The 288,358-nt window shown below is 45.4% G+C and overlaps 1 protein-coding gene and 1 long non-coding RNA gene across 3 annotated transcripts; one reads left to right on the top strand and one right to left on the bottom strand.

Annotated features, from left to right (window-relative positions):
- Positions 1 to 85,919: 85,919 nt before the first annotated feature.
- On the bottom strand, positions 85,920 to 157,415 carry LOC141100274 (uncharacterized). Its single transcript, XR_012234665.1, has 3 exons — positions 157,015 to 157,415; positions 126,578 to 126,720; positions 85,920 to 87,098 (listed from the first exon to the last, which is right to left on the bottom strand). It is a non-coding gene; the product is annotated as an uncharacterized lncRNA (long non-coding RNA).
- A 2,141-nt stretch (positions 157,416 to 159,556) lies between these two features.
- Positions 159,557 to 272,461, top strand: FKBP8 (FKBP prolyl isomerase 8). Of its 2 annotated transcripts, none has more exons than XM_073546165.1 (9): positions 159,557 to 159,740; positions 196,509 to 196,815; positions 232,818 to 232,987; positions 233,628 to 233,716; positions 240,733 to 240,950; positions 251,321 to 251,493; positions 255,232 to 255,309; positions 267,312 to 267,443; positions 270,752 to 272,461. In XM_073546165.1, exons 2-9 carry the CDS (start codon positions 196,512 to 196,514, stop codon positions 270,836 to 270,838), a joined length of 1,251 nt encoding a protein of 416 aa, XP_073402266.1. In that variant the 5' UTR covers positions 159,557 to 159,740; positions 196,509 to 196,511; the 3' UTR covers positions 270,839 to 272,461. The 2 variants fall into 2 exon arrangements, with proteins under 2 accessions (XP_073402266.1, XP_073402274.1); XM_073546173.1 differs by lacking the exon at positions 159,557 to 159,740 and adding an exon at positions 159,788 to 159,914.
- The last annotated feature ends 15,897 nt before the right edge of the window (positions 272,462 to 288,358 follow it).

Below are 288,358 nucleotides of genomic sequence, written 5' to 3'. Positions count from 1 at the left end.
GACACACAGACCACACTGGTAACACACTGATGGTAAAAACAGACACACAGACCACACTGGTGACACACTGATGGTAAAAACGGCCACAGACCACACTGGTGACACACTGATGGTAAAAACGGACACACAGACCACACTGGTGACACACTGATGGTAAAAACAGACACACAGACCACACTGGTAACACACTGATGGTAAAACAGACACACAGACCACAATGGTGACAAACTGATGGTAATAACAGACACACAGACCACACTGGTGACACACTGATGGTAAAAACGGACACACAGACCACACTGGTGGCACACTGATGGTAAAAACAGACACACAGACCACACTGGTAACACACTGATGGTAAAAACAGACACACAGACCACAATGGTGACAAACTGATGGTAATAACAGACACACAGACCACACTGGTGACACACTGATGGTAAAAACGGACACACAGACCACACTGGTGGCACACTGATGGTAAAAACAGACACACAGACCACACTGGTGACACACTGATGGTAATAACAGACACACAGACCTCACTGGTGACACACTGATGGTAAAAACGGACACACAGACCACACTGGTGACACACTGATGGTAAAAACGGCCACAGACCACACTGGTGACACACTGATGGTAAAAACGGACACACAGACCACACTGGTGACACACTGATGGTAAAAACAGACACATGGACCACACTGGTGACACACTGATGGTAAAAACAGACACACAGACCACACTGGTAACACACTAATGGTAAAAACAGACACACAGACCACACTGGTGACACACTGATGGTAATAACAGACACACAGACCACACTGGTGACACACTGATGGTAAAAACAGACACACAGACCACACTGGTGACACACTGATGGTAAAAACAGACACACAGACCACACTGGTGACACACTGATGGTAATAACAGACACACAGACCACACTGGTAACACACTGATGGTAATAACAGACACACAGACCACACTGGTGACACACTGATGGTAAAAACAGACACACAGACCACACTGGTGACACACTGATGGTAAAAACAGACACACAGACCACACTGGTGACACACTGATGGTAAAAACAGACACACAGACCACACTGGTGACACACTGATGGTAATAACAGACACACAGACCACACTGGTGACACACTGATGGTAAAAACAGACACACAGACCACACTGGTGACACACTGATGGTTAAAACAGACACACAGACCTCACTGGTGACACACTGATGGTAAAAACAGACACACGGACCACACTGGTGACACACTGATGGTAAAAACAGACACACGGACCACACTGGTGACACACTGATGGTAAAAACAGACACACAGACCACACTGGTGACACACTGATGGTAAAAACGGCCACAGACCACACTGGTGACACACTGATGGTAAAAACAAACACACAGACCTCACTGGTGACACACTGATGGTAATAACAGACACACAGACCTCACTGGTGACACACTGATGGTAAAAACAGACACAGACCTCACTGGTGACACACTGATGGTAAAAACAGACACACAGACCTCACTGGTGACACACTGATGGTAATAACAGACACACAGACCACACTGGTGACACACTAATGGTAATAACGGACACACAGACCACACTGGTGACACACTGATGGTAATAACGGACACACAGACCACACTGGTGACACACTGATGGTAAAAACGGACACACAGACCTCACTGGTGACACACTGATGGTAATAACGGACACACAGACCACACTGGTGACACACTGATGGTAATAACGGACACACAGACCTCACTGGTGACACACTGATGGTAAAAACGGACACACAGACCTCACTGGTGGCACACTGATGGTAATAACAGACACACAGACCTCACTGGTGACACACTGATGGTAATAACAGACACACAGACCACACTGGTGACACACTGATGGTAATAACGGACACACAGACCTCACTGGTGACACACTGATGGTAATAACAGACACACAGACCACACTGGTGACACACTGATGGTAATAACGGACACACAGACCTCACTGGTGACACACTGATGGTAATAACAGACACACAGACCTCACTGGTGACACACTGATGGTAATAACAGACACACAGACCACACTGGTGACACACTGATGGTAATAACAGACACACAGACCACACTGGTGACACACTGATGGTAATAACAGACACACAGACCACACTGGTGACACACTGATGGTAATAACAGACACACAGACCACACTGGTGACACACTGATGGTAATAACGGACACACAGACCTCACTGGTGACACACTGATGGTAAAAACGGACACACAGACCACACTGGTGACACACTGATGGTAATAACAGACACACAGACCACACTGGTGACACACTGATGGTAATAACAGACACACAGACCACACTGGTGACACACTGATGGTAATAACGGACACAAAGACCTCACTGGTGACACACTGATGGTAAAAACGGACACACAGACCACACTGGTGACACACTGATGGTAAAAACGGACACACAGACCACACTGGTGACACACTGATGGTAATAACGGACACACAGACCTCACTGGTGACACACTGATGGTAAAAACGGACACACAGACCTCACTGGTGGCACACTGATGGTAATAACAGACACACAGACCTCACTGGTGACACACTGATGGTAATAACAGACACACAGACCACACTGGTGACACACTGATGGTAATAACGGACACACAGACCTCACTGGTGACACACTGATGGTAATAACAGACACACAGACCACACTGGTGACACACTGATGGTAATAACGGACACACAGACCTCACTGGTGACACACTGATGGTAATAACAGACAAACAGACCACACTGGTGACACACTGATGGTAATAACGGACACACAGACCACACTGGTGACACACTGATGGTAATAACGGACACACAGACCTCACTGGTGACACACTGATGGTAAAAACGAACACACAGACCTCACTGGTGGCACACTGATGGTAATAACAGACACACAGACCTCACTGGTGACACACTGATGGTAATAACAGACACACAGACCACACTGGTGACACACTGATGGTAATAACGGACACACAGACCTCACTGGTGACTCACTGATGGTAATAACAGACACACAGACCACACTGGTGACACACTGATGGTAAAAACGGACACACAGACCTCACTGGTGGCACACTGATGGTAATAACAGACACACAGACCTCACTGGTGACACACTGATGGTAATAACAGACACACAGACCACACTGGTGACACACTGATGGTAATAACAGACACACAGACCACACTGGTGACACACTGATGGTAATAACAGACACACAGACCACACTGGTGACACACTGATGGTAATAACAGACACACAGACCACACTGGTGACACACTGATGGTAATAACGGACACACAGACCTCACTGGTGACACACTGATGGTAAAAACGGACACACAGACCACACTGGTGACACACTGATGGTAATAACAGACACACAGACCACACTGGTGACACACTGATGGTAATAACAGACACACAGACCACACTGGTGACACACTGATGGTAATAACGGACACACAGACCTCACTGGTGACACACTGATGGTAAAAACGGACACACAGACCACACTGGTGACACACTGATGGTAAAAACGGCCACAGACCACACTGGTGACACACTGATGGTAAAAACGGACACACAGACCACACTGGTGACACACTGATGGTAATAACGGACACACAGACCTCACTGGTGACACACTGATGGTAAAAACGGACACACAGACCACACTGGTGACACACTGATGGTAAAAACGGCCACAGACCACACTGGTGACACACTGATGGTAAAAACGGACACACAGACCACACTGGTGACACACTGATGGTAAAAACGGCCACAGACCACACTGGTGACACACTGATGGTAAAAACGGACACACAGACCACACTGGTGACACACTGATGGTAAAAACAGACACACAGACCACACTGGTAACACACTGATGGTAAAAACAGACACACAGACCACAATGGTGACACACTGATGGTAATAACAGACACACAGACCACACTGGTGACACACTGATGGTAAAAACGGACACACAGACCACACTGGTGGCACACTGATGGTAAAAACAGACACACAGACCACACTGGTGACACACTGATGGTAATAACGGACACACAGACCTCACTGGTGACACACTGATGGTAATAACAGACACACAGACCACACTGGTGACACACTGATGGTAAAAACGGACACACAGACCACACTGGTGACACACTGATGGTAATAACAGACACACAGACCACACTGGTGACACACTGATGGTAATAACAGGCACACAGACCACACTGGTGACACACTGATGGTAATAACGGACACACAGACCTCACTGGTGACACACTGATGGTAAAAACTGACACACAGACCACACTGGTGACACACTGATGGTAAAAACGGCCACAGACCACACTGGTGACACACTGATGGTAAAAACGGACACACAGACCACACTGGTGACACACTGATGGTAATAACGGACACACAGACCTCACTGGTGACACACTGATGGTAAAAACGGACACACAGACCACACTGGTGACACACTGATGGTAAAAACGGCCACAGACCACACTGGTGACACACTGATGGTAAAAACGGACACACAGACCACACTGGTGACACACTGATGGTAAAAACGGCCACAGACCACACTGGTGACACACTGATGGTAAAAACGGACACACAGACCACACTGGTGACACACTGATGGTAAAAACAGACACACAGACCACACTGGTGTCGGGATCCCTCAGATTACTCTTTCATCTGAAGGACCGATGTTCTTAGGTGTGAAGCACCATATGTCTCTAATCAATTGCTCCTTCGAGAAGGATAACACAGACACGGCTGTATGATACCACTCGGGATGCCTCCAAGACGCCTCTGGCTTATCAGTTAGGCTTCCGTCTTTTATAGTAAAGAATTTAGACATTTACAGACATGCGCAGTACAAATGATTTTACAACTTGTTTTCTACAAAGAAAGTCACTTAGGCGAAAAAGCAGAGGTATTTGACCTTGGTTCACAAGGGAGATGTCTGAGACATCTCCTCGAAGAACAGATAAGGTTTTAAACAAGAGAATGCAACATAGACAGAACTCAATTTAACTCCTTCAGTTCCTATCATTCCCCCCTTTGACATCTTCATTTTCCACAATCTGGAACACTGGATCCTGCAACAACAGCGGATAGTGGCTCGTTCACCAGGTACTATCCCAGGCCGACGGGTTGCCCAAGGGAGACAGGTCTTCTACCTTCTCCATCCCCCAGATACTGAAGCCACGTCCATCATTGCAAGAGTACGCTCCTTCATGCCAGAAATGAGCTGTCAATCTAGGACTCAAAGGAATAATAGTTAAATTCTTGTTGTTTACAGTCAAACTTCCTTATCTATTTCTACATCTTTTCTTGCATACAGAGATACACCAAAAAACAAGTTTCAATAGCACATATATTACGAAGATACAAACAACAATACGTAATAGACTTAGTATAATCCCAGTTATCCAGCCTCCAATACCCTTAAACCAATTAGCTGGATTAAGAAAGGAGAATGTATCTGACCACCAACTATCCTTAGTACGATCATTGTCTTTATCGTACTGATCTCTAAGTTTTTGAACATCCTCTATTTTCAATTTTAACTTTATAATGCTGTTGGGATCTATATAATGACAGCAAGCTGGTCCGATGACTTGACACATACCTCCTTGCGCTGCCGTTAAATAATCTAATACTATGGTATGCTGATTAGTGGCTATGATGAGCTGATTTTGGACAGCAACGGTGGTGTTCAATATATCCAATATATCCCATATTTGGTCATCTAAGTAATCTGTAGCCCTGACTAATTTATCCCACATTTGAGTAATCATAGGATAAATAAAAATAGAACTGACAATTTTATTAGCCACACTCATCTGCACTATATGTGGTCTCCCAGAGAGGCGAGGTGTATTGTAAGCAGCTCTTTTGTACAACGTGTGTTTAGGTATGCTCTGAGTATTCAACTGGTCATTCGGAATAACAAAGGTAGCTGGAGTCAAACGACCCAGAGTACAAGCACCTTTTACCCCTACTGGCAACCATTTATATGCATTGTCTCCACATACCCAGAACATGTCACTAGGTAGGTCCCATAGGGCTGAATGTTGTAATACCAGTCTATGAACTAAATCTATGAACGCAGATACATTCTGAAGCATACACCAATTTGGAAGTTGTCCTAAAGGGCTACAATACCCTACATCGGGATTTCCACAGGTGGGAGTTCCTTTCTCATATCCAGATGACTCGTTGCAAGGTATATTACCTGAAATATTAAAACAAGTTTCATTATTGCCCTGGGGAAATAAATTGGAATACTCCCAGGACGTGTTATGCAACCTTCTTTCTAGCAGTATTGGTTTGAAGGCATCAGTAGAGTGGGAAGTTACATTAAAACTAACTTGTAGGCCATACATTGGAATTTGCCCCAGGTAGGTTAATCGAGTTCTATTCCTGGGTACCCAAGCCCCCCCTTTATATGCCAGATATTGAAGGTATGTATTACTTCCTGAAAGATTACCCTGCCACCAAGGGTATCCTACCCATCCCACAATAGGTATTCCAACAGTTGTGTTCCATAACTTCACATTATTTGTGGCATTATTAGCAAGTGTATCAGAACAACTGGTCCAGGCAAATAATTCCTCGGGTGGCATAGGAATAACAAGGAACGGAATACTAGTGGCTGATACTGGTGAATGTGTGCAGATCCAGCAAATGATTTGACCAATCATTCAGTAATTTGTCATGATGTTGTATAAACTTATTATTCAAGGACATTGGAGAATTTAGACTGTCCCACGCAGCTACCATTATTACAGATAATGCAACAAAACCAAACCAAAACATTATGCACTCTTATGCTTTGTTAATTCCTGTGGCTAGTTTGCAATGCGATGCTTGGATCCAGGTTGGTCGTCCTTCCAACTTAACAGAAGTAGGCATTGTTAGGAGTACTTGGTAAGGTCCTTGATATCGGGGTTCAAGGGTCTTTCTGGAGTGTTTCTTGACATATACGTAATCACCAGGTTGTAGACAGTGAGTTCCTTCCACACTATCTGGATCTGGAATGGAAGAGAAAACTAGAGAATGCATTTGAGTTAAATGCTTTTGCAACTGGATTACATAACTTGTCAAATTATCCACATTGAGTGTTAAGACCTGTGGGTAGTACAACCCTGTGTTCGGTGGTCTTCCAAACAGTATCTCGAAGGGTGACAGTTTAGTTTTCCCCGTGGGTGTGTACCTTACTGAGAATAATGCTAATGGGAGACACTCTGGCCATGGTCTATGGGTCTGTTCCATGGTTTTCTGTATTTTCAATTTTAGTGTCCCGTTCATTCTCTCTACCTTCCCTGAACTCTGTGGGTGGTAGGGTGTATGAAATGCTTGTTCTACACCTATCATTTGCATGACATTTTGCATTACCTCAGCAGTAAAGTGTGTACCTCTGTCTGATTCAATTGTTTCAGGGACACCGAATCGTGGTACTAGTTCCATCACCAGTTTCTTTGCAGTGGCTCGAGCTGTAGCCGTTTTCACCAGGTAGGCCTCTGGCCATCCAGAGAAGAGATCTACACATACTAGGATATTTGCATACACTCCTACCTTGGTAGCTGTATGTCGTCAATCTGCCGTCTCTGAAACGGGTAGAGAGGCCTAGGTGTCGCTTTCTTAGGGACTTTTACTGTTTTACCTGGGTTGTGCTGTGCACAGATGAGGCATGATTGTACAAGTTTCGCGGCTGCGTAACTGAAACCAGGAGCGATCCAGAAGGCATCTACCATGGCACACATGTGACTTTTTGAGGTGTGATTGGGGCCATGTGCTGCTTGCGCCATGATTGGGAACAGGGACTTTGGTGGGCACATTTTATCCTTATTCTCCCATACTCCATTTGAGTTCAGCTCAGCTCCCAGTCTCCCCCGGTGTACCTTCTCTGTTTGGGCAGCCTTTTGCTGGAGGGATTTCAGGACATCTAGACCCAATGTGGCTGGAATACGCTGACTCCCCGCCACCGTCCACTGCTCTCTCTAGGCCGCCTTGTGCTATTTTAGCAGCCTCGTTCGCCCTTCTATTGCCCTCTACCTCCACGGAGTCACCTTTGTGTGTGCTTTTACCTTGACAATGCCAACCTGGACTGGTAACATCAATGCCTCCATCAATTGTTTCACCAGCTCTGCATTTTTAATGGGCTTCGAATCTGTGAAAATATTAGCGACTTTACCTGCAGCGGCTCTACACGCCTCAGTGAGTGCCTTCAACTCTGCCTCCTGCGCCGACATGTGAGGAGAGAGTGGTTCCGCTCGGATTACCTCATGTGAGGATACTACTGCATATCCAGTGTAGAATCGTCCATCCTGGTGGTATCTGGGGCCATCTACAAAAAAGAAACTCAAAGTCTGCATTAGGAACAGGTTTTTCATGAATGTGTGCAAACCCAACTGTCTCCTGACTCATCAGTTCTATGCAGACATGTTCATGCGTCATGTCAAAGTATCCTTCCTCACTTGCTAATACGGTCACCAATTCCCCCTTTTCTGAATCTACAGGCAGGAGGGTGGCTGGATTCAGAACGTTACATCTTTTGAGGAGTGACATACTCAGGAATTAGTAGAGCACACTCAAGTCGGAGCTGTCTGGCCATAGACAGATGTTTTGGTTGAACTTGTAGGAGTATGGCATGGATATCATGTGGGGAACAGATTGTCAAAAGAAACGTCAGTGTCATCTCACATGCCTTCCCTATTACGTCTCCACTTTTTTCCTTGTGCTCCAGCATACATGACAGGTCGTTTTATTGTCCTTGTTTGCTCAATTTCTTTAGCTACCTTAAGGAGGTCTTTCGGATCTACATGTCTCCATTCAGGTCTGGCTGTCTGTACTGCGTCTCGTAAGTCTTTGTTCATACCGTCAATGAATGCATCCACCAGTATTCTAACATCAAGTGGATTTATGCAAATGTACCCCATGTCTGCCCATTTCAGCTGTAACCGTCCAAGGTATATCTCTACTCTCTCTCCTCTTTGCTGTGTCACATTAGTCAGGAGTACGGACTGCTCTGATTGTTCCACTGCAGCCCATTGTCTTAGTGACTCACAGTACGTCTCCCCAGTTCGTGCAGATTTATCATCCATGCCCCAAGCCTGATTCTTTGTCACATCTGTGTGTCTTAATTATATGATCTAGTGCGTCACCTGCCTTTAAACTCACCAACCTCTCTAGGTCTGCCCAGGTACACTTATATGTCTGCTGTACTTCCTTTATGTGTCTGTAAAACGGGAATGGTTGGTCTTCAGGGGCAGGCAGCTGCTTCAGCAAAGCTAGCTGGTCAGAGGGGCTCCAGGGATAATACACCTGTATCTTTCTTATTCTTGTCACACTTCTAGGTCCTGATGGGGTTGGCCGTCTGATGTCTACTGTCAGCTTACTCCTCAAGGGCCAATGTCCCCACTACCCACTATCCACACTATTATGTCAGCTTCTTATGATCTAGTCTGGATAGGATTTAGTGCAATTCTCTTAGGTCAGTAGCACAGGTCACACAAGTAGCTATTCAGTCTGGATTTGTCTGAGTCTGACCACAGTGTTTACAAGTCCATCTGTTTTGTCTGGGTCTTTGGTTACACTTTGTCAATCAAACATTCATAATACACCTTCCACACTGCTGCACATTCTCAAGCATCATTTATTCACTTGCTATTTTCTTCCCTTGTCTGTGCCTTTTTGTACATCCAAACATTCACACTCTGGTATTTTTGCCTTTTTCAATATTTGTCCCACTTGTTTTACTGCTTCCTTCCTTCTCTGTATTTTGTAATTTGACACAATTTGCTATACAAATCAATCACACAACTAGAAGCAGGTTCAAACACATTAATGACCAAGCAATCACTTACAATTCCCTTCTAAATTAGGCACCATATCTTACTTTTAACTTCCAATCTTCAATTAAGTACTGTTGCTTTAAAATGCACAAATCTTTCAGCGCGTACCTTACGGATAGAATTACAGAGAATTTTGAGCACAGCTCACACTCAGCAGAGATAAGAGCGAAGGGAGAAGAAAAACTACGCAGCGCCATCCTTCACCCCTCCCATCAGAATGCAGCGTCGTCCTTCACAGAATTCTGTAGTTCTTTAGACTTATCAAAATCAATTTCTACAAAGAAACTCAAAATCACGGGATTTCACTGTAAGGGCAGATAACTGTATAATGAGATTAACCATGCCTTGCCCTTTTTCTGGCCAAATGCATTCAGGAAACTTTACAATGTAATGCCACATATAACACGAACTATATCATTACTCAATTCATTCAGTCTCAGATGTAGATTTGAAATATCTATAACGCATCTGTCCGGGATTCCACCACAACTAGAAAGGTCACAAATCTCTTGACACAAAAATGATGTGTGATGATTCATTCATACGTGCTCATTCACTGATTTTTTTTTTTTTTTTTTTTACTCAATTACTCATCTCTCATCTTATTCAGAGGTTCTCATAGACATATATACAAGGATTCACACAGCCTGCCTATCTTGCACTTTGGATTTGATTAATACTTTTTCCAGGTTCTTTGCTGCACTACTTCCATATCTATCCTCAATTATATCACATAACCGATTTCCTTCTTCAGGTGTCTTTCCCTGACTGTTCCCCATTTTATCTTTTATTCTTATCCTGTTTCTCTTGTTGTCTTCCTGTTAGTCCCCTGCCTTAGGTGGTGTATTGGGTAAGCTCAAGACTAGGCTCTACTATACCTCGTTACCTTCTTCCTAAGGTGCTAACAGGCTAAATGGAGTGTCTGTTCCTCGGTGTACTACGTGTTTCGTGTACTTATATGCTATGTAGCATCCGAACAGAAATACTCCCACAACACACAGGATTGTAAATAAAGTGTCCATCTACTGGGGTTCTTCAGTCATATCCTGTCACAGGCTCATTTCACGGTCCTGTGCTCATTCGGTCACACTCTTATCTGTCACAAGGTTTATTCGTAAAGGGTGTTGATTTAAGCTTAGGCGGTGACCTCCCCGAAAGGACGCTGTCACATGACCCAGTTAGGCAATATCACCACTCTTTGAACGAATACCTACTGTGCAGCTTATTTGTCTACTTTCCACAGTCCTTCAAATCAAGGCAGTCACTCAACAACCTCCTCTATTTCTAGTGCGGAATCGTCTATTGTGAAAAACTTATCCGTCCGGGCTTCGCAGTATGAACTGTTCACCCAGCCTTATATTCCGTAATGTCAGACCTCTCCCATTTTGATTTGCATCAGCTCTTTTTCTAAAAATAGCTGTGCACAGACAGAACCTACAGTAACCTCTCATTCGAGCAGAAATTACATATGCGTGTCACACCCGATTTCCTCAGAGTTCTTATATGGACCTGATTTTACGGCCCCCTCCTCTACTAGATTCCCCTTTATACAGACCTTAGTTATAATGATAGATTATGAAGAGCAGAGAAGAGAAAAATTGATCTCTTACCTGGCCAGGTGTTTAGGTCTGCTGTTCACAATTTCATCAGTAACTGGAGTGGTCTGTAGATCGGGTAGTCTTGGAGAGGTGCCTATATCAGGTCCCTGTTCGGGCGCCAGGAAACTGTCGGGATCCCTCAGATTACTCTTTCATCTGAAGGACCGATGTTCTTAGGTGTGAAGCACCATATGTCTCTAATCAATTGCTCCGTCGAGAAGGATAACACAGACACGGCTGTATGATACCACTCGGGATGCCTCCAAGACGCCTCTGGCTTATCAGTTAGGCTTCCGTCTTTTATAGTAAAGAATTTAGACATTTACAGACATGCGCAGTACAAATGATTTTACAACTTGTTTTCTACAAAGAAAGTCACTTAGGCGAAAAAGCAGAGGTATTTGACCTTGGTTCACAAGGGAGATGTCTGAGACATCTCCTCGAAGAACAGATAAGGTTTTAAACAAGAGAATGCAACATAGACAGAACTCAATTTAACTCCTTCAGTTCCTATCATTGGTAACACACTGATGGTAAAAACAGACACACAGACCACAATGGTGACACACTGATGGTAATAACAGACACACAGACCACACTGGTGACACACTGATGGTAAAAACGGACACAAAGACCACACTGGTGGCACACTGATGGTAAAAACAGACACACAGACCACACTGGTGACACACTGATGGTAAAAACAGACACACAGACCACACTGGTGATACACTGATGGTAAAAACAGACACACAGACCACACTGGTGACACACTGATGGTAAAAACAGACACACAGACCACACTGGTGACACACTGATGGTAAAAACAGACGCACAGACCACACTGGTGACACACTGATGGTAAAAACAGACACACAGACCACACTGGTGACACACTGATGGTAAAAACAGACACACAGACCACACTGGTGACACACTGATGGTAAAAACAGCCACAGACCACACTGGTGACACACTGATGGTAAAAACGGCCACACAGACCACACTGGTGACACACTGATGGTAAAAACAGACACACAGACCACACTGGTGACACACTGATGGTAAAAAAAGACGCACAGACCACACTGGTGACACACTGATGGTAAAAACAGACACACAGACCACACTGGTGACACACTGATGGTAAAAACAGACACACAGACCACACTGGTGACACACTGATGGTAAAAACAGCCACAGACCACACTGGTGACACACTGATGGTAAAAACGGCCACACAGACCACACTGGTGACACACTGATGGTAAAAACAGACACACAGACCACACTGGTGACACACTGATGGTAAAAACGGCCACACAGACCACACTGGTGACACACTGATGGTAAAAACAGACACACAGACCACACTGGTAACACACTGATGGTAAAAACAGACACACAGACCACACTGGTGACACACTGATGGTAAAAACGGCCACACAGACCACACTGGTGACACACTGATGGTAAAAACAGACACACAGACCACACTGGTGACACACTGATGGTAAAAACAGCCACACAGACCTCACTGGTGACACACTGATGGTAAAAACAGACACACAGACCTCACTGGTGACACACTGATGGTAAAAACGGCCACACAGACCACACTGGTGACACACTGATGGTAAAAACAGACACACAGACCACACTGGTGACACACTGATGGTAAAAACAGACAGACCACACTGGTGACACACTGATGGTAAAAACAGACACACAGACCACACTGGTGACACACTGATGGTAAAAACGGCCACAGACCTCACTGGTGACACACTGATGGTAATAACAGACACACAGACCACACTGGTGACACACTGATGGTAAAAACAGACACACAGACCACACTGGTGACACACTGATGGTAATAACGGACACACAGACCACACTGGTGACACAATGATGGTAAAAACAGACACACAGACCACACTGGTGACATACTGATGGTAATAACGGACACACAGACCTCACTGGTGACACACTGATGGTAAAAACAGACACACAGACCACACTGGTGACAAACTAATGGTAAAAACAGACACAGACCACACTGGTAACACACTGATGGTAAAAACAGACACACAGACCACACTGGTGACACACTGATGGTAAAAACAGACACACAGACCACACTGGTTACACACTGATGGTAAAAACAGACACACAGGCCACACTGGTGACACACTGATGGTAAAAACAGACACACAGACCACACTGGTGACACACTGATGGTAAAAACAGACACACAGACCACACTGGTGACACACTGATGGTAAAAACAGACAGACCACACTGGTGACACACTGATGGTAAAAACAGACACACAGACCACACTGGTGACACACTGATGGTAAAAACAGACACACAGACCACAATGGTGATACACTGATGGTAAAAACAGACACACAGACCACACTGGTGACACACTGATGGTAAAAACAGACACACAGACCACACTGGTGACACACTGATGGTAAAAACAGACACACAGACCACACTGGTGACACACTGATGGTAATAACGGACACACAGACCTCACTGGTGACACACTGATTGTAATAACATACACACAGACCACACTGGTGACACACTGATGGTAATAACAGACACACAGACCACACTGGTGACACACTGATGGTAATAACGGACACACAGACCTCACTGGTGACACACTGATGGTAAAAACAGACACACGGACCTCACTGGTGACACACTGATGGTAAAAACAGACACACAGACCACACTGGTGACACACTGATGGTAATAACGGACACACAGACCTCACTGGTGACACACTGATGGTAATAACAGACACACAGACCACACTGGTGACACACTGATGGTAATAACGGACACACAGACCTCACTGGTGACACACTGATGGTAAAAACGGACACAGAGACCTCACTGGTGGCACACTGATGGTAATAACAGACACACAGACCGCACTGGTGACACACTGATGGTAATAACAGACACACAGACCACACTGGTGACACACTGGTGGTAATAACAGACACACAGACCACACTGGTGACACACTGATGGTAATAACGGATACACAGACCTCACTGGTGACACACTGATGGTAAAAACGGACACACAGACCACACTGGTGACACACTGATGGTAATAACAGACACACAGACCACACTGGTGACACACTGATGGTAATAACGGACACACAGACCTCACTGGTGACACACTGATGGTAAAAACGGACACACAGACCACACTGGTGACACACTGATGGTAAAAACGGCCACAGACCACACTGGTGACACACTGATGGTAAAAACGGACACACAGACCACACTGGTGACACACTGATGGTAATAACGGACACACAGACCTCACTGGTGACACACTGATGGTAAAAACGGACACACAGACCACACTGGTGACACACTGATGGTAAAAACGGCCACAGACCACACTGGTGACACACTGATGGTAAAAACGGACACACAGACCACACTGGTGACACACTGATGGTAAAAACGGCCACAGACCACACTGGTGACACACTGATGGTAAAAACGGACACACAGACCACACTGGTGACACACTGATGGTAAAAACAGACACACAGACCACACTGGTAACACACTGATGGTAAAAACAGACACACAGACCACAATGGTGACACACTGATGGTAATAACAGACACACAGAACACACTGGTGACACACTGATGGTAAAAACGGACACACAGACCACACTGGTGGCACACTGATGGTAAAAACAGACACACAGACCACACTGGTGACACACTGATGGTAATAACGGACACACAGACCTCACTGGTGACACACTGATGGTAATAACAGACACACAGACCACACTGGTGACACACTGATGGTAAAAACGGACACACAGACCACACTGGTGACACACTGATGGTAATAACAGACACACAGACCACACTGGTGACACACTGATGGTAATAACAGACACACAGACCACACTGGTGACACACTGATGGTAATAACGGACACACAGACCTCACTGGTGACACACTGATGGTAAAAACGGACACACAGACCACACTGGTGACACACTGATGGTAAAAACGGCCACGGACCACACTGGTGACACACTGATGGTAAAAACGGACACACAGACCACACTGGTGACACACTGATGGTAATAACGGACACACAGACCTCACTGGTGACACACTGATGGTAAAAACGGACACACAGACCACACTGGTGACACACTGATGGTAAAAACGGCCACAGACCACACTGGTGACACACTGATGGTAAAAACGGACACACAGACCACACTGGTGACACACTGATGGTAAAAACGGCCACAGACCACACTGGTGACACACTGATGGTAAAAACGGACACACAGACCACACTGGTGACACACTGATGGTAAAAACAGACACACAGACCACACTGGTAACACACTGATGGTAAAAACAGACACACAGACCACAATGGTGACACACTGATGGTAATAACAGACACACAGAACACACTGGTGACACACTGATGGTAAAAACGGACACACAGACCACACTGGTGGCACACTGATGGTAAAAACAGACACACAGACCACACTGGTGACACACTGATGGTAATAACGGACACACAGACCTCACTGGTGACACACTGATGGTAATAACAGACACACAGACCACACTGGTGACACACTGATGGTAAAAACGGACACACAGACCACACTGGTGACACACGGATGGTAATAACAGACACACAGACCACACTGGTGACACACTGATGGTAATAACAGACACACAGACCACACTGGTGACACACTGATGGTAATAACGGACACACAGACCTCACTGGTGACACACTGATGGTAAAAACGGACACACAGACCACACTGGTGACACACTGATAGTAAAAACGGCCACAGACCACACTGGTGACACACTGATGGTAAAAACGGACACACAGACCACACTGGTGACACACTGATGGTAATAACGGACACACAGACCTCACTGGTGACACACTGATGGTAAAAACGGACACACAGACCACACTGGTGACACACTGATGGTAAAAACGGCCACAGACCACACTGGTGACACACTGATGGTAAAAACGGACACACAGACCACACTGGTGACACACTGATGGTAAAAACGGCCACAGACCACACTGGTGACACACTGATGGTAAAAACGGACACACAGACCACACTGGTGACACACTGATGGTAAAAACAGACACACAGACCACACTGGTAACACACTGATGGTAAAAACAGACACACAGACCACAATGGTGACACACTGATGGTAATAACAGACACACAGACCACACTGGTGACACACTGATGGTAAAAACGGACACACAGACCACACTGGTGGCACACTGATGGTAAAAACAGACACACAGACCACACTGGTGACACACTGATGGTAAAAACAGACACACAGACTACACTGGTGATACACTGATGGTAAAAACAGACACACAGACCACACTGGTGACACACTGATGGTAAAAACAGACACACAGACCACACTGGCGACACACTGATGGTAAAAACAGACACACAGACCACACTGGTGACACACTGATGGTAAAACCAGACACACAGACCACACTGGTGACACACTGATGGTAAAAACAGACACACAGACCACACTGGTGACACACTGATGGTAAAAACAGCCACAGACCACACTGGTGACACACTGATGGTAAAAACGGCCACACAGACCACACTGGTGACACACTGATGGTAAAAACAGACACACAGACCACACTGGTGACACACTGATGGTAAAAACAGACAGACCACACTGGTGACACACTGATGGTAAAAACAGACACACAGACCACACTGGTGACACACTGATGGTAAAAACGGCCACAGACCTCACTGGTGACACACTGATGGTAATAACAGACACACAGACCACACTGGTGACACACTGATGGTAAAAACAGACACACAGACCACACTAGTGACACACTGATGGTAATAACGGACACACAGACCACACTGGTGACACACTGATGGTAATAACGGACACACAGACCTCACTGGTGACACACTGATGGTAAAAACGGACACACAGACCACACTGGTGACACACTGATGGTAAAAACGGCCACAGACCACACTGGTGACACACTGATGGTAAAAACGGACACACAGACCACACTGGTGACACACTGATGGTAAAAACGGCCACAGACCACACTGGTGACACACTGATGGTAAAAACGGACACACAGACCACACTGGTGACACACTGATGGTAAAAACAGACACACAGACCACACTGGTAACACACTGATGGTAAAAACAGACACACAGACCACAATGGTGACACACTGATGGTAATAACAGACACACAGACCACACTGGTGACACACTGATGGTAAAAACGGACACACAGACCACACTGGTGGCACACTGATGGTAAAAACAGACACACAGACCACACTGGTGACACACTGATGGTAAAAACAGACACACAGACCACACTGGTGATACACTGATGGTAAAAACAGACACACAGACCACACTGGTGACACACTGATGGTAAAAACAGACACACAGACCACACTGGCGACACACTGATGGTAAAAACAGACACACAGACCACACTGGTGACACACTGATGGTAAAACCAGACACACAGACCACACTGGTGACACACTGATGGTAAAAACAGACACACAGACCACACTGGTGACACACTGATGGTAAAAACAGCCACAGACGACACTGGTGACACACTGATGGTAAAAACGGCCACACAGACCACACTGGTGACACACTGATGGTAAAAACAGACACACAGACCACACTGGTGACACACTGATGGTAAAAACAGACAGACCACACTGGTGACACACTGATGGTAAAAACAGACACACAGACCACACTGGTGACACACTGATGGTAAAAACGGCCACAGACCTCACTGGTGACACACTGATGGTAATAACAGACACACAGACCACACTGGTGACACACTGATGGTAAAAACAGACACACAGACCACACTAGTGACACACTGATGGTAATAACGGACACACAGACCACACTGGTGACACAATGATGGTAAAAACAGACACACAGACCACACTGGTGACACACTGATGGTAATAACGGACACACAGACCTCACTGGTGACACACTGATGGTAAAAACAGACACACAGACCACACTGGTGACAAACTAATGGTAAAAACAGACACAGACCACACTGGTAACACACTGATGGTAAAAACAGACACACAGACCACACTGATGACACACTGATGGTAAAAACAGACACACAGACCACACTGGTGACACACTGATGGTAAAAACAGACACACAGGCCACACTGGTGACACACTGATGGTAAAAACAGACACACAGACCACACTGGTGACACACTGATGGTAAAAACAGACACACAGACCACACTGGTGACACACTGATGGTAAAAACAGACAGACCACACTGGTGACACACTGATGGTAAAAACAGACACACAGACCACACTGGTGACACACTGATGGTAATAACGGACACACAGACCTCACTGGTGACACACTGATGGTAATAACAGACACACAGACCACACTGGTGACACACTGGTGGTAATAACAGACACACAGACCACACTGGTGACACACTGATGGTAATAACGGATACACAGACCTCACTGGTGACACACTGATGGTAAAAACGGACACACAGACCACACTGGTGACACACTGATGTTAATAACAGACACACAGACCACACTGGTGACACACTGATGGTAATAACGGACACACAGACCTCACTGGTGACACACTGATGGTAAAAACGGACACACAGACCACACTGGTGACACACTGATGGTAAAAACGGCCACAGACCACACTGGTGACACACTGATGGTAAAAACGGACACACAGACCACACTGGTGACACACTGATGGTAATAACGGACACACAGACCTCACTGGTGACACACTGATGGTAAAAACGGACACACAGACCACACTGGTGACACACTGATGGTAAAAACGGCCACAGACCACACTGGTGAAACACTGATGGTAAAAACGGACACACAGACCACACTGGTGACACACTGATGGTAAAAACGGCCACACAGACCACACTGGTGACACACTGATGGTAAAAACAGACACACAGACCACACTGGTAACACACTGATGGTAAAAACAGACACACAGACCACACTGGTGACACACTGATGGTAAAAACGGCCACACAGACCACACTGGTGACACACTGATGGTAAAAACAGACACACAGACCACACTGGTGACACACTGATGGTAAAAACAGCCACACAGACCTCACTGGTGACACACTGATGGTAAAAACAGACACACAGACCTCACTGGTGACACACTGATGGTAAAAACGGCCACACAGACCACACTGGTGACACACTGATGGTAAAAACAGACACACAGACCACACTGGTGACACACTGATGGTAAAAACAGACAGACCACACTGGTGACACACTGATGGTAAAAACAGACACACAGACCACACTGGTGACACACTGATGGTAAAAACGGCCACAGACCTCACTGGTGACACACTGATGGTAATAACAGACACACAGACCACACTGGTGACACACTGATGGTAAAAACAGACACACAGACCACACTGGTGACACACTGATGGTAATAACGGACACACAGACCACACTGGTGACACAATGATGGTAAAAACAGACACACAGACCACACTGGTGACATACTGATGGTAATAACGGACACACAGACCTCACTGGTGACACACTGATGGTAAAAACAGACACACAGACCACACTGGTGACAAACTAATGGTAAAAACAGACACAGACCACACTGGTAACACACTGATGGTAAAAACAGACACACAGACCACACTGGTGACACACTGATGGTAAAAACAGACACACAGACCACACTGGTTACACACTGATGGTAAAAACAGACACACAGGCCACACTGGTGACACACTGATGGTAAAAACAGACACACAGACCACACTGGTGACACACTGATGGTAAAAACAGACACACAGACCACACTGGTGACACACTGATGGTAAAAACAGACAGACCACACTGGTGACACACTGATGGTAAAAACAGACACACAGACCACACTGGTGACACACTGATGGTAAAAACAGACACACAGACCACAATGGTGATACACTGATGGTAAAAACAGACACACAGACCACACTGGTGACACACTGATGGTAAAAACAGACACACAGACCACACTGGTGACACACTGATGGTAAAAACAGACACACAGACCACACTGGTGACACACTGATGGTAATAACGGACACACAGACCTCACTGGTGACACACTGATTGTAATAACATACACACAGACCACACTGGTGACACACTGATGGTAATAACAGACACACAGACCACACTGGTGACACACTGATGGTAATAACGGACACACAGACCTCACTGGTGACACACTGATGGTAAAAACAGACACACGGACCTCACTGGTGACACACTGATGGTAAAAACAGACACACAGACCACACTGGTGACACACTGATGGTAATAACGGACACACAGACCTCACTGGTGACACACTGATGGTAATAACAGACACACAGACCACACTGGTGACACACTGATGGTAATAACGGACACACAGACCTCACTGGTGACACACTGATGGTAAAAACGGACACAGAGACCTCACTGGTGGCACACTGATGGTAATAACAGACACACAGACCGCACTGGTGACACACTGATGGTAATAACAGACACACAGACCACACTGGTGACACACTGGTGGTAATAACAGACACACAGACCACACTGGTGACACACTGATGGTAATAACGGATACACAGACCTCACTGGTGACACACTGATGGTAAAAACGGACACACAGACCACACTGGTGACACACTGATGGTAATAACAGACACACAGACCACACTGGTGACACACTGATGGTAATAACGGACACACAGACCTCACTGGTGACACACTGATGGTAAAAACGGACACACAGACCACACTGGTGACACACTGATGGTAAAAACGGCCACAGACCACACTGGTGACACACTGATGGTAAAAACGGACACACAGACCACACTGGTGACACACTGATGGTAATAACGGACACACAGACCTCACTGGTGACACACTGATGGTAAAAACGGACACACAGACCACACTGGTGACACACTGATGGTAAAAACGGCCACAGACCACACTGGTGACACACTGATGGTAAAAACGGACACACAGACCACACTGGTGACACACTGATGGTAAAAACGGCCACAGACCACACTGGTGACACACTGATGGTAAAAACGGACACACAGACCACACTGGTGACACACTGATGGTAAAAACAGACACACAGACCACACTGGTAACACACTGATGGTAAAAACAGACACACAGACCACAATGGTGACACACTGATGGTAATAACAGACACACAGAACACACTGGTGACACACTGATGGTAAAAACGGACACACAGACCACACTGGTGGCACACTGATGGTAAAAACAGACACACAGACCACACTGGTGACACACTGATGGTAATAACGGACACACAGACCTCACTGGTGACACACTGATGGTAATAACAGACACACAGACCACACTGGTGACACACTGATGGTAAAAACGGACACACAGACCACACTGGTGACACACTGATGGTAATAACAGACACACAGACCACACTGGTGACACACTGATGGTAATAACAGACACACAGACCACACTGGTGACACACTGATGGTAATAACGGACACACAGACCTCACTGGTGACACACTGATGGTAAAAACGGACACACAGACCACACTGGTGACACACTGATGGTAAAAACGGCCACGGACCACACTGGTGACACACTGATGGTAAAAACGGACACACAGACCACACTGGTGACACACTGATGGTAATAACGGACACACAGACCTCACTGGTGACACACTGATGGTAAAAACGGACACACAGACCACACTGGTGACACACTGATGGTAAAAACGGCCACAGACCACACTGGTGACACACTGATGGTAAAAACGGACACACAGACCACACTGGTGACACACTGATGGTAAAAACGGCCACAGACCACACTGGTGACACACTGATGGTAAAAACGGACACACAGACCACACTGGTGACACACTGATGGTAAAAACAGACACACAGACCACACTGGTAACACACTGATGGTAAAAACAGACACACAGACCACAATGGTGACACACTGATGGTAATAACAGACACACAGAACACACTGGTGACACACTGATGGTAAAAACGGACACACAGACCACACTGGTGGCACACTGATGGTAAAAACAGACACACAGACCACACTGGTGACACACTGATGGTAATAACGGACACACAGACCTCACTGGTGACACACTGATGGTAATAACAGACACACAGACCACACTGGTGACACACTGATGGTAAAAACGGACACACAGACCACACTGGTGACACACGGATGGTAATAACAGACACACAGACCACACTGGTGACACACTGATGGTAATAACAGACACACAGACCACACTGGTGACACACTGATGGTAATAACGGACACACAGACCTCACTGGTGACACACTGATGGTAAAAACGGACACACAGACCACACTGGTGACACACTGATAGTAAAAACGGCCACAGACCACACTGGTGACACACTGATGGTAAAAACGGACACACAGACCACACTGGTGACACACTGATGGTAATAACGGACACACAGACCTCACTGGTGACACACTGATGGTAAAAACGGACACACAGACCACACTGGTGACACACTGATGGTAAAAACGGCCACAGACCACACTGGTGACACACTGATGGTAAAAACGGACACACAGACCACACTGGTGACACACTGATGGTAAAAACGGCCACAGACCACACTGGTGACACACTGATGGTAAAAACGGACACACAGACCACACTGGTGACACACTGATGGTAAAAACAGACACACAGACCACACTGGTAACACACTGATGGTAAAAACAGACACACAGACCACAATGGTGACACACTGATGGTAATAACAGACACACAGACCACACTGGTGACACACTGATGGTAAAAACGGACACACAGACCACACTGGTGGCACACTGATGGTAAAAACAGACACACAGACCACACTGGTGACACACTGATGGTAAAAACAGACACACAGACTACACTGGTGATACACTGATGGTAAAAACAGACACACAGACCACACTGGTGACACACTGATGGTAAAAACAGACACACAGACCACACTGGCGACACACTGATGGTAAAAACAGACACACAGACCACACTGGTGACACACTGATGGTAAAACCAGACACACAGACCACACTGGTGACACACTGATGGTAAAAACAGACACACAGACCACACTGGTGACACACTGATGGTAAAAACAGCCACAGACCACACTGGTGACACACTGATGGTAAAAACGGCCACACAGACCACACTGGTGACACACTGATGGTAAAAACAGACACACAGACCACACTGGTGACACACTGATGGTAAAAACAGACAGACCACACTGGTGACACACTGATGGTAAAAACAGACACACAGACCACACTGGTGACACACTGATGGTAAAAACGGCCACAGACCTCACTGGTGACACACTGATGGTAATAACAGACACACAGACCACACTGGTGACACACTGATGGTAAAAACAGACACACAGACCACACTAGTGACACACTGATGGTAATAACGGACACACAGACCACACTGGTGACACACTGATGGTAATAACGGACACACAGACCTCACTGGTGACACACTGATGGTAAAAACGGACACACAGACCACACTGGTGACACACTGATGGTAAAAACGGCCACAGACCACACTGGTGACACACTGATGGTAAAAACGGACACACAGACCACACTGGTGACACACTGATGGTAAAAACGGCCACAGACCACACTGGTGACACACTGATGGTAAAAACGGACACACAGACCACACTGGTGACACACTGATGGTAAAAACAGACACACAGACCACACTGGTAACACACTGATGGTAAAAACAGACACACAGACCACAATGGTGACACACTGATGGTAATAACAGACACACAGACCACACTGGTGACACACTGATGGTAAAAACGGACACACAGACCACACTGGTGGCACACTGATGGTAAAAACAGACACACAGACCACACTGGTGACACACTGATGGTAAAAACAGACACACAGACCACACTGGTGATACACTGATGGTAAAAACAGACACACAGACCACACTGGTGACACACTGATGGTAAAAACAGACACACAGACCACACTGGCGACACACTGATGGTAAAAACAGACACACAGACCACACTGGTGACACACTGATGGTAAAACCAGACACACAGACCACACTGGTGACACACTGATGGTAAAAACAGACACACAGACCACACTGGTGACACACTGATGGTAAAAACAGCCACAGACGACACTGGTGACACACTGATGGTAAAAACGGCCACACAGACCACACTGGTGACACACTGATGGTAAAAACAGACACACAGACCACACTGGTGACACACTGATGGTAAAAACAGACAGACCACACTGGTGACACACTGATGGTAAAAACAGACACACAGACCACACTGGTGACACACTGATGGTAAAAACGGCCACAGACCTCACTGGTGACACACTGATGGTAATAACAGACACACAGACCACACTGGTGACACACTGATGGTAAAAACAGACACACAGACCACACTAGTGACACACTGATGGTAATAACGGACACACAGACCACACTGGTGACACACTGATGGTAATAACGGACACACAGACCTCACTGGTGACACACTGATGGTAAAAACGGACACACAGACCACACTGGTGACACACTGATGGTAAAAACGGCCACAGACCACACTGGTGACACACTGATGGTAAAAACGGACACACAGACCACACTGGTGACACACTGATGGTAATAACAGACACACAGACCACACTGGTGACACACTGATGGTAATAACAGACACACAGACCACACTGGTGACACACTGATGGTAATAACGGACACACAGACCTCACTGGTGACACACTGATGGTAAAAACGGACACACAGACCACACTGGTGACACACTGATGGTAAAAACGGCCACGGACCACACTGGTGACACACTGATGGTAAAAACGGACACACAGACCACACTGGTGACACACTGATGGTAATAACGGACACACAGACCTCACTGGTGACACACTGATGGTAAAAACGGACACACAGACCACACTGGTGACACACTGATGGTAAAAACGGCCACAGACCACACTGGTGACACACTGATGGTAAAAACGGACACACAGACCACACTGGTGACACACTGATGGTAAAAACGGCCACAGACCACACTGGTGACACACTGATGGTAAAAACGGACACACAGACCACACTGGTGACACACTGATGGTAAAAACAGACACACAGACCACACTGGTAACACACTGATGGTAAAAACAGACACACAGACCACAATGGTGACACACTGATGGTAATAACAGACACACAGAACACACTGGTGACACACTGATGGTAAAAACGGACACACAGACCACACTGGTGGCACACTGATGGTAAAAACAGACACACAGACCACACTGGTGACACACTGATGGTAATAACGGACACACAGACCTCACTGGTGACACACTGATGGTAATAACAGACACACAGACCACACTGGTGACACACTGATGGTAAAAACGGACACACAGACCACACTGGTGACACACGGATGGTAATAACAGACACACAGACCACACTGGTGACACACTGATGGTAATAACAGACACACAGACCACACTGGTGACACACTGATGGTAATAACGGACACACAGACCTCACTGGTGACACACTGATGGTAAAAACGGACACACAGACCACACTGGTGACACACTGATAGTAAAAACGGCCACAGACCACACTGGTGACACACTGATGGTAAAAACGGACACACAGACCACACTGGTGACACACTGATGGTAATAACGGACACACAGACCTCACTGGTGACACACTGATGGTAAAAACGGACACACAGACCACACTGGTGACACACTGATGGTAAAAACGGCCACAGACCACACTGGTGACACACTGATGGTAAAAACGGACACACAGACCACACTGGTGACACACTGATGGTAAAAACGGCCACAGACCACACTGGTGACACACTGATGGTAAAAACGGACACACAGACCACACTGGTGACACACTGATGGTAAAAACAGACACACAGACCACACTGGTAACACACTGATGGTAAAAACAGACACACAGACCACAATGGTGACACACTGATGGTAATAACAGACACACAGACCACACTGGTGACACACTGATGGTAAAAACGGACACACAGACCACACTGGTGGCACACTGATGGTAAAAACAGACACACAGACCACACTGGTGACACACTGATGGTAAAAACAGACACACAGACTACACTGGTGATACACTGATGGTAAAAACAGACACACAGACCACACTGGTGACACACTGATGGTAAAAACAGACACACAGACCACACTGGCGACACACTGATGGTAAAAACAGACACACAGACCACACTGGTGACACACTGATGGTAAAACCAGACACACAGACCACACTGGTGACACACTGATGGTAAAAACAGACACACAGACCACACTGGTGACACACTGATGGTAAAAACAGCCACAGACCACACTGGTGACACACTGATGGTAAAAACGGCCACACAGACCACACTGGTGACACACTGATGGTAAAAACAGACACACAGACCACACTGGTGACACACTGATGGTAAAAACAGACAGACCACACTGGTGACACACTGATGGTAAAAACAGACACACAGACCACACTGGTGACACACTGATGGTAAAAACGGCCACAGACCTCACTGGTGACACACTGATGGTAATAACAGACACACAGACCACACTGGTGACACACTGATGGTAAAAACAGACACACAGACCACACTAGTGACACACTGATGGTAATAACGGACACACAGACCACACTGGTGACACACTGATGGTAATAACGGACACACAGACCTCACTGGTGACACACTGATGGTAAAAACGGACACACAGACCACACTGGTGACACACTGATGGTAAAAACGGCCACAGACCACACTGGTGACACACTGATGGTAAAAACGGACACACAGACCACACTGGTGACACACTGATGGTAAAAACGGCCACAGACCACACTGGTGACACACTGATGGTAAAAACGGACACACAGACCACACTGGTGACACACTGATGGTAAAAACAGACACACAGACCACACTGGTAACACACTGATGGTAAAAACAGACACACAGACCACAATGGTGACACACTGATGGTAATAACAGACACACAGACCACACTGGTGACACACTGATGGTAAAAACGGACACACAGACCACACTGGTGGCACACTGATGGTAAAAACAGACACACAGACCACACTGGTGACACACTGATGGTAAAAACAGACACACAGACCACACTGGTGATACACTGATGGTAAAAACAGACACACAGACCACACTGGTGACACACTGATGGTAAAAACAGACACACAGACCACACTGGCGACACACTGATGGTAAAAACAGACACACAGACCACACTGGTGACACACTGATGGTAAAACCAGACACACAGACCACACTGGTGACACACTGATGGTAAAAACAGACACACAGACCACACTGGTGACACACTGATGGTAAAAACAGCCACAGACGACACTGGTGACACACTGATGGTAAAAACGGCCACACAGACCACACTGGTGACACACTGATGGTAAAAACAGACACACAGACCACACTGGTGACACACTGATGGTAAAAACAGACAGACCACACTGGTGACACACTGATGGTAAAAACAGACACACAGACCACACTGGTGACACACTGATGGTAAAAACGGCCACAGACCTCACTGGTGACACACTGATGGTAATAACAGACACACAGACCACACTGGTGACACACTGATGGTAAAAACAGACACACAGACCACACTAGTGACACACTGATGGTAATAACGGACACACAGACCACACTGGTGACACAATGATGGTAAAAACAGACACACAGACCACACTGGTGACACACTGATGGTAATAACGGACACACAGACCTCACTGGTGACACACTGATGGTAAAAACAGACACACAGACCACACTGGTGACAAACTAATGGTAAAAACAGACACAGACCACACTGGTAACACACTGATGGTAAAAACAGACACACAGACCACACTGATGACACACTGATGGTAAAAACAGACACACAGACCACACTGGTGACACACTGATGGTAAAAACAGACACACAGGCCACACTGGTGACACACTGATGGTAAAAACAGACACACAGACCACACTGGTGACACACTGATGGTAAAAACAGACACACAGACCACACTGGTGACACACTGATGGTAAAAACAGACAGACCACACTGGTGACACACTGATGGTAAAAACAGACACACAGACCACACTGGTGACACACTGATGGTAATAACGGACACACAGACCTCACTGGTGACACACTGATGGTAATAACAGACACACAGACCACACTGGTGACACACTGGTGGTAATAACAGACACACAGACCACACTGGTGACACACTGATGGTAATAACGGATACACAGACCTCACTGGTGACACACTGATGGTAAAAACGGACACACAGACCACACTGGTGACACACTGATGGTAATAACAGACACACAGACCACACTGGTGACACACTGATGGTAATAACGGACACACAGACCTCACTGGTGACACACTGATGGTAAAAACGGACACACAGACCACACTGGTGACACACTGATGGTAAAAACGGCCACAGACCACACTGGTGACACACTGATGGTAAAAACGGACACACAGACCACACTGGTGACACACTGATGGTAATAACGGACACACAGACCTCACTGGTGACACACTGATGGTAAAAACGGACACACAGACCACACTGGTGACACACTGATGGTAAAAACGGCCACAGACCACACTGGTGAAACACTGATGGTAAAAACGGACACACAGACCACACTGGTGACACACTGATGGTAAAAACGGCCACAGACCACACTGGTGACACACTGATGGTAAAAACGGACACACAGACCACACTGGTGACACACTGATGGTAAAAACAGACACACAGACCACACTGGTAACACACTGATGGTAAAAACAGACACACAGACCACAATGGTGACACACTGATGGTAATAACAGACACACAGAACACACTGGTGACACACTGATGGTAAAAACGGACACACAGACCACACTGGTGGCACACTGATGGTAAAAACAGACACACAGACCACACTGGTGACACACTGATGGTAATAACGGACACACAGACCTCACTGGTGACACACTGATGGTAATAACAGACACACAGACCACACTGGTGACACACTGATGGTAAAAACGGACACACAGACCACACTGGTGACACACTGATGGTAATAACAGACACACAGACCACACTGGTGACACACTGATGGTAATAACAGACACACAGACCACACTGGTGACACACTGATGGTAATAACGGACACACAGACCTCACTGGTGACACACTGATGGTAAAAACGGACACACAGACCACACTGGTGACACACTGATGGTAAAAACGGCCACAGACCACACTGGTGACACACTGATGGTAAAAACGGACACACAGACCACACTGGTGACACACTGATGGTAATAACGGACACACAGACCTCACTGGTGACACACTGATGGTAAAAACGGACACACAGACCACACTGGTGACACACTGATGGTAAAAACGGCCACAGACCACACTGGTGACACACTGATGGTAAAAACGGACACACAGACCACACTGGTGACACACTGATGGTAAAAACGGCCACAGACCACACTGGTGACACACTGATGGTAAAAACGGACACACAGACCACACTGGTGACACACTGATGGTAAAAACAGACACACAGACCACACTGGTAACACACTGATGGTAAAAACAGACACACAGACCACAATGGTGACACACTGATGGTAATAACAGACACACAGACCACACTGGTGACACACTGATGGTAAAAACGGACACACAGACCACACTGGTGGCACACTGATGGTAAAAACAGACACACAGACCACACTGGTGACACACTGATGGTAAAAACAGACACACAGACCACACTGGTGATACACTGATGGTAAAAACAGACACACAGACCACACTGGTGACACACTGATGGTAAAAACAGACACACAGACCACACTGGCGACACACTGATGGTAAAAACAGACACACAGACCACACTGGTGACACACTGATGGTAAAACCAGACACACAGACCACACTGGTGACACACTGATGGTAAAAACAGACACACAGACCACACTGGTGACACACTGATGGTAAAAACAGCCACAGACCACACTGGTGACACACTGATGGTAAAAACGGCCACACAGACCACACTGGTGACACACTGATGGTAAAAACAGACACACAGACCACACTGGTGACACACTGATGGTAAAAACAGACAGACCACACTGGTGACACACTGATGGTAAAAACAGACACACAGACCACACTGGTGACACACTGATGGTAAAAACGGCCACAGACCTCACTGGTGACACACTGATGGTAATAACAGACACACAGACCACACTGGTGACACACTGATGGTAAAAACAGACACACAGACCACACTAGTGACACACTGATGGTAATAACGGACACACAGACCACACTGGTGACACACTGATGGTAATAACGGACACACAGACCTCACTGGTGACACACTGATGGTAAAAACGGACACACAGACCACACTGGTGACACACTGATGGTAAAAACGGCCACAGACCACACTGGTGACACACTGATGGTAAAAACGGACACACAGACCACACTGGTGACACACTGATGGTAAAAACGGCCACAGACCACACTGGTGACACACTGATGGTAAAAACGGACACACAGACCACACTGGTGACACACTGATGGTAAAAACAGACACACAGACCACACTGGTAACACACTGATGGTAAAAACAGACACACAGACCACAATGGTGACACACTGATGGTAATAACAGACACACAGACCACACTGGTGACACACTGATGGTAAAAACGGACACACAGACCACACTGGGGGCACACTGATGGTAAAAACAGACACACAGACCACACTGGTGACACACTGATGGTAAAAACAGACACACAGACCACACTGGTGATACACTGATGGTAAAAACAGACACACAGACCACACTGGTGACACACTGATGGTAAAAACAGACACACAGACCACACTGGCGACACACTGATGGTAAAAACAGACACACAGACCACACTGGTGACACACTGATGGTAAAACCAGACACACAGACCACACTGGTGACACACTGATGGTAAAAACAGACACACAGACCACACTGGTGACACACTGATGGTAAAAACAGCCACAGACCACACTGGTGACACACTGATGGTAAAAACGGCCACACAGACCACACTGGTGACACACTGATGGTAAAAACAGACACACAGACCACACTGGTGACACACTGATGGTAAAAACAGACAGACCACACTGGTGACACACTGATGGTAAAAACAGACACACAGACCACACTGGTGACACACTGATGGTAAAACCAGACACACAGACCACACTGGTGACACACTGATGGTAAAAACAGACACACAGACCACACTGGTGACACACTGATGGTAAAAACAGCCACAGACCACACTGGTGACACACTGATGGTAAAAACGGCCACACAGACCACACTGGTGACACACTGATGGTAAAAACAGACACACAGACCACACTGGTGACACACTGATGGTAAAAACAGACAGACCACACTGGTGACACACTGATGGTAAAAACAGACACACAGACCACACTGGTGACACACTGATGGTAAAAACGGCCACAGACCTCACTGGTGACACACTGATGGTAATAACAGACACACAGACCACACTGGTGACACACTGATGGTAAAAACAGACACACAGACCACACTGGTGACACACTGATGGTAATAACGGACACACAGACCACACTGGTGACACAATGATGGTAAAAACAGACACACAGACCACACTGGTGACACACTGATGGTAATAACGGACACACAGACCTCACTGGTGACACACTGATGGTAAAAACAGACACACAGACCACACTGGTGACAAACTAATGGTAAAAACAGACACAGACCACACTGGTAACACACTGATGGTAAAAACAGACACACAGACCACACTGGTGACACACTGATGGTAAAAACAGACACACAGACCACACTGGTGACACACTGATGGTAAAAACAGACACACAGGCCACACTGGTGACACACTGATGGTAAAAACAGACACACAGACCACACTGGTGACACACTGATGGTAAAAACAGACACACAGACCACACTGGTGACACACTGATGGTAAAAACAGACAGACCACACTGGTGACACACTGATGGTAAAAACAGACACACAGACCACACTGGTGACACAATGATGGTAAAAACAGACACACAGACCACACTGGTGATACACTGATGGTAAAAACGGACACACAGACCATACTGGTGACACACTGATGGTAAAAACAGACACACAGACCACACTGGTAACACACTGATGGTAAAAACAGACACACAGACCACAATGGTGACACACTGATGGTAATAACAGACACACAGAACACACTGGTGACACACTGATGGTAAAAACGGACACACAGACCACACTGGTGGCACACTGATGGTAAAAACAGACACACAGACCACACTGGTGACACACTGATGGTAATAACGGACACACAGACCTCACTGGTGACACACTGATGGTAATAACAGACACACAGACCACACTGGTGACACACTGATGGTAAAAACGGACACACAGACCACACTGGTGACACACTGATGGTAATAACAGACACACAGACCACACTGGTGACACACTGATGGTAATAACGGACACACAGACCTCACTGGTGACACACTGATGGTAAAAACGGACACACAGACCACACTGGTGACACACTGATGGTTAAAACGGCCACAGACCACACTGGTGACACACTGATGGTAAAAACGGACACACAGACCACACTGGTGACACACTGATGGTAATAACGGACACACAGACCTCACTGGTGACACACTGATGGTAAAAACGGACACACAGACCACACTGGTGACACACTGATGGTAAAAACGGCCACAGACCACACTGGTGACACACTGATGGTAAAAACGGACACACAGACCACACTGGTGACACACTGATGGTAAAAACGGCCACAGACCACACTGGTGACACACTGATGGTAAAAACGGACACACAGACCACACTGGTGACACACTGATGGTAAAAACAGACACACAGACCACACTGGTAACACACTGATGGTAAAAACAGACACACAGACCACAATGGTGACACACTGATGGTAATAACAGACACACAGACCACACTGGTGACACACTGATGGTAAAAACGGACACACAGACCACACTGGTGGCACACTGATGGTAAAAACAGACACACAGACCACACTGGTGACACACTGATGGTAAAAACAGACACACAGACCACACTGGTGATACACTGATGGTAAAAACAGACACACAGACCACACTGGTGACACACTGATGGTAAAAACAGACACACAGACCACACTGGCGACACACTGATGGTAAAAACAGACACACAGACCACACTGGTGACACACTGATGGTAAAACCAGACACACAGACCACACTGGTGACACACTGATGGTAAAAACAGACACACAGACCACACTGGTGACACACTGATGGTAAAAACAGCCACAGACCACACTGGTGACACACTGATGGTAAAAACGGCCACACAGACCACACTGGTGACACACTGATGGTAAAAACAGACACACAGACCACACTGGTGACACACTGATGGTAAAAACAGACAGACCACACTGGTGACACACTGATGGTAAAAACAGACACACAGACCACACTGGTGACACACTGATGGTAAAAACGGCCACAGACCTCACTGGTGACACACTGATGGTAATAACAGACACACAGACCACACTGGTGACACACTGATGGTAAAAACAGACACACAGACCACACTGGTGACACACTGATGGTAATAACGGACACACAGACCACACTGGTGACACAATGATGGTAAAAACAGACACACAGACCACACTGGTGACACACTGATGGTAATAACGGACACACAGACCTCACTGGTGACACACTGATGGTAAAAACAGACACACAGACCACACTGGTGACAAACTAATGGTAAAAACAGACACAGACCACACTGGTAACACACTGATGGTAAAAACAGACACACAGACCACACTGGTGACACACTGATGGTAAAAACAGACACACAGACCACACTGGTGACACACTGATGGTAAAAACAGACACACAGGCCACACTGGTGACACACTGATGGTAAAAACAGACACACAGACCACACTGGTGACACACTGATGGTAAAAACAGACACACAGACCACACTGGTGACACACTGATGGTAAAAACAGACAGACCACACTGGTGACACACTGATGGTAAAAACAGACACACAGACCACACTGGTGACACAATGATGGTAAAAACAGACACACAGACCACACTGGTGATACACTGATGGTAAAAACAGACACACAGACCACACTGGTGACACACTGATGGTAAAAACAGACACACAGACCACACTGGTGACACACTGATGGTAAAAACAGACACACAGACCACACTGGTGACACACTGATGGTAATAACGGACACACAGACCTCACTGGTGACACACTGATGGTTATAACAGACACACAGACCACACTGGTGACACACTGATGGTAATAACAGACACACAGACCACACTGGTGACACACTGATGGTAATAACGGACACACAGACCTCACTGGTGACACACTGATGGTAAAAACAGACACACGGACCTCACTGGTGACACACTGATGGTAAAAACAGACACACAGACCACACTGGTGACACACTGATGGTAATAACGGACACACAGACCTCACTGGTGACACACTGATGGTAATAACAGACACACAGACCACACTGGTGACACACTGATGGTAATAACGGACACACAGACCTCACTGGTGACACACTGATGGTAAAAACGGACACACAGACCTCACTGGTGGCACACTGATGGTAATAACAGACACACAGACCTCACTGGTGACACACTGATGGTAATAACAGACACACAGACCACACTGGTGACACACTGATGGTAATAACAGACACACAGACCACACTGGTGACACACTGATGGTAATAACGGACACACAGACCTCACTGGTGACACACTGATGGTAAAAACGGACACACAGACCACACTGGTGACACACTGATGGTAATAACAGACACACAGACCACACTGGTGACACTCTGATGGTAATAACAGACACACAGACCACACTGGTGACACACTGATGGTAATAACAGACACACAGACCTCACTGGTGACACACTGATGGTAAAAACGGACACACAGACCACACTGGTGACACACTGATGGTAAAAACGGACACACAGACCACACTGGTGACACACTGATGGTAATAACGGACACACAGACCTCACTGGTGACACACTGATGGTAAAAACGGACACACAGACCACACTGGTGACACACTGATGGTAAAAACGGCCACAGACCACACTGGTGACACACTGATGGTAAAAACGGACACACAGACCACACTGGTGACACACTGATGGTAAAAACGGCCACAGACCACACTGGTGACACACTGATGGTAAAAACGGACACACAGACCACACTGGTGACACACTGATGGTAAAAACAGACACACAGACCACACTGGTAACACACTGATGGTAAAAACAGACACACAGACCACAATGGTGACACACTGATGGTAATAAAAGACACACAGACCACACTGGTGACACACTGATGGTAAAAACGGACACACAGACCACACTGGTGGCACACTGATGGTAAAAACAGACACACAGACCACACTGGTGACACACTGATGGTAATAACGGACACACAGACCTCACTGGTGACACACTGATGGTAATAACAGACACACAGACCACACTGGTGACACACTGATGGTAAAAACGGACACACAGACCACACTGGTGACACACTGATGGTAATAACAGACACACAGACCACACTGGTGACACACTGATGGTAATAACGGACACACAGACCTCACTGGTGACACACTGATGGTAAAAACGGACACACAGACCACACTGGTGACACACTGATGGTAAAAACGGCCACAGACCACACTGGTGGCACACTGATGGTAAAAACAGACACACAGACCACACTGGTGACACACTGATGGTAATAACGGACACACAGACCTCACTGGTGACACACTGATGGTAATAACAGACACACAGACCACACTGGTGACACACTGATGGTAAAAACGGACACACAGACCACACTGGTGACACACTGATGGTAATAACAGACACACAGACCACACTGGTGACACACTGATGGTAATAACGGACACACAGACCTCACTGGTGACACACTGATGGTAAAAACGGACACACAGACCACACTGGTGACACACTGATGGTAAAAACGGCCACAGACCACACTGGTGACACACTGATGGTAAAAACGGACACACAGACCACACTGGTGACACACTGATGGTAATAACTGTAAAATAATGCATATCCTGTAAAATACTCAGGACTAGTTACCAGATAAAAATATAGTGGTTTATTTGGATTCTTCCATCAAAGAAAGGTTATTACAGAAAAACAGGTGAATAAAAATAAGTGAAAGAGATATTGTCCATTAGATCATGCTCTAAGATCCCACATGGCAAAAGCAACATGTATTCTTCTTCTCTCCGAGATCCTGAATAGCAAATGGCTGCTGTGTCTCAGTTCGGCTTCTCACATCGCCGTTAAGTAATATACCAGCTGTTATGTCATGTCATCTTGCGTCTGTCTCTCATGATGGTGAGGGAAGAAGAGGAGCGACCTCTACAGTTAGCCATGAATTATATACGTCTCCTAAAGCACGTGGTCTCTACATATATGGAGCTGTCTTTCTACCATGAGCCAAGCTTAAAAATAGCCTATGTCATGTAAGCTAAAGCATTCTACAGAACTGGGTCTTATAAGAAATTAACGGATTATTAATATTTAACAATTCCCCCTTTTGAGGGAGACAGACATTAATTGGAACCCTCAAATATAACGATCTTTTTTCTTCTTTTCTTCTTCTTTGACAAAATAATTTAATATCAATAATAATAATAATAATAATAATAATAATATTAGATTACCGTTATAAGTACTCAATGACATAATTGATGTGAATTCATGTTATGGTAAGCCGTGAACAATATTCATGTAAAATATGTATAATTATACTTCCCTAAGTCTAAATTGAAGCATCTCAGGGCCAGTCATCATCATCTGATGTCATCTGGTCTTCATTTTGATGTCTTCTGTCTTCTTCTTGGTTCTTTTAAAAATACAGTTTTCTTATAGCATATAGATGTTGTAGGAATTGTGTGGTGTATCAAATCAAAGTCCATAAATTCAAATGTTGATAAGAAACAAAGTCTATAGATGAAATGCAGCTTTAATATCTGTGCAGTGTCATCTTTAAAAACCTGGGCTTACATTGGCTCGCCTTGGATATTCTGGAATCCTCCATCGGTACTGGTCTTTGAACAGGTGTGACGTCTTTGGTCAGCAAAGCAAGGGTTAAAATGACTCTTCCTTGCTAAACATAGCACCATAACCAGTCCTTGTCCTAATGCACAGGACATATGTCAGGGTTGTAGCTTCCTGATAATTACCTTCATTGTTCACCAGCTTTCATCGAAGCTTTTCAGGTGATTGAAAACCTCTGGAACTTGATAAGAACGTGATAACACAGTTCTTCTCAGCATCATAGGATCATCGTCCTCTGGTTGTCAGGTTAGACACTTTAATTGTGACTGTCAGTGGTGGATACTGCACTTGTGACTGTCAGTGGTGGATACTGCATTTGTAATTAACACAGTCTATTACTCAGTAATCATAGCTTTGTTACCTTCTGGGATTTCTGGATCGCGGCATTCTTCTTCTTGCAACTGATAAAAATCAATGAAGTTTAGAAATGTGAAAAGTCTTTATTAACATAATTTCAGTATCTTGCTTGAAGTCTTCATTCCCTATTCTATACCAAATCTGGTAATTTCCCTATCCCATAATATCACAGCGTACCATAGCAATCAGTAATATCCATATAATTATTATCAGAATTTGTACTGTATATGGATTTCAATATTTGAAATAATAAACCAATAATAAATGATAATACATTATTATCCATTTTTTTTTATGTGATAGAACATTTTTTTATGTCATAGGTGTAATTACCTTTTTCAACCCATAGGTGTCACTGTGTTTTATGTAACCAGTGTTATCATCTTTATTAATAAGGAATATATTCATTATACTAATAATATGTAGGAATGTAAAGCCATGAACCAAAATGAGAATATATGAGTGAGCGAATGAATGAATAAAATAATTGTTGCATATAACTCAGAAGTGAAACATTTTCCTTAGTAATAGAACCATATAATTGCTATATTTAATGAAGCAATATTCTCAGCAGATATTACTTTACCAAATATTGGTGAAAGAATTAAAAATAATGAAAAATAAGAATGAAGAATAAGAATAAGGCCTTTATGTTGATGCAGAGTAGTTATGTCTTCAGTAACATATACCCTTAATATTTCCATGATCTGGATTATTTCATAATTGTCATAAACTTGTGTTACCAAAATATTCAAATTATGCAACTTTGCATGTAATTCCTCTTAGTGTAAAGAAATGACTCTTTATAATATTTGTTATTATACCCAATACTTATACCATTGTACCTTATTAATATTTTTTTTTCCTATTAAAATGTGTGAAGAAGAGGTATTAATCAAATGTGATTATGTAGTCAGGATAAAAAACATATTTCCCCCTTAATACCAAAAAATATTGTTTCATGAAATAATTCATTTATCAAAACCAAAATTAAAAATAATTAATGTATAAATTATGTGAATTTATACTTGCTTATACCATTATTTGTCTGAAGATGTGTAACCATCAAAATTAATTTGAATATCATAAAATTATCCTTTGGAAAAATTAATTTAAATGTAGTTTAAGATTAACACACTTGGACAGAGAAGGAAGGTCCACTATTCCCAGATGCAGCTGGTGAATACCAGGCTCTGTGCTGGTGCCTGTTTAAAAGAGCTAAAGCTGATAAGGAAAGAATAGATTTTCTTCCTAAACTATTTTCTATTTTGTTGTGCGATTGCACTTATCCACAATTAACTAAATCAAGAAATAATAATTACTATAGAAATATAGAAATATATGTTTGTATAGATAATATTTCATTATGTATCTTAATATTCTAATAATTTCCTAAAGATAAAAGCTTTGGGGTTTTTTTTTTTTTTTCCTTTCTCTCATGCATTCAGGATCCTGAGGTCTCACAAACGTATCACATTACTCGCTCAGCAGCTGCTCATACACTCAGTCACTGTCACTCAGACTGTGTCACATATTAACTTTAAACCAAATACCTCACATACGAAGGTGTGATGAATACACGTGTTTTAACCCAAATTATCCTAATTATCAATGCATTGTAAACTATTTCAATTTAGTCTCTTAATATTTCTTTGAATATTCCTCCACATTACATAAATATATGTTGTATAGCTATACTTGACATTTAGGCCTGGAAAAAAAAATTCCATTGGTTTGCAAAAGTTGAGACCCCCTTGAAAATTCTTTCCCTATGAAACAGGGACATAGTATACTGGTCTGGTATACTTATTATTAGAACAAGGTTGAAATTTTCACCTGTTGAGGTTGTCATTCAAGCCATGCAGCAAAAAAGCACACACACAAGACATTTTAAAAAGCAATTGGTTATTTCCTTTTAAGGGTTAGATATATAAAATCATGCAATTATTGCAACATCCTGTGTAAATAAAGGCATAAATCCTTGGAAGAGAATTTTTCTCGATTAAGTCCTGCTTTGAAATGAAAATTCTAAGGAAACATAAAAAAAATAAGGTTAATATCATATTCATATTCTAAATATTATTACTGATGTAGATTTTAATTTTCATTAAAAAATACAGTTCTACTATTTCTACTTCTACAAACACTCTATATATACTGTATGACTATGTATATATCCACAAACCATAAAACTACAGGATTATACTCTATAAAATAATTACATATAACTCACTAATTGTATAACACTGTTACACAATATATATATTACTTTTTCTAACCAATTCCTACACCCATACTTATTTCTCTGCAAAAAATATCCTGAAAGGTTCTTGCCATTTTAAAGCTGATAGATTCTTGGAGCAGAGTATTCAGTTTACAGGCCATGATGTCACTCACCACCTGTTTCTGTCTGTTAAATTCGGCCATCTTTGTTACAGAAAGAAAATCAGAACTCATCATTTTTCTTAATTCAATTTGTGTCTTTTCGGTGTTCTTTTGCATCATTCCATATGGTTTATAACAAACATGTGATTTTCTTTTTCTTTCTTCGTAGATTTGATTTTGGGGAAATCTCATTTTAGAAGGCTTTGCTAATACAGGCTTCTGATAAGATTTTACTCTGCCTGTCTTTACAAAATTAGCACAATTTACTTTCCTCTCACGATTCTCGTGTTTTCTGGCAAAATCAAGGGATTGCGCACATTCAAACAAAGAATCTTTTTGTGATGCAATAACACGAGATGCAGGATTTAGAAACCAAAATTTGCTTACAAAACTCCTTATGAGGGACGGTGTTTTGACATTCTCACTCAGCATTTTGTACAAACGTTCATATATGGACATGAACGTAAAAATACATTCCTTCCGACCAATCCTTAATTTTTGAAGAATATCAATATCTGGATGATTTTCATTTGATGAACAAAAAATGAGAATTTTTAATCTGTCTTTATCAGTTAAATTCTCATGTGTTTCACCAGATAACTTTAAAGACAATCTCCTAGCAAAATTTACAGGGATCCACATTTTGAACAACTGATTCTTCTCCTCGTTAGATAAATCAAAGTTATCAGTACAACTTTCAAAGATCTCAGAGTTTCTACAAACATCTATTTTGTTGTCATAAGCAGGAATTATTTGGCATATCTTTATCAAATCCTTCCTCACGCTACTTCGGATTTGGGCCTGTGAGTCTTCTATTTTTAGTGGTACGTCTTTCCTTTGTACATCCTCTACGTCAGTTCTGAAGTCTCCTCCTACTTCTCCATCTTGTTCCACGTCTGCAAGGTCACCTTCAATGGCTGCTACAGACACTTGATTACAGTCAATCTCACTAACTTTACAGCCAATCTCGAGAACATCACAACAATCATTTTTGGATTTCTCTGACACAGATCTATGAAATATATCTACCATCTGTAGAATATTTTTTAATCTCTCTCTTTCTCTATTGAAAAACTTAGAATCTAACCTCTGATTCTCGAGTTCACACTCGGCATATAAACTTAACCATAAAACTTCTGAATTAGAATTGTCTACAGACTTAAATTTCAATTTACTCTGCTTAGCAAGACAATTAATGACATCCATTTTATCTTACCTTGAAATGTCTCAGCTCCTTTGATGGACAACGCTGGGTTCCTGTCTTTACACGTCTGGCTTACGCCTGGTACTTTTGGCACTTGTAGTACTTCTCAATCTATCTGGTACTTCTTACTTCTAGGTTCTATGTGATTCTTGTAAGTAGTGGAATTCCCGATAACTTGCACATATGATTTGACGTTAGCAAAGTCCAATCCCCCGTGTGGGCAAGTTGAGGGAAATCCGCAAAAAAGTACAAAAATTCAGATCTGGCTGGCTCGCCAATGTAAAATAATGCATATCCTGTAAAATACTCAGGACTAGTTACCAGATAAAAATATAGTGGTTTATTTGGTTTCTTCCATCAAAGAAAGGTTATTACAGAAAAACAGGTGAATAAAAATAAGTGAAAGAGATATTGTCCATTAGATCATGCTCTGAGATCCCACATGGCAAAAGCAACATGTATTCTTCTTCTCTCCGAGATCCTGAATAGCAAATGGCTGCTGTGTCTCAGTTCGGCTTCTCACATCGCCGTCAAGTAATATACCAGCTGTTATGTCATGTCATCTTGCGTCTGTCTCTCATGATGGTGAGGGAAGAAGAGGAGCGACCTCTACAGTTAGCCATGAATTATATACGTCTCCTAAAGCACGTGGTCTCTACATATATGGAGCTGTCTTTCTACCATGAGCCAAGCTTAAAAATAGCCTATGTCATGTAAGCTAAAGCATTCTACAGAACTGGGTCTTATAAGAAATTAACGGATTATTAATATTTAACAATAACGGACACACAGACCTCACTGGTGACACACTGATGGTAAAAACGGACACACAGACCACACTGGTGACACACTGATGGTAAAAACAGACACACAGACCACACTGGTAACACACTGATGGTAAAAACAGACACACAGACCACAATGGTGACACACTGATGGTAGTAACAGACACACAGACCACACTGGTGACACACTGATGGTAAAAACGGACACACAGACCACACTGGTGGCACACTGATGGTAAAAACAGACACACAGACCACACTGGTGACACACTGATGGTAAAAACAGACACACAGACCACACTGGTGATACACTGATGGTAAAAACAGACACACAGACCACACTGGTGACACACTGATGGTAAAAACAGACACACAGACCACACTGGTGACACACTGATGGTAAAAACAGACACACAGACCACACTGGTGACACACTGATGGTAAAAACAGCCACAGACCACACTGGTGACACACTGATGGTAAAAACGGACACACAGATCACACTGGTGACACACTGATGGTAAAAACAGACACACAGACCACACTGGTAACACACTGATGGTAAAAACAGACACACAGACCACAATGGTGACACACTGATGGTAATAACAGACACACAGACCACACTGGTGACACACTGATGGTAAAAACGGACACACAGACCACACTGGTGGCACACTGATGGTAAAAACAGACACACAGACCACACTGGTGACACACTGATGGTAAAAACAGACACACAGACCACACTGGTGATACACTGATGGTAAAAACAGACACACAGACCACACTGGTGACACACTGATGGTAAAAACAGACACACAGACCACACTGGTGACACACTGATGGTAAAAACAGACACACAGACCACACTGGTGACACATTGATGGTAAAAACAGCCACAGACCACACTGGTGACACACTGATGGTAAAAACGGCCACACAGACCACACTGGTGACACACTGATGGTAAAAACAGACACACAGACCACACTGGTGACACACTGATGGTAAAAACGGCCACACAGACCACACTGGTGACACACTGATGGTAAAAACAGACACACAGACCACACTGGTAACACACTGATGGTAAAAACAGACACACAGACCACACTGGTGACACACTGATGGTAAAAACGGCCACACAGACCACACTGGTGACACACTGATGGTAAAAACAGACACACAGACCACACTGGTGACACACTGATGGTAAAAACGGCCACACAGACCTCACTGGTGACACACTGATGGTAAAAACAGACACACAGACCTCACTGGTGACACACTGATGGTAAAAACGGCCACACAGACCACACTGGTGACACACTGATGGTAAAAACAGACACACAGACCACACTGGTGACACACTGATGGTAAAAACAGACAGACCACACTGGTGACACACTGATGGTAAAAACAGACACACAGACCACACTGGTGACACACTGATGGTAAAAACGGCCACAGACCTCACTGGTGACACACTGATGGTAATAACAGACACACAGACCAAACTGGTGACACACTGATGGTAAAAACAGACACACAGACCACACTGGTGACACACTGATGGTAATAACGGACACACAGACCACACTGGTGCCACAATGATGGTAAAAACAGACACACAGACCACACTGGTGACACACTGATGGTAATAACGGACACACAGACCTCACTGGTGACACACTGATGGTAAAAACAGACACACAGACCACACTGGTGACAAACTAATGGTAAAAACAGACACACAGACCACACTGGTGACACACTGATGGTAAAAACAGACACACAGGCCACACTGGTGACACACTGATGGTAAAAACAGACACACAGACCACACTGGTGACACACTGATGGTAAAAACAGACACACAGACCACACTGGTGACACACTGATGGTAAAAACAGACAGACCACACTGGTGACACACTGATGGTAAAAACAGACACACAGACCACACTGGTGACACACTGATGGTAAAAACAGACACACAGACCACACTGGTGATACACTGATGGTAAAAACAGACACACAGACCACACTGGTGACACACTGATGGTAAAAACAGACACACAGACCACACTGGTGACACACTGATGGTAAAAACAGACACACAGACCACACTGGTGACACACTGATGGTAAAAACAGACACACAGGCCACACTGGTGACACACTGATGGTAAAAACAGACACACAGACCACACTGGTGACACACTGATGGTAAAAACAGACACACAGACCACACTGGAGACACACTGATGGTAAAAATAGACACAGACCACACTGGTGACACACTGATGGTAAAAACAGACACACAGACCACACTGGTGACACACTGATGGTAAAAACAGACACACAGACCACACTGGTGATTCACTGATGGTAAAAACAGACACACAGACCACACTGGTGACACACTGATGGTAAAAACAGACACACAGACCACACTGGTGACACACTGATGGTAAAAACAGACACACAGACCACACTGGTGACACACTGATGGTAAAAACAGACACACAGACCACACTGGTGACACACTGATGGTAATAACAGACACACAGACCACACTGGTGACACACTGATGGTAAAAACAGCCACAGACCACACTGGTGACACACTGATGGTAAAAACGGCCACACAGACCACACTGGTGACACACTGATGGTAAAAACAGACACACAGACCACACTGGTGACACACTGATGGTAAAAACAGACACAGACCACACTGGTGACACACTGATGGTAAAAACAGACACAGACCACACTGGTGACACACTGATGGTAAAAACGGCCACACAGACCACACTGGTGACACACTGATGGTAAAAACAGACACACAGACCACACTGGTGGCACACTGATGGTAAAAACAGACACACAGACCACACTGGTGACACACTGATGGTAAAAACAGACACACAGACCACACTGGTGACACACTGATGGTAATAACGGACACACAGACCACACTGGTGACACACTGATGGTAAAAACACACACAGACCACACTGGTGACACACTGATGGTAAAAACACACACAGACCACACTGGTGACACACTGATGGTAAAAACACACACAGACCACACTGGTGACACACTGATGGTAAAAACACACACAGACCACACTGGTGACACACTGATGGTAAAAACGGCCACACAGACCACACTGGTGACACACTGATGGTAAAAACAGACACACAGACCACACTGGTGACACACTGATGGTAAAAACGGACACACAGACCACACTGGTGACACACTGATGGTAAAAACGGCCACACAGACCACACTGGTGACACACTGATGGTAAAAACAGACACACAGACCACACTGGTGACACACTGATGGTAAAAACAGACACACAGACCACACTGGTGACACACTAATGGTAATAACAGACACACAGACCTCACTGGTGACACACTGATGGTAATAACGGACACACAGACCTCACTGGTGACACACTGATGGTTAAAACAGACACACAGACCACACTGGTGACACACTAATGGTAAAAACAGACACAGACCACACTGGTAACACACTGATGGTAAAAACAGACATACAGACCACACTGGTGACACACTGATGGTAAAAACAGACACACAGACCACACTGGTGACACACTGATGGTAAAAACAGACACACAGGCCACACTGGTGACACATTGATGGTAAAAACAGACACACAGACCACACTGGTGACACACTGATGGTAAAAACAGACACACAGACCACACTGGTGACACACTGATGGTAAAAACAGACACACAGACCACACTGGTGACACACTGATGGTAAAAACAGACACACAGACCACACTGGTGATACACTGATGGTAAAAACAGACACACAGACCACACTGGTGACACACTGATGGTAAAAACAGACACACAGACCACACTGGTGACACACTGATGGTAAAAACAGACATACAGACCACACTGGTGACACACTGATGGTAATAACAGACACACAGACCACACTGGTGACACACTGATGGTAAAAACAGCCACAGACCACACTGGTGACACACTGATGGTAAAAACGGCCACACAGACCACATTGGTGACACACTGATGGTAAAAACGGCCACACAGACCACACTGGTGACATACTGATGGTAAAAACAGACACACAGACCACACTGGTGACACACTGATGGTAAAAACAGACACACAAACCACACTGGTGACACACTGATGGTAAAAACGGCCACACAGACCACACTGGTGACACACTGATGGTAAAAACAGACACACAGACCACACTGGTGACACACTGATGGTAAAAACAGACACACAGACCACACTGGTGACACACTGATGGTAAAAACAGACACACAGACCACACTGGTGACACACTGATGGTAATAACAGACACACAGACCACACTGGTGACACACTGATGGTAAAAACAGCCACAGACCACACTGGTGACACACTGATGGTAAAAACGGCCACACAGACCACACTGGTGACACACTGATGGTAAAAACAGACACACATACCACACTGGTGACACACTGATGGTAAAAACGGCCACACAGACCACACTGGTGACACACTGATGGTAAAAACAGACACACAGACCACACTGGTAACACACTGATGGTAAAAACAGACACACAGACCACACTGGTGACACACTGATGGTAAAAACGGCCACACAGACCACACTGGTGACACACTGATGGTAAAAACAGACACACAGACCACACTGGTGACACACTGATGGTAAAAACGGCCACACAGACCTCACTGGTGACACACTGATGGTAAAAACAGACACACAGACCTCACTGGTGACACACTGATGGTAAAAACGGCCACACAGACCACACTGGTGACACACTGATGGTAAAAACACACACAGACCACACTGGTGACACACTGATGGTAAAAACGGCCACACAGACCACACTGGTGACACACTGATGGTAAAAAGAGACACACAGACCACACTGGTGACACACTGATGGTAAAAACAGACACAGACCACACTGGTGACACACTGATGGTAATAACAGACACACAGACCACACTGGTGACACACTGATGGTAAAAACGGCCACACAGACCACACTGGTGACACACTGATGGTAAAAACACACACAGACCACACTGGTGACACACTGATGGTAAAAACGGCCACACAGACCACACTGGTGACACACTGATGGTAAAAACAGACACACAGACCACACTGGTGACACACTGATGGTAAAAACAGACACAGACCACACTGGTGACACACTGATGGTAAAAACAGACACAGACCACACTGGTGACACACTGATGGTTAAAACGGCCACACAGACCACACTGGTGACACACTGATGGTAAAAACAGACACACAGACCACACTGGTGGCACACTGATGGTAAAAACAGACACACAGACCACACTGGTGACACACTGATGGTAAAAACAGACACACAGATCACACTGGTAACACACTGATGCTAAAAACAGACACACAGACCACACTGGTGACACACTGATGGTAAAAACGGCCACACAGACCACACTGGTGACACACTGATGGTAAAAACAGACACACAGACCACACTGGTGACACACTGATGGTAAAAACGGCCACACAGACCTCACTGGTGACACACTGATGGTAAAAACAGACACACAGACCTCACTGGTGACACACTGATGGTAAAAACGGCCACACAGACCACACTGGTGACACACTGATGGTAAAAACACACACAGACCACACTGGTGACACACTGATGGTAAAAACGGCCACACAGACCACACTGGTGACACACTGATGGTAAAAACAGACACACAGACCACACTGGTGACACACTGATGGTAAAAACAGACACAGACCACACTGGTGACACACTGATGGTAATAACAGACACACAGACCACACTGGTGACACACTGATGGTAAAAACGGCCACACAGACCACACTAGTGACACACTGATGGTAAAAACACACACAGACCACACTGGTGACACACTGATGGTAAAAACGGCCACACAGACCACACTGGTGACACACTGATGGTAAAAACAGACACACAGACCACACTGGTGACACACTGATGGTAAAAACAGACACAGACCACACTGGTGACACACTGATGGTAAAAACGGCCACACAGACCACACTGGTGACACACTGATGGTAAAAACAGACACACAGACCACACTGGTGGCACACTGATGGTAAAAACAGACACACAGACCACACTGGTGACACACTGATGGTAAAAACAGACACACAGACCACACTGGTGACACACTGATGGTAATAACGGACACACAGACCACACTGGTGACACACTGATGGTAAAAACACACACAGACCACACTGGTGACACACTGATCGTAAAAACACACACAGACCACACTGGTGACACACTGATGGTAAAAACACACACAGACCACACTGGTGACACACTGATGGTAAAAACACACACAGACCACACTGGTGACACACTGATGGTAAAAACGGCCACACAGACCACACTGGTGACACACTGATGGTAAAAACAGACACACAGACCACACTGGTGACACATTGGTGGTAAAAACAGACACACAGACCACACTGGTGACACACTGATGGTAAAAACAGACACACAGACCACACTGGTGACACACTGATGGTAAAAACAGACACACGGACCACACTGGTAACACACTGATGGGAAAAACAGACACACAGACCACACTGGTGATACACTGATGGTAAAAACAGACACACAGACCACACTGGTGACACACTGATGGTAAAAACAGACAGACCACACTGGTGACACACTGATGGTAAAAACGGCCACAGACCACACTGGTGACACACTGATGGTAATAACAGACACAGACCACACTGGTGACACACTAATGGTAATAACGGACCCAGACCACACTGGTGACACACTGATGGTAAAAACAGACACACAGGCCACACTGGTGACACTCTAATGGTAATAACGGAACCATACCACACTGGTAACACACTGATGGTAAAAACAGACACACAGACCACACTGGTGACACACTGATGGTAAAAACAGACACACAGACACACTGGTGACACACTGATGGTAAAAACAGACACACAGACCTCACTGATGGTAAAAACGGCCACAGACCACACTGGTGACACACTGATGGTAAAAACAGACCACACTGGTGACACACTGATGGTAAAAACAGACACACGGACCACACTGGTAATACCCTGATGGTAAAAACAGACACACAGACCACACTGGTGACACACTGATGGTAAAAACAGACACACAGACCACACTGGTGACACACTGATGGTAAAAACAGACACAGACCACACTGGTGACACACTGATAGTAAAAACAGACACACAGACCACACTGGTGACACACTAATGGTAATAACGGACCCAGACCACACTGGTGACACACTGATGGTAAAAACAGACACACAGGCCACACTGGTGACACACTAATGGTAATAACGGACCCAGACCACACTGGTGACGCACTGATGATAAAAACAGACACACAGGCCACACTGGTGACACACTAATGGTAATAACGGACCCAGACCACACTGGTGACACACTGATGGTAAAAACAGACACACAGACCACACTGGTGATACACTGATGGTAAAAACAGACACACAGACCACACTGGTGACACACTGGTGGTAAAAACGGCCACAGACCACACTAGTGACAAACTAATGGTAATAACGGACACAGACCACACTGGTGACAAACTAATGGTAAAAACGGCCACAGACCACACTGTTGATATACTGATTGTAATAACCGCCACAGACCACACTGGTGATATACTGATGGTAATAACGGACACACAGACCACACTGGTGACACACTGATGGTTAAAACGGCCACAGACCACACTGGTGCCACACTGATGGTAATAACGGACACAGACCACACTGGTGACACACTGATAGTAAAAACGGACACACAGATCACATTGGTGACACACTGATGGCACTTCAGGGCACAGCTATGGGGACTGCCTTTGAACCCTCATATGCTAACCTATTCCTGGGGCTGGGGGAGAGGGACCTCTTCCTGTCAGATCAACATGACCCGCGTCCTCTTCTGGGAGAGGTACATGAACGACATCCTCTTGATCTGGCAGGGCAACTCTTTCTCCTTTCGTGAATTTATGACCAAGTTGAATAGCAGAGACCTCAATATACATCTCACTTATACATGTGATATTGAAAGAATTATATTTCTAGATGTCACACTAAGGAGGGATCAGCATGACATGATTCAAACCGAGTTGTTCAGGAAACCTACGTCCGCCAATATGCCTCTATATGCTTCTACGGCCCACCCGCAGCATATCATTAGATCGGTCCCCATTGGTCAGTTCCTCCGCCTCCGGAGGGAATGCTCCACGGACCATGATTTTGAAAATCAAGAGATGGAATTAAAACTTTTAAAACTTAGGTTCAAGGAACATGGCTATAACAATAGGATGATCAAAAAGGCCTATAATAGAGAAAGACACCTGAATCAAAATAATTTGCTATATAAAAATAATAAGACTGAAGATACTAAAGAACAAGTAAGATTCATTACTAACTACCATTCACAATTTGAATTGATGCATGCGGCTTTAGATAAATCTTGGCCCATCCTAAAAATTGATCCCATTCTTTCAAAAATATTGCCTGATAGACAGGGCCTCCATCAGGGCTTACTGCCCTGGCTGGCATATGGGGCCCGGTGGCAGAGGGGGCCCGCATTGGGCCCCGTCACTTTCGCCGATCGGGCCCCATTGCCCATCAAATAACTGAACCTGCATCCGAGACGCAGGCTCAGTTACTCTATTGCCGTGCGTGGCAATAGTTAAAGCTGCCAGCCAATCGGAGGCTGGCAGCTGACATCAGTGTGCACGCGCTGGGGTCTGATGTGATTGTCAGTCGCCGACAGTGCGCGCCACAACGGAGTTGATGGATCTTTGCCGCAGGACCGCGGCCAGGTAAGGAGAAAGTGGGGTTTTTTTTTTGGTTTTTTTATTTTTATTGAAAGCGGCAAGCCAGGGGCAAAGTGGACACAGGAAGGCAGAATGGACAACACAGGGGGCAAAATGGAGGTATGGGGGCAGAATGGACACAGGAGGGCAGAATGGACACAGGAGGGCAGAATGGACACAGGGGGGTAGAATGTACACAGGGAGGCAGAATGGACACAGGGAGGCAGAATGGACACAGGGGGGCAGAATGGACACAGAAGGGCAGAATGGACACGGGGGCAAAATGGACACAGGGGGGCAGAATGGACACAGGAGGGCAGAATGGACACAGGAGGGCAGAATGGACAAAGGGGGGCAGAATGGACACAGGAGGGCAGAAAGGACACAGGAGGGCAGAATAGACACAGGGGGGCAGAATGGACACAGGGGGACAGAATGGACGCATGAGGGCAGAATAGACCCAGGAGGGTAGAATGGACACAGGCGGGCAGATTGGACACAGGGGGGTAGAATGGACACAGGAGGGCAGAATGGACACAGGGGGGTAGAATAGACACGGGGGTAGAATGGACACAGGAGGGCAAAATTGAAGCACGGGGCAAAATGGAGGCACGGGGGCAGAATGGACACAGGAGGGCAGAATGGACACCGGGCAAAATGGACACAGGAGGGCAGAATGTGCGACACAGGAGGGGGCAGGATGGGAGACACATGGTGCAGGATCATGGGGCAGAATAGCGATAGATGAGGCAGCAGAATCATGGGACAGATGGGGCAGGATCGGGAGATCAAATGGGGCATAATGGATACTCATGATGGCAGGACGGGAGAACATATGGCTGGAGCCAGAAATGAGATACACAGGGCCAGGATGGAGGCTATTAGTACCATAGGGGCTAATTAAGGGATATTATTATTGCAATGAGATATTTATTTTATTTTTTTGAGGATGCTGTTTTAAATGGGGGAGCTGGTCCTGTTAATGTGCAGAGCAACACTGTCGCCTTTTTTTTCTTCATCTTGGTGTAGTGTAGAAGTTGGGAAAAAATTAAGCAATGTGTTCTGTAAGCGGAGCTCTAGATAACTGTTTTATTTCCTGCAGAGACGAGCCCTAGCTGGAAGACGCGATGGCGTTCTGTGCTGGATGAAAGATGAAAAGCGAAGATAAAGGACTTCACCTAGAGACGTCACTGGTGAGTCAGTGTGTTACCTGTACACTGACACTATACACTGTATACAGAGCTCCGGTGTACAATGTCACCAGTGATCACTGTATTACCTGTACACTGGTGCTATATACAGAGGTCCTGTGTACAATGTCACCAGTGATCCCTGTATTACCTGTACACTATATACAGAGCTCCTGTGTATAATGTCACTGGTGATCACTGTATTTCCTGCACACAGACACTGCATACTAAGTACAGATCTCATGTGTATAATGGCACATATGGTGATAGTATTGTGTTTTTTTATTAATGATCAGTTTTATAGTATTCAGTCACCATGTGTTGGTAATATGTGGCCTGGTTATGGTGTTTTTGTTCCTTGTATGTGGTATTTTAGGTCAGTATGTGGTGGTAATATGTGGTCTGGACATGGTACGGTGGTGTTTGTCCCTTTTGGATGTGATTTTATTTGTAATTTTAAAAACTGAAAAATAAATAAAAATATACATAAATTGTATTGGATATTGTAACAAATGTTTAATAGGTTAGAGTAGAGTAGAGTAGGGCCCTGCCAAAAGAGTCTACCTTGTGGTGGTGGATTTAAAAAATCTTTTGGCCAGAAGTAACTCTAATGTATCAAAGACATACAGGATTAAAAATAACTAACGTGTGCATCAACAAAAGTCTTTTAATATGCGACATGTCCCTGTACATTAATTTATGTTGATCTTACTTCACATCAACTTAAAGTACATGTGCGTAAACATGTATTAGGTATACAGGCTGTCATCAACCACACAGACGCCTCCACCCAAAAGACGGCACCATTTTAAACTTTACCATCAATGTAATAGTGATTTACTTAGAGTCAGAGGCATAGATATACTTGCCAACAATATTCGTGACTGTTGGATAGCCCAGCGTTTGGACCGACTTGAATCTAAATGGATTTGGACACTACAGACTGTCCAACTTCGGGGCCTCAATGAGCCTGAGTTTTGCCCCATTTTTGTGGCGACTGGTCTGCTGCGTTGACATGTTTGCCATTCTACGTAGGCAAAATGTTTTTAATTATTTTTAATACTGTGTTTTATTATTATTATCACTTTTAGGTCTCTGTTACTTCCATCATCATCTTATAGTTATGTCTTTTTGGTGGTGCCCATTAGAACAAACAGCTGCATGCATGGATTCTTCATATGCCCTCTATCAAGACTACACATCAATATTTTCCATTGTGCAATTGTGTATAGATATTTGTTTTCTTGTTATGCTTATATATCTTTATTATTGATGCCATTAAGTAATATTTTTTTCATATATATATATATATATATATATATATACACACACACAGTATATATATATACACTCACTGGCCACTTTATTAGGTACACCTGTCCAACTGTGTGTTAAGACTTAATTTCTAATCAGCCAATCACATGGCGGCAACTCAGTGCATTTAGGCATGTAGACATGGTCAAGACAATCTCCTGCAGATCAAACCGATCATCAGTATGGGGAAGAAAGGTGATTTGAGTGCCTTTGAACGTGGCATGATTGTTGGTGCCAGAAGGGCTGGTCTGAGTATTTCAGAAACTGCTGATCTACTGGGATTTTCACGCACAACCATCTCTAGGGTTTACAGAGAATGGTCCGAAAAGAAAAAAAATCCATTGAGCGGCAGTTCTGTGGCCGGAAATGCCTTGTTGATGCCAGAGGTCAGAGGAGAATGGGCAGACTGGTTCGAGCTGATAGAAAGGCAACAGTGACTCAAATTGCCACCCGTTACAACCAAGGTAGGCAGAAGAGCATCTCTGAACGCACAGTGCGTCGAACTTTGAGGCAGATGGGCTACAGCAGCAGAAGACCACACTGGGTACCACTCCTCTCAGCTAAGAACAGGAAACTGAGGCTACAATTTGCACAAGCTCATCGAAATTGAACAGTAGAAGATTGGAAAAACGTTGCCTGGTCTGATGAGTCTCGATTTCTGCTGCGACATTCGGATGGTAGGGTCAGAATTTGGCGTAAACAACATGAAAGCATGGATCCATCCTGCCTTGTATCAACGGTTCAGGCTGGTGGTGGTGGTGTCATGGTGTGGGGAATTTTTTCTTGGCACTCTTTGGGCCCCTTGGTACCAATTGAGCATCGTTGCAACGCCACAGCCTACCTGAGTATTGTTGCTGACCATGTCCATCCCTTTATGACCACAATGTACCCAACATCTGATGGCTACTTTCAGCAGGATAATGCGCCATGTCATAAAGCTCGAATCATCTCAGATTGGTTTCTTGAACATGACAATGAGTTCACTGTACTCAAATGGCCTCCTCAGTCACCAGATCTCAATCCAATAGAGCATCTTTGGGATGTGGTGGAACGGGAGATTCGCATCAGGGATGTGCAGCCGACAAATCTGCGCCAACTGTGTGATGCCATCATGTCAATATGGTCCAAAATCTCTGAGGAATGCTTCCAGCACCTTGTTGAATCTCTGCCACGAAGAATTGAGGCAGTTCTGAAGGCAAAAGGGGGTCCAACCCGTTACTAGCATGGTGTACCTAATAAAGTGGCCAGTGAGTGTATATTATATATACAGTACAGACCAATCTTTTGACACACCTTCTCATTCAAAAAGTTTTCTTTATTTTCATGACTATGAAAATTGTAGATTCACTCTGAAGGCATCAAAACTATGAATTTACACATGTGGAATTATATAATTAGCAAAAAAGTGTGAAACAACTGAAAATATGTTTTATATTTTAGGTTCTTCAAAGTAGCCACCTTTTGCTTTGATTACTGCTTTGCATACTCTTGGCATTCTCTTGATGAGCTTCAAGAGGTTGTCACCGGAAATGGTTTTCACTTCACAGGTGTGCCCTGTCAGATTTAATAAGTGGGATTTCTTGCCTTATAAATAGGGTTGGGACCATCAGTTGTGTTGTGCAGAAGTCTGGTGTTACATAGCTGATAGTCCTACTGAATAGATTGTTAGAATTTGTATTATGGCAAGAAAAAAGCAGCTAAGTAAAGAAAAAAACGAGTGGCCATCATTACTTTAAGAAATGAAGGTCAGTCAGTCCGAAAAATTGGGAGAACTTTGAAAGTGTCCCCAAGTGCAGTGGCAAAACCATCAAGCACAAAGAAACTGGCTCACATGAGGACCACCCCAGGAAAGGAAGACCAAGAGTCATCTCTGCTGCGGAGGATAAGTTCATCCGAGTCACCAGCCTCAGAAATCGCAGTTTAACAGCAGCTCAGATTAGAGATCAGGTCAATGCCACAAAGAGTTCTAGCAGCAGACACATGTCTACAACAACTGTTAAGAGGAGACTTTGTGCAGCAGGCCTTCATGGTAAAATAGCTGCTAGGAAACCACTGCTAAGGACAGGCAACAAGCAGAAGAGACTTGTTTGGGCTAAAGACACAAGGAATGGGCATTAGACCAGTGGAAATCTGTGCTTTGGTCTGATGAGTCCAAATTTGAGATCTTTGGTTCCAACGACCGTGTCTTTGTGCAATGCAGAAAAGGTGAACGGATGGACTCTACATGCCTGGTTCCCACCATGAAGCATGGAGGAGGAGGTGTGATGCTGTGGGGGTGCTTTGCTGGTGACACTGTTGGGAATTTATTCAAAATTGAAGGCATACTGAACCAGCATGGCTACCACAGCATCTTGCAGTGGTATGCTATTCCATCCGATTTGCGGTCGGCTGGAAACGACTAGGTCTGAGTAGTTATCGAGGAGACTACTCAGACCCTCAGGTACACTTTTCCTTGTTTTCTAAGATGTTGCTTCATGTGGAACTGTTAGTGTACGGTTGTTCTTTTTTCTCTACAGCCTTTGGGGACTGTGGGTTATCCATCAATCTGACTGACTCCCAGTTGGTCACATGCTGCAAGATAGGGACAGCTAGGCTTAAGACTCCGATCAAGGTGGTGGCCATTGACTCCTCCACGCTCACGAAAGAGGGAATTCTGTTTATGTCTGATTTGTTTTTGCTCAGAGTGGGCGCTGCTCACGAGAAAAAGTTAAGTTGTTTGGCTCTGGACAATCTGCCAGCAGGGTTGGTGTTGGGCATGCCCTGGTTACAACACCATATGTAACAACCCTGTTGGCATCGCTGCATGGCCTCCCATCCGCAACTCACCAACTTGCCCACTGCTCCAGGTCATGCTGTGATTTCTATCTGCTGCCAGCTTCATGCTCTGTCCCTCTTATCTCCTGTCTGCTGTGTTCATGTTTCCTGGCTGTGTGTATAGGGGAGCGGTGCCTGAACTCTCTGCTTCTTATGGAGTCAGGGTGCACCTGGCTAATGGGTCCCTGACCAATTACCTAGAGCCCTCTACTATTTAGGGCTGCCCCACCCACTGGAACCTTGCCTGTGCAATGTCTCAACTCAGTTTCTGGCTGCTGAGTAAGCCAGGCCCTGTCCTATGTCTCGCCTTCTCTGAGTGACTTTACTTCTAGCTTTGTCTAGTACTCTCTGGCTCTCTGTCTCCTCCAGAAGGAATCACCAGCAACTGAATAGGGAGTCGGCTGTCTTAAATCCAATCTGAGAATCCTGAGATCCAATCGTCATCCTCATTCTCAGGTGGCAGATCTCCACCGATCAAACCAGCCGCACCACCTCCCGTCACCACCAGAGGGAGTCCAGAAGGGGAACTCACAACTGGTGAACCCGAGAATGAACTCACAACACGAGGGGTTCAGTTTACCTCCAAGTTCTGGCGATCACTTTGTAAGCTCATGAACGTTTCCTTCGACTTCTCGTCGGCCTACCATCCACAGTCCAACGGACAGGTACAGCGTACCAACCAGATGTTGACTGGGTACCTACGTCATTTCTCCAACGCCCACCAGAACGATTGGGTTGACTTACTCCCCTGGGCAGAGTTCGCTTATAACAACCATGCTGGCGAGTCCTTGGCCAAGTCTCCGTTCTTCATTGTTTTTGGCAGACATCCTGGTGTTTCCCTTCCGATAACCCCTGCCTCCGAGGTACCCGCGGCCAACGCCTTGTCCTCTGAATTTTCCAAGATCTGGACCGAGACCAACACGTCACTCAAGAGGTCCGCTGATCAGATGAAGAATTATGCCGACAAAAAGAGATTGGATCCTCCACCGTATCGTGTCGGGGACAAAGTCTGGCTCTCCTCCAAATTCATCTGGTTGAAACTGCCCTCCTACAAGTTGGGACCACGCTACATCGGTCCGTTTGAAATTCTTGGACGTATCAACGAGGTCGCCTACAAATTGAAGTTGCCTGCTTCGCTCCGGGTCCCAAACACCTTTCACGTCTCTCTCCTGAAACCTGTGGTGCTGAATCGCTTCCATTCCTTGCCTGATCCTGGTCCTCAGCCGGTGGGTGCCGATAATGTCTATGAGGTGCAGGACATTCTCGCAATGAAGAGGGTTAGAGGTAGGACATTCTTTCTTGTTTATTGGAAGGGCTTTGGTCCTGAGGAGAGATCCTGGGAACCTCGGGAGAATATCAATGTTCCCCGTATCCTCAAGAGATTTTTTGCTAATCTCCGGGGAGGGCGGCTTAGGGGAGGGGGTACTGTCATGCCGCTCCGACATACTCACCCGGCCTCCGCTCCCACGCCGTCTCTGCATACTCACCCAGCCTCCGCTCCCACGCCGAAGCCCCTCGCCACCCTACAGCCATGACGGTCACCTCTGACAGGCTCGCGGCCGACGCCGTCTCTGCATGCAATGCGCTTGCGCCATAGGCCGTGGCCGCGCCTCCCCTCTGCTTCTTGTGCTCCGGCTGTGCCCTGACCCGGAAGCACCTTTGGACCAATGGCAGACCAGACGGGGCCATATCAGACTGCTTCCCCCTGAGGGAGGCGCCTGATCGTTGTGTTACTTTGCACACTGGGCCCTACTTCCTCCTGTGCTCTCTGCAGCCTCTCGGTTCCGTCCTCGGTGTTTCCTACAGCAGCCTCACAGCCTTGTCATCCGTGTTCCCTGCAATATTCTCCGTCCTGCTCCAGTGTTCCTGTTCCCTCCTGCTCCTGCTCTGCTCCAGCGTTCCTGTTCCGTCCTACTCCAGTCCTGTCCCTGTGTTCCTGTTCCATCCTATTCCAGTCCTGTCTCCGGTGTTCCTGCTCCATCCAGCTATCCACACTCCTACAGTCCTACTCCAGTCCTGTCTCCTGTGTTCTGCTCCAGCCATCTCTCCACGTTCCAGCCTTACAGTCTACACTTCAGTCCCGCACTCCTACTCCAGTCCATCCTGAGCCGCCCCTCTCGGCATTGGCTACCGTGGTACTTGAACCCCTGGGCCTGCTCCTAACGGTCACTGTATAGGGGTCAGTTCCATCTGGCAGCTCGCCTGGGGCCCCTCGGTGCCACGGTCCACTCCTGGAGATTCCGGCTCCCGACCACCCACGCTAACACTAATGTCCTACCTAACAGGAGATGCCTTGAAGTGGCTTAACCCCCTCTAGGAAGCGGGGGATTCCATTACCTCGAGTTTACCGGCCTTCCTGGTGGCCTTCTGCAAAGCCTTCGACAAGCCAAATGCAAAGTCTCCTGAAGAGTCTTCCCCTCCAAGCTTCCAGAGATGGACCAGACGGAAAAAACCTGTGGGAGAATCGTCTCATCCACCGGTGACTGTCCATGACTCTCCTGTTTCACAGCCTGCCAAGCCAGCCTCCCGTATAAGATCCAAGAGGTCTAATAAAAAGGGGCTAGCAAGCTTGCAGCCGCAATCTGGTCTTGTGAAGAATCATCCTGACAGTCTCTGTCATGTGAAGCCAATGACAGTTTCTCTGCCTTCAGGGAGCTTTGGTGTGTTTAAGCCACCAGCCATACGGAGTCAGTGTGTGTTCTCTGTCTTGCAGCTCCCGAAACCGGCAAGGGCATTGACTAGAGATGGCCGAGCCCTATTTGAGAACAGTCTAGTCCTGCAAGGAAAACTAAAGCTCCAGGTCGGAGCTTTATACACGAAGAAGTTTGTCTTCCACTTGCTGACTGGTATGTCCATGGGTCAATCTGAACCAGAGATTCTAGCACCCATTTATGTCTGGAGACCAAGCAAGGTGCTTCGCTTGAAACAACAAAGTGACAAAAGGTGTCTAGTTCCCTTGCATCAGAGTCAGTCGGCAGTCTCGTCTTCTTCATCTAGTCTGCTGGACGTCGAGTCAAGTTGTGATGACGTCTCAGAAGAGGGGGAAGCGGAGGCATTCTCTTCACACATCTCCAGCGACTATGCCAGTGACCTGCCCTCAGGGGCATCCCTGCTTTTTGAATGTTTTCCCATGGACAAAAAGGCTGAAGATGGATCCTGAGTGTATGCCCTCGGCTCCTCTATGGCCAGTGGGTGAAGGTTCCAAGACTGAGCATTACTCATCCTCTAACCTGAAAGAGGTGGCCCAGTTTTTTCTGAGTAACAGGCTGAAGTGGCTCCCTGTATGTATGCCTCCAGTTTCCATGTGGCTAGTGGATGAAGAAGTAGGAACAGTGGCCTACGTATCTCCGTTTTTCACCCACCCGGAGGAGGAGGTCCAATTTTCTTGGGATAACAGGCTAAAGTTGGACTCAGTGAGGGTGTCTTCAGTTTCCAGCTGGACAGCTGATGTAGAGGTCAAGTCTGAAGCTTCCAGGTCCCTGCTTTCTGCCAACCAGGAGGAGGAGGTCCAAGTCCTTGTACCCTCTGTGTTGGAAGCTGACCTAGTCGGGCACCAAGAAACTTGGCACTCTATGGTTCGTGATGGCACGCCTACTTCACCTTACCAGAGGGATCTCATGTCAGCCTGGACTGTGTGTGGTCCTGTACTCCTTCTTCAGGTCATTCTGGCAGGCTTGAGGAAGAGGGGCCGTAAAGGGGGGTACTGTAACAACCCTGTTGGCATCGCTGCATGGCCTCCTATCCCCCACTCACCAACTTGCTCACTGCTCCAGGCCATGCTGTGATTTCTATCTGCTGCCAGCTTCATGCTCTGTCCCTCTTATCTCCTGGCTGCTGTGTTCATGTTTCCTGGCTGTGTGTATAGGGGAGCGGTGCCTGAACTCTCTGCTTCTTATGGAGTCAGGGTGCACCTGGCTAATGGGTCCTTGACCAATTACCTAGAGCCCTCTACTATTTAGGGCTACCCCACCCACTGGAACCTTGCCTGAGCAATGTCTCAACTCAGTTAGTTTCTGGCTGCTGAGTAAGCCAGGCCCTGTCCTATGTCTTGCCTTCTCTGAGGCTTTACTAATAGCTTTGTCTAGTACTCTCTGTCTGCCCTCCAGGAGGCTGACTATCCTGGTCTCTGTGTCTTTTCCTAGCTTTGTCTCTGTACCTTGCCTGGTACTTTTCTGTCCACCCTCCAGGAGGCAGAATATCCTGGTTCCTGTGTACTTTGGTCCCTGTACCTTGTCTCGTACTGTTTCCCTGTCTGAACTCTGTCCTACCCCTGTCTGTCAGTCTCCTTGTCTGGTTCCTTTCCCTGCTGTGTCTTTCCTGGTGTCCTTCCTGTCTGCTTGTGCTCCGTAATCTAGCAGTTCTGCTCTCTTTTGTCTGTACTCTGCTTCTGCTGCTGCAGAACCTCTTGCTGCAGCTTCTCTCCGCATACCTTGTGGTTCCACTCCTGCTGCTGCAGAACCTCTTGCTGCAGCTTCACTCAGCACTCCTGCGGCTCCGCCTACTACGCACTCCTGCGGCTCCGCCTACTACGCACTCCTGTCTGTATCCGTACCTGCACGTCCTGTGTGAACAGGTCCATCCCTGTTCCGTCACACTCCACTCCTTCCTGCCTGTATCTGTACTTGCTCCTGTGTGAACAGGTCCAAGCCCATTCCGTCACACTCCACTCCTTCCTGCCTGTATCCGTACTTGCTCCTCCTGTGTGAACAGGTCCAACCCTGTTCTGTCATACTCCACTCCCTCCTGTCTGTTCCAGTACTAGCACTCGCTGTTTGAACAGGCCTCTACCTGTTCCTTCATATACCGTGCTAGCCTGCCCTGTGTTTCAAGCCGTGCTCGCCTGCCCTGTGTCTCAAGCCGTGCCTGCCTGCCCTGTGTCTCAAGCTGTGTGTGGCGCCCCTGAGGGTTCAGTCGACACAGAGTTACTGCACCTCCTCCTGAGGTGTGATGCCCCACCATTCAGGTAAGGTGGTGACACCGGACCACACTCCAACACCTGCATCCCACACAACATAGTAGTGTAGCAAAGCATCTTTGGTGGCTCCCTGCTTGGAACACGAAGAGTGCTGGGAGGTGGGTGGAGCTTAGTCTGCACAAGAGAGCAGGAGATTATTAGGACTAGGTTAGTCTGACTCAGGGAGTCTGAGAGAGAAGATCCCCTGAGTGGGAAGGATGGAAGGAAGTGCTGCAGCAGACCTCAGTGACCTGGGTCTGCTGGCATAGGAAAGAGACATTAAGAAAGCCTAATTCTCCATAAGAAAGATTGATTTGTACGGAACGTAAGGAGAAGAAGTGAAGGATTAGGGTTAGAGCAGAGCTCTTCCTCAAGTTCTAAGCGCATGGCCGGGGTCCGGTCCCCGAGGTTGTATGGATACTAATGGTCCTGCGACAGATACCAGAGGAATAGAAGTTGTCACCACTTTATTCCCACACAAGACTTGGGGGCACAACAGCAACGAGAGTGAGCAGGGACTTAGTAGCAAGGAGTCCCCGAAGCAGGCTACAGCTGTCTGCCGTACAAGTAGAGTTCTACATTAAGAACATCTGAAAGGAGGAACTCCAGTATAACTCAGTACTGTGAGTACTTCACTACGAGCGCTAAGGAGGGAGACGTTCAGAAAAGGCACATATGTTGGCGGAGTGGTGGAACGGAGTACTTCATCTTGCCTGGAGGTTGGCTGAGCCCCTGACCTGGAGGACACGGCACTGAGGCGGGCACCTGTATGCACAACAGACTGTGAGTAAAGCTTTGGAACTACATGCCCTGGTGTCCTCCACTTATTCCTGCGCCAACACACTCACCACTGCTACATCGCTGTGCCTGACACTGCACCATCTACGTCTCCTCCCTATCTCTTAACCTACACTGCCCTGGGACTACTGCCCTACCTGTGGAGGGCCACAACATCATTGCTGCACCACACCATCTGTCCCAGAGGATCTGCCTGCAGCGTCAGCTTAACATCTTCATTGCCGAACACCACAGGTGAAGTCACTAATCATTCACTAATAAACTTTAATCATCATCCATGCACTCAACATTCCCCTTTTACAATGGACGCTCGGGGCCACGGACCGGGTCACAGCTACCGTGACATCTCCCATTGAACTCCATGGGCCCGGTACCGAGTACCCCGTTGCCCTGGGTGAGGGCGACCGATCCACGTGCCCGCCTGCCCTGTGTCTCAAGCCGTGCCCGCCTGCCCTGTGTCTCAGCTGTGCCTGCCCGGGTACCAGCCGTGCTTGCCGTGTCTGCCTGCCTGTCAGTCGCACCTGTCCAAGTGCCTTTCCCCGAGTGGGATCAGTAGCCACAGCCAGACACCACCCTGGAGTGGCACCTGGCGGCTACCTGCCGTACAAGCCTGACCTCACCATCAGAGGCTCCAGTGAAGTAGCTGTCAGGCTACATTCACACGTAGCGGAACTCCAGCGGAAGTTACCGCGAGAATTCCGGAATTCCATTCCACGGGAAAATCGCATTTTAAATTCCTGCGATTTTCCCGCAGAAAAACCTAGCAATTTGCAAGCGTAATTAGCTTGCAGAATGCTAGCGTTTTCCAAGCGATCTGGAACATCGCTTGGAGAACTGATTGACAGGTTGGTCACACTCATCAAACACAGCATTTGACTTGTGTGACCAACCTTTTACTATTGAGGCTGCCTATGCAGCATCAATAGGAAAAGATAGAACGTAAAAAATAATTAAAAAAAAATATTGTTATTCTCAACTTCTGACGTCCCGCGCAGCCTTCCCGCCTCTCTCCACGCTCACGGCATCTTCCGGTCCCAGTAATCCTTTCCGTGAATGACCGCGAGACGTCGCGCTTCCGCGATGTCATCGTGAACGACCGCGAGACGTCGCGCTCCCGCGAGACTGCACGTCATCGCGGTCATTCTCGCAAAGGATTACTGGGATCGGAAGATGCCGGAAGCGTGGAGAGAGGCAGGAAGGCTGCGCGGGACGCCGGAAGGTGAGAACAATATTTTTTATTCTAATTCTATTTTTTACAGGGATATGGTACCCACAGCCCGAAGGACAGTCTCTTCTCCTCCGGACCGTGGGTACCATCCGCAAATTTTCTGCTTACTTTTCGCATAGTGGGCACAGCCACATGCGGAAAGTAAGCAGAACAATGCATTCCGCTAAATTAATGAGCATGCTGCGTTTTTTACCGTGAAGCGATTCCGCCACGGAAAAAACGCAGCATTAGCACAGCATTGCGGAATCCCATAGGATTGCATGGGATGCTTATTTTTCGCGGCAAAATCGCGAGTTCAAAACCCGCTGCGAAAATGCGAAAAAACCGCGACGTGTGAATGCAGCCTCATACTCATGCCCCTTCCAGGGTAGTCTAGGTTATGACTCAGTGGGGCCACAACCCCCCGGCTCGCGCCAACCTGCCAAGGCGCAACCGTGACACCATAACCCAGTTATTAATTGGAAAATGGGGGAGATTGTTCAATGGGGTCTAATTGTTCTAAGTTATGTTATATATCTGCACTGTTGCTTGAACCTGTCAAATCTGTGTCTGTGTCTTCTGTCAAGCTGGAAGGTATTCTTGAGTACCTGAAAGACTTCGAAGATGTGTTCTCAGAAAGCGAGGCCGAGACGTTGCCGCCACATAGACCTTTTGACTGCGCCATTGAGTTAGTCCTGGGGGCTAAACTACCTAATGTAGTGAAACCTCCACCAGGGGGAGCTGGTGAGGGAAGAGAGGTTACACACTAAGAGTAGCAAACACTGAGCAATAGCACAGGTGTGACAGGTAACGAGAGAGAATGGTCAGACGAACCGAGTCAGAAACTAGCAGGAGCAGACGTACCAGAAGGAGCAGCAATACATGTAGTCAAAATACCAAGCCGAGGGTCAGAAAGCCAAAACATGAGCACAGGGTCCAGAAACGTGAGGCGAAATATGTGGTCGGGGTACAAGCCGGGAAGTCAAATGCCAGAGAGGAAACAGAGACGAATACCAAGAGACGGAGTCAGAGATCAGTCCAGGTCATACAACGTGTATACTAGTCAGAGGCAGGAGGATCACCAAGGTACAAGGGTCAGAAGCTCTAAATGTCATGGAAATTTGATTGATATAGATTTATATCTCTGTGTGTGTTGCGGCCTGTCCTAATTAAACAGAGTCTAATTCAGCGCTCAAGGAAGGAAAGACGCCAAACCTAGTTAGCAGCAATCCTTTCCAGCAGAACTCTGCTGGTTTATTGAAATATACATGGTTTTATCAGTTCGTACAGAAAGGAGTGGTTACTCATCAACATAAAGGCTGAACTTCTAATCTAATTGGTCAGTTTAAATACATGAACATATATGGGTGTCCAACATGGGGTTACTTAGACATCATATGATTTACTGTCCATAGTCTTGCAATGTCAGCAAGACTCCAATATCGGCTTGGAACATCTGTTGTTACTTCCTCTTCTCTATGTCTGGGAGAAATGTCACAAGACAATGCTATCATAAGATAACATCAGCTCCCCAGACTGGCTCATGGGGTGTAGCAGGTCATTTCCAACAACTGGTTACAAAGTTCAGGATAGCTGTGAATATGTATATATGTGAATATATGAGTATATGGAGTATATAAGAGTACATGAGTATATCGCATATAGCCTATAGCAGGCAAGTGAGATCTAGATGAAATACATATACAGTGGGGAAAAAAAGTATTTAGTCAGTCAGCAATAGTGCAAGTTCCACCACTTAAAAAGATGAGAGGCGTCTGTAATTTACATCATAGGTAGACCTCAACTATGGGAGACAAACTGAAAAAAAAATCCAGAAAATCACATTGTCTGTTTTTTTTTTCATTTTATTTGCATATTATGGTGGAAAATAAGTATTTGGTCAGAAACAAAATTTCATCTCAATACTTTGTGATATATCCTTTGTTGGCAATGACAGAGGTCAAACGTTTTCTGTAAGTCTTCACAAGGTTGCCACACACTGTTGTTGGTATGTTGGCCCATTCCTCCATGCAGATCTCCTCTAGAGCAGTGATGTTTTTGGCTTTTCGCTTGGCAACACGGACTTTCAACTCCCTCCAAAGGTTTTCTATAGGGTTGAGATCTGGAGACTGGCTAGGCCACTCCAGGACCTTGAAATGCTTCTTACGAAGCCACTCCTTCGTTGCCCTGGCGGTGTGCTGGAAGGAGGTTTGCACTCAAAATCTCACGATACATGGCCCCATTCATTCTTTCATGTACCCGGATCAGTCGTCCTGGCCCCTTTGCAGAGAAACAGCCCCAAAGCATGATGTTTCCACCACCATGCTTTACAGTAGGTATGGTGTTTGATGGATGCAACTCAGTATTCTTTTTCCTCCAAACACGACAAGTTGTGTTTCTACCAAACAGTTCCAGTTTGGTTTCATCAGACCATAGGACATTCTCCCAAAACTCCTCTGGATCATCCAAATGCTCTCTAGCAAACTTCAGACGGGCCCGGACATGTACAGGCTTAAGCAGTGGGACACGTCTGGCACTGCAGGATCTGAGTCCATGGTGGCGTAGTGTGTTACTTATGGTAGGCCTTGTTACATTGGTCCCAGCTCTCTGCTGTTCATTCACTAGGTCCCCCCGCGTGGTTCTGGGATTTTTGCTCACCGTTCTTGTGATCATTCTGACCCCACGGGGTGGGATTTTGCGTGGAGCACCAGATCGAGGGAGATTATCAGTGGTCTTGTATGTCTTCCATTTTCTAATTATTGCTCCCACAATTGATTTCTTCACTCCAAGCTGGTTGGCTATTGCAGATTCAGTCTTCCCAGCCTGGTGCAGGGCTACAATTTTGTTTCTGGTGTCCTTTGACAGCTCTTTGGTCTTCACCATAGTGGAGTTTGGAGTCAGACTGTTTGAGGGTGTGCACAGGTGTCTTTTTAAACTGATAACAAGTTTAAACAGGTGCCATTACTACAGGTAATGAGTGGAGGAAAGAGGAGACTCTTAAAGAAGAAGTTACAGGTCTGTGAGAGCCAGAAATCTTGATTGCTTGTTTCTGACCAAATACTTATTTTCCACCATAATATGCAAATAAAATGAAAAAAAAACAGACAATGTGATTTTCTGGATTTTTTTTTCTCAGTTTGTCTCCCATAGTTGAGGTCTACCTAAGATGTAAATTACAGACGCCACTCATCTTTTTAAGTGGTGGAACTTGCACTATTGCTGACTGACTAAATACTTTTTTTCCCCACTGTATATTTCTATAACAATCCCTCCTTAGATATCACTTGCCCTAAAATCCTGCTCCTGGCCCAAAGCGCTGCAACTCTTTTATGCTGCCAGTGGACTGACGCACGCCTAGAGCATACATCCTCCCTCCGTACAGACTTTCGCAAATGGGCGGTCAGGAGATCTGTCCCTAACGGGGGTTTGGTGCAATGTAATCAAAGTCTCTTAGTGTCAGGTAGATAATTTATTCAGTCAGGTAGGGAATCCACAGCATCATTCCAGCTCAGGAGTATCTTCTGGTATGAGGGCTTCCCTGCAATGCGGTGCGTGGATCCAGGTGGGGGTTTTCCCTCAAGGTTGGTGGCATCAGCACTTGGAGAAGGGCCATCAGATCTGGGATCGAGTGCTTCTCCTTACGGACTTTTTCCACCAACACTCAGTCTCCTGACTTCAGGGCGTGCATACCAGGCACCGAATCTGGACCTGGCAATGAAGGAAAAAACTCGAGAATGGACATTAGCAAGATTCTTGATAAATTCAATTTCACATGCAGACAAAGTATCACATTGCATAGTCAATTGCTAAGTAAAGAATACCCCTAACCTGGGTTTAGACCCAAATAAAACTTCATATTGGTGACAGCTTTTTCTGAGCCTATGGGAGTGTCTAAGGCCAGTGTTTGTCTGTCTCTTGGCAAAAATTTTTTTAGCATGCTGCTCTTAAGTGTCCCACCTAGTCTATGGTGCGGGATGGTGGGAAGTGTGTAGGCCTAAGTCTGACCCTACTGCTGATCAGGTCTCTTGTGTCAGGTTTGCTGTGAATGGGGGTCCCTGATCACTTGCTATCGCTTCTGGAAGCCCCCATATCTGCACACTATTTTTGAGAGTGGCTTCTTTGCAGTAGTCTTCGTCAACAGGTTCCTTACTGGGAAAATCTTCAGGCCAGATGATGTGGGGGAACTTTTTCCCGCTTGTCCGATGTTGCATTTGTCGGACGCCAGACAGCAGCTGCCGGAAACTTGGCTGTCAGGGTGGGAGTCCAGTCCAATCAGGTCATTCATCTGTGTCTTCATCTCTGTGCGGGGCCATGTGCCCATTGAACCACCGTAGGGTACATACTTTGAGGTAGACTGGGTCTGTCTTACGGTAGACGTTTGGGGTAGACAGTTTGAGGTAGACAGTTTGAGGTAGACAGGTTTCTTGGAGCCCAGTGCTTTTGTCCTTCAGCATCCAGCTTTCCTTCTCCTCCTTCCAAGTCTGGTCCTGCTACTTCTTGTACAGGTCTCGGGAAGTCATTTTGTCAGGTTTTCTCGTCTTCAGTCGTCATGTAGATGTTAGGAGTCTGATTTCTCCCTTCTCTATGGTGAAATCTAGACCCTTACATGCTGCAGTCTCCTGCGGTTCATCTGCAGTAAAGGAGACTGCAGAGGAGAGTGCTTTGCGGCAACTCTCTCCAGAGGCTAAGTCCTCTGTTCCCTCCACTGATCATGGGACGAGCTCCCATTAGAGTTCGGGAGTCACATGCTCAGGTCCTGTGTCTAATCCTATTGGCTCCTCCTGGAGTTTGGGAGATCTCCGGAAGGTCCCGTTTGGTATAAAAAGCGCGCATGACTGTTCTGCCATGCGCTAGTATTTCATACTGCTGCTGTATGTATGGTGACGGATGCTTGGACTGGTGGCTGACTTATTATGAAACCCCTTTCCTCTGATAATTTCGAATGTGTGAGTGATTGGGCAACCGCCAGTAGCAGCGCTTGCGCCAGCGTGCTCCAGCTATATCTGTCTCAGCAGCTAGCGTCCTGCATCGCGCCAGCGATATTGCGGAGTCTTTTCTTTGGCTTCACACAGCGCTGCGATTGCAGTTCTCCGAGCGCTCGCAGTTGCGACACCACGCACCTCTTTTTCACGGTAGGTCCTTTTGGGAGTAGTCCTGACGTTTAAGGCTACTCCTGTGACTTTTTAATACCGTGTCAATATCGCTGTTGTTCTGTGAGTTAAACAGACACAGCGTTTTTGTGTGCTTTATGTTTGCAGCTCTGTGTCCTCAACAGAGCTTGCTTTGGCGCACGTGCCTTCCGCCACTCCTAACAGTAGTAGCCGTCCGGCTCTACGACCTCTCCCATTTTCTATATTGTCTTCTTCTGGCTGTTTCTTTGGCAGCCACATCCGCCATGTTGATGCCCTGTGTCTCTACTGTGTTCAGTTTTCCGTGTGCCTTGACCTTCAACACTGCCACTACTTTTAGTAGTTGATGAGCGTCCAGCAGGTCTCTGATGGCTCCATGATGCTTCACGGTTGACCCGCTTGCTGTGATGAAGTCTCTTGCAGCCCAGATGGGTCCAAAGTCGTGTGCTATGCCATGCGAGTACCTGGAAGTTTTGTTCTTCACAATCTGGCAGGCCTTTCGTCAGCTCTATCAGTTCCACTTCTTGGGCTGACAAACTTCTGGACCATAGGATGTCTTGATTGCTGGTCACTGCACATCCCGTGTGGAACCTTCCTTCATCATCTGCAAAACTGGAGCCATCTACGGTATCTTGCAGATTTTTCATCTGAGGGTCCGTATCCGCATCCCCCCTTGGGAGTGGGAGTAGAGACAGGTAACGGCAGAGAGCACTGAAGAGTGGTGGAGAGCAGCCTTGTCAGGAGGGCGTGTGCTGCAGATATTGTTTTCATGCAGGAGGGCCCCCCCTTGCAACTGGATCCAGGCCGGCTGAGAGGTAGTCTAGAGGCCTCTAGTCTTCCTCCGCGGGTCTGTCTTAAGACTGGCCAGTAGCATGACCTTCTCCAACTTTGTCCTTCCTTTTCCGTTCGGCCGAGACGGGATGGCTTCTCGTAGTCAGGGAGGCCTAGAGCTGGCTCAGAGACTATGGAGTCTTTCAGTTTCCTATACGAGGTGAGGGCTGCAGTGCGTTGATGCAATTGTACAGAGGCTGCATTAAGCCTGGAGCATCAGGGATCCAAGTTCTGCAGTATGAGACTAGACCAAGGAAGGCCTGCATCTTCGGAGTTGTTGAGAGAGCCATCTTCTCCTCCGCGGTCTTCTGGTCATCTGTCAAGTATTTCGTCTAGTGGGCGATACGGTGTCTTCGGGAATGTAACTTGCTTTTGACACCACTGGACTCTGTTTTACCAGAGCTTGCGTCGCTGCTCCGCCAGGTAGAATAGAGGAGACAAGGAAAGGGCTGTGCAGGTAGCAATGTTGATGACTTCTGCATGCTCCGCAATCCAGTTGACGGGGATGGAGGACAATGCTCTGGCGAGCTGTGAAAGGCTGTTCTGGGCCCTCTTGGGCATCACTGTCCATTTGTTCTGCACCCCCTTGTGCATTTTCAGGAACTGGTCGTCCAGGTGAGGGGGAACATTGAGGGGAGATTCGGGCAGATCCATCACCGTGAGCACCGTTGCTGTGGCTGGCACGTTTGTCAGCAGAGTGTGTAGATTTGGCACAACTGGGGTTTCAAACATAATTGCTTCTCTCACAGCCCTCAGGTTATGCACCATTCAATCCAGTCTGGTTCTCCTTTCACAGTCTTCCTCTTGATCGAGAAAAGCTGGGACTGCATGATGATTCCCATGGGTGAGGCGGCACAATCTGGCCTTGCTCTTCACAGTGCCGTGAGTGACTCCCATCTTCTGGCACAGAGCCGGCAGGAAAACAAGCCATTTGCTGGGGTCCTCTTCATCAGAGATGACATTCAGCTGAGCTTTCTTGCTCTCACAGGGGTCTTTTTGCTGGGATGTCTTCTTTTACCAGCCAGCAGCAGTTCCTTTCACCCAGCTTGATCTCAGGTCAGCATTTTGTTAACCAGTTTGAGGAGCTGAGTGGCTATCTTCTGGTCCAGGGCCTGGATAAACTTAAGGGAGCACCTTCAGAATCTCGTCCAAGATGATCCTCTGGCGTTGGAGCCGGAAGCAATGTAGCCATTTCACGAAACGGGTGTGTTCCCTCTGAGTTGAGAGTTTTCCTGGCCCATGCCAAAGTTCTTAGGCCATTTCTTGAACAGCAGTTCCACTTAGACCTCCAGTTGGTCAGAGGCAGTTTGGCTCTGGGTGATGAGCAGCAGATGCTGGGCTTTGTGAGGGTACGTGGTTCCAGACTTGAGTGACTGTACATTTACTTAATGTCATAGGAAACGGTCTATTTTTCAAATTACTTTATAAAGTTTTTTTGTTTGCATCCACCTAACAACTGGCTGCAAACTCATAAGCACTAGGGGTCTCTCTAATCCACTATGTGCCAGGCAAGGTCCTTCTGTTGTAGCAAAAACAGGAAGTCTGGGTGTGTCCTCCACTATATGTTTCTGCAGGGGATGTGCAAGTGTTCATTGCCATCTCACTGATCTGCGGAGCATCTGTTCTCTCTGTAAGTTATACCTTGATTCACCTTTTCCAAGTGTTGTGTTTTTAAAGTACCATTATATCTACAACCATAACTTCTCAAAGACTTTTCCTAAATTTTGTAGTCAAGCTATGTGAATTCACTATCTAGCTTTCTGTTTTTTCTTAAGCAGTTACAATAATAGGCAGCTTCTCTGAAATACTGATGAAAACAGAATCATTTTACTTCTTTTCAAGAACAGTGATCTTGCTTCTAATTGTTTCTGTTCTAACTTAGCTTGTCTCATGACTTTTTATTGATTAATCACACAAGGAAATTTCCATTCTCTATCAATTATGTAGCAGCATGTCTCCTCAGTGTCAGACTAGGGTTTTTAGCCCAATAGACGAATGCGAAGGGTCACCCTTAGGCTGTGTGCACACGTAGCATTTTTATTCGCTCAACCAGCAGCAAATGGATCTGTTTTCTTCGCTTATAAGACGAACCACTCAAATACTGCATTGAAGGTATTTGAAAGACCTTCTGATTCTGAAGTTTGAATGAGTCAGGTATCAGATGTCAGGTATCAGATATCAGATATCAGATTTCAGATATCAGGTATCAGATATCAGGTATCAGGTATCAGGGTCAGTTATCAGGTATGAGAATCAGGTATCAGAGTCAGGTATCAGGTATCAGAATCAGGTATCAGAGTATTTCTGATGTTTGCACCTGTCTAGTTGAGCCGTAAAACTCCAGCGTCTAGGGTCGGTAGGAGAGGCCTCCCTAAAAGGAAAAGACACCTCTATACCCCTGACTCTAAGGGTATGTTTCCACATGGCATATTCCGAGCACTTTGGACGCAGTGGACACGTATCCCGCCCAATGCGCTGCCCCCCTTTGTATGAGCGGTGATTCTGCACGTATTCATTGAACACATGCGGAATGACTGCATCCTATACAGTACATAGAATGGTGCTGTTTATCTTGCGGAGACTGTGCGTCTCCACAAGATAAATAGACATGCTGCAGTCTATAAAGACGCGCTGCATGTGCATATACGCAGGTTTGCCACCAGCGTCTTTGTACACATAGTGGATATGGGATTTCATAAAATCCAATCTACTATGCTGTAACATTTGGACACTGCAGATTGGACGCAGCGGCTGTACGTAGTGTCCAATCTGCAGCAAATACGCCACGTGGAAACATACCCTTACTGTGGCCATGACAACCAGAGAATCCCAGTTCATTGAGACAACGTATTTGGATTCTGGGGCAGCAGGAAATTTTGTCCTCCAGGCTGTAGTGGATCGCTTTCAAATCCCTGTTCGTCCACTTCAAAACCCACTGGCTATAACATCAGTCGATGGGAGAACACTTCAGGAGATGGATCGTCTGACTATTGAGCCGCTTGAGGTCCGTATTGGGATGCTTCATACTGAGAATATAGTCTTCTATGTTCTTTCCCACATGTCTCACACCTTTCTCTTAGGTCTACCATGGCTACGACAGCACAAACCTGTGTTGAACTGGGCAACCGGAGAGGTGGTCCGCTGGGGACATTCCTGTCATGAGAAGTGTCTGGCTCCAGTACATCTGGCTAAGGTCCCAGCATCGCTGCCCAGTTTGCCGTCTGAATATTGGTCCTCTGCCGATGTATTCGACAAAGAGGAAGTAGAGACTTTGCTGCCCCACAGGCTGTATGACTGCCCTATCAACTTAATTCCCGGATTTGCACCCCCTAGAGGTTGAATTTACCCTCTGTCCCGAGCTGAGACTCAAGCTATGTCGGACTACATTCAGAAGAATTTGGCCAGGGGGTTCATTCAGAAGTCCTCCTCTCCTGCTGGTGGCGGGTTTTTCTTTGTTAAAAAGAAATACTTTATCCCATTGATCCCTGAGTTGTTTGACCGATTAAGAGGTGCCAGGATCTTCACCAAATTAGATTTAAGGGACACCTACAATCTAATCCGCATTCGCCGAGGAGACGAATGGAAGACGGCTTTCAACACCAGGGATGGACATTATGAATACCAAGTGATGCCCTTCAATCTCAGTAATGCACCAGCAGTTTTTCAAGAGTTCATCAATGATATCTTCCAGGACCTGCTTTATTCCTGCGTTGTGTATCTGGACGATATTTTGGTATCTTCCCCGGATCTGGCCTCCACACATGAGCAGTTAGGTAAGTTCTTCAGCATCTTAGGGAGAATCGTCTACGCCAAGTATGAGAAATGCGTTTTTGAACAGTCCGCCCTTCCCTTCTTTGGTTACATTATCTCAGATACCTGACTCAGGATGAATCCTAAGAAAGTCTCTTCTATCCTTAAATGGCCGCTGCCCATTGGAGTCAAAGCAATACAGAGATTCCTTGGCTGTGCTAATTCTTCTCTAAGGCCTTCTCCACTCCAGAGCGTAACTACTCCATTGGTGACCGGGAGTTACTCGCCATTAAAATGGCTTTGGAGGTGTGGTGATACCTGCTGGAGGGCGCAGTCTATCCAGTAGTATTCTACACAGACCATAAGAACCTGGCGTACCTCCAGTCCGCCCAGAGACTTAATCCATGCCAAGCCAAGTGGTCTTTGTTTTTTGTCCACTTTAACTTTTTATTACATTTCAGGTTCAGTGGCAAGAATGTCAGAGCTGATGCCCTCTCTCGCTCAAGAGGACCAAGAGGAGGACCCTCAATTTATCATTGAACCGTCCAAGATGTGGGTACTGTCGCTCAAGTCAGCCTGTCGCAAATTCCTCCAGGCTGAATCTGAGAAGGAGCAAGTTTTGTCATGGGGCCACTCGTCCAAGGTGGCTGGTCATGCGGGACAAAGGAAGACACTACAATTGATTTCTCACCACTACTGGTGGCCATCCATGAGGAGGGAGAGCTATGCTTATGTGGCTGCCTGTTTGATTTTTGCCCGCAATAAGGTCCCCAGATGACTTCCTACCGGTTCTCTCCTGCCGTTACCCATGCCATCTGGTCCATGGCAGCACATAGCAATGGATTTCATTACAGATTTGCCAGTATCCGAGGGTTGCATCGTCGTTTTGGTAGTCGTGAATCGCTTCTCTAAAATGGCGCATTTTACCCAGTTGTCTGCTCTTCCGTCTGCTCCTGACCTGGCTGACAGCTTCATCAAACATATTTTCCGCCTACATGGATTTCCTCGTTACATTGTGTCCGATCTAGGTTCGCAGTTCACTTCCAAATTTTGTTGAGCTCTTTGTAAACATCTAGATATCGTCTTGGACTTCTCCTCATCCTATCACCCTCAGACCAATAGGCAAGTGGAGCGTGTCAACCAGGTCCTGGGCAACTACTTCCTGACGCATAGCAAATGTGGTACCAATATTCAAAAAGGGCTCTAAAAGTGAACCTGGAAATTATAGGCCAGTAAGTCTAACCTCTATTGTTGGTAAAATATTTGACGGATTTATGAGGGATGTTATTCTGGATTATCTCAATGAAAATAACTGTTTAACTCCATATCAGCATGGGTTTATGAGGAATCGCTCCTGTCAAACCAATCTAATCAGTTTTTATGAAGAGGTAAGCTATAGACTGGACCAAAGTGAGTCATTGGACGTGGCATATCTTGATTTTTCCAAAGCTTTTGATACCATCCCACACAAGAGATTGGTACACAAAATGAGAATGCTGGGTCTGGGGGAAAATGTGTGTACATGTGTTAGTAACTGGCTTAAGTGTAGTGATAGAAAGCAGAGGGTGGTTATAAATGGTATATTCTCCAACTGGGTCGCTGTGCCCAGTGGGCTACCGCAGGGCTCGGTGTTGGGACGTATTCTCTTCAACATATTTATTAATGATCTGGTAGAAGGTTTAGACAGTATAATATCGATATTTGCAGATGATACAAAACTATGAAAAGCAGTCAATACAGGAGAAGATAGTATTCTGCTACAGATGGATCTGGATAGGTTGGAAACCTGGGCCGAAAGGTGGCAGATGCGGTTTAACAATGATAAATATAAGGTTATACAAATGAGAAGAAGGCATCAATATCATTATTACACACTGAATGGGAAACCACTGGGTAAATCTGACATGGAGAAGGACTTGGGGATCCTAGATAAACTTACCTGGAGCAGCCAGTGCCAGTCAGCGGCTGCCAAGGGAAACAGGATCATGGGGTGCATTAAAAGATGTCTGGATACACATGATGAGAACATTATACTGCCTCTGTACAAATCCCTCGTTAGACCGCACATGGAGTACTGTGTAAAGTTTTGGGCACTAGTGCTCAGGAAGGATATAATGGAACTAGAGCGAGTACAAAGGAGGGCAACAAAAATAAAGTATATGGGGGAACTACAATATCCAGAGAGATTAGCAAAATTAGAATTATTTAGTCTAGAAAAAAGACGACTGAGGGGCGATCTAATAGCCATGTATAAGTATATAAGGGGACAATACCAATATCTCTCCGAGGACCTGTTTATACCAAGGAAGGTGACGGTCACAAGGGGGCATTCTCTGCGTCTGGAGGAGAGAAGGTTTTTCCACCAACATAGAAGAGGATTCTTTACTGTTAGGGCAGTGAGAATCTGGAATTCCTTGACTGCGGAGGTGGTGATGGCGAACTCAGTCGAGGGATTCAAGAGAGGCCTGGATGTCTTCCTGGAGTGTAACAATATTGTATCTTACAGTTATTAGGTTCTTTAGAAGGACATAGATCTGGGGATTTATTCTGACGGAATATAGGCTGAACTGGATGGACAAATGTCTTTTTCAGCCTTGCTAACTATGTTATGTTACTATGTTATGTTACCTGCGGCACTTCATCAATGCCCACCACAATGATTGGGTGAAATTATTTCCCTGGGCTGAGTTCTCGTACAATTATCACATTGGTGAAGCCTTGGGAGAGTCTCCTTCCTACGTTGTGTTCGGTCTGCAACCCTAAGTTCCTCTCCCGGTGACGTTTCTTCTGATGTTCCTGCGGCAGATGACCTCTCCAAGAATTTTGTAAAGTTGTGGGAGGACACCAAAGCCACTTTAGAAGCATCCTCTGCCTGTATGAAGAGATATGCAGACAAAAGACGCCTGGGCCCTCCGTGCTTCTGCCCCTGCAACAAGGTATGGCTCTCGTCCAGGTAGGTCCAACTGAATGTTCCCTCTTACAAGTTGGGTCCTCGTTTTATTAGTTCTTTCAAGGTGCTGAAGTGGATCAAAGAGGTCTCCTATAAACTGAAGTTGTATCCTTTATTATGGATTCCGAATTCTTTCCATGTATCTCTGCTAAAGCCAGTTATCCTGAGCCCCTTCTTCAAGGATCCCAGTGCCACGCCTGTGCCAACTGCCTCGAATGATGTTGGAGAACATCTTGGCCATGAAGAAGGTGAGAGGCAAGACCTTCTGTTAGGGCTAGCGGAACGCACCAAATAATAAAATATTAGTAAGGTGCTTTCGCAGCCCGGGGTCCACCGTGCAGGGGTGGTAAACTGCTGCTTAGTAATGGCAGAAGTATAAAGCGGTGTACAAAAGGTCACACGTGGGTTAACGTCACCCAGTGTGAACAGAAGCGAACTCTTAACTCACAGAGCCATGCTACCGCAGAACATAAATGCTGGTGCCTGTTTAGCTCACAGATCCCGGCCATGGAGCGCACAGAAAGCGTTCACAGAAATCTTCCCCAAGGACACGGGGTCAGAGTCCCTCTAAACCTTCTGAGCGTGCGGCGTCGCACCTGCGGATGCCACTATAGACGCTGACTATGGAGTGTCGAGCACGTGCGCTGTCGACACTGATGCCTGTCTCAGACTCTGTCCTACCTACACCTAAGCCTGGGCGCTTAACAGGCTAGGCTGCACAACACATGCGTACCAAGGGTAGGGGTTTCTTAATGAGTCATTCACCAGAGACATTCATACATGCAAACGACACTCACTCCTCATAATCTGATAATGCAGTCTATACTAGCGCATGGCCAAGTGGCCATGCAAACCTTTTATAGCCGCGTCCTTCCGGGACCTTTCTGATGGTCCAATCCGAGCTGGAGAAGGACCTGAGCATGTGACCTCCGATCTCCAATGAGAGATCGTCCCATGGGCATGCTCCGTGGACCGAAAGGAGGACTTAGTCCCTGGAGTAGCTCACTGCTGACCAGCATGCATTGCTATAGCTGGGCCAGAGGTGGCAGCAACAACCAAACCCACAGAGCTGGTTTGAGCAGAGCGCTGGGATCGACGAGTCTGCTGAGCAGGCTCCTCTGCGACCGAAGAGGAATGGGAGACTGCCAGATGCAAGGCTTGGGATTCCTGCTGTGCAGCAACAGGAACCTGACACCTAACACCTTCTTCCTTGTTGCCTGGAAGGGATTTGGTCCCGAAGAGAGATCCTGGGAGCCTAAGCAGAACATTCACGCTCCGATTCTTCTCTGGAACTTCCTCGATGGCCTGAAGAGGAGGGGGCATAAAGGGGGGTACTGTTAGCACCATGCTGGATCCCTGCTCTCACAGACAGGGTCTCTGGCGTGTCACTTCACTCACCCGCACTGCAGTCAGTTCTTCCCTTCTGCATGCTTCCAGCCGGGCCTCCAGCCATGTCCTTAGAGCACACACTCACATGCTCCCGCCCTCTTAAACGGCCAGCTCGTGCACTTGCTATTTCCTCCCCAGCCAATGGCTGTGGGGCATTATGTATATATTGCTTCCTCCTCACTGGAAAGGTGCCTGAGCAACCTTCTTGTTCAGTTGTGTAAGGTCACGTAAAAGTCCTTGCCGCACTCTGGTGCAGAACATGTCTGCTGCACTCTGGTGCAGATCCCGCCTGCTGCACTATGATGCAGATCCTGCCTGCTGCACTCTCACACAAATTCTGCCTGTTTCACTCTGATGCGAACTCTGCCTGCTGCAGTCTGATTCAAACTCTGCCTGCTGCAGTCTGATTCAAACTCTGCCTGCTGCACCATCCAGCCTGTCCTTCTGGGTCTAGCTGCTGAGCGTCCAATGGTCTGTCCTGGAGTGGCACCTGGCATTCATCGGGAGCCAAGTCTATCCTCACAATCAGAGGCTCTAGTGAACAGTCCGGTGCTCGCTTAGTCACGTGCCTCCAGGCTCTCCACAGTCCGAGGAACAGTGTTTCCACAAACCACATCCGTGACACCTATTTGGATACTGCATTGCTCTGCACTGGCAGCTTATGTGACACACTCAGGGGTGGGATTCAGCCGGTTCTCCCCGGTTCGGTGGAACCGGTTGTTAAAAAAGCAGCCTGTTCCCCGAACCGGGGAGATCCAGAGCCGTGATCCGGTACTTTAAAGTTTCTACCTGCAGACAAGGAGCGGGAGCAGAGGAGGACTCTTGCTCTGCTTCCTGCTGGATACCTTGCATTGATACGTGCTCTGCTGCTCTGTCTGACTGACTACTGGACAGAGTACAGCACAGCACACCCTGGCGGCCCCCGTGCACTGATTCCTGTGGCGCAGTGCGGCTATTGGCGGGTAACTAGTCTGGAGCTCGCTGGAGGAGTCACTGCCGCTGCCCAGTCAATGTGAGCTGAGCCTGGACACTTCTCGTCTGTGTGTGGCCTGCCGCCTTCCTCTCTGCCTTCTTTGCTGCCTGTGTGCCAGAATTTCTATCCCCGGCGGCCCGGTGACTGGCGGTGCAGCAGTGTGATTTGCTTTCTGTGCACTGTGCAGTGCACACCCGGAGGAGCAGGACAGGCGGTGCGAGGCCTGGCCATCCAGGAGGCCTCAACTGCGGGATTACTTCAGTCTTCAGTTCAGCCTGTGTATGGTACAGGCCAACGCCAGGTCAGTTACTGTATGTGCTGCCTATTGGGGACCTGTCACCTGTGCCTGCCTATTGGGGACCTGTGCTGCCTACTAGGGACCTGTGCCTGCCTATTGGGGACCTGTGCCTGCCTATTGAGGATTTGTGCTGCCTATTGGGGACCAATGCTGGCTATTGGGGACCTGTGCTGCCTATAAGGAACAATGCTGCTTATTGGGGACCTGTGCCTGCATATTGGGGACCTGTGCTGCCTATTAGGGACCTGTGTCTACCTATTGAGGACCTGTGCTGCCTATTGGGGACCAATGCTGCTTATTGAGGACCTGTGCTGCCTATAGGGAACAATGCTGCCTATTGGGGACCGGTGCCTGCATATTGGGGACCTGTGCTGCCTATTAGGGACCTGTGTCTACCTATTGAGGACCTGTGCTGCCTATTGGGGAACAATGCTGCCTATTGAGGACCTGTGCTGCCTGTTGGGGACCAATGCTGCCTATTGGGGACCTGTGCTGCCTATAGGGAACAATGCTGCCTTTTGGGGACCTGTGCTGCTTATTGCGGACCTGTGCTACCTATTGGGGACCTGTGCTGCCTATTGGGGACTTGTGCTGCCTATTGGGGACCTGTGCTGCCTATAGGGAAAAATGCTGCCTATTGGGGACCTGTGCTGCCTATTGGGGACCCGTGCCTGCCTATTGAGGACCTGTGCTACCTATTGGGGACCAATGCTGCCTATTGGGGACCTGTGCTGCCTATAGGGAACAATGCTGCCTATTGGGGACCTGTGCCTGCATATTGGGGACCTGTGCTGCCTATTAGGGACCTGTGCCTGCCTATTGAGGACCTGTGCTGCCTATTGGGGACCAATGCTGCCTATTGGGGACCTGTGCCTGCCTACTGAGGATCTGTGCTGCCTATAGGGAACAATGCTGCCTATTGGGGACCTGTGCCTGCATATTGGGGACCTGTGCTGCCTATTGGGGAACAATGTTGCCTATTGAGGACCTGTGCTGCCAATAGGGAACAATGCTGCCTTTTGGGGACCTGTGCTGCCTATTGCGGACCGGTGCTGCCTATTGGGGACCTGTGCTGCTTATTGGGGACCTGTGCTGCCTATAGGGAACAATGCTGCCTATTGGGGACCTGTGCTGCCTATTGGGGAACAATGCTGCCTATTGAGGACCTGTGCTGCCTGTTGGGGACCAATGCTGCCTATTGGGGACCTGTGCTGCCTATAGGGAACAATGCTGCCATTTTGGGACCTGTGCTGCCTATTGCGGACCTGTGCTGCCTATTGAGGACCTGTGCTGCCTATTGGGGACTTGTGCTGCCTATTGGGGACCTGTGCTGCCTATAGGGAAAAATGCTGCCTATTGGGGACCCGTGCCTGCCTATTGAGGACCTGTGCTGCCTATTGGGGACCAATGCTTAATATTGGGGACCTGTGCTGCCTATAGGGAACAAGGCTGCCTATTGGGGACCTGTGCCTGCATATTGGGGACCTGTGCTGCCTATTAGGGACCTGTGCCTGCCTATTGAGGACCTGCGCTGCCTATTGGGGACCAATGCTGCCTACTGGGGACCTGTGCCTGCCTATTGAAGACCTGTGCTGCCTATAGGGAACAATGTTGCCTATTGGGGACCACCTGTGCCTGCATATTGGGGACCTGTGTGTAATGTATAATAATTAGATCTGTCTCTTTAAGCAAGCCAGACTTATGGGACTTGGGGGGTGGAGACAAGAGGGATGAGAAGGGAAGTTTCAGTTTCACTTCTGTGTAGCATGGGAATGCAACTGTTATGCTGTGTGCTGGAGGACGAAGAATAAAACATATCTAAAGTTTAATACCTTGAATTCTTCATAACGTGTGGATATTACACTGTGCTGCCTATTAGGGACCTGTGCCTGCCTATTGAGGACCTGCGCTGCCTATTGGGGACCAATGCTGCCTATTGGGGACCTGTGCCTGCCTATTGAGGACCTGTGCTGCCTATAGGGAACAATGCTGCCTTTTGGGGACCTGTGCTGCCTATTGCGGACCGGTGCTGCCTATTGGGGACCTGTGCTGCCTATAGGGAACAATGCTGCCTATTGGGGACCTGTGCTGCCTATTGGGGAACAATGCTGCCTATTGGGGACCAATACTGCCTATTGGGGACCTGTGCTGCCTAAAAGGAACAATGCTGCCTATTGGGGACCTGTGCCTGCATATTGGGGACCTGGGCTGCCTATTGGGGACCAATGCTGCCTTTTGGGGACCTGTGCTGCTTATAGGGAACAATGCTGCCTATTGAGGACCTGTGCATGCCTATTGGGGACCCGTGCTGCCTATAGGGACCAATGCTGCCTATGGGGGACCTGTGCTACCTATAGGGACAATGCTACCTATTGGGGACCTGTGCTGTCTATAGGGAACAATGCTGCCTATTGGGGACCTGTGCGTGGCTTAATAATAGGTGTGGCTTAAAATGGGGGTGGCTTTAAATGGGGGTGGTTTTCCTACACACAAACACAGAACCTGTTGTTAAAAATTTGAATCCCACCACTGGACACACTGCTATTCCACTGCCTCCTGTGCCCCTTTGTTTGTTTTGCCTAATGTTATACATATCTTTTCCCTCACCTTTATTTAAATTATTATCATTTTGATAGTAAAAAAAGGCATTTGTACATTTTATGTCCAGACTAGTGGATTGTTCTCTTTTTTTCTTTGATGGACATTTCAAGGCATAAACAACATAGGATGAATTGCAGTTAAAGAAGCCACAGATCTCAATTCCCTCGCCTGTATGAGGATGAAATTTTTTTCCCCCTTTCTGTATATTTCCACACTGTGGACAATGGAGGCAAGGAAATGTGCTTCACTTAGGGGTATTTAAAAATATCTGTGTAGGAATTTTTCGATCAGATCCTACATCTGTGTAGAGCAGAGCGCCCAGCAGAGCGTACCCAACAGCAGAGGGTGCAGCACTTACGGCTCCGCAGGCCATATAGAATAATGATGTTGGGGTTACTGCTGCAAATCATCAATCGTCACAGAGAGCAGGTAAGCTAAAGTAGATGTAAAAAAATATTGACATGTCTTTGTTTTTTCACTGTGTTGTGTACTAAACAATATTTTTATTTTAGGAGCAGCAGCACAGAAGGAGAAGGCGAGCATGAAAAATGTGGGTGCACCGACTTGTTGCTCAGCGCACGGAGAAGGGGCACTTTTATGTGCGCTACACAGATTTGAGGAGGTAAGTTACCAAATATCTAAAGATAATATCCTAATTAAAACGTGTCCGAAAAAATATAATCATGTATTAACTAACCATTTTTTTCATGTCAAATTTTCTAACAGATTTCCAGACAAATTCATATCGTTCTGCCATCTAACGATCCCGGCATTTGACCGACTGCTGGGAATATTGTCACCCCATCTATCATTGTCCGAAACGGTCATGAAGAAGGCCATTACTGCTGAGGAAAGGCTGCTCATCACCTTGCGGTAAGTAACAAGTTTTTTATTTGTATGTCATTAGGCCTCTTTCACACGTCAGTGTGCCCGGTACGGAAAGTTTTCACATGTCCCGGAGACACTGATACACGTAGACCCACTCAAATTAATGGGTCTATGTACATGTCAGCATGTTTTCGCGGACCACGTGTCCGTGGGCAAAACACGCTGACATGTCAGATTTTTACCAGTTGCACAGTCCACAAAGTGTCACGCACACGTGCACACGGAGAACAAGCATTGATGTCCTCTGTGTGACACGCATTGCACTGGTGAAGAAGCGCTACAGGATCTGCTGTTCCCTGGCCGCAGGTGATGAAGATGCTGTCATCCTCCCCTGCGCTGCAGGATTTCAGTGCCATCAGGGAAGAATGGGATTTGTCTTCAGCACCTGCCACCGTGTAACTGTGATTAATGTAGCGCTTTTTCCCTGCCAGCCATCCGTGTGTGAATGATGCAAAACATGGGTAGCACACGGTTGCCACATGTATGCCGCGCACACACAGACACATGGATATCTTTGGTACAGTGTTTTACGGTACCGGAAATATCATGATGTGTAAAACCTGCCTGAAACCTGTCAGCATTTTTTGCTGCTATAAGATGCGGCCACTGTCTTTCGGGGCTTTTCTACAGCATTCTATAATTAACCCACCCACCATGTCAGAAGAGATGGATAAGAAAAATTAGAAAAATAATTTGGATTATAATCACTCGTGGGGCGCTATCGTGTGATCTGATCCGATAGGTGTCGCAGGTCCAGGTCCGGCACATCCCTTCTTCTTGCGATACCACTCTCCTGGTTGCTTCATCGCTCTACTGTGCAGGCGTACTTTTGTGTCCTGATGAGGATAGACCAAAGTCCGGAGGTGTGCATGTGTTGGGCCTCTCAGACCTTTCCTGGCACTTGCTCACTGCAGAAATTTGATCTGCTCTCAACAGGCCAGATAAGTATGGCTGAGCAGTAGAGCGTTGAAGCAAGCAGGAGGGCGGTGGCGCGAAAAGATTGGAGTGGCCAGACACGGACCTGCAACTCACATTTGATGTGACCGCCCCACGCAGTTGTGTATAATTTTTTTTTTTTTTTTCTAGCTTTCGTGTCAGACCGGGGGCTTATCAACAGCATTATAGAATGCTTCAGATAAGACCTGAAAGGTTGTGGCCGCATATTATAGCGGCGATAACTGCTGACAGGTTCCCTTACATTTTTGTGTGACACTTCTAATAATCTTTTCTTTTTATTTGCAGATTTCTGGCCACAGAAGAGAGCAACACATCACTACACCTCCAATTTAGAGTTGGTAAATCCAACATCTCTCAAATTGTGAGGTGCACATGTACCATGATCTGGCAGAAGTTGCAGCCCATGCTGATGCCTTCCCCAACCGAGGAGACTTGGCTGCAGGTTGCAGCAGGCTTTTAGTCTGTGGCCAATTTCCCAAGCGGCATAGGTGCAGTTGATGGTAAACATGCAAGAGTGCAGAAGCCACCACGATCAGGATCACACTTCTTTAATTATAAGAAGTATTTTTCTTGTGGTCCTGATGGCGGTGGCTGATGCTCATTACAAATTTGTTGCCATTGATGTTGGTGCCTATGGCAGTACTGGGGACTCTTAGGTGTTGCGAACATCACAGATTGGTCAGCAAATTCTTCAAGATTGCGGAACGCTTTCAGCCCCATGACCTTTGCCGGGTTCCACACATCCAGTGCCCTTTGTGATGGTATCGGATGAGGCATTTGCCTTAATGACAACCCTGCTCCGCCCATACCCACGAAGGGGACTGGATGCCCGGTGGAGGATTTTTAGTTATCAGCTGAGTCGTGCACGCATATATGTGGAATGCACCTTCGGGATCATGACTAGTCAGTGGAGGAGCATTCACACACCCATCTAGTTGGATACAGACACCGTTGACGCTGTGATTAAAGTATGCTGTGTACTCCATAACTATGCTCGTGAGTACAGCTCAGAGGTAGATGTGGAGTACCAGCAACCAGAATTTAATACAGTGTGCAATGTGGGTCTGGGAAGGACATCCAACTCTGGTGTGCGTGAAACCTTTACTGACTATTTTATGAGTCCAGAAGGTGCTGTGCAGTGGCAAGACTCCTGTGTTGGTGTTGTGCAGCCTGACCAGCAGAGAAGGGTGGAAGAACATTGACCGACCCAAAAGAAGAACCCACGATCATTAACAAAATGTGGTTTTTTTTTCTCAAAAAAAGTTTAATCTATATTTTTCTGTAATAAAATTATGATTGTTAATTTCATGTGCTTTATGTTTTCTATTTAATAATTGTGGTTTGTTAGAACAAATTATAATGATTATTCTCCTTCCCACAGTCCAGTGCCCATATACCCATCATACATATCCTCCTTCCCACAGTCCAGCGCCCATATACCCATCATACATATCCTCCTTCCCATAGTCCAGTGCCCATATACCCATCATACATATCCTCTATCCCATAGTCCTGCGCTCATATACCCATGACACAGTCAGAGATAGAGCCCTTGTATAACCCCCTTATGCTAATGTATATAAAAACAAACTTAAATTTGAAAAGATAATTTTATTTTATAACCAATAAAAACATCATGACAAACTTTTTTTTTTTCAATATGAAAACATTGCAAACTTATGGCCAAATAAGTAAATTTTTGGACCACATAACAAGAAAGTTGCCTTGCTTCCAAAACGGTGATTAGTCTCCTGGTCTTGAAGCGGGCCTTGTGGTGGCAACGTCCAACTCGGCGTTGCAGACTTCAAAGATCTTCAACAAAACTTGCAATCTAATTTAAATACTGGTACTTCAGTCAATACAGAGGGAAGAGAAATGTCCAGCTCAACTGATTCCCTGAAGATCAATTTTTAATCACACAAATTGTTACATAGAGGATAAAATCTTCAGTGCAGTAAATAACAGAAACTGATATCTACGCGTTTCTTGAGACTAGGCTCACTTAATCATGATCTTTACGGAATCAGTTGAGCTGGACATTTCTCTTTTCTCTGGATGGTCAAATGCTTGGACGCAGCGGGTCAGTGCTCCTGAAGACATTGCAATGCAATCACGGATGAGCTGGAACTTTCTACTTCGGGCAATACCCAAAGGATGTCGCTGGATTGGAAGGGAAAGTGGCAGTTGGTGAGGGTCCCAGCCTTTGTTTACTTCCTGACTCAGAATGCTGGGAATAACTGCTGGCTTGTCTACTATACCCGTAGTCAGCTTCTCTTTGATGTTGTTGTGGTCTCGGACCGAAACTACAAAGGACCCACATCAAAATGTCTGGATAGGAAGAAATTGGAGCAGGGTCCTCCAAAGCTGTAAGTGCCGTATGCACCGTACTCATAAAAATTGACTGCCTATCTGGTGGCAGTGAACGAGCCTTGCTTGCAATAGTGAAGGCAAAAAATTCGAAATGATCCTCTGTAGTTGATTTTTGAATCAAATCCATAGTATCATTTGCGATTTTAACAGTTTTGTCATCATTTTTTTTTTTTTTTTTTTTTTTTACTTTTTTTTTTGCTTGGCTCTCCTGCCACCGGATAGGTAGCTCTTTCTCTCCTCTGTTACATCAGCTTTTGCTGAAACTGATGCTCCAACAGCTGCAGATGCAGATATGCCAGCAGCTGCTGAACATGTGGCACCAGCTCCAGAAGAATTTCCTGCTCCGTCTTCAGATTCATCATCACTAGGAGGCCCAGGAGGAAAAATGTTCCCATCAGTGCTGTGTGAAAAAAGAAAAAAATTATTAATTATTAGGGTATGTTTCCATGCTGCATAGGAGCAGTGCTTTGGATGCAGCAAAAAGCCCGCTCCATCCAAAGCGCTGCCCCCTTGTTTGTTCTCGTGGTGATAACGCATGTTATCATTGAATAGGGGGACTGTTGTGAGTTCATTCTCTGGTTCACCAGTTGTGAGTTCTCCTTCCAGACTCCCTCTGGTGGTAACAGGAGGTAGTGAGGCTGATTTGATCGGTGGAGATCTGCCACCTGAGAATGAGGATGACGATTGGACCTCAGGAGTCTCAGATTGGATTTAAGACAGCCGACGCCCTATTCAGTTGCTGGTGATTCCTTCTGGCTTGTCAGCTCTTGGTTTTCAGCTCTGTTCCAGTCATCTAAAGCTAAGTTTTTCTGCTAATGTTCACACTTGATTTTGTTGGTCTATTCAGTTTTTTGTGTGGTCAGCCAGCCCCGGCTGGGGGCTGTGCTGAACTTCCACTCTTATTTATCAGTATTTTGCCAATTTGCTTTTTGTCCCTTATTAGATTGGCCTCTTTTTGCGCTGTCTCAGAATATTTCAGAGTGCTGATATAGTGGGAGAAGTCTAGTGACTTCAGTGTTAATTTTGCTATCAGATGTGGTGGACATTATTTTTGCAGGTTGCAGACAGTGTCTTTCCTTTCCTTTCCTTTCTAGTTAGTTTGGGCCCCATCGTTTGCTCAGCCTATTTTCCTGCCTGTGTTTGTGCCTTCATCTTGTTTCACCGTCAATACATGTGTGGGGGCTATCTATTCCTTTGGTGTCTGCTCTGGGGCAGTTAGTTTTCCCCTTTTCATGCTTCAGGCTTATTTAGTCCTCCAGCTGTGATGAAGCGTCTAGGAACATCATAGGTACGCTCCACGGCTGCTGCTAGTTGTGTGGTAGGATCAGGGATCTGCAATCTGCATAGTTACCAACCTCTCTGGTTTTCTGTGACTTAGCTTGTTTTGCTTTTTTCTCCTCGGTGACCCATTCACAAGAGAATCACCAGCCATACTGCAGATTCTAGGGTACTCAAAAGCAGGAAAAAGTTGTTAAAAAAAAGTGTCAGAATTTTATATTTATACTTTTTCCTCTTTTTCTCTGGGGCCGTAGGAGGATTTTTTTTTTCTTTTTCCTAATGGAGATTAACCAATTGTCTGATCGTGTGGAGCGGCTGGCTGCTGAAGTGCAGGGAATTTCCACCTACCTCATTCAGTCACATGCTGCTGAACCTAAGATCCCTACTCCTGATGTGTTTTCTGGGGATTGGTCTAAATTTCTGAATTTTAAGAATAATTGTAAATTATTTCTGACCTTGAAGCCTAACTCATCGGGGAGCTCTGTGCAGCAGGTTAAAATTGTCATCTCCTTGCTGCGCAGCGATCCCCAGGATTGGGCTTTTTCTCTGACACCTGAAAATCCTATTCTGACTAATGTGGATGCGTTTTGATGAACTTAATGCTGTTAATCAAGCTGAGAGAACCCTGTTGGCATTAAACCAGGGTCAGGATTTTGTAGTTATACTGTCAAAAATTCCGAAAGTGGGCGGTCCTTACTACATGGAATGCATTGGCAGCTCTCTTTCGGAAGGGTTTATCAGAGACCGTAAAAGATGTTATGGTGGGATTTCCTGTTCCCTCTGGTCTGGATGATTCTATGTCATTAGCCATTCAAGTTGATCAGCGTTTACGTGAATGTAAAACTACACGGGAGGCGCTGCCACCTTTTGAACAAACGTCCGAACCTATGCAATGTGATGGGGTTTTGTCTAGGGCGCAACGTCAGGAGTTTAGAAGGCGTAATAAGCTGTGTTTTTTCTGTGGAGACGTCTCTCATACTATTTCTGCCTGCCCAAAACGAGAGAAACGTTTTGCACACACATTTGCTGTGGGCAGTGTACAACCTAAGTTTCTTTTGGCAATTACTCTGATCTGCTCCTTATCCACGTTTTCCACAAAGGCTTTTGTGGATTCAGGAGCAGTGTTGAATCTGATGGATTTGGACTTTGCTAAACGTTGTGGTTTTTCCATGACGCCTCTGCGGACGCCTATTCCTTTGAGGGGTATTGATGCTACTCCTCAGTTTTGGACCCTGGTGACAATGCGAGTTGCCCGAGACCACCAGGAAAATTGTAAATTTTTGGTGATGCATAATTTGCATGATACTATTCTGGGTTTTCCTTGGTTGCAAACTCATAATCCATCTGCCATCGAGAACAGTCCCATCAGCTAAGCTCCTGCAGTGTGTTACTGCGCATGCGCGAGAGTTTACCGGAGTTCGGTACTCTCGCTTTATGGCCCAGCTGCGTGGGAAAATTCTCACGCAGCTCTAGTGCCGTAAAGTGATAGCACGGAGCTGCAAAACTCCGGCAAACTTTGCGATACACTGACAGGAGCATAGCTATCGCCGAAAGAAGTGACAGATCGGCGTGGGACATTCATTTTGGATTTCTGCAGACCAGGGAGTATATTGTTGGTTTATTTTTTGGGATTTTTTTCTAGGGGACTGAGGGCTTCGGGGAATTAGGTGTATGTGGTGAGTATATACTTTATGTTGTATGCTGTATGTACTGTCTGTAATGTATGTTACATGTACTGTATGTCTATTGTATGTGTTGTATAATGTCCTATATGTGTTTGGTGTTTTACTCACAATTTTACTCAGTCGCCCGACAATGGGACTACTCTCCCAACATAATAACCTGGATGGGAGCAGCAGTCCCATACGGCGACTGAGAACAATTATGTCGCACTATCGTCGCATGGGGACAGACAGACGCACACAGACACAGAGAGACTGACACACACAGACAGACACACACACACATACATACCAGGTCAATCGAAGCCAGTCATCCATCCCCATGTGACAATAGCCCTCCATTTTGGCTCCAAGATGGTGACTTCCTTCCTGCACACTTACACACTCCGCCCACACACTTGACATCACTTCCCTCTGCAGCATTTTTAACACCCTAATCCGCAGCAAAACCGCAGATCTTTTTTACATCTGTGGTTTTGCTGTGAATTGGACAAAATCAATGGAAGTCAATGGCTGCAGAAACACTGCAGATCCGCAAAAAGAATTGACATGCTGCGGAAAATAAAACTCTTCGATTCTCCACGTTTTTTTCCGCAGAGTGTGCACAGCGTTTTTGAATTTTCCATTGATTCACATTGTGTGCACAACGCACTGCAGATTTGAGGCAATTCCGCGCGTCCAAAAACGCTGCGGAAACGCATCAAAAACTGCAACGTTTGTACATACCCTAAATTCTTCAATTTTGGGATAACTGGCTGATAGTATATGCCAGAATTGACAAATACTTTTATGTATTTTATACATAAATGGATGAAATGTATGTACAAATGGAACTCTATGCACTATTTTAGCTATGGGTCTATGTTGGGAGTACCTGCAATGACTAAGTAATGCCCTGTAGTAGCCTCTACTTAGAAATTTATTTTCTCTCACCCTTTCATTACTCCTTCCATGTTTCTGTAACTCTTTTTTTCATAATGTTTCTATATCTTAATACAACTCTAGAAAGAATGTTGTTTTATGAGCTGTAGCGATTTAAGGTTTTTTATCCTTCATGAAATTGGCAAGCTGTGACGCTGTTGACATGTGAGGTTCTTTGAACCACTAAATATTATTTCACATCGCAGAGTTCTCATGGCTAGTATTATTTAATAGAAGGATTCTGCTTTATTCTGACCTTATAATATTTTGTTATCTACGTTTTGTCTGATTTCATGTTTATTCATGTATTATTTTCAATAAAAAGACCATTGAAAAGAAAAGAAATTTATTTTCAATCTCGTCCAATCTATTTTTGGTCTGTGTATCCGAAACAATCCTGTTTATTCGGCAAAATTGAGACATGGGAATGGATTCCTTAGTGGCTCTTGGGTGGCAACTAAAACAAAACAATGATCGGTCTCTTTCACATACAAATCAATGTCCAGTGTTCCATCAGGTAATTTACCGTATATACTCGCGTATAATCTGAGATTTTCAGCCAATTTTTTGGGGCTGAAAGTCCCTCTCTCGGCTTATACGTGAGTCAGATACTGGGGGTCGGCGGGGGAGGCGGCATGAGGATGTCAGAGATCATACTCACCCCCTCCTGGCACGTCTCTGCAGCCCCACTGCTTCTCCCATGCCTTCCTTCAGCGGTCACGTGGTACCGCTCATTAAAGTCATGAATATGCGCATATTCATGACTTTAATTAGCGGTACCACGTGACCACTGAAGGAAGAGCTGCCAGAGATGCAGTGGCTGCAGAGACAGCGCCAGGAGGGGGTGAGTATATGCGATATTCACCTGTCCTTGGTCCATTGCTTAGCCCACTCTGTCCTCCGCGTCCTCTGTCAGTGACATTCAGGCAGCAGAGGGCGCGATGACGTACAGTTGTGGCCAAAAGTTTTGAAACCCCTACAATTCTGTCAGATAATACTCAGTTTCTTCCTGAAAATGATTGCAAACACAAATTCTTTGGTATTATTATCTTCATTTAATTTGTCTTAAATGAAAAACACAAAAGAGAATGAAGCAAAAAGCAAAATATTGATCATTTCACACAAAACTCCAAAAATGGGCCAGACAAAAGTATTGGCACCCTCAGCCTAATACTTGGTTGCACAACTTTTAGCCAAAATAACTGCGACCAACCGCTTCCGGTAACCATCAATGAGTTTCTTACAATGCTCTGCTGGAATTTTAGACCAGTCTTCTTTGGCAAACTGCTCCAGGTCCCTGATATTTGAAGGGTGCCTTCTCCAAACTATTTTTAGATCTCTCCACAGGTGTTCTATAGGATTCAGGTCTGGACTCATTGCTGGCCACCTTAGAAGTCTCCAGTGCTTTCTCTCAAACCATTTTGTAGTGCTTTTTGAAGTGTGTTTTGGGTCATTGTCCTGCTGGAAGACCCATGACTTCTGAGGGAGACCCAGCTTTCTCACACTGGGCCCTACATTATGCTGAAAAATTTGTTGGTAGTCTTCAGACTTCATTATGCCATGCACACGGTGAAGCAGTCCAGTGCCAGAGGCAGCAAAGCAACCCCAAAACATCAGGGAACCTCCGCCATGTTTGACTGTATGGACCGTTTTCTTTCCTTTGAATGCCTCTTTTTTTCTCCTGTAAACTCTATGTTGATGCCTTTGCCCAAAAAGCTCTACTTTTGTCTCATCTGACCAGAGAACATTCTTCCAAAACGTTTTAGGCTTTTTCAGGTAAGTTTTGGCAAACTCCAGCCTTGCTTTTTTATGTCTCGTGGTAAGAATTGGGGTCTTCCTGGGTCTCCTACCATACAGTCCCTTTTCATTCAGACGCTGACGGATAGTACGGGTTGACACTGTTGTACCCTCGGACTGCAGGGCAGCTTGAACTTGTTTGGATGTTAGTCGAGGTTCTTTATCCAACATCTGCACAATCTTGCGTTGAAATCTCTTGTCAATTTTTCTTTTCCGTCCACATCTAGGGAGGTTAGCCACAGTGCCATGGGCTTTAAACTTCTTCATGACACTGCGCACGGTAGACACAGGAACATTCAGGTCTTTGGAGATGGACTTGTAGCCTTGAGATTGCTCATGCTTCCTCACAATTTGGTTTCTCAAGTCCTCAGACAGTTCTTTGAGCATGGAGAAAAGAAAGAAGACCAATGTGGTATACATAAGGACACAGGACAGAGGTTGAGTCAACTTTAATCCATGTCAACTGGCTGCAAGTGTGATTTAGTTATTGCCAACACCTGTTAGGTGCCACAGGTAAGTTACAGGTGCTGTTAATTACACAAATTAGAGAAGCATCACATGATTTTTCGAACAATACTTTTGTCCACCCTCTTTTTTATGTTTGGTGTGGAATTATATCCAATTTGGCTTTAGGACAATTTTTTTGCATTTTTTCATTTAAGACAAATTAAATTAAGATAATAATACCAAAGAATTTGTGTTTGCAATCATTTTCAGGAAGAAACTGAGTATTATCTGACAGAATTGCAGGGGTGTCAATACTTTTGGCCACAACTGTAGCTAGTGCGCTCCCTCTGCTGCCTGAACGTTACTGACAGAGGACACGACAGACAGAGCAGTGCGCAGCGATGGACCGGGGACAGGTGAATATCGCAGGAGCCGGGGCCCTGAGCCGCCTGCTCAGGATACTGGCACCTGGCCCCCAGCGACGAGAGGTGAGTATGTCTTTTTTTATTTGCAGCAGCAGCATATGGGAGCATAACCTATGGAGCATCTTATGGGGGCATTATCTATGGAGCATTTTATGGGGTCATAACCTTTATGGAGCAGCATATGGGGCATATTATTCTACGAAGCATCTTATGGGGCCATTATTAATCTTTGTGCAGCATTATATGGGGCATATTTTGTATGGAGCATTTTATGGGGCCATCATGAACTGTATGGAACATTATATGGGGCTCCTGATTCAATATGGATATTCAAAAACATTTAACCTACTGATGTCTCAATTAATTTTACTTTTATTGGTATCTATTTTTATTTTTGAAATTTACCAGTAGCTGCTGCATTTTCCACCCTAGGCTTATACGTGAGTCAATAAGTTTTCCCAGTGTTTTTGTTGCAAAATTAGGGGGGGGGGGGTCGGTTTATATTTGGGTCGGCTTATACACAAGTATATACAGTAATGATGATAGTATCCAAAAAACTAACGGAGTTAGAATCATAATGTAAAGTAAATTGCAGCTCCGGCCATATCTGATTCACAATGAAAAGACAGGAGGGAGTCCAATGTGCCCTGACAAATGCAAAACAGTTCATCAATATATCGTTGCCATATTAAGGCGTTGTCTTGAAAATTGCAATTGGTGTAGCTATATTGTTCTTCTATATTTGTATTCCTTACTGTCTCTCCTCAGATTTTATTGTAGGAAATGCATTCCATAAGATTGTGTATATCTTTATGAATGTCTGTTCTTATGCCTTTTTATATTACTTATACCCAGTAGAAGTTTTTATCTACTAATCACATTGCCATATAGTCTTAATATTGTTTTCATTACCATAGGTTTGCAGGCTATTTTTTTAATTATCCACATAATATTGAATGGCGTGGATAAGAAATTACCTTATATTACTACTAAGTATCATCTGTTTCCCACCAATATGGCGCCTTGTGGCGACATCTTTATCATGTGCATCACTTCTTGTAATGTGTACACGTTGTATCACATGACCGCATGATAACCAGGAGCACAATTTACCTTACATCATTATGGAATGTCATTTGTTAACCACCAACATGGCGCTCAAGTGGCAACCACCTTTTTTCATGCGCGTCACATCCTGTCACATGCACATGTTGTATCACATGACCGGACGATAACCGGAAGTACATCTCTACCTAATCCAGCGTGAGTCTCTATTTAACCCGGCTGTGAAGCACATTGTACATCGCCTTCCCCAGCACGGTCTCTCTTATTACTACTGTTCTGCCTTCATACACATTGACACGGTGTGCACGCTAGCATACAGCATAAACCACCTTCTATCTTCCAAAATAAGCAGACCGTTCTCTGTAGTCTAACTTGTTTATTGGTGAAGAGTATAGAACATGCAGTAAAACTATAAATACAAACGACATGGGTAAGTATTGGGCAGATGATCACACAGCTAACACAATTACAGGAAGTATACAGTGTGATGCAAACTTCACATGGAATACAAAGGTGTCTAATTACATCTACTGAGCACTGGCTGCTGTACAGTTAATAACATCTCTGTAACACTGCATTGCAAGAAAAGATATTAACCTTACCAGATATGCTTTACCAGGATAACAAACTCAAGTAGGGGAGTTACAGGAGGACAAGTAAACAACGTGCGTCCTATGATATACACAGAAGAAAATGGCATCTCCCTCATCCCAGAATACATTGCTTCAATCCCATAATGCATCACTCTGTTAAAGACACAGGCTGTAAAGCCATTTAAGACACAGCTATAAATTCAGCCACCACTGGATGGTGCTAACAAACTAGCACATAGTACAAACATATTTGCCCTATTCAGAGGGCAGAACAACTACTGAAGGCTTCATCTGTGAGTGTTCTCTTTGCTGATTCCTTTTGCTGATTTACTATTAGATTTCAATTATCTTTCAGTTCATTGACTCTGTGACAGGTCTCTATTGTATTAATTCTACAGAGACCAGATGATTGATAGTAGTAATTACCATTACTTATTGTGGGCAGAACACTGCACGCTTGGCATCAACTGATGCCACTTCATTTTCCAGGTTTGGAGCCGTAAAGGCGTGCTTACAGTGATGCCAAACTTTACAAGACTTCTGACTGGTGGGTGATGTTGACTTGTAAGACTGAGCCACATGAATTAAACAAGCAATGGCACGAACAAGCGGGTTCCAGGTTGAAAACCTGCTGAAATTATGGGATTTGAGGTGATTGTGTGAAGTCACCGTACTTAGAGTGGATACCTGAGGGCCGATTTCTTCATCTGCATCTACCAGTTCAAAGGTGTCTGATTCATCACTGTAAGGAGTTGAACGGTATAAGAATGCAGGGCCCGTAAACCAGGTTGTGTCCTTAAGGTGTCTAGATTCAACAGATCTAGTTGCGTGGTCTGCAGGATTGTGGTGTGTTGACACATAGCGCCATTATTTAGGGCAAGTGGACCTCCTGATCCTTAGCACCCGATTGTTGATGTAAACATAAAAGCGTCGAGTTCTACTCAGACAGCAAGGTAGTGCTTGGGTACATTTGCAACGAAACGCAACGTCCTTGATTTCCTGGTCAATTTCTGTCGAGATAAGTTCAGCAAACTCTACTGCTAGCACAGCCACACAGAGTTCCAGTCTGGGTATTGTGTGCTCCTGGACTGGCGCTAGTTTTGTCAGGCTCATAACAAGCCTTACATGGCATTGTTCATTAATGTCAGTAGTTTTCAGATATGCTACTGCTGCAATCGCTTTGGTTGAGGCATGGTTGAAGATACAGAGCTTTTGCGTCTTGACTCCTGTTGATGGCACAGAAGCGTATGGTCATGCCATGTAAAGATCTGACAAGGTTTCTAAAGATTTCTTCCATCTTACCCACAAACCTCTCTTCTCCATAGGAAGCGGATCATCCCATTCGGACCTCTCTTGGGTGAAGTCTCTCAACATCATTTTACCTTGGATAGTTACAGGGGTTACAAATCCTAGAGGATGGTACAGGCTGTTTATCACGGACAGGACGCCTCTACGTGTGAAAGGTTTTTCTTCTTCCATGATCCGAAAGGTCAATGCATCTCTCTTCAAATCTCAGAGCAAACCAAGGCTCCGTTGCATGGGAAGAGAGTCTGTGTCTAAATCCAAATCTTATACATCAGTTAAGTAATCTTGAGAGGGAAAAGCTGCCATAATTTTTTGGCTGTTGGAATCAATTTTGTGCAGCCTCAAATTGGACAAAGCTAGCATTTCTTGTGTCCTTTTTAGGAGACTAACTGTCGATTCATCTGTGGGCATGGATTTCAAGCAGTCGTCCACGTAGAAATCCTTCTCCACAAACGATCTAACATCTGACCCATACTTTGCCTCGCCCTCTCTGGCTGAATGTCTAAGACCATAGATGGCGACAGCAGGAGAAGGGCCATTCCCGAAGATGTGTACTTTCATCCGATATTCCATGATGTCTTTGTAGGGGGTCATTATCGCGGTACCAGAAAAACCTCAAATAGTTTCTATATTCTTTAGTGACAAGGAAGCAATGAAACATCTGTTGTATGACAGCCATAAATGCCACTGCATCTTTGCGGAAGCAAAGAAGTACTCCTAGAAGTCTGTTGTGAGGTCTGGGCAAGACAAAAAGACATCGTTCAGCGAGACATCTTCAAATCAGGCACTTGAGTCAAATATTACTCTTATCTGACCAGGTTTCTTAGGATGATGCACGCCAAAATGGGTAGATGCCAACATTCCTCGGAATCTTGGAGTACAGGTGCAATTTCTGCCTGGCCATTCTGAAGTATTTTCTCCATGAAGGCAAAGAAGTGCTCTCTCATTTCAGGTGCCTTCTGAAATTTACAATTGAGGGAGACAAATCGACCGTAGACAGGTTCTCTGTTGGGTAAGCGTTACCTCTGGGGTTTAAACTGTAGAGGGGCCATCCAACTCTGACTCATCTCTTACCATCTCTCGATCCATGATGCCCAAAAACAGTCTGTCTTCTATAGACATTGCTACCTTCTTGTCTTCTCTTGTTCTGTGGAAAAATGTGCACCCTATGTGATCTTGGTCGCCGTCACATGTGTGGTCTTCACAGGAAGGAACAGCTAATGGACAAGGTAGAGGAGCATTGTGTGGCAACTCTTACCAGGCAGCTACTCTTACATGTCTGGAAGAGAGACAGACATCCATTTTCAAGAGTATTGGTAAGCATGCTGTCGACTAAGGCCGGCTTGTGTGCTTCTCCTAGGCAGATGACCCATCCAAGGTCGTGCCTCTGTGTGTATGGAGAGTTCCTGGAGCCATTTATACATTATCTAGCCTTGTGGACTTGTAGTATATCTCTTCCCAGGAGTAGAGCTATTGGGGTTTCTGGATCCATTTCAGGTATCAGGTGGGCTATACGCTTTAGATGGGGGTGATGCAGTGTCAGACTGAAGATCATTGGGCCCACCAGAGGATTTGATTCTGAGGGCCCACAATTCTCCCCCACTCAAGGTCTGCACTATGAACCCACCTGAAGAAGCAGCCAGGGCCCACCAGAGAATCTCTGGTGGGCCAGTCCAACTCTGGGGTGATGTGTCGCCACCTCCCGTGAAGGTATTTATGACCTATTGTCAGAAATCTGGTTGCACTCCAGGATGGTCGGTAGTGATAGGCAGGTTTGGCCATCTATGGACTCCACCTTGTATCCGGTTGCTTTTCTCCCTGCCGTCTCAACGGTACCTGAACACGTCCTCAGGGTGTAGGGAGAACCAGGGCCTACAATGCTGAAGTTGTCAAAGAATATGGACCTGGCTAGGGACCTGTTACTTTGGTCATCCAGGATTGTGTATATCTTGAGGGCTTTGTCCTTGTGGCCTGCAGGATAGACTTGGACAAGGCAGATTTTTGAACAGGACCTTCCTCCTGTGAGTTCCTTGCAGATCTCCATGCATTTAGAGATGACCTCACGGGTGTCTTCGTCGGTTTCCTTCTGCTTCTCATCGTGCTCCTCTGCTTGTGACAACACTAGTGGAGTTGATCCAGGGTGCATGGCTGTATTGTGATCCGTGCTGCTGCATTCTGCACATTTCACGCTAGCTTCACAGTTCCTGGCGAAGTGAGAGGTTGTGGCACAATATTTGAAGCAGATGTTGTTCTCTTTGAGGAAACCTTTGCGATCCTCTAAAGACTTCTCCATGAAGGCTCTGCATTTTAGTAGAGGATGTGGTTTCTTGTGTAGAGGACAATGTTTACTGACATCCTGAGGCTTGCTCTCGTCCGGAGGAGATTTATTCACATTGTGAGGAGGGCCTGTGGAAACAATGTTAGTTTTGTGGACTGCCACGGGTGTCCTACTGGGTTTGACACTGGGGCAGTGGAACACGACAGAGTAAAGTCAAAACTAGGGTCATTTCTAATCGTAGATTGTTTGGTGACAAAATCAACAAATACAGTGAAAGGAGGGAATGATACATTATGATTTTGTTTATACTCTAAACCACATGTAATCCACTTTTCTTGTAGGTTGTAAGGAAGTTTCTGTACTATCGGATTAAAACCCCTAGCGATGTCTAAGTATGCCAATCCGGGCAAATCTCCTTCCTCCTGGGCAACCTGTAATTCAATCAATAAATCCCTCTGATCTCTAAGCTTTTGATAAGCTTTAGGTCCTATCTTAGGAAAATCATCAATCCTTTTATATAAACCATTCTCTATGACTTCTACTGTCCCATAGCATTCATCAAGTCTTTCCCACACTTTACGTAGACCTGTGCTGGGATGCTTTACGTTAATGTCGTTTGGCAAAGGATGATCTTGCATTGGCTGCTTCGGCCTCAGCACGAGCGACAGCAGCAAGCTCTGCTATTGACGACCTGCCTGAACTTGCTCGTGACCTTGTTTTGATTGAGGAAGCACTGTTTCGAGACATTGTGCGCTTAGCTGCGTATTGCTGAGTATACTGGCGGGAAACTGAGTCTATGCGTGGCGGGAAAGATGAAGCACTTTATGGCGGGCTGCACTCTCGGTACTTGACTGTATGGCGGCTGCGGCAGTATCCGCAGGCAGTGCGGTGTGGGTGCAAGCGGTTCCTTAAGTCGTATTTACTATCGCAGGTGTCTAGCATCTGTTATACTGTTCTGCCTTGATACACGTTGACACAGTGTGCACTCTAGCATACAGCATAAACCACCTTCTATCTTCCAAACTAAGCAGACCGTTCTCTGTAGTCTAACCTGTTTATTGGTGAAGAGTATAAAACATGCGGTAAAACTATAAAGAATACAAACGACATGGGTAAGTATTGGGCAGATGATCACACAGCTAACACAATTACAGGAATCATACAGTGTGATGCAAACTTCACATGGAATACACAGGTGTCTAATTACATCTACTGAGCACTGGCTGCTGTACAGTTAATAACATCTCTGTAACACTGCATTGCAAGAAAAGATATTAACCTTACCAGACATGCTTTACCAGGACAACGAACTCAAGTAGGGGAGTTACAGGAGGACAAGTAAACAACGTGCGTCCTATGATATACACAGATGAAAATGGTTCAATCCCATAATGCATCACTCTGTTAAAGACACAGGCTGTAAAGCTATTTAAGACACAGCTATAAATTCACCACTAGTTGGTGCTAACAAACCAGCACATAATACAAACATATTTGCCCTATTCAGAGGGCAGAACAACTACTGTAGGCTTCATCTGTGAGTGTTCTCTTTGCTGATTCCTTTTGCTGATTTACTATTAGATTTCAATTATCTTTCAGTTCATTGACTCTGTGCCAGGTCTCTATTGTATTAATTCTACAGAGACCAGATGATTGATAGTAGTAATTACCATTACTTATTGTGTTTTCATTTTTTTTCCAGCCTTTCACTGGTCTACAAAAAAAAAAAAAAAAAATTTTCTGGCATGTACTTTAAGAACAGTTTTAGACTAATTTGAGGGTGCTGAATTCAAATCTGATCTTATAATTTCTTTATCACATCACGTTTTTGCACTATAGGTATATAGCCCATTTTCATGAATTCCATGAAAAATATTAGTAGTGTATGAAAAGTGCCGGTTTATACGGTTCACTAAGGTAAATTTAGTTTTCATTTAGTCTCCCAATAAATGTGAGAATATCTTTGTTTACTTTGAACATAATTCACATTTGTTATGATAAAAAAGTAAAACAGTCAAAGCTCTCAATCACAGTGGAGAATGCTTTAACTATATATGTTCAACTTTTCCTGGTCTTAGTGAAGAGAAGAAAAAGGCTGGAATATTTGATGGACCTCAAATAAGAACACTTATGAGAGACCCAAATTTTATCACATCAATGAATGAGACAGAAGAAAGAGCTTGGAATGCATTTTGTAATGTGGTGCAGAATTTTTTAGGGAATAAGAAAGCAGACAACTATGAAGAGATTGTGGAAGAGCTACTAATGAGTCTGCGAAATCTTGGATGTAGAATGAGTATCAAGATTCACTATTTACACAGCCATTTGGACTTTTTCCCCCCCCCCCCGAGAACCTTGGGGATGTGAGCGAGGAACAAGGGGAGCGTTTTCACCAGGACATTAAAACAATGGAAGAACGGTATCAACGCCGGTGGGACTCACATATGATGGCTGACTATTGCTGGAGCTTGATGAGAGACAACCCAGAAGCTGTAGATCACAGGTCAGCCAAGAAAAGAAAGTTCAAATAACTGCCATTTGCCATTCATCTGTGTGCCATATATATTTGTTTTTATATTTTGTAGTTTAATTCTGTAAGTATATTTCATTTGCTATACATAGACTTTGTAATCTTTGTTATTCCTTGATTAAAAATATACAACATGTAGTACCGAAAATCATGTGTTTTTATCATAAAACGTTCGAAAGGAGTAATTTTCATCAAAAATTGAAAATATCTCGAAATCCTGATGTGATAGCCAAAAACGGAGTTCATATTCGTAATCAGCAGCCAAAATTGACTTAAAATATGTTTTAAAACCTTTTGCCAGAAAAATTGCGTTCACCATAATTATTCACATTTGAGGCACCATCTGGTAATGTGACTCTTTTACTCTATTTAAATTGCTGTTACCTTTAGTAACCTCTCCAATCTTTATTACACTTATTGCTGTGATATTCGCTTGATTGGATGATCTGGAGTCATGTTCATGTTTATTCTTTGCTACTTTATTATGATACTTTGAATATTTATTTTTTCAGGTCCGACATGTATAATATCCAATTTTCATTATCTTTATTTTTTTTATATTTTCTTTTTTTCCCCCATTTATTATGAACCAATGTATAACGGTCTATACGTGTGTGGTAGTTATGTTTGGTTATCTGTTGTATTTTAGTTCTGAGGAAGACCAACAACTTTTTTTATGTGGATCCTTCTGTTTTTGCTTTAGGTGCAATAAATATATTATTTCAGCATTGAAGGAGTGCCATGTTCTATTTTCCTCTTCTATATGGGACCACCCTATAAGAGTGCCACATCAGCCTGATACGGACTATTTTCTTAGATAGTGTGCCTGAACAACACTTCTATACCTAACAATTTTAAAGTGGAAATCTGGCCTTCTGATTTGCCACTGACACACAGTCTTAGCACAAACAATATGGAGTAGCTCATGTCCCCTCCAGGCTAACACTAAACACTATACTAACAATATATTAGTATTAGATGGGTTGGCATGATAGCCGGGGTCTGCAGGAGACCCATGTGGCTGTCATTGCCGGATTGCTATGAGCGCCGCCCAGCATTTCTGCTTAAGCCCTGCTCTGTGTAGCACAAGTGATCAGATGATCACAGCTTCTAGTCTCCCATGAAGAAGCAAGTGTAAAGTAAAAAAAAGTTTTTAAAAATATTTAAAAAATATACAAGTTTAAATCGCTACATTCAAAATAAAACAATTCAAAAAAACATATATTTGGTATCGCCGCGTTCAGAATCGCCCGATTTATCAATATCTAAACATAAATTAATCCGACTGGTAAAAGGCGTAACGAGAAAAAAGTAAACAAGCCAGAATTACTTGTTTTGGTCACCTCATCATTGTATTAACCCCTTTCTGACATCTGACGTACTATCCCGTCCATGGGACCCGAGCCCATATGCCCATGGACGGGATAGTACGTCATAGCGATCAGCGACGCTCACGGGGGGAGCGCCGCTGATCGCAGCCGGGTGTCAGCTGATTATCACAGATGACACCTGGCACTATGTGTCAGGGGCGGTCACGGACTGCCCCTGACACATTAACCCCTGGCACACTGCGATCAAACACAGTGTACCGGGGTTTAGGGAAGCATCGGCAAGGAGGGGGCTCCCTCCGTGCTTCCCTGAGACGCCCACAGCAGTGCGATGTGCAGCTTTGCTGTGGGGGCCTCCTTCCCTGCAGGTCTCCAGATTCAATATGGCGGCAGGGACCTTCGGGGGCCTGCAGGGAGCCGGCTTCCTCACTGCCTGCAGAGTGCAGGCATGAGGAAGCCTTGTGCAGCGATCTGTGATGTGTCAGATCAGCGATCTCACACATGACAGTGATGTCCCCCCTAGGACAGTGTAATAAAGTAAAAAAAAAGTGTAAAAATAATTTATAATAAAAAAAAAATAAAAAATAAAAAAAAAAAATCGCTAAATAAATAAAAAAATAAAAAATATTCCCTAATAAATTCATTTTTTGGAAATAAAAAAAAAAAAACAATAAAAGTACATATATTTAGTATCGCCATATTTAGTATAGCCGCATCCGTAACGACCCGCCCTATAAAACTGTCCCATTAGTTAATCCCGTTAGCGAACCCCTTAAAAAATAAAAATAAAAAGCAAAGCAAAAAATAATGCTTTATTATCATACTGCCGAACAAAAAGTGCAATAACGCGCGATCAAAAAGACAGATGTAAATAACTATGGTACTGCTGAAAACGTCATCTTGTCCCGCAAAAAACGAGCTGCCACACAGCATCATCAGCAAAAAAGTAAAAAAGTTATAGCTCGCAGAATAAAGCGATGCAAAAAAGCCGGATTACTTACCGGTAATGCTCTTTTAATGAGTCCACGACAGCACCCACTGGAGGTATCGGATCCGCCCATTTGGAACAGGAAACCCTACAGGAAAGATAAAAGGGGCGGTCCGCCTTTCCTCCTCAGTTTTACGTTTCAGAGTACCAGAAGGACCGCCAAGGATTAGGCAATGTTCTCTTATTTTAACATCTTTCTTATCCATTATTTGGTTAATATACTTTAACTATTGATATCCTTAGGGGGGGAAGTGAGCGGGTGCTGTCGTGGACTCATTAAAAGAGCATTACCGGTAAGTAATCCGGCTTTTTACTCTTCGCCACGACAGCACCCACTGGAGAGATTCCAGAGACCATCACCTGGGTGGGACCACCGTGCCAAGGATAGTCCTGCCAAAGCTTAAGTCAGAGGTTGATGAAAGATCAAGTCTGTAGTGGTTATAGAAGGTAGAAGGGGATGACCAAACTGCCGCCTTACATATAGTTTCAATCGGAACATCTCCCTTTTCCGCCCAAGAGGTTGCCATTGCCCTGGTGGAATGCGCCCTGATGTTCCCTGGAGGATCTTCGTTTTTTGCGGAGTAGGCTAAACGAATGGCCTCTCTGATCCACCGGGAAATGGTGCTCTTCGTGACTCCATACCCCTTCTTACAGCCCTGAAATGAAACAAATAGGGCCCTACTCTGCCTCCAACTGTTGGACCTCTCAATACATTTTAGGACAGTTCTTTTGACGTCCAGAGTATGGAACTTCTGCTCTTCCGGAGTAGAGGGATTTTTATAGAAGGTTGGCAGGAGTATCTCCTGAGATCTATGGTATTTTGTTGCCACTTTTGGCAGGTAGGCAGGGTCTGGTTTTAATACCAATCTGTCTTGGTATTCTTGGAAAAAAGGTGGATCTATTGACAAGGCCTGGATATCCCCCACTCTTCTAGCTGAGGTCAGTGATACTAAGAGGGCCATTTTAAGTGCTAAGTATTTGAAGGGTATTGTGTCGATCGGCTCAAAGGGGTCTACCGTTAGGGCGTCTAAGACCAGATTTAGATCCCATGTAGGGACGGAGGGTATGTGGATTGGAGCTATTCGTTCACATGCTGTAATGAAACGAGTTATCCACTTGTTGCCTGCTATATTATGGCCATATAGTGCTCCTAATGCCGATATTTGTACTCTCAGTGTATTTACTGCTAAGCCTAAGTCTTTCCCCTTCTGCAGAAGTTCCGAGATTGGGATTATCGGAACTTCTGCTGTATGAGGTACTGTATGGAATTGAAGAAATTTTTTCCATATTCTAGTGTAAATTTGGGTTGTGGACTGTTTTCTACTTTGTAGTAGTGTAGTAATTAAGGACTCCGAGAATCCTCTTGTCCTCAATAACTGCCTCTCAAATTCCACGCCGTCAAGTGCAAGCTGAGCACTTGAGGGTGGAAAAAGGGGCCTTGGGAGAGTAGATTGGCAGTCGGAAGGATCCAAGGATCTGTTACTGACATAATCTGCAGCCACGAAAACCACGGTCTTTTTGGCCAGAACGGTGCTATTAAGATTATTCTTGCTTTGTCGTCTCTGATCTTCCGAATTACTTGAGGTAGGAGGATCAATGGAGGGAACGCATACGCCAGGTTGAAATTCCATGGAGCTAGAAAGGCGTCCAGTATGTCTGGGTGATCTGACAGAGACAGGGAGGCAAATGTTTTTATCTGCCTGTTCTCCTTTGTGGCGAAAAGGTCCACCTCGGGTTGTCCCCATGAGGCTACTATGTCCCTGAAGACCTTCCGATTGAGGCACCACTCTCCTTGTCGTAGAGTGTGTCGGCTTAGGAAGTCTGCCTTTTGATTGCTCTCGCCTCTGATATGAAGGGCCGAGAGGGACAAAAAATAGTTTTCTGCTAAGTTTAAAATTCTTGCCGCTGAAGACATCAGAGTCTCTGATCGAGTTCCTCCTTGTCTGTTTATATATGCCACTGTGGTGGTGTTGTCCGATAGGATCCTTACATGCTTCTGTTGGAGCTGCGGAAGGAAGTTGTATAGAGCATAGAACACTGCAGTCAGTTCTTTTAAATTAGATGAGTAATCGCATTCCTCTTTACTCCACCTTCCCTGATGAAACCCATTCTCCATGTGGGCTCCCCAGCCCTGCGGACTGGCATCGGTGGTTACGATACAGGATGGAACTATAACCCATGGAACTCCTGAACATAAATGGTCATCGTCTAACCACCACTCTAGGGAAGTCAAGACTTCTTGTGACAGGGTTATTTTGCTCTGCAAATGACCACTATGTCGCTTATCCTCTTGGAGGATCTGGTGTAGTAGCGTACGGACATGGTACTGGGCCCACCGGACTGCCGGGGTGCAAGAATTTAGTGATCCTAATAGTGACATTGCTCCTCTCAAGGATACACGTGGTTTATCTATAGCTGCTTGTATTTTTTGTTTTGTGAGGGTGATTTTTACCTGAGGTAGTAGACATCTCTGGGTCAAGGAATCTAGTTGAAATCCTAGAAATGTCTGGAGAGATTGCGGATCGAGTCTGGACTTTTGGATATTGATGATCCAGCCAAGACTCTGAAAAGAGGAGATTGCGTCAGTCACGCGTTCAGTACATTGTTTGACTGAATTCCCAATTATTAGGAAGTCGTCTAGATATGGCACAATTAGTGTGTCCTTTTGGCGAAGGTAGGCCATCACTTCTGCCATCACCTTGGTAAATATTCTTGGTGCCGTGGAAAGCCCGAAGGGCATTGCCGCGTATTGGAAATGACGAATCCTTCCCTCGACTTCCACTGCGACTCTTAGGTATTTCTGGAATCTGTTGTGTATAGGGAGATGATAATAAGCATCTTTTAAATCAATCCCTGCCATTACGCAATTTGGGAAAAGAAGCTTTATAGTGGATCTAATTGATTCCATTTTGAAATTATAATTTTTTATAAATGAATTTAGCTTCTTTAAATTAATAATGGTTCTAAACGTACCGTCTGGTTTAGACACCAAAAACAGGGGAGAGTAAAAGCCTCTACCCTGTTGTTCCTCAGGGACGTCAACTAAAACTTTTTTAGCTAGTAGGACTCGAATCTCGTCTTCGAGAGCCTTTTGCTGAAGTGAGGAATTAAGGCGAGTTATAACAAAGAACTCATAGGGGATCCGAAGGAATTCAATCTTTATTCCTTCCTTGATTATGTTCAAAATCCATGGGTTTAACGTAATTTGTTCCCACTTGGTAAAAAAAAATTTTAATCTACCCCCAACTGGTGGGTCTAAACTCTTAATTTTTATCTCTCCTATATGTTGGCCCTCTGAAGATGGTACCCTTCTGCTTTTCGTCTTTCGTGGCCCATCTACTCGTTCTGTCCGATTGTCTTCTTCTCCCGAATGGCCGTCTCTTAAAGGTTTTCCTATAAAACGGAATGGGAGAATCACTGAAGGCCTTTTTCCTTTCTTTTGCCTTGGCGAGAATTTCGTCTAAGGCTTTTCCAAAGAGGAACTCACCCTCGCATGGGGTTGCACTAATTTTGGATTTTGATTGTGCATCCCCTTTCCAGCTCTTTATCCACAGCGCGCGTCTGGCGTTATTCACCAGGGCTGCCGACCTCGCTGCCAGTCTTAGGGTGTCCGCTGAAGCGTCTGCCATAAAGGCAGCTGCACCTCTTATCAACGGGATGGCTGCACGCAGTTTCTCCCTTGACACTCTTTGCTCAATCTGCTGGTCTAATTGATCTAGCCATACCAGCATTGATCTAGCAGTACATGTGCTGGCTATTGCGGGTTTGAATACCCCGGTGGTGGATTCCCAGGACCTTTTGAGCGAAGATTCAGCCTTTCGGTCTAATGGGTCTGCTAACAATCAATCCTGCGTCCTCGACCGGGATCGAGGTCTGTTTGGAAGTGGAGGATATGACGGCATCCACCTTTGGTACTTTAGTCCATTTTAATAGATCTTCATCAGTGAACGGGTATTTCCGTTTTGAAGCTGATGGGAGAAAGCCCCTCTGGTTGTGTTTTTCCCACTCTCTTTTGATGAGGTCCTTAATTGCCGGTATCACCGAAAATGATCTCCTCTTTTTCTCTGCCAATCCCGCAAACATAATGTCCTGCGCGGTTTGGGCTCCCCTTTCCTCTTCACACCCCATAGTATTTCTAACCGCTTTTACAAGGTTATCTACGCTGTCCAGTGGAAAACATGCGCGTCCTTCCATCTCCGAGGATGACGATGAGGACGTGGATGCGGAGCCTGAGTTTAACTCCTGTTCTTCCTCTGACTCTGAACTAACAATGACCTGTTTCTTATGACTGGACTCTGCGGGAGTGCTGGCGCGGTTGATGGCTTGTATTTCCTCCCTAATTATGGCTCGGATATCTTTGGAAGATATCGTCGACCCCTGCCTGGTCTCTTTCATGCATTGTTTGCAGAGTTTTTTGGGGTAGGAGTCAGGGAGAGGATCTGAACATAATGCGCATTCTTTATGTTTAGTTTTTTCTTTTTTCTTTGACTGAAGTGAGAGGTCAAAGGTAAAGAGAGGGGGGGGAGGGAGGAGGTTAGCTTAATAGGTAGAGTATATACTTTGCACACTCACCCAGTGAAGCTTAATACCGGGTCGGATGGCTGAGACGGTCTGGATTGGGTTTCTGCTGCCTCGCTCCTGCGGGCAGTCTCTGTCCTGGCGCTGCGGTCCCTGGTGGAGTTGCCCCCAGCTGAATCCCCTGCTGGGGTCTGCGACTCTGCGGGGGACGACATGGTTCCAACGATGTAGCGCTGCAGCGCTGTTTTATCTTTATTCTTGTCGTGCCCCCGGAAGTCGCCCTGTCACAGGGCGCATGCGCCGCGTCATCGCCATCCTACCCCGGAAGTTCAACCATTACTTCCGGGGTATAGGAGCGTCGGGCGCTGGCCGGCTCCCGCGCCACCGCTACTCACACGCGCGGCTCGCGCGCTCATGGCCTCACCTCCACGCTATATCCCCACCGATGAGGGGGGGATCCCTCGGATGCCGGACCGGCCCGGCCCGCTCCCTGGTAAGACCGGGCGGCCCTCCCCGGACCCGGTCATTACCACTATGCCACCAGACGAGGGGGGAGCCGTCAAACGGAATCTCCCCCGACGCTGCTTCCGGACCGCAGCCCCTGCCGTTCCCGAGGAGACCGCACAGGCGGATGCATGGCCCAGGTAAGATCCTGCAGGATCCTGCTCCATTTGGAACAGGAAACCAAAACTGAGAAGGAAAGGCGGACCGCCCCTTTTATCTTTCCTGTAGGGTTTCCTGTTCCAAATGGGCGGATCCGATACCTCCAGTGGGTGCTGTCGTGGCGAAGAGTAAAATAATTATTTTTTATATAAAATTGTTTTCATTGCATAAAAGCACCAAAGCATAAGAAAAAGACATAAATGATGTATTGCTGTAATCGTACTGACCCGAAGAACAAAACCACCTTATCAATTTTACCGCAGGCGGAACGGTGTAAACGCATCCCCCAAAAGAAATTCTTGAAATGCTGGATTTTGTTCATTCTGTGTCCCAAAAATCAGAATAAAAAGCGATCAAAAAATGTCACGTGCCTGAAAATGGTACCAATAAAAAAGTCAACTCGTCCCGCAAAAAATAAGACCTCACATGACTCTGTGGGTCAAAATATGGAAAAATTATAGCTCTCAAAATGTGTTGATGCAAAAACTATTTTGCAATAAAAAGCGTCTTTTAGCGTGCGACAGCTGCCAAACATAAAAACCGCCATAAATAGTAAATCAAACCCCCCGTTATCACCCCCTTAGTTAGGGAAAAATAATAAAATTTTTTAAAAAAGTATTTATTTCCATTTTCCCATTAGGGCTAGGGTTGAGATTAGAGTTAGGGGTGTGTTGGGGTTAGGGTTGGAGTTAGAATTGGGGGGTTTCCACTGTTTGGGCACATCAGGTGCTCTCCAAACGCAACATGGCGTCTGATCTCAATTCCAGCCAATTCTGCGTTGAAAAAGTCAAATGGTGCTCCTTCCCTTCCAAGCTCTGCCATGCGCCCAAACAGTGTTTTCCCCCCACATATGGGGTATCAGCCTATTCAGGACAACTTGCAAAACAACTTTTGGGGTCCAATTTCTCCTGTTACCCTTAGGAAAATAAAAAATTGGGGGCAAAAATATAATTTTCGTGGAAAAAAATATGATTTTTTTTTATTTACACGCCCGGGCGTTATAAACTTCTGTGAAGCACTTGGGCGTTCAAAGTGCTCACCACACATCTAGGTAAGTTCCGTGGGGGGTCTAGTTTCCAAAATGGGGTCACTTGTGGGGAGTTTCCACTGTTTAGGCACATCAGGGGCTCTCCAAAGGCAACATGACACCCGCAGACCATTCCATCAAAGTCTGCATTCCAAAACGTCACTACTTCCCTTCCGAGCCCCAACATGTGCCCATACAGTAGTTTTCTCCCACATATGGGGTATCAGCGTACTCAAGACAAATTGGACAACAACTTTTGGGGTCCAATTTCTCCTGTTACCCTTGGGAAAATAAAAAAATTGGGGACTAAAAGATCACGTTTGTGGAAAAAATATGATTTTTTTATTTTCACGCCCGGGCGTTATAAACTTCTGTGAAGCCCTTGGGGGTTCAAAGTGCTCACCACACATCTAGATAAGTTCCTTGGGGGGTCTAGTTTCCAAAATGGTGTCATTTGTGGGGGCTTTCCACTGTTTAGGCACATCAGGGGCTTTCCAAGCGCGGGATGGCATCCAATCCCAATTCCAGCCAAAAAGTCAAATGGTGCTGCTTCCCTTCCAAGATCTGCCATGCGCCCAAATAGTGGTTTACCCCCATATGCAGAGTATCAGCATTGCAAAAATGAGAAATCGCTGGTCAACTTTTAACCCTTATAACTTCCTAACAAAAAAACATTTTGGTTCCAAAATTGTGCTGATGTAAAGTAATCATATGTGAAATATTACTTAAGTTTTTTGTGTGTCATATCTCTGTGATTTAAGGGCATAAAAATTCAAAGTTGGAAAATCGCGAAATTTTCAAAATTTTCGCCAAATTTCTGTTTTTTTCACAAATAAACGCAAGTTATATGAATGAAATTTTACCAATAACACGAAGTACAATATGTCACGAGAAAACAATGTCAGAATCAGTGGGATCCATGGAAGCGTTTCAGAGTTATTACCTCAAAGGGACAGTGGTCAGAATTGCAAAAAATTGGCCCGGTCATGAACGTGCAAACCACCCTTGGGGGTAAAGCGGTTAAAATGCAATAATGGGTGATAAAAACTGTATTTACACCAAAATGATGTCAACAAAATCATCAGCTCAGCACACAAAAAATAAGCCCTCACCCAGCCCCAGATCATGAAAAATGGAGACGATAGTGGGTTTCGAAAAATGACACAATTTAAAAAAAAAAATATTTTAAAACAATTTTTTTTTCCACCACATAAATAAAAAGCAACCTAGACATGTTTGATGTCTATGAACTCGTAATGACCTGGGGAATCATAATGGCAGATCAGTTTTAGCATTTAGTGAACACAGTAGAAAAAAAAAACAATTGTGGAATTGCACTTTTTTTTGCAATTTCACAGCACTTGGAATTTTTTTTTTTCTGTTTTCCAATACACTATATGGTAAAACAATGCATTGTTCAAAAGTACAACTCGTTCTGCAAAAACAAGCCCTCACATGGCCATATCAATGGAAAAATAAGTTATGGCCCTGGGAAGAAGGGTAGCAAAAAACGAAAAGGCAAAAATGGAAAATGGCCCGGGGGTTAAGAGGTTAAGTTCTCAGTCCAGAGCACCGCCATTCTTCTCCACAGCTCCACTGTTACCATGCATAGTTGAATCACTTACCCTTGTTTGGATGTTCAAGATTGCTGAATTGTTCATTTGAACTATCTGTATAGTATCCCGAGAGGCATACCACCACTACAGTATGGCCAATGCAGTGCCCTTGTTACATAGTGTACATGAAATGATAGCATTTACCATACAGCTGTATTCAGTATGGGATTATTTAGGTAATACTTATGGAAAATCAATAGACTCAGCCAGGCATGATGTGTATGCTGTTTAGCAATCTTCTGTTGTGTTCTTTGCATGCCAGGATTACCAGATTACCATTTGCAATAATCTTGCTGTTACCATGGAGATTTGGAATGCCCTTCATCCTTGCCAGGTTGTAATCAGAAAAGCTGATGTAAATAAGTAGTTAAGATTAGATTAGGGAATTTGATTTGAGCATTTAACTAAAGTCGACCATACAGTTGACAGAGCTTGTGGTCAAATGTATGCTTGTCATTTATTTAATGAGGGAAGCGTCCAACATGCCTAATCCTAGTTTTTGATCTAGTGTGTATTGTCAGCTTTATATCATTTTCATCCCCTTCCCACCTGAACCAGTGTAAAGGTCCCTTCACATTTAGTGATGCACCAGCGATCCCGACAATGATACGACCCGGTCAGGATCGCTGGTGCATCACTAAATGGTCGCTAGTGAACTGCCACACAGGCAGATCTCACAGCGATGCAGCAGCGATACAGCGGTCGTTACTTACCTTTCAGACAAGGTGATCCTGACGTCCTCCCGCCCACGTGTCGCTCGTCGGCGCCAGCAGGAAGCAGCCGATGAGAAATGGAGCTGCGCGATCAGCGACAGACAGCGAGGGAGCCTGTCGGAGGTAAGTATCGAACATAGCGATATCGCTGCTGCGTCACCAAATCGGTGATGCTTTAGCAATATCGCTATGTGTAAAACCTCCTTTAGCATTTTTTATTTAGTTTTTCTCCCCTTCTTCCAACATCCCTAACTTTTTATTTCACCTTACCATATAATTGTCAGAAAAATAGAAAAATTCGAAGTGGAGTTACATACAGTTGTGTGAAAAAGTGTTTACCCTCCTTTTACATGTTTATCACACTTAAATGTTTCAGATCACCAAACAAATTTAAATATTAGACAAAGATAACACAAGTAATTACAAAATGCAGTTTTTAAATTAAGGTCTTTATTATTAAGGGAAAAAGAAATGCAAACCTACTGCGCTCTATGTGAAAAAGTGATTGCCCCCTAAATATAATAACTGGTTGGGCCACCCTTAGCAGCAACAACTGCAATCAAGCATTTGTGATAACTGGCAATGAGTCTTTTACAACTCCCTGAACAAATTTTGGCCCACTCATCTTTGTAAAATTGTTGTAATTCAGCCACATTGGAAGGTTTCCGAGCATGGACCACCTTTTTAAGGTTATGCTACAGTATCTCAATCAGATTAAGGTCTGGAATTTGACTAGGCCACGCCAAAGTCTTAATTTTGTTTTTCTTAAAGCGAACCTGTCAGTAGGATTATGCTCAGTAAACCACAGACATTGTTGGCGCCGTTATACTGATTAAAATGATACATGGAGTGACGAAATTCATCTTGTGGTTGTTGTTTAATCTTTATCTTCAGTTTTCAGTTAATGAGTCTCATGCTTCGGGGCGGCCTGTGAGGGGGTCTTTATGTGGTCTCTGGTTAGATATTTATCCTTATGGCAGGTCACTGATCCCTCACTGACCTGCCCATTATTTTACATACTGCATATCATATTGTTCGAAAAAAAAAAAAGATAAGTAACATTCATCAGGCATGCACTGTCAGCACCTGTGTTGTAGCATGATACAATCCATAATATGCATATTTTCATTTGATTTCTTCATAATTATTTTTTCAAATTAAAGATTTTATTGAGAAATTTTTTGATAAGTCAAAGAAGTATAACAAACAATAGCAATATACTTAACAATATACAAATCAGACAATAAAACCGAAAAGAAAAACAATGAGATGCACCGCTCCTACTGTCAATGTTATTAGCGGAAGCAGGTATAGGCTGATGGGAGTAATAGTCCCATCAGCCGCCACCTGGTGTCATTGTTCTCACTTGAATACAACTCTCATCATTCTCCCCTGCCTGCTCGCACTGATCACCAGCAGAGCAGGTTAGAATGAGAGCCGTCTTCAGCACCCAGTGCTGGGGAACAGCGATTACTGTACCGCTGCTTCCCTGGTGCCCATCCATGTGGTATTGAGGCGACACATGGGCGGCATACAGTTGCCGCAAGTGTTACACACACATGGACAAACATACACATGGACTGACATCTTCGGTATAGGTTTTTCTACTACCAGAAATGTCAGGACGTGTGAAATTGGCCTTAAAGAGCATGTCGCAAGTGGTTTAAAATTAGAGTAGAATCATCCATGGATGGACCTGTAAAGGGGGGAGTTAGAAAGGAGTCTCAAAGGCAACCATTTCTTAGCGATCTTGTTCCTTTCTTCTTGATCGTGGTAATCAACATTTTCATACATTGGGATAATTTTTTTTTCCCAACAAAATTATATGGCAAAATCCAATGATAATATGCATATTAAACATTGTATCATGCTACAGCACTGGCGCTGCCTGATGAATGCTAATTTTTTTTTCCCAAACAATATGATATGCAGTATGTAAAATAGGGGGCAGGTCACTGAAGGATAATAAGTCATACAGATGAATATGTAAGCAGAGCACCACATAAAGACCCCCCTCAGGCTGCTCTGGAGCACGAGAATCTCATTAACTGAAAACTGCAAATACAGATTAACCCCTTCCTGACATGAGACGTACTATCCCGTCCATGGGACCCGGGCCCCTATGCCCATGGACGGGATAGTACGTCTACCGCGATCAGCGGCGCCCACGTGGTGAGCGCCGCTGATCGCGGCCGGGTGTCAGCTGATTATCACAGCTGACACCCGGCACAATGTGTCAGGGGCGGTCATGGACCGCCCTTGCACACCGCGATCAAACATGATCGCGGTGTACCGGGAGTTAAAGAGAAGCATCGGCAGGGAGGGGGCTCCCTCCGTGCTTCCCTGAGCCCCCCACGGCAGCGCAATGTGCAGCGCTGCTGCCGGGGGCTCCTTTCCTGCAGGCCCCCGAATCCAAGATGGCGACGGGGGCCTTCGGGGGCCTGCAGGAAGCTGGCTTCCTCAGTGCCTGCAAAGCGCAGGCATGAGGAAGCCTTCTGCAGTGCCTGTGACAGATTGCTGATCTGTCTGTGATGTGACAGATCAGCGATCTGTCACAGGACAGTGATGTCCCACCTGGGACTATTTAATAAAGTAAAAAAAAAAAAAAAAAAAAAAAAAAAGTGTTAAAATAAATTTAAAAAAAAAAAAAAAAAAAAAAAAAAAAAAAAAAAAAAATCGCCAAATAAATTAGAAAAAAAAAAAAAAAAAAAAAATATTCCCCCAAATAAATCCATTTAGAAATAAAAAAAACAAAACAATAAAAGTACACATATTAGGTATTGCTGCGTCCGTAACGACCCGCCCTATAAAACTGTCCCATTAGTTAACCCCTTTAGCTAACCCCTTAAAAAATAAAAAACGAAGCAAAAAATGATTTATTATCATACCGCCAAACAAAAAGTGTAATAACGCGCGATCAAAAAGACGCATATAAATATCCATGGTACCGCTGAAAACATCATCTTGTCCCGCAAAAAACGAGCTGCCACACAGCATCATCCGCAAAAAAATAAAAAAGTTATAGCTCGCAGAATAAAGCGATGCAAAAATAATTATTTTTTATATAAAATAGTTTTCATTGCATAAAAGCACCAAAACATAAAAAACGACCTAAATGAGGTATCACTGTAACCGTACTGACCCGAAGAATAAAACCGCTTTATCAATTTGATCGCACGCGGAACGGTGTAAACGCACCCCCCCAAAAGAAATTCATGAAACGCTGGTTTTTGTTCATTCTGCGTCCCAAAAATCGGAATAAAAAGCGATCAAAAAATGTCACGTGCCCGAAAATGGTACCAATAAAAACGTCAACTCGTCCCGCAAAAAATAAGACCTCACATGACTCGGTGGGTCAAAATACGGAAAAATTAGAGCTCTCAATATGTGGTGATGCAAAAACTATTTTTACAATAAAAAGCGTCTTTTAGCGTCTGACAGCTGCCAAACATAAAAACCGCCATAAATAGTAAATCAAACCCCCCGTTATCACCCCATTAGTTAGGGAAAAATAATAAAATAAAAAAAATGTATTTATTTCCATTTTTCCGTTAGGGCTAGGGCTAGGGTTAGGGCTAGGGTTAGGGTTAGGGCTGAGATTAGGGTTAGGGGTGTGTTGGGGTTCGGGTTGGAGTTAGAATTGGGGATTTCCACTGTTTGGGCACATCAGGGGCTCTCCAAATGCAACATGGCGTCTGATCTCAATTCCAGCCAATTCTGAGTTGAAAAAGTCAAATGGTGCTCCTTCCCTTCCAAGCTCTGCCATGCGCCCAAACAGTGTTTTACCCCCACATGTAGGGTATCAGCCTACTCAGGTCAAATTGCAAAGCAATTTTTGGGGTCCAATTTCTCCTGTTACCCTTAGGAAAATAAAAAATTGGGGGCAAAAATATCATTTTTGTGGAAAAAAATGATTTTTTTATTTTCACGCCCGAGCGTTATAAACTTCTGTGAAGCACTTGGGGGTTCAAAGTGCTCACCACACATCTAGATAAGTTCCGTGGGGGGCCTAGTGTCGAAAACGGGGTCACTTGTGGGGAGTTTCAATAGTTTAGGTACATCAGGGGCTCTCCAAAACGCACATGACACCCGCAGACCATTCCATCAAAGTCTGCATTCCAAAATGTCACTGCTTCCCTTCCGAGCCCCGACGTGTGTCCATACAGTAGTTTTCTCCCACATATGGGGCGTCAGCGTACTCAGGACAAATTGGACAACAACTTTTGGAGTCCAATTTTTCCTGTTACCCTTGGGAAAATGAAAAAATTGGGGACTAATTGATCATGTTTGTGGAAAAAATACGATTTTTTTTATTTTCATGCCCGGGCATTATAAACTTCTGTGAAGCCCTTGGGGGTTCAAAGTGCTCACCACACATCTAGATTAGTTCCTTATGGGGTCTCGTTTCCAAAATGGGGTCATTTGTGGGAGGTTTCCACTGTTTAGGTACATTAGGGGCTCTCCAAAGGCAACATGACACCCGCAGACCATTCCATCAAAGTCTGCATTCCAAAACGTCACTACTTCCCTTCCGAGCCCCGACGTGTGCCCATAGAGTAGTTTTCTCCCACATATGGGGTATCAGCATACTCAGGATAAATTGGACAACAACTTTTGGGGTCCAATATCTCCTGGTACCCTTGGGAAAATAAAAAAATGGTGACTAAAAGATCATGTTTGTGGAAAAAATACGAATTTTTTATTTTCACGCCCGGGCGTTATAAACTTCTGTGAAGCACTGGGGGGTTCAAAGTGCTCACCACACATCTAGATAAGTTCCTTGGGGGGTCTAGTTTACAAAATGGTGTCATTTGTGGGGGGTTTCCACTGTTTAGATACATCAGGGGTTTTCCAATCGCGACATGGTGTCCGATCTCAATTACAGCCAAAAACGTCAAATGGCGCTGCTTCCCTTCCGAGCTCTGCCATGCGCCCAAATAGTGGTTTACCCCCACATGTGGGGTATCAGCGTACTCAGGACAAATTGCACAATAACTTTTAGGGTCCTGTTACCCTTGGGAAAATAAAAATTGGGGTGAAAAAAAATCATATTTTTTCCACAAAAATGATCTTAATTGTACCGCTGTATGTTATAAACTTCTGTAAAGCCCTTGTGGGTTCAAAGTTCTCACCACATATCTAGATAAGTTCCTTGGGGGGGTCTAGTTTCCAAAATGGGGTCACTTGTAGGGGGTTTCCACTGTTTAGGTACATCAGGGACTCTCCAAACGTGACATGGCGTCCGATCTGAATTCCAGCCAATTTTGCATTGAAAAAGTCAAACGGCGCTCCTTCCATTCTGAGCTCTGCCATGCACCGAAACAGTCGTTCCCCCCCACATATCAGGTATCAGCGTACTCAGGACAAATTGCACAATAACTTTTGCAGTCCAATTTCTCCTGTTACCCTTGGTAAAATAAATAAAATTGAACCTGAAGTATTTTTTTGTGAAAAAAAGTTAGATGTTCATTTTTTTTTTTTAAATATTCAAAAAAATTCCTGTGACGCACCTAAAGGGTTAATAAACTTCTTCTGATTATATCCCATTTAGAAAATGTACCATTTATAAAAACTGTTTCCTCTCATTTAGCCTGCGTCTGATCAGTACTGTGGTTTCTGTATGATCTGCAGTCTTAAGATGGCTAGTAACACCTTACCATTGTTAACCCCTTCGCCCCAACACCTGTTTTCACCTTCCTGACCAATTTTTACATTTCTGACCACTGTCACTTTATGAGGTTATAACTCTGGAACGCCTCAATGTATCCAATTGATTCTGAAAACGTTTTGTTTGTGACATATTGTACTTCATGATAGTGGTAAAATTTCTTGGCTATGACTTGCGCAAATTTGTGAATAAATGGAAATTTTTCCAAAAGTTTTTAAAATTTCTCAATTTTCAAACTTTTCATTTTTATATCTCAGAAAATAGTTAATAAATAACATTTCCCATATGTCTACTTTACATCAGCACAATTTTTGAAACATAATTTTTTTTCTTAGGAAATTATAAGAGTAAGGTGCGGAGCATGCGGCTTCATGTATTGCTATGCGGCCGCATACTCTGATCCGAGTGCCGGCGGCAGTGTCGGGTATTAACATGCGAGACTCGGCCGTGTTTCTTGCATATGTGATCCCGGCCTTAATGGTTGACCAGCGATTTCTAATTTTTACAACAAAATTTGCAAAACCATTTTTTAGACTCCACCTCCCATTTGAAGTGACTTTGAGGGGTCTATATGACAGAAAATACCAAAAAGTGACACCATTCTAAAAACTGCACCCCTCATGGTACTTAAAACCACATTCAATAAGTTTATTACCCCTTCAGGTGCTTAACAGGAATTTTTGGAATGTGCAAGGAAAAAAATAGACATTTACCTTCCTTTCACAAAAATTTTCCTTTAGACCTAATTTTTTTTTAATTTCGCAAGGGTAACAGGAGAAAATGGACCATACAATTTGTTGTGCAATTTCTCTTGAGCATGCCAGTACCCCACATGTTAGGGAAATCTACTGTTTTGGCACACAGCAGGGAAGGAGCGCCATTTTACTTTTCGAATGTAAAATTTGATGGAATAATGTTTGAAGATCCCTGTGATGTGCCTAAATAGTGTAAACCCGCAACAAGTGACACTATTTTGGAATCTAGACCCCTTAGGGAACTTATCTAGATGTGTATTGAGCACCTTGAACCCACAGGTGCTTCACAGAAGTTTATAACAGAGCTGTGAAAAAGATAAAATCACATTTTTCCCATATAAATCTTTATTAGCTCCAAATTTTACATTTTCATAAGGGTAACAAGATAAATTGCTCCATACAATTTGTTGTGCAATTTATCCTGTGTACACCGATGCTCAATATGTGGAGGAAAGCAACTGTTTGGTTGCACGGTAGGGCTTGGAAGGAAAGGAGCTCCATTTTACTTTTTGAACATAGCATTTACTGGATTAATTAGCGGATGCCATGTTGCGTTTGGAGAGCCCCTGATGTGCCTAAACAGTGGAAACCCCCGCAAGTAACACTATTTTGGAAATTAGACCCCTTTGGGAACTTATCTAGATATGTATTAAGCACCTTGAACCCATAGCTGCTTCACAAAAATTTATAACGTTAAGCCGTGAGAGTAAAAACATTACATTTTTCCCACAAAAATCTTTTTTGGCTCCAAAGTTTGTATTTTCACAAGGGTAACAGGAGAAAATGGACCCCAAAAAATGTTTTGCAGTTCCTCCTGATTTCACTGATATCCCATATGTGGTCAAAACTATTTTTGAGGCACAGTGCAAAGCTGTAAAAAATGCGTACGCTTGTAAAATACTTAGGACTAGTTACCAGATAAAAATGTAGTGGTTTATTTGAATTCTTCCATCAAAGAAAAGATTATTACAGAAAAACATAAAAATAGGTGCATGATTATAAAGAGATTGTGCATTAGTTCATAGCATGTATTCTTCTCTCTCTGGGATCTCACATGGCGTCTGTCTCTCTTAGGCTTCTTACGTAGTAAAGTTACATATCAGCTGTCTGTCCATTCAATGCTATGTCCCTGCAGAGATGACATCCTCGCGTCTGTGTCTCATGATGGGGAGGGAGCTAGAGCGACCTCTAGAGTTAGCCATGAATTATATACGTCTCTTAAAGCACGTGATCTCTGTGTATATGGAGTTGACCTTTTACCATGAGCTAAACTTAAATATGTAGTGGAGTTGACATTTAACATGAGCTAAACTTCCAAGAATAACCTATGTAGTGTCAGCTAAAGCAATGTACAGAACTGAGTGTAATAAGAAATGAACAACCAAATTATTAATATTTAACAAAAGCTCAGAAGGGAAGTAGCACCATATTACAGTGCAGATTTTGCTGCACTGGTTTGAGGGTGCCATGTTACATTGGCAAAGCCCCTGAGGTGCCAGAACAGCAGAACCCCCCAATAAGTGACCCCATTTTGCAAACTAAAGCTCTCAATTAATTCATCTTGGGGTACAGTGATTATATTGACACCACAGGTGTGCTACAGCATTTTATATCATTGGGCAGTGAAGAAAAAATAATTTACATTTTTACCACCAAAATTGTGTTAGCCCCAAATTCTACATTTTCATACTGGGAAAATGGTAAAAATGGCACCAAAATTTGTCCCACAATTTCTACTGAATGTAGAAATACCCCATATATTGCTGTACAGTACTGCTTAGCCATACGGAGTGACTCGGGAGGGATGGAGCGCTATTTGCCTCCTGAAGCACAGATTTTCCTAGAATAGCAAAAGACAAATATGTAAGCGGGAACTGCCCACTATATTAAATTAGCTGGGATCACCCTATGCATATCATAAACGATAAGCCACACCAAAGTATTAACAGTATATGCACATAAAAACAGATCACCAAAAAAAATATACACATTTCTATTGAAACACAACACACAAATCATTTAAAAACATTTAAAAATTTCCATAATAGATATTGGATGAAAGGATCCACAATAGAGAGTACAATAGTCAGAGAGACCTACATGTAAGAGGATAAAAATTTTGATGGGAGTGCTTCTTTAACCCCTTCCCGACATGCGCTGTACATGTACAGCTCTGCAGGAGCTGCGTTCCCGCAAACAGCAGTACATGTACGGTGGCACAAGCATGCGGTCTCACGCTGAGCACCGCGGCGATCGGGTGTGGGTGTCATCTCTGTGTGAGTTCTGTCACCTCGCAGCAACACCCCCGGCAGAGTTCCTGTATCCGAGTGGCGTCTACCCTGATGCGCATTTCGGCTTGCACCTTCATCACAGGGTGGAGTCAGCAAGGAATGGTAAGCTCTAGTATAATGAGCCAATCATGTATGGGGGGGTGGTAGGGCCGGCCAATCACAGGTGGAAGTATTAAGCGACGCACGTCACACGCCGACGTGAGTGAGTAGCCCCGGCGACCACGTCATGCGTCCGACGACGTCATAATCACGTGAGTTATCACATGACCAGAAGTCATCGGAGGCATAGAGACGCGGTCGGCAAGGGAATCCAGGCGCCTCAGCGTGTGCGTGCTTACAGCATTCTCCCTGGAATATGTGAGTGAAGAATATAAGGATAGAATACAAGACATATGCCTATAAAATTAAGCACCTGGACGGAATAAATAATACAATATATATCCTGCAGAGAGTAATGGCAACGAGAATGCACAACATGTATAATATTGCAATGCCAAAAGAGATAATGGTAAAACAAAGTAAAAATAATATACAAAATAAAATAAATACCAATAATAATAGTATATAACAATGATGGAATAAAATTAAATGAGATGTGTAAAAAATTAGTAAAAATAACGATTATGTGAAGGATTTATGTGAAAAATAAATATCATATATTAGCACTAAAAATGACGACAAGTGAAAAAGCAATTGTGAAGATACCATATAAAGTGCACCAAAACAAAGGGAAGTGAATTATACTAGACGATAAAAAACTAAACAGAATTGATTGTTGCACTGATGGAAGAGATGGAAAAGGGGAGGGAGGGAGGGGAATGAAGTGGCCAGGAATATACATGTATATGGTACGAGGATTTGGGCGTGGTACATAGCTGACATCTTTTTGATCTGGAGGGATCCTCGGATACTTTCGATTAGTTTATGGCATCTCAACAATCGGAATATTCATTTGACTTACCATGCGGACCCTGATACCATTGATTTTTTGGATGTTAAAATTAAACAGGATAATACTAACATACAACATACTTCAAACAGATTTATATTGTAAACCGACTTCAGTTAATAGCTTGTTACACGCTTTTTCTGCCCACCCTATGCTTATGATCAATGCTATCCCCACCGGCCAATTTCTTTGATTGCACCGCATTTGTTCCTCTGATGTGGATTTTACTAAACAAGCTCAGGATCTTAAAATACGCTTACGAGAGCGGGGCTATAGCCAAAGGTCCATAAAAAGGGCGTATCACCGAGCTAAATACTCGCCACGACATGAACTGCTTTATTCAACCAAACATCTAGTGATAATCAGATCAGATTTATTACGAAGTTCCACGCACAAGTTGATGCTATGAGGGAATGTCTTAATAATTCATGGCCGATTTTGCTTGCAGATCCAACACTATCCCTTTATCTTTCTAATAAACCGCAGAATACTTTTCGTCGATCCAGAAATTTATATGACAATTTAGTCAGGAGTCATTATTAAACCATTTCACCATCTTCATTTCTGGATAATTATCCTTTGCAAGTAGGCTGCTCCCCATGTGGCAGATGTGTGGCATGCCCGAATGTTGAACCTGCTGATTCTTTTTCCAACTCAACTAATTCAAAAAGTTTCCGGATAACACCATCTATAACATATATGACTAAAGCTGTCATACTATGCTACGTGTCCATGCCCAAAAATATACGTAGGCCTAACCACCAGACAGCTTAAAGTGCGTATTCAGGAGCACGTTCTCGGAATTATAGCTGCAGAAGATGAATCTACGCTTTAAACCATACCTAAACATTTTAGGACATGCCACAACTGTGATGCATCACTTTTTAAAGTACAAGGTATTGATAAGATTGCCACGTATATCAGGGGTGGAAATATTAGCCGCCACCTCGCACAAAAGGAGACTAAATGGATATGGACCCTGAATACTGTCCATCCTCATGGCCATAATGAACACAATACTTTTGTCCCTTTTCTCTGACCACCTGTGATGGTCAACGTGTGACTAGACACACTGCCTCCAGCAGGGTGAATTTCTATTGCACACGTCACCCTGGATACACTGCCTCCAGTAGGGCGAATTTAAATAATATAACGTGCGGCCGGATACACCGCCTCCAGCAGGCGAATTTCAGAATTACACGTGTAACTGGATACACCGCCCCCAGTAGGGCGAATTTAAATAATAAGGGGAAGCACCAAGGAAACTGATTCAATGGAGGGCCCTGCGATAGGGAACAGGGACATGGAGACCTCCTGCACTCCCCTGAGCCAGTCTCTACACTCCTAACAGTCCCTATACAGGCTCCGCACCTGTCACCGAGCTGGAACCTAAGAACCCTAGCTCGCCCTGCACCTAGCCCTTTCTAATGAAATGGACGGTGCAGAAACTAATCCCACCACTGCACTGAAACATACAAAAGGAAAGTTACAAAACAGGGGTAACACCTCTTAGCTTTGCTCTGTTGCTATTGCTCCCAGCAACAGAGTCCACAACCAGAATGCAGCTTTCCTTCAGAATAGCAGTCACTTCACCAAGCTTTGTCAGAGCTGCAAGGAACTCTCTCTAGCTCCTTCCACACCAGTACTCTGACTGAGCTGCCAGGAACTCTCTCTAGCTCCTTCCTCCACCAAGGATGGTTGGAAATGTCCACCATCACCAAAAGTGATTGCAACCTCCTGACACTCTTCTATAGGTAAGAGCCAGCAATCACACCTGCTTCATAATCACGTGCACTAACTAAAGTAACAGAGTGCAATGACCCTAACGGCCACCGGGGGCAAAACTAGAACTGAAACCACCACAGTGCAATGACCCTAATGGCCACCGGGGGCAAAACTATCTTTAAGCACACAGCTTAAAGAAAAAAAAAAAAAAAGGTTACTAGTGCTTTTATCTGTCATAATCCAAACTGGATCATGACACCACCATATGCTATTTGTATTTATTGTATTTACCTTATTTTGCTCTTATTTGTTTTTATGTATTTTAGCCAATATTTTTTATTGTCTTATATGTTGTCCTTCTATTTTATTATAGATTCTCTTCTATATATTGTTCTATGCCTTGTGTTTGGATCAGAAGATATTGACGCCATCTATTGCATCGTTGCAGTTATCTACTTCATATAACTTTTTCCTCGTACCATATATTCTCCTGCCACTTCATTCCCCTCCCTTTTTCCATCTCTTCCATCAGTGCAATAATCAATTATGTTTAGTTTTTTATCGTCTAGTATAATTCACTTCCCTTTGTTGTTTTGGTGCACTTTATAGGTTATATTCACAATTGCCTTTACACTTGTCATCATTTTTAGTGCTAATATATGATATATGATATTTCTTTTTCACATATATCCTTCACATAATTATTTTTACTAATTTTTTACACATATCATTTAATGTCATTCCATCATTGTCATATACTATTGTTATTGGTATATTATTTTTAGTTTATGTTTTACCATTATCTCTTTTGGCATTGGGACATTATACATGCTGTGCATTCCAGTTGCCATTATCCTCTGCAGCATATATAATGTATTATTTATTCCATCCAGGTGCTCATTCTCATAAGCATATGTCTTGTATTCTATCCTTATATTCTTCACCCACATATTCCAGGGAGAATGCTGTACGCAAGCACACGCTGAGGTGCCTGGGTTCCCTTGCCGACCGCATCTCTATGCCTCCAATGACTTCTGGTCACGTGATAACTCACGTGATCGTGACGTTGTCGGCCACATGACGCGGTCGCCGGGGCTACTCACTCGCGTCGGCGTGCGTAGTTTCATGCCTCCTCCCTGTGATTGGCCTGCGCTACCACACACCCCCATACATGATTGGCTCATTATACTATTTAGAGCTTACCATTCCTTGCTGACTCCACCCTCGGACGAAGGCGCAAGCCAAAACGCGCGTCAGAGTGGACGCCACTTGGATACAGGAGCTCTGCATTTAAATGCAAATGTACTACCTCCATTATTGAATGACTTACTTTCTTTGGTGATCCTATATCATATACTATTGGTCCACTATGATATGTGCACTGCTCTATTTACCGTATGTGCTTGATATTTTTTGAGACTTTTTTTTGTCTCTTCTAATATGGACCTCCTTTACATAGCGTTCCAACACATTGAATGCTGCACTCTCACTTTATTTATCAGCCATATTACGATTATGTTGTTGGCTATATTATTTGAGTAATCACAATTACATCATGTTAGTCTTATTTTTGCACTTTTTCTAGTAGTACCTAACATGGATCTTTTTCATAATGTTCTAACACATTAAAAAATGCACTGTCACTCCATTTATTAGCTATATTATGATTGTGTTATCGCCTACAGCATTTGTATAACTACAATTACGTCTAGTAAGTCTTTTTGGCACGCCTTCTAATATTACCCAATGGGCATGCGTCCTATTTTTATAGGTGTTTTACAGATAGTTTTTACCATTGTGTTGTCACCCCTGTTGCTGTCTACTTTCAATAAAGACAATTTTGTTATTATTGGGACATTTTGGTCGGTTTCTATTGCTCTTTCCCCCCCCTCCTTTCTCATGGTGATTTTTCCTGACTGTCCTTTTCATTTTGCATGGTCTGGACTGTTGGGTTATACGATTTGTACTATTGGAGTATTATTATTAATATATACACACACACACATACATATGTATGTGTGTACACCCATCTATAGACTTTTTAGTGTTCTCTTATTTGCTGTCTGCTTCTCTCAATGTAGTATTTCACTGATGACTGAGAGAATTAGGAAGAGCAGCTCATTAGTATGTGGGTGAAAGTATGAAACTATAAAGTACATATGAGTGGTTACATGATGACAACTCAAACCAGTTAAGCTATGTATAGGATGGGGCGCCAATCTGAATTTTTGCCTCGGGTGCAGAAAAACCTAGATTCACCTCTGCATATAAGGCTTTGTTCAGATGCATGTCAAGGAATTTTCATGTATAAAAAAATGGTATGAGTGCAATCAGTATTTTAGATCTGAGCTTCATCAGTGTTTGGTCTGTGTGTCAGTTTTTACCATTAGGGTTTCAGAAGTGATTTTTAAGTGTGGAAAAATAGATAAATAAATTTGCAAGCTTCTCAAAATCTTTCTAATGTTAATCACAGACAGCACATGGACTGCTGGGATTTTCACCTACCAGTATTGCTACTTTTCATCCGTGGCACTGATACAAAATGGACATGTCTCCATGATTTTTGCATGAACACACGGTCCACAAAAAACTCGGCAATGTGAACAACCCTAAATACTATCTGAGATAATCATGGATGGTCACCAGATGAATCAGCATCTTGCTAACTTGTTGGGCGATCGCTGGAATGTTTAAACTGACCAATAGAGATGATAGAATTTCGAATCAATTTCATGGGATTCACCGGTCCTGGCGAGTTAGGAAAATTTATGATTCAATTAGCATGGATCGCTAAGATAAGGGCTTGGCGCCATTTCACATATTTCCACTTTGCAAGATTGCATCGGCCATATAGCAGGCTCATATGATATTAGGCACGGCTGCATTGGATTTTCCATGATGCCTTGCAGCTACCATATCACAAGGTCTAGCTCAGTCAATTAGGTTGGCTATTACAGCAACTATAAAAGATGAGGTAGGAAAAGCAGTGGCCATTTTAGGGTTTTACAGTCTTAATATATGAGATCTGAGCACAGCTCTTCATTACAGATAGGCATATAAAGGCTAAACCAGGGTAGGGTACTACTGTGGCACTAAAGAACAGAGAAAATGGAAATGTATGTCTCAGTTTGTCAATAATAATACACAGATTAAAGTGGTAGGGAGGTCCATGACCTGCAGAGTCAGTGTGACTGTGAATTGATTCATCCAAGATACACAGCAGCACAGCATCATAAGAACACCACCATTTATTCTTCTAGACGCACGGCAAAAAAGGACAGTTTCAGCCTCCTTGGTCCGAATCTTTAACTTCTTACCTATTGTGTCTTCCTATTTCCATATAGAATGTAATCTTGCGAGCAGGATCTTCACTTCTCCTGTAACTGATGTTACGTTATATTGCAGTTATTGTTTGTTCATGTCCCCGTTTAATTGTAATTTGCCATGGAATATGTTGGCTCTATAGAAATAAATTTATTTATTTTAACAGTTGAAAATATGATGGATAACCTTTATACAAAACAGAAAGAGACTACAAAATAAACCTTAAAATCTAATAAGCCTGAAGTCCAGACAGATTATACCGTAACTCAGGAATCAGTTGTTCACACCAGACAAGGGAGAAAGCTTTCATGAATGTGTAATATGTGTGTTCTATATATGGATTTTAAATGGATTGAAATATAAAATTGCTGTGAAATATAACCACGTCCTTACTTGGTGGTTTCTTAATGGGAAAAAAATAAAGTCCCCATGGAAATAATGTGCCATTTTTCTGTGATTTGTGTAGCAAGTAGAGGTCATTACAGTCCTCAGAAGCCCTGTGCAAATCTCTCTGTTGAAATTCCATAGCTATGAATCATCTTTTAGAAAGTGCATTGCTTTATTGATGGGAAGGAACTTGAGCCCCAATGGCAATCCTGGTTATGCGGGGATTTGGCACTCCAGTTAGCAGAAAATTGAAGGGGATGTCAAGGCTTAGAATAACCTAGCTTCCTTTAAAAAAAAAATAGCATCACACCATGCCAACGGATTGGGCATGGTATTTCATCTCAATGGAGCGGATACATGACATATAGGAAAATGCTGTGCTTTTTTTAAGAAAATAGTCATGCTTTTAAATCCTGTACAAAAGATAACATTTTCCATTAGTAGTTAAATAACAAACTGTGCTATACTTACCATTCTCGCCGGTTCCAGCGCTGAGTCTACTGTTAGGTCTCCGCTGCTGGTCCTGGGGTCTGTTGTTGTCTGCAGCACTGACATCACGTTGACAGCACTGTAGACAATTGAGTTCAACAGCTCTGTGTCATGATCCATGTGGGATCATGTCAGATAAAAACACAGGTAACCTTTTTTTTTCCTCTAAGCTTTGTGCTTAGAGATAGTTTTTCCCCCGGTGGCCAGTATGGTCATTGCACTTGTGTTTTTAGAGATAGTTTTCCCCCCCGGTGGTGGTTAGTGTAATTGCATGGAAATCACTAACAGGTGCGTTTACTCAATAAAGGTGTGTCAGTTGTGCTCACTCACATTGGTGATAATATTGTTGGTCTTGTCCAACCAGCCTGGGTGAAGGACGGAGCTGGAGGAGAGTCCAGGACAGCTCAGTCAGAGTCCTGGAGTGGCAGCTATGGTGTCAGCGAGGAGTTCGTGTAAAGCATGGTGGAGTGGCAGCTATGGTGTCAGTGAAGAATTCTTGCAAAGCTTGGTGGAGTGGCAGCTATGGTGTACAGCTGCACTCAGTTTGCTGGACTCTGTTACTGGAAAGCTGCACTCAGGTGCTGGACTCGGTTGCTGGACTCGGTGGCTGAGAGCTGCGCCCAGGGGTTGGACACAGTGGGAGTGTCCTGTTGTATTAGTTACCGGCCTGCTGGCCATGTCACACAGGACGGGGCACGTGACACTCTGCTGATGTACAGAGGCATGTAAAACTTTGAGCACACCTGGTTAAAATGACTGTTATTGGTAACTGTTGAGCAAGTTGAAGATGAAATGATCTCTAAAAGGTCTGAAGTTAAAGATGACACATTTCCTTTGTATTTTAGGCACACAAAAGAAAACCATACATATATGCATTATGAATAAAAAACTGGAGTCTATGCATTATGGTAGATCGGCTCACTCGGCATAAAACAAGGTGAAAGTACAAAGGAAACATGGCCCTCTGGGCAATACAGCGAAACAAAACAGTAGCACAAAGCACAGCCCTTGTATTGGGGGGGGGGGGAAATCAGCACGCTCAGGGTTAGCAAGACCTATGATTCAGGCACAAGCAAAAACACTTCTTGTGAGTGTTCCTCTTCAAATACTGAACACTGCTTCTTTTGGAGGCCAGCTACTTAAACCACAGACCACAACTTGGGGTGGAGATAAGGTTCGCATCCTCCCACCTGCTCTATGGATGTCCACATAAAAGCCAGTCCATTATGCAAAATAGCTTAACCACTCAACACACTTAGTACACAGGAGGAAAAACTCAGGGTTTTATATTACTGACGCCATTAACCCCTTCGCACCCGAGCCTGTTTTTGCCTTCGTGACCGGGCCAATTTTTTCAATTCTGACCAGTGTCACTTTATGAGGTCATAACTCTAGAACGCTTCAACGGATCCTACTGATTCTGACATTGTTTTCTCATGACATATTGTACTTCATGATGGTGGTAAAAATTTTTAGATATGATCTGCACTTATTTGTTAAAAAAAAATCAAAATTTGGCAAAAATTTAGAAAATTTTGCAATTTTCAAACTTTTAATTTTTATGCCCTTAAATCAGAGAGTGATATCGCACAAAATAGTTAATAAATAACATTTCCCACATGTCTACTTTACATCTGCACAATTTTGGAAACATTATTTTTTTTTTTTTAGGAAGTTAAGGGTTAAAAGTTGACCAGCGATTTCTCATTTTTACAACAAAATTTGCAACACCATTTTTTTTAGGGACCACCTCACATTTGAAGCGAGTTTGGGGGGTCAATATGACAGAAAATACCCAAAATTGACACCATTCTAAAAACTGCACCTCTCAATGTACTCAAAACCACATTCAAGAAGTTTATTAACCCTTCAGGTGCTTTACATGAATGAATGGAATATGGAAGGAAAAAATAAACATTTAACTTTTTTTCACAAACATTTTACTTCAAAACCATTTTTTTTTATTTTCACAAGTGTAAAAAGAGAAAATGAACCACTAAATTTTTTGTGCAATTTCTCCCGAATACGCCAATACCCTGTATGTGGGGCTAAACCACTGTTTGAGCACACGGCAGAGCTCAGAACGGAAGGAGTGCCGTTTGACTTTTTCAATGCAGAATTGGCTGGAATTGAGATCGGATGCCATGTCGCATTTGGAGAGCCCCTGATGTACCTAAACAGTGGAAACCCCCCACAAGTGACCCCATTTTGGAAATTAGACCCCCCCAGGGACTTATCTAGATGTGTGGTGAGCACTTTGAACCCCCAAGTGTTTCACTAAAGTTTATAATGTAGAGCCATGAAAATAAAAAAAAAAATCATTTTTTTTCCACAAAAATGATCTTTTAGCCCCCAATTTTTATTTTCACAAGGGTAACGGGAGAAATTGGACCCTAAGAGTTGTTGTCCAATTTGTCCTGAGTCCTGAGTCCGCTGGTACCCCATATGTGGGAGAAAACTACTGTTTGGGCACACGGTGGGGCTCGGAAGGGAAGTAGTGACGTTCTGAAATGCAGACTTTGATGGAATGGTCTGCGGGCGTCATATTGCATTTACAGAGCCCCTAATGTACCTAAACAGTGGAAACCCCCAATTCTAATTCCAACCCTAACCCCAACACACCCCTAACCCTAATCTCAGCCCTAACCATAACCCTAACCACAAACCTAACACCAACACACCCATAACCTTAATCCCAGCCCTAGCCCTAGCCCTAACCCTAGCCCTAGCGGCCCCGTCTCACTAAGCAATCTCGGTAGCGAGATCGCTGCCGAGTCACAACTTTTGTGACATAACAGCGATCTCACCAGCGAGATCGCCATGTGTGACAGCGATCAGCGAGCGGCCCCCCTGCCGGTATCGCTGATCGCTGGAAGAAATCTCTGGACATTTCTTTGGTCGCTGGTCTCCCGCTGGCCAGCACGCATCGCTGCGTGTGACACGCGGGAGACCAGCGATCAGGTGTAAAAAATAATAAAAAAATTAAAAAATATAGTTATTCTCACCTTCCGATGTCCCGTTCAGCCATCCTTCCTCTCTCCACGCTCCGGTCCCAGTGATCCTTTGCACGAATGACCGCGAGACTTTGTTATCCCGCGAGACCGTGACATCTCGCGGTCATTCGTGCAAAGGATCACTGGGACCGGAGCGTGGAGAGAGGCAGGATGGCTGAACGGGATGTCGGAAGGTGAGAATAACTATATTTTTTATTTTGATTCTATTTTTTACAGTGATGGCCAGCGATGCCGGGCGCTCGGCATTGCTGTGCTGATCGCTGGTGAAGCTGTCTGTGTGACAGCTCACCAGCGATCACATAGCGACTTACTAGCGATCCTGACACCTTGATATCGGTGTCGGGATCGCTGGTAAGTCGCTTAGTGTGACGGGGCCTTAACCCTAGCCCCTGCATTTTTTTTTTTTTCACTTTTTTTTTTATTTTTGTCACAAGATCGCTGCACTGCGATCTGACTCATAGTAACGCCACTTCACCTCTGATCATCTGTCAGTGTGAGATCAGAGGAGAAGCAGCGTTACTATGTGACAAGATCGCTGCCTGGCACATAATAACGCCACTTCTCCTCTGATCTCACAATGACAGATGATCAGAGGTGAAGCAGCGTTACTGTGTGACAAGATCGCTGCCTGGCACAGCTGTGCCAGGCAGCGATCAGCTGTGCCAGGCAGCGATCTAGTCACACAATAACGCTGCTTCACCTCTGATCAGCTGTCAGTGAGATCAGAGGGAGAAGCCGCGTTACAATGAGGGAGATCGCCGGGAAACAAGCAGCTTTCCCAGCGATAGCTCCCATTGGCTGCTGTGACGCTGACGTCATCGGGACCTGAACCAATCAGGTCTCGATGACGTCGGGGGTCCCAGCATGCATTGCGCACCGGGATCCCCGCGTTGGAAGGTATGTGGGGGTCCCGGGGGGCACAAAACCGCCGACAGTAGATAAACGTCGGCGCTGCACAAAGCCCAGCAAGCGCCAACGTTTATCTACTGTGGGCGGTCGTGAAGAGGTTAAGCATAGTGAAACATAGCTGTCCTCAGGCATTTTAGCAATAACCAGCTCATTCGCATTTCAGGGATCTCCCTGGGCAACCCAGGTCTGCACCGGCCTAGGAAGGGAGTGCATGAATCTGTCCCTATGATATGACCAGTAGTACTTTTACTGACATAGTCACTCCTGCGCATGCTTTATTTCAGTTTTTAATTTGGCATACTCCTACGCATCCTGTAGTGTCAAATCATAATAGGTCTTCTGGGGCTTTCCAATTAGATAGTGGGCCAGCACCTCTGCCCACTGCTCTGGCGGTAGCTTCTCATGCTCTGCTACCCGCTCTAACACAAAAATGCTTCCACATCATCTCCTGGGGCAATTTTTTGCATAGCTTGTCTTACTGGCTTCCGGATGTATGTGTCTTCTCCTGGACTTGGGGGAGGGGCTGCAGGCCTTCAAAGAAACCACCTCTATGAGCAAGTCAATCTCCTGCTGTTGCTGCGGTTTGATTTTGTTGTATAAGCAGCTTACATGCCTCCTTTTGCTGCATCTGTTGCTGCTGCAATTGCTGCTGGTGCTACTGCTGCTGTGCTTTAACTAGAAGCTTAAGCAGGTCCTCCATTTTGCCTGACGTTGTATGCTCGCTTGTGGCCGCCTTCATACAAGACATGCAGTACCTCTTGTAGCCATCACACATGTTCACTGGAACAATGCCCGCACATCTAACACCACCTGTGGTAGATCGGCTCACTCAGCTGTATGCAGAGGTAGACACGAGAGCACTGCGGCTTTAAAAATGTGCTTGGTTTATTCAGATGCGGCATAAACCAAGGTGTAGCACAAAATAAAAACGGCCCTCTAAGCAAAACAGCAAAACAAAACAGTAGCACAAAGTACAGTCCTTGTATTAGCGAGGATCAGCCCGTTCAGGGTTAGCAAGACCCAAAGTTTAGGCCTAAACAAAACACTTTTCTGGGGTATTCCTCTCCAGACACTGAACACTGCTGCCTTTGAAGGCCAGCTACTTAAGTCACATACCACACCCTGCTCTATGGATGGGCCCATTATGCAAATTAGCTTAACCCCTCATCGCACTTAGTGTGCTGGAGGAAAAACTCTGGGGTTTATATCACTGAAGCCATTAAGCGTAGTAAAACATACCTCTCCTCCAGCACTTTATCAGTGACTTTGTCACAACAAGTATACATGTACTGTATACACAAACACACAGTATTTTCATCTTTTTCATTTTAAAAATTACAAGAAAAAGGGCAGAAGCAAAAGTTTGGGCATCCTGCATGGTTAGTAAATGCTTTTTGTAGCCAACCAAGAGTCTTTCAGTTCTTATTTGAGGGATTTTAATCAATTCTTCCTTGGAAAATTCTTCCAGTTCTGTGAGATTCCTGGGTCGTCTTGCATGCACTGCTATTTTGAGGTATAGCCACAGATTTTCAATGATGTCCAGATCAGGGGACTGTGAAGGCCAAGGTAAAACCTTCAGCTTGTACCTTTTGATGTAGTCTATTGCAGATTTTGATGTGTGTTTAGAATCCTTATCTATTTGTATAAGCCAGCCTCTTTTCAACTTCAGCTTTTTTACAGATGGTGTTATGCTTGCACCAAGAATTGAAATTTCATTGCATCCATTCTTCTCTCTAACCGTGAAATGTTCCCTGTGCCATTGGCTGCAACACAACTGTAAAGAATGATCCACCTCCATGCTTAATGGTTGGTGAGATGTTCTTTTTCTGAAATTTTTTGCCCTTTTTTCTCCACACATAACTTTGATCATTGAGGCCAAAGAATTCTATTTTAACCTCATCGGTCCACAGGACTTGTTTACAAAATGCATCAGGCTTGATTAGATGTTCTTTTACATACTCCTGACACTGAATTTTATGATGAGGACGAAGGAGATATTTTCTTCTGATGACTCATCCATGAAGGCCATATTTGTGCAGGTGTCTTTGAAGAGTAGAACAATGTACCACAACTCGAGAGTCTGCTAAATCTTTCAGAAGGTCTTTTGCAGTCAAGCGGGGGTTCTGAGTTGCCGCTCTAGCAATCCTATGAGCAGCTCTCACTGAAATTTTGCTTGGTCTCCCAGACTATATCTTGACTTCCACTGTTCCTGTTAACTGCCATTTCTTAATTATATTTTGAACTGAGGAAAGGGCACCTTGAAAATGCGTTGCTATCTTCTTATAGCATTCTCCTGCTTTGTGGGATTCCACCATCTACATTTTCAGAGTGATAGACAGCTGTTTAGCTGCTTGGAAGAACCCATGAATCCTACAGGAAATATGGAGTATTAGGCCTCATAATATTCAATAAGAGCGATGATCTATTTCATTTTAAAATTACTAATTTTATTGTTACACATTGATAACTTAACAAGACAAACAATATAATATGATGGGTAATGGTGAATGACAAGGGTAGGTGACACCCGCAATTATTGTAGCATACTATGTCCAATAGTTTAACCCCTTCCTGACATCCGACGTACTATCCCGTCCACGGTACCCGGGCCCGTATGACCGTGGACGGGATAGTACGTCTACCGCGATCAGCGGCGCCCAAGTGGTGAGCGCCGCTGATCGCGGCCGGGTGTCAGCTGATTATCACAGCTGACACCCGGCACTATGTCAGGGGCGGTCACGGACCGCCCCCGACACGTTAACCCCTTGCACACCGCGATCAAACATGATCGCGGTGTACCGGGAGTTAAAGGGAAGCATCGGCAGGGAGAGGGCTCCCTCCGTGCTTCCCTGAGCCCCCCACGGCAGCGCAATGTGCAGCGCTGCTGCGGGGGGCTCCTATCCTCCAGGCCCCCGAATCCAAGATGGCGACGGGGGCCTTCGGGGACCTGAGCCTGCAAAGCGCAGGCAAGAGGAAGTCTGCTTCAATGCCTGTGACAGATTGCTGATCTGTCACAGTGATCTGTGATGTGACAGATCAGCGATCTGTCACAGGACAGTGATGTCCCACCTGGGACTATGTAATAAAGTAAAAAAAAAAAAAAAAAAAAAATAAAAAAAAAAAAATCGCCAAATAAATTAGTAAAAAAAAAAAAAAAAATCCCCAATAAATTCATTTTTTGAAAATAATAAAAAAAAAAAAAAACAATAAAAGTACACATATTAGGTATCGCCGCGTCCGTAATGAGCCGCCCTATAAAACTGTCCCATTAGTTAACCCTTTTAGCGAACCCCTTAAAAAATAAAAAACGAAGCAAAAAATAATGATTTATTATCATACCGCCAAACAAAAAGTGTAATATCGCGCGATCAAAAAGACGCATATAAATATCCATGGTATCGCTGAAAACGTCATCTTGTCCCGCAAAAAACGAGCTGCCACACAGCATCATCAGCGAAAAAATAAAAAAAGTTATAGCTCACAGAATAAAGCGATGCAAAAATAATTATTTTTTATATAAAATAGTTTTCATTGCATAAAACCGACAAAAACATAAAAAAAACTACCTAAATGAGGTATCGCTGTAACCGTACTGACCCGAAGAATAAAACCGCTTTATCAATTTTACCGCACGCGGAACGGTGTAAACGCACCCCCCCAAAAGAAATTCATGAAACGCTGGTTTTTGTTCATTCTGCGTCCCAAAAATAGGAATAAAAAGCGATCAAAAAATGTCACGTGCCCGAAAATGGTACCAATAAAAACGTCAACTCGTCCCGCAAAAAATAAGACCTCACATGACTCAGTGGGTCAAAATACGGAAAAATTATAGCTCTCAAAATGTGGTGATGCAAAAACTATTTTACAATAAAAAGCGTCTTTTAGCGTGTGACAGCCGCCAAACATAAAAACCGCCATAAATAGTAAACCAAACCCCCCGTTATCACCTCCTTAGTTAGGGAAAAATAATAAAACTAAAAAAAAAAGTATCTATCTCCATTTTCCCGTTAGGGTAAGGCTGTGTGCACACGCTGCGGATTAGGTGCGGATTCATCCGCGCGGATTTTGTAAAATCCGCAGGTCAAAAGACCTGCGGTTTTACCTGCAGATTGCTCTGCGGTTTTGTCCTGCGGTTTTTCATCTCCTCATTAGAGGAGATGGCAAACCGCAGGAGAATCCGCAGAAAGAATTAACATGTCAATTCTTTCTGCGGATTGAAAACCGCAGATAATCCGCGCGGAAAATTCCGCACTGTCTGCACTGCGGTTTTTGATTCCCATAGGGAATCATGGTACTGGGGTCCGCAGCAGCCAAAACCACTGCGGAACTGCAGCAAAATCCGCAGCGTGTGCACACAGCCTTAGGGTTAGGGCTAGGGTTAGGGCTATAATTGGGGGTTTCCACTGTTTGGGCACATCAGGGGCTCTCCAAATGCAACATGGCGTCTGATCTCAATTCCAGCCAATTCTGAGTTGAAAAAGTCAAATGGTGCTCCTTCCCTTCCAAGCTCTGCCATGCGCCCAAACAGTGTTTTACCCCCACATGTAGGGTATCAGCCTACTCAGGACAAATTGCAAAACAATTTTTGGGGTCCAATTTCTCCTGTTACTCTTAGGAAAATAAAAAATTGGGGGCAAAAATATCATTTTTGTGGAAAAAAATGATTTTTTTATTTTCACGTCCGAGTGTTATAAACTTCTGTGAAGCACTGGGGGGTTCAAAGTGCTCACCACACATCTAGATAAGTTCCTTGGGGGGTCTAGTTTACAAAATGGTGTCATTTGTGGGGGGTTTCCACTGTTTAGGTACATTAGGGGCTCTCCAAAGGCAACATGACACCCGCAGACCATTCCATCAAAGTCTGCATTCCAAAACGTCATTACTTCCCTTCCGAGCTCCGACGTGTGCCCATACAGTAGTTTTCTCCCACATATGGGGTATCAGCATACTCAGGACAAATTGGACAACAACTTTTGGGGTCCAATTTCTCCTGGTACCCTTTGGAAAATAAAAAAATGGTGACTAAAAGATCATGTTTGTGGAAAAAATACGAATTATTTATTTTCACGCCCGGGCATTATAAACTTCTGTGAAGCACTGGGGGGGTCAAAGTGCTCACCACACATCTAGATAAGTTCCTTAGGGGGTCTAGTTTCCAAAATGGTGTCATTTGTGGGGGGGTTTCCACTGTTTTGGTACATCAGGAGTTTTCCAAACGCGACATGGTGTCCGATCTCAATTCCAGCCAAAAACGTCAAATGGCGCTGCTTCCCTTAAGAGCTCTGCCATGCGCCCAAATAGTGGTTTACCCCCACATGTGGGGTATCAGCGTACTCAGGACAAATTGCACAATAACTTTTAGGGTCCTGTTACCCTTGGAAAAATAAGAATTGAGGGTGAAAAGATCATTTTTGTGGAAAATATATGATTTTTTAATTGTATGGCTGTATGTTATAAACTTCTGTGAAGCCCATGGGGGTTCAAAGTTCTCACCACACAACTAGATAAGTTCCTTAGGGGGTCTAGTTTCCAAAATGGTGTCATTTGTGGGGGGTTTCCACTGTTTTGGTACATCACGAGTTTTCCAAACGCGACATGGTGTCCGATCTCAATTCCAGCCAAAAACGTCAAATGGCATTGCTTCCCTTCCGAGCTCTGCCATGCGCCCAAATAGTGGTTTACCCCCACATGTGGGGTATCAGCGTACTCAGGACAAATTGCACAATAACTTTTAGGGTCCTGTTACCCTTGGGAAAATAAAAATTGGGGTGAAAAGATCATTTTTGTGGAAAAAATATGATTTTTTAATTGTACCGCTGTACGTTATAAACTTATGTAAAGCCCTTGTGGGTTCAAAGTTCTCACCACATATCTAGATAAGTTCCTTGGGGGGGTCTAGTTTCCAAAATGGGGTCACTTGTAGGGGGTTTCCACTGTTTAGGTACATCAGGGACTCTCCAAACGTGACATGGCGTCCGATCTGAATTCCAGCCAATTTTGCATTGAAAAGTCAAACGGCGCTCCTTCCATTCTGAGCTCTGCCATGCGCCGAAACAGTCGTTCCCCCCCACAAATCAGGTATCAGCGTACTCAGGACAAATTGCACAATAACTTTTGCAGTCCAATTTCTCCTGTTACCCTTGGTAAAATAAAAAAAATTGAACCTGAAGTATTTTTTTTGTGAAAAAAAGTTAGATGTTCATTTCTTTTTAAATATTCAAAAAAATTCCTGTGACGCACCTAATGTGTTAATAAACTTCTTGAATGTGGTTTTGAGCACCTTAAGGGGTGCAGTTTTTAGAATGGTGTCACTTTTGGGTATTTTCTATCATATAGACCCCTCAAAGTGGCTTCAAATGTGATGTGGTCCTAAAAATAAAATGGTGTTGTAAAAATGAGAAATCGCTGGTCAACTTTTAACCCTTATAACTTCCTAACAAAAAAAAATTTTGGTTGCAAAATTGTGCTGATGTAAAGTAAACATGTGGGAAATGTTAGTTATCAAGTTTTTTGTGTGCCGTATCTCTGTGATTTAAGGGCATAAAAATTCAAAGTTGGAAAATTGCGAAATTTTCAAAATTTTTGCCAAATTTCCAATTTTTTCACAAATAAACGCAAGTTATTTGAATGAAATTTTACCACTAACATGAAGTACAATATGTCACGAGAAAACAATGTCAGAATCACCGGGATCAATGGAAGCGTTCCAGAGTTATGACCTCATAAAGGTACAGTGGTCAGAATTGTAAAAATTGGCCCGGTCATGATCGTGCAAACCACCCTTGGGGGTGAAGGGGTTAAGGCTCAAAAAAGGTCCGTGGCACTGCATGTCTTAGAAATATTATTGCAATATGGGGGGTTGGGAGTAGAGCAAACTGTTCACATCAGTACGTACCAAGATATGCCAAAAAGTGACTAATTTCTACATGCAGTAGTGAGCCACAGGTGCTCCCATATACATCATCCATAAGTGCAATCATGCAGTGCACATACAGGGCCCAATCACAAAAAATGCCTACACAGATATAAAGTGCCGAGAATAGTGCTAACCCATGTGGGATAGTTGCTGGTGAACGCCACACTGTGCGGTGCCTGGAAGAAATCCCTGCCTCCAGTCTTCATTGTAAAATAGTTACCCCCTCCCATCAGCCTCAGTTAAGGCCCCAGAATCTTGTGCCCTGTGCTCCCTTAGAAATACAGTGAGGAAAAAAAATTAGTCAGCCACCAATTGTGCAAGTTCTCCCACTTAAAAAGATGAATATGCAAATAACCACCTGGACCTGTTGAAGCGTCTGTGTAGCGAAACGGCTGTTGTCCGTCTTTTTCCCCGCATGCCTCATGTTATCTGCCCGCCCTTTATTGTGTGACCTTTAATGGTTGAATAAAGAAACACTGCACTGCAAATCTGGGTGAGTGCCGCATCTTTTTCCTTCTTTTACAAATTTAGCATGTTTTTTCTGATGCTGAGCACCGTTATTCCCAGCAGTGTTTTACACACTGTGTGCCTGTGATTGATCCTCGACTTGTTGCTGGTGGATTAGAACTTTGGTGCCGTTCATCTGGGCTTTCTTTGAGTTAAGTCTTCACAAGGTTGGCGCACATTGCTGGTGGTATGTTGGCCCATTCCTCCATGCAGATATCCTCTAGAGCAGTGATGTTTGGGCCTGTTGCTGGGCAACACAGACTTTCAAATCCCTCCAAAGGTTTTCTATGGGGTTGAGATCTGGAGACTGGCTAGGTCACTCCAGAACCTTCATATGATTCTTATGAAGCCACTCCTTTGTTGCCCTGGTGGTGTGCTTAGGATCATTATCATGCTGAAAGACCCATCCACGTTTCATCTTCAATGCCCTTGCTAATGGAAGGAGGTTTGCACTCAAAATCTCACTATACATGGCCCCATTCATTCTTTCATGTGCACTAATAAGTCGTCCTGGTCCATTTGCAGAGAAACAACCCCAAAGCATGATGTTGCCACCCCCATGCTTCACAGTAGGTATGGTGTTCTTTGGATACAATTCAGCATTCTGTCTCCTACAAATACGACGAGTTTTGTTTCTACCAAACAGTTCTACTTTGGTTTCATCAGACCATATAACATTCTCCCAATACTCTTCTGGATAATCCAAATGCTCTCTAGCAAACTTCAGACGGGACTGGATATGTACTGGCTTAAGCAGGGAGACACATCTGGCACTGCAGGATCTGAGTACCTGGCGTCGTAGTGTGTTACTGATGGTAGCCTTTGTTACGGTGGTCCCAGCTCTATGCAGGTCATTCACTAGGTCACCCCGTGTGGTTCTGGGATTTTTGCTCACCGTTCTTTTAATCGTTTTGACCCCACGGGGTGAGTTCTTGCGTGGAGCCCCAGATCGAGGTCTTGTATGTCTTCCATTTTCTTATTATTGATCCCACAGTTAATTTCATCACACCAAGCTTTTTGCCCATTGCAAATTCAGTCTTCCCAGCCTGGTGCAGGGCTACAATTTTGTTTCTGGTGTCCTTCGACAGCTCTTTGGTCTTCACTATAGTGGGGTTTGGAGTGTGACTGTTTGAGGTTGTGGACAGGTGTCTTTTATACTGATAACAAGTTCAAACAGGTGCCATTACTACAGGTAATGAGTGGAGAACAGAGGAGCCTCTTAAAGAAGAAGTTACAGGTCTGTGAGAGCCAGAAATCTTGCATGTTTTTAGGTGACCAAATACATATTTTCCACCATAATTTGCAAAATAAATCTTGCCAAATCAGACAAGGTGAATTTCTGCATTTGTTTTCTCATTTTGACTCTCATAGTTGTGGTCTACCTATGATGTCAATTACAGGCCTCTCTCATCTTTTTAAGTGGGAGAAATTGCACAATTGGTGGCTGGCTAAATACTTTTTTCCCTCACTGTACATACTTGATGCTCCGTTGTGGACACTGCTGTCTGGGATCTTCTGTGCAGGCGCCGGCAACCTCTGCTCCAGTGACCTCCGATGTGTGAGCCGATAAGGTGCTCTTCCCATTTCCTCCCTTCATAGTCATCATCATGTACACATCGTTCCTAGCGATGACTGTGCAGGGAGGAAGTTGGGAGAGCATGTTATTGGAGTGCACACCGGAGGTCACAGTGACTCGTCGACACCTGCTAAGAAGATTCCTGAATGCAATGCCCATAGAAGGGAGGATGAGGTATGTATTGTTGAGGGAGTGCAGGGCGCAGGCCCAAGATTCAGACGGTGATGGGACGGGGTAGTATTATAATGAAGACAGGAGGCACGGATTTCTTCCAGGCATTTCAAGCCACGGAGCCTGGAAGAAATCATTAACATAACGAAAGAATATAACATATCTCAGCAACAAGACCATTATTATGAGGCTTACAGGTAGGACTAGTGTAAGATTTTTTATTACCTGTATTCCCATAGTAATAGGTCATATACGTCCCAGGGGGAGACAGATTCCCTTTAACTTTTTTAGATCCTATTGGGCTCTCTTCAGACCTTTAATTTCTAGACAGCAGAAAGCTGCTCACCTTTTTCTTGCTCTAACTACTCATCTGAAGTGATGCAGTAATATATCACCAGGCTGCAGCTTTCAAAGCAGGTCTCCTAATTACAGCTCTCTGTTCTCCCTGTCTGGATCTGTGTGCCTGTTCACATGCCCTGTTATTTCTATGTGTAAATACAATGATAACAGCTCCAGAAGAAACCACCAATGGCTGAATTTGTTAGGCTGGGTTCACACGTAGCAGAACTCCCGCAGAAGTTACCGCGAGAATTCCGGAATTCCATTCCACGGGAGAATCGCATTTTAAATTCCCACGGAAAAACTGGCATTTTGCAAGCGTAATTAGCTTGCAGAATGCTAGCGTTTTCCAAGTGATCTATAGCATCACTTGGAAAACTGATTGACAGGTTAGTCACACTCGTCAAACAGTGTTTGACGAGTGTGACCAACTTTTTACTACTGAGGCTACCTATGCGGCATCAGTAGCAAAAAGATCTAATGTTAAAAATAATAAAAAATGGTGTTATTCTCACCTTCCGATGTCTCGCGCAGTGTCCCTGACCTCCGCAATTCTCTGGCAGGTCCCGTTCCCAGTGATGCTTTGCGGCAATGACCTTTGATGACGCCGCGGTCTCGCGAGGCTGCTACATTATCGCGAGATAGCGACGTCAGCAAAGGTCATTATCGCAATGCATTACTGGGAACGGGAGCTGCAGGCAGCATCGCTGAAGCCAGGGGACGCTGCGAGAGACATCGGAAGGTGAGAATAACCCAATTTTTTTTTATTTTAATTCTTTTTTTTACAGGGATATGGTACCCACAGCCTGGAGGACAGTCTCCTCTCCTCCGGACTGTGGGTACCATCCGCAAATGTTCTGTTTACTTTTCGTATGGTGGGCACAGCCACATGCGGAAAGTAATGAGAACAATGCATTCCTATGTGGGCCGCGATTTCGCAAAATAATAAGCATGCTGCGTATTTTTCCGCGATGCGATTCCGCCGTGGGAAAATACGCCTCATTAGCACAGCATTGTGGAATCCCATAGGAATGCATGGGATTCTGTTTTTTTGCGTTTTCGCGGCAAAATCGCGCGTTAGAAACCGCCGCGAAAAAAACGCGACGTGTGAACGCAACCTTATAGTAGTTGCAACTTGATGCTGAAGAACAGGAGTGAAAACTTCTTCGGGTCTTTGCTATATTTCAAAATGAATGTGGCCTTCAAAACTTATGGCCACAAAATGGTTGATTTTATTCAAGCCTCTAAAGCTTCAGTATAGTCTCGTATTGTGTATGTGAATGGCTTCAACTCCATAATAAGTTAAAGGAGTGACAGCATCCGCTTAGTATACATCAATCAGCCATAACATGAAAAGAGTAACTAAATTTTACTTTTTTTTTTTTTTAAATAATTGAGTAAAACATGTAAAGTTAAAAAGGTTGGTCCCTCTCAGACTTTTCCTCTCCATTATTCCTGCTCAATCCCACTCCAAGATTGTAATGCTTTTACACTTATGTGTTTCCTCGGTTTTCTGGAGTGCTGTCGCGTGAACTGAACTTCCCTGTTGTGAATCTGGATGGGCTTACATCACATCAACCAGTCACATCGGACTCTAGCTTTCTGCAGTTACAGACCCACTCCATCAATGGAATGTCCTCAATTTCAGGTGTATGAGGTGGCATACAGCTCACGTCTACATCGCATATACAGACCAGACAGCAGCCGCTTCTTGTGAACATGCAGTCTGACAGGCAAAGAAGGATATAGGAGACTGGGTCAATACTTTAACCCCTTTACCCCCAAGGGTCGGTTGCACGTTAATGACCGGGCCAATTTTTACAATTCTGACCACTGTCCCTTTATGAGGTCATAACTCTGAAACGCTTCCATGGATTCCGGTGATTCTGACATTGTTTTCTCGTGACATATTGTACTTCATGTTAGTGGTAACATTTTTGATATGACTTGCGATTATTTGTGAAAAAAAATGGAAATTTTGAGTAAATTTTGAAAGTTTCTAAAATTTTCCAACTTTGAATTTTCTTGCCCTTAAAACAGAGAAATATGTCACACAAAATAGTTAATAAATAATATTTTCCACATGTTTACTTTACATCAGCACAATTTTGGAACCAACATTTTTTTTTGTTAGGAAGTTATAAGGCTAAGTGCAGACGTACTTTTTTGTCCTGAATCCGCAGGTCAAATGACCTGCATTTTTCCTGCGGATTTCTTCCTTTTTTCTTACGGTTTTTGTGCGGTTTTCCCCTGCGGATTTCCCCCTGCGGATTTGGAGAATGGAGCAGGTGAAAAACCGCACAAAAGAAGTGACATGCTGCATATTTTGAACCACAAGAAAACCGCGCGGAAAGATCCGCAGCGTCTGCACAGCGTTTTTTTTTTTCTATTGACTAACATGCTACTGTACATCACAATGCGGATATGCAGCATTTCTGCGTGGTAAAATCCGCTGCGGATCTGCTGGATAGCTGCATCGTGTGCACATGGCCTTAGGGTTCAAAGTTGACCTGCGATTTCTCATTTTGAGGGGTATATATGATAGAAAATACCCAAAAGTGACACCATTCTAAAAACCGCACCCCTCAAGGTGCTCAAAACCACATTCAAGAAGTTTATTAACCATTCAGGTGCTTCACAAGAATTTGGAATGTTTAAAAAAAAAAAAATATGAACATTTTACTTTTTTTCACAAAGAATTTAATTCAGATACAATTTGTTTTATTTTACCAAGGGTAACAGGAGAATTTGGACTCCAAAAGTTGTACAATTTGTCCGGAGTACGTCGATACCCCATATATGCAGGTAAACCACTGTTTGGGCGCACGGCAGAGCTCGGAAGGGAAGGAGCGCCATTTGACTTTTTCAGGGCAAAATTGGCTGGAATTGAGATCTGACGCCATGTCGCGTTTGTAGAGCCCCTCATGTGCCTAAACAGTGTAAAACCCCCACAAGTGACACCATTTTGGAAAGTAGACCACCCAAGGAACTTATCTAAATGTGTAGTGAGCACTTTGAACCCCCAAGTGCTTCACAGAAGTTTATAATGTAGAGCAGTAAAAACAATAAATCTTATTTTTAACACAAAAATGATATTTTCACCCCCAATTTTTTATTTTCCCAAGGATAACAGGAGAAATTGGACCACAAAAGTTGTTGTGCAATTTGTCCTGAGTAGGCTGATACCTCATATCTGGGGGTAAACCACTGTTTGGGTGCATGGCAGAGCTCGGAAGGGAAGGAGGACCATTTGACAACGCATAATTGGTTGGAACTGAAATCAGACGCCATGTGGCGTTTGGAGAGCCCCTGATGTGCCTAAAAAGTGGAATCCCCCAATTCTAACTCCAACCCTAACCCCAACACACCCCTAACCCTAATCCCAACAGTAACCATATCCCTAACCACAAACCTAACCCTAACACACTCCTAACCCTAATCCCAACCCTAACCCTAACTTTAGCCCAAAAACCTAACTTTAGCCCCAACCCTAAACCTAACTTTAGCCCCAACCCTATCCTTAACCCTAATGGGAAAATGGAAATAAACACATTTTTTTATTTTATTATTTTTCCCTAACTATGGGGGTGATAAAGGTGGATTTGATTTACTATTTATAGCGACTTTTTATAGCGGGTTTTTATGTCTGGCAGCTATCAAACTTTAAAAGACGCTTGTTATTGCAAAAAAAATAGTTTTTGCATCACCACATTTTGAGAGCTATAATTTCTCCATATTTTGTCTCACAGAGTCATGTGAGGGCTTGTTTTTTTGCGGGACGAGTTGGCGTTTTTATTGGTACCATTTTCAGGCACATGATATTTTTTGATTGCTTTCTATTATGATTGGGTCACCAAGGAGGAAAGCAAGACCAAGCTAAGCCACAGAAAACCAGAGAGGTTGATAACTAAGTGAATTGCAGACCCCTGATCCTATCCACACAACCAGCAGTAGCCGTGGAGCATACCTACGATGATCCTAGACACCTCGGCACAGCCGGAGAACTAACTAAGCCTAAAGCAAGAAAGGGGAAATCTAAACTGCCCCAGAGCAGACCCCAAAGGAATAGATAGCCCCCAAACATTTATTGTCGGTGAGACAAGATGAAAGCACAAACGCAGATAGGAAAATGGACTGAGCAAACGATGGGGCCCACACTACTTAGACAGGACAGCAAAGGAAAGACTATATCTGCAATCACGCAAAAACCCTGCAAAAAATACCCAATACGTCTGATAGAAAAATACTGAAGTCACTAGACTTCGCCCACTATATCAGCAATCTGGTATATTCTGAAAGCAGCGCAAAAAGAGGCCAATCTAATATAGTTGTGGCCAAAAGTATTGACACCCCTGCAATTTTGTCAGGTAATAGTTTCTTCCTGAAAATGATTGCAAACACAAATTCTTTGGTATTATCTTCATTTAAATTTGTCTTAAATGAAAAAACACAAAAGAGAATGACGCAAAAAGCAAAACATTGATCATTTCACACAAAACTCCAAAAATGGGCCAGACAAAAGTATTGGCACCCTCAGCCTAATACTTGGTTGCACAACCTTTAGCCAAAATAACTGCGACCAACCGCTTCCGGTAACCATCAATGAGTTTCTTACAATGCCCTGCTGGAATTTTAGACCATTCTTCTTTGGCAAACTGCTCCAGGTCCCTGATATTAGAAGGGTGCCTTCGCCAAACTGCCATTTTTAGATCTCTCCACAGGTGTTCTATGGGATTCAGGTCTGGACTCATTGCTGGCCACCTTAGAAGTCTCCAGTACGTTCTCTCAAACCATTTTCTAGTGCTTTTTGAAGTGTGTTTTGGATCATTGTCCTGCTGGAAGACCCATGACCTCTGAGGGAGACCCAACTTTCTCACACTGGGCAATACATTACTGAAAAATTTGTTGGTAGTCTTCAGACTTCATAATGCCATGCACACGGTCAAGCAATCCAGTGCCAAAGGCAGCAAAGCAACCCCAAAACATCAGGGAACCTCCGCCATGTTTGACTGTAGGGACCGTGTTTTTTTTCTTTGAATGCCTCTTTTTCTCCTGTAAACTCTATGCTGATGCCTTTGCCCAAAAAGCTCTACTTTTGTCTCATCTGACCAGAGAACATTCTTCCAAAACGTTTTAGGTTTTTTCAGGTAAGTTTTGGCAAACTCCAGCCTGGCTTTATGTCTCGGGGTAAGAAGTGGGGTCTTCCTGGGTCTCCTACCATACAGTCCCTTTTCATTCAGACGCCGTCGGATAGTATGGGTTGACACTGTTGTACCCTCGGACTGCAGGGCAGCTTGAACTTGTTTGGATGTTAGTCGAGGTTCTTTATCCAACATCTGCACAATCTTGCGTTGAAATCTCTTGTCAATTTTTCTTTTCCATCCTCATCTAGGGAGGTTAGCCACAGTGCCATGGGCTTTAAACTTCTTGATGACACTGCGCTCGGTAGACACAGGAACATTCAGGTCTTTGGAGATGGACTTGTAGCCTTGAGATTGCTCATGCATTATTTGGTTTCTCAAGTCCTCAGACAGTTCTTTGGTCTTCTTTCTTTTCTCCATGCTCAATGTGGTACACACAAGGACACAGGACAGAGGTTGAGTCAACTTTAATCCATGTCAACTGGCTGCAAGTGTGATTTAGTTATTGCCAACACCTGTTAGGTGCCACAGGTAAGTTACAGGTGCTGTTAATTACACAAATTAGAGAAGCATCACATGATTTTTCGAACAGTGCCAATACTTTTGTCCACCCTCTTTTTTTATGTTTGGTGTGGAATTATATCCAATTTGCCTTTAGGACAATTCTTTTTGTGTTTTTCATTTAAGACAAATTAAATGAAGATAATAATACCAAAGAATTTGTGTTTGCAATCATTTTCAGGAAGAAACTGAGTATTATCTGACAAAATTGTAGGGGTGTCAATACTTTTGGCCACAACTGTAAGGGACAAAAACAAACTGGCACAAGCAGTAACATATGGATGGTGATTCAGCACAGCCCCAGCCGGAGCTGGCTGACCACACAAAACTGAAATAGACAAAACCAGATCAAATCTGAACAATAGCAAAAGAACACTTAGCTGAGCATGCAGGGACTGAGCTGGAAACTAAGACCTCAGGAGGCAGGAAAAATCACCAGTAGGGATAGAGGGAGTCGGCTGTCTTAAATTTGATAGACAAAATAATTATTTTTGCATTGCTTTATTCTGAAAGCTATAACTTTTTTTATTTTTTTGCTGATGGATCTGTATGGTGGTTTGCGTTTTACGCCACAAGATGATGTTTTCAGCGGTACCATGTTTATTTATATCCGTCTTTTTGATTGCATTTTATTCCACTTTTTGCTTGGCGGTATGATAAAGAATTCCAAGTATGTGTACTTTCATTCTTTATATTTTTTTTTTCATTCAAATATTTATAGATACAATCTTTTGATTTTTTATTATTTTTGATTTGTTTTATTTTTACAATTATTGAAAAAATGCTTTTTTACCTTTTTTTAAACGATTTTACTTAGTTTAACTATGGGACTATCATTTTTTGCAGGCTGATCACTACTACAGCATGGGGATGCAGCAGCATCCCCATGCTGTAGAAACCGTCAGCCCTGCACTGACAGAGAAACTTGCTGATCATGCACTGTCCATTATCAGTATGTTTCCTAGATCTGGTGACCCAGATGTCATCATCATGACATCAGGTCACTATGGCAATGATTGGGACCCTGCATCACGCCGTGACGTCTCCGATCCAAAGGCAGAGGGACTGTCAGCCCTCTGCCAGCTCCTGAAAGGCTGTAATCTCATTTGATCGCAGCATTTCGGGGGGTTAAAGTGCCGGGAAAGGTGCGTGACCACTCCTGGCACTTAGTGCCGGGTGTCAGCTGTCAGAATCAGCTGACACCTGGCGGCAATTACCCACGCACCACATGTGTGCGCGGCGAATGCGTAGACGTAATAATCCGTCCCGGGTTAAGTAGACCCAGGTCACATGGATGGATTATTATGTCTAATGCCAGAAAGGAGTTAAAACCGTCAGTTATACCACACAAAATAGTTAATAAACAATATTTACCTTATGTTTACTTTAGCATCATTCCTGAAAATTTTTTTTTTTTTTTGTTAGGATGTTAGGAGAGGTAAAACTTTCCACTGCAACTTTTAATTACTTAATCTAGGGGTGTGGTGAACATATTGACTTCAAAGATGCTTTCATAGAATTTTATACCATTGAGCCATGAAAATAAAATAAAAAAAAAAAAAAAAACAAAAAAAAAACCAAAACATTGACAGACCTGAATGGGTCTTGTTTTGCGTGGGTTGAGTTGGATCTCTTTTCACATTTATCCTGCCCTCTTTGCTGAGCACTTACGGGTTTCAGTCTAAAACTATGTCAGAAAACTACAGCTGCCGTCAAAAGGATGCATGCGCCGCCAAACGCATACTGTGCACGGCCTGCGCCCCCAGTGATAAAGATAGGGGATGCAGGACGCATGCAGCGTCATGCGTCCATAGGCGGAGCTACCGGCGGAGGGGTGGCAGGGGGCGGGGCTTAGCGGAGGCCGTGCGCAGCCCGACGCTGCGGCCGTAAAAGCTAATGTGAAACTAGCCTTACCCTTTATTTGTTTTGTTTTTTTTCCGTTAAATCAGAAAGGCTCTGTTTTGTTTTGTGATCCCTGCCTTGGTGTATGCTGACTCCAATAAACCAGCAGATGTTTCACCACCAAGGTGTTCCGGTGTATACCTGAGGAAGCAGCTAAGTGTGTCAACCCCTCACAATAAATAATGCAAAACTTGTACCCACATATTACCAATGAATACAGTCCGCATGCAAAACACAAACCAGGACTATAAAAGATAATTTATTTATTTTCATGTACATCCTTCATTGTAGTGTGCATGATACAATGTACAAGGTGCCCTGGAGGTATCCATATTGGGGAAACCATGCAAAAACTACAAACAAGGATGAGTCTACACAGACACAATCAGGAATGAACTGGACACGTCTGTGGGAAAACATTTCTCTGCACCTGGACACTGTATGACAGATTTAAAAGTCTTAAAGGGAATGTCACCCCTTTTTTGAGGTATCATATACTGTAATGATATCATTCAATTGTGTGTCACATAAGGATTCTCTTAGTACTTTTGCTTCCCCTGACCCCGAACCTTTCATGCATAAATACCTTTTTATATCGGTTCAGATGTATGTCAACTGCCGCTGTCCGGTCCGCTGGGCGGGGCTTATTCACCTGCTCCCCCCTCCCTGTCTTGCTCTATGCATTTCTTCTTGTGTAGAGCAAGACGGGGGGGCAGTTGAATAAGCCCCGCCCAGCGGACCGGACAGCGGCAGTTGACATACATCTGAACCGATATAAAAAGGTATTTATGCATGAAAGGTGCGGGGTCAGGGGGAAGCAAAAGTACTAAGAGAATCCTTATGTGACACACAATTGAATGATATCATTATATGATATCTCAAAAAAGGGGTGACAGATTCCCTTTAACCCCTTCACCCCCAAGGGTGGTTTGCACGTTCATGACCGGGCCAATTTTTAGAATTCTGACCACTGTACCTTTATGAGGTCATAACTCTGGAACGCTTCCATGGATCCCAGTGATTCTGACATTGTTTTCTCGTGACATATTGTACTTCATGTTAGTGGTAAAATTTCATTTAAATAACTTGCGTTTATTTGTGAGAAAAACGGAAATTTGGCGAAAATTTTGAAAATTTCGCAATTTTCCAACTTTGAATTTTTATGCCCTTAAATCACAGATACGGCACACAAAAAACTTGATAACTAACATTTCCCACATGTTTACTTTACATCAGCACAATTTTGGAACCAAAATTTTTTTTTGTTAGGAAGTTATAAGGGTTAAAAGTTGACCAGCGATTTCTCATTTTTACAACACCATTTTATTTTTAGGACCACATCACATTTGAAACCACTTTGAGGGGTCTATATGATAGAAAATACCCAAAAGTGACACCATTCTAAAAACTGAACCCCTTAAGGTGCTCAAAACCACATTCAAGAAGTTTATTAACCCTTTAGGTGCGTCACAGGAATTTTTTTGAATATTTAAAAAAAAAAAAAAATGAACATCTAACTTTTTTTAATAAAAAAAATACAGGAGAAATTGGACTGCAAAAGTTATCGTGCAATTTGTCCTGAGTACGCAGATACCTGATATGTGGGGGGGAACCACTGTTTCGGTGCATGGCAGAGCTCAGAATGGAAGGAGCGCCTTTGACTTTTTCAATGCAAAATTGGCTGGAATTCAGATTGGACGCCATGTCACGTTTGGAGAGTCCCTGATGTACCTAAACAGTGGAAACCCCCTACAAGTGACCCCATTTTGGAAACTAGACCCCCCAAGGAACTTATCTAGATATGTGGTGAGAACTTTGAACCCACAAGGGCTTTACAGAAGTTTATAACGTACAGCGGTACAATTAAAAAAAATCATATTTTTTCCACAAAATGATCTTTTCACCCCAATTTTTATTTTCCCAAGGGTAACAGGACCCTAAAAGTTATTGTGCAATTTGTCCTGAGTACGATGATACCCCACATGTGGTGGTAAACCACTATTTGGGCGCATGGCAGAGCTCGGAAGGGAAGCAGCGCCATTTCACGTTTTTGGCTGGAATTGAGATCGGACACCATGTCGCGTTTGGAAAACCCCTGATGTACCAAAACAGTGGAAACCCCCCACAAATGACACCATTTTGGAAACTAGACCCCCTAAGGAACTTATCTAGATGTGTGGTGAGCACTTTGACCCCCCCAGTGCTTCACAGAAGTTTATAATGCCCGGGCGTGAAAATAAAAAATTCGTATTTTTTCCACAAACATGATCTTTTAGTCACCATTTTTTTATTTTCCCAAGGGTACCAGGAGAAATTGGACCCCAAAAGTTGTTGTCCAATTTGGCCTGAGTATGCTGATACCCCATATGTGGGAGAAAACTACTGTATGGACACACGTCGGGGCTCGGAAGGGAAGTAGTGACGTTTTGGAATGCAGACTTTGATGGAATGGTCTGCGGGTGTCATGTTGCCTTTGGAGAGCCCCTAATGTACCTAAACAGTGGAAACCCCCCACAAATGACCCCATTTTGAAAACTAGACCCACTAAGGAACTTATCTAGATGTGAGGTGAGCACTTTGAACCCCCAAGGGCTTCACAGAAGTTTATAATGCCAGGGCATGAAAATAAAAAAATCGTATTTTTTCCAGAAACATGATCAATTAGTCCCCAATTTTTTCATTTTCCCAAGGGTAACAGGAGAAATTGGACCCCCAAAAGTTGTTGTCCAATTTGGCCTGAGTACGCTGACACCCCATATGTGGGAGAAAACTACTGTATGGACACACGTCGGGGCTCGGAAGGGAAGCAGTGACGTTTTGGAATGCAGACTTTGATGGAATGGTCTGCGGGTGTCATGTGCGTTTGGAGAGCCCCTGATGTACCTATACTATTGAAACTCCCCACAAGTGACCCCATTTTGGACACTAGACCCCCCACGGAACTTATCTATATGTGTGGTGAGCACTTTGAACCCCCAAGTGCTTCACAGAAGTTTATAACACTCGGACGTGAAAATAAAAAAATCATTTTTTTTCCACAAAAATGATATTTTTGCCCCCAATTTTTTATTTTCCTAAGGGTAACAGGAGAAATTGGACCCCAAAAATCGTTTTGCAATTTGTCCTGAGTACGCTGATACCCTATATGTGGGGGGCAAAACACTGTTTGGGCGCATGGCAGAGCTTGGAAGGGAAGGAGCACCATTTAACTTTTTCAACTCAGAATTGGCTGGAATTGAGATCAGACGCCATGTTGCATTTGGAGAGCCCCTGATGTGCCCAAACAGTGGAAACCCCCCCCAATTATAACTCCAACCCTAACCCCAACACACCCCTAACCCTAATCTGAGCCCTAACGGGAAAATGGAGATAAATACTTTTTTTTAAATTTTATTATTTTTCACTAACTAAGGGGGTGATGACGGGGGGTTTGATTTACTATTTATGGCGGTTTTTATGTTTGGCAGCTGTCGCACGCTAAAAGACGCTTTTTATTGTAAAAATAGTTTTTGCATCACCACATATTGAGAGCTATAATTTTTCCGTATTTTGACTCACCGAGTCATGTGAGGTCTTATTTTTTGCGGGACGAGTTGACGTTTTTATTGGTACCATTTTCGGGCACGTGACATTTTTTGATCGCTTTTTATTCCTATTTTTGGGATGCAGAATGAACAAAAACCAGCGTTTCATGAATTTCTTTTGGGGGGTGCGTTTACACCGTTCCGCGTGCGGTAAAATTGATAAAGCGGTTTTATTCTTCGGGTCAGTACGGTTACAGCGATACCTCATTTAGGTCTTTTTTATGTTTTTGTCGGTTTTATGCAATGAAAACTATTTTATATAAAAAATAATTATTTTTGCATCGCTTTATTCTGCGAGCTATAACTTTTTTATTTTTTCGCTGATGATGCTGTGTGGCGGCTCGTTTTTTGCGGAACAAGATGACGTTTTCAGCGGTACCATGGATATTTATATGCGTCTTTTTGATAGCGCGTTATTACACTTTTTGTTTGGCGGTATGATAATAAATCATTATTTTTTGCTTCGTTTTTTATTTTATTTTTTAAGGGGTTAACTAATGGGACAGTTTTATAGGGCGGGTCATTACGGACGCGGCGATACCTAATGTGTACTTTTATTGTTTTTTTTTTTTATTTAAAAAAATGGATTTATTGGGGGAATATTTTTTTTTTTTCTAATTTATTTGGCGATTTTTTTTTAAATTATTTTAACACTTTTTTTTTTTTTTTTTTTTTTTTTTTTACACTTTATTAAATAGTCCCAGGTGGGACATCACTGTCCTGTGACAGATCGCTGATCTGTCACATCACAGATCACTGACAGATCAGCGATCTGACACATGCACTGCAGAAGGCTTCCTCATGCCTGCGCTTTGCAGGCACTGAGGAAGCTAGCTTCCTCAGGTCCCCGTCACCATCTTTGATTCGGGGGCCTGAAGGAAAGGAGCCCCCCGCAGCAGCGCTGCACATTGCGCTGCCGTGGGGGGCTCAGGGAAGCACGGAGGGAGCCCCCTCCCTGCAGATGCTTCCCTTTAACCCCCGGTACACCGCGATCATGTTTGATCGCGGTGTGCAAGGGGTTAACGTGTCGGGGCGGTCCGTGACCGCCCCTGACACATTGTGCCGGGTGTCAGCTGTGATAATCAGCTGACACCCGGCCGCGATCAGCGGCGCTCACCACGTGGGCGCCGCTGATCGCGCTAGACGTACTATCCCGTCCATGGGCATAGGGGCCCGGGTCCCATGGACGGGATAGTACGTCGGATGGCAGAAAGGGGTTAAAGGGATCCTGTCAGCAGGATTGTGCTCAGTAACCTACAGGCAGGGTCATGTTGGGGCCGTTATACTGATAAGGCCGGGGTCACATTGCGTTATGGCAGTCCGTTAGATGGACGGCGTTACACCGAGGCATAACGCCGTGTAAAGCAGCCAGTTAACATTGCCATTAACCCCTATTATCTGGCGTATCGCCAAAGCATGACATAACCGGCATGTGCTAGCGATGTGCTGTCATTCAGTGACGCGGGCTGCAACGTCTGAGGCTCCGTCACCGCTAGCCCAGATGAATCATCTGCGCTAGCAGTATAGCATAATGCGATCGCGTTATGCTATACCGATAACACAGCCCTTCAACGCTATGCGTTGAACGGGCTGCTTTAACGCAGTGTAACCCTAACCTTACAATGATACCTTGGTTGATGAAATCCATATTGTGGCGGTTTAATCTTTATTTGCAGTTTTGAGTTAATGATATGCTCATGCTCCGGGCCGGCCTGTGTGAGGGAGGTCTTCACGTGGTGCTCTGATTATGTTTATTCTTCAGTATGGCTTCTGACAGATCTCTGATCCCTCACTGACCTGCCCCATAGTTTACATACTGCATATACAATTGTGAGGTTAGAAAATAAAATTAACATTCATCAAAATGGCGCCGGCGGCAGATGTATAGCATTTAGTTGGGTTTTGATACTATCAAAACACATGTAAACAATTTTTCTTAGAGCTACTGTTATTTTTCCTCCATCAGCTCTGTATAAGGCCTTGTTTTTTTTCCTGGGATGAGTTCAAGGTTTCATTTGTATCTTTTAGGGATACATAATATTGTTTGATCGCTCTCTATATTCTGATCTTTAGGAGGCAAATGAACAAAAAAAAAAACCAGCAGCCTGCAATGTTGGACTGCACTGGGATGACATCCGAGTGCAGTCCAATGTTTCATACGTACCCACAGACTTGTATGGGTGCGCGCGTAAGCTGATTATTGCATGCGGTGTTTGTTTTCTCATGAAGAATTGGCATGAGAAAAAAAAAAAAAAAAAATTATATATATATATATATATATATATATATATATATATATATATATATATATATATATATATATATCACATGTCTGCACTGCCCCATAGTACAACACTGGGCCAAGAGCTGTCCAATAAAACGCCAGCTGGTGCTTGTCTGTGTTACATGGCAATATGAGCGTACCCTTAATCAGTACAATTACTATAATATTATTATTGCTAGACAAAATGGTGGTTGCAGTTATTTATTTTTACACACAACTTTTTCATCATCTCTTACTCCAATTATTGTGGTGTAGTGAAAAAAATAGCGTTTTTCCTGGGTTCATTATTTTTTGTTTTTATGCTGCTCACTTTAGGGGTTAAATAATGTGTTATTGATTGGGTCACTCTGGACGCGGTGATGCCAAATGTGCACTCTCTCCCATCCACGTGGTAATGCCAAATGTGCACTCTCTCCCATCCACGTGGTAATGCCAAATGTGCACTCTCTCCCATCCACGTGGTAATGCCAAATGTGCACTCTCTCCCATCCACGTGGTAATGCCAAATGTGCACTCTCTCCCATCCACGTGGTAATGCCAAATGTGCACTCTCTCCCATCCACGTGGTAATGCCAAATGTGCACTCTCTCCCATCCACGTGGTAATGCCAAATGTGCACTCTCTCCCATCTACGTGGTGATGCCAAATGTGCACTCTCTCCCATCTACGTGGTGATGCCAAATGTGCACTCTCTCCCATCTACGTGGTGATGCCAAATGTGCACTCTCTCCCATCCACGTGGTAATGCCAAATGTGCTCTCTCCCATCCACGTGGTAATGCCAAATGTGCACTCTCTCCCATCCACGTGGTAATGCCAAATGTGCACTCTCTCCCATCCACGTGGTAATGCCAAATGTGCACTCTCTCCCATCCACGTGGTAATGCCAAATGTGCACTCTCTCCCATCCACGTGGTAATGCCAAATGTGCACTCTCTCCCATCCACGTGGTAATGCCAAATGTGCACTCTCTCCCATCCACGTGGTAATGCCAAATGTGCACTCTCTCCCATCCACGTGGTAATGTCAAATGTGCACTCTCTCCCATCCACGTGGTAATGTCAAATGTGCACTCTCTCCCATCCACGTGGTAATGTCAAATGTGCACTCTCTCTCTCTTCTACGTGGTGATACCAAATGTGCACTCTCTCTCATCTACGTGGTGATACCAAATGTACTGTTAGGAGTCAGGTTTCTGCGTCTACTCTGCAGGAATCCAGACCCTTACATTCTACGGTCTCTTGCTCTTTACCGCAGAGGAGATTGCCTTGCAGCAAATCTCTCCAGGGGCTAAGTTCCTCTGTGCTCCTTCTGGGCATGCTCATAAGACGGTTTCCCATTGGAGATCGGTTGTCATATGCCCAGGTCCTGCTCCAGATCTCATTGGTCCATCTCGGAGATCAGAAAGGTCCCGGCTGCTATTAAAAGCGCGCATGGCCGTTCCGCCATGCGCTAGTATAAACTATACTGCTATGTGTGAATGGTGACGGATGTATGATTCTGGTGACTGACTTATTATGAAACTCCTTCCCTCTGATATTACGCATGTGGATAGGGAATTAGTGCAGCAGTCAGCGCCAGTCAGTGGCAAGCCTTAGGCCACTGTGCACTCCGCACCTCTGCGCTAGCGTCCGACATTGCGCCTGCTTTGTAGCTGTGTTGTCCTGCGGCAGTGTCCTATGCCGCGCTGCAGTTGCAGTCCTCCTTGGCGCTCGCAGTAGCGACGACACACACACGGTACGTCTAGATAGACGCAGCCCCTCTGTCTTAGTTCCTGCTCCTGTGACCTTATGCCGTGTGTGCATTTCCCTGTGGTCTGTGACACTAACAGGCTCAGCGTTTTTGTATGTTTTTGTTGCAGCGCCTCTGTGTGTGAACAGAGCCCGCTCTGCGCACTTCGGGTGAAGTTTAACCCGTGCGCATTATACCGCCATATTGCTTGTCTGTCATTACTTAGCACCGGTTATACCACCTACTGCAGTGGATCCCGAGCGGCGAACGCACTTTATTATTATTTTTATTTAGTGCGTTCCGCCGTTCCTAACATGTACACTCTCTCTCTCATCCACACGGTGATGCCAAATGTGCACTCTCTCATCCACACGGTGATGCCAAATACGCGCGCTCTCTCATCCACACGGTGATGCCAAATACGCACGCTCTCTCATCCACACGGTGATGCCAAATACGCACGCTCTCACCTACGAGGTGATGCCAAAATGTGCACTCTCACCTATGGGGTGATTGTCACGTGCCCAGTCCTGAGTGACGCGGCCAACAGGCCGGTAACTGATACAACAGGACGCGGCACGTGTAATTGTCCTATATGACGCGGCCCGCAGGCCGGTAACTAATACAATAAGACATAGGAGAAAAGGGGAAACCTGGGTAACAATAACAATGGTGGCCCTGCGATAGGGAATGGGGACCTCCTGCACTCCCCTGAGTCAGTGTCTCTACACTCCTAACGTTCCCTAGGCAGGTTCCGCACCGGGCGACAATCAGGAACCTAAGAACCCTGACTCGCCCTGTACCTAAACCCTCACTAGGGAAAAGGTCAGTGCGGAAACTAATCTCACCACTGCACTAAACACACATAAGGAAAAGTGACAAAACAGGGGAACACCACTTAGCTTTGCTCTGTTACTTACGCTCCCAGCAACAGAGCCCACCATCTGCGTGCATCTTTTCCTCCGACCGGGTCCAACACCATAGTGCAGCCTTGGAGCAACCAGAGTCCACCACCTCCATGCAGCTGTCCAGAGACAAAGTCCAGCAAACAGCTTTTCTGCCATTGAGTCCAGCATTTTGAGTCCAGTTTTCCAGCAACCAAGTCCAGCATCATGAGCGCAGCTCTACACAATAGCTGCCACTCCACCAAGCCATGCAGGCACTCCTTGCTGACACCATCGCTGCGACTCCACCAATCCATGCCAGCCCTCCTTGCAGACATCATAGCTGACTCTCCAGGACTCTCTCTGAGCTGCCCGGGACAGCTCCATCCTTCACCCAGGCTTGCTTGTAACTGAGGAACTCACAATATCACTAACAGTGATTAACACACCTGATACTCTCTTATAGAGCCATCACACCTGCTTTATAATTACGTGCACAAATTAAGGTAACCAGAGTGCAATGACCCTAATGGCCACCGGGGGGGAAAACTAACTGAAATCACCACAGTGCAATGACCCTAATGGCCACCGGGGGCAAAACCACCTTTGGCACACAGCCAAAGGGAAAAAAAAAGGTTACTTTGTGCATTTAATCTGTCAGATCCAACCTGGATCATGACAGTGATGCCACATGTGCACTCTCTCACCTACACAGTGATGCCAAATGTGCATTCTCACCTACGTGGTGATGCCAAATGTGCGCTCTCTTTTACCTACGTGGTGATGCCAAATGTGCACTTGCTCACCTACGCAGTGATGCCAAATGTGCACTCTCTCATCTACGTGGTGATGCCAAATGTGCACTCTCTCTCATCCACGTGGTGATGCCAAATGTGCACTCTCTCATCCACGTGATGATGCCAAATGTGCACTCTCTCATCTAGGCGGTGGTGCCAAATGTGCACTCTCTTATCTACGTGGTGATGCCAAATGTGCACTCTCTCTCATCCACGTGGTGATGCCAAATGTGCACTCTCATCCACGTGATGATGCCAAATGTGCACTCTCTCATCTAGGCGGTGGTGCCAAATGTGCACTCTCTCATCTAGGCGGTGGTGCCAAATGTGCACTCTCTCATCCACGCGGTGATGCCAAATGTGCACTCTCTCATCCACGTGATGATGCCAAATGTGCACTCTCTCATCCACGCGGTGATGCCAAATGTGCACTCTCTCATCCACGTGATGATGCCAAATGTGCACTCTCTCATCCACGCGGTGATGCCAAATGTGCACTCTCTCATCCACGAGGTGATGCCAAATGTGCACTCTCTCATCCACGTGATGATGCCAAATGTGCACTCTCTCATCCACGCGGTGATGCCAAATGTGCACTCTCTCATCCACGTGATGATGCCAAATGTGCGCTCTCTTTTACCTACGTGGTGATGCCAAATGTGCACTTGCTCACCTACGCAGTGATGCCAAATGTGCACTCTCTCATCTACGTGGTGATGCCAAATGTGCACTCTCTCTCATCCACGCGGTGATGCCAAATGTGCACTCTCTCATCCACGCGGTGATGCCAAATGTGCACTCTCTCATCCACGTGGTGGTGCCAAATGTGCACTCTCATCCACGTGGTGATGCCAAATGTGCACTCTCTCATCCACGCGGTGATGCCAAATGTGCACTCTCTCATCCACGAGGTGGTGCCAAATGTGCACTCTCTCATCCACGTGGTGATGCCAAATGTGCACTCTCTCAGCCACGCGGTGATGCCAAATGTGCACTCTCTCATCCACGCGGTGATGCCAAATGTGCACTCTCTCATCTACGTGGTGATGCCAAATGTGCACTCTCTCATCCACGCGGTGATGCCAAATGTGCACTCTCTCATCCACGCGGTGATGCCAAATGTGCACTCTCTCATCCACGTGGTGATGCCAAATGTGCACTCTCTCATCCACGCGATCAGGCTCGGACTGGTCCATAGGGTAACAGGGGAATCCCCCGGTGGGCCCCAGTTCATATCTGTATGGGCAGTACTTGGCATAATTCACTTCATTTGACTTCATTAGCCAAGCTGCCCTGATTATTGTTATATAGAGATATAGGTAAATTTGTCAATGAGAATATTTGTATGCAGGAGAAAAGTGGGCCCCCAAAAAAGTCAATGTCACTGGTGGGCCCTAGGCAACCCAGTCCGACACTGCGCACGGTGATGCCAAATGTGCGCTTTCTTTATCCGTGGCCATACCAGCGCGCAGCAGATCATTGGACAGTTATTTAACCCTTCTGACACCACCCTCCGGTGCCCATGTGTGTGCTTCCTTCTCATGGCTGCCGGCTCCTCACTACAGTGTAGCGCATTACTGACCATTTGTGTAAATGATTAAACTACAAATGAACATTTTGGAATAAGAACTGCTAGCAAGAAGCTGACTTCCGCCAGGTCGCTGGACCTGCCCTGTGGGCACCGGGCCTGAGAGCTCAGGAGCAGCTAACCGTCTGACCCCATCCCACTGATGGGAGCGCCACGCTGGGTGTGTGAGGCTGAGCGGCTCACCGCACGTGTCCGCATTTGCGGCACAGGGACGTGATCTGCCTGGCCAATCAGGGAGCTAGGCGGCGTGGCCAATCACAGCGCTGCTTACATGCTGCTACCGGAAGGGCCGCCCAGTGCAGGTGGGAGCAGTCTGAGCCACAGGTGTTGTGCAGTTACCCGGGGCAAGGGGAAGGGACTCAGCTGTGCAGCAGCAGGTGAGCATGAGCAGCGGAGTAATGGCTGCGGCTTGTATAGACCCCACCTCCGGAATGTGGGGCAATACACATACTCATTCGTGTTCCGCCATGTCTGCTTAACCCCCTGTGGCAGGTTACTACCAGGGGTCAGTGCCATAACACGGTCCGTGTCGGCAGCCTGGTGTTATCCTGGTCAGTGCTCAGTACACAGACTCCGTGAGAGGATGATTCTCCACAGATAGTGAGGGAGGACCGGCCGGCAGTGTCTATGAGTGCGGGAGGACCGGCCGGCAGGGTCTATGAGCGCGGGAGGACCGGCCGGCAGGGTCTATGAGCGCGGGAGGACCGGCCGGCAGGGTCTATGAGCGCGGGAGGACCGGCCGGCAGGGTCTATGAGCGCGGGAGGACCGGCCGGCAGGGTCTATGAGCGCGGGAGGACCGGCCGGCAGGGTCTATGAGCGCGGGAGGACCGGCCGGCAGGGTCTATGAGCGCGGGAGGACCGGCCGGCAGGGTCTATGAGCGCGGGAGGACCGGCCGGCAGGGTCTATGAGCGCGGGAGGACCGGCCGGCAGGGTCTATGAGCGGGGGACGACCGGCCGGCAGGGTCTATGAGCGGGGGACGACCGGCCGGCAGGGTCTATGAGCGGGGGACGACCGGCCGGCAGGGTCTATGAGCGGGGGACGACCGGCCGGCAGGGTCTATGAGCGGGGGACGACCGGCCGGCAGGGTCTATGAGCGGGGGACGACCGGCCGGCAGGGTCTATGAGCGGGGGACGACCGGCCGGCAGGGTCTATGAGCGGGGGACGACCGGCCGGCAGGGTCTATGAGCGGGGGACGACTGGCCGGCAGGGTATATTGCACCTCTGGCCCCATTAGTGCGGAGAGCATCCATATAAGTTCTGGTGAAATGCAGCCCCCATATGCGGGGAGCAGACCCTGCCCCTCCAGCCCTTGAGGGCTACCCTGGTCCTCACCGGTCTGTCAGGTCACGCTTGCCTCAGTGACTTGCCTGAGATTCTGTGCAGTCTTTGGCCTGGGTGGTCTTCACCGAGGGGGCAGGCAGTGTCCGAATCCTGATGACAATGCAATTGGTGGACAGTCAGCCTACATATGTGACACCCTGTCTAAGGAGACCATTCCAGGCAATCCCGGTACCTGCGCAATGTATCTTATACGGGGGAGGCAGCTCGGTCAGACAAGTGTGACCCAACAAAGACTGGGGACAGCAGGGGAGCTGGAAGTGCAGTGTCCGCCCCCTGCACCCACCATTAAATCTTCAAAGTTCAATTTTTCAATTTTTAGTTTGTACCAAGTTAGAAAGCCAGGGAATGGAGCGGTCTTTGCCACAGAGTCATTGTGAAAAACATCAGGATGCTTAAGTAGGCCGTGCGCAGTATGCGTTTGGCGGCGCATGCGTCCTTTTGACGGTGCGCCGACCTGCGCCAAACGCAACCTGCTGCAGTTTGGTTGCGTCGGCGCACCGTCAAAAAGGCGCATGCGCCGCCAAACACATACTGCGCACGGCCTGCGCCCCCTGTGATAAAGATAGGGGGCGCATGCAGCGTCATGCGCCGGTGGGCGGAGCTACCGGTGGGGCGCGGCAGGGGCGGGGCTTAGCGACGGCCGTGCGCAGGCCGTCGCTGCGCTCATAAACGCTAGTGTGAAACTAGCCTAAGGTAATCTGGTTTGTGCTCCTCAAACGTGCAGCATGAATCAATGCCTGGTTGCTCGATTTATAGGGGTTGTCCGGGCTTTTCACATAATCTCAGTACATATCTGGGCTGCAGAATTATGACAATAAGTAATTTACTTTCTGTCACTAGTTTGCACGTTTTTCTAGATATTCTGAACAGAACGTCCAAGGGGGTTGTGTGTTATGGCATTGAAATGAGAACTAGTCGTAACCTCCTACTCTACTCCAAACATGCCCTCTATAGCAACAACCCCACCCTCCATAGCTACAGGCCCTCCCCGTCCACATGAAGCAGCCCTCATCACACAGTAAAGGCCCCGTCTCACTAAGCAATCTCGGTAGCGAGATCGCTGCTGAGTCACAACTTTTGTGACATAACAGCGATCTCACCAGCGAGATTGCTGTGTGTGACAGCGATCAGCGAGCGGCCCCCCTGCCGGTATCGCTGATCGCTGCAAGAAATCTCTGGATATTTCTTTGGTCGCTGGTCTCCCGCTGGCCAGCACGCATCGCTGTGTGTGACAGCGGGAGACCAGCGATCAGGTGTAAAAAATAATAAAAAAAATAAAAAATATAGTTATTCTCACCTTCCGACGTCCCGTTCAGCCATCCCGCCTCTCTCCACGCTCCGGTCCCAGTGATCCTTTGCACGAATGACCGCGAGACTTTGTTATCCCGCGAGACCGTGACATCTCGCGGTCATTCATGCAAAGGATCACTGGGACCGGAGCGTGGAGAGAGGCCGGAAGACTGCGCGGAACATCGGATGGTGAGAATAACTATATTTTTTATTTTGATTCTATTTTTTACAGGATGGCCAGCGATGCCGGGCGCTCGGCATCGCTGTGCTGATCGCTGGTGAAGCTGTCTGTGTGACAGCTCACCAGCGATCACATAGCGACTTACTAGCGATCCTGACACCTTGATATTGGTGTCGGGATCGCTGGTAAGTCGCTTAGTGAGACGGGGCCTTTAGGAATTCTTCCCCTCCAGCATCCTCAGTGCAGAGAGCTGCTCCTTCCCCAGACACACACTGAACAGTTATCTCTGGAAAGTGAAACTAGTGAGGAGGAGGGAAAATCGTCCTGTATTCTGGGCCACTCCATGATTACAATACATAACTCATTATCAGTAATTCCTTCCCTCACTGTCCCAGGCTGCTGGCAGCAGTGAGAACAGACTGTGTGATGGTGGTCTGCAGCTTCTAATCTGCACAGGGGATGGCAGTCACTGATGTAATCTGTTGTGTGACAAAGCCTCTGCTGTGTGAATGAGACTGCTCTGTGTCACTGATGTCTTCACACAGCAGCAGATTTGGTGCAGTGTATGTGTGAGCACTGTGTCTCTAATGACACAAATACTGATGGGAGCAGCCTGTCCAATCAGCAGCTGTAACAGTGTGAAGTGTTGGGGGGTGTATGTATGTATGTATTGTGCTGCTTTCACAAATACAGGATCACTGCTGTGTTCTTTCCATTGCTGGAATGATGATAAAGATGAGTGCTGGTGCAGTTTACTGCCAGCCAATGAGTGGGCAGTGGGTGGTGCTGGTCACTGGAGCTTGCTGGGAGTTTGGTGGAGCTTCGCACATACACTGCACCAAATCTGCTGCTGTGTGAAGACATCAGTGACACAGAGCTGTCTCATTCACACAGCAGAGGCTTTGTCACACAACAGATTACATCAGTGTGTCTGGGGAAGGAGCAACTATCTGCACTGAGGCTGCTGGAGGGGAAGTATTCGTTACTTTGTGATGAGGGCTGCTTCATGTGGACGGGGAGGGCCTGTAGCTATGGAGGGTGGGGTTGTTGCTATAGAGGGCATGTTTGGAGTAGAGTAGGAGGTTACGACTAGTTCTCATTTCAATGCCATAACACCCCCCCCTTGGACGTTCTGTTCAGAATATCTAGAACAGGGTTTCCCAACTCCAGTCCTCAAGGCACACCAACAGATCATGTTTTCAGGATTTCCTTAGTATTGCTCAGGTGATAATTGCTTCACCTGTGCAATACAAAGGAAATCCTGAAAACATGATCTGTTGGTGTGCCTTGAGGACTGGAGTTGGGAAACCCTGATCTAGAAAACCGTGCAAACTAGTGACAGAAAGTAAATTACTTAATGTCATAATTCTGCTGCCCAGATATGTACTGCGATTATGTGAAAAGCCCGGACAACCCCTTTAAGCCAGACATATTGTCTGAAACTTCGGAATGTAGAAGGTCTGTCCAAGGGATCATAAGAAGAAATGAGCCTAGTCCAGCTCAGCCCCTGAACGCTACTTCCCACAGTCGCTTGACCGATCTCTCCCTTGCTTGGCCGTAGAGAGACTTTTTATTAGGCCGGTTTCACATTTGCGTTAAAGGCCGCAGTGTTGGCCTGCGCATGGCCGCCTCTAAGCCCCGCGCCTCCGCCGGTAGCTCCGCCTCCGGGCGCATGACGCTACATGCGTCATGCGTCCCCTATCTTTATCACTGAGGACGCAGACCGTGCGCAGTATGCGTTTGGCGGCGCCTGCATCCTTTTGACGGTGCGCCGAGCGCAACCAAATTGCAACAGGTTGCGTTTGGCGCTGGTCGGCGCACCGTCAAAAGGACGCAGGCGCCACCAAAACACATACTGCGCACGGCCTGCGTCCTCAGTGATAAAGATAGGGGACGCATGCAGCGTCATGCGTCCGGAGGCGGAGCTACCGGCGGAAGCGTGGCAGGGGGTGGGGTTTAGCGGCGGCCGTGCACAGGCCGACGCTGCGGCCTTTAACGCAAATGTGAAACCGGCCTTAATTTGGTGTGAACGTTTAAGAAATCATAAATTTTTAATCCAGAAGAAAATAGACAATTTTCTTGTCTTGGTTTGCTTTGTCCATGCTGCGGTAAAATCCGCAGCATGGGCACAGCAACTGCGGAATCCCATAGGATTGCATAGGGATGCATTTTATTAGCGTTTTTTTAAGCGTTTCTGCTACGGCGGAAACGCATAAAACATGCAACGTGGCCACACAGCCTTAAAGGAATCAAACCAATGTGCTAATAACCAGACCCATGATAGGGTCAGCCATCTCGTGTGCTTTTCTTGGTAGCATGTGTTGAGTGATCCTTTGATGGATCTGATTTTTAGCAGCTTTGCTTCATCTCAATGTTTTATTTGCCACATATCAATGTTATTTTATTGGTCATCCAACAAAGAAAAAGAAGCGATGCCTAAAATTACAAACTTTATTTGGAATGTAATAAAATATCACAAAATCCATTGATAAGAAATAGACATAATTATGCGGGGAACATAACACACAAAAAAACCCGCACGTGGGGTAAATAGCAGTGCTACATATATTATAGTCTCATAATTTCCCAGGCAAACAATAAAGCCGCAGGAATGCGCAGATTTTAATCTTATGATAAGAACACAGTGGTATATAGAAGCGCTAAATACAATGAGGCACATAGAGAGGCAAAAACCAGCCAAATTAGGGATACTGGGTGATGTATAGTGCATGAGCATTGGTGACAATATGAATATAAACCCAGCATATACCCAGGCGTTAGTGCAAAGTAGCTACTAAAGCATATTTACCTTAGAGTGCGGACAGGAAACCCCTGACGCGCGTTTCGCGTTAGCTTTCTCAAAGGGGAGAAAGCTAACGCGAAACGCGCGTCAGGGGTTTCCTGTCCGCACTCTAAGGTAAATATGCTTTAGTAGCTACTTTGCACTAACGCCTGGGTATATGCTGGGATTATATTCATATTGTCACCAATGCTCATGCACTATACATCACCCAGTATCCCTAATTTGGCTGGTTTTTGCCCCTTCTATGTGCCTCATTGTATTTAGCGCTTCTATATACCACTGTGTTCTTATCATAAGATTAAAATCTGCGCATTCCTGCGGCTTTATTGTTTGCCTGGGAAATTATGAGACTATAATATATGTAGCACTGCTATTTACCCCACGTGTGGGTTTTTTTGTGTGTTATGTTCCCCGCATAATTATGTCTATTTCTTATCAATGGATTTTGTGATATTTTATTACATTCCAAATAAAGTTTGTAATTTTAGGCATCGCTTCTTTTTCTTTGTTGGATGGTCTTTTCATGAAGCATTCTGTCTATTAGGCTTCTGTTGTTTTGGATAGTTATTTTATTGGTTTTGCAGGCTCTGTTTCTGGTGTGGGGCATCACATGCTATATCTGTGGCCCGGCCCACAATACTGTGCCTACTTCTAACCAGCAGAGGGTTCTGATCAGTGACCCACAGCCCACCCTATAATCTGGCAACTCCCATGGTGATTGTTTTGTGAATGGTTAAACACACAAATCTTCATTTTCATTAAAGGGGTTTTCTAAGGTGTGTCCCTAAAGTCTGGACACAGCCAAAAATACATATTTTTCAAGAAATTTATTAATGTTTTGTTCAATTGGAATGTTAAATAACTTCAATATTTACCATGCAAAGTGTGATGCGCGTTGCAAAATTTGATTATATTTAAACTAATTCAAATTATAGTTAATGAGAATTCCTGTGTGTCCAGACTTAAGGGACACCCTATATTGATGACTACTTCTTTTTAGGTGGCATTCAGCCTATTTAATGCATAGTGTAAAGGCCCCTGTTACATTTAGCGATGCACCAGCGATCCCGACCACGATACGACCCGGTCAGGATCGCTGGTGCATTGCTAAATGGTCGCTAGTGAGATCTGCCTGTTTGCAGCAGCGGTCGTACTCACCTGTCAGACGCGGTGAGTGTGACCGTCTTCCGACCGCGTCCATGGAGTGACTCGTCAGAGCCAGCAGGAAGCCGACGAGGAGAAATGGACCAGGCTGATCTCGCGCGATCAGCGATAGCCAGCGGGAGAGCCGGTCGGAGGTGAGTATCACATGTAGCGATATCGCTAGTGATATTGCTGCTGCGTCACAAAATCGCTGACGCTTTAGCGATATCGCTATGTGTAAAGGGCCCTTAAGTCCATTCTGGTCCATTAAGATGGTCTCACGGGTGACCCTCCCTCACCTGTTCATTGCCCAGTTGCTAGAACAGGACATATGTCACAGGATATCTTTAGAAGATGGCTATTTAGCAAGCTATAACTACTTGTACAGCTGCCAGGCCCTGTTTACACCAGTATCATAGCATTTGTGTAAGCACCATGACACCTGACAAATCCCTTATGATCCCTCTTTCCCAACCGATTCTTAAACAGCCCGTAGGGTATCTGTGTTTTTTTTTTTTTTTTTTTTTATGAATAGAACAGTGCTGCATGTTGCTCTGAACATGAGATGGAAATTGAAGAAATCTGCATTCTTGTGTGAATATAGCCTAAATTTCACTTTTGTTTAGCCCTACATGGAAAGAGCACCTTCCTGACTGCTTTTGGATTGCTAGAAAAACACAAAACGCTTTGGATTACTGCCACTTCTTGACATTTATCTCACCCTTTGGCCTTGTTCACATATGTGCCCAATTTGAATATACAAAAAATGGCCAGTTTTTCAGTCCACTTCTGTTCCCTGTGTCTGCTTTTACTGTTAGTGGTCATCCACTATAGCTCCAAGCATATAATGGGTCCATTGGAAAAAACTGACTGCACACAAACATCACATTTTTCACGTGTGAATAAAGCTTTAGGTATCTCTTCTTTCAGGAGCCTGGACAGTGGACCATCTCTGATTATCAGGCGTGTGACCTATCAACCGACTCCCCCCCCCCCCCCCCCCCCACATAAGTATGCATGTTCAGGTTTGGCAAATGGGCATGTTCTTTCTATGGTAGTACATGCATTGTTTATTTAGAGATGTTTTTTTCTTGGACTACCTTTGTGTTTCATGTTTCCCCAGCAGGATTTACTGAATAGAATCTAATATTATCCGAGCCTCTATAATACAATCCTCAGCAGATTGCAGGATTTAGCTTTACTTGGGAATAGAGAATAAAACTACATGTAGCTTATAAACTGTACAAAAAACGAGCTTCTCCAGTAACGGTACTTATATACCTACTTTTGCCACAACTGAAGCCATTTGTTGCTGTATGTGGACTGTTTTGGACCTTTAGGCTGTGTTCACACACAGTGTTTTCTTTTGTGTTTTTCCCACGGATTTACCAAAAAATCCGCTCAAACGCTTAAAAGAAGCTTCCCATTCATTTTAATGCATTTTGCACTTTTTGTGCATATTGATGCGTTTTTTTTCCGCAAAAAAAAGCTTTGCGGTAAAAAAAGCGCTGCATGCTCATTGATTTCGTGGAAAATTCCGCATTTCTAGCTATTTTCTATGTGTCTGGGGACGCGGCAAAAACGCGCGTTTTCTGGCAAGGAGTCCGGTTTTTATGCAGAAATTTTCTGCATACCTGTGCACATAGCCTTAGCTGATAACTCTGCAATACAGTTGTATACAGCGTGGTCTTTCTTCTGGTAGTTTTCACTTATGCTTGCAAAGATACTGTGTGATGGTAGTACAAAGGACAGATTAGATGACCTTTCACCACCGGCTGTATACATGTTTGTAATGACTCAAAATTCAGCTCTTCTGTGCTGATAGCTATAACACAAGTCTACAAAAAATTATCACGGGTTTACCGTGACAGAGGAACCAGAAGACCGCAGCATCTGATTTCTCTTACTCCTCCACTGATTAGAATCACTTCACCTTCATATAAAATGGAGTAGGTTTCTTTTAGCGGTGCAGGGGTTAATCTGCTCAGTTGAGAGCTCCTGGAAACTTTCCTGCGTTAAGGCTCATCTATTCACTGTTGGCTACTCCCATCTCCTATATAATCTGAGTCCCGGCTAGCACTCATTGTCAGACCTAGCTTATGCCGCATGGCTGGTGGTTATTTCCCACAGCGCTCGCACTGGCGTCCATAGGTGAAGTGTGTTCATTGGCCATGAACTCCCAGGACCTGTCTGATGGCACCGCGAGCAGGAGAACTTTCTCACACTTGCGGTGCCGTTAGACAAGGAATAGGAGTTCGTATAGGTTGCAGTACGTAGGAAATCTGAATTAAGCAGGCTCTATGGCTAAGGGCTGGATTTTATACAGTTTTAGTCAAAAGCTTGGACACACCTGTCCATGTAATGATTTTCCTTGTTATTGGAATGTGCACAATGTAGATGCCAGCAGAAGGCAACAAAAAGTAAAAAAAAAAAAAAAAAAAAAGCTTATAATATACATAAACGCTGTAAGTGAGCATAGCCTTTTAGTGTTTTTGCAGCATTTTTCATCCATTCCAATGGGGAAAAATGCAAATAATGAACGCATGGAAAATGCAAGTAAAAAATGTGCATGTTTCATGCTTCATTTTTCCTGCAAACAGATGGGTTTTCATTGTAGAAATGTCTGCCACAAATACTTTACGTGTGTACATATCCTTAATCACCTGAGAGGAGCTCAGAAAAATACAAATAAGAACTTTTGTGGACATCCGTGGCTCTTCGTCCGATCACAGACTGCAATGCATGGACTGGTAGGCGAGTCTCCCCGAGCATAACGGCTTCGTATTATTCTATGAGCCTGTCCACTTATAAGATTAGGCACCAAATATACTGGCTGATGACTGTGCTTCTTTCACTTCAAGGAATAACTCACACTTTTAGTATTAAAGACCTCTTCAGGGTGGTGCTTATACATAGAGTATTTGGATATAGGGTACAGTGGGGAAAAAAGTATTTAGTCAGCCACCAATTGTGCAAGTTCTCCCACTTAAAAAGATGAGAGGCCTGTAATTGACATCATAGGTAGACCACAACTATGAGAGTCAAAATGAGAAAACAAATCCAGAAAATCACCTTGTCTGACTTGGCAAGATTTATTTTTCAAATTATGGTGGAAAATAAGTATTTGGTCATTAACAAAAGTTCATCTCAATATTTTGTTATATATCCTTTGTTGGCAATGACAGAGGTCAGACATTTTCTGTAAGTCTCCACAAGGTTGGTACACACTGTTGGTGGTATGTTGGCCCATTCCTCCATGCAGATGTCCTCTAGAGCAGTGATGTTTTGGGCCTGACACTGGACAACATGGACTTTCAAATCCATCCAAAGGTTTTCTATGGGGTTGAGATCTGGAGACTGGCTAGGCCACTCCAGGACCTTCACATGCTTCTTACGAAGCCACTCCTTCGTTGCCCTGGCGGTATGCTTGGGATCATTATCATGCTGAAAGACCCATCTAGATTTCATCTTCAATGCCCTTGCTGAAGAAAGGAGGTTTGCACTCAAAATCTCACGATACATGGCCCCATTCATTCTTTCATGTTTACGGATCAGTCGTCCTGGTCCCTTTGCAGAGAAACGTCCCCAAAGCATGATGTTACCACCCCGATGCTTCACAGTAGGTATGGTGTTCTTTGGATACAGGTCTGCATTCTGTCTCCTCCAAACACGACGAGTTTTATTTCTACCAAACAGTTCTAATCTAGTTTCATCAAACCATATGACATTCTCCCAATACTCTTCTGGATAATCCAAATGCTCTCTAGAAAACGTCAGACGGGCCCGGATGTTTACTGGCTTAAGCGGAGGGACATGTCTGGCACTGCAGGATCTGAGTCCCTGGCGGCCTAGTGTGTTACTGATCATAGCCTTTGTTGCGATAGTGAATGACCTGCATAGAGCAAGGACCATGTCCCCCTGTGTGATTCTAAGACTTTCCATTGTGGAGAAAGAAAAAGCAGGATGGCACTCACCGTTCATGTGAATCAAATCACTTTATTTCACATACACAGGGCATTGACATAGGCACGGGAGCAATGTGCTGGAAGACGGACAACTGCCATTTCACGCTCAATCATATGACCTGTTGAAGCGTATTGAGCGCGAAACAGCTGTTGTCCGTCTTCCAGCACATTGCTCCCGTGCCTATGCCGATGCCCTGTGTATGTGAAATAAAGTGATTTGATTCACATGAACGGTGAGTGCCATCCTGCTTTTTCTCTTTCTCCACAATGAAATGTTCTGTTTTTTCAATATGGGATTGAGCACCCGTTCCAAGTGGGATTAAGGTGTTTATTAATGTGAAAAATATATGTGCAGACATTTAGGGTATTTTTCCACACAACGGTGCTATTTTCTTAATTTGTGGATTCTAAAGGCCCTTTTACATTTAGCGATGCACTAGCGATCCGACCAGTGATCTGACCCGGTCAGGATCGCTAGTGCATTGCTAAATGATCGCTAGTGAGCTTTCACACAGAAAGATCTCACAGCGATGCAGCAGCGACGCAGCGCACGATACTCACCTTTCACACACACAGCGATCCTGACGTCCTCCCGCCCGCCTCCACGCATCGCTCGTCATCACAGCAGGAAGCTGACGACGAGAAATGGACCCGGACATTCCCGCGCGATCAGCGACAGACAGCGGGGGAGCCGGTCGGAGGTAAGTATCACACATAGCGATATCGCTAGCGACATCGCTATAACGTCACAAAATAGGTGACGTTATAGCGATATCGCTATGTGTAAAACCCCCTTAAGACTTTGCTCACCGTTCTTGTGATCATTTTGACCCCACGGGGTGAGATCTTGCGTGGCGCCCCAGATTGAAGGAGATTATCAGTGGTCTTGTATGTCTTCCATTTTCTTATTATTGCTCCCACAGTTGATTTCATCACACCAAGCTGCTTGCCTATTGTAGATTCAAGTGTTCCCAGCCTGGTGCAGGGCTACAGTTTTGTTTCTGGTGTCCTTCGACAGCTCTTTGGTCTTCACCATAGTGGAGTTTGGAGTGCGACTGTTTGAGGTTGTGGACAGGTGTCTTTTATAATGACAACAAGTTCAAACAGGTGCCATTACTACAGGTAATGAGTGGGGGACAGAGGAGCCTCTTAAAGAAGAAGTTACACGTCTGTGACATCCAGAAATCTTGCAAGTTTTTAGGTGACCAAATACTTCTTTTCTACCATAATTGCAAAATAAATCTTGCCAAATCAGACAAAGTGATTTTCTGGATTTGTTTTTTCATTTTCTCATTTTGACTCTCATAGTTGTGGTCTACCTATGATGTCAATTACAGGCCTCTCTCATCTTTGTAAGTGGGAGAACTTGCACAATTGGTGGCTGAATAAATAAATTTTTCCCCACTGTATATTGCACAGACAAGAAGAAAAGAAATGGAGCACTCACCCGATCTTTCTTGTTGAATTCCTTTAATCCATGTTAGATGATATCAACATCTCAATAAAGTACCCAGTAACAGCGTGAAAAGGCAGTCGTCTGTCAGGCTTTTTCCCCTGCTCGCTCCCCTGTTTCCCGCACACCGCACCATGCACTTTGAGGTGTTGATATAATCTAATATAGATTAAAGGAATTCAACAAGAAAGACCGGGTGAGTTCTCTATTTCTTCTTGTCTGTGCAATATTCTATGAGACTGCTACACTCGGGAGATCCTTTTAACCCCTTTCCGACCCATGACGCCAACATAGGCATCATGAAAATATGTGCCAATACGACCCATGATGCCTAGATTGGCGTCATGGAATAAATGGCATTCCTGCGGGTCGGGTAACCGGGGTCACTGAAAGGTCAGCCGACCCGCAGATACAGGACCCTTTGTGCTTCACCCTAGGGGTGGGTGGCTTCGCCCCCCGTTGCTACGATCGCTCTGATTGGCTGTTTCACTTTCAACAGCCAATCAGAGCAATAGTAATATCTCATCAATGAAATTTGATGAAATATTACAATCCAGCCATGGCCGATGCTGAAATGGCTGGAGACACCGATCCGACCGCCCCCCCCCCCCACCACCGACGGGGGGCGATCGGCCCTCACCACCAACTGACGACTGCGATCTGCCGCTGCAGTCATCCTCTGCTACCCCCCCGGTACCCTGTCCCGGATCATGGGCGCCACCATCTTCCAAAATGTCAGGCGCATGCGCAGTGCACCCGTCGAATCTGGCAAGCGGCAGATTTCATTCATCACAGTTATCAAAATAAAAAAATAGTAAATCACCCCCCCCCCCATCAAATAAAATATTTTTATTTTTCTGTTAGGGTTAGGGTTGGGGTTAGGGGTGTGTTGGGGTTAGATTTGGAGTTAGAATTGAGGGGTTTCCACTATTTAGGCACATCAGGGGGTCTCCAAACGCGACATTGCGTCACCATTGAGTCCAGCCAATTTTGCGTTCACAAAGTCAAACGGTTTTCCCTCCCTTCCAAGCCCCGAAGTGTGCCCAAACAGTGGTCTACCCCAACATATGGGGTATCGGCGTACTCAGGAAAAATTGCACAACAACTTTGGGGGTCTGATTTCTCTTGTTACCCTTGGGTAAATAAAAAATTCGGGGCTAAAAAATTACTTTTGTGGAAAAAAATGATTTTTTTATTTTCACGGCTCTGCATTGTTAAACTTCTTCTGTGAAGCACTTGGGGGTTCAAAGTGCTCACCCGACATCTAGATAAGTTCCTTGGGTGGTCTAGTTTCCAAAATGGGGTCAGTTGTGGGGGGTTTCTTTTGTTGAGGCACATCAGGGGCTCTGCAAACGTAACAACGCCCGCAGACCATTCATTCAAAGTCTGCATTTCAAAACGTCACTGCTTCCATTCCAAGCCCTGACGTGTCCCCAAACAATGGTTCGCCCCGCACATATGGGGTACCAGCGTACTCAGGACAAACTGGACAACAACATTTGGGGTCCAATTTCTCCTGCCACCCTTGGGAAAATAAAAAGTAGTGGGCTAAAAAATCATTTTTGAGGAAAAAAAAATATTTTTTATTTTCACTGCTCTGCGTTATAAACTGTGAAGCACCTGGGGGTTCAAAGTGCTCACTATACATCTAGATAAGTTCCTTAGGGGGACTAGTTTCCAAAATGGGGTCATTTGTGGGTGAGCTATAAAGTTAAGGCACACAGGGGCTCTCCAAACACGACATGGTGTACGCTAACGATAGGAGCTAAATTTCCATTCAAAAAGTCAAATGGTTCTTCCCTTCTGGGCCCTGCCATGCACCCAAACAGTGGTTTATGACCACATATGAGGTATCGGTGTACTCAGGAGAAATTGCCCAACAAATTTTAGGTTCCATTTTAGCCTGTTGCCATGTGAAAAAGAAAAAATTGATGCTAAAAGAAAATTTTTGTTGGAAAAATTAAAATGTCCATTTTTTCCTTCCATGTTGCTTTAGTTCCTGTGAAGCACCTGAAGGGTTAATAATCTTTTTGAATGTAGTTTTGAGTAGCTTGAGGGGTGCAGTTTTTTAGAATGGTGTCACTTTTGGGTATTTTCTGCCATATAGACCCCTCAGTGACTTCAAATGTGAGGTGGTCCCTAAAAAAAAATGGTTTTGTAAATTTTGTTGTAAAAATGAGAAATTGCTGGTCAACTTTTAACCCTTATAACTTCCTAACAAAAAAGTTTTTTTTATCCAAAATTGTGGTGATGTAAAGTAGACATGTGGGAAATGTTATTTATTAACTATTTTGTGTCGCATATCTCAATGGTTTAACAGAATAAAAATTCAAAATTTGAACATTTCAAAATTTTCTCCAAATTTCCGTATTTTTCACAAATAAACACAAAAATTACCGACCTAAATTTACCACTAGCATGAAGCCCAATATGTCATGGAAAAACAATCTCAGAATCGCTAGGATCCGTTGAAGCGTTCCTGAGTTGTTACCTCATAAAGGGACACTGGTCAGAATTGCAAAAAATGGCCAGGTCATTAAGGTCAAAATAGGCTGGGTCATGAAGGGGTTGAGAGGTACTCTAAAACTTTCATCCATCTCGTGTATCTTGTATGTATTGCTGGACTGTGGCCTCCCTTTCTTAGGAGGCAATAAGCAATGTAAAAGTTTAGGGCACTGACCATAATAGTGCATGGACATTTGTACTTCAACTTTTTCAGTTTGTCTTATTTTTCTCTTTATAGGTATATTTTTGAGTAAAATGTAAATTGCGCTTTTATTCTATAAACTACTGACATGTCTTTGAATTTCCAAGCACTAAATTTTGTATTTATTTTCAGAAAATGAGAAATGGTCAAAATAACAAAAAAACGCAGTGCTTGCAGACCTCAAATAATGCTAAGAAAACAAGCTCATAATCATTTAGAAACAACAATACTAATGTTTTATCTCAGGATGAGTTCAGAAATCAATATTTTGTGGAATAACCATGATTTTTAATCACAGCTTTCATGCGTCTTGGCATACTTTCCACCAGTCTTTCACACTGCTTTTGGGTGACTTTATGCCACTCCTGGTACAAAAATGTAAGCAGTCCTTTGTTTGATGGCTTGTGACTATCCATCTTTCTCTTGATTACAATCCAGAAGTTTTCTATGGGGTTCAGGTCTGGAGATTGGGCTGGCCCTGACAGGGATTTGATGTGGTGGTCCTTCATCCACACATTGATTGATCTAGCTGTGTGGCATGGCGCATTGTCCTGCTGGAAAAACCAGTCCTCAGAGTTGGGAAACATTGCCTGAGCAGAAGGAGTCAACTGTTTTTCCAGGAAAACCTTGTATGCGGCTTCATTCATACGTCCTTCGCAAAGATTAACCTGCCCAATTCCAGCCTAGCAGAAGCATCCCCAGATCATCACTGATCCTCCACAAAATTTCACAGTGGATTCAAGACACTGTGGCTTGTACGCCTCTCCAGGTCTCCGTCTAACCATTAGACAACCAGGTGTTGGGCAAAGCTGAAAATTAGACTCATCAGAGAAGATTACCTTACTCCAGTCCTCTATAGTCCAATCATTATGGTCTGTGGCAAACTTCAGCCTGGCTCTCCTTTGCTTCTCATTGATGAAAGGCTTTTTTCTAGCATTACATGACTTGAGTTCTGCCTCTAGGGGCCTGTTACGAACTGTTCTTGCCGTGCACTTCACCCCAGATGCCATTTGCCATTCCTTTTGTAGGTCACTTGATGTCATCCTGCAGTTGTTGAGTGACATTCGAATAAGATGACGGTCATCCCGGTCAGTGGAGAGTCGTTTTCGCCCTCTGCCGGTCTGTAACTTTGTTGTCCACAGTGTCTACTGCTTGACCTTGTAATGGACTGCCATCTTAGAAGAAATTTTAACCCCTTAACCCCCAAGGGTGGTTTGCACGTTCATGACCGGGACAATTTTTACATTTCTGACCACTGTCCCTTTATGAGGTAATAACTCTGAAACGCTTCCATGGATCCCGATGATTTTCACATTGTTTTATAGTGACATATTGTACTTCATGATAGTGGTAAAATTTCATTCTTATAACTTGCGTTTATTTGTGAAAAAACGGAAATTTGGCGAAATTTTTGAAAATTTCACAATTTTCCAACTTTGAATTTTTATGCCCTTAAATCACAGAGATACGGCACACAAAAAACTGAATAAGTAACATTTCCCACATGTTTACTTTACATCAGCACAATTTTGGAACCAAAATTTTTTTTGTTAGGAAGTTATAAGGGTTTAAATTGACCAGCGATTTCTCATTTTTGCAACACCATTTTATTTTTACGGACCACATCACATTTGAAGCCACTTTGAGGGGTCTATATGATAGAAAATACCCAAAAGTGACACCATTCTAAAAACTGCACCCCTTAAGGTGCTCAAAACCACATTCAAGAAGTTTATTAACCCTTCAGCTGCTTCACAGGAATTTTTTGAATATTTAAAAAAAAAAATGAACATTTTAACTTTTTTTCACAAAAAAAATACTTCAGGTTCAATTTTTTTATTTTACCAAGGGTAACAGGAGAAATTGGACTGCAAAAGTTATTGTGCAATTTGTCCTGAGTACGCTGATACCTCATATGTGGGGGGGAACCACTGTTTCGGTGCATGGCAGAGCTCAGAAGGGAAGGAGCCCCGTTTGACATTTTCAATGCAAAATTGCCTGGAAATTCAGATCGGATGCCATGTCACTTTTGGAGAGCCTAAATGCATCTGCAGTAATACAGGGTGTAGCGGACCCAAGTAAAATGGCAGCTGCACAGGTGCATAAATACCAAATGAAACAGCCAGCCTACAATCAGGGATTGGCCGTGTGGTACACCAATGCAGAAGAAATAATCCGCATGTGGCAGTGTTCACACAGGAAATGCAGGGCTTCTGGTTCACAACCTCTTAGTAACGAATTGAGATCGGACACCATGTCGTGTTTGGAAAGCCCCTGATGTACCAAAACAGTGGAAACCCCCCACAAATGACACCATTTTGGAAACTAGACCGCCCCAAGGAACTTATCTAGATGTGTGGTGAGCACTTTGAACCCCCCAGTGCTTCACAAAAGTTTATAACGCCCGGGCGGGAAAATAAAAAAATCGTATTTTTTCCACAAACATGATTATTTAGTCCCCAATTTTTTTATTTTCCCAAGGGTACCAGGAGAAAATGGACCCCAAAAGTTGACCAATTTGTCTTGAGTACACTGATACCCCATATGTGGGAGAAAACTACTGTATAGGCACATGTCGGGGCTCGGAAGGGAAGTAGTGATGTTTTGGAATGCAGACTTTGATGGAATGGTCTGCGGGTGTCATGTTGCCTTTGGAGATCCCCTGATGTACCTAAACAGTGGAAACCCCCCACAAATGACACCATTTTGGAACCTAGACCCCCTAAGGAACTTATCTAGATGTGTGATGAGCACTTTGAACCCCCAAGGGCTTCATACAAGTTTATAATGCTCGGGCGTGAAAATAAAAAAATCGTAGTTTTCCACAAACATGATCATTTAGTCCCCAATTTTTTTATTTTCCCAAGGGTACCAGGAGAAATTGGACCCCAAAAGTTGTTGTCCAATTTGTCCTGAGTACGCTGATACCTCATATGTGGGAGAAAACTACTGTATGGACACACGTCGGGGCTCGGAAGGGATGTAGTGAAGTTTTGGAATGCAGACTTTGATGGAATGGTCTGCAGGTGTCATGTGCGTTTTGGAGAGCCTCTGATGTGCCTAAACTATTGAAACTCCCCACAAGTGACCCCATTTTGGAAACTAGACGCCCCACGGAACTTATCTAGATGTGTGGTGAGCACTTTGAACCCCCAAGTGCTTCACAGAAGTTTATAACGCCCAGGCGTGAAAATAAAAAGATCATATTTTTTTTCCACAAAAATGATATTTTTGCCCCCAATTTTTTATTTTCCTAAGGGCAACAGGTGAAATAGAACCCCAAAAGTTGTTTTGCAATTTGTCCTGAGTAGGCTGATACCCCATATGTGGGGGTAAAACACTGTTTGGGCGCATGGCAGAGCTTGGAAGGGAAGGACCACTATTTGACTTATTCAACGCAGAATTGGCTGGAATTGAGATCAGACGCCATGTTGCGTTTGGAGAGCACCTGATGTGCCCAAACAGTGGAAACGCTCCAATTCTAACTCCAACCCTAACCCCAACACACCCCTAGCCCTAGCCGTAACCCTAGCCCATTGCGCTGCTGTGGGGGGCTCAGGGAAGCATGGAGGGCGCCCCCTCCCTGCCGATGCTTCCCTTTAACCCCCGATACACCGCAATCGTGTTTGATCGCAGTGTGCAAGGGGTTAACGTGTCGGGGGCGGTCCGTGACCGCTCCTGACACATTGTGCTGGGTGTCAGCTGTGATAATCAGCTGACAGCCGGCCGCGATCAGCGGCGCTCACCACGTGGGCGCCGCTGATTGCTGTGACGTACTATCCCGTCTCTGGGAATTAAGTCCCAGGGCACATGGACGGGATAGTACGTCACATGGCAGTAAGGGGTTAAGGATGGAGGCGACATGACGCTCACTATCACTCTGCTAGTAAAGCCAGAATTGAGCTCTTCTTTTCCTCACTTAAGACTTTTCTTTTCAACTCCTTTGGCATGGTTAAAAGTTATTTTTTCTTTCCTATTACTTTTGTGATATTACTAGCACTTGATTTGCCATCCAGCTTGTTCTATTGCAAGAGGATTGTGAACACCACAGCAGGGTTTTTTTATACTTTCCTTCGTTAAATAAGTTTTTGTTCAGGTGACCACCTAATCAGAAGCATATTAAGTAGAATGAGGTGTATTCTGGTTGGAATTCAACTGACACTGGAATGGAATGGCTGTCAGACATGTAGAGAAGCTGATTTTTATAAAACTGTGCAGTGGTCGCTTAATTTTTGCCACAGTGCTATGTGTGTGTGTGTGTGTGTGTGTGTGTCTATGTATGTGTATGTATATTATTATTATTATTATTATTATTATTATTATTATTATTATTATTATTATTATTATGGCGCTTTACATGTGAGGAGGGGTATACATAATACATACAAGTACAGTAATCTTAAACAATACAAGTCACGACTGGTACAGGATGAGAGAGGACCCTGTCCGCGAGGGCTCACAATCTACAAGGGATGGATGTGGATACAGTAGGCGAGGGTAGAGCTGGTCGTGCAGCGGTTTGGTGGATCTGTGGTTACTGCAAGTTGTAGGCTTGTTGGAAGAGGTAGGTCTTCAAGTTCTTTTTGAAGGTTTCCATGGTAGGCGAGAGTCTAATATGTTGTGGTAGAGAGTTCCAGAGTAGAGGGGATGTGCGGGAGAAATCTTGTATGCGATTGTGGGAAGAGGAGATAAGAGGAGAGTACAGAAGGAGATCTTGTGAGGATCGGAGGTTTCGTGCAGGTAAGTACTGGGAGACTGTACGGAGGACTCAGGTTGTGGATGGCTTTGTATGTCATGGTTAGGGTTTTGAACTGGAGTCTTGGGGAGCCAGTGCAGGGATTTGACAGAGGTGAGAGGCCGGGGAATAGCGGGGGGACAGGTGGATTAGTCGGGCAGCAGAGTTAAGAATAGATTGGAAGGGTGCGAGAGTGTTAGAGGGGAGGCCACAGAGCAGGAGGTTGCAGTAGTCAAGGCGGGAGATGATGAGGGCATGGACTAGGGTTTTTGCAGATTCTTGGTTGAGGAATGTACGGATCCGTGAAATATTTTTGAGTTCAAGTCGACAGGAAGCGGAAAGGGCTTGGATATGTGGTTTGAAAGAGAGATCAGTGTCAAGGTTAACCCCGAGGCAGCGAGCTTGTGGGACTGGAGAGAGTGGGCAGCCGTTTACTTTAATGGCTAGGTCTGTTGGGGGGGTCACGTGAGATGGGCGAAAGATGATTAATTCTGTTTTGTCCATATTAAGTTTTAGAAATCTAGTGGAGAAGAAGGATGAAATAGCAGACAGACATTGAGGGATTCTGTTTAGTAGGGAGGTGATATCTGGTCCAGAGATGTAGATCTGTGTGTCATCAGCATAGAGATGATACTGAAAGCCATGAGATTCTATGAGCTGTCTGAGGCTGAAGGTGTAAACGGAGAAGAGCAGGGGCCCTAGGACTGAACCTTGCGGGACTCCGACGGATAGGGGGCGCGGTGAGGAGGTGGTGTGCGAATGGGAGACGCTGAATGTCCGGTCTGCTAGGTATGACGCAATCCAAGATAGTGCCAATTCCGCTAGGGAATGGTCCACTGTGTCAAAGGCAGAGGACAGGTCCAGGAGGAGGAGGACAGAGTAGTGTCGCTTGGCCTTGGCGGCTAGTAGGTCATTGGTGACCTTAGTTAGGGCAGTTTCAGTGGAGTGGTGTGGCCGGAAGCCGGATTGCAAATGGTCAAGGAGGGAGCAAAAAGAGCGGGGGGAGGATAGTTCAAGATGGACGTGTTGTTCCAGTAGTTTTGAGGCATAGGGGAGAAGTGATATGGGGCGATAGCTAGATACAGAGGATGGGTCAAGAGATGGCTTTTTGAGGATAGGTGTGATTGAGGCATGTTTAAAGCTTGAGGGGAAAACACCAGTTGTTAGTGATAGGTTGAAGAGATGGGATAGGGTTGGAATGAAGACTGTGGTGAGGTTTGGGATGAAGTGGGATGGGATCGGGTCAAGTGCACAGGTAGTGAGATGTGATCTTGAGAGTAGAATGGAGAGTCGATCTTCTATAATGGTGGAGAAGTTGGTTTTTGGGGAGGAGGGCAGGGCAGGTAGGAGGAAGGGCACTGGGGGGTTGTTGACCAAAACTGTCTCTGATGTTATCAATCTTCTCCTTTGAAAAATGAGGCAAAGTCTTCAGCTGAGATGAGTGGAGAAGGAGGAGGTGCTGGGGGAGGAGGAGAGAATTGAAGGTGCTGAATAACTGTTTAGGGTTGTGAGACAGGGAGGATATGAGAGATGGGAAGTAGGTTTGTTTTGCTGCAGCGAGTGTGGCCTTGAAAGTAGTGAGGGACTGTTTGAATGTGATGAAGTCCTCATTGGAGTGGGATTTTTTCCATCTCCGCTTAGCAGCCCTGGAAGCCCGCCTCAGTTCTTTGGTCAGACTGGTGTGCCAGGGCTGTCTGTTGATTTTGCGAGTGTGTGTGTGTGTGTATAGTATATACACAGTACAGACCAAAAGTTTGGACACACCTTCTCATTCAAAGCGTTTTCTTTATTTTCATGACTATGAAAATTGTAGATTCACTCTGAAGGCATCAAAACTATGAATTAACACATGGGGAATTATATAATTAACAAAAAAGTGTGAAACAACTGAAAATATGTCTTATATTCTAGGTTCTTCAAAGTAGCCACATTTTGCTTTGATTACTGCTTTGCACACTCTTGGCATTCTCTTGATGAGCTTCAAGAGGTAGTCAGCGGAAATGGTTTTCACTTGACAGGTGTGCCCTGTCAGGTTTATTAAGTAGGATTTCTTGCCTTATAAATGGGGTTGGGACCATCAGTTGTGTTGTGCAGAAGTCTGGTGGATACACAGCTGATAGTCCTACTGAATAGATTGTTAGAATTTGTATTATGGCAAGAAAAAAGCAGCTAAGTAAAGAAAAACGAGTGGCCATCATTACTTTAATAAATGAAGGTCAGTCAGTCCGAAAAATTGGGAAAACTTTGAAAGTGTCCCCAAGTGCAGTGGCAAAAACCATCAAGCGCTACAAAGAAACTGGCTCACATGAGAACCGCCCCAGGAAAGGAAGACCAAGAGTCACCTCTGCTGCGGAGGATAAGTTCAGCCGAGTCACCAGCCTCAGAAATCGCAGGTTTACAGCAGCTCAGATTAGAGACCAGGTCAATGCCACACAGAGTTCTAGCAGCAGACACATCTCTACAACAACTGTTAAGAGGAGACTTTGTGCAGTAGGCCTTCATGGTAAAATAGCTGCTATGAAACCTGTTGTGAATTCGCTTTCTGTCCTACCTCTGGTTACTAGTGAAGGTAGTGGAGCTGGTTATATTGACATAGGGGTCGCAAGTTCTCTTTCCGGGCTCCCTCTGGTGGCTACTGGAGGTAATGGAGCTGATCTAATTAACAGAGGCCTGCCACCTGATAATGAGGAGGATGACTGGAGATCTGGAGTTTCTGACTGGATTTAAGACAGCCGACTCCCTCTATCCTTGCTGGTGATTTTTTCCTGCCTCCTGAGGTCTTAGTTTCCAGCTCAGTCCCTGCATGCTCAGCTAAGTGTTCTTTTGCTATTGTTCACATTTGATCTGGTTTTGTCTATTTCAGTTTTGTGTGTTCAGCCAGCTCCGGCTGGGGCTGTGCTGAATTTCCATCCTTATGTTACTGCTTGTGCCAGTTTGTTTTTGTCCCTTATTAGATTGGGCTCTTTTTGCTCTGCTTTCAGAATATACCAGAGTGCTGATATAGTGGGCGAAGTCTAGTGACTTAATAACGCCTCTATTTGATCTGCAAACTAATCTGGGGACTTATAGTCTCGCAACCAGGGGGTGCTTTACAAAATTAGTTCAGCTCCAAGAAAGCGGCCACACTACCGCCTCCCTTATATGCATTGGAGTACACTGGTTGACACATTTTGAGGTATTAATAGTTTTGTTTACAGTGTTCCCATATTTTATATTTCCATTGCACAGTTTTTTATTTTTTTTAATTTATTTTTTATTTTTCATGTGCTTATATTTTTAGAAATGTCTTTACTGATCTGCAAATTCTGGTGACGTATAGTTATAGTTTTATAACCAGGGTGTTCTACAAAACAAGTGTGGATATTTCAGCGCAGGCATCTTTTATATATAGAAGTCTAGTGACTTCAGTATTTCTCCTTCGACTCATTGGGGGACACAGAGACTGTGTGGGGTGTGTGCTTCTACCGTCTGGAGGCTGACACTAAGTATACAAAAAAAGAGTTAGCTCCTCCTCCGCCGCATACACCCTCGCCCCCAGACCGGGCGTAACTCAGTTTTTTGCTTAGTGTCTGATGGAGGCACACGCAGTCTGGAGCTCCAGACTAGATTATTTTTTTTTTGGCCTCTTTCTATGAAGATAAGATAGGGGCGACGGATCCTATAGAGAGGGTCCGATCTCCCCAAATCATCAACGGGCGACCACGTGTGAGTAGCCCTCCACGTGTTTTCTCTCCCGCACCGAGGGACACATCTGGGACTTTTCCCCAGACAACCATTTTTCTTTGTTATTTTTTTAAAGAGGTGGCAACGCGTCCTAATAAGAGGATTCGGTTCCCCATAAACCCCAGCGGGCGAGCACGTGTGAGTGATCCTCCACGTTGTTACTCTCCTGCAACGTGGGAATGCATTAATGCCCCTACCACCCCTAGGTAGGAGACCAGGGGTGGTCCTGGAGGTGCAGGTGAGAAGCGTCGAAGACCGGTGCAGTAGCCTCCCCCTCCCTGCCCAGGGATGGGGTTGAGAGCACCACAAGCCCACGGCGGCCCGGCTCACCTTTTTTGTTGATGGGCGTGGAGTGCGGCCAGAGCCCCGTCGGCGGCCGCGGCCCCCGCTGTATGGTGAGGTCCGAGGTTCCGCCCGCCGACTTCCGGGGGTAGCCGGAAGCCCCGCCCACTAACTTCCGGGGGCAGAGAGCGGCGGGCGCGCACAGTTACCGGGGAGCTCCCGCCCTCCTCCCTCGAACGCCGCACGTGTAGTGCGGCCAGAAGCCCCGTCGGCGGCCGCGGTCCCCGCTGTATGGGGAGGTCCGGAGTTCCGCGCGCCCGCCGACTTCCGGGGGTAGCCGGAAGCCCCGCCCACTAACTTCCGGGGGCGGAGAGCGGCGGGCGCGCACAGTTACCGGGAAGCTCCCCGCCCCCCTCCCCCTCCTCATTTCCTCGCGAAGTGCGGCCGGAAGCCACCGCCTATCTCCCGGAGTGCGCCGCAAGTGCCCCGGCGAGTAACGCCGCACGCCCCGTGGAAGAGACGCAAGGTGGACATTACCGGTGGGTGAGTGCAACCCCGTTTCGAGTGCCGCACTAGTGGTCAAGGAAGGGGTTATCCTCCTCCTCCTACCCTACCCTGCAATATGTCTGGCAAAGGGAAAGCTCATTCTTTCCTATATGCTGTTTGCGTTTCCTGTGGGGTCAGGCTGCCTAAAGCGCAGCCGGGTAAATTTTGTGAAGCCTGCGAGTCGGAGCGAGCCCAGGAGCCCCCCATTGTTGCAGAGCCCAGAAGTCAGGACCCCCCAGAATGGGCGGTGTCTTTATCACACTCTATGATGTCCCTTACAAGGGCAATTGAGTCTCTTCGAGGCCCGGGCAGGGACAAGGATGGTGGTCTGCCAGCGGAAGACAGCTCGTCCACGTCTCAGGACCCTCCGACCGTTAGAGGCCGCTCCAGCACCAGACAAGCTCATAGCAAAAGAGCTCGTTCCCCGTCGGCCGGACCCTCTGGGGCTTCGGTGGCGGGTATTAGGGCATCGCGTTCCCCGTCGCCGAGCTCAGGAAGCGAGCAGGATGAGGGCGAGGAGGAGGGGGAGGAGGCCTGGAATCCAGAAAGCCTGGGATACCAAGACTCGGTGGACAGCCTCATTGATGCAGTCAACCAGACATTAGAGATCGAGGACGATATGTCCACGGCCTCAGGTCACAAGGTCTCCTTCAAGAAGACCAGGCGACCGCATAGAAGGTTTGCCACGCATCCGGAGTTCGAGGAGCTAGTCCAGAAACATAGGGAACACCCGGATAAGCGTTTTGCAATGCAAAAAGCGCTGCAAGCAAAGTATCCGTTTTCTCCTGAACTCCATAAAGGATGGGTGGAGTCGCCAGTAGTGGACCCACCGGTATCACGTTTGGCATCAAGATCGCTATTGTCGATACCCAGCGGTTCTTCTATTAAGGACCCAACTGATCGCCTTATTGAGGGGCTTGCCCGCTCGGTGTATGAGGCAGCGGGGTCGGCCCTGGCCCCCTCCTTTGCGGCTACTTGGGTGGCGAAGGCCATGGTTTCATGGGCGGACGCTCTGCATAATGCCCTCCAAAACAGAGATCTGCCTGCGGAGGTCTTGGAGGTTACAAATCAGATATCAGGGGCAAGTGATTTTCTCGTCAGCGCCTCTCTGGACGCGGCCGAGTGTTCTGCTGTGGCAGCAGCAAATGCGATCGCCGTTAGGCGAGCATTATGGCTGAGATTGTGGAAAGCGGATTCTATCTCCAAAAAATCCTTGACCTCATTGCCTTTTCAGGGCAATCGGTTGTTCGGTGAGAAGCTTGATAAGCTTATCTCAGAAGCCACAGGGGGGAGGAGTAGTTTCCTCCCGCAGCAGAGGACTTGGCCAGCATTCAGGCAAACACAGAGGCGTTTTCGGCCTTTTCGTAACCCCTGGAGGGGGACTTCGGCCAGAGCATCCACCTCCGCAAATGATGGTCAGATTAGGGAAAGGCAAACCTCTTACAGAGCCAATCCGCTGGGCAGAGGCCGAGGCCGTTTGCCCAGAACGGGGGGGGCCAGATCCCAAAAGCCTCCAGCAAAATGACTCGAGGCACTCCGTACCTACGGACGACAGAGTGGGCGGACGCCTACTAAGGTTCAGCCACGTTTGGGTCGCAGTGGCACGCGACGCTTGGGTGGCAGAATTGATATCGTCCGGGTACAAGATAGAGTTTGTCGGACCCCCGCCACGGCGATTCTTCCATTCCCGGCTTTCCGGAACAGTATCGCAGGCAGAGGGTTTGTTACAGGCCATAACGACGCTACGGCGCAACGGGGTCATTGTCCCAGTGCCGAAAAGCGAAGAGACACAAGGTTTTTACTCCAACCTGTTTTCGGTCCCCAAAAAAGACGGGACAGTAAGACCAGTACTAGATCTAAAAATCCTGAACAAATTCATCAGAGTCAGGCGGTTCTGGATGGAATCCCTCCGTTCGTTCATTGCAGCCATGGATCCAGGGGAGTTCCTGGCCTCGATCGATGTGCAGGATGCATATCTGCACATTCCGATTTTTCCTCCACACCAGAGGTTCCTGCGTTTTGCGATCGGAGGGCGACATTTTCAATTTGTTGCTCTGCCCTTCGGTCTGGCCACTGCTCCCAGAGTCTTTACGAAGATAATGGCGGTGGTTATGGCCATCCTGCATGCTCGGGGCATAATGGTACTACCTTACCTGGACGACCTGTTGGTAAAGGGGCCGTCGTTTCAGGCGTGCCAGGAGAATGTCAGTATCACGCTGGATACCCTGGCCCGGCTAGGCTGGTTGATCAATCGGAGCAAGTCGTCCTTGGTTCCAGCCCAAAGAATCGTGTTCCTAGGCATGATTTTCGACACCTCCCGGGGGCTGGTGATCCTCCCTCAGGACAAGGCGCGAAAAATCAAGCAAGGAGTACGGAACCTTCTGCAGCCGGGCACCAGATCCATCCGGTACGGCATGAGTGTGTTGGGCAGAATGGTGGCGGCAATGGAGGCAATCCCGTTTGCCCAGTTCCATCTCCGTCCGCTTCAGCATGCGCTCTTGTCAGCATGGGACCGGAGGCTGCTGTCTCTCAGTCATCGGTGCAAGTTGTCTCCGCTGGTCCGACATTCACTCCGGTGGTGGACTCGCGACTCGTCTCTGGTCCAGGGGAAACCTTTTCCCCCGGAGCAGTGGTTGGTGGTGACGACCGATGCAAGCCTGCATGGTTGGGGAGCAGTTTTCCAGAGTCACACAGCCCAGGGGCGGTGGTCCATTCAGGAGATAATTCTCCCGATCAACATTCTGGAGATACGGGCAATACGATTGGCCCTGCAACATTTCCAGTGTTTCCTGAGACACCGGCCGGTGCGCATTCAGTCGGACAATGCTACAGCAGTAGCATATGTCAACCATCAAGGGGGCACGCGCAGCCAGGCAGCCATGCGCGAGGTCGGGCTGGTACTGCGTTGGGCAGAGAAGAACCGCGTGGTAATTTCAGCGGTGCACATTCCGGGAGTCGAAAACTGGGCGGCAGATTTTCTCAGCCGACGGAGGGTCGCGGCAGGGGAATGGTCCCTGCACCCCGAGGTTTTTCAACAGATCTGCCAACGGTGGGGGACTCCAGACGTGGACCTTATGGCATCCAGAGAGAACGCCAAAGTACAAAGGTTCGTCGCTCGGTCCCTCGACCCGCAGGCAATCACAGCAGACGCTCTGGTGCTTCCGTGGAGCCAGTTTCGTCTCCCGTACTTGTTCCCCCCACTACCTCTGCTTCCAAGAGTCATCAGAAAGTTAAGGAGAGAGAAGGTTCCAGCAATTCTGCTGGCCCCAGACTGGCCTCGGCGGGCCTGGTATGCAGATCTGGTTCAGCTAGTGGTGGATGTACCCTGGCGTCTCCCAGATCGGCCGGACTTGCTGTCCCAGGGGCCGATCTACCATCCGAACTTAGGGGCCCTGTGTTTGACGGCGTGGCCATTGAATCTTGGCTGTTAACACAGGCAGGATTCAGGCGCGATGTGGTAGCCACGATGGTGAGTGCCCGAAAGCCTTCCTCGGCGAGAGTATATCATCAGACTTGGGAAGTTTTTTTCCGTTGGTGTAGGGATCGCGGAGTGGCTCCTCTGGTTTTTTCGATCCCCAACGTACTGGCTTTTCTGCAGGCAGGGCTGGACGCAGGATTGGCTCCGAGTTCGCTCAGAACGCAGATCTCGGCTCTGTCGGTGCTTTTCCAACGAAAGGTCGCTTCGGTCTGGCAGGTTAGGACGTTTATGCAGGGGGTCGCACATTTAGTACCCCCCTATAAGGCGCCGACGGAATCATGGGACCTGAACTTGGTGCTCAGGGCCCTTCAGGAGGCTCCTTTCGAACAGTTACAAGAAGTCTCCTTACCTTACCTGTCCAGGAAGGTCGTTTTTCTGGTAGCTATTACGTCTATTAGGCGGGTTTCGGAATTGGCGGCTTTATCTTGTAAACCGCCGTTCCTGACCTTTTATAAGGATAAGGTAGTTTTAAGGCCAGCTCCTCCCTTCTTGCCGAAGGTTGTCTCTGCATTCCATATCAACGAAGACATTGTCTTACCCTCGTTTTGCCCGGCACCGGTGCACAGGGTAGAAAAGGCATTGCACACCTTGGATCTGGTAAGAGCTCTTAGGAGGTATGTGACAAGGACAGCTCCTTTCCGCCGGACAGACTCTCTATTCGTGATCCCAGAAGGGCGGCGGAAGGGGCTCGCTGCGTCCAAAGCGACTTTGGCCAGATGGGTTCGCCTGACGATCCAAGAATCTTATGAAAATAGTGGCACGCCGGTTCCGGCAGGGATCAAGGCACACTCGGCTCGAGCAGTGGGTGCCTCATGGGCACTGCGACACCAAGCTTCAGCGGAACAGGTGTGCAAAGCAGCTACCTGGTCCAGCTTTCATATACGTTTGTTAAACATTATAACGTACATACCCAGGCATCCTCGGATGCAAGCCTGGGAAGAAAGATTCTCCAGGCAGCAGTTGCGCACCTCTAATCAGGGGCGCAAAATAGCATGGATTGGGTGAGCTAAGATCCCGCCCAGGGACTGCTTTAGAACGTCCCACAGTCTCTGTGTCCCCCAATGAGTCGAAGGAGAAACATGGATTTTTGTGAGTACTCACCGTAAAATCCTTTTCTCCGAGACGCTCATTGGGGGACACCGCACCCACCCTACTAGCCAGTTGGCTTTTGCTTATTTTGAGTTATACAAATCCTTATGTAAGGATCAGGGTGGTCCCTTTTCCAGACGTATAATTTCTTGCCTGAATTTAAGGCGCGTTCTCCTACTGCTTATGCACTAAACTGAGTTACACCCGGTCTGGGTGCGAGGGTGTATGCGGCGGAGGAGGAGCTAACTCTTTTTTTGTATACTTAGTGTCAGCCTCCAGACGGCAGAAGCACACACCCCACACAGTCTCTGTGTCCCCCAATGAGCGTCTCGGAGAAAAGGATTTTACGGTGAGTACTCACAAAAATCCATGTTTTTCTATCAGACATGTTGGGCATTTTTTGCAGGGTTTTTTGCGTGATTGCAGACAGAGTCTTTCCTTTCCTGTCCTGTCTAGTTAGTGTGGGCCCCATTGTTTGCTCAGTCTATTTTCCTACCTGAGTTTGTGTTTTCATCTTGTCTCACCGACAATATATGTTTGGGGGCTATCTATTCCTTTGGGTTCTGCTCTGGGGCAGTTTAGATTTCCCCATTCTTGCTTTAGGCTTGTTTAGTTCTCCGGCTGTGTCGAGGCGTCTTGGATCATCGTAGGTACGCTCCAAGGCTACTGCTGGTTGTTGTGATAGGATCAGGGGTCTGCAATCCAATTAGTTACCAACCTCTCTGGTTTTCTGTGGCTTAGCTTTGTCTTGCTTTGCTCCTCGGTGACCCAATCATAACAGAAACCACTGCTAAGGACAGGCAACAAGCAGAAGAGTCTTGTTTGAGCTAAAGAACACAAGGAATGGACATTAGACCAGTGGAAATCTGTGCTTTGGTCTGATGAGTCCAAATTTGAGATCTTTGGTTCCAACCACCGTGTCTTTGTGCAACGCAGAAAAGGTGAACGGATGGACTCTACATGCCTGGTTCCCACCGTGAAGCATGGAGGAGGAGGTGTGATGGTGTGGGGGTGCTTTGCTGGTGACACTGTTGGGGATTTATTCAAAATTGAAGGCATACTGAACCAGCTTGGCTACCACAGCATCTTGCAGCGGCATGCTATTCCATCCGGTTTGCTTTTAGTTGGACCATCATTTATTTTTCAACAGGACAATGACCCCAAACACACCTCCAGGCTGTGTAAGGGCTATTTGACCAAGAAGGAGAGTGATGGGGTGCTACGCCAGATGACCTGGCCTCCACAGTCACCAGACCTGAACCCAGTCGAGATGGTTTGGGGTGAGCTGGATCGCAGAGTGAAGGCAAAAGGGCCAACAAGTGTTAAGCATCTCTGGGAACTCCTTCAAGACTGTTGGAAGACCATTTCCGGTGACTACCTCTTGAAGCTCATCAAGAGAATGCCAAGAGTGTGCAAAGCAGTAACCAAATCAAAAGGTGGCTACTTTGAAGAACCTAGAATATAAGACATATTTATTCGGTCGTCCATGACAGCACCACCTGAGAGAGGGGATCCGCCCTTCAGGAACAGGAAACCTACAGATACAAAAGGGCGGCACCTCTCCCACGCATCAGTTGGTTTCCTGTTCCTATAGGACGGGACTTCCTACAGATGGTCCATCATGGAGTCGTCGAGGGATTCCCAGGCCGGCTGACCGACCCAGGTAGCGGGGGGGGGTCTCCTACCTCGGTCAAGCTCGGGTCCCTGGATGCGCCACGGTGGGGCCGGGTAGGTCACCACGACAGTGGTTGGAGCAGGCGGAGCAGAGTGTCCGGTGGACAGCCGTCTCCATAGGGCCGGCACAAGGTACGTATGACCCCTGGAACCCCTCCTGTTGCATCCCCCCGGTCTCCGCTTGCTCCTCTCTCTCTCTCTCCGGGGGCTGGCGGTCGCGCCTGTGCGGCGGGCGCAGGTCGGCGCATGTGGGGGCGGCAGGCATTCCGGAGCCGGGGGCGCTGTGCCGGCTCCTTTCCGCGCGCTCCCGCGGTCTTGATCGCGCGGCGGAAGTGACGCAGCGGAAGGGGCGGGGCCGGAAACGCCGAAACCGGAAGTCGGGTGCCGGCCAGCTTTCCGGGATGCGCCGCCGGTGCTCGGCGGTCTGGGGCGGCGCGCGGTACCCGGGGAGGGGGGGGTGGACGGGGCATGTGGGGGGGGGAGTCGCGGGGGGGGAGGACCCGGGGGAGGAGGTGCCGCGCCAGAGCCCTGCTGACCCGGACACTGTGGGAGGCATTAAAAGCAGGAGGTGACGCTGCTGGGGTGCTTCTGAAGGCCCAGCAATGGATTCGACAGAAGCCCCCACAGAGCAGCAGGACGAGGCGCAGGAGCGCCCAGAGAAACAGGCCACAGTGAATTCACAGGCGAGTGGCCAGCAGAAGAGGAAACGGATGGGCGAACAAAGCCACAGAAGTTCCTCCAGGCTAAAGGACCCTCCTGCCTCCCTCCGTGACCCGGTACCTGCCTCATCTGCATGGGTAAGAGATCTCCGTGAATGTACCCTGATGCAGTGTTTTATTTTTGTTCTTTCGCAGGCAAGGAAAGCTACGGGGAAGCAGAAGCACAGGGAATGTGCCCTCTGTAATTGCCCTTTGCCAGACGGCCACCCTAAAAAGTTGTGTCAGCCATGCGTGCGACAAACGGTAGGGGTTGGATAGGGGTACCCTAGGGGTAGATTGACAGGCCCTTACACTCTTCCCCGTCCATACAGGTGGCGGAAGAAACACCGGACTTCACCACAAGCCTGAGGGAGATAATCAGGACAGAAATGAAGGCCCTATCTAGAAAAGACTCCTCTAAGGGAAGAGATGTTAACCTCTCTGGTTCAGAGTCCTCGGCCGCACCTGGAATCGATATCTCCTCAGATTCCCCGGCCTCCACTTCATCATCTTCAGAGGAAGACTCGAGCCGTTTCTGCTTTCCCTTAGACCAGATGGATAAGGTAGTTAAAGCAGTAAGGTCCACTATGGGGGTAGCAGACACAAAACCGGAGCTTTCAGCACAGGACGTGATGTTCGGAGGCCTAGATCCCAGAAAGCGCAGATCCTTCCCGTTGAATGATAAAGTCCAGAACCTAATAAATAGAGAATGGAAAAAGCCTGAAAAAAGAGGTTCTTTGCCACCTGCCTTCAAACGAAGGTACCCGTTTGATGACCCAGTGGTAACCAAATGGGACAAGGCCCCTAAGCTGGACGCGGCAGTGGCCAAAGCCTCCAAAAAGTCCTCCATACCTTTCGATGACATGGCCTCCTTAAAAGACCCGCTAGATAAAAAAGCGGATTCTTTTCTGAAAGGAACATGGGAGATGTCAGCGGGTGCATTGAGATCAGCGGTAGTGGCCACATGTACGGCCAGATCCTTGATGGTCTGGCTGGATCAGCTGGATTCCCAATTGAAGGATGGAACCTCGAGAGCATACATTCGAAAAGCCTTACCAGTTATCCAAAGTGCTGCTGCTTTTCTGGCTGATGCGTCAGCAGATTCTGCGAGGATGGCGGCCAGGACCGCAGGTTTATCCAACGCAGCTCGAAGGGCTCTCTGGTTAAAATGCTGGCCAGGAGACATCCAGGCCAGATCTCGACTCTGTTCCATTCCTTGTGAGGGCGAATACCTGTTTGGGCCCGTCCTGGATGAACTTTTAGAAAAGGCCGGGGACGATAAAAAGAAGTTCCCCAGCCTGCCGAACCCCTCTTTTAGACGCCCCTTTACCAGGAAAGGATATTTCCGTAGGAGGCCGTCCAGGGATCAGGGCAGATGGGACGACAAAAGAAGGAGAGGTACTGGATTCATGTTCGGAGGAGGGGGGCGCCAGGAAGGTCCAGCACGGGACACTAAAAAGCTGCCCCAATGACTAGTTGCTCCGGTAGGGGGGAGACTAGCTGCCTTCTACCCGGCCTGGGCATTAATCTCTAATAGCAACTGGATACTGGGGGTGGTAACTGTGGGCCTACGACTAGAATTCTCCCGGGTTCCCCAAGATCGTTTTAAGGTCACTCCTCTTAGGTCATCCTCATCAGAACAGTCTGCCCTGGAAGCTGAAGTTCGGGATCTTTGCCATAAAAAGGTCCTAACTAAAGTTCCAGAGGAAGAAAGGGGGAAAGGTTTCTACTCCCCTTTGTTCCTGGTCCGCAAGCCAGACAGTTCCTTTAGGACCATAATAAATCTTAAATCCCTCAATGAATTCCTGGTCACACGTCCATTTAAGATGGAAACAATTAATTCAACAATAAAATTACTGTTTCAAAACTGCTTCATGGTGGTGTTAGATTTGAAAGATGCCTACTACCATATACCCATTCATGCAGATCATCAGAGTTTTCTCAGAGTGGCAGTGCAGTTAGATGGGTCAGTTGAACATTTCCAGTATGCGGCCCTCCCCTTTGGGGTAGCAGTCGCTCCCCGTGTGTTTACTAAAGTAGTAGCGGAAGTTATGGCCCATCTACGTGAATCAGACATTTTAGTAGTTCCCTACTTAGATGACTTCTTGATTGTAGGGAAAACGGCTAACCATTGTTTGCAACAGCTACAAAGGGCAAGGTCTGCCCTAGAACGGTTAGGATGGCTGCTTAACATTAAAAAATCTCGGTTACAGCCGATGAGAATCCAACAATTCTTGGGCCTCATCCTAGATTCCGTAAAACAGGAATGCCGTCTGCCCCCAGAGAAGCTGGTTCGCCTACACTATCAGGTCCTGAACGCTTCCAATAACCCGACCATGTCCCTCAGGAAAGCCATGTCCCTTCTAGGTTCACTTTCCTCCTGTATCCCGGCGGTCCAGTGGGCCCAGTTTCATTCAAGAACTCTACAGGGCGAGGTCTTAAGGCATCAAAAAATGCTTGGGGGTTACTTAGAGGGCCAGCTAACCTTGTCCCGAAACACAAGGGAGTCCCTAGAATGGTGGCTAGATGAGAATAATTTATCCAGAGGGGTTCCCTGGGAATATGACACATCCCGCATAATCACCACGGATGCTAGCCCTTCCGGTTGGGGGGCTCATATGGGGGAAATTCTGGTCCAGGGCCTATGGGAACATCATCAGATAGAGATGTCATCCAACTTGAAAGAATTGACAGCAGTAGAGCTGGCGGCTAAAGAACTGCTTGTGTATCTACAGGGCCATCATGTGCGAGTGTTCTCCGACAATCTGGTCACCGTAGCGTATATCAACCACCAAGGCGGGACCCGTTCCAAATCCCTGATGAATGTAGCAGAACGGCTGTTCCAGCTAGCAGAGCAGCATTTCCTATCATTAACAGCTCTACATATAAAGGGGAAAGAAAACACCACGGCAGATTTCCTGAGCCGCAGTCTCTTAAGGCAAGGAGAATGGTCCCTAAAAAACTCTATCTTCGACCTGATTGTACAGAAGTGGGGACTGCCAGAGATAGATCTCTTCGCCACCAAAGAAAACAGGAAAGTAAGACAGTTTTGCTCACTAAATCCCAGAGAAGACCCCCTGGCGGTAGACTCCTTGCTGATAAAGTGGGATTTCGGGCTATCCTATGCCTTCCCTCCCCTATCGCTATTACCTCTAGTGGTGAGGAAAATCAGGAGAGACAGAGCGAAAGTTATAGTGATCGCTCCGTTTTGGCCCAGGAGGGCTTGGTTCTCATGCCTCAGGACCATGTCAGTGTCCGATCCTTGGGTCCTGCCGGAGATCCCGGATCTCCTATCCCAGGGCCCAGTCTTTCATCCTCAGGTGGCTGGCCTACATCTGACGGCGTAGAGTTTGAACGGACACTGCTGAAAGATAAAGGCTTCTCCCCAGACCTGGTTGACACTCTACTTAAAAGTAGAAAGATCACTACTACCAAGATCTATGTCAGAATTTGGAAGAGATTCCTAAAGAACTCTAGAGTAGTCGCTGGGGGTTCGGCTCCTATAAATCAAATCTTAGAATTTCTTCAGAAAGGTCTAGAAATGGGGCTCTCCACTAGTACCCTCAAAGTACAAGTTTCAGCCTTGGGGGCCCTCTTTAGCTGCAACATCGCGGGTAATTACTGGATCAGTAGATTCATCAAGGCAGCAGGTAGATCCAGGCCAGTGGTGAAGGATAGATTCATGCCATGGGACCTGAACCTAGTCCTCACAGCCATGACAGAAGCTCCATTCGAACCCATCTCATCAGCCTCTATAAAAAACCTGTCCCTCAAGGTAGCCTTCCTGGTAGCTCTAACCTCAGCTCGTAGAGTAAGCGACATCCAGGCATTATCTAGGCGTCCTCCTTATTTACAGTTTAAGGACGATAGGGTAATACTCAGACCTGACCCGGCGTACTTACCGAAGGTAGTTTCTAGCTTTCATAGAACACAGGAAATAGTCCTTCCATCCTTCCTCCCTAATCCAGCTAATGAGAAGGAAGAGAAATTACACACCTTAGACGTTAGAGAATGCCTTAAAGAATATCTAGCGGTTACTGACCCCTGGAAAAAGGAGAATGCCCTATTTATCTCCCATCAAGGTCCCAGGAAAGGCTGTAGAGTGTCAAAAAATACACTAGCTAGGTGGATTAGAGAGGCTATTTCAATTGCATACACCTCAAAGGGCAGACCGGCACCTGCAAAAGTGAGGGCGCATTCCACCAGAGCCATGGCGTCCTCGTGGGCCGAGAGATCAGAAGTCTCCATTGACCAGATATGTAAGGCGGCTACTTGGTCCTCTCCGAGCACCTTTTATAATCATTATAGGCTAGACTTGGGTGCTTCCACAGACCTCTCTTTTGGTATAAGGGTACTGCAGGCTGTAGTCCCTCCCTAAAATAGTTATTACTCTCTGTAAATCTCTCAGGTGGTGCTGTCATGGACGACCGAATAAAGTCTTAGTTACTCACCGGTTAACGGTATTTTTCGGAGTCCATGACAGCACCCGTATATTCCCTCCCTTTAGTTTAAATTTGGGTGTTCACTTCTTCCTCTTGTATGTACACCGGTAAAGAATAGTTGTGTAAAGTACTGTATATAAATTATGCTATTAACCATTGTGGTCCTCTTGTGCTCTGTAATCCAACTGATGCGTGGGAGAGGTGCCGCCCTTTTGTATCTGTAGGTTTCCTGTTCCTGAAGGGCGGATCCCCTCTCTCAGGTGGTGCTGTCATGGACTCTGAAAAATACCGTTAACCGGTGAGTAACTAAGACTTTTCAGTTGTTTCACACTTTTTTGTTAATTATATAATTCCCCATGTGTTAATTCATAGTTTTGATGCCTACAAAGTGAATCCACAATTTTCATAGTCATGAAAATAAAGAAAACTCTTTGAATGAGGTGTGTCTAAACTTTTGACCTGTGTGTGTGTGTGTGTGTGTGTGTGTGTATGTATATATGTGTGTGTGTGTGTGTGTGTGTGTGTATGTGTATATATATATATAATATATATATATATTTTTTTTTTTTTAAAATCCCCAAATAAAGACCAAAAAATGATTACAATAAATACGGTACATTTATTAGCGTAAAAAAACAAACAAAAAGTTTTGTGTTCTTCTGAAAAGGACAACGCTGAAGAGGCGAGACTGAGTCCACAGTAACTCTGCTGCCTCATTATAGTGAATGGATCCATTGGGGGTTTCATCTCTCGCGTCACTCAGAGATTCAGATGGAAATCCCATAGTAAGTGCTCAGCGTAGAGCGCACGATAAACGTGATCCTAAATTTTATGTAAAATGTTCCCAATAAAAGCTTCAACTCAAATGGGAGTTTCTTCCAGGAAGATGATGTGGCGGGCTGGGGGACGGAGCAGGAGGCTCCTGGGATGACGGAGGTACCAGGGGGGCTCAGGGGACCCCATTTCTCTCCCCTCTAATGTGCTAGACCACGTCCGAGGAGAGGGAAATTGAAAACCGGACTTCTGGTGAATAACGGCAATCACAAGACTGGGGATGATAAAAAGTGACCCAAATCATGTTCTCTGGGGTCTTGGCTACCCAGGAGATTTTTTTCGATGCTTGAGGGCGCTATACACTTATTTCTTAGTGCCGTTAAAAAGTGCTCTGCGGAATAAGGCCCCTTAACTGCCACCGTTAAAAGGCGTATTGGGCGGTCGTTATGGGTATAAAAATCAAGTTTGAAAATTGCAAAATTTTTAACATTTTTGCCAAATTTCCAATTTTTTTCACAAAATAATGTAAGTCATATCAAAGAAATTTTACCACTAATCATGAAGTACAATAAGTCACGAAAAAAGGTTCTAAGAATCAGTAGGATCCATTGAGGAGATCCAGAGTTATGACCTCATGAAGTGACTGTGGTCAGAATTGAAAAAAATGGCCTGGTCAGGAAGGTGAAAACAGGTTTCTGGGTGAAGAGGTTAATAAAGCACATTTTTCTTTCATGTAATGGCATTATCATTATTGTATGCCATCTATAACTTTTTGTGAGTTTCTTTTAGCTGATTGTGTTTTCCTGTCTTCATCCAGAGGATGGCCTCCCCAGCTGAACTTGTGTCCAGTGTGGATGACTCCCCAGTGCATGAAGATGGCTCTGACAGTACGCAGATATCAGAGAATGATTCCAAACCAAGAGACAGGACTTCCCTGCAGGACAGTTCAGAGGAGTTTGAAATGATAAACAGCAATGGGGAAGATGATGATGACTTCAGTGATCTTCCACTTCTGGAAACTGTGGGGAATAAGGCATCAGCCAAAACACAAAAGGAGTCCAAAGAACAAACAGAAGATGATGCTGGTGGCAAAAGCCCAGAAGAGGAGTGGCAAGATATTTTAGGTAAGAAGCTGGCAGATCCCATATGGTGGGCACAATACGTGGGCCGGATATTTCCACTTGGATTTCTGTAATCAAAATGCAAGCTGCTGAACCAATCAGTGTAGTCACAAGAAAATGCACCTAAGATTTCCAAAATGTAATGTATCGGCTGTCAGTGTATGCAGAGACATAGTTTAATATCACAGTCTGCAACAAATGAGATGAGACAAATGGTTTATTTTTTCTGCCCTTTTAATACGGCTTCTATGAAAGTACGTAAAAACTACATTTTGTCGTTTTTCAAAAACAAATCAAACTGTAAGCAGATCCTGCACACGGAAATCCAGCCAAAGGTGCGACGCAAAATATATGTAAAACCTCTGTATATTGTAGCCACGGACTTAGCACTGCCTGCTGCTGATGATTGCATTTTCCTTTTTTGCACACATTGCAGATTGATCTGCGGAATTTCTGGCACAGAATCCGCATCTCATGGCAGAAAGCGCAGGGCAAGCCGCTTGCGGATTTCATGCGGAATTGATGCGGATTGTAATGCATTTTGGCTGTGTGTGAATTTTCTCCCTTGTGTTTCTTTAGGAGAGAGAGACCGAAAACGCTGCTGCGGATCCGCAAAAAAGAATTGACATGCTGCGGAAAAAACCTGGAACAAATCTGCGCTATTTTTCCGCAGTATGTGCACAGCAATTCTTAATTTACCATTCACTAACAATGGCTTTGCACTACACTGCGGGTTTGATGTAATTCCGCGTGTCCAAAACTTTTGCGGATCCGCATCAAAATCTGCAACTTGTGCACATAGCCTAAGGCTGTGTGCACACGCTGCGGATTAGATGCGGATTCATCCGCGCGGATTTTGTAAAATTTGCAGGTGAAACCGCAGGTCAAAAAACCTGCGGATTGCTCTGCGGTTTTGCCCTGCGGTTTTTCATCTCCTCAATGGAGGAGATGGCAAACCGCAGCGGAATCCGCAGAAAGAATTGACATGTCAATTCTTTCTGCGGATTGAAAATCGCAGATAATCCGCGCGGAAAATTCCGCACCATCTGCATTGCGGTTATTCCCATAGGGAATCATTGTACTGTACACCGGTCCGCAGCGGCCAAAACCGCAGCGGAACCGCAGCAAAATCCGCAGCGTGTGCACACAGCCTTAGAGTTTAGTTCACACATTTCATACATAGTTCAAATAATTGTTTGCTGAAACTGTACTGGCCTACTCTACCATGTTAGTGATTAAGGTTTTAACATGCCCCAGTTGCTCAAAGCAGAAAAAATCTGCAGCGGGTTTTCAATCCACAGTTTGCCTTGCCTGTTGTAGGAATGACATGGATTTTTACCTGTGGCTTTCATTCATTGCAGTGCAATGTGATACATGTTGATTTTCATGCATATTTTGGTGCATATCTGTATGCTAGCCTTGTTGCTTAGTCATTTTGTCTGCAGATCCTGTCAGTTATGGTCTGCCATTGCGTAATACCAGCAGGACTCAAAAGAGAACTGCAAAGTGACCCCAGCAATTGTCTGTCATCTGTAGGAAAATCTCGATGCATTTGTTCAATTGATCACAATGGAATTAAGTCTAGCTTCACACTAGCGTATGGAGGAGCTGCGGATGGATGCGGACTTCCTCTGTGAAGCTCCGCCCACTGCTGCTCCTCCTCCGTTCAGCTCCACCTACGTCAGCATGCGGCATGGCCTGTGTACCCAATGCTAAAGATAGGGTACGCAGGCCGCATGCTGTCATAGGCAGAGCTGAACAGAGGAGGCGCAGCAGTGGGCGGAGCTTCACAGAGGAAGTCCGCATCCCTCCGCAGCTCCTCCATATGCTAGTGTGAAGCTAGCCTTAAAGAGAACCTCTCACCATATGTTTCTTTTTTAAAGGGATCATCCACTACTTGGACAACCCATGCTGAATCCCTGTGTTTCCCCCAGTAAAATAATAACACTTATAATCGACTCTGGTGCTGGCGCTATTCCAACAGTGTTGGCTCTAGCTCTCTCTGGGGGTTCGCGTGATATTGTTGTTTTCCTGATTTATTTTCTTACTTAATGGAAAAAAATCTTTCAGTTTGGTATCGCTATAATTGTACTGACCTGCATACAGGTAAGACTGTATGCCCTTAGTAATGTCTTAAATTCGTCCAGGGGGTGACAGATTCCCTTTAAAGAGTATGTGTTTAGCTCTGGAGATGGGAACACCCAGCTCCTAGCTGATCGTGTCACAGATGGGAGTATGGATTTAATAGAAGGCATAAACTTCATAACCGCTGCTTTCTACTAAATCTGTACTTTGGACAGTGTGTGTGCTCAGTCAGGCACTGTGTGCTCAGCTGTGCACCTCTTGGTTTGATGGGGATGGGGTTGGGTCACAGGCTCCAGACCCCACAGATCTGCTTGTAATTCTAATGAAAATACATTACTAAGGTGTAGTAACTCTTAAACTTATTATCTGCCAGGGCCACTGGCACCAGCCTCCCCCTCATATACTGACCTCTCCCCGGTCTCCTCAGTGTCCTTTGACTTCCTCTGTGACGACTCAGAGCAGAGGGCGCGATGACGTCACTACAGCGCGCCTCTGCAGAGCACTGCAGAGAGTCAGAAGATTCTAAAGAGGCTGAAGCAACCGGGAGAGGTGAGTATTTGATTATTTTTTTATGAATGGAGCAATGTATGGGGCCATTATGTACTGTAGGAAGTAATATATGGGGCCATTATGTACTGTATTGAGAAATATATAGGCTCATTATTCTGTATTGAGCATTATATGGGTTCCATTATTCTGTATGGAGCATTATATGGGGCCCATAATATTGTATGGAGCATTATATGGGACCCATAATACTGTATGGAGCATTATATGGGGCCCAGTATTCTATATGGGGCCTATTCTGTATGGAGCATTATATGGGGCCCATAATACTGTATGGAGCACTATACTGTCTGATCGAAAAAATTAACTTTTAAACCACCCCCCAAAGCACACGCACTGCGTGGTGAGAATTCATCATTTTCTGAGCTATTTTAAAAATAAAAAGATATCGCTTATGTAATGTAAGAAGTAAGTCAAATCTTTGGCATCCCCTAGAGCACCATCAAATGGAAAGAACATGGTACCACAACAATCCTGCCAAGAGCGAGCCACCCACTAAAACTATCAGCCCAGGCAAGGAGGGCATTAATCAGAGATGTAGCACAAAGACAGAGGATAACCTTGAAGGAGCTACAGAGTTCCCAAGCAGACACAGGAGTATCTGATCATAAGGTCACAATAAGCCGTATAGTCCATAGAGGTGGCCTTTGTGGAAGAGTGGGCAAAAAAAAATCTTAACGCACAAAAATTGTAAGGTTGGTTTGAGTTTGCCAAAAGATATATGGGAGACTCCCAAAATATATGGAGGAAGGTGTCGTGATCAGATGAGACCAAAATTGAACTTTTTGTCCTCCATGGTAAACTTTCTCTGGTGCCAAACCATCACTGCTCATCACCCCAAGAACACCATCCCCACAGTGAATCATGGTGGTGGCAGCATCATGCTGTGGAAATGTTTTTCGGCAGCAGGGACAAGGAAAATGATCTGAGTCAAGTGGAAAATGGATGGTGCAAAATACAGTCGGTCAGTGATTTGAGACTAGGAGAGAAGTTCACCTTTCAACAAGACAATGACCCAAAGTATAATGCCAAAGCAACACACGAGTAGTTTAAGGGGAAACGTGTAAATATTTTGGCATGGCCTAGTCCAATTGAGAATGTGTGGTCAGACTTGAAGATTGCTGTTCGTCAGAGGAAACCATCTAACTTGAAGGAGCTGGAGAAGTTTTGCCTTGAAGAATTGGCAAAAATTCCAGTGGCAAAATGTGGAAAACTCAGAGACTCATTCAAAACGACTTGCATCTGTAATTGCTGCAAAATGAGGCTCTACAAAATATTGACTTTAGGGGGAGTGAATAGTTATGCACACTGTAGTTTTCCGTTATTTTGTCCTATTTGTTGTTTGTTTCAAACTAAAAGAAAATCAAATGTTCACCGTTGTAGGCATGTTCTTTACATGAACTGATGCAAACCCTCAAAAAAAACAAACATTCCAGGTTGTGAGGTAGCAAAACACAAAAAATGGCAGCAGAGATGAATACTTTAGCAAGCCACTGTATGATCGCTTGAGTATTTGCTGCTGATTTTATTACGGGAATTTCTGCACCTCCATTTTTTAGCTTCTGTAAGTTAAACAAAACCAAAGAAATGTGCTATCATATTCACACTGTGGCCGTTTAAGAAATATAACCTAGAAATAAAATGAGAATATACCCTGCAGTATGTAAATGGTAATAGTAGATGTAAACCACATAGGGTACTTAATTGATATTGTTTTTGATCAGAAAAGCGTAAAAGCAATTCCAACCCAACAAGGTGTGCCCAATCTCTAGTGTTAAACCTGTCTCGGCCAGCAGGCCTCAATAGACAGGGCAGAGCAGGACCCAGACCTGACGGTCTAACCACCTGCCCATGGAAAGCTATAAAACCTAAATACAAAGCTCAAAAAGGCAGGCTGGCACATTGCAAGGTTTTACATTGGAGATAGGACCATCCTGATTGGGCACACCTTGTTGTGGTTGGATGGCTTTTATGCTTTTTTGGTCAGAGCAGTGTCAACGAAGTATCTGACATTATTTAGATGTACTATTACTATTTTTTTCTGCAGGGAATTTCCTCATTTTGTTTTTTATCCTAGGTTACGTTTCTGCAACTTAACAGAAAATTAGAATTCCTAATGCAGACTTAAAAATAGCCTAAGGCTATGTGCACATGTATGCAATTTCTGCATAAAAACAAGACTCCTTCCCAGAAAACGCGCATTTTTTTCCACGCGGTTTTTGCGTGATTTTTTTTTCGCGCGTCCCCAGACACACACAAAATAGCCAGAAATGGGAATTTACCGCGAAATTAATGAGCATGCTGTGTTTTTTACCACGAAGCGTTTTTTCGTGGAAAAAAACGCATCACTATGCACGAAAAGTGCAAAATGCATTAAAATGAATGGGAACCTTCTTTTAAGCGTTTTTTGAGCGGAATTTTTGGTAAATCCGCGAATAAAACGCGAAAAAAAGCAACGTGTGAACACACCCAAAAGGCTATGTTCACACGTTGCGTTTTTGCAACGGTTTTTATTTTTTTGCTGCTTTTTTTTAATGTGAATTTGAAGCTTCGTTTTACAGTACCAACAAAGTCTGAGATTTCAGAAATCTCATGCACACACATTGGTTTTAGTTTCATGACTGATTTTGGGAAAACTGCAGCTTGTCACTTCTTACAGCTTTTTTTTTTCTGCACATTTGCAGCATTTTTTTTACCCATAGGAAACAATGAGTAAGTGCAAAAAACGCAGGTATCAGGTTTTTGCACCAAAAACACAGCAAAAACTAAGGGCATTAACCCCTTCCCGAACTGTGACTCCACGCAGGCGTCATGAAAGTCGGTGCCAATCCGACCTGTGACTCCTATGTGGCGTCATGGCGAGATCGCGTTCCTGCGGGTCGAGTGACCGGGGTCACTGAAAGGTCACCTGACCTGCAAGTATGTGGGGACTTGTACTTCACCCTGTGGGGGAAGCTTTGCCCCCCCCCCCATGGTTGAAAGTGAAACAGCCAATCAGAGCAATTGTAATATTTCACTAATGAAACTTGGTGAAATATTACAATCCAGCCATGGCTGATGCTGCAATATCATTGGCCATGGCCGGAGGCCGTGGTCTGTCCCCGCCACCGACTGACGTTGTCAGTATTTGCTCCCCTCCACTCTTCTGCTCTCCGCTCTCCCTTCCGTCCGATTTCCCCCCCCCCCGGTACCTCCCGAGACCTGGTGTACCTCCGTCTCCGGGCCTTCTCCCATGGGTGCCGCCATCTTCTAAAATGGCAGGCGGAGGCGCCCGCTGAGATCTGCCGGCTGGCCCCCAGCAGATTCATTCATTCATTCCAGGTACATTTTGATCACTGTGATAGACCCTAGCACAGTGATCAAAATAAAAAATATTGTAAATAACACCCCCCCCTTTATCACCCCCATAGATAGGGAAAAATAATGAAATAAAGAAAATATATTTTTTATTTTTCCATTAGGGTTGGGGTTGGAGTTAAGGTTGTGTTGGGGTTAGTGTTCTGGTTAGGGTTGGAGTTGGAATTGAGGGGTTTCCACTGTTTAGACACATCAGGAGCTCTCCAAACACGACAGGCGCCACCATTGATTTCAGCCATCTTTGGGGGTCTAATTTCTCCTGTTCCACTTATGAAAATAAAAAATTGGGGGCTAAAAAAATTATTTTTGTGGAAAAAAAGATTTTTTTTATTTTCACGTCTCTGCATTATAAACTTCTGTGAAGCACTGGGGGTTCAAAGTGCTCACCACCGCACATCAAGATAAGTTCCTTGGGGGGGGGGGGGGGGGGGGGTCTAGTTTCCAAAATGGGGTCACTTGTGGGTTCTACTGTTTAGGTACATCAGGGGCTCTGCAAACTTAGCATGATGTGTGAGGAGGAAGAGAGCAACTAAGTGGATATAATAAAATATATCACTTTATTAAACAATTTTTGTATTCATCGCTATATATATTTGATGCCATACTTGTGTCTGTGTAATATTTGTGAGCATTTAATGCGCTATTTTGTGTTGCTCATGTACGTGTTTTAATATATGTACTGTCATGATTTTGTACTGCAGCGACACTTTTGGGTAATGTGTAATGCATACTACTTGCACTGATGCAGGTATTGTACCTCTCTTATTTGTGACACAGTGATGTGTGCGCGCTGGGCGCCCTAGCTCCCGGGATGCGGTGGACGTCTTTTGGTCTCCCACGCGCACATTGGAAATCTCCCCTGCACGTGTGTTGTGAGATCTGACGTCCTCTCTGCATCTGCTGGGACCTAAGGTGTGCAGTAAGCATGCGCCCGCCCCCACCATCACTATTGACCCAGCCTATACCACGTGACCTGGTCACATGGTGTTATAAGGTCTTTTCAGATACAATGAAGATGTTCCCCTTGATAAAGTGGTGCATCTAGCATGCGAAACGCGCGCCAGGACGTTCAATACCTGGCCCAGGGCTGCTGGCAGTGTCCCCCAGATTTTGGTGAGTTTCTTGCCTTCTGGTCCTATACTTTTCATGGACGGTTTTGTCCATGCTTTTGTGACGTCCGTCTGGTGCGAGTCTGGGCTGCAAGTAAGACAGCACCCCGAGACCCTTTACCCCTATCCAGGGATCTGGAATTACACCAGAGCGTAGGGGGTAGCTGTCTGTATAAGAGCAGCGGACCAGAGCAGGACGGTCGCCAGAAAGGGATTAATAAACGGGACCGAAAGAGTAGTTAGGAGTCCAAGTCAAAACCAGGCCGGTGACAGAGGTACAAAATCAGCAGGCTGAAGCAGAGTCAAAATCCAGGCGAAGGTCAGAGTCACCGGAAGAGCAACAGAGGTACAAAATCGGCAGGCTGAAGAGGGGTCAGAAATCCAGGTGAAGGTCGGAGTCAAGAATAGCAAATAAAACACTAGCACACTGGGGAAACCAAGACTATATCTGGCAGCCTGCAAGACAGGCCCCAAAGTGTTTGAAGGATAAGGCTATCCCTCACAGTCTCACAGTCTGATGACCTCATCTGGACCGCCCCCAGAACCAGGCCAGATGGTGATGCACCAACCCCTTCACCTCTGACAGAGGAGTGGAGCCTGCGCCCACCAGATGCCTGCGCAGGAGCCCCTCCTCTGTCACCACCATCACCCACAGGCGAACCACGGTGATGCCCAACGACAGAAGCATGCGTCAAAGGAGCCGACTCACATGAGGACATAGCCCTCCTATTGCCGGCACCACCAGTCCAAGGAGTCCGGCGCCTCGCAGTGGCCGAGGCAGGAACAGCAGCCCTCGAGTCTGCCGGCGACATGACAGTCTGGCGCCTCGCAGTGGCCGAGGCAGGAACAACAGCCCTCGAGTCTGCCGGCGACATGACAGTCTGGCGCCTCCCAGTGGCCGAGGCAGGAACAACAGCCCCCGAGTCTGACGGTGACGTGACAGTCCGGCGCCTCCCAGTGGTCGAGGCCGGAGCAACAGCCCCCGAGTCTGACGGTGACGTGACAGTCCGGCGCCTCCCAGTGGTCGAGGCCGGAACACCAGCACCCGATTCCGACGGCGACGTGATGGCTTTACTTCCTTTATGGACCGCTGCTTGGAGCTCTCCTATATGCATGAAGCAAGTCAGGAACTAGCTTTTCTATTTAACCCTATGATCTCACGCTGTTTGCATTTATGATAGGGCACTGCTACTTCCCTGTGGTTTGTCTGGATTATCTTGCTATGGTCTTCTGATGCTTATATTTATTGTTACTCTATACATTGTACTTTTTGATAATGAATTGTTTAATAAAGTGATATATTTTATTATATCCACCTAGTTGCTCTCTCTTCTGTAACAACCCTGCTGGCATCACTGCATGGCCTCCCATCCCCCGCACACCAACTTACTCACTGCTTCGGGTCATGCTGTGAATTCTGTTTGCTGCCAGTCCTATGCTCTGTGCTCTGTTCCTCTGCTCACCTGCATGCTTCCTGGCTATGTGTGTATAGAGGGGCGGCGCCAGAATTCTCTGGTTCTTATGCAATCAGGGTGCACCTGTCTAATCTGCCCCTGACCAATTACCTAGAGCCCTTGACTATTTAGGTCCGCCACACCCACTGGAACATTGCCTGTGCAATGTCTAAACTCGGTTAGTATCTTGCTGCTGAGGAAGCCAGGCTCTGTTCTGTGTATCTCCTTCTCTGTAGGAATTCTCTTAGCCTTGCTTTGTGTTCTTTGTCCAGGAGGCTGCATATCCTGGTCTCTGTCTTGGTCTTGGCTTTGTGTTTAATTGTCCTTCCGCCTGCCAGGAGGCAGAATATCCTGGTCCTTGAGTCTTTTGTCCCTGTACCTTGTCTGAACTCGGTCTGCCTCCTTGTCTTTAGCTACCATCCCTGCTGTGCCTTTCCCTGTGTCCTCACCGTCCTTGCTCTGCACCCTTGCAGCTCTGCCTGCTCTGCACCCGCTGCTGCTTGACCTCTTGCTGCAGCTTCTTTCCACAGACCTTGTAGTTCAGCTTGCTCTGCTGCTGCAGAACCTCTTGCTGTAGCTTCTCTCTGCAGACCTTGTGGTTCAGCTTTACTCCGCACTCCTGCCGCTCTGCCTACTCCGCACTCCTGCCGCTCTGCCTACTCCGCACTCCTGCCGCTCTTCCTATTCCGCACTCCTGCCGCTCTGCCTACTCCGCACTCCTTCCTGCCTGTATCCGTACCTGCACCTCCTGTGTGAGCAGGTCCAAAACCTGTTCCTTCACATTCTACTCCTTCCTGCCTGTATCTGTACCTGCACCCGCTCAAGTAGGTTCAGCAGTCACAGCCAGGCACCACCCTGGAGTGGCACCTGGCAGCTGCCTGCCGCACAACCCTGACCTCACTATTGGAGGCACCAGAGAAGACCAAGGCAGCTGTCTTAGTCACGGGACTTCCTGGGTAGTCTGGTCTGTGGCACAGTGGGGTCACAACCCCCCTGTTCGCGCCAACCAGCTAAGGCGCGAGTATGACATCTTCCTCCTCACACACATGTCTCTGATGAGCGGGTGTTCTTTTACCCTCGTGTGGGATTATTGGTATCCCACAAATTGGCGCCGTCTGTGCCACTGGGGTTTTTTGTGTACATTAAATGTAACATGACGCCCGCAGACCATTCCGTCAAAAAGTCTGCATTTCAAAATGTCTCAACCTCCCTTTTGAGCCCCGACGTGTGCCCAAACAGTGGTTTCCCCCCCCCCCCACATATGGGGTACCAGCGTACTCAGGACAAACTGGACAACAACTTTTGGGATCCAATTTCTCCTGTTACCCGCGACAGGCGCCACCATTGATTTCAGCCAACTTTGGGGGTCTAATTTCTCCTGTTACCCTTGTGAAAATAAAAAATTGCGGGCTAAAAAAATCATTTTTTGAGGAAAAAAAATTTTTTTTTTTATTTTCACGGTTTTGCGTTCTAAACTTCTGTGAAGCCCTTGGGGGTTCAAAGTGCTCACCACACATCTAGATAAGTTCCTTGGGGGGTCTAATTTCCAAAATGGGGTCACTTGTGGGGAGCTCCAATGTTTAGGCACACAGGGACTCTCCATACGCGACATGGTGTCTGCTAACAATTGGAGCTAATTTTCCATTTTCCCGGTTGTCCTGGGACTTTCAGCCCCAAAAAATGGGCTGAAAATCTTGGCTTATACGCAAGTTTATACGGTAAATGTTCATTTTTCTCCTTCCATGTTTCTGTTGCTGTGAAACAAACTTCTTGAATGTAGTTTTGAGTAGCTTGAGGGGTGCGGTTTTTAGAATGGTGTCACTTTTGGGTATTTTCTGCCATATTGACCCCTCAAACTGACTTCAAATGTGAGGAGGTCCCTAAAAAAAATGGTGTAAATTTTGTTGTAAAAATGAGAAATCGCTGGTCAACTTTTAACCCTTATAACTTCCTAACAAAAAAAAAATTATTTCTAAAATTGTGCTGATGTAAAGTAAATAAGTGGAAAATGTTATTTATTAACTATTTAATGTCACATAACTCTGGTTTAACAGAATAAAATTTCAAAATTTGAAAATAGTGAAATTTTCAAAATTGTTGCCAAATTTCCGATTTTTTATTTTTTTTCACAAACGCGAAAATTATTGACCTAAATTTACCACTAACATGAGGCCCAATATGTGACGAAAAAACAATCTCAGAATCGCTAGGATCCGTTGAAGCGTTCCTGAGTTATTACCTCATAAAGGGACACTGGTCAGAATTGCAAAAAATGGCCAGGTCATTAAGGTCAAAATAGGCTGGGTCATGAAGGGGTTAAAATATATATATTTTTTTTTTTGCTACTAAACTTTATCAATGTGCACAGGAGAACACAAACTCAGCAAAAATGCAGCAAAACCTGCTCTTTGTAAGTTGTTTCTTTACTGCCAAGAGAAGCAGGTTCAGTCTACAGGACAAAACGGCAGCAAAAACGCAACGTGTGACCATAGCCTTACTGCCACATGATACAAAACGGTCTGTTCCGACACCAGAACTGCCTATTTCCCAGCCTGTCAGTGGGATTCCTAATGTGGATAGCTGCAGATTGCGATCACATACTGCCATACCAGTCAACCTGACAGGGTATACAGTATGAAGCTGGAATACCGGTGGCATGATTGAGGCTTTCACCCTAAATGTACTCCTTTTCTTCAGGCCATTCTTCATAAAGCGTTCGCCTAATGAAGGGGGGCTGAGTAATGCACAGTGCCCCAGACTGCAGGTGAGCTGATCCAGAGACAGCAGAGGGAGTAGCAGTCAATGATTATTTCCATTCAGAAAGCCATTAATAGTCAGCCTGCCATGGGTCTCGGCGCTTGGCTATGATGCCGGGAATATATTAGCTGTCACCCAAGTAAAATATAGGAGGCCCAGAGGAAGCCATTACAGGCAAGGAGTGTGACGGGCGGAGGTGATTTACGAGATGTCGGAATAATCCGGCCAGCCTGTGAGGACATTGGCAGGATATGGGGAAATGGTGCGTATTTAAGGACAGGTGAAGTGAGTCTCCTTAAATCTCCCTATTAAGCGTGCGCAGGTGGAGTAACAAGGCTGCGCTTGGGGATCGCAGAGCTGGGAGCTCATTAGGAGTATAACAGCATTTGCCAGGATACATGGAATTAGGTACGATTTAGTGTCCTAATGCTGAAGGCAAAACCCCATGTATTGTGTTTAGAAATGGCATCCCATTACAAGTTGTAGGTGAGACATTAGGAAGGCGACGTGCAATGCTGGTCCTCATTGAGGCACACAGATGACCCCGAGTTAGATATTTGAGCTTGCACATTTGGATGTCTGTGTAATACTGTAAGGTGGAGAATCATCACCTTGTTTGCAAGTAGCTGGCAGTAATCTGTTTCCTGTTACTGGAAATGTGGAATTCACATAGCCGCTGCAGGACAGTAAGGGTACGTGCACACGCTGCAGGTCAAAAGATCTGCGGATTAGCCTGCGGTTTCACCATCTCCACAATGGAGGAGATAGGAAACCGCAGCGGAATCCGCAGAAAGAATTGACATGTCAATTCTTTCTGCGGTTTAGAAACCGCAGAAAATTCCGCAGCGTCTGCACTGCGGTTTCCATTTCCCAAAGGGAATAATGGTACTGTACACCGCAGCGGCCAAATCCGCTGCGGATCCGCAGCAGAATCCACAGCGCGTGCACACAGCCTAAAACAGCTTGTAGTAAATAAAGTGACGTGCAGCACCAACTTAAAATAGGTCAGCAAGTTTTTGACACTTAGGCCGGGGTCAGACTAATCTGCGCAAAATACGGTCCGTAGTTTACAGGCGAAATACGGATGAATGACCCCTAAATAGTGCTCCATAGGTCATCCGTAATCAAGGTGTGGTCGCGTATTTTGCGCATGTCTGCATCCGTATGTAATCCGTACGGCATCCGTATGGCGAGATTTTCTCGCAGGCTTGCAAAATGGACATATAATGGAGCCCTATGACAGGGTTTCTAACAGAGACCAAAGATTAGATATAGACACATAGAATGCATATATATATGTATTCTATGTGTATATATCTATTCTTTCATTTCTTTATTAAACCTGTCAGGGTGAGTTTACTGTATAGCGCACTGAATTGCTGGCTTTGCTAAAAGACACCTGGTGCGTATTTCTCGCAAGTCACATGTGTGGTCCGTGTGTAATCCGTTGTTTTTGCGCATCCATAGACTTGCATTGGCGTACTATGGCCGTAGTACGCTGCATGCTGCGATTGGCACGGAGCATAGAATACGGATGAGAAATATACGGCTGGTGCGAGGGACCCCATAGAGAATCATTGGTCTGTGTCAAATGCGTGCTTTTAGCGCCTCTCACTCGGCCGTATTCCTCGCCAGTGTGACCCCGGCCTTATTCTGAGAGCAGCATGATATAGGGACAAGAGACCCTTATTCCAGCGATGTGTCACTTACTGGGCTGCTTGTTGCAGCTTTTTTTTAATTCCTGTTTTCTCTGCTGTTGGTTGATCTATCAGTTCTTTTAACTCTGCTCTATACATCCCTGCCTTCACCAGCGAATGGCAGCTTTCCACGTTTGCAAACTGTACTCAGATTGCTGCTAAGTAGTGATGGGGGCAAATTATACTGAATTCATAAATATGATGGCAGGTTTGCTAGTCTTCTAATGATGACTTCTGGTTGATAAGTGAGTTTATCAGCACAGTGCTTATCTTCCTTGGCCTTGGGTATACACTGCTCAACAACTTGTTTCATTGAGTTGTGGAAAGAGTTGGTAAATCTCCTTTCTACACATCTATCCTTACACCCTAACCACTTTTGTAATTCACTTTACTGTAAAACAGAAAAAAAAATCAATCGAAACAATGATTTAATACCCTGCAGTAAATAAATGGCATAGTGCATGAAAATAACATACAGTACTTGGATAACGTGTGTTTTTTTGATTAAAAAAATGCAGAAGCCATCCCACCTCTTCACGGTGACCGTAATTGGGACACATGCATGTCACTTGACAATCAGGTTTATAATATTAGAGTTAGGACTGTCCCAATTACGGTCACCGTGAAGAGGTGGGATGGCTTTTGCATTTTTTTTATTTTTTTTTTTTTAATCTAAAAACATGTTAACTAAGTACCGTATATTATTATCATGCACTATGCTATTTACTGGAGGGTATTTAATCATTATGCTTCTGTCTTTGTTTTATTCTCTTCAGTGGCTGGTGTGAATGTGCACTTACACACGGCATGCACACCAGTCTATATCCCAGTTCACTCCTTTAGGTTTTATTGTAAAATACACTTCTCCCTATCCATCTGATCCCTAATTGTTTTTTGTGACGTTTTTATTTGAGCAGAGTCTCAAGCTTCACATCACAGGAGGCTAGGGCTGTACTCCTCCACAGTGTCCATCTCCCCTCATGGAGCAGGACATCATCAGGGGGCACCGCTACACTTACCAGTTTCTTGCATCGGTGCCCTCTGAAGATGTCCTGAATCCAAGGTGATGGAAGCTGTGGAGCTGAGGTCCGCGCCGGCACTCTGCTTCTAAGGGTTTGTGCATATGACCGATTTTATATTGGATGAGTTCCAGCCATGGTTTTCACGGAAATCACTCGCACCCATGATATTTTATAGGGCTGTGCATGTGTTTTTTTTTTTTTCCACGGGATAAAATTGGCAATGCAAGTATATGCATCTGTGACAAACATCGGACTGCACCGTGGTCCGATTTTCACAAACTGACAGAATGGAGAAACTTTTTTATTTTTTTTTTTTCTCACCACCTTTGAGAAACTGATCAAGCTCTCTGTTCAGAATAATCAGTTTTTCTCAGATGGGGAGAAATTGGCCGGAATGTTGATAGAAGCAATGAGTGACACCAGTGCAGTCCCACAGCTTCTAGCAACAGGGGGTGATGAAAGAAGCAGTGAGTTACATCGGTGCCGCCCCCTGATGACAATTTGTTGGAGTGTGGTGCTCGCTGCTGGCGCTGCGCCTGCCTCTCCTGTAGAGTCCATCGCCATAGATCCAGGACATCTTCAGAGGGCGTTGATGCGAGAAACATCCTGCACCTATCAGGGCAATAGACGCTGCAAGAAAGTGACTGCATCCCCATCCTCCTGTGACATCCTGTTTGAGAGACATCTCAAACGTTACAGGAAGTGAAGTAAAAAAACAAACAAAAATAAAATAAAAATCATTTATTGCTCATTAACACCTTAACGACCACTGATACGTCTTTTAAGGCCGGCAGTTAAAGGTACTTATGCCTCAACGCTGCTTTTTAACGGCGTTGAGGAATAAGAGTATAGCGCCCCCCAGAGTTGGAATTTCACTGAGGTCTCGGCTACTGGGGGTAGCTGAGACCCCAGAGAACATGATTCGGGTTGATTTTTCTGACCCCAGTGTTGCGATTGCACATCAGAGGAGAGAGAAGTGGGGTCCCCCGATTCCCCCCTCCCACTACCTTCGTTGTCCCTGCATCCCCCCCCCGGCCCCCCTTGAAATGCCCTGGGCTACCGGCGTCTTCTTCCAAGCGAAAATGGCGGGCGCTTATGCAGTGCACCCAACGAGATCTGCCGACCGGTATCTGGCAACAATAGAAGTTTTTCCTATTGGTTCATTTTGATCACTATGATAGACCCTATCACAGTAATCAAAATAAAAAAAAAGTAAATGAAACCCCCCTATATCACCCACTTAGGTAAAAATAATAAAATAATAGAAAAATGGATATAAATAAAAATGTAATCATAGAATCGTAAAGTTGGAAGGGACCTCCTGAGCCATCTGGTCCAACCCCCTGCTCAAAGCCGGATTTGCTAAATCATCCCAGACAGATGTCTGTCCAGCCTCTGTTTGAAGACTTCTATTGAAGGAGAACTCACCACTTCTCGTGGCAGCCTGTTCCACTCATTGATCACTCTAACTGTCAAAAAGGTTTTTCTAATATCTAATCTGTGTCTCTTCCCATTCAGTTTCATCCCATTGCTTCTAGTCTTTCCTTGTTCAAATGAGAATAAAGATGATCATTCTACAATGTGACAGCCCTTGAGATATTTGTAGACAGCTATTAAGGCTGTGTGCACACGCTGCGGATTATGTGCGGATTCATCCGCGCGGATTTTGTAAAATCCGCAGGTGAAACCGCAGGTCAAAAGACCTGCGGTTTTACCTGCGGATTGCTCTGCGGTTTTGCCCTGCGGTTTTTCATCTCCTCAATGGAGGAGATGGCAAACCGCAGGAGAATCCGCAGAAAGAATTGACATGTCAATTCTTTCTGCGGATTGAAAACCGCAGATAAACCGCTCGGAAAAATCTGCACCGTCTGCACTGCGGTTTTTGATTCCCATAGGGAATCATGGTACTGTACACCGCAGCAAAAACTGCTGCGGGTCCGCAGCGGCCAAAACCGCTGCGGAACCGCAGCAAAATCCGCAGCGTGTGCACACAGCCTAAGTCTCCTCTCAGTTTTCTCTTCTGCAAGCTAAACATTCCCAAATCCTGCAACCTTTCCTCATAAGACAGGGTTTGCAGACCGGTCACCATTCTGGTCGCTCTTTTCTGAACTTGCTCAGCTTGTTGATGTCTTTTTTAAAATGTGGCGCCCAAAACTGGACACAATATTCCAGATGAGGTCTGACCAAAGAGGAGTAGAAGGCAATAATGACCTCACGTGATCTAGACTGTATGCTTGTTAATACATCCTAGAATTGCATTAGCCTTTTTTGCTGCTGCATCACACTGTTGACTCATATTCAGTCTGTGATCTATTAGTATACCCAAGTCTTTTTAACATGTGCTGTTGCTTAGCCCTATTCCTCCCATTCTGTATATGCTTTTTTCATTTTTATTGCCCAGATGTAGTACTTTGCATTTTTCCCTGTTAAAAGCCATTCTGTTAGTTGCTGCCCACTGCTCCAGTTTATTTATATCTTTTTGAATCCTTTCTCTCTCTTCTCTAGTATTAGCTATCTCTCCTAGCTTTGTGTCATCAGCAAATTTAATCCGTTTACCCTCAATTCCTTCATCTAAATTGTTGGTAAAGATTTTTTTTTTAGAGTTCGAGTTGGGCTAAAGTGGGGTGGGACTAGAATTGGGGGATTTCCTGTTGTGAACACTTTTGACCTGGCTTCTGAGTTTGGGCTCCCTCTGGTGGTTGCTGCTGGTAATGGAGCTGGTCTAGCTGACACAAGTCAATCACCTGAGCAGGATGATTGGAGGTCAGGTGTTACAGACTGGGGAGATTTAAGTGAACAACCTTTCCTCAGCTCTTGCCGGTGATTTGGTTTGCTTCTGGAGCATATTTTGAAGTCTGCTTGTCACCTGCTCCGTCCTGCATCTTTCAGATAAGTTATTTGTCTTTAATTTTTTTTTGCATTGGATCCATTTTTGCTTGTCTCTGATTGTTGCTTAGCTGGTGTGATTTCAGCCTGGTTCCCTGCTGGGACCTGGGCTGGACTCTGTTCCATATGCCATGGCGTATGTTAGTCTTTTTAGTAACCAGTTGACACCAGAGTTCTGATTTAGTGGGGGAGAGGTCGTGTGGCCTCAGTATTTTTGCATATCAGACGTGTTGGATTTTACTTAGGGTTTTTTGCGTGATTGCAGACAGTATCCTTTCCTGCCCTGTTCTATCTAGACAATTTGGGGCCCATCATTTGCTTACTCTATTCTCTGCCTCTGTTTTGTGCTTTATCTTGTCTCACCGGCAATATATGTTTGGGGGCTATCTATTCATTTGGGGTTCTACTCCGGGGCAGTTTAGCTTTCCCATTTCTCTCTTTAGGCTTAGTTAATTCTGTGGCTGTGCTGAGGCGTCTAGGGCATCGTAGGTACGTCCCACGGCTAATTCTAGTTGTGTTGTCAGTTTAGGGGTCTGCAATCCGCTAAGCTACCAACCTCTCTGGTTATCTGGTTGCCTAGTCTATTCCCCTGTTATCCTCCTCGGTTGCCTAATCATAACAGTTTAGGTACATCATGAGGTCTCCAAACGCGACATGGCGCCACCATTGATTCCAGGCAATTATGCATTCAAAAAGTCAAACGGTGCTCCCTCCCATCTGAGCCCTGCCATGCGCCCATACAGTGGCTTTCCCCCACATTTGGGATATCGGCGTACTCAGGAGAAATTGCACAACAAATTGTATGGTCCATTGTCTCCTTATAGCCTTGTGAGATTAAAAAAAAAAAGGTTCCAAAGTAAATTTTTTGTGAAAAAAGCAAAATGTTCATTTTTTCGTGCCACATTGCTTTAGTTCTCGTGAAGCACCTGAAGGGTTAATAATAGTTTTGAGCATTCCGATACCGCAAGTATCGGGTATCGGCCGATACTTGCTGTATCGGAATTCCGATACCGACATCCGATATTTTTTCAATATGGGGCATCGGAATCGGAAGTTCAAAGTTGATTGACAGCCGAAATGACGTCACCATGATGCGCGGTGTGTGCGCATCATGATGCGCCGTCATTTCGGGCCTGCCGGGGGTCTCTGCCGGCCTGCCGGGGGGCTGTGCCGGCCTACCGGGGGGCTGTGTGGACTGCCCGGGGTCTGTACCGGCCTGCCGGGGGGCTGTGCCGGCCTGCCGGTGGTCTGTGCACCCTGTGGGGGTCTGTACCGGCCTGCCGGGGGCTGTGCTGATGTCCGGGGGTCTGTGCAGGCATCGTCCGATGGGACTACAAGTCCCATCTGGCGATGCCTGCTACCATGACAGTGATTGACACATTAGCCAATGATGGGACAGTAGTAGTCCCATCATCCGGCTAATGTGTTAAATGTTTAAAAAAAGAAAAAAAAAAAAATATACTACATACATACTACATATGTACATACTACATGCATGCTACATACATACTACATGCTACATACATACCACATATATACTACATGCATGCTACATACATACTACATACTACATACATACTACATGCATGCTACATACATACTACATGCTACATACTACATATATACTACATGCATGCTACATACATACTGCATGCTACATACATACTACATGCTACATACTACATACATACTACATGCATGCTACATACATACTACATATATACTACATGCATGCTACATATATACTACATGCATGCTACATACATACTACATGCTACATACATACTACATACATACTACATGCTACATGCATGCTACATACATACTACATACATACTACATGCATGCTACATGCATGCTACATACATACTACATACTACATGCTACATACATACCACATATATACTACATACATACTACATGCATGCTACATACATACTACATGCTACATACATACCACATATATACTACATGCATGCTACATACATACTACATGCTACATACATACTACATATATACTACATGCATGCTACATACATACTACATGCTACATACATACCACATATATACTACATGCTACATGCATGCTACATGCATGCTACATGCATGCTACATACATGCTACATACATACTACATGCTACATGCATGCTACCTACATGCTACCTACATGCTACCTACATGCTACCTGCATGCTACATGCATGCTACATGCATGCTACATGCTACATACATGCATGCTACATGCTACATACATACATGCTACATGCTACATACATACATGCTACATGCTACATACATACATGCTACATGCTACATACATACATGCTACATACATACATGCTACATACATACATGCTACATGCTACATACATACATGCTACATACATACTACATACATGCTACATACAATACATACATAGACATACAGTACATATAACATAGAGTAACATACTTACCAATACTTGTCACATTGTTCCCCGAAGCCATTGTCGTCTACGGAATAAATATTAACATAACAAACCACAAAAATACTCACCCATGATCCGAAGCAGTCCACGAGTGTGTCCCACGACGATCTTGGGTAGAGAACTGCAGCATCAGCTGATGCTGCCGCTCTCTACGGGCTGCAGGAATCCAATGACGGAAGGTAGGTATCCTTCCACACTGTATTCCTCCGCCACTTAAAAAAAAAAAAAAAGTCCCTAGTCTCACTTTATGGTAAAAGCTGTGTGGGAAATTCCCACACAGCTTTTACCATAAAGTGAGACTAGGGACTTTTTTTAAGTGGCGCATGCATAACGCCTTTTTGTATGACCAAACAACTCAATCTTTGTTTCATCAGTTCACAGGACCTTCTTCCAAAATGTAACTGGCTTGTCCAAATGTGCTTTTGCATACCTCAGGCGACTCTGTTTGTGGCGTGCTTGCAGAAACGGCTTCTTTCGCATCACTCTCCCATACAGCTTCTCCTTGTGCAAAGTGCGCTGTATTGTTGACCGATGCACAGTGACACCATCTGCAGCAAGATGATGCTGCAGGTCTTTGGAGGTGGTCTGTGGATTGTCCTTGACTGTTCTAACCATTCTTCTTCTCTGCCTTTCTGATATTTTTCTTGGCCTGCCACTTCTGGGCTTAACAAGAACAGTACCTGTGTTCTTCCATTTCCTTACTATGTTCCTCACAGTGGAAACTGACAGGTTAAATCTCTGAGACAACTTTTTGTATCCTTCCCCTGAAAAGCTATGTTGAATAATCTTTGTTTTCAGATCATTTGAGAGTTGTTTTGAGGAGCCCATGATGCCACTCTTCATAGGAGAATCAAGTAGGAGAACTACTTGCAAGTGGCCACTTTAAATACCTTTTCTCATGATTTGATACACCTGGCTATGAAGTTCAAAGCTCAATGAGGTTACAAAACCAATTTAGTGCTTCAGGAAGTCAGTAAAAAGTAGTTAGGAGTGTTCAAATCAAGAAAATGATAAGGGTGCCCATACTTTTGCACCGGTCAAATTTTGTTTAAATGCAGATTGCACATTTTCTGTTAGTACAATAAACCTCATTTGAATCCAGAAATATAACGGAGTCCATCAGTTATATGAAACTGAAATACCTGTTGCAAAAACCAAAATTGTTAATAGGGGTGCCCAAACTTTTACATATGACTGTATTGTCAAGTGGGAAAACTTAGGCATAGCAACCAATCACAGCTCAGCTACTTTTAACCAGCTCTGGTGAAATGAGATGCTTAGGCTGGTTTCACATTTGCGTTAAAACAACGCTGAGCCCTGCGCCGTTAAGCCCCGCCCCGAGCCGGCTCCCTGCCCGCCCCATCCGGGATCACCGCCTACTTTCGCATTTGCACGCATGCGATCGGCGCACCCTATCTTTAGCATAGGGTGCACAGATCGTGCGCTGCCAGTGTGAAAGTAGCGTGCTGCGCACTTTTGACGGTGCGCCGTGCGCGCCGAAATGCAGCATGTTGCATTTCGGCGCGCACGGCGCACCGTCAAAAGTGTGCAGCACGCTACTTTCACACTGGCAGCGCATGATCTGCGCACCCTATGCTAAAGATAGGGTGCGCCGATCGCATGCGTGCAAATGCGAAAGTAGGCGGTGATCCCGGATGGGGCGGGCAGGGAGCCGGCTCGGGGCGGGGCTTAACGGCGCAGGGCGCAGCGTTGTTTTAACGCAAATGTGAAACCAGCCTTAGTGATTGGTTGCAAGGAAAACTGTTGGTCATAGCAACCAATCGCAGCTTAGCTTCTTTTGAACAGCTCTGGTGAAATGAAAGATGCTTCGTGATTGGTTGGTGATACACACACACACATACACATTGATTTTTATATATAGAGATTTTGTATGACCTCACTCTCTGATTTAAGGGTACAAAAATGAAAAATTTGAAAATTACAAAATCTTAAAAATTTTTGCCAAATTTTAGTTTTTTCAGAAATAAATGGAAGTTATATCAAATTTTTTTTTACCACTAACATGAAGTACAATATGTCATGAAAAAACCATCTCAACCAGTGGGATCCGTTAAAGCGTTCCAGAGTTATAGCCTCATAAAGTGATAGTGGTCAGAATTGTAAAAATTAACTTGGTTATTAAGTACCAAATTGGCTCTGTCACTAAGGGGTTAAAATATCAGTGATTTCTCATCAGTGTTTGCATGCAAATCCAAGTGTCTCCAAAACAGAGAACAGGTGTTCATCTTTCAATTATAGTTTTTCTCTGTATGTTCCACTCCTGGTTTTAGCTTTCAAGCACTGATGAAAAATCACTAAAGTGTGAATTAGCCCTTAGGGATTAGCTGGATAGGGAGAAGTGTAGAGTACAAAAGTGGTTGTGGTGTAAAGATAGATATTTATAAGGACATTTTAGGTGCTGGACCAACCCTTTAACGATGTGCTGTCTGATAACCTCAATGAAACAAGATTTACAAGAATAATGCAAATTTGATCTGAGCATTACCTGTACAGAGGTTTAGTAGTTATATTAACCCCTTCCTGACATCAGACGTACTATCCCGTCCATGGGACCCGGGCCCCTATGCCCATGGACGGGATAGTACGTCTCAGCGATCAGCGGCGCCCACGTGGTGAGCGCCGCTGATCGCGGCCGGGTGTCAGCTGATTATCACAGCTGACACCCTGCACAATGTGTCAGGGGCGGTCACGGACCGCCCCCGACACGTTAACCCCTTGCACACCGCGATCAAACATGATCGCGGTGTACCGGGGGTTAAAGGGAAGCATCGGCAGGGAGGGGGCTCCCTCCGTGCTTCCCTGAGCCCCCCACGGCAGCGCAATGTGCAGCGCTGCTGCGGGGGGGCTCCTTCCCTGCAGGCCCCCGAATCCAAGATGGCGACGGGGGCCTTCAGGGGCCTGCAGGGAGCTGGCTTCCTCAGTGCCTGCAAAGCGCAGGCATGAGGAAGTCTGCAGCAGTGCCTGTGACAGATCGCTGATCTGTCACGGTGATCTGTGATGTGACAGATCAGCGATGTCCCACCTGGGACTATGTAATAAAGTTAAAAAAAAGTGTTAAAATAATTTAAAAAAAAAATCGCCAAATAAATTAGAAAAAAAAAAAATATTCCCCCAATAAATCTATTTTTTGGAAATAAAAAAAACAAACAAAAGTACACATATTAGGTATCGCTGCGTCCGTAACGACCTGCCCTATAAAACTGTCCCATTAGTTAACCCCTTTAGCGAACCACTTTAAAAATAAAAAACGAAGCAAAAAATGATTTATTATCAGACCGCCAAACAAAAAGTGCAATAACGCGCGATCAAAAAGACGCATATAAATATCCATGGTACCGCTGAAAACGTCATCTTGTCCCGCAAAAAAACGAGCCACCATACAGCATCATCAGATAAAAAATAAAAGTTATAGCTCGCAGAATAATGCGATGCAAAAATAATTATTTTTTATATAAAAGTTTTCATTGCATAAAACCGACAAAACATAAAAAAACTACCTAAATGAGGTATCGCTGTAACCGTACTGACCCGAAGAATAAAACCGCTTTATCAATTTTACCGCACGCAGAACGGTGTAAACGCACCCCCCCAAAAGAAATTAATGCAACGCTGGTTTTTGTTCATTCTGCGTCCCAAAAATCGGAATAAAAAGCGATCAAAAAATGTCACGTGCCCGAAAATGGTACCAATAAAAACGTCAACTCGTCCCGCAAAAAATAAGACCTCACATGACTCGGTGGGTCAAAATACGGAAAAATTTATAGCTCTCAATATGTGGTGAAGCAAAAACTATTTTTACAATAAAAAGCGTCTTTTAGCGTTTGACAGCTGCCAAACATAAAAACCGCCATAAATAGTAAATCAAACCCGCCGTTATCACCCCCTTAGTGAGGGAAAAATAATAAAACTAAAAGAAAACATATTTATTTCCATTTTCCCATTAGGGTTAGGGCTGAGATTAGGGTTAGGGGTGTGTTGGGGTTCGGGTTGGAGTTAGAATTGGGGGTTTCCACTGTTTGGGCACATCAGGGGCTCTCCAAATGCAACATGGCGTCTGATCTCAATTCCAGCCAATTCTGAGTTGAAAAAGTCAAATGGTGCTCCTTCCCTTCCAAGCTCTGCCATGCGCCCAAACAGTGTTTTGCCCCCCACATATAGGGTATCAGCGTACTCAGGACAAATTGCAAAACGATTTTTGGGGTCCAATTTCTCCTGTTACCCTTAGGAAAATAAAAAATTGGGGGCAAAAATATCATTTTTGTGGAAAAAATGATTTTTTTATTTTCATGCCCGGGCGTTATAAACTTCTGTGAAGCACTTGTGGGTTCAAAGTGCTCACCACACATCTAGATAAGTTCCGTGGGGGGTCTAGTGTCCAAAATGTGGTCACTTGTGGGGAGTTTCAATAGTTTAGGTACATCAGGGGCTCTCCAAACGCACATGACACCCGCAGACCATTCCATCAAAGTCTGCATTCCAAAACGTCACTACTTCCATTCCGAGCCCCAACGTGTACCCATACAATAGTTTTCTCCCACATATGGGGTATCAGTGTACTCGGGACAAATTGGACAAAAACTTTTGGGGTCCAATTTCTCCTGTTACCCTTGGGAAAATAAAAAAATTGGGGACTAATTGATCATGTTTGTGGAAAAAATACGATTTTTTTATTTTCATGCCCGAGCGTTATAAACTTCTGTGAAGCACTTGAGGGGTCAAAGTGCTCACCACACATCTAGATAAGTTCCTTGGGGGTCTAGTTTCCAAAATGGTGTCATTTGTGGGGGGTTTCCACTGTTTTGGTACATCAGGGGTTTTCCAATCGCGACATGGTGTCCGATCTCATTTCCAGCCAAAAACGTCAAATGGCGCTGCTTCCCTTCCGAGCTCTGCCATGCGCCCAAATAGTGGTTTACCCCCACATGTGGGGTATCAGCGTACTCAGGACAAATTGCACAATAACTTTTAGGGTCCTGTTACCCTTGGAAAAATAAAAATTGGGGGTGAAAAGATCATTTTTGTGGAAAAAATATGATTTTTTAATTGTACCGTTGTACGTTATAAACTTCTGTGAAGCCCTTGTGGGTTCAAAGTTCTCACCACATATCTAGATAAGTTCCTTGGGGGGTCTAGTTTCCAAAATGGGGTCACTTGTGGGGGGTTTCCACTGTTTAGGTACATCAGGGGCTCTCCAAACGTGACATGGCGTCCGATCTGAATTCCAGCCAATTTTGCATTGAAAAAGTCAAACGGCGCTCCTTCCCTTCTGAGCTCTGCCATGCGCCGAAACAGTGGTTCCCCCCCACATATCAGGTATCAGCGTACTCAGGACAAATTGCACAATAACTTTTGCAGTCCAATTTCTCCTGTTACCCTTGGTAAAATAAAAAAATTGAACCTGAAGTATTTTTTTTGTGAAAAAAAGATGTTCATTTTTTTTTTTAAATATTCAAAAAATTCCTGTGATGCACCTAAAGGGTTAATAAACTTCTTGAATGTGGTTTTGAGCACCTTAAGGGGTGCAGTTTTTAGAATGGTGTCACTTTTGGGTATTTTCTATCATATAGACCCCTCAAAGTGGCTTCAAATGTGATGTGGTCCGTAAAAATAAAATGGTGTTGCAAAAATGAGAAATCGCTGGTCAATTTTTAACCTTTATAACTTCCTAACAAAAAAAATTTTTGGTTCCAAAATTGTGCTGATGTAAAGTAAACATGTGGGAAATGTTACTCATCCAGTTTTTTGTGTGCCGTATCTCTGTGATTTAAGGGCATACAAATTCAAAGTTGGAAAATTGCGAAATTTGCAAGATTTTTGCCAAATTTCCGTTTTTTTCACAAATAAACACAAGTTATTTGAATGAAATTTTAACACTAACATGAAGTACAATATGTCATGAGAAAACAGTGTCAGAATCATCGGGATCCATGGAAGCGTTTCAGAGTTATTACCTCATAAAGGGACAGTGGTCAGAATTGTAAAAATTGGCCCGGTCATTAACATGCAAACCACCCTTGGGGGTAAAGGGGTTAAAGGGAATCTGTCACCCCTTTTTTGAGATATCATATGATATCATTCAATTGTGTGTCACATAAGGATTCTTAGTACTTTTGCTTCCCCCTGACCCCGCACTTTTCATGCATAAATGCCTTGTTTATATCGGTTCAGATGTATGTAAACTGCCGCGGTCCGGTCCGCTGGGCGGGGCTTATTCAACTGCTCCCCACCTCCCTGTCTTGCTCTACACAAGAAGTAATGCGTAGAGCAAGACAGGGAGGGGGGGAGCAGGTGAATAAGCATTGCCCATCGGACCGGACCGTGGCAATTTTTTGAATGTTTTAAAAAATAAAATAAAAATGAACATTTAACTTTTTTTTCACAAGAAAATTGTTTCAGGTCCATTTTTTTTATTTTACCAAGGGTAAAAGGAGAAATTGGACCATAAAAGTTATTGTGCAATTTGTCCTGACTATGCTGATACCTGATATTTGGGGTTAAACCACTGTTTCAGCGAGTGGCAGAGCTCAGAAGGGAAGGAGCGCCGTTTGACTTTTTCAACACAAAAGTGGCTGGAATTGAGATCAGACTCCATGTCACGTGTTTGAAGAGCCCCTGATGTGCCTGAACAGTGGAAACCCCCCACAAGTGACCCCATTTCGGAAACTAGACCCCCCACGGAACTTATCTAGATGTGTGGTGAGCACTTTGAACACCCAAGTGCTTCACAGAAGTTTATAACGCCCGGACGTGAAAATAAAACATATTTTTCCACAAACATCTTTTAGTCCCCAATTTTTTTATTTTCCCAAGGGTAACAGGAGAAATTGGGCCCCAAAAGTTGTCCAATTTATCCTGAGTACGCGGATACCCCATATGTGGGAGAAAACTACTGTATGGGCACACGTCGGGGCTCAGAAGGGAAGTAGTGATGTTTTGAAATGCAGACTTTGTTGGAATGGTCTGCGGGTGTCATGTCGTGTTTGGAAAGCCCCTGATGTGCCTAAACTGTGGAAACCCCCCAACAAGTGACCCTATTTTGGAAAGTAGACCCCTTCAAGGAACTTATCTAGATGTGTGGTGAGTTCTTCACAGAAGTTCTTCACAAAAGTTTGTAACGTAGAGCCTTAAAAAAAAAAAAAAATCATATTTCTTTCCGCAAACATGATCTTCTAGTCCCCAATTTTTTTATTTTCCCAAGGGTAACAGGAGAAATTGGACCCCAAAAGTTATTGTGCAATTTGTCCTGAGTAGGCTGATAATTTTTCAAAGCAAAACTTGTGTGTGTGTGTGTGGGTCAAACAACTTAACTTAAGTATACCAAAGACCTTTACAACAACTTCTAGGTACAGATGTGCATAAAAACAACCTTTAATGAAGCCTAAATAGTAGACAAAACAACCACATAAACAACAAACAACCGTGTCACCTATTACACCCTACTATGGGGTACTGATATGAAAGCTGCCTAACAACGGAGGTTGGCACCCTAAACACAATCAAGATTGGCGCCCCCGTTCCACGATGGCTGAACCCTAAAACTCCTAAATAGCCCTGAATATGTGCCATGTTTGGTCAACCAATTATTCAGAAAAGGAGTGTATAGGGGTTGCCAGATAGGAAGCTCAATAGGCAACAAAGAGGAAAAAGTGCAAAAATAGTGCAAAAAAGACAAGACATAAAGTGACAAGTGCATTAGAGTATCTCACTATCTGTCCCCTATAACTGTATGCCTTCCTGTCAGCGGAGGTTGGCACCCTACTGGTCAGCGGAATGGCGTCACCGCTCCACGATGGCTCACCCTGGGAATACCCTGATATGGCTATACATTCACCACTGGGTGGCACAAATAAGCATATTGAAGGAAAAAAAAGGACAAATGATCCATTAAAACCTTAATATCAATATAACCAACATTATTGATAACAAATAGTGTGATACTCAGATTTTATGATGTAAGATAGGCAAAAACCTCATCGTGTTTCTCCCAACAAGATCATCAGGAGGTGGATAGTTAGATATTATGTTCAAAAAATGGTCATGCAGCATATATATATATATATAAGTCATGACAGGATAATGGACAGGGCCCACTTCCTGTGCACTAAAGAGGGCCCACCTCTCACACCCCTGTAAGCCTAATAAAATCATTCATGACCAACTTCGTTTCATATTGGATAACCAAATATCAAATGCTGCCATATGCCCCGCATTACACACACCTGTGCCTCCTCTCCTGCACAATGAGCAGGTGTGCACTCCACGTGCCGCGCTGTAAATGGCGTGCGTTCCACAGGGCTCATAATCCTTCCTGCTCTGGGTAGCGCATGCGCGGTATAGATGAAAGAGGGAGCGCAGGGACAAAAACGTCAAGATATCGCCCTGTCATGGCGAGCGTTCCACTGACACTTCCTGTTCAGGATGGCACATGCGCAGTGTAGGGGAAAGGATGAGCGCAAGGCAGGGCTGTGGAGTCGGTAAGCCAAACCTGCGACTCCGACTCCTCAATTTCCCTTACACCGACTCCGACTCCGACTCCACGACTCCGACTCCCACACATATTGCTTATATTTAAGTGAAAAATTTATTGTAGTACAATGTGAACCTCAGACATTTAATCATTTTTATGATCCAATAATCAAGATATTTAGATAGAACAGAATATATATTGGTGTACTACCCGGTTTTCATTCTTTTTGGTACAGATACGATATGGATAGACAGATATGGATAAATGGATAGATAGAGCAGATTTCTAATCTGCTTTTGCTATTGAAAACATTATCTATGAGCTCAAAAACCTTTCAGGTGATGCAGTTTTTTAAAAAGATGATCGGCTTTTGCAGCTGAAAAACGTATCCTCAAAAACACAGGAAAAACGCTGTGTGTGAATGTAGCCTTAGATCAGGAATATAACAGCCATTTATAGGACATTTCATAACTTTCCCAAACTCCTATGAAAAAATATTCAGCACATCCTGCATTGAATTACTGTACCCAATTTATTATATATTTTATGAGTCGGTCCATTTTATACCGACTCCAACTCCGACTCCACCAAAATGAGCACCGACTCCGACTCCGACTCCACAGCCCTGGCGCAAGGGATAGACCATACATTATGTGGAAACATGCGGCGCTGTCATGACAACGCTTAAATTTAATGCAGACATCAACCTGCGCCTGCCACTAAACGTGCATTAACATAACAAGAGGGACGTCATATTGAGATGGGCGTCATGTTCCTCCCCTATGCTTATTTGTGCCACCCAGTGGTGAATGTATAGCCATATCGGGGTATTCCCAGGGTGAGCCGTTGTGGAGCAGGGGCACCATTCCGCTGACCAGTAGGGTGCCAACCTCCGCTTTCTTTATTTTCATAACTATGAAAATTGTAGATTCACTCTGAAGGCATCAAAGCTTTGAATTAACAACATGTGGAATTATATAATTAACAAAAGTGTGAAACAACTGAAAATATGTCTTATATTCTAGATTCTTCAAAGTAGCCACCTTTTGCTTTGATTACTGCTTTGCACACTCTTGGCATTCTCTTGATGAGCTTCAAGAGGTAGTCACTTGGAAATGGTCTTCCAACAGTCATGACGGAGTTTCCTGTGATGCTTAGCACTTGTTGGCCCTTTTGCCTTCACTCTGCGGTCCAGCTCACTACAAACCATCTCGATTGGGTTCAGGTCTGGTGACTGTGGAGGCCAGGTCATCTGGCGTAGCACCCAATCACTCTACTTCTTGATCATAGCCCTTACACAGCCTGGAGGTGTGTTTGAGGTCATTGTCCTGTTGAAAAATAAATGATGGTCCAACTAAACGCAAACTGGATGGAATAGCATGCCGCTGCAAGATGCTGTGGTAGCCACGCTGGTTCAGTATGCCTTCAATTTTGAATAAATCCCCAATAGTGTCATCTGCAAAGCACCCCCACACCATCACACCTCCTCCTCCATGCTTCATGGTGGGAACCAGGCATGTAGAGTCCATCCGTTCACCTTTTCTGCGTCACACAAAGACACGGTGGTTGGAACCAAAATTCTCAAATTTGGACTCATCAGACCAAAGCACAGATTTCCACTGGTCTAATGTTCATTCCTTGTGTTCTTTAGCCCAAACACGTCTCTTCTGCTTGTGGCCTGTCCTTAGCAGTGGTTTCCTAGCAGCTATTTTACCATGAAGGCCTGCTGCACAAAGTCTCCTCTTAACAGTTGTTGTAGAGATGTGTCTGCTGCTAGAACTCTGTGTGGCATTGACCTGGTCTCTAATCTGAGCTGCTGTTAACCTGCGATTTCTGAGGCTGGTGACTCGGATGAACTTATCCTCCGCAGCAGAGATGACTCTTGGTCTTCCTTTCCTGGGGCGGTCCTCATGTGAGCCAGTTTCTTTGTAGCGCTTGATGGTTTTTGCCACTGCACTTGGGGACACTTTCAAAGTTTTCCCAATTTTTCGGACTGACTGACCTTCATTTCTTAAAGTAATGATGACCACTCGTTTTTCTTTACTCAGCTGCTTTTTTCTTGCCATAATACAAATTCTAACAGGCTATTCAGTAGGACTATCACCTGTGTATCCACCAGACTTCAGCACAACACAACTGATGGTCCCAATCCCACTTATTAAACCTGACAGGGCACACCTGTTAAGTGAAAGCCATTTCCGGTGACTACTTCTTGAAGCTCATCAAGATAATGCCAAGAGTGTGCAAAGCAGTAATCAAAGCGAAAGGTGGCTACTTTGAAGAACCTAGAATATAAGACATATTTTCAGTTGTTTCACACTTTTTTGTTAATTATATAATTCCCCATGTGTTAATTCATAGTTTTGATGCCTTCAGAGTGAATCTACAATTTTCATAGTCATGAAAATAAAGAAAGCTTTTTGAATGAGGTGTGTCCAAACTTTTGGTCTGTACTGTATATAATATATTTTCTCTATACTATGTGTATACATCTATTTTATCTATTCTATTTTAACCTGCCAGTGTGATTTTACAATATTGCGCACTGAATTGCCGGCTTTTCTAAAGGACACCGGTGCGTATTTCTCACAAGTCACACACATGGTCCATGTGTAATCCATTTTTTTCTCGTCCCCATAGACTTGCATTGGCGAGTTTTGGCTGAGATATGGTGGAAATCGCAGCATACTGTGATTTCACTCACTCATATACTACGGGCGAGGAAAAAAAGGATGATGGAAGCTGCCCCATAGAATAATATTGGTCTGAGTGCTATGCGATTTTTTTTTTTTTTTTTTTTTTATCGCATAGCGCTCGTCCGTATTTCTCTCTAGTGTGACGCTGGTCTTATAAGGAGTCTCGGGACAGGGGAGGGCAAGCACTTGACTGTTCCAGAGCCTTAGTGTTGTAAAAGAAAAGTTTACGGTCTATCGCTCAGTGATACATAGTTGAATAAGTTGACTTCTTTCCTTCCTTTTATGTCCACCTACTTTAACCCCTTCCTGACATGAGACGTACTATCCCGTCCACGGTACCCGGGCCCGTATGACCGGGGACGGGATAGTACGTCTACCGCGATCAGCGGCGCCCACGTGGTGAGCGCCGCTGATCGCGGCCGGGTGTCAGCTGATTATCACAGCTGACACCCGGCACTACGTGTCAGGGGCGGTCACGGACCGCCCCCGACACGTTAACCCCTTGCACACCGCGATCAAACATGATCGCGGTGTACCGGGGGTTAAAGGGAAGCATCGGCAGGGAGGGGGCTCCCTCCGTGCTTTCCTGAGCCCCCCACGGCAGCGCAATGTGCAGCGCTGCTGCGGGGGGCTCCTTTCCTCCAGGCCCCCGAATCCAAGATGGCGACGGGGGCCTTCGGGGGCCTGGGGAAGCTGGCTTCCTTAGTGCCTGCAAAGCGCAGGCATGAGGAAGCCTTGTGCACTGCCTGTGACAGATTGCTGATCTGTCACAGTGATCTGTGATGTGACAGATCAGTGATCTGTGATGTGACAGATCAGCGATCTGTCACAGGACAGTGATGTCCCACCTGGGACTATGTAATAAAGTAAAAAAAAAATTAAAAAAAAGTGTAAAAATAAATTTAAAAAAATCGCCAAATAAATTAGTAAAAAAAAAAAAAAATAGTCCCCAATAAATTCATTTTTTGAAAATAATAAAAAAAAAAACAATAAAAGTACACATATTAGGTATCGCCGCGTCCGTAACGACCTGCCCTATAAAACTGTCCCATTAGTTAACCCCTTTAGCGAACCCCTTAAAAAATAAAAATAAAAAACGAAGCAAAAAATAATGATTTATTATCATACCGCCAAACAAAAAGTGCAATAACGCGCGATCAAAAAGACGCATATAAATATCCATGGTACCGCTGAAAACGTCATCTTGTCCCGCAAAAAACAAGCCGCCACACAGCATCATCAGCAAAAAAATAAAAAAGTTATAACTCGCAGAATAAAGCGATGCAAAAATAATTATTTTTTATATAAAATAGTTTTCATTGCATAAAACCGACAAAAACATAAAAAAACGACCTAAATGAGGTATCGCTGTAACCGTACTGACCCGAAGAATAAAACCGCTTTATCAATTTTACCGCACGCGGAACGGTGTAAACGCACCCCCCCAAAAGAAATTCATGAAACGCTGGTTTTTGTTCATTCTGCGTCCCAAAAATCGGAATAAAAAGCGATCAAAAAATTTCACGTGCCCGAAAATGGTACCAATAAAAACGTCAACTCGTCCCGCAAAAAATAAGACCTCACATGACTCGGTGGGTCAAAATAAGGAAAAATTATAGCTCTCAATATGTGGTGATGCAAAAACTATTTTTACAATAAAAAGCGTCTTTTAGCGTGCGACAGCCGCCAAACATAAAAACCGCCATAAATAGTAAATCAAACCCCCCGTTATCACCCCCTTAGTTAGGGAAAAATAATAAAATAAAAAAAATTTATTTATTTCCATTTTTCCATTAGGGTTAGGGCTAGGGTTAGGGCTAGGGGTGTGTTGGGGTAGGGTTGGGGTAGGGTTAGGGCTAGGGTTAGGGCTAGGGTTAGGGGCGTGTTGGGGTTCGGGTTGGAGTTAGAATTGGGGGTTTCCACTGTTTGGGCACATCAGGGGTTCTCCAAATGCAACATGGCGTCTGATCTCAATTCCAGCCAATTCTGAGTTGAAAAAGTCAAATGGTGCTCCTTCCCTTCCAAGCTCTGCTATGCGCCCAAACAGTGTTTTACCCCCACATGTAGGGTAGCAGCCTACTCAGGACAAATTGCAAAACAATTTTTGGGGTCCAATTTCTCCTGTTACCCTTAGGAAAATAAACAATTGGGGGCAAAAATATCATTTTTGTGGAAAAAAATGATTTTTTTATTTTCACATCCGAGTGTTATAAACTTCTGTGAAGCACTTGGGGGTTCAAAGTGCTCACCACACATCTAGATAAGTTCCGTGGGGGGTCTAGTGTCCAAAATGGGGTCACTTGTGGGGAGTTTCAATAGTTTAGGTACATCAGGGGCTCTCCAAACGCACATGACACCCGCAGACCATTCCATCAAAGTCTGCATTCCAAAACGTCACTGCTTCCCTTCCGAGCCCCGACGTGTGTCCATACAGTAGTTTTCTCCCACATATGGGGTGTCAGCGTACTCAGGACAAATTGGACAACAACTTTTGGGGTCCAATTTCTCCTGGTACCCTTGGGAAAATAAAAAAATGGTGACTAAAAGATCATGTTTGTGGAAAAAATACGAATTTTTTATTTTCACGCCCGGGCGTTGTAAACTTCTGTGAAGCACTGGGGGGTCAAAGTGCTCACCACACATCTAGATAAGTTCCTTGGGGGGTCTAGTTTACAAAATGGTGTCATTTGTGGGGGGTTTCCACTGTTTAGGTACATTAGGGGCTCTCCAAAGGCAACATGACACCCGCAGACCATTACATCAAAGTCTGCATTCCAAAACGTCACTACTTCCCTTCCGAGCCCCGACGTGTGCCCATACAGTAGTTTTCTCCCACATATGGGGTAGCAGCGTACTCAGGACAAATTGGACAACAACTTTTGGGGTCCAATTTCTCCTGGTACCCTTGGGAAAATAAAAAAATGGTGACTAAAAGATCATGTTTGTGGAAAAAATACGAATTTTTTATTTTCACGCCCGGGCGTTGTAAACTTCTGTGAAGCACTGGGGGGGTCAAAGTGCTCACCACACATCTAGATAAGTTCCTTGGGGGGTCTAGTTTACAAAATGGTGTCATTTGTGGGGGGTTTCCACTGTTTAGGTACATTAGGGGCTCTCCAAAGGCAACATGACACCCGCAGACCATTCCATCAAAGTCTGCATTCCAAAACGTCACTACTTCCCTTCCGAGCCCCGACGTGTGCCCATACAGTAGTTTTCTCCCACATATGGGGTATCAGCATACTCAGGACAAATTGGACAACAACTTTTGGGGTCCAATTTCTCCTGGTACCCTTGGGAAAATAAAAAAATGGTGACTAAAAGATCATGTTTGTGGAAAAAATACGAATTTTTTATTTTCACGCCCGGGCGTAGTAAACTTCTGTGAAGCACTGGGGGGGTCAAAGTGCTCACCACACATCTAGATAAGTTCCTTAGGGGGTCTAGTTTCCAAAATGGTGTCATTTGTGGGGGGGTTCCACTGTTTTGGTACATCAGGAGTTTTCCAAACGCGACATGGTGTCCGATCTCAATTCCAGCCAAAAACGTCAAATGGCGCTGCTTCCCTTCCGAGCTCTGCCATGCGCCCAAATAGTGGTTTACCCCCACATGTGGGGTATCAGCGTACTCAGGACAAATTGCACAATAACTTTTAGGGTCCTGCTACCCTTGGGAAAATAAAAATTGGGGTGAAAAGATCATTTTTGTGGAAAAAATATGATTTTTTAATTGTACCGCTGTACGTTATAAACTTCTGTAAAGCCCTTGTGGGTTCAAAGTTCTCACCACATATCTAGATAAGTTCCTTGGGGGGTCTAGTTTCCAAAATGGGGTCACTTGTAGGGGGTTTCCACTGTTTAGGTACATCAGGGACTCTCCAAACGTGACATGGCGTCCAATCTGAATTCCAGCCAATTTTGCATTGAAAAAGTCAAACGGCGCTCCTTCCATTCTGAGCTCTGCCATGCGCCGAAACAGTCGTTCCCCCCCACATATCAGGTATCTGCGTACTCAGGACAAATTGCACAATAACTTTTGCAGTTCAATTTCTCCTGTTACCCTTGGTAAAATAAAAAAAATTGAACCTGAAGTATTTTTTTTATGAAAAAAAGTTAGATGTTCATTTTTTTTTAAATATTCAAAAAAATTCCTGTGACGCACCTAAAGGGTTAATAAACTTCTTGAATGTGGTTTTGAGCACCTTAAGGGGTGCAGTTTTTAGAATGGTGTCACTTTTGGGTATTTTCTATCATATAGACCCCTCAAAGTGGCTTCAAATGTGATGTGGTCCTAAAAATAAAATGGTGTTGTAAAAATGAGAAATCGCTGGTCAACTTTTAACCCTTATAACTTCCTAACAAAAAAAAATTTTGGTTCCAAAATTGTGCTGATGTAAAGTAAACATGTGGGAAATGTTAGTTATCAAGTTTTTTGTGTGCCGTATCTCTGTGATTTAAGGGCATAAAAATTCAAAGTTGGAAAATTGCGAAATTTTCAAAATTTTCGCCAAATTTCCGTTTTTCTCACAAATAAACGCAAGTTATTTGAACGAAATGTTACCACAAACATGAAGTACAATATGTCACGAGAAAACAATGTCAGAATCACCGGTATCCATGGAAGCGTTCGAGAGTTATGACCTCATAAAGGTACAGTGGTCAGAATTGTAAAAATTGGCCCGGTCATGAACGTGCAAACCACCCTTGGGGGTGAAGGGGTTAAAGTAAAGCATGATCTATGCCCAAGTGGTGCAGGGCATTTAGTGTATTGTTAATAGGAGTTCTCCATCATTATGAGTTATGAAGAGCCGATTGGAAATTCCATCACACAGAGTGCCAGGATGCTGATCCCATGCCTGGTCTCCAAAGTCCCGTATTTAGCTACCAGAAGTCTGGCATTCATTTATAGTCTGCATCGAATTTTAGAATTGATTTTGTGTAAGCGAAGCTAGAAACATGATCCCAACGCATTTCCTTGAGACCTGAATAGCCCCAATTAATTTGATATATGGTCTATTCTGTCCCCTAGTGGTCACCCTGAGTATACCATGTGTTTCTTTTCTAATATCTGTGTTCTGGTGAAATTACAGAAATACACTTTAAAATTGACAACTATATTAGTAAAGATCTGGATGACCTTATCTTTAAAAGAGCAACATGATATAAACATGATATAAACAGTTTTGGGGGGCAAATCGCTCTTGTCATATTCTTTTAATTTTAGTTGTCTTTTCAAAGAACTAGTTCTAACTATTTGTAAGGTTTGTACAGACTACGATCTGGTTGTGAAATAATAAAAACAGTTGTCCTCTTTTCAGCTGTTTCAGAGATCAGACCGATAACGTATTTAACCACTTTCTTGTATTGTATGCTGATATCTGTAAAATAAAAACAATATTTTCACACTAATTCATATACAGGTAATGGACTCCTGAAAAAGAAAGTTTTGGCTCCAGGCAAGGGTGCGGAGAGCAGACCAAGGAAAGGACAAGATGTCACTGTGCGGCTGAAGACCTCACTAGAAGATGGCAGCGTTGTAGCTGTTGATGCCTGTCTGACTTTCACATTGGGAGATGGCGATGTCATCCAGGTAATGGAGCTTGTAGGTGTATGATGTGAGAAGACTTGGACTTTGGTCTTAATGTATCCATAAGGAATGAGTATTTTGCTCACTCATCAGTTGATTGGCAGCTTATAAAGCCAGCACGATGTTTGAGGAGTCCTAGGAATGCTGGCTTCACAATAATCATAATCTAAAATTGGCCTCTACTCCACGAATAGATACTTTCTATGATTTTAAAGAACACATTGTAATCTCTTTGGTGATTTTTTTTTTTTTTTTTTTTTTTTTTGTTTTGATCTGTGGTGGAAAATTTATCCAGTCCCTTCAGGTTTAAGGTGGCCATCCTGTTTTATGCAGTATTATGGTTCCTCAAGCCACAATATTAGAATTTGCAAAATTAGCCATTGCAGAATATCACCAAAAAATGAAGTGTTCTGACACGCTGCATACATGGAAGTGACCAAGTTAGCGTTATTGCCAGGTTGTGAATATATTCATACATTTCCAGTAAGAATAACGGGAACAGCATTATCAAGTTGTAAGTAAGAAGAAGATGCTGTAGAATAGTTGCGTCCTGAGAAGTAGAAAAGATAGAGAGCTAATCTTTCCTGAAGGCTCACAAAGTGGGCTTATAATGACCGGGTAATTGATTTGTGTCTCTGTCTAGGCCCTGGATCTGTGTGTGCAGCTTATGGAAACGGAAGAAACCATACTTATTGATGCAAATTCTAAATATTGCTATGGGAAGGAGGGCAGGTTGGTATCTCGTTCCTTATTAATGTAAGCCTTGATCAGTGCTTCATGTCTTTACCTCCTGGACATTTTAGCAGCCAACACTTTATAGATCTTTTCCGATACATGGCCGTATAAGGCCTTGTCTTATGCTGGAGAGATTGTATTATTTTTTCATTCCTGTTTTGGGGTACAAATCAAATAATGCATGTATTTTTTTTCAGGATATTTTTCAGGATATTGATAAATCATTTTTTAAAATTTTATGATTTTTACTTTTATAGTCATTCTAGATGGAGGTCCGATGCTATTGCATCGGGAGGGCGGTAATGTCACGATGGGGGCAGACTTTGCAGCGTTGAGAATCCCTCCCCCCCCCCCCCCGCCCCCATGTGCTCACCCACCTATCCACTCTTTCCCCATGTGCTGACTTCTCCCATCTGTGCTCTCTTGTTTGACCTGTCTACCCCATGTACTTATCCCCCTTGTCTGCTGTCACTCTCCTTCCTGAGCTGTGTTCTCCCCTCATGTGCTGTCCCATTTGAGCTGTCTCCCCCCTGTGCTCTGTCTCTCTCACCCCTGTGTCTGACCATGTACAGAACATACCACAGCTCCTGAGCAGGGAAGGAAGCAAAAGACAATACTGACATTACAGCAGGAGATCACAGAGGATACATTTTATGAGGTAAAATATTGTTTAAAAACAGTCAGTGAAATATTTTACCTCACAAAATGAATCCTCTGTGATCCCCTGCCCGGGAGATGGGGTATGCTCCGTACACGGTCAGACAGACAATTTTTAAAACCCCTTCAATGTGACCGGCTTCCTCTGCCTGTTGACACGTCGCGCATCTGCCGCTGAGATCAGCCGAAATCCGCGCATGCGCAGTGCAACGATGTTCCGCTGGTGGTACCGCGCATGAGGCTGTGTGTGTGGTGCGACGGTGTTCCGCTGGTGGTACCGCGCAATAGATTGGTACCAGCAGCAGTTTCCATATTGAGACACCCATCACTTGGGTATTCCAATATGGCGGTCGGTGAACTTCCTCTGCTTGGAATTCTGGGATACGGTGATTTCTGGACAGAACAGGAAATGAAAACATTACAAGGCAATTATATAAATAGACTAGATTATGGCCCGATGCTATCGCATCGGGAGGATGCGATAGCATCACACCTCTTGCCATGTTAACCCTCAACACACACACTCCTCTCACCTTTCACCATCTCCACTCACGTCCACTCACTCCTTCACTCCACATACGACCCCTTCTCTCACTCCGTCTCTCATACTCACGCCGTCATCGCCGCTGCTCCACGATCCCCAACATCATCTTCCGCCGGCGCCATCCTGGATCCAGACGTCCTTCCACGCCGGCGAAATGTTCTTGTGGCGACGCCATTTTGAGTATCGTGAAATCCCGCGATACTCAAGATGGCGTCGCCAGAAGAACATGTCGCCGGCGTGGACGACGTCGGGATCCAAAATGGCGTCGGCGAAATCTCACGAGTTTCCGCCAACGCCATTTTGGATCCCGACGTCCTCGCCGGCGACATGTTCTTGCGGCGACCCCGTCTTGAGTATCGCAGGATTTCGCCGATCCAAAATGGCGTCACCGCAAGAACATGTCGCCGGCGTGGATGCCGTCGGGATCCAAAATGGCATCGGCGAAATCTCGCGAGATTTCGCCGACGCCATTTTGGATCCCGACAGCATCCACGCTGGCGACATGCTCTTGCGGTGACGCCATCTGGAGTATCGTGGGATTTCACGATACTCAAGATGGTGTCGCCGCAAGAACATGTCGCCGGTGTGGAGGACGTCTGGATCCAGGATGGCGCCGGCGGAAGATGATGTCGGGGATCGTGGATCAGCGGCGATGATGGCGTGAGTATGAGAGACGGAGTGAGAGAAGGGGTCGTATGTGGAGTGAAAGAGTGAGTGGACATGAGTGGAGATGGTGAAAGGTGAGAGGAGTGTGTGTTGAAGTTTAACATGGAAAGAGGTGTGCGGTGACGTCACCGGTTACAACTGGACGGAAGTTGTTACAACCGGAAGCTGCTTAGGGCATTTATTATTATAGATTGCTTTCATTTCTCACTAAATGACCTATTAAGTTAATTCTTATTAACTTATCTTATAACTGTTGTTTTTCTCAAAATAAAGTTGTTGCATTTTGTATGTTATGGAGGAACTTAAATGGAGCCCTTTACTACTAAGAAGGTGAAGACCTAATTGGTTATAATGTGTTTCTACCTTCTCCCCCCGGTCTCTGACAGCCGGGGATACATTTTTTTTTAATGTCAAAACTTGTCCTTTCAGCCTAGGGACTGTGGGTGCACATGGACAAGACCATGGCTATTTACTGAAGCAGTCCTGCACAACATGCGGCCCTCTGAACGATGTTCTGCAGCCCTCTGAGCTGTCCACTTCTTATGTTTAAATGTATTCACGTCTTTTAGACGCAAATACATTTAAACACTGTGGAGCCGGGACAGGAGCAGTGCTCGTCAGTCCCAGCACCGACATGCAGCAGTATGATGAGGTCAGCACGCTGTGGACGTCATCACAATGCTGCCGTCACCGAAGCGCCTGGAGACCAAACGGAGCGGCCAAAGTAAAGTGCTCCATCAAGTTGCCAAAGACTGCCTAATTATTGTGGATGAGGTGGGAGGAGGTTAATGTTACTGTGAGAGCATATCATGGGGGTGACCATTTTGAAAGGGGCATAGTTTTGCGAGAGGTGGTGGTGGGGGGTACTTTTATTCAGAGGGTCAGTGTGCTGGGGATATTTTATAGAGGCGCTGTTTGTGTATGTGAGGGTGATATTGTGCAGGGGATATATTTTGCAGAGGGGCAGTGTGTGGGGCATATTTTGGAAATGGCACAGTGTGGGGGTATATTTTGCAGAGGGGCAGTGTGTGGGGGACATTTTGGAGAAGAATAGTGTGAGGGTGATTGTTATGCAGGAAGCATAGGCTAATATTGAGGAATGCAACATGGGAGATATCTTTATTTAAGGGGCAGTATAATGATACTTAAATTTCTAAGGGCACGGTGTCGGGAATCACTGCTGAGGACTGAGAAGAGGGGAGTCTACGGAGACCATCTCTGGGCATGAAATCTCTTTGTGGCGTCTGTGCTACATGGAGACAAGAAGTAATGGGAATGACTTCAATCAGAGAAGATGTCAAATATAAGATGCCTAGCTGTAAGTGTTTATTTGTGATACTGACTAGGTCTCATCAATACTGTAGTTCCTGTATGGTCTGCAGTCTTATAATGACTGTTACCAACTCCCGGTATATCCTAACTATTGTTAAGGACTAGAAATGAGCAAATTTATTTGGATTTTGGCCCCGAATCTGATGACATATTCGTGCCATATTCGAACACTGTTCGTGCTGAATATATGTCTTATGATCGGTTTTGAACATATTCGGTAATTTCTACTCCCATTGACTCTAATGACGTTCGGCTGTGTTTGACGAATATTGCAGAAACAATATTCGATTCCGATCATATTCAGAACCAAATCCGAACAAATGCGCTCATCTCTATTAAGGACCTACTCGGAGTTGTAGGTTAATGCGAATACAATTGTACATGGGGCTGACCTGACATTGCAGTTGATCGCTGTACTAAGCTTGGTGATTTATTCATGTACTGCCGGTGATTCTGGCTCCTGCATTCTTGTACTGATGTTGGTTCTGATCTTGCTCACATTCTGCTAGCCATTCAAAACTTGCAACATGGCTATGTTCAAATTTAAAAATCTTCAAAACTTACTGTAGAGCAGTGGTCCCCAACCTTTCTGACCTTGAGAGCCACATCCAGCTCTGAGAGAGGGCCGCGAGCCACATCCAGCTCTGAGAGAGGGCCGCGAGCCACATCCAGCTCTGAGAGAGGGCCGCGAGCCACATCCAGCTCTGAGAGAGAGCCGCGAGCCACATCCAGCTCTGAGAGAGGGCCGCGAGCCACATCCAGCTCTGAGAGAGGGCCGCGAGCCACATCCAGCTCTGAGAGAGGGCCGCGAGCCACATCCAGCTCTGAGAGAGGGCCGCGAGCCACATCCAGCTCTAAGAGAGGGCCGCGAGCCACATCCAGCTCTGAGAGAGGGCCGCGAGCCATGTTGAGCTTTGAGAGATGGTCACGAGCCTCATCATCCAGCTCCCACACCCCCTCACACCAACCAAAGCCGCTATTATGGATATAATGACAGCCAAAGCTTTTCCACAGAAGCAGTATACCACAATCTCCTCCCTTCAGTATTCTCCCATCAAGCATTCCCACCACACTGTCGTATCTGGTTTCAAGCACCTCCTCTGACCGGTAATATTATCCTGTCTCCAGCACACCATTATTAAGTTATCTCTAAACCCCTTAGACCAGCATATGTGCATCCAGATCTGCTCTTCTGTGCCATTCTAACTTCTACTCACAAAATTCACCATTTTGAGATGTGCTCTTCATAGCTCTTTGCTAGACCTGGAGCTTAATGCACCAAGCTAGCAGACACCCGTGAGCCACAACTCATGAGATCGTGAGCCACATGTGGCTTCCGAGCTACAGGTTGGGGATCCCTGCTGTAGAGTTTTGAGCTCTAAAAACTCAATGTAAGTTAGCATATGTTCAGTTATTTTGTTGGAGCAGAAACTGAGCAGAATCTCTCCAAATCATCCTCAAATACTCAAAATTTGGTTCTGGTGATCTATGTACCACTCTTTTTTTTTTTTTGCGGCCCTTGGAATTGGTTCAGTATGGCATTGCAGCCATTGGACCAAAAAAATGTTGTGCCCCACTGTGTTAAAGGATGAATGTAAATGAATCTAAAAATTAATAGAAAAAAAAAACATTTGTTGTTTCTAGAAAAATCCATGTCTCTATTTTGGCTCCAATTCATTGGTTAGATAGTTACCAAAAGTCACAGGGATTATTGTTGCGTGTGGCAGCTGCTCCTACCAGCCCTGATGGAGGCAACGCCGAAACGTGCGTTGGGGTGTACGTGGTTGCTGTGGGGTCCCTGATTTACTTTCCTGGGCAAGACTGATTATATTCAACTATATTATCTTTGTGGCACTTTTGAACTCACATTGACCTTCATGTTTTGTACTCGAAGATGGGAAAAAATTCCAAGTGCGGTGAAATTGCAAGAAAAAGTGCAATCCCACACTTGTTTTTTGTTTGGCTTTTTTGCTAGGTTCACTAAATGCTAAAACTAACCTGCCGTTATGATTCTCTAGGTCATTAAGAGTTCTCTTTTATGTAATTGGTGAAAAAAAACTCCAAAGTTTGCTTAAAAAAAAAAAAAAAAAAAAATTGTGCAATTTTCTGAGAACCGTAGCGTCTCCATTTTTCGTGATCTGGGGTTGGGTGCGGGCTTATTTTTTGCATGCCAGGCTGACGTTTTTAATGATACCACATTTGTGCATATGCGTTCTTTTGATCGCCCGTTATTGCATTTTAATGCAATGTCGCGGCGATAAAAAAAGTAATTCTGTCGTTTTGAATTTTTTTCTCGCTGCGCCATTATTGAATTAATGCTTTTTTTTTTTTTAATTGATCGGGCGACACCTAATGTGTGTGTGTGTTTTTTTTTTTTTTTTTTGTTTTGATTAGGGCGAAAGGGGGGTGATTTGAACTTTTATTTATTTATTTTTTTTAAACATTTTTTCTTTACTTTTGGCATTCTTCAATAGTCTCCATGCAGATCGCCCATATGTAGCAGATTTACTGCATTGATTTGAGCGCCGGCCACCGGGCGGCGCTCAAAGCAATGCGCCTGCAACAACCTGGTTGTCAGGGCAATGCGTCGCCGACCCCCGATCACGTGACGGGGGTCGGCAATGAGCTCACTTCCGGCCAGGTGGCCGGAAGCGCTAGTTAAATGCCCGCTGTCACCTTTGACAGCAGGATTTAACTAGTTAAAGGGAATCTGTCACCCTTTTTTTTGACAATCAGCTGCCAGCATTGACATCAGGGGCTTATCTACAGCATTCTGTAATGCTGTAGATAAGCCCCCGCTGTAACCTGAAAGATAAGAAAAACACGTTAAACTATACTCACCGGAGGGGGCGGTCCGGTCCGACGCCTCCCATTTTCATCCGATGCCAGCACCTCCCATCTTCATACGATGCCGTCCTCTTCTTCCCTTCCTGTCGTGGCTCCGGCTCCGGCGCACTGCTCTGCCCTGTTGAGAGCAGAGCAGAATACTGCAGTGTGCAGGCGTCAGACCTCTTCCGACGCCTGCGCACTGCAGGACTCTGCTCTGCCCTCAACAGGGCAGAGCAGTGCGCCGGAGCCACTACAGGAAGGGAAGAAGAGGACTGCATCGTATGAAGATGGGAGGTGCTGGACCGGACCGATGCCTCCGGTGAGTATAATCTAACGTGTTTTTCTTATCTTTTCAGGTTACATTGGGGGCTTATCTACAGCATTACAGAATGCTGTAGATAAGCCCCTGATGTCAATGCCGGCAGCTCATAGGGGGCAGAAAAAGGGTGACAGATTCCCTTTACTAGGCGTGGGCGGATGGCGATTCCGCTCGCGCCTATTGTGGGCACATGTCAGCTGTTCATAACAGCTGACATGTCACGGCTTTGAGGTGGGCTCACCGCTGGAGCCCATTTCAAAGCAGGTGATCCTTATCGATGATGTACTATTCAGTCATCGGTAAGGAAGGGGTTAATAGTACTGTCATCCTTCATGGACAAATGATCTGATTATGCAATACTCTATGGTTATTTATCAGTATGACTTTTTTTATGACCTTCCGCATACACTTGACGTCCTTCGGATTTTTTTTTGTAAGCACTAATGCACTTATTGTTCTCCCCCATTCACTCGTGTGCTTTTTGATATGAAAAATGTAATAGTGTTCTTCTTCCCCCTTTTACATGCCAGCGCAGTGTACTGTGCCAAATATGCATACTTTTGAGTCTTGCGTAGCTGCAGTTATGAGTGGCGTTGCATATAATTTCTTTACCTGCTAAATAGTTACTATAGATTTCTTTACCTATATGCAATTTTTTTTTTCAAGGAGTCCAAATATCTTGTCCAATGCCAACCTTGTCCTTAAGGTGACCCTGCTTGATGTGAAAGATGGTCCAGATTTGGAGCTACTTACGGGACAGGAAAAGCTAGCTTTGGCCAACAAGAAGAGGGAACGTGGCAATTTCTATTACCAGCAAGCAGATTATGTGTTTGCCATAAATTCTTATGATATAGCTCTGAGGATTGTTAACTCCAGCTCCAAAGGTTTGTCTGCAGTTGTGGTGCTTATGTCAGGACTCGTACATGGAGCCCTTATCCACACTTAGGAGCACATAATAATATCATAGTGCTATAAAAGAGCTCATGAATATGGAGGACTACCTGGCAGCAGATTTACTAGTCCTCTTGTGATGATCTCATGCTGATTTTAAATCGGTGAGTTTATCAGATCTGCAGCAAGCAGCCCAGTAAGTGACACGTCACACTATTCAGGGTCTGTCTCTACATCATGCTGCTCTCAGACTTGGTGTCAAAAACCTGGTGACAGATTCCCTTTAAGGCGCTGATGAGTCTTGCGTTACAATACTATAACCTATGCTCTAATTATTAACCATTCCTGCCTGAAGAAGTAAGCATGTACAGTTCTACAGGAAATTGTGGGCAAAGGCAACATATTTATTCTTCTGTTTCAAAATGATTCCATAATTCCATATTGGAGAGGGAAGACCCTTAATATATTTTTACATTGAGTTACGGCTTTGAGAAATGGATGTTGGCTACTATTTCACATGGTTCCCTATTAGACTGTCTGCTATTTCAACCCTGTTCACTGATGGGATAATGGATCAGGGGGTATTTGCACAGAAAAACTGTTACCATACCAAGCAATTAGGGTGCAAGTTTTATTTCCCAAAGAGACTCCTCCTGTCAATTCTGCAAACCCCCTAAATTAAACAGAAATGGACATGACAACTTAAAAACGTATAAATTTAGGTATATACCATAAACAATATAAACTTGTGTGTCCAAATGAATATTGAATGGCAGACCATTCGGGACTAAAACCAAAAAAAAAAACACCGAGCATGAAAGTATTAGGCTATGTGCCCACGATGCAGAAATGCTGCAGAATTTTTCGCAGCGTTTCCGCAACTCCCCGCTGCGGGTAAAACGCTTACGGAATTCACACGAGTTTTCCCGCTAAACACAAGCATTTCTCTCACCCATGACAGCACGATGGAGAGAGGGTGTCCGCCCATCAAGGACAGGAACCTACAGATAAAAAGGCGGCACCTCTCCTCCGCCCCCCCCAGTTGGGTTCCTGTCCTTGACGGGTGACCCGTGGATCCTGCAGCAGGCGGCAGGCTTACCTTTGAAGAGGAGCCAGGGCCGTCCCGTTCGTAGTCCTGGCAGTGAGGAGGCCCCTGCCGCGGCGGGGTCGGTGCCTGAAGCCGCCACCTCTGTAGCCGAGGGGCTGTACAGGGTGAGCGGGCGAGGAGGACCGAGCCGCCGCGCCGAAAAGGAGAATGGGGTTGGAGGGACGCCGGTACACGCAGGGGGCAGCACGCGGTACAGAGGTGTACCAATATGGCGCTGCCCCGGAAATGGAATGAAGATTTCCAGGTCCCCGCGGTCGGCGCATGCGCATCGCGCGCTCCCTGGGGCACAGCGGGGCAGGCTGGGAGGAGGAGGTGACGTCAGGGCCCGGGAGATTCAAAAGAAGACGGTGGGAGCTGCTCCTTGCTGGAAGTGTCCTATAGACATGGAGGACAGCGACCAGCATGAGGAGCAGCCAATGCAGCAGCATAAGGAGCAGCAGCAGCACAGGAACCATCGCCGGCAAAAAGAAAAGGACGGGCGAGAGGGCTGGTCCAGTAGCCACTCCACGCAGCGGAGCAAGTCGACTGCGAGGAGCAAATCGCCTCCTGTGGATCAGCCCGTGAGGGATCCGAATCCACCTCCCGAACCGGTACCTGCAACCGCGCATGATGGGGTAAGTGATCTACGTGAATGTCCCCCATTATAATAGACTTCTTTCCCTTATTAGGGAAAGAAGAAAGAAAAGACAAAGGACAGGGAATGCCCCACCTGTAGAAGGCCGCTACCAGCAGCTTGGGATAAAAAACTCTGCGACTCCTGCATACAGGAAGTTCTTTGTGATGAAACCCCGGATTAAGCCTCAGATCTAAGAGTGGTAATCCGATCGGAGTTTCAAAGTCCCCTTTCATCCCTAAAACGCAAAGAGAGGGGAAAGAAAAGGGACACAGTAGCGGCCTCCCAGTCAGAGGCCTCGACGTCAGGGGAAGTTACATCAAATACTTCAGACACCGACTCGTCATCCTCAGATGAGGAAACAGAGGGACGTCATTGCTTTCCCCTGGATGAGGTAGACATGTTAGTAAAAGCGGTAAGGTCTACCATGGGGGTAGCAGACCCTCGGCCAGATAGATCAGTCCAGGACATAATGTTCGGGGGATTAGGCCAAAAGAGACGCAGAGTATTCCCGCTAAACGAGAATGTACAGGGCCTGATAAAAAAAAGAATGGGAGAGACCAGATAGGAAGAACTCCACGGTTCCCTCCCTTAAAAGAAAATACCCATTTGACGAGGAAGCGTCCACGTCCTGGGACAGAGCCCCGAAGTTAGATGTGGCGGTCGCCAAAGCCTCGAAAAAATTTGCACTCCCCTTTGAGGATATGGGTACTCTAAAGGACCCATTAGACAAAAAAGCTGATACTTTCCTCAAGGGCACCTGGGAATCAGCAGGAGGAAATCTTAGGCCAGCGATAGCGGCAACTTGTACCTCCAGAGCCCTCATGGTGTGGGTAGACCGACTAGAGAAGCAGCTAAGGGAAGTTACACCCTGGGAGAAGATCCTGGAATCCATTCTCGTGATAAGGGGAGCGGCGGCCTCCTTAGCCGACTCTTCTGCTGATTCGATAAGGTTGTCATCCAAAACGGCAGCCCTGTCAAAGGCAGCCCTGTCAAACGCAGCCCGAAGAACGCTGTGGCTTAAATGTTGACCTGGGGATTTGCAAACTAAGATGAAACTATGTGCCATCCCTTGTGAAGGGAAATTCCTATTTGGAGAGACTTTGGATGACATCCTCGAAAAGGCGGGGGACAAAAAGAAGGGATTCCCAAATTTAGGCCCTACAGGCCCCACAGGCTTTAAAAGGTACTTTCGGAACAAAAAATTTTTTCAGAGGAGACCCCCGAGAGAACAGAAATGGGATGACAGAAGGAGAGACAAGGGGGTTCTTCTTTGGTAACTCGTCCCGAGACAAAAAGCCCTCCAAGTGACTGTTTGCCCAGGGTGGGAGGGAGGCTAAGCTTTTTTTCTCCCAGCCTGGAGGAAAATATCGACCAACCCTTGGTTATTAAATCTGAGAGGATCAGGGTTAAGGATAGACTTTCTCTCTTTCCCACCTCAAAAATATGTAGTGACCCCACTAAGATCATCAGTAAAAGAACAAGAAGCCCTCGAAAAAGAGGTCCTAAGCCTGTTGAACAAAAAAGTCCTCCTGGAGGTTCCCCCGTGGGAGAAAGGCAGAGGATTCTACTCGCCTCTCTTCCTAATAACCAAACCGGACGGTACCTTCCGGACAATTATAAATCTAAAAAGACTGAACGATTATGTCAAAAGCGAGAAATTCAAAATGGAGTCGATCAAGTCGACCATCAAAATTCTCTTTCCACATTGCTTCATAGTAGTATTAGACCTCAGCGATGCCTACTATCACGTCCCCATCCACAAAGACTCCCGACAATACCTCAGACTTGCGGTCTCCATAGGAGGCGAAATAAGGGAATTTCAGTACAGGGCCCTGCCATTTGGGATCTCGGTAGCCCCGCGAATCTTCATGAAACTAGTGGCAGAGATGATGGCTCACCTAAGAGAACAAGATGTTCTAATAGTCCCATATCTGGACGACTTTTTAATAGCAAGCAACTCAGCCCAAAGATGCAGGGAACAGAGGGACAGAGTGATGGGCACTATAAGAAACCTCGGATGGCTCCTAAACCTAAAAAAATCAAGGCTGGAGCCCAGGAAAGTCCAGGAGTTCCTAGACCTGACACTAGACTCAAACACCCAGGAGTGTTACCTGCCAGACCACAAAAAAGAGAGGATCGCTCAGATGGTAGCAAGAGCAACGCAGAACCCTTCCATGACGTTAAGAAAAGCAATGTCACTGTTAGGGTCCCTCTCCGCATGCCTGCCGGCGGTCCAGTGGGCACAGCTACATACGAAAGATCTCCAATGGGGTGTTTAACCAACCAGTCAGCATTAAGAGGTCACTTGGAAGGTTACGTTACACTAGACTCCAAAACTATTCGTTCCCTAGCTTGGTGGGGAAACAGAGACAACCTATTTAAAGGGATTCCCTGGGTGATAAAAGTCACACACATAATCACCATGGTTGCCAGTCCCAAGGGATGGGGAGCACACATGAGCAACAGGGTGGCTCAGGGGGAATGGGGAGGTCAGGAACTAGAAGCCTCCTCGAACCAAAAGGAACTGCTGGCAGTAGGCTACGCCCTAACACACTTTCTACCGGTATTAAAGGGACATCGTGTCCGAATATTTTCGGACAATCGAGTGACTGTGGTCTACATAAATCATCAGGGGGGAACCAGGTCCCAAACACTAATGAATACATCCTCTGAAATATTCACGCTTACCGAGAAAAACCTAGTGTCCCTATCTGCACTACACATACGGGGAGCAGAGAACCAGACAGCAGACTTTCTAAGTCGCACCCAGCTACATCAAGGGGAGTGGGTTCTAAAACAGTCCATTTTTTCGGAAAATTGTAAAAATGTGGAGAACCCCGGACATGGAGCGGTTTGCCGACCACAAAAACAAAAAAGTGGAAGCATTTTGTTCCCAGGACCCTGGATGCGTTTATGCTTCCATGGACGCAGGGCGTAATGTATGCCTTTCCACCGCCCATTCTCATCCCGGCAGTCATAAGGAAAGTCAGAGAAGACACAGGGCTGTGGAGTCGGTAAGCCAAACCTGCGACTCCGACTCCGACTCCTCAATTTCCCTTACACCGACTCCGACTCCACGACTCCGACTCCGACTCCCACATATATTGCTTATATTTAAGTGAAAAATGTATTGTAGTACAATGTGAACATCAGACATTTAATCATTTCTATGATACAATAATCAAGATATTTAGATAGAACATAATATCTATTTATCTATTTGGAATCTATTGACAGATTTGCAGTGCAGTGTTTCTTTATTCAACCATTAAAGGTCACACAATAAAGGACGGGCAGATAACATGAGGCATGTGGGGAAAAAAGACGGACGACAGCCTGGACCTGTTGAAGCGTCTGTGTACGCGAAATGGCTGTGGTCCGTCTTTTTCCCTGCATGCCTCATGTTATCTGCCCGTCCTTTATTGTGTGCCCTTTAATGGTTGAATAAAGAAACACTGCACTGCAAATCTGGGTGCGTGCCGCATCTTTTTCCTTCTGTTACAAATATATATATATATACATATTATACAGTATATATACTGTGTATGTGTGTGTGTGTGTGTGTGTGTGTGTATATATATATATATATATATATATATATATATATATATATATATATATATATATATATATATATTATACACATATCTCGGCTAAGATAAAGCCTAGATCCTCAGGCTACAGTCACACTATGGGCGTAGCCAGGATCAAACCTGGGTGGGGGGCAGAACTTCATACTATTCTGCAGAATTTCATAATGCACACCTCAGCTGCTGCAGAACCTCATACTGCACACCCCTACACTTGAAATAAAAAGCCTGCACCTTAACATGTGAATGTAGTCTATTTATTCCAACTATCAATTGATGTTGATGTGTTACTGAAGACGAGCAATGCCTGACCTGGGCGTCCTTTTGGGCAGCTATGAGGTGTACCTGACTGGTGCTAAAAAAAGGAGTGTTAGTCTGTGTGCTACCCGGCTTCCATTCTTTTTGGTACAGATATGATATGGATAGACAGATATGGATAAATGGATATATACAGTAGATAGAGCAGATTTCTAATCTGCTTTTGCTATTGAAAACATTATCTATGAGCTCAAAAACCTTTCAGGTTATGCGGTTTTTGAAAAAGCTGATCGGCTTTTGCAACTGAAAAACGTATCCTCAAAAAACGCAGGAAAAGCGCTGTGTATGAATGTAGCCTTAGATCAGGAATAGAACAGCCATTTATAGGACATTTCATAACTTTCCCAAATTCCTATGAAAAAATATTCAGCACATTCTGCATTGAACTACTGTACCCAATTTATTATATATTTTAGGAGTCGGAGTCGGTCTATTTTATACTGACTCCAACTCCGACTCCACCAAAATGAGCACCGACTCCGACTCCACGACTCCGACTCCACAGCCCTGAGAAGACAGGGCACAAATGATATTAATAGCCCTGTTTTGGCCAAAAAGAACTTGGTTTTCCTGGCTGAGAATACTGTCAATAACCGACCCCTGGGTTCTACCAGATCTTTCCGACCTTCTGTCCCACGGTCCCGTGTTACACCCTCGGGCAGTGAACCTCCATTTAACAGCATGGAATTTGAAAGGGCACTGCTGAGGGGGAGAGGGTTTTCAGAAAACCTGGTTTCCACGCTACAAAAGAGTAGGAAACCGATCACAACCAGGGCCTATGGTAGAACTTGGAAGAAATTTCTATCTAGCTCTGGGGTAAGGGTTCAAGATGGAATCCAAATTGACAAAATTCTCGAATTCCTACAAAAAGGGTTAGAGCAGGGGCTGGCAACTAATACATTGAAGGTACAGATAGTGGCTCTAGGTGCCCTTTATAACCAGGATGTGGCAGGCAACCCTTGGGTGGCATGACTTATGAGGGCCGCAGCCAGGTCTAGGCCAATAACCACCCAGAAAATACCATCATGGGATCTAAACCTAGTGTTGTCTCCACTAACAGGGCCCCCATTCGAGCCCATCCAATCAGCACCCCTAAAAACTATACTTTTTGTGGCCCTATCATCCCCTCGCAGAGTGAGCGATATTCAGGCTCTGTCAGCAATACCCCCTGCTCACTAAAATCCTGGACGATAGTCATATTAAAACCTGATCCAGCATACCTACCTAAGGTGTCGACACACTTACATAGGTCCCAAGAAGTGGTCCTTCCTTCCTTCCTTCTGCCCAAACCCTAGGAATAGGGGAGAGGAGAAATTTCACACCCTGGATGTGAAGAGGTGCCTAGTTCAGTTCCTAGAGGCCACCAAGGGATGTAGGAAGGAAGAGTCTCTCTTTGTGTGTTTCCAGGGACCTCGGAAGGGACTCAAGGCATCCAAGAGTACCCTAGCAAGGTGGATAAGGGATGCGATTGCCCTGGCGTATTCATCCAGTGGGAATACCATCCCGGAGGGTCTAAAAGCTCACTCTACAAGGGCAATGGCGATCTCATGATCAGAAAGATCAGAGGTATCAATAGAGCAGATCTGTAAGGCGGCCACCTGGTCAACACCTTCTACCTTTTTTAGGCACTATCGCTTAGATCTAGCCTCTACGTCTGACCTGACCTTCGGGAGAAGGGTCCTTCAGGCAGTGGTCCCTCCCTAAGCTACCAATCTCTGAAATTCTCACCGTGGTGCTGTCATGGGTGAGAGAGAATAGCTTAGTTACTCACCGATAACGGTGTTTCTCGGAACCCATGACAGCAACCACTTATTCCCCCCCCTTTCACGTGTGCGGTGAGCACGACTTAATGTGTGTAAAGTGTTTTTTGTTAGACACGGGGCTTCTCCATAATATGCAATATTATAATGTTATGTATATACTTTTGTTAACTAACCGGGAGACCCTCTGATGCTCTGTATCCAACTGGGGGCGGAGGAGAGGTGCTGCCTTTTTATCTGTAGGTTCTTGTCCTTGATGGGCGGACCCCCTCTCTCCGTGGTGCTGTCATGGGTTCCGAGAAACACCGTTATCGGTGAGTAACTAAGCTATTTGCAAGCGTTTTTAGCTTGTAGAATGCTAATTTGAAGCATCGCTTGGAAAAGTGATTGACAGGTTGGTCACACTTGTCAAGCATAGTGCTTGACAAGTGTGACCAACTTTTTACTATTGCTGCTGCCTATGCAGCATCAATAGTAAAAGAATATTATAAATAATTTAAAAAAGTAAAAGAATGCTAAAAATAATTTAAAAAATAAAAATAGGGATATACTTACCCTCTGTGGGCCCCCGGAGTTCTCCCGGTCCTCAGTGACGCTGTCGGCAAGCTCCGTTCCCAGGGATTCATTGCGAGAATCGCCTCAGATGGCGTAGCGATCTCGCAAGCGTGACGTCATCTTGGATGAATCTCTCAATGCATCCCTGGGAACGGCAGATGCTGGCATCGCCGCGTGCAGCGCTGAGGACTCCGGGGGCCATCAGAAGGTGAGTATATCCCGATTTTTAATTTTTTTTTTTTTTTTTTATGTAATTCTATTTTTTTACTGGAATATGGTACCCAGGGCATGGAGGAGAGTCTCCGCTCCTCCAGACCCTGGGTACCATCCGCACATGAAGCGCTCATTTTACGCATGGTGGGCATAGGCACATGCGTAAAGTGAGCGTTTCAATGTAATCCTATGGCGGCGGAATCGCATGGCCACAGCAATTGTGGAATCCCATAGGATTGCATGGGAATGCGTTTTTAAAAGCATTTCCCCTGCGGCAAAAATGCGGCGGAAACGCTTAAAAAATGCAACTTGGGCACTCAGCCTGAATGTCGCAATAATGAAAGGGACGAAAAAAGATGGAGAAGGGGATATTAAAAAATGCCTTTATTAATAAAGTGAATGGCAAAATGGTATAATGTGCAAGTGTGTCCACACTAAAAACAGATAAAAATAGATCAATAAAATATAGCACCATAAACAAAATGATGAAAATAAAAACCAGGACCGCTAAGAACAATCATGAAAAATGCTGAATTAGAGTGTATTAAATAAAGAAATGTGTGTGTATGTATTATGAATAAAAGTATGCATCAGCAATTCACAATATATGATTAAATCTAACAGTTTAAGGCTGAGTTCACACGTGGCGTTTTTTTCGCGTTTCCGCTGCAGTTTTAACCGCGCAATTTTGCCGCGAAAAATAAGCATCCCATGCATTCCTATTGGATTCCTCAATGCTGTGCTAATGCTGCGATTTTTACCGTGGCGGAATCGCTTCGCGGTAAAAAAACGCAGCATGCTCATTAATTTTGCGGAATCGCGGCGATCTCGCACCCATAGGAATGCATTGTTCTGCTTTCCGCATGTGGATGTGCACACCATGCGAAAAGTAAGCAGAACATTTGCGGATGGTACCCACTGTCTGGAGGAGAGGAGACTGTCCTCCGTGCTTTGGGTACCATATCCCTGTAAAAAATAGAATTTAAAATAAAAAATATTGTTATTCTCACCTTCCAACGTCCCGCCTCTCTCCACGCTCCCGGTCCCAGTAAGCCTTTGCGAGCGATGACGTCCGTTCTCGCGGGATCGCGAAGTCTCGTGGTCATTCGTGTGACGTCATTGCAAATGACCGCAAGACGTCGCGATCCCGCGAGAACAGACGTCATCGCGGTAATTGTCGCAAAGGATTACTGGGACCAGGAGCGTGGAGAGAGGCGGGAAGGCTGCGCGGGACGTCGGAAGGTGAGAATAACAATATATTTTTTTTATTATTATTATTTTTTACATTCTATCTTTTACTATTGAGGCCGCATAGGCGGCCTCAATAGTAAAAAGTTGGTCACACTCGTCAAACACTATGTTTGACGAGTGTGACCAACCTGTCAATCAGCTAATTACGCTTGCAAAATGCTAGTTTTTCCGCCGGAAAATCGCGGGAATTTAAAATGCGATTTTCCCGCGGAATAGAATTCTGGAATTCTCGCGGTAATTTCCGCAAGAGTTCCACTACATGTGAACCCAGCCTAATAATGCTGTATTATAGCTAAATCATCAATACACACTGAAAAACATATCAGCAAGGATGTTGATTAACCGTGCTGGAAGATACATATGGCCATGCATATCAGTGGTCTATCACCCAATAGTATGCAAATAAAAACTATTGATAATCATAAATCAGTTCAAAGGAACATATAAATAATGTATACCAACTAGATCATATAGGGATGACCAACAATGAATATATAAATAGTACTTGGTAATGATGTGATGGCGGACTGGTGCAGTGCGGAGCACAACCCGATGCGCGTTTCGAATCTGCGTCCTTAGTCAGGGAGACATTTTGTCTAAGGGGCTGAGCCTGATCCATATGTGGCCAGTATCGGCTGTGTTATACGTATGTCACTCTTATCTGCCAGTAAAGCAATAACTCTGCTGCAGCTTAGCGCCTTAGATACTGCAATCAATAGCAACCATAGCGTATTAGCAGTTAGGGTGTTGGACCCTGTCTGTCCTCGTTTCCTCCAAGGCCAATAATAAAAAAAAAAAATTGCAGTGGGTTCATGAATAGGGGATACTTGGCTTGGAAATATTAAGGAAGACTGGTCCATTCTCCTATTAGAAACCCATGTAGCGAGTAATGCTTGTGAAAGCCTCTGTTCTAGTGTTAACCTGTTTCCTGCCTTCTTATCTCTGCTTCTAGTTGATTTCACACATGAAGAAGAGGGTGAATTGCTGGATGTTAAAATGAAGTGTCTGAATAACCTGGCAGCTTCACAGTTAAAATTGGATCACTTTGAGGCAGCCCTGAAGTCATGTAACGTGGTGCTGGAGCAGCAGCCAGAAAATATTAAGGCCTTGTTCAGAAAGGGAAAGGTAATGGAAAGACACAGATGGAAACCAGAATCTGCAGTTGAAACTGACCCGCCATCAGATTTTTTTAACCTTCCTGTTGATCACGGTTGTGGTGTAAGAGCAATTATTTGTATCCTTCCTGCCTGTTACTCTGTGAAGTCAGACAGGTAGCAGTTTGTGAACGATCTAAATGTGACTACTACTTCTCTATTATTCGGCTGAGATAACATTGCTTCTTACAAGCCTCTGATGACATCACAACCTTGTGTAGTTTCAGGTGAAGGACACGATGTCCACAAAACCACTTGTTTACTGTGCATTTCTTGTCATCTCCACTAGATGTCTCCCTAGCTCAGCGATGACATGTAACACATGCCTCACTCAGCAGTGATCTATCCTTAGGAGGATTACTGTAGACCAGGGGTGGGGAACCTTTTTCTGCCGAGGGCCATTTGGAATTTTATAATAGCGTTCGGGGGCCGCATAAAATTATTAATAATGATGAGCGAGTATACTCATTGCTCGGGTTTTTCCGAGCATGCTCGGGTGTCCTCTGAGTATTTTGGCGTGCTCGGAGATTTAGTTTCTGTCAACGCAATTGCATGATTTGCAGCTGCTGGTCAGCCTGAAAACATGTGGGGATTCCTTAACAAACAGGCATTCCCTCACATGTATTCAGGCTGTCCAGCAGCCATAAATCATGCAGCTGAGGCGACGAAAACTAAATCTCTGAGGTCCCCAATAGGCAGGTAAATGTTCCCAATAGGCAGCACAGGTCCCCCAAAAGGCAGGTAAATGGCCCCAATAGGCAGCACAGGTCCCCATTAGGCAGCATAGGTCCCCAATAGGCAGGCAAATGTCCCCATTAGGCAGCAGAGGTCCCCATTAGGCAGCAGAGGTCCCCATTAGGCAGCAGAGGTCCCCATTAGGCAGGTAAATGTCCCCAATAGGCAGGTAAATGTCCCCAATAGGCAGGTAAATGTCCCCAATAGGCAGGTAAATGTCCCCAATAGGCAGGTAAATGTCCCCAATAGGCAGGTAAATGTCCCCATTAGGCAGCATAGGTCCCCATTAGGCAGCATAGGTCCCCATTAGGCAGCATAGGTCCCCATTAGGCAGCATAGGTCCCCATTAGGCAGCATAGTTCCCCAATAGGCAGGCATGTCACCATTGGGCAGCACAGGTCCCCAATAGGCAGCACAGGTGCCCAGTAGGCAGTATTAGGTCCCCAATAGGCAGTATAGGTCTCCAATAGGCAGCACCGGTCCACAGGTCCCCAATAGGCAGGTAACTGTCCCCAATAGGCAGGAAAATGTCCCCATTAGGCTGCACAGGTCCTCATTAGGCAGCACAGGCTCCCAATGGGCAGGAAAATGTCCCCAATAGGCAGGTAAATGTCCCCATTAGGCAGCACATCTCCGTAAGAGGCAGCACAGGTCCCCATTAGGCAGCACAGGTCCCCATTAGGCAGCACAGGTCCCCAATAGGCAGGCATGTCACCATTGGGCAGCACAGGTCCCCAATAGGCAGCAAAATGTCCCCATTAGGCAGCACAGGTCCCCAATAGGCAGCACAGGTCCCCCAAAAGGCAGGTAAATGGCCCCATTAGGCAGCACAGGTCCCCATTAGGCAGCATAGGTCCCCAATAGGCAGGCAAAGGTCCCCATTAGGCAGCACAGGTCCCCATTAGGCAGCACAGGTCCCCATTAGGCAGCACAGGTCCCCATTAGGCAGCAAAATGTCCCCATTAGGCAGCACAGGTCCACAATAGGCAGGAAAATGTCCCCAATAGGCAGGTAAATGTCCCCATTAGGCAGCACAGGTCCCCACAATAGGCAGGAAAATGTCCCCATTAGGCAGCATAGGTCCCCAATAGGCAGGCATGTCACCATTGGGCAGCACAGGTCCCCAATAGGCAGCACAGGTGCCCAGTAGGCAGTATTAGGTCCCCAATAGGCAGTATAGGTCTCCAATAGGCAGGCAAATGTCCCCATTAGGCAGCAGAGGTCCCCATTAGGCAGCACAGGTCCCCAATAGGCAGCAAAATGTCCCCATTAGGCAGCACAGGTCCACAATAGGCAGGAAAATGTCCCCAATAGGCAGGTAAATGTCCCCATTAGGCAGCACAGGTCCCCAATAGGCAGGAAAATGTCCCCATTAGGCAGCATAGGTCCCCATTAGGCAGCATAGGTCCCCATTAGGCAGCATAGGTCCCCATTAGGCAGCATTGGTCCCCAATAGGCAGGCATGTCACCATTGGGCAGCACAGGTCCCCATTAGACAGCACAGGTGCCCAGTAGGCAGTATTAGGTCCCCAATAGGCAGTATAGGTCTCCAATAGGCAGCACCGGTCCACAGGTCCCCAATAGGCAGGTAACTGTCCCCAATAGGCAGGAAAATGTCCCCATTAGGCAGCACAGGTCCTCATTAGGCAGCACAGGCTCCCAATGGGCAGGAAAATGTCCCCAATAGGCAGGTAAATGTCCCCATTAGGCAGCACATCTCCCCATTAGGCAGCACAGGTCCCCATTAGGCAGCACATCTCCCCAATAGGCAGCACAGGTCCCCATTAGGCAGCACATACTGACCTGGTGTTGAACACAGTGACTCCTGGATGGCCCCCAGGCCCCGCACCGCGCACACAGCAGCACACGGTCACCACCGCACCGGTGACCGGGGTGATGAAGATGGCAGGCTGGGGTGATGAAGAAGGCAGGCCGGGGAGGCAGGCCGCAGACCAGTCCAGCGCAGCTCACACTCTGGCGCGCGATTACTCGTCCTCTTCATTAGTATCAGTGCGCGGGGGGCGCTGGGGTCCAGCGGGGTGTGCTCAGTCCCCGTCAGTGTGTGCACGTATCAGTGCGCGGTATCCAGCGGGCGGGGCTAGGAAGCAGAGCAAGAGTGCTCCTCTGGCTCCTGCAACAAGGTACCCGATCGCGGCTCTGGAGCAGCTGCGGGCCTGATCAAATGATATGGCGGGCCGTATACGGCCCGTGGGCCGGACGTACCTCACCCCTGCTGTAGACCCTCCTCAGGGATTCCCAGCATGACTGGCATTTAGCCATGCTTTTATCCTGTTTCCATGTATTTTAATGTTTTTGGGTTATTTCTGATTGTGTTATGTACTAAGGTTTTTTTTTCCAAGGCATAATTCATTTTGAAACTGTAAAAAGCCTTCCCACCTTCCACCCACAAAGTGAAGGTATTAAAGTGGTTATCTGAAATTATTTGATTTTATTACTACAGGCCTAAGAACTAACTGTTCTACCAGGCACCTATCTCTGCCGGCACAAGAGTTGTCACGGACTGCTTCTGACATCATACTGATGGACAGCCGACTTCTCGGGGTTAGGTAGTGGCGAGCCGGCTGTCAACCAGCATGACGTCTGCAGTCACACCCCGTCAACAGAGTGGAATAGAAGCCATTGCTCTGTCAATGTGATGTCAGCGGAAGTCACAGAATGGCTGCCAGGAGTGGTCAGTAGCCATTCTGTGCAGGCAGAGATTGCCCTGGGCAGATTAGGCAGGTACTTAGCAACTACCTTCCTGTAATTAAGTTCTTGGGCCCATAATAAAGAAATCAAATAGTCAAAAAACTCCTTTAAGTCCTAATATATTTATATTTTTTTAATAAACTTTTTTTTAATTGTTGTGTGTGTTTGTGTCCACATTTGAAGAAAATATTCAGCTTTTATGACCGTTACGTGATAAGAAATGTATTCATGCTCTTGCTTTCAATTTCTACTTCTCTATCTGTAGGTATTGGCCCAGCAGGGAGAATACAGTGAGGCTATATCCATCCTGAGGAAGGCATTGAAGCTAGAGCCATCCAATAAGGTACTTGGCACAAAATGATTGTGGCTGTATTTTACGGTCTGTGTTAAGGACACAATTGCCAGCCTGACCGATGTCTCTCTTGATTTGAGGTAACGGTTGCATAGGCACCTGTGAATCTGGCCAAAAAATGAATATACCGTATATACTCATGCATAAGCCGAGATTTTCAGCCCATTTTTTTGGGCTGAAAGTCCCTCTCGGCTTATACACGAGTCATATACCTAGGGGTCGGCGGGGGACAGGGGTGTCAGAGAGCATACTGACCCCCTCGACGGGTCTCTGCAGCCCCCCTCCCCCGCTTCTCCCATGGTCTCCCTTCCTCATATTCATGAGTTTAATGAGCGGTACCACGTGACCGCTGAAGGAAGGGAGACTGTGGGAGAAGCGGGGGGGGGGGGGGGGGGGGGGGGCGGCTGAAGAGACCGCACCAGGAGGGGGTAAGTATATCCAATATTCACCTGTCCCTGGTCCATCGCTGCTTGCTGCTGTCTGCTGTATCCTCTGTCAGTGACGTTTAGGCAGCAGAGGGCGCGATGACTCTGCTCCCTGAACAATCACTGACACAGGACGCGGCAGACAGGCGATGGACCCGGGGACAGGTGAATATCGCAGGTGCTGGGTCCTGAGCCAGCGGCGACACGGCACTTTTCCCCCATAGCGCACCGGTGTCCCTTGCCGGCTCAGGACCCGGCGCTTGGCCCCCAGCGACGAGAGGGGAGTATGTCATTTTTTTTTTTTTTTTTTGCAGCATATGGGGGCATAATCTATGGAGCATCTTATGGGGGCATAATCTATGGAGCAGCATATGGGGGCATAATATATGGAGCATCTTATAGGGGCATAATATATGGGGCATTTTATGGGTGCATAATGTATGGAGGATCTTATGGGGGCATAATATATAGAGCATCTTATGGGGGCATAATCTATGGGTTGGCTTATACACGAATTTATACGGTAACTGGAAGTACAATACATTCTAAAACCTTATTTATTCAGGCTAAGAACAGTACAAGTATGTGCACACATTAGCAACCATTTTTTTGTTACTGAAATACATCTGCAATTAAAATAAAGTGACTTTAGCAATAGGCATTGATGAAAAAGTAAAAAGGTCCTATTTTAGGTCTACAGCTCCTATGCATCTCCATTATCATAGCCTACAAAAAAACTATGCAGTCTGATTCTGAAGTATTTCTATTGCAATTTCTCCTGTGCTTCATATTTAGATAGTTTCAGATTGATGGTAGCAAAACCATGAAGGAAAATACGGAAACAAGGAGTAAAGAAACACATGTGAAACAAACTATAATTCCTTAAAGTACCCTTTTTTATTGGAATGACAGCTTTACACACCCCTTTAGCATTCCCTCACACAGCTTCATCATGTAGGCACCTGGAATGACTTCCAACAGTCATGCAGGACTTCCAAGGTGTTTTGGGTCCTTAACCGGTTGCAATACAAATTTGATTTCTCGATCGCTTCATTAGGGGACACAGTAACGATGGGTGTGTGCTGCTGTCACTAGGAGGTTGCCACTATGCCGTGAAAAAAATGTTAACTCCACCTCCGCAGTATACACCCCTCTGACCGGCTGTAGGACAATCAATTTTGCTTGGTGTCAGCAAGAGGTGGACAGGGGTCTCTCGCACACCCAGGCCTACCTCAATGTGTGTCATTCCTTTTCAGGTAACTGTTGGAGGGGATACAGAGTGGATCTGTCACTACTGTACTCCCACATAGGAGATGTGAGTACAGCGTGTACTGCCACCCCGTATCCTCATAGTTCTCAAAGGCATGGCCTTAAGACCTAACACAGAAGCGTGTTGAGGCGATCGGACCCGGCCCTGACCTCCGTCTCCAACCACTCGCCCACCAGAGCCTGATGGTTAAAGGAGACATCCTTCAGAAAGGATTTCTCTCCCAAATCCTTTCTGTCAGGTAAAGCGGCTCCCTATCACAAGGTGAGCAGAAAGCAAAGGGCTGCAGCATTTTGCTTATTAACTTTTCGCTTTCGATTTAGCAATAGAAAGAAGGAAAAAACAAAAAAAAAAAAAGTTGAGGATTTACCTCTGCAGAGCAACTTGGGCAGATCCTTTCTTTCCCCAGAGCTCCTGCGAGGGGCTTGCTGGACCTAGACTCCTGGCTTCACGGGGAGCCCAGAGGGCGCCCCCTTCCAGTGATCCCACGTTGCGGCGCAGCCCCTCGTTGTTTCACTAGGTCTGCGGCGGTTTGTTCCCATGCGCCTGCAGCGGCGGGGGCGTGAAAAATCCAGGCCCCAGCTTCTCGCGCTCTCCCCGCAGCAGGTCCCAGTGTCACTAGGGCAAAGCACTTCCGGGGTAAGCCCCGCCTACTACCATATTTTTCCAGGACCAATGCCATCTTTGGAATCCAAGGGTCCTGGAACCTAGTTCCGCCCACTGGCCTCCGGCTGGCTTATTAACCCCCACGGACAACGGCAACTGAGGTCCACGCCGCTTTCTTTCCATCGCTCTCTTCTGGGTGGCGCGGTTTCTTTCCAGGAGCAGAATCCAGCTAGCCTTCCTGACGACGGGGACACAGGATACCGGTACAGTGAGTTGCTGCGCTGTCACCTTTTTTCCACTGCTCTTACTCCCCTAACCGCCAGCATCAGTTAGTGGGACAGTCAGTATGCCCAAAGGAGAGCTGTCTCGTTCCTCTTCGTCTGCCACCATTGTGAAATACTTTGTATGTACCTCATGTAATGGCAGGCTTCCTTCAAGTCAGTCCTCCCCTCTGTTCCTAGACTGCAGTGAACCCACTGTATCACCTATGCAGGAAAGCGGGATCAGCCCCCCTTCCTTTTCTGCCAAAACCCCTGTATTATCTCAAGAGGCTGATGATGCGGCCTTGCCTGCCGCCCAGGGGTCATCTTTTGCCTCCGGGGACAATGAGGTTCCTTGCCCAGGGTGGGCTTCCTCTTTGTCTAAATCCATGGCCGACCTTACCAAGGTGTCACAGACCTTGGTAACGGTACTCAACAAATTGCCACTTCAGACTCCAGTGACTTCCGGCACGCCGAAGGAGTCTTTTTGGGACCTCTAGAGGCTGTAAGAGGCTCAGACCGGACCACCAGCCCAGGTCCCCTTCTTGCTATATCTCACCACCAGAGTTTGTCTGGCAGTCTGCCTCTTCCCGATCCTACTGGAATGAGGCGAGGCGTTATCAGAGACACCCTCAGAGGAGGATTCAGAGTACGGGACGGAGCATTCCCGGGACATCAAGGATATGATCCAGGGCCTCATTGCCGCGGTCACTGAGACCTTTAACGTTCAGGACTCTGCATCGAAACCCGCAGAGCAGGCGTTTTTGTTTAAGCGACACAAGTCCCCCTCCAAAGTCTTTCTTCTCAGAGATTTTTGAGGAAGTCCTGGCCAGGGAGAGGGAGAATTTGACCAGGTGCTTTCAGAGAGGAAGTTACTTCAGGACTCTGTATCCCTTCCCTCCAGAACTCCCCGCTAACTGGACAGCCTCACCTTCGGTGGATCCACCAGTGTCGAGACTAGCTACTAATACAGTCCTTCCGCTCGCCGATGGGGCAGTGCTTAGGGATCCTAACGACAGGATGGTAGAATCCTTGGCAAAATCTGCCTTTGAGGTAGCAGCCACTATATTATGTCCGACCTTTGCTTCACCCTGGGTATCTAAATCAGTTACAAAATGAGCCAAACAGCTTAGACAGGGCATTTGGCCGTGGCTCCACCAACGGAACTTGCAGATCTCGCGGACCAAATATCACAAGCAGGGAAGGTATATGGTATCGGCAGCCTTGGACGCCTCGTCATGCGCATCTCAAGCATCCAGTAACGTGGTAGCCGTCCGACGGACGGTCTGGCTAAAAGCCTGGCAAACTCATTTATCTTCAAAAAAGTCCCTTACTGGCTTACCTTTCAGGGGTCCCGACTCTTTGGTGGAATGTTGGGCCAAATCATTAAGGACGCGACAGGGGGCACAAGTTCCTTTCTCCCTCAGTCCAAGACTCGTTACCTCCTAAAAAGCAAGGCCCAACTTTTTTGTTCCTTTTGTCGTACTCCGACGACGGATGCTTGCATCCAAAGTTCAGAGGTCACAGGCGCCTAAGGATAAAAAGGTTTCCTTTCGAGACACACCTTCCTGGCATGGCCGTAGTTCCCACAGCAAACCTGACGCCCACAGGGATCTCCACTTTTTTTTCCCCAAGTTAGGGGGCTGTCTTCTCTTCAGAAACATTTGGCTGGGGTCGGTAGAAGACGCTTGGGTAAAAGAGGTGGTATCCACAGGTTACAAAATAGATTTCATCTCGCTCCCGCAAGACCGTTTTTTCTTATCTCGGCCCCCAAGAGATGCTTCTCTCGTCCGAGGTTTTTTTGCAGCCATCAACTCTCTCCTCAGCTCAGGAGTCATCGTTCCCATTCCCGAGCAGGAACGTTTCACAGGTTTTTACTCAAACCTGTTCATGATACCAAAAAAGGATGGCTCAATTCGGCCGATTCTAGACCTCGAGATGCTGAACAAGTGGGTTCGCCTACGGCGTTTCAGGATGGAGTTGGTTCGTTCGATGATTACTTCTATGGAGGAACAGGAATTCCTGTGCTCCATAGACATTCGGGATGCCTACCTGCACGTTCCTATTTTTTCGGGGTACCAGAAGTCCCTGCGCTCCGCTACCCTGCAGGATCATTTTCAGTTTGTGGCCCTACCATTTGGTCTGGCAACAGCCCCCAGGGTATTCACAAAAGTTATGGCGGTGCTGGTAGCCAGTTTAAGAATCAAAGGAATAGTGCTTGTCCTGTATCTCGATGATGTTCTCGTCAAAGCACCATCCTTCACTCAGGCTCAGGAAAATATATCAGTGGGCATCGACACCCTGGCCCGGTTTGGGTGGCTTATCAACAGGAAAAAAATCCTGTCTTACGCCAACCCAACGCCAAAAGTTCTTAGGCATGCTATTCGACACCAGTCTGTCAAATTGTTTTAATAGCAGCTGCAGTTTTTTTATATATTTTATATGATCTCAATTATTCATTGAATAACGGGAATCACTTGATTGGAGAAAAGAAAATCCGGCCATGATCGTGTTTTCCAGGGTCTAGGCTCATATTAAAACTGCAATGAGGGAATGAAAGCCCCCTAGTGGCTGCTGTTTTAATGCGTATCTGCAGTTGCTAAGGGGTTAACACACACTGACTTGTTTCTTTCATCCTTGTTTCCCTATCCCCTTCATGACACGGCCAATTTTCGTGTTTGTTTTTTCCTCCCCTTTTTCCCAGAGCCATATTTTTATTTTTTTTTTAAATTTCCTGTCCACACAGAGGTATGAGGGCATGTTTTTTGCGAGACGGGCTGTACTTGTGAATGACACCATTCAATTGACCACATAGTGTGTTGGGAAATAGGGGGAAAAAAATTTCAAGTGGGGAAAAATTGTGGAAAAAAACAATTTTTTTTCTTGGTTGGGGGGGGGGGGGGGTGTTAATTCTTTTACAGTGTACATTTTGTGCTCAAACTAACCTTACCATATGATTCTGCTCATCAGTATGATTTTTTTTTTTTTTTATTTTAAAAGAATGAGCGGTTTGGAAATAAAATTTTGAGGGATTGTTGCACAGTTTTGAGACCTGTAACGTTTACCTTTTTTAGTTGATGGAGCTGTTTGATGGCTTATTTTTTGTGGGGTGAGTTGTTTTTATTGATACCATTTTGGGATAGAGATTACATTTTGATCGATTGTTACAGCATTGTTTGTGGTTTTGCAGCAACCATCCAAAAAAAAGAAATTTTGCTATTCTTGAATTTTTTTTTTTGTGTATGGTATTTACTGATCGGGTTGATTAATTTTAACAACTTGATTGTTTTTTCTGAACGTGGCAATGCCACATACATACATATTTTTTTTTAATTCTCTATTTTTAGTGGGGGGAAGAGCGGGGTGATTTGATCTAGGGGACTTGAAGCTGCGATCGTCTGATTGCTTGTGCTATATACACATTGCCACAGCACTGCTATAAATAGTAAACATCACGGTCTCCTTCGAAGCCTGGTTGCAGGCTGGATTACAAGAGATCTCTGTAATGACAAGCACGGGGGTCTTCAATGGACCGCTGGATGTCATAGTAGTCCATTGGCGATTGTGACCATGTCATGGGCGTGCCGATGGGTACATGGAATGACACACCCGCATGCCAGCGTGTGTTAACCCCTTAACGATCGCTGATACGCCTTTTAACGGCAGCAGTTAAAGGTACTTAAACCACAGGGCCACTTTTTAACGGCGCTGAGAATAAGGGTATAGCTCCCCCCAGCATCAGAATTTCTCTGGGGTCTCTGCTACCGGGGGTAGCTGAGACCCCAGGGAACATGATTTGGGTCAGTTTCTACCGACCCCGATGTTGTAATCACCGTTATTAATGGTATAACGGTGTCCGCAGAAAAAAAAAGGGTCAGACTTTCCATTTAATTTCTCCTCTGATGTGATCGCACATCAGAGGAGAGAGAAATGGGGTACCCAGATTCCCCCCCTTTACACTGCAACCCCCTGTGAAGTCCCCCTGGCCGCTAGCATCTTTTTCCTGGGAGGAAATGGCGGGCACATGTTACAGAGAGTAGGTAACAACAAGCTTAAGAAGCTGACAGTCCATTGAGATCTGCCGGCCTGCACCCGGCAACAATAGGAAATTTTTCCTATTGGTTCATTTTGATCACTGTGATAGACCCTATCACAGTGATCAAAAAAAATAGTAAATCAAACCCCCCCCTTTAGTTAGGGAAACATAATAAAAAAAAGTATTTTAATTTTCCCATTAGGGTTACAGTTGGGCTAAATCTAGGGTTGGGGCTAAGGGTGTGTTGGAGTTAGGGTTGGGATTAAGGTTAGGGGTGTGTTGGGATTAGGGTTAGGTGTGTGCTGGAGTTAGGGGTTTGTTGGGATTAGGGTTGCCGTTAGAATTGAGGGGTTCCACTGTTTTGGTACATCAGGGGGTCTCCAAGCGCGATATGGCGCCACCATTGATTCCAGTCAATCTTGCATTCAAAAATTCAAACAGCGCTCCTTCCCTTCCAAGCTCTGCCATGCACCCAAACAGTGGCTTTACCCCACACATGGGCGGACATACCGCCGGTTCAACCGGTGCAAAGCATCGGGGCCCAGAGCGGGAGGGGGCCCTCAACGGACATAGAAAAAAAAGCTGTGAATGACAGCCGGCGGCAGTATTACTGCTAACAGGAGAAGCAGGGGGCCCGCTCTGCTGCAGGCATGTGATGTGACAGGGGCCCCCTTCCTCACCTGTTAGCATACACTGTCCGGCCGGCTGTCACTGGTGCAGTCTGCGATGAGGTGAAGGGCTGCAGACGCTGGAACAGGGAGGGGGAGGGACTTTTCCCAGAGCCTCAGTGATCCGCAGGACTGGGACGTAGCCTATGTGTACGTGTTGGCCCTGCCGGCTGCATCACAGCACAGACGACATTGTACTCACTCACTGTTCATTGGCACATTTAAAAGAATTTTCAGCAGCTGAGCAACATGGGAGGTCAGATGTGATTGTATACTGGTAAGAATGGGCTCCAGAGAGTGATGTGGGCAGGAGATTTGTACTGTTTGTACAAGGAGAAGTGGAAGGATGTGCTCAACTCCCTGACAAGTCCAGAGCAGGATCATGAATTTTATCTAGGGCCAGGGACTAGGGCGCTGAGGATCAGTGAGATTTATTATGGCTGTTTGGCAGGTTAGTTAGTGCTAGGTCATCGGCTCCCGATCTGTATGAAGTGTCAAACTGCCTCCATAAGTCACGCTGTGCCCCAGATAGTCACCGCAGACCTGACCATACAGACCCCTGCTCAGGACTGAGCCTGCATGGACTACAGGATATCATAGCTTGTATGTCCACAGTCAGTCATAATAACATGTGATGTCCTGTAGACTGTGTACATACAATCTGATATCCTGCAGCCATGAGCACAATCAGTCCTCTGCATATACTAAATAATGTCAGTGCATACAGTATAGCACAGTGCTGGTATATGATATATTGCGCGCAAACATCAGATGTCGTACAGTATGTACAATGTATGTATATACATATATATGACAATAAATATATACTGTATAGCATCAGAAGTCTGTATCACAGTCTGTCATATACCAGTCACAGATTATTCTGTATACTGGATGTGCACTGACATGCAATGTTATACACAGAATAAAATGCGGCTGATGTAATATCTGATGTCAGTAGTCATAAACAACAGTCACATATTATACAGTATTTACCACCTGATGACTAGCCACTGTATATCATATACTAGTCACATATTGTTCTGTATACTGGATGTGCTATACTGTGTGCACAGACATCGGGTGGTATATACAGGAAACGTGGCTGGTAGAATATCTGATGTTCTGGACTCTTCAGGTATGTTTCAATGGGGCGTATTCCTTCAGTATTAGCTGCATATTGATCGCTGCGTACAGTCGCAGCGTCAAATCCGCAGCAGCCAGATGTTACAGTATAGTGGAGGGGAGTTTATGAAATCCCATCTCCGGACATGTGGCGCGTCTTTCTAGACCGCAGCATGTCTATTTACGATGCGGAGATGCTCCGTCTCCGCAAGATAAATTACACAGTCTATGTATACGATGTGGTGATTCCGCATGTGTTCAATGAACACATGCGGTATCATCACACGTGTAACGGGGCAGCACTTTGGGTGGAGCTGCATCCAAAGCGCTGCATATCCAGACCGTGGACACATACCCTAAATATAATGTATACCATAAGAGACTACTACCTGAATTTAATCCATGGCCCTGCACACACTGTTTCAATCTGCTGGAGAGTAGAAATGATGTTAACAGAGGTCTAGGGTCCGGGGCAGGAGGTATGTGACATGGCTTGATCTGATTCCTTCCTGTTTACGTGGAGACTCTATCTCAGCCGCTGTAAGATTTATTGGATCATCTAAGCTTCCATACAGATCAGGTCGCTCTGTCAGTGGGGTCATTGGCTCCAGCATCTCCCGATCTGTATGGAAGCTCAAGCTGCAGTAACAAGTCAGTGATCCTCAGATAGTCACCCTGCAGTGTGTGACCCTGAGCTTGGATCCAGGATCCATTATATATCAGATTTACATTATAATGTGGAAGGTCCTGCAGCCTGGTCCAGGACTGCTCTTTCAGGGCATATAACACTGTATATACAGTATGCGCACATTTTAAAGTACATAATACCCAATACACAGATTAGTATATGGCTTGAATATTACAGACCTGGGCAAATTGCAGCAATCGGATCGAGGTAGACAAAGGCCCAAAAACGTTGGTCCACAGGCCACACCATGCACCCAACCTGCATCCAGATTTCATCGCTATCTGCGTCTTCAGGATCTTCTGTATATAGAGGGCTATGTGATGGCTCATACTGTATATGTGTGGGGTTCATGCCGTCTATAGGAGGATATGTAGGGGCTCATATTGAATATATGGATGCAATGTGGGGGCACATATTGTATGTAGGGAAAGCTGTGTAGGGGCTCTTCCTGTAGTATGTCATTTACAGGATACCGTTGTATGAAATAGTGCATTCTGTTACTCTGTTCCATATATTTAGAAACCAGACTTGTGATATAATATATACATGGTCGGGCTCTGCTGGTTCTAGCAGTTATCACATAACCATGAGGATACGCTTTCCACACTTGCTGTAATGTGCCAACTAGCGTGTCAGCTGTGTCTAAGGCTACTTTCACACTTGCTTTGTTTTGCAGCGCGTTTTTCCCGCAAAAAAACGCATGGAAAAAACGCATACAAATGCTGCGTTTTTTCAAGCATTTTTATGAGCATGCATGAAAAAAATGCAGCGTTTTTATGCGTTTGTATGCGTTTTTACCGCGTTTGCGGTTTTTCCCAACATTAGTTGGCCCCTCACACTAACCCAAACCATGACTTTACTAACCCTAACCCTACCCCTTAACCAAACCATACCCTACCCCTTAACCAAACCATACCCTAACCCTTAACCAAACCATACCCTAACCCTTAACCAAACCATACCCTAACCCTTAACCAAACCATACCCTAACCCATAACCAAACCATACTAACCCTAACCAAACCCTACTAACCCTAAACCCTAACTAACCCTAACCCTTAACCAAACCATACTAACCCTAAACCCCCTTAACTATCCCTAACTCTAACCCAAACCCCTAATTTCCATTGTCTAACCAATGGTCAACAAAAAAACGCATGCGCAAAAAACCGCATACATGAGCATGCCAATGCGCACATATGCGCACCCATAGACGTATAATGGGTATCTTGCTGTAAAATAACGCATTGCACGCGCATGCGTTTTTTTGAGGCAAGTCGGATGCCCAAAAAATGTAACAGGATGCATTTTGTGCGCCCGAGCGCACACCACAAAAAAACGCATGGGCGTAAAAATGCATACAAACGCATGTGCGCACATAAGCGCATCCCATGCAAAATATAGGAAAAAAAAGCGCATGCGTTTTTTAGCGCTAAAATACAGCGCAAAAAAACGCAAGTGTGAAACCAGCCTTACAATGTTCTACTCACTTACATATGTGAGACTAGCTGTCACCTGACTTCAAGTATGGCTTCTCTGGAACCAGCAGAACCGAATCTTAACAGTGTGTGTATGTGTATGTATATATGTGTGTGTATGTATGTGTATATATATATATATATATATATGTATGTATGTATATGTAATGTATATGTGTGTGTGTGTATCCAATTATAACATTTGCTATGGGGCCCTGTGATATCTAGGTATGCCTCTGCTTGCAGGGTGGCGATAATGAGGGCAATCTGGCTTCTTGCTCGGAGGCCGATGCTTTGGGGGTTCCATGGCCAGACTGCTCGCATCATAAGCAGCATGCCAGGCAGGGAGGGGGGCCCAGCCACATTTCCTGCACAGGGGCCCAAAATGGTCAGTGTCTGCCCCTGACCCCACATATGGGATATCGGCATACTCAGGAAAAATTTCTTGTGCAATTTCGTGGTCCATTGTCTCCTGATACCTTTGTGAAAATGAAAAAAAAAAAATGGTTCCAAAGTAAATTTTTTTGTGAAAAAGTAAAATGTTCATTTTTCCTTCCACAATGCTTTAGTTCTCGTGAAGCACCTGAAGGGTTAATAAACTTCTTGAATGTGGTTTTGCGCACCTTGAGGGGTGCAGTTTTTAGAATGGTGTAAATGTTTTCAATTTTTGCTATTTTCTGTTATATTGACCCCCCCCCCAACTCGCTTCAAATGTGAGGTGGTCCCTGTTTTGTGTGAAATAACTCTGATTTAAGCGTACAAAAATAAAAAGTTTGAAAATTGCCAATTTCCGAATTTTTTTTTTTTTTTCTTTCTCCCCCATAAACACAAGTTATATTGAAGAAATTTTATCACTGACCTGAAGTACAATATGTCACGTAAAGACAGTTTCAGAATCACTGGGATCCACTGAAATGTTCCACAGCCTCATAAAGTGACAGTGGTCAGAATTGTAAAAATTGGCCTGGTCATTAAGTACCAAATTGGCTCTGTCACTAACGGGTTAAATACTGCTGTCCAATTTTGACAGCATTGATAAAGTGGATTTGTATCTTTATGTGCCTTTTTCTAAACTTCCAAGCTCTGCTTTTATGTGATATTAAATCATCTGATAAGAGATATGAGTGAAGTCAGCCAGGTTAGACTGTCAGAACAAGCTCGCTTATGGATTCTTAGATCACTCATTCTGCAGCCAGCAATAGGCAGTACGGTACAGACAGAGGTTAAAGAAGGCAAACTGCGTCAGATGTGATTGAAACATGATTGCCAAAATATTTTTATTTAGCCCAAAATACATACATTTAAGAAAAAAATGATATTTAGACACAATACTTTTCACCTGTAGCTGTGTGGCCTACAACTGGTCCTTTCTGACAAAACTGCTTGTGAATACATCCTTACTGGTCCGTGCTGATGTTTTCTAATCTCTTGATCTTGACAGACCATCCATGCAGAGCTGTCTAAGCTGGTGAAAAAACATACAGACCAGAAGAATGTAGAGACTGCTATGTACAAGAAGATGCTGGGAAATGTGAGCGCTTCATCCAACAAGCCACACAAGAAGTCCTCTTGGGTAATAAGCTACAATACTTTTTGATGATAGTCATTTGAGAAATGTTTGACTGCTTGTGGCCTTCATCGATTCACTGGCTGTGTGTGCTGGATTATTAAGAGGAACTGGGGCCTATTCCACATACATAGTGCCATTTACATTTCATGCAGTGGTTGAAAGATGGTCTACCACCCAGTTACCTAGAATGGCAGATGACCGTTGTCACAGTACTGAAAGTTTATTGCAACTCAGATTTGACCAGTGTGGCTTTGTAGGAAAGGATCGCAAGTTCTTCTCCATCATGTGCTGCATAGGGTGCAGAGATTCCTATTTATCATCTTGCTGTATACATACCAGCCAGTGGGCAGCCTGAGCTTCCTAACTTCTCCCATTCCACGTGTATATACAGTAGGTGCACTCCCACTCACATTCTTGTCAAGTGAATCACTTGATAGCATTTCTTCTATAACTCTCAGCAGTGATCCTCTTTTCTGTGACCAGCTTTAACATGTTGTTACTCATAGGTCTGTATTAATGTGTATACATTCCATGGATATGGGTTTTTACTTGGGTTAGAAGAGGTAGTCGTCTAACTATTCTCCGTTACCCAATTTGTTCATCAGCATACAAGGGGTAACGTTTCTCCTTGTGGAGAGTGACATGCCAAGCCTGGCATGTCAGAGTGAGGAGGCTTATAAGCTTTTGCAATGCTCCTCTGAGAAATTAAATATGCTGATAGCCTTTTCAGAGAGGAAGAGGACTAGAACTCCAGTGCCACCTATAGGAAGTAGCAATCCTAAAAGTGAATATTGATTCTTTAACCAGGCTTGCCACATGACTTGGGAAAACAGCCAAACCAGAATCTCCATTTGCAGACAGTGTATAGCAGCATACAAAATTGACCGACTCCATCTTTAAAGGGGGTTTTACCAACCGTTCCAAATCTCAAGGATTGACTGGTATTACTGGGGGGATAGCTGAAGTGGTTCCACATTTCTCCTGCAGTGGTTGTGTAATGCATTATTTAAATAGATGCATAGATTGACCTAAGGCAGTGGTCCTCTACCTTTCTAGATGCATAGATTGACCTAAGGCAGTGGTCCTCTACCTTTCTGACCTTGAGAGCCACATTCAGTACTGAGAGAGGGGCGCGAGCCACATCCAGCTCCCACCCCCCTCAAAGTAGTGTCAACCAAAGTCCCCATTACAGGTATAATCATAACCAAAACTTTTCCACATAAATCACTCCAAAGAAGTACACTGAGATCCAGGGGTTCCCTCAATACCCCCATTCAGTATTCTCCCATCAAGGACTCCCAACACACTGTTGTATCCAGCTTCAAAAAGATAGTATCATCCTCCAGTGTACCATACCTAAAATATTTCTAAACCCCAAGACAGTTTGTGTGCATCCAGATCTGCTCTTCTGTGCAGGGCTACTCACAAAATTCATCATTTTGAGACTTTCTCTTCATACCTGTTTGTTAGACCTGGAGCTAATGCACCAAGCTGGCAGACAGTCTCGAGCCACAATTCATGGGACCAGGAAAATTGTTCGGGATGCAACGAAAAACCCACAAATAACATCAGCTGAAATACTGGACTGAAAACTAGTGGTGTGACTGTTTCAAAATGCACAATAAGGAGGAACTTGAAGAGAAAATTGGCTGCATGGTCGATTCAGCAGAAGAAAGCCATTATTTCACAAATGCCACAAAGTATCTCGCCTCCAATACGCAAAACAGCACAGAGACAACACTCAAAACTTCTGGAACAAGGTAATTTGGAGTGATGAGACCAAAATAAAACTTTTTGGCCACAACCATAAACATTACATTTGGAGAGAGGTCAACAAGGCCTATGATGAAAGGAACACCATTCCTACTGTAAAACACGGAGGTGGAGCGCTGATGTTTTCGGGATGTGAGCTACAAAGGCACAGGAAACTTGGTCAAAGTTGAAGGAAAGATGAATGCAGCACATTATCAGCAAATACTGGAGGTAAATTTGCCAACAGCCTGGAAGCTGCGCATGGGACTTACTTGGACGTTCCAACATGACAACGATCCAAAACACAAGGCCAAGTGGACCTGTCGTTGGCTACAGCAGCACAAAGTGAAGGTTCTAGAGTGGCCATCTCAGTCTCCTGACCTCAATATCTCCCCACTCTGGGGAGATCTCAAGCGCACAGTTCATGCTAGACAGCCCAGGAATTTACAGGAACTGGAAGTTTTTTGCCAAGAAGAGTGGGCAGCTTTACCATCTGAGAAAATAAATAACCTCATCCACAACTACCACAAAAGACTTCAAGCTGTCATTGATGTTAGAGGGGGCAATACACGGTATTAAGAAATGGGGTATGTGAACTTTTGATCAGGGTCATTTGGATGTTTTGGGTTGTCTTTATGATTTAAAAAGCGAAAACACAGTAGTTTGACAATAAATTGCTTCACCCAACCACTAACTATGAGTGGAGAAAAAGTTTAGGTGTTATTATTCATATTCTCTGAAAAAAGGTTATGAAAGCAAAAATTCTGTCGGGGTATGTAAACTCTTGAGCATAACTTTATATCCATGTGCTGACGTCATAAGCAGCGCTTATACAGTTTGGGTGTTTGTATGCTGGTCCCAGATTCACTTGATTTGAACTCAACAGACTAAGGGCTTGTGCAGATGACCTCATCTGTCCTAGTACAATCCAACAAAACTTCGGATCACACTCGTACCGATGTTAATATATTGGGCCATGCACATGTTCGATTTTATTTTTTTTCTTGGCCACATAATGTCCAAGGAAAAAAAAAATCCCTGCATTCCCAATCTGGATCTGATATTCGGATCACACTTTGCTGTGCAACTCAATGTGTGTGTGGGAAAACATCAGACTGCACTCGGATGACAGCTGAGTCATTTCCGTGCACTGACAGAATGGAATAGATGGAGACTTTTTTTTTTTTTAATCTCTATCCTCAGACGAGCGTATCGAATGTCACTCTATGCAAATGACCCTCTGATCAGAGTTTGATCAATCGGCCCGATTCTCTTGTATGATATAATCTATGGCTATCTGAGCCTAGCTTAATAGGCATATATTAGACTGTCACGCTCAGGTCCGCAGATAAGTGGCCAGTCTGTGCATCACGGTCCATACTTGGACTTGGCAAAAACCCAGTGATGTTTTACTGTTATTTCACAACATGTGAATGTAGCCTGAAAGTGTTTACATTTTACATAAAATCAGTTCTTGTCCTGTATTTGTGAATTGTCGCCGGTGCTAATTCATTATACCATTTTGTTCTGATTTTCTAAAATTGTTTTCTTTTCCACAGTCTATTTCCTGGAAGTGGCTTTTTGGCGCCACAGCCATAGCAATAGGAGGTGTTGCCCTTTCTGTTGTAATAGCCGCCCGTAATTAAGCTGGCATTATGTGATTTCGAGGACGGAAGCCATTTTCTGTACTGCAAAGATCTGGAAGCATCAACAATTCTCCCACCTTCACTTTGAAAGAAGTTTTGTGTAAGGTGCAGTGGACAATCGATAAAGATATATATGTGATATTTCTAAGAATATTTTTCTGAGCAGATAATTAGTCCCGTCAATCAGCGCACCTTTATCACGGAGTTCTCTGATCGTGGGATGTGACAGTGCAATGGTTTCAGCTCCATTCATGCAGTGCTTGATGTACGGTTTATGGATCATGAGAATGTTCTTGTTCTGTATATTTAGTGAAATGTTTATTCCAAAATGTTCAGAGGATTGTTTAGGCCTGCCAAGGTCCGGACCTTCTACAGGAGCTGCGCTCCTTCCAGTGTACTGACCGGCCGAGAGACGCTGCACGTCGTAAGGTATCTTCACATCTAGTCGTTTTGGTAGCTGTTGCACAGTGGTTGAAATAGAAGACACCGCAGGTTACCTGCTGGAGCTCCAGGACATCTAGGAGTCCCCGGCACATCGTGTTATCTGTATATTCCAGATTGCTTTAATGACAAAAGAAAGATGTATATTTATTACAGAGTTTAAGAATGGTCCTAAATCTGAGGGTGCTCTACCATCTTGGCATCAACATGGCACTCGTGAAAGGACGAAACGCTTATAAAATTACTACTTTCACTTTCTTTTTTTTCTTAGTATTGGCTTTAAAAAAGAGCATAAATTTGCATCATAATAGCAAATGGAAGCACCCGGTCATTTCTCTCCTAACTGTAATGGGACCATTCCCTCCAAGCTGCTAGTAAGCCCTGTGGGACCATATTGTAATTATCCCTGTCAGTCTGCATTATGTGCACTTGTTACTTACCTGTTCTTTTACAGTGGGTATTGCAGCAAGATCTTAACATTGCCAAATTAATATAAACTCCTATCATTGAACCTTTAATCCAAACATAAGTGATTAAATCAAAGTTGTAAATTAGATTTGCACTACGATATACTGCCAATAGGGATATTCCAGCCCTCCTCACTTGTGCATCAGGAGGTGTTGTCACATTTGCAGACATCTGCCAGCTCATGTGCTCGAGCGACTAGTATCGCACTTCTCTCCGAATTACATTCTTACAGGAAAGGTGCACAGGTAGTGGGTTCCTGCCTGTCGTGCACAGGAGTCAGCGGATCTCTGTAGGTGTGACGTCACTGGCCTTCCGATACAGAAGTGAGCAGAGCCAAACTTGCCACTCTGTGTACAATGTTAGCTTTGCTCTTGTATCGAATGACTGAGCATTGAGTTTCCTTGGCAATATATCCAATGATCTTGCAGAAAACTCATTACCAGCAGGGCTGCTTGGTTATACCAAGGAGTAGGCATTGACTTCTAGGTCCTGAGATGGTTAATAGAGACCACGTTCTGAGATCTAGGCATGTTTCCCAACGTTCTACATTGCCTCCAGCTAATAAAAGTGGGATTTGGGATTTGAACCTGCTGATTGTTGGTATGTACCATTTTGAAGACCATTTTAGAAATCAGACTATGTATGTTAATTGATATAAATATTATGTTTGTTTTATTTTACCGTTTAATAAATCTGATTCCATTGTTTAATTTATTCATGGTCTGTGCCATTGCATTGTGAGACTTGTAAATGTAATTGTGAAAGTCTTGTGGAAATGTCTTCTTGGAATGCTGTGAAGGGAAAAAAATGATTAGTGCTGCGTCTCCTTAATTCTGAAAATTGGTAGAGGTCCAGCAATCAAAGCGCTCTCCACGATCAACAGTTATGTGTAATACTAGAAAAAGCTGCAAAATGATTAGTAAGCCGGCACTCAAATACGGTAGATCAGGAAATCTATTCTCCATTGCGGTCTAGAAATAAACTGGCCAATATACTAGAATAATGTGGCACGCAATTCTAATGAGTTCTGCCATTTGTACGGTTTGTCATTTCCACTGCTGGAATATGCACACGTGTAAAAGGATGTTATCGTAAGTGTCGTAAAGAGGACCTGTAATCTGATCAAAAGTGGTCCATTTTTGTTCTTTTGTTTATTCTATTTTTATAAATCCACCATACAATTCGGAGACATAGGCCTTTTTACTTGGTTCTAGTTGTTACGGGCCTTTCACACATAGTGATATCGCTAAAGCATCACCGATTTTGTGATGCAGCAGCGATCTTGCTTTGTGTGACACGTACCTGCGACCGCCCTCCACCCCCCCCGCTGGATATCGCTGATCGCGCTTGAAGTGCCTAGGCCATTTTTTCTTCGTTGGCGTCCCGCTGGCGCCGACTAGCGACACAAGGACTCAGGCAGAAGTCGTCATCATCGCTGCGGTGTGACAGGTAAGAGCAACCCCCGACGGATCACTTATCACTGCTGCGTCACTGAGATCCGCCTGTTTGGCAGCTCACTAGCGACCATTTAGCGATGCACCAGCGATCCTGACCGGGTCGTGTCGTTGTCGGGATCGCTGGTGCATTGCTAAATGTAACGGGACCCTTATGGTCTGTCCAGAGGGGCGACGATTAAGGGTAATAATGCAGACACTCCCCCAAATAACACTGTGGGCCACACGAAATTAGCACCAAATATAAGGGACCATATCTCTGGAACCATATGGCAGAGTTGGAAAAAAAAAGGGGGTTGGAGTGCATTGGGATTAAAAGAAGAGTAAGATTTAGCCACTATTGGCTTGGTGATATGTCCTCTTTAACCTTTTCGCGCCAGAGCCTGTTTTCTCCTTTGTGCCCTTGTTCCCAGGCCGATTTTTACAATTCTGACCACTGCCCCTTTATGAGGTAATAACTCTGGAACGCTTCAACAGATCCCACTGATTCTGACATTGTCTTCTCGTGACATATTGTACTTCACGGTAGTGGTAACGTTTGTTTGATATAACTTGCATATATGTCTGTAAATATCGGAAATTTGGCGACACTTTTGAAAATGCTACAAAATTTTAACCTTTATGCCCTTAACCCCTTAATGACAGCCAATACGTCTTTTTACTGACCCGAGATATAAGAGAATCTCATCCCCATACAGGTGACAATCCAGTAGCTGTCGACTGTCCACTATAGCTGACAATTTGCTGTATCACAAATGATCAGTGTTGTCACCGTCCATATCTGTTTAACCCCTTAGTTGCTGCTGTCAAAAGTGACTACATCAAATAAATGGTTAATAGATTGTGGGGGCTTGCACTTTAATCTAATTGTCACACCGAGATCATGATTGTGTGGTCCTGATGTTTGCCGTAGCAGTTCATGGCCAAATAGCGGCCTTCGAGTCTCCCGGCTATAGCTGTCTGTTCATAAGTCAGCGACATTTAGGTGGTAAACAAGCACTTTTTCATTCTTGCTCTACCACTTTGCATTAATTCCTGAAAATTCACCTGAATCTTTAATAAACTATCTGACAGAAGTTTTCAGTATCTCAGGGGGGGCTGTTTTTAAAATGGTATCACTTTTTTGGGTTTTCCAATATATAGGCCCCCCCAAAGTCACTACTAACCTGGATAGGTCCCTCAAAAAAATAAATTTTGTAAATTTCTTTGAAAAAATGCTAAATTACTGCTGCATTTTTAAACCTCCCAATAGGCTAACAAAATAAAATGGCGTTTTAAAAATGGTGCTGATGTAAAGCAGACATGTGGGAAATGTTATTTATTAATGTTTTTGTGTGGTATGACTCTGGATTAAAGGGATAATCCATTCAAAGTTTGAAAATTGCTAATTTTTTTTTTACATTTTTGACACGTTTCTGACATGTTTTGTGCTTATTTATAAAAAAAATATCAACCTAAATTTACCATTCTCATAAATTATAGTGCCACGAAAAAACAGTCTCAGAATCACTGGGGTTTGTTGAAGCGTTCCAGAGTTATCACCACATAAAGTGACATCGGTCAGAATTTAAAAAATTGGCCCCGTCACTAAGGGGTACCAGAGAATTATATCACACAAAATAGTTAATAACATTTCCCACATGTCTACTTTACATCAGCATAATTTTTGAAACAAATTTTTTTTGTTTGTAAAGTTAGAAGGGTTAAAAGTTGACCAGCAATTTCTCATTTTTCCATAAAATTTACAAAACCATTTTTTAGGGACCACATCACATTTGAAGTGACTTTGAGAGGCCTATATGACAGAAAATACCCCAAAAGTGACACCATTCTAAAAACTGCACCCCTGAAGGTGCTCAAGACCACATTCAAGAAGTTTATTAACCCTTTAAGTGCTTCACAGTAATTAATGGAATGTGGAAGGAAAAAATGAACATTTTAACAGGGGTAACAGGAGAAAATGCACCTTAAAATTTGTTGTACAATTTCTCCGGAGTACAACAATACCACATATGTGGTGGAAAACTACTGTTTGGGTGCACTGCAGGGCACCAAATGGAAGGTGCACTGTTTGAGTTTTGGAATGCGAAATTGGCTGAAATTGATAGTATTGTCGCGTTTGGAGAGCCTCTGATGTACCTAAACAGTGGAAACCCCCCCCTACAAAAATTACCCTATTTTGGAAACTAGACACCTCAAGGAATTTATCTAGATGTGTGGTGAGCAAGTTGAAACCTCAGGGGCTTGACAGAATTTTATAATGTTGAGTTGTGAAAATTAAACACATTTTTCCGTCAAAAATGTTTGCGCTCCATTTTTTTAATTTTCACAAGGGTAACTGGAAAAATTGCACATCAAATTTTGGCATCCATTTTCTCGAATACACTGGTACCCCATATTTGTTGGAAAACCACTACTTGGGTGCATGGTAGGGCTGGAAATGAAATGAGCACTATTTTGGCAGGAATAGGTTGGGGATATCATGTCACATTTGAAGAGCCACTGACATGAGAAAACAGAAACCCCCACAGGTGATCCCATTTTGTAAACTACCCCTTTCAAGGAATTCATCTGCAGGAGTAGTGAGTATTTTTAACCCTCATGCGATTCACACACTTCTATAAAAATTGGGCTGAGTAAATGAAATAGTACTATTTTTACCACTAAAATGTTGCTTTGACACCAAGTTTTCAATTTTCAAAAGAGATAAAAGGAGAAAACAAACAGTACACTTTGTTATGCAATTTCTGCTGAGTACATCAGTACCCCATAAGTGATTGAAAGCTACTTTTGAGGCACAGTGCAGAGCTCAAAAGGGTAAGCGCCATATTACTGTGCAGATTTTGCTGCACTTGTTTGAAGGGGGGGGCTATGTCACATTGGCAGAGCCCCTGGGGGTTTCAGAACAGCCTAAACCCCTGTAGGTGACTCCATATTACAAACTACACCTCTCAATGAATTTATCTAGGGGTACAGTGATCATATTGACACCACTGGTGTGTCATAGAATTTTACACCATGGGGCAGTGAAGAAAAAATAATTAATTTTTACCACAAAATAACTTTTAGCCCCAGATTTTACATGTTCACATGTGAAAATTGGTAAAACTAGTGCCAAAATGTCTCACAATTTCTGCTGAACGTGGCAATACGCCACGTGGCTGTACAGTACTGCTTGGCCACACAGCGAGACTCTGGAGGAACAGAACACTATTTGACTCTTGGAGAAGAAATTATTATAGAATAGTTTCCGGACTCCATATACAGAGCCCCTAAATGCCAGAAGAACAGAATTCCCCATCATGTGATCCCATTTTGGAAATTACACCCCTTTGGGAATAAATGTACAGGTGTAGTGACAATTTTGACTAAGTGTTTTCCAGAAACAAGCAGTAGTGGATGTTGCCGAGTGAAATTTGCAAACTGTCATTGTAGTGACCAATATATTATGCCCAGCTCATGCTTCTGGAGACATGTACCCGTAAATTAGGCAGGCTCTTATCACTACAGAAATGCTAAAGTGGATTAAGCACACTGGCTCAGAAGGAGAGGGGGCATTTGGGAGCACAGAATTTGCTGACTTTCTTTTGGGGGGAGGTGAGGTGCATTTGTACAACCAGTAAAGTGGAAGTCCCCTATATTTCCATTAACAGATGATGGACCTGAGTGGAGACTTGCTTTTTTTGTGGATTGTGTTTGACGCTTTTATTGGAAACATTTTACATAACAATTAAGATCACATTTATTCTGCGCTCGACGCTGAGCGCTTTGGTGTTTCCATTTCAGTGATGTGATTCAGATGAAACCCCCAAGGGATCCATTAACTATGAGACAGCAGAGTTACTCTGGACTCTGTCTGGCCTCTGTTCAGCTGTGTCCTTCTTTTCAGAGGTCTGGCGGACCATGCTTGTACATACGACTAAAATGATGGACACAGCCGGATCATGGGTCAGACAGTGTTCACAGTTCCTCCTTCTGAATCATAGAGAATCTTCTGCTGGGGGTTCCATTGGAATCAATTATTTCAGAGATTTACATGGAAACCCCGATGTAAGCGCTCCGTGCAGAGCACAGGATAAATGTGTGCCAAGCCTTAAGCCCCCGTTACACACTGCGATATTGCTAGCAATATCGCTGTAAAGTCACCGATTTTGTGACGTTACAGCGATATTGCTAGTGGTATTGCTGCATGTGATACTTGCCTCCGACCGGCTCCCCCGCTGATTATCGCTGATCGCGCGAGAAGCTGCTGGACCATTCCTCGTCGGTCACTTCCTGCTGGGCTTCCTGTGGCGCTGACGAGCAACGCGTGGAGCCGGGCGGGAGGACGTCAGGATCGCCTCGTCTGACAGGTAAGTAGCGATCCCCGTCCCCAGCGATATCGCTGGTGAGATCTGCCTGTGTGGCAGCTCACTAGCGACCACCTAGCGATGCACCAGCGATCCTGACCGCGTCATATCGCTAGTCGGGATCGCTGGTCCATCGCTAGGTGTAACGGTACCCTTACTGTGATCTTTGGGAGGCAAAATTAACAAATCAGTTGCAGGTGAAGAATTAGTTTTATTTGTTTTTTAAGCCGTCCCTCATGCGGTATAAGTGATTAGGCGACTTTATTCTTTTGGGTCGGTGGGATTACAGTGATATCCGATTGATATCGGGTTTTTATGTTTGGCTGCTGTCTCACACTAAAAGACACTTTTTATTGCACATCACCATATTTTGAGAGCCACAATTTTTCCATATTTCTACTGACAGTCATGTGAGAGCTTGTGTTTTGCAGAAAAAGTTGAAGTTTTTATTGGTACCATTTTCGGGCACATGACATTTTTTGATCGCTTTCCAGGTTTTTTTGGGTTTTATTATTGCCTTTCCGCTTGTGGTAAAAGTAATAAGGCAGCTTTATTCTTCGGGTCGGTATGATTACATCGATATCCCATTTATATAATTTTTTTGTTTTGCTGCTTTTACACAATAAAAACTTTTATAGAAAAAAGAATTGTTTTTGAATCGCTTTATTCTGAAAACTAACTTTATTTTATTTTCCCGCTGTTGGAGCTGTATGGTGGCTTGTTTTTTGCGGGACAAGATTACTTTTTCATCGCTACAATTTTTATTTGACTTTTTGATCGTGTTTTATTCTACTTTTTATTCTGTGGTATGATGAAAAAGCAAAGGTTACTCTGTCGCCTCATTGGGGGACACAGAACCATGGGTGTTATGCTGCTGTCCACTAGGAGGCGACACTGCATAATCTGAAAAAGATTAACTTTGGCTCCTCCTCTGCAGTATACACCCCTGGACGGCGTCAGCCTTCTCCAGTTTTTGCTTAGTGTCGCAAGGAGGCACACCTTTTTCTTCCGTTTTTTTTCCTTTTTTCGTCCGGAAATACATATGAAGAAAAGTGGGTCTCCAGCGAGACTCCCGGCATGGCTCCTTCCTTGGCCCCCTTTTTAGGGGTGCCCAGTTGAAGTGGAGACGGCTATTCCCCATGTCGCTCCTTCCCCAGTCCCTCGGGTACTGGTGCGAAGTTGAGACCCCGCTCCTTCCCCAACCCCTTTGGGGTCTGGGTTGAGGTTGAGGCGAGAATGAAGACCCCCTGACGGTGACAGACGCACCCTCCCTAATCCCCCGCAGGGGGCATTAGGTTGAGACGCCTCAGGTAGGGTTGGAGAATAGGCACCATTCCGTAGCTTCCAGGGACCCCAGACCAGCTGAGGGATCCTGTTGGGGCCGGGGGAGGGTGCGGACTGGCATGGCACAGCAGAGACAGGGCTTTTCCGGCGTCCCTGTCTCTGCAGCAGCAGCAGCTGCATAGCACTCCAGGGGCCCCCCATACAAGAACCGCTTCCTCTGCTACCCCCACCGCTATCCAGTCAACCATTCTGGGGGGGTCTGGTACAAATCCGCCCCCCCCCCCGGACTACCGCGCCGCTCTGGAGTCCTCCTGGGCATCAGGCCTCTAATTTAGACTGCGGCTTCGGCCTAGCCGAAGCCGCCGCCTTTTCCCCGCCCCCCGGATGACTAAAATGACACGCTGGAGTGTCATAGAAGGGGCGGATTGAGGCAGAAAGGGCGCGTTTTTACAAGCCCAGCGCGCCCTTTTTCAGCTCTCTGCCCCCTCCTCCCTCTCCTCAGCGTCCCGGTGGCCATCTTTTTTTGGGATGAGATCCAGGAGAGGAGCATCACAGCGGTCTCCGGGGGGCACAGAACTGGGATCTGTCGGCGCTGGACCTAGGGGCACACCGGTGGGGTAAGCTCACAGCTGGGTTCTCATTACTCAGCTGTGAATCTATACTTCCTATAAGGCTTTCTGTGGGTTCCCTCTGCGTAGCCACCCCTGTACGATCCCTTATAGCCAGCCTCTGTGCACTATGCCGGGCTCAAGGAAGAGAACCAGGCAGGAATGTTTCTATGCATTCTGCAAAGCCACGCTCCCTAGTGGCAGCACGTATCCGCACTGCCGGGACTGCATCCAGAACTCTGGGTCAGAAACCCAGGGAGTCCCTACTGACGCTTCAGTGTCAGAGGCCACGCCGGAATGGGCAACTCAGATGTCACAGTCTATGACACAGTCCATAGACAACCTAACTGCCACACTGCTGCAAGCTCTGCAGAGTCGGGCCCCGGCTATGGACGTTACACAGCAAACGGACAGCTTGTCTCAGGAACATGCTGCTTCCGACTCTCACAGACGTAAGCGGACCCACAGGTCTCGATCACCTGAGTCGTCCTATAGCACAAGGTCGTCCCCCCCCCCCAGGGAGAGACACCGTCATTCCAGGTCTCCTAGGCAGTCCCCTGTCACAGACAGACAGTGCAATTTACCACAGGGATCCCCCACCACAGAAGACCCCCGCCCCAGGTCGCCCTCCAGGGATCACCTTAGCGAGGCACAGGATTTGGAGGGCATCTGTGACTTCGACTCAGATAACGAAACGGAGAGGTCCGTGGTACCTTCTCCCCCTAGCAATACAGCGCTAGTTGAGGACATAATCTCTGCCATTCATCGGGTGCTAAAAATTCCAGAGTTGGCCCCGGAAGTCCCAGAACATAGGATTTGCTTCGAAAGTGTTCAGAAACCACCTAAGGTCTTCCCTAATCACCATGTTTGAGAAAATACTTACCAAACAGTTTGCACAGCCTGAGAAAAAACTTGCTAATCGCAAATATTTGGAAGCGAAGTACCCCTTCCCACAGAAAGACACCAAACAATGGACAGATCCACCTGAAGTGGACCCCCCGGTTTCTAGGCTAGCAGCGCAGACTTTACTCTCTCTGCCAGATAGCTCAACCCTCAGGGACGCAGCAGACCGGCAAGTAGAACGCATGGCTCGTTCTATTTTCGAAGCGGCAGGCGCCTCTCTGGGTCCTGCGTTTGCTTCAGTTTGGGCGGCCAAGGCCATCCTGGCTTGGGCCAAAAAACTACAGGAGGGTCTTCAAGCTTCAAATCCCGAGCTCTCGGACCAAGCGGTCCAGATAGCAGTGGTAGCAGACTATATGCTTCATGCAGCCCTGGATTCCGCAAGAGGTGTAGCGGGAATAGCATCAAACGCCATCACGATCCGACGCATCCTCTGGCTGCGAGAATGGAAAGCGGATGCGGCCTCAAAGAAGTCCCTCACGCGACTTCCGTATCTTACTGGAAGACTTTTCGGCGAAAAGTTGGACACCATGATAGCCAATGCCACTGGGGGTAAGAGTACCTCTCTCCCTCAACTAAAACCGAAAACGCACGTTTAAACGAAGAAACAAGACGCGATTCCAATCCTTTCGAAATTCCTTGGGCTGGTCCGTCTCGCGCCCAGCGCAAAACCGTAACCGCTCTCCACGCAGGGACAACCCACGGACGCAGCAGCGACCGGACAGGTCTTGGCAGTCGAAAGCAGGCCAAGCGGAACCCAAGGGAGGAAAACCTCAGAACTTCGCTTCATCATGACTCACAAACTCCGGAAGACACCCCACCAGTAGGCGGCCGACTTTTACTCTTCCAGCAAGTCTGGCTGCCTATTACAGAAGACAGGTGGGTCAGGGAAATAGTGTCTTCCGGATACAAGATAGAGTTCACTTCTGCTCCACCGAACCGGTTCTTCCTTTCTATTCCTCCAACACCACCAGACAAGGCTCGTGCTTTCCACCAAGCGGTCTCCTCCTTCAAGCAGGAGTTATGGTGCCGGTTCCCGCGAACGAGAGATTCCCAGGGTTCTACTCAAATCTGTTCGTAGTCCCCAAGAAAGGAGGCAGCGTCCAACCCATACTGGACCTAAAACAGCTCAACAATTACGTACGGGTCCGTCATTTCCGCATGGAGTCCCTCCGGTCCATCATTGCATCCATGGAGCAGGGAGAATACCTCGCCTCCATAGACATACAGGATGCGTATCTGCACATACCAATTGCTCCCGCCCACTAAAGGTTTCTCAGGTTCGCGGTCAACCAAAGGTGTCGGCGCTTTCAGTCCTTTTTCAAAAGCGCATTGCTATTAAACCGCAAGTAAGGACTTTCATCCAGGGAGTTTCCCGATTGGTTCCTCCCTACAAACGTCCGCTGGATACGTGGGACCTCAATCTGGTCCTGACAGCATTGCAAGCTCCGCCCTTTGAACCTCTTAGAGGAGTTCCACTCTCCATTCTGTCTCAGAAAGTGGTTTTTCTAGTGGCGATCACCTCGCTACGCAGAGTGTCGGAATTGTCAGCACTTTCCTGCAGACGGCCTTTCCTAGCCTTTCACCAGGACAAGGTGGTTCTCCGCACGGTACCATCCTTCCTTCCAAAGGTTGTGTCCAACTTTCACCTCAATGAGGAGATTTCACTGCCATCCCTTTGCCCGGTTCCGGTTCATAGAGTGGAGAAGGCTCTGCATACGCTTGACCTCGTCAGAGCATTGCGGATTTACGTGTCCAGGACTGCACCTTTCCGGAAGTCTGATTCCCTCTTCATTCTTCCAGAAGGTAGTCGCAAGGGATTGCCGGCTTCCAAGGCTACCCTTGCCAGGTGGATCAAGTCCACCATACATGAGGCCTACCGACTTAACAGTTCCCCTCTTCCGGCCGGTATCACGGCACACTCTACACGGGCAGTAGGGGCCTCCTGGGCCATTCGGCATCAGGCTTCGGCATAACAAGTGTGTAAGGCGGCCACTTGGACTAGCCTACACACGTTTACGAAACACTACAGTGTTCATACCCAGTCCTCAGCAGATGCGAGCCTGGGTAGACTGGTTCTGCAGGCGGCAGTGCCCCAAATTTAGGGACCTGCTAGCACAATATTCGTCCATTGCTTCCCACCCAGGGACTGCTTTGGGACGTCCCATGGTTCTGTGTCCCCCAATGAGGTGACAGAGTAAAGGAGATTTTTGTGTACTCACCGTAAAATCTTTCTCTTAGCCTCTAATTGGGGGACACAGCTCCCACCCTGTTGCCCTTATTGGCCGTTGTTTACGGTTGAGTTCTCATATTGTTCTTTGAGCTCGTACATAGTAGCCTTCTTACAGGCATGGTTGTTATTTGGTTACGTTCCTCCTAATGCTTTGGCACAAAACTGGAGAAGGCTGACACCGTCCAGGGGTGAATACTGCAGAGGAGGAGCCAAAGTTAATCTTTTTCAGATTATGCATAGTGTCGCCTCCTAGTGGACAGCAGCATAACACCCATGGTTCTGTGTCCCCCAATTAGAGGCTAAGAGAGAGAGATTTTACGGTGAGTACACAAAAAATCTCCTTTTTTGCTCCGTGATTTTTTTTTTCTGTTATGGTGTGCAGTGAAGGAGTTAACTAGTGACAATTTTATAGGACAGGTTGTTACGGACGCGACGATACCAAATTTGTGCTTTATTACATAAATATACATATTTATTGGTTTCATATGCTTTATTTTGCTTTTAATAGATTTAAAACATTTAACTTTTTTATTTTACTTAATCCTTGTATTGGACTTCAATTTTTATTTCTCTGATCACTGGTCTCATGCAATGCAATACACATGTACTGCATTGTATCATTGTATGAGAGCTGACAGTGTTACACAGGCAGATCGCTTGTTAGCGAAAGCTCCTGTGTGAGTCTAACAAGCCACTGTAATGGGCAGACCCGGAAGTCATCACGTGACCTCCGACTGCTGGGACAACGCAGGATCTCCCCCCCGTGGTGTGATCAGATCTCATAATGGGGACGTTGGTGAGGGGAGTACAGTACTGGTATCCCTCTGCTATCTTCTAAATGCCGCATTCGTGGCATATCTAGAAGATGATAAAGGGTTAACATCACCAGGTCTCGATGCTGTCAGAGCTATCGCTCTGCACAGGAATCACAGCACTCGAAGGGCCCTGGAGGTCCTGAGCACTGCAAGACCTCTTTTTTTTTTTTTTTTGTTAGGAAGTTATTATTTACTGTTATAGCGCCATTTATTCCATGGCACTTTACATGTAAGGAGGGGTATACATAATAAAAACAAGTACAATGTTAATACAAGTCATAACTAGTACAGGATGAGAGAGGATCCTGCCTGCGAAGGCTCACAATCTACAAGGGATGGGTGAGAATACAGTAGGCGAGGGTAGAGCTGGTCATGCAGCGGTTTGGTCGATCGGTGGTTACTGCAGGTTATAGGCTTGTCGGAAGAGGTGGGTCTTCAGGCTCTTTTTGAAGGTTTCGATGGTAGGCGAGAGTCTGATATGTTGTGGTAGAGACTTCCAGAGTAGGGGTTATGCGCGAGAGAAATATTGTATGCGATTGTGGGAAGAGGAGCTAAGAGGGGAGTAGAGAAGGAGATCTTGTGATGATCGGAGGTTGCGTGCAGGAAAGTACCGGGAGACGAGGTCACAGATGTATGGAGGAGACAGGTTGTGGATGGCTTTGTATGTCACGGTTAGGGCTTTGTACTGGAGTCTCTGGGCAATGGGGAGCCAGTGAAGGGATTGACAGAGGGGAGAAGCTGGGGAATAGCGGGGGGACAGGTGGATTAGTCGGGCAGCAGAGTTTAGAATAGATTGGAGGGGTGCGAGAGTGTTCGAGGGGAGGCCACAGAGCAGGAGGTTGCAGTAGTCAAGGCGAGAGATGATGAGGGCATGGACTAGGGTTTTTGCAGATTTTTGGTTGAAGAATGAACGGATTCGTGAATTATTTTTGAGTTGAAGTCGGCAAGAAGTGGAAAGGGCTTGGATACAGTATGTGGTTTGGAGAGATCAGCGTCAAGTTATAAGGGTTAAAAGTTGACAAGCGATTTCTCGTTTTTACAACACCATTTTTTTTTTTAGGGACCACATCACATTTGAAGTCACTTTGAGGGGTCTATATGACATAAAATACCCAAAAGTGACACCATTCTAAAAACTGCACCCCTCAACTGCTCAAAACCACATTCAAGAAGTTTTTTAACCCTTCTGGTGCTTCACAGGAATTTTTTGAATGATTAAAAAAAAAATGAACATTAAACTTTTTTCACAAAAAATATACTTCAGATCCAGTTTGTTTTATTTTACCAAGGGTAACAGGAGAAATGGGACCCCAAAAGTTGTACAATTTGTCCTGAGTAGGCTGATACCCCATATATGCATGTAAACCACTGTTTGGGTGTATGTTATTTGACTTTTCAATGCAAAATTGGCTGGAATTGAGATTGGACGCCATGTCGCGTTTTGAGAGCCCCTGATGTGCCTAAATTATGGAAACCTCTCACAAGTGACACCTTTTTGGAAAGTAGACCCTCTAAGGAACTTATCTAGATGTGTGCTGAGCACTTAGAACGCCCAAGTGCTTCACAGAAGTTTATAATTTAGGGCCGTAAAAATAAAAAATCTTATTTTTTTTCACAAAAATGATCTTTTGGCCCCCAATTTTTTATTTTCCCAAGGGTAACAGGAGAAATGGGACCCTAAAAGTTGTGCAATTTGTCCTGAGTAAACCACTGTTTGGGCGCATGGCAGAGCTCGGAAGGGAAGGAGCACCATTTGACTTTCTCAATGCAGAATTGGCTGGAATTGAGATCAGACGCATGTCGCGTTTGGAGAGCCCCTGATGTGCCTAAACAGTGGAAACCCCCTAATTCTAACCCCAACCCGAACCACAAACCTAACCCTAACACCCCTAATCCCAACCGAAACCTTAGCCCCGTCCCTGACTTTTGCCACAGCCCTAACCTTAGCACCAACCCTAACTTTAGCCCTAGCCTCAAACCTAACCCTAACTTTAGCCCTACCTCTAATGGGAAAATGGAAATAAATACACTTTTTATTTTATTATTTTTCCCTAACTAAGGGGATGATAAAGGGGGATTTGATTTACTTTTTATAGCAGGTTTTTATAGTGGATTTTTATGTTTGGCAGCTGTCACACATTAAGGCCGGTTTCACATTTGCGGTTGTGTCCGCAGCATTTCATCCGCATACATCTGCATGCATCACACGTATCTATCTTTAACATGGTGTACGCATGGACATGCGCTTGCGTACGGTTGCGTCATTTCGCAGTGTGTGGCGAACGCATCTTGTTGCATTTTTTACCACGTCAAATATCCGCATTCATCTGCATGCGGATAACTGCGGATGAAGTGTGTAAAAAGAAAAAAAAAAAAGCATTACTATCTATGGGAACGCAAGCGTGCGCAACGACAAGCGTACGCCAGAATTTACATAAGCCACACCCTTGAGCGTGGCTGTGTAAAATAATCGCCTGGAAATAGCATTGGCCTATCAAACACAAATGCATTAGCATGCGTTTGCGGACGATACGCTGCGGACTCAACCGCAAATGTGAACCTAGCCTTAGCACCTTCCTGACATGACGAACTATCCCGTCCACGGGCCCTGGGCCCCTATGCCCATGGACGGGATAGTACGTCATAGCGACCTCTGATTGCTGTCTCATCTGCTGCAATAGACTCTAATGGTAAAAATTCCCTCTGCTTGCTGTCTTCTGCAACATATTCAAATGGTACAACTTCCCACCTCTGATTGCTGTCGCATCTGCTGCAATAGACTCTAATGGTAAAAATTCCCTCTGCTTGCTGTCTGCTGTGTCATCTGCTGCTTTACCATCTAGAAACATAGTTTAATGTGTCTGCTAATTCTTTGTTATAAATCATTTGGTGCATTGTACTTAAAACTCACTGTTGCATTTCCATGACTGGGATCAGTGTAGATCTTATCTGGTGGAGGTGTTAAAATAGATGTTGCCAGGCTGAATGTCTTTGATCATCCCAAAAAAAAAAAAAAAACCCTGGTGTGCTGACCCCAGCTGCCAAATTATCCTCAACCAGTTCCCACAATCCATCTCTTCAGACCCTGCAGTCTGGACTATAAATTTAGAACCATCCATAGGGGTGCACGCATGTGGGGGTGCACGCATCACAGAAGCAAAGCGTCACGAAGATAAGCGTCGGGATACAGCAGTTATTACATGGCAGTTAGTCAGGGCTGGAGTCAGGTAACCCACACTCTGCTCTCCCTTTTATCCATGTGCCTTATTCCTATCCTCCTATGTTCTCTTGCAATCCACTTTCACCGACCAATCCCCCCTCCATCACAACTCATATACATCAGCTCCTCTCTCTTTGCTTCTCCCATGTACAGCTCCCATGCACTTCTCACCTTCTTAAAAAGCCTCAGCCCATCTTGCCCAAACACACTGCACATAAAATCTTCATACAATTCCAAAAACTACTTGCTCTTTATCTTCCTGCTCCTACTAATTTCAGGGGACATCTCCCCCAACCCCGGTCCACCATCCCCCCAACCTCAACCCCTACCCTACCTCACATCGAAACCTTAATAATCTTACTAATATCACTTGCACTCCTTCATCTCCTTCTTTCAATTGTGCCCTTTGGAATCCACGGTCTGTATGCAACAAGCTTCCTTTCCTACACAATTACTTTCTGAAAAACTCTCTGAATTTGTTGGCCCTCACGGAAACCTGGATTCAGGATTCTGACACTGTCTCTCCTGCTGCCATTTCCCATGGTGGCTTACAATTCTCCCATTCCCCGAGACCGACAAATAGACCTGGTGGTGGAGTCGGCATACTCCTGTCCCCACAATGCACTTTCCAGGTCATCCCCTCAGTTCCATCACTCTCATTCCCTTCTTTTGAAGTCCACACCATCAGGCTCTTTCGTCCCCTCTCCCTCAGTGTAGCGGTCATATACCGGCCCCCAGGCTCACCCACCCACTTCCTGGACCATTTCTCTGCCTGGCTGCCGCACTTCATGTCCTCAGAACTACCAACCCTTATCCTGGGAGACTTCAACATCCCCATTAACAGCCCCACTTCCACATCTGCATCCCAGCTTCTATCACTAACCACTTCTCTAGGCTTCTCTCAGCTCTCAACCTCTGAAACACACAAAGACGGTAACACCCTGGACCTGGTTTTCGCCCGGCTCTGCTCAATCTCCTACCTAGATAACTCACCGCTTCCCCTCTCTGACCACAACATTCTCTCCTTTACACTCACAAATCCTCGCTCACCCCAGCACCCTCCTACCTACCATTCAGTCAGAAATCTACAAGCCATTAACCCTCATACACTTTCAGACTCCCTACACTCATCATTGTCCCCAATCTCTTCTTTGTCCTGTCCTGATCTGGCTGTACATCACTTCAATGACACTCTTAGAAGCACCCTTGACCAAGTAGCTCCCCTCACCCTCAGAACCTCCAAACACAGAGTGAAACAGCCCTGGCTCACATCGCAAACCCGATTTCTCCAGCGATGCTCTAGGTGTGCTGAACGCTTATGGAGGAAAACACACACACCAGAAGACTTCATACACTTCAAATTTATGTTAAGGACATATAACTCTGCCCTTCACCTCGCCAAACAGACCTACTTCACCACCCTGATCTCCTCACTATCCAACAACCCCAAGAAACTTTTTGACACCTTTCACTCCCTCCTCAGGCCAAAAGCACAAGCCCCTATCACAGACATTTGCGCTGATGACCTGGCCTCCCACTTTATAGAGAAAATAGACAATATCCGTCAGGAAATCCGCTCCCAATCACCAAGTTCAGTGACTCCCATCCCTCCCTGCATTTCCCCTGGCTCACTCTCCACATTTGCTCCCATCACAGAAGAAGTCTCCAGGCTCCTCTCCTCTTCTCGTCCAACTACATGCACAACCGACCCCATTCCCTCACATCTCCTCCAGTCTCTCTCCCCAGTC

Source organism: Dendrobates tinctorius, unplaced genomic scaffold (genome assembly GCF_039654945.1).
Source record: "Dendrobates tinctorius isolate UK_male_01 unplaced genomic scaffold, ASM3965494v1 ptg000011l, whole genome shotgun sequence".
Classification (NCBI taxonomy): domain Eukaryota; kingdom Metazoa; phylum Chordata; class Amphibia; order Anura; family Dendrobatidae; genus Dendrobates; species Dendrobates tinctorius.
Note: the sequence above shows the minus strand (reverse complement) of the source record. Positions and strands in the feature narration are given on the sequence as shown.

What these genes read in the sequence shown, in the direction of transcription:
- FKBP8 (XM_073546165.1), top strand. Translation starts at nt 196,512, where the DNA reads ATGGCCTCCCCAGCTGAACTTGTGTCCAGTGTGGATGACTCCCCAGTG. An exon ending in GAGATGGCGATGTCATCCAG is followed by an intron (nt 232,988 to 233,627) that starts GTAATGGAGCTT and finishes GTCTCTGTCTAG; the next exon opens with GCCCTGGATCTGTGTGTGCA. An exon ending in CCTTGTTCAGAAAGGGAAAG is followed by an intron (nt 251,494 to 255,231) that starts GTAATGGAAAGA and finishes CTCTATCTGTAG; the next exon opens with GTATTGGCCCAGCAGGGAGA.